This window comes from Balaenoptera physalus, assembly GCF_965194825.1.
Source record: "Balaenoptera physalus genome assembly, chromosome: 4".
Lineage (NCBI taxonomy): Eukaryota > Metazoa > Chordata > Mammalia > Artiodactyla > Balaenopteridae > Balaenoptera > Balaenoptera physalus.
The window spans coordinates 19,797,018-20,085,375 of NC_138891.1; the positions used below are offsets into that span (position 1 = coordinate 19,797,018).

The window sequence follows — 288,358 nt, forward strand, 5'->3', positions numbered from 1 at the left end:
AGTTCATTTTGCTATTTGAGTGCAGAAAGGAGAAGAAAGTGAGAGAGATTGGGCGTAAAGAGGTAGACCCTTGTATTGTGACTTTAACCTTCCAGGCAGAAATTCCAAGGCTATCGAATAGACTGTGGAGGAAGCTGAGAGTAGAAGGGGCTTCTGTTCTACTCCCTGTCGGGAATGTGTGGCATAGACAAGGAGGAGCCGAGGTGACTCTCATCATTCTACTCATACTCTTGTGTAGTATGGAAGGGACCCAGAGGCTCCTGCCTGCACTGTGAGGGATATAGAAAGTAGCTGATGGTGCTAGTTGGTCTGTCACCATGGTGGCAGCAAAGTGACTTCACAGCCAAAAGATGCTTGCAAATTACTTGGGCTGGGAATCCTCTGGGAGTCACAGCCAGACATCAGGGGATCCATAGTGCCAGTAAGAAGCAACCAGGACCAGAATTAATCTTCCCTGCTGCATCTCCTTGACTCTCTCTATTGGTGATTCCTCATGTGATTTTTAATTTTTTTGTAAGCCCGTATTTTCCTCTGTGAGTATTGTGACTTGTGGTTGTGGATGTGCTTGACAGTGTTTATGTATCTGTATTTTTTCAGTTAACTTTTAAAAAATTATGGCAAATATACATAGCATACATTTACCATTTTAACTATTCTAAAGTATACAGTTCTAAAGTGTATTCACATTGTTGTGCAACCATCACTACCATTCATTTCCAGAATTTTTTCATCTTCTCCAACTGAAACTCTGTACCTATTAAACACTAAGTCCCCATCCTCTGTTCCTCAGCCCCCACACACCCTCAGTCCCAGGTACAACTATTCTACTTTCAGTCTCTATGAATTTGACTACTCTAGGTACCTCATATAAATCATACGACATTAATTGTTTTGTTACTGGCTTACTTCTCTTAGCCTAATGTCCTTAGGGTTCATCCATGCTGTATCATATGACAGAATTTCCTTCTTTTTAAAGGTTGAATAATCCATTTTATGTACATTCTATATTTTGCTTATTCATCTGACAACACTTGCATTGCTTCCACATTTTGGCTATTGTGAATAAGGCTGCTACAAACATGAGTTTACAAATGTTTGTTCAAGTCCCTGCTTTCACTACATTTAATACCTAGAAGTAGAATTGCTAGATCATATGGTAATTCTAGTTTTAATTTTTTGAGGGATTGTCATACTGTTTTCCGTAGTGAGCATTCTATTTTACATTCCTACCAGGAATGCACAAGTGTTCCAGTTTCTCCACATCCTCACCAACATTTATTATTTTCTGTTTTTGTTTTTGATAATAATCTCCCTAATAGGTGTGAAGTGGTATCTCATTGTGGTTTTGATTAGCATTACCTTAATGGTTAGTGATACTGAACATCTTTTCATGTGCTTATTGGCCATTTGTATATTTTCTTTGGAGAAATGTCTATTCAAGGCTTTCGATAACTTTTTTTTTTTGGCTGTGCTGTGCAACATGTGGGATCTTAGTTCCCCGACCAGGGTTCGAACTCACGCCCCCTGCAGTGGAAGTGGGGAGTCTTAACCACTGGACTGCCGGGGACGTCCTTGATAACTTTTTCATCAGTTGCTCTGTTGTTGTTGTTGAGTTGTAGGCATTCTTTATATATTCTGGATATCAATCCCTTATCAGATACATGATTTGCAAATATTTTCTCCCATTCTATGGGTTGCCTTTTCACTCAGTTGATAGTGTCTTTTGACACACAAAAGACACTTAATTTTGATAAAGTCCAACTTAGCTATCTTTTCTCTTTTTGCTTGTTCCTCTGGTGTTACATCCAAAAAATTATTGCCAGATCCAATGTCATGGAGTTTTGCCATATGTTTTCTTCTAAGAGTTTTATCTCTTACATTTATGTCTTTGATCAATTTTGAGTTAATTTTTTGTATATGGTGTAAGGGCAGAATCCAACTTCATTCTTTTGCATGTGGATATTCTGTTTTCCCAACATTTAATGTTGAAAAGACTACCCTTTACCTACTGCATGGTCTTGGCACTCTTGTCAAAAATCATTTGACCACATATGTGTTTATTTCTGGGCTCTCTGTTCTATTCTTTTGGTCTATATGGCTGTCTTTGTGCTAATACCACACAATTTTGATTACTGTAGCTTTACAGTAAGTTTTGAAACCAGGAAGTGTGAGACCTCCAAACTTGTTTTTTGTTTTCAAGATTTTTTGGCTTTAAGGTTCTCTATGAGTTTTGGGATGGATTTTTCCATTTCTGCAAAAAACATCATTGGAGGTTTAACAGGGATTACATTGAATCTGTAGATCACTTTGGGCTGTACTGACATCTTAGTAATTTAAAGTCATACGGTCCATGAACACAAGGTATCTTTCCGTTTATTTTTGTCTTAATTTCTTTCAGCCAAGTTTTTTAGTTTTCATTGTGCAAGTCTTTCATCCCCTTGGTTAAGTTTATTCCTAAGTATTTTATTCTTTTGGATGCTATTGTAAATGGATTTTTTTCTTAATTCCCTTTTAAGAGTGTTCATTGTTAGTGTATAGAAATGCAACTGATTTCTGAGCATTGGTTATGTATCCTTCAATTTTGCTGAATTAATTTATTAACAGTCTTTTTTTGAGTATTTAGGGTTTTCTACATATAAACTCATGTCATCTGTGAACAGAAATCATTTTACTTCTTCCTTTCCTATTTCAATGTCATTTGTTTCTTTTTCTTGCCTATTTGCTCTGGCTAGAACCTGTAGTACTATGTTGAATAGAAGTGGTGAGAGTGGGCATCCTTGTCTTATTCCTGAGGAAAAGCTTTTAGTCTTTCACCATTGCGTGTAATGTTAACTGTGGGTTTTTCATATATAGACTTTATTATGGTGAGTTAGTTTCTTCTATTCTTAGTTTGTTGAGTTTTAAAAAATCATGAATGCATTTGCATTTTTAATAACCAGAAAATTTCATTTAAAAATCAAGATTTCTGGGAATTCACTGGTGGTCCAGTGGTAGGACATGGCACTTTCAGTGCTGTGGGCCCAGGTTCGATCCTTGGTCTAGGAACTAAGATCCCACAAGCAAGGGTTTCCGTGGTGGTGCAGTGATTAAGAATCTGCCTGCCAGTGCAGGGGACATGGGTTTGAGCCCTGGTCCGGGAGGATCCCACATGCTGTGGAGTAACTAAGCATATGCGCCACATCTACTGAGCCTGTGCTCTAGAGTCCGTGAGCCACAACTATTGAGCCCGCCTGCCACAACTACTGAAGCCCGTGTGCCTAGAGCCCGTGCTCCACAGCAAGAGAAGCCACCGCAATGAGAAGCCTGTGCACCGCAACGAAGAGTAGCCCCGACTCGCCGAAACTAAAGAAAGCCTGCGCAGCAACAAGTACCCAATGCAGCCAAAAATAAATAAATAAATAAATAAATAAATAAATCCATCCCAGAAAGAATTAAAAAAAAAAAATCAAGATTTCTACCCCATATTTAAAAAATAGAAGATCTTTCAACACTGGATTCACATTTCCTTATGGTCTCTGAAGCTGAATGAACAGCTGCTCTCCTTATACAGCATTCTCTTCAGACATGATCTCCATACAGACTTTTTACTCGTTTTACTTATCTAGAGGGATTTACTTTTGGACCCCTGTAATCATAATAGCAAACATTAATTTAGTGCTTACTGGGTGCCCAACACTGTCCTAAGCCCTTTACATGTATGAGTTAATTTAATCCTCATAACAACCCTGTATAGTAGGTTATTATTATCCCCTTTTCTGATAAGGAATCTGAAGCTCAGAACTAGTAATTGGTGAAGTGAGCAAATGTGGTAATAGAGTAGTAAATGATAATGAAGAAAGAATTGATTGGGGGAAAATTGATAACTGTGCTTATTGTTGGTGCCCTTTGTTTTGTACACAATTTGAAGATTAAGGCAAGTGCTTGAATTTTGAGACAGCCAAGTTGCCTCACTTATTTCAAGATTTGTGGTGTGCCAGGTATTGGAGGTTGATAAAAGTCTGAATGTTCCTAAAATGGGGTGTTACTGTGTGCCTCCCTGCGTGGATATACAAACCAGTTCTTAGTTGTTTGGCCCAGAGTGCTACAAGAACTGAGCTTTGTGTCTAACTGCAAGAGTGAAGTGGTGGTGGTGCTGATGGAGGAAACACGTATTTTCACAATGGTAATCAGGAACTCTAGTAACTTCTTCAGGCTTTGAGGAATTTGAATCATTTTTTGGGATCAGAAAACAGACCTCTTAAATAAAGTCTGTATGTATATGGAAACTCAAAACAAAATATATTTAAAAAATCTTTTCTGGCACCTCTTTCTGTAGGAACAGCAAAATATTTCACTTTATTTTTCAGGTTGAAAGAACTTCAGCTGCCTTGCTCTCCATGTCAACATGATGTCATTTTCAAAAGAAACACTAGTCTAGTATTAAAAAATTGAAAATCAGTATAAATCTTAACTGAAGTTTCTTTGGGAGGTACCTATAATGGACATGTTCTTTTTTCATCTGCCCATCACTTTTTTTTTTCTTGTGTATCCTTTTGGAGATATTCTCTCTAGACATGTATATTTGTATGTCCCTATACATTTCTATGTTTCCACCTGCCTATTGGTCTGTCTGTTTGTCCATTTCTCACTCTCTAGTCCCCCTCTTTTACACAAACAGCAACTTACATTCCACACTGGTCTGTACTTGTTTTTGTTGTTGTTGTTTGTTTGTGTATTTCCTATGTTAACAGTATATTCTTAGAAATTGTTTCATATTGTTATCACAGTTTGTGACACCCAAATTTGCCCATCACTTTATGGGTTTTTTTCTGATAATAGAACCTTGATTTTTCTTTGGAGAATGACTCCTCCCCCATTTTTTGTCCCCAGACTAAAGCATATGGTTGGGTATATGATCCAGAATTTGCTAATGAGACATAATAAGATTTTATTGGAACTACTTGGAAATATGTGCTTTGTTTCTACTGGAATGATTAGCTATAAGGATGATATAGTTTCAACACTGGGGAAAGGTGGGGAGGTGGGGAAAAATCACTACATGAGAATAAACTCTTTGAAGTCCACAGAGAGAGAAGGAGTGACCATATCCTGATGACATTGTTTGCTCCCTGGATCCAGCCATACCTGAAGCTATCTATTTATAGATTTTTCAGTTAAATCAGTTTGCGTTTTTTACAATTGTCAGAAAAAGTCCTCAATATTATAGCACAAAAGAAGAATTCCACTTATTACACATAACAAAACATCTAAAAATCCTTCTTCCTGTTTCTCAGTATCTCTCAGTATCATTCAGAATGGCAGCTGTGCTAAATTCCTAGTCTCAAACCTCTCAAATTCAGATCACTCTACATCTTCATTTTTCTCACTCCCATCCTCAAAACTTTTCTGGCTCTCTTTCTCCCCCACTTCCTCCAAGAGAAACATAAAATCTAGCTGAGCTTTGTGGATGAGTCTAGCCTTCTGAGGCTCCTTTTGCTTCTGTTCCTCCACTCCTTACCTAGATCAGCACAATTAATGCCCAGGTTGCTTTCTGAACAACAAAGGATACTTCCTCTTCAAAATGATGAAAGGCCAAAGATACTTGTTAATTTTCTGTTCTGGTCTCATTTGTACTCAGTACAAATAGGGGAGATATTAATTCTGTTTGCAAGCAGCTACTCCTGGGGTTACCTTTGGGTAAGTCTTGCCAAGATAGTGCCTCGGTGTTTTGTTTTGTTTTTGTCTGTGTGCTTTTTGAAGGGGTGGGATGGGGAAAGAATTGAACTAGTTAAACCAGTTTGATCGTTTTTACAAGCTAGAGAGATGGTCAGGCCTTGGATTCAGACCCAGCTGACATGGAGTGCTAGGGGCAATCGTTACTCACTCTATTGCCTTTTATTTCCTCCCTCTTTGGGAACATTCTTTGGGTTTTCTACTGAAACAGCCGGAGACTCTCATCAACAACTGCGTCACTCAGCAGCTCCTTCATAAACACATTTTTCAGACACTGTGCCCAAGACTCTTTTAAGTGTCCTAAGGATATCAATTCATTCAAAAGCAGCCCAGCTGCAGTTGGGAGAGCACCAGCACTTGCTCCATAAAGATCTAGATTGTCTCTTCCCATCAAGAGGCACCCAAAAGTTCTATTGTGCTGGACACTTAGATGACCCCCAGCCCTTTTGTGGAACACAATGATTCTGAGTAGTCTGAATCCCATTCTTGGGTCTATTCAAACTGTCTTTAATGCCCTCAGGCTGGGGGACTTGGTGGGGAGATCACCTAGCATGATGGCTGCCTGGAGCCTGGGAGCTATCAAGATGACTCTGGGAGACGTCTCACCTTTTAAAAGTCCCTTCTTTCTTTCTTTCTTCCTTCCTTCCCTCCAACATTTATTTATTTATTTATTTGGCTGCACCAGGTCTTAGTTGTGGCACGTGGGATCTTCGTAGCAGCATGCAGGATCTTTAGTTGGGGCATGCGGGATCTTTAGTTGCAGCATGCAGGATATTTTAGTTGCACCATGCGGGCTCTTAGTTGCAGTGTGCGGGATCTAGTTCCCTGACCAGGGTCCCCTGCACTGGGAGCATGGAGTCTTAACCACTGGACCACCAGGGAAGTCCCAAAAGTCCCATCTTTCTTTGACACATTTTTTTTTCTTATGAATCTTCCCAACCGCAGTGGAGTATTATAGAGTCCTGGAATGGTAGGAAGAAAGTGGTAGGATAAAGATGGCATGGCACATCCAGGGGATAGTTGAGAATTTAAGGAAGAGACTATTTAAAAAGGTGTGGGCAGGGTTAAAGGAAACATCTGGGAGCCAGGCCTGCAGGGGCAAGGGCAGCAAGTGGTAAACAGAACTAAGAATGAACTGTAGGAGAGGGCCACAGGATTGGAGTAATGGCGTTCAGATAAAGAATGCAGCCACTGCTAATAGAATGGCCCTCTGAGAATGTAGCGGAGAGGTCCTGAATAACATCCTGCCCTGTGATCAACATTCTGCCCTGTGATGGACCTGCTGCACATGCCTCCCATTGGCCAAAACCAGGCAAAAGCCAGAGGACAGTTGATGTCGCCCATAAAAGTCAGCCCTGAGTCACAGAACAGGGTGGTGAGTGGATCTGGAAGGACAGAGGAAAAACCAGCAGTCACTTCCTATCTTTTCCCACAGCTAGCACCTTGGTTCAGGCCTCACCCTTCCTTGCCTGGCCTATGCTGATGGCCTTCCTGCCTGTCCTCGTGACCCTGTTTCCAAGAAGCTGTATTCATTCAGCACGGGACTGGGGTATATAGACCTCAGTCCAGGAACCAGATCTGCAGCGTCAAGACCCTTGCCCCAGAGACCTCATCGGTAAAACGCCAGGTGGAGTCGGGATGCCCGAAGACCTTCCCGGACCACGATTTACTGATGCTAGACATATTTTAAATATCAAGGAATCGACTTGCGACTTTTAAACGCAAAGGGACAGGTGGAAATGGATTGAGGCTGCCTCCCTGCCCCCTTCCAGAAAACCATGTCACTCCGGCAGACCGGCGATTGCTTCAAAACCATGTCACTCCGGCAGACCGGGTCTCTCGAAGGGCATAGGCTAAAGCGATCCCGGAAGGCACTTTCGCGGCGCCTGGGCCCTCCCACCGCGCGAGTAAGGGGCACAAATCCCCGGCGCTCCCCCGCGGTCTTCCACTTGGGCACCTGCCGGTGGGGAGCGAGGGGGAGTAGCTGAGAGCGCAGGCGCAGGGTTCGTGCCTGCGGCGCCGCTCTCCCTGCCCAGCCAGGCGGCCTCAGCCGCCCCTGCCGCGATTTTCCGGGCGAAGCGCGCGGTGGCCTCAGTGGGCTCAGAGCCTGGACTAGGCGCGCGGCAGCGGGCAGCCCCGGCCGGAGCACCGGGCGCGCCTTCCTCGCCGCGACACACAGGTAACCGGGCCCCGGCAGCTGGTCGGCAGCAGCGGACTGGGACCTCGACCCTGCCTGCCGGGCCGCCCCACCCGTAAGGAGTGGGAGCGTACCCCGAACCCCACACGCTCGCTTTTAGCCGAGGCACCTAAGAGGCCAAGTCCCTCTTTTGGGGTTGGGCCGGGCCCTGGGCGAAGCGCCCCGCCCCCTTTACAAGCCTTTGCGGAGGCTCTGCTCGACGCCTGAGCGGCTGCGGGGGCCCCACTTCCCGGCACTGCTTTCTTGGAAAACCTGGACACGGGTTCGGTAGGGTCAGTATCAGCTGTGCGCCCCCGTTTCCTGCCGCCGTCGCATGTATGGGTCCTTCCCCGGCCTCTCTGATAAAGGCCAGGAGCTACTGCTTTCCTTTCGTCCAGGAGCCCACCCAAACAAGGGAGAGTCCCTATGGCGCCATGGGATCAATTTCAAATATAAACTTTTAAGAATGCTGGATGGTTTTAGAAATAGGGCCAAGAATGAGTATTTTCCTTTACTCTGTTGTCTGTCTCTGACTCTTGGACGCCAGTCTATATGGGTTGAGATTTTCGCGGAGAATAAACGGTTTGGAGAAATCTTTCCCCAACGAACGGCGAGGGCAAGGAGGAAGGGCCAGGCCGCGGCCGAACGTAGCGGGTGGAGGCGCAGAGCAAGTCCGCTCAGCCTCCCCACCTCCGGGACCCCTCTCTGACCCGGCTCTGGGCCGTAGAATTTCTACGCCTCGTGCGCCCGTTTGGCCTCTTTAGAGAGAAGAGGATGGCAGGGTGGCGCGCGCCAGCAGGAAGGGCGAGTGGGAGCGCTGCGCGGACCCGCATCTCCGGCAAGGCTTTCGCCGGGCTTGGCGAGGAGCGGGATGGAAAGCTGGCGTCTCAGTGACGATTGAGGGCCCGGAGACAGTGACGCACTAGGCGGAGAGGGCTGGGGGTGCCTGGGGAAGGGGCGGTCTCCGCCGGCTTTACGGCTCGAAAGGACTCGATTGGGGTTGCCCGTGTCCGTGGTGCTGAAGTGCTTCAAGCTCCTTCGTCGGCTTACTTCCCGGGCGGCGGCCTGCCTTGCGGTTCTACTCCGCACCTTTGAGTAGCCGCTCTCCAAGGCAGGTGGCCAGAGTGGCGCCGGCTCCCTGGCTCGACACTGAAGCCCTTTGCGGATCGGTTGATGCTGGTTTCCCGCAGATAACATGAAGGCAAATGTGGCTCGCCCGGGGCTGCAGATAAAGCATATGCATAACAGGTTTGATTTACCTACATGGGAGGACACAGGGTGAGCATAAACATGAACTCTCACGTATACATATGCATAGCATATGTAGGATGCATGTATGTGTATATGCACACAAAGATTACGCACATGTAAATACACTCATTGGTTTTCAATGCCAGCACACACTACAAGCCACACATTTTTTCCAGAGCTTCTTTTGTAATCCATCTTTATTTTTTGACACCTTTAGTGTTTCTGAACTCCGCAGAACCATTAACTTCCATAGTCATCTGTTCCCAAGTCACAGAACCTTGGGAACAGGTGAATTAAAGTGTTTGGTATTTTGCTGAGCAACGAAGTATTTACACATATTTTAATTCCAGAACAAGGATAGTCTAGAAAGATGTAAAATTGATATTGATACAAAAAAGATGTTGCTAAAGGAAGTTTCAACAAAAAGAATTAATGAAAAATTTAATACAGAACAATTGCTAGCTAACGATCTTATGGAAAGTTATAATCTGAAGAAAATATGACTAAGATGTATCATAATGCTGACAATTTCAAATATACTGGTGGGATATGGTTTGTGAACTCTGTAAAGATTACATATATACTTTTCAAAACATTGAATATCTGTGGTTTTTCTCTCATAAAATGTATGCTCACTGTAAGAAATTTAGGTGACAGAAATACATAAAACCAGAGAAAACCATTGTAAATAGATATTTTAAAAATTGAAGCATAGTTGATTTACCATATTGTGTTAGTTTTAGGAGTGCAGCAAAGTGATTCAGTTATACATATATGCATTATATTCTTTTTTTCTGATTCTTTTCCATTATAGTTTATTACAAGATATTGAATATAGTTCCCTGTGCTCTACAGTAAATCCTTGTTATTTATCTATTTTACATACGGTAGTGTGCATTTGTTAATCCCATGCTCCAATTTATCCACCCCCCTTCCCCTTTGGTAACCATAAGTTTGTTTTCTAGGTCTGTGCGTCTGTTTCTGTTTTGTAATTAAGTTCATTTGTATTTTTTTTTAGATTCCACATGTAAATGATATCATATAATATCTGTCTTTGTCTGACTTACTTCACTTAGTATGATAATGTCTAGGTCCATCCATATTGCTACAGATTACATTGTTTCATTCTTTTTTATGGCTGAGTAATATTCCATTGTGTATCTATCTATCTATATCTATACCTATATCTATATACCTCACATCTTCTTTATCCATTCATTTGTTGATGGACAGTTAGGTTGCTTCAATGTCTTGCCTATTGTAAACAGTGCCTCTATGAACACTGGGGTGCATGTATCTTTTTGAATTAGAGCTTTCATTTTTTCTGGATATATGCCCAGGAGTGGGATTGCTGGATCATATGGTAACTCTATTTTTAGTTTTTTACGGAACCTCCATACTTTAACAGATTTTCTCTTAGATGAACACACATGCATTTTAAATGGACCAATCTTCTGTTGGTTGCATTTTCACTATATAATTTATCATTAATGTCTTTCAAACCAATACATATAAAACTAGGTCATCATCATTAAGTGTTGTATAATATTGCACTATGTGGGCAGAACATAATTTGTTTAAGCAATCTTATAATAATGAACACTTATTTATTTCCAATTTTTGCTGTTATTAGACAGTTCTGCAAATAATATCTTCGAACAAACATTTGTGCACTTATTTATTTTCTTAGAAAAAAAATCCTAGAAGTGAAATTGATCGTTCAGTGGATATGTACATTTTATTTTTTGATACATTGATTTGTTTATTTATTTGTTCAATTATTTCCTGTCTCCTCCCTTGCGTGCTTTATTCTTTACTATGTTCTCAGTATCTACACAGTGTCAGATATATGTGTATTCAAGAAATATTTGTTGGAAGAACACTATTTCTAGATTGTGCTACAGAAAAGATGTACCAATATATACCAACATAAACACTGAATTAATGTCAGTATCCCCACACTATCACCAAAATCAGGGTTTTTTTCCAATTGAATAGACAGTAAAGAGCATCTTTTTATATATTTATTGGTCATACTTATTTTTGTTTTGTGAGTTTCCAGCTCATATCCTTATTTTTCTGTTGGTGTGCTTATATCCTTTTTCTTATTTGTAAAAACTCTTTGTATACTAAAGACTCTGTTACATGTTGCAATTTTTTCTTGATTTTTTTATTTTTAAACTTTATGATATTTTCTGCTGTATAGAAAATTTCAGTTTTTATGTAGTCAAATATATCTTTCCCCTTCCCTTTTATAAAAAAAATCATTTTATTTTATTGGCTGCACCATGAGGCTTGCATTATCTTAGTTCCCTGACCAGGGATCAAACCCGTGCCCACTGCAGTAGAAACGCGGAGTCCTAACCACTGGACTGCCAGGGAACTCCCAGATTCCCTTAATTTAGTTAGAGTTAAGAGATAGAAGATAAAGTTAGGTTGCAGCATTGTGGCAACCAAAGCTCTGCACCACAACTAATTAGACCCAGGATTAGAGGTCTCTGGTTAAGAGGGTGACTTTCTTCAAAGCAGGCCAGCTATGCCATTCTCCCAGCATTTGTTGAGTCTGGCAATGCCCTCCGGCCTAGGGATTCCAAGAAGAAGATAAGGACACAATCTCTGTTCTTGGAGCAGTAACACTTTATCAGGGGTTTGTGTTACATACACAATTCACATTGATACCTTGTATCAAGGACTGTAACAGAGTCCTGCAGAAGCTGTTCTTGAGCCCAGAGGAGGAACAGATTGTTTAGTGAGAGCCTTCTCCAAGTAGTTCACCTGGAAGTTTGTGGGGACGTGGGTGGGAATTTGCCAGATATTGCCTTGTTGGGCAGTAAGTAGTTGATGACCTCAAGTTGGACCGGAAGCTGACAGTCTGGATTTGAAGGCTGACTGCCACAGTAAGCTCCTTGTAAGCTTGGGCAAGTTACTGAAGCTTGCTGATCTTTGCTTAATTTTTTTTCTTTTTAAAGAGGGACTGATATTAGTGCCTGCCTTGTTGGGGTTGTTGTGGGATTAAGTAAAATAATACACACTGAGCCCTTGGTATAAGCCTGGTGCATAGTAGTCTAGTCTATTTATTTTCTTGCCTTTCTATAAAGTTGCATGTAAATCACTCTGGACAAGTGATTATTGATCCCATTGTCAGAGCTCTTAAGGGTAAAACTATGAACCCTTTGTGTCTTCTGAATCTGTGAATAATTCTCCTAATCTGGAAATTTCTCTCTTAATGTTGCTTAAATCCCAAGCTGCTGCTTTTTACTGGTTCTCTTGCTATCCCAAACCAAAATAGGTCTAGTCTGAAATTGTCATTACTTTTGCTTTGTTCTCTAGTACTCTGATGTTAAAGCAAATACATATTTAATTGTATAACTTTCTTTAACATGCATAGCATTTGTTGTGTCTGTTTTGTGGTACTTGTTAGCATATTTCTTTTCTCCAAAATGAACATGTAAGTTCTTTAAGAGAAAGCATATGTTTTCTTGATTTTTTAAAAAGTTATCTTTTATTACCATTGTCTGTTTTTTAAAAAATTTAAAAATTAAGTAATTATTTTTGGCTGCATTGGGTCTTCATTGCTGCGCATGGGCTTTCTCTAGTTGCGGTGAACGGGGGCTACTTTTCACTGCAGTGTGCAGGCTTCTCATTGTGGTGGCTTCTCTTGTTGCGGAGCATGGGCTTCAGTAGTTGTGGCACGCGGGCTCAGTAGTTGTGGCTCACAGTCTCTAGAGCGCAGGCTCAGTAGCTGTGGCGCACGGGCTTAGTTGCTCCGTGGCATGTGGGATCTTCCCGGACCAGGGTTGGAACCCGTGTCCCCTGCATTGGCAGGTGGATTCTTAACCACTGAGCCACCAGGGAAGTCCCTGTTTTCTTAATTTTATCTCTCATACTATGTTAGCAGAGTGCCTTCCACATCATAGGCACCTAGTAAATATTGACCAAATGAAGGAATAAACATAAATGCATGAGGCTGCCAGGATAGCTGGTGTGATCTCAGGCTGCCCTCATAGAAACAGCATCTCCTGACTAGGAGAGATCATAGAAACTGGTATATGTTCAGAGAAGAATGGTTAAGGTGGTAAGATGAAAACCACGATTATACGTGGAATAATTGAGAAAGAGAAGATTTTCAGTTTGGAGAAGAGAAAACTCATGATAGGAGACCTGGGACGGGGAGGGTAGGAAATAGTAGTTCCTCATATTGAAATGTCATGTGGAAGAGGGAATTAATTAGTGACCCCAGAGCAAATATGTAGGAACAGACTCTGGAGATTACATATAGAGAGATTTTTGACTCAATGTTAAAAAAGAATTTTCTAACAATCAGAATGACTCCCAGGTGGCTGTCTTGAGAAGGAATACGTTTTCTGTGACTGTAGGTTCAAACGGAAACTGTACTATTTGTTGGGGTTGCTGTAGAGGCTAGAGTTACTTTCAAAGAAATTGGAGTAGATGAACTCCACAGCCTTTTTCAACTCCCATGGTCTTTAATTCTATGCATATTATTATAATATTGTATATAGTTACCCTATAGTAAATATATACATGCTAATGTATATACTGTATTTGGATAAAGACATATATATCTATGTATGTACTTAACATATAATCTCATTTTTATCATATTGCCTAAATTAATGAAGGATGAAAATTTCGAAAACTTGATCTTGATTATTTAAAACATACTACTAACATCCTTTTTTCTTGAGGACAACAGTTTATAAAATATTGTTCTACATGAACACTGTGTGCTTAAACTATAGTAAACAAGTTTAATAATGTTAGCATCTCAAATGTAAATAAATATTTTTTTCAATTTCTAAATTGAATCTAAAAAGAGAAAACAAATAAGTGAACCAGAGTCAACTTGTCCTGATTCAGATGAGTTGTGGTGTAAAGTTCAGGATTTCATTACCACTATCACCATCATCACTAACATTTATTTAGCATTTACTGTATACCTAGCTCTGCTTTAAGCACCTCACACATATTAACTCGTGTACTTCTCCCAAAAAATCTAGGTAGATTCTGTTATCCCCAGTATATGTTTTCATATTTTATTTAGAAATAATTTCAAACTTAACAGTAAACTTGCACGCATAGTGCAATGAACTCTTGGGGTGAAGGGTAATTCTCATATATACTTCATCCCAAGTTCTCCAATTATAAACATTTTACAATGCTTGCTTTGTCATTCATTCATATACTTTCTCTTTTATTCTGAACCAATTGATAATAAGCTGCAGATGTGATGCCTAATTACCCCTAAGTACTTAAGTAGGAAGACTACACTTAAGTAGTCTTCCTTAAAGACAAGACACCCTCCTGCATAACCACAGAATTATCACCCAAATGAGGAACTTAAGACTGATATAATTCTGCCATTGAATCCACAGACCTCATTCAATATATGCCATTTTCCCCAATAATTTCCTCTTCGGAAAAATGTTTTTTATTTCTTGTCTAGAGTTAAATCCAGCGTTATGAATTGCATTTAGTTGTCCTGTCTCTTTAATCTTTAATTTGTGGCAGTTCCTCATTTCTTCCTTGTCTTTTAGTGACCTTGACTTTTTTGAAAGTTCAGGCCATTAATTGTGTAGAATGTTCCTCATTTAGGTTTGTCTGATGCACGTCATGCATTTTTGGCATAGTTATACATTTTTGTCAGGAAAATGATAGAAGCAATACTGTGTTTTTTCAGTGGATCTTATTAAGGGACACAATATTGATTTGTCTTTTTGCTGGTGATGTTAACTTTGATGACTTGGTTAAGGTGATAACGTCTCCACTGTAAAGTTGTTATTTTTCCCTTTGTAATTATAAGCATTTTGTGGGGAGACACTTTGAGACTATGTAAACATCCTATTCTTCAACAAACTTTTGGTCACTTATTTTATGATGGTTCTTGCTCAAATAAATTATTACTATGATGATTGCCAAATGGCAATTTTTCCAATTCCAACATTACTAGTTGGTATTCTGTTGTAAGGGAGAGTTTTCTCTTCTTTTATTTATTTATTTGTTTGTTTGTTTATTCATTTATTTACATTAGTTTGGACTTGTGGATTTCTATTCTATTAGGTGGATTATAACCCATTACTATGATTAGTGATTATTGACTTTGAGGCTGGAATTGTTACAGATTTGGCCATTCGAATCCCATTCAAGCTGCTTCTTGTGTTGTTTTGACATCTCTATTATCAGAGTACTTTCTAGTGTAAGATGTTCCAGGCTCATCTTGTACTTTTCCTGCCCCAACCATTTCAGTCATTTCAAAAGCTATTTTTCCAAAGAGCCCAGCTTCCTTTTAGAGAATGCAAGATCTGGGAGCTAGGTGTGGTCATTGCTACTGGAGTATTGTTACTTTAGGGCCATCTTAGCAGACAGAACCGGGAAACTCTTAAGCACATCTATATTTATTTCTATATCTATTCATCTATTTATATTAAAATGTGTTTACTCTAATATCTTCAACTGCACTCCAACACCACAGTGTTCATTCTAGTCTTCACCCGTTTTCTGTTTGTATCTTCCTTCTCTGATGGTAAGAAATCTGGTTCCCATTATCTTCAGAGTATTTAACTATTTCCTCATTCTCCCTTTATATAACCAATATCCTGACCTCGTGGGCCATCCGCTTGGCCCCAATTCCTCCTCAGACCCAGTCTTGCTGCCTCCACCAGCCTCCTCACAGCCTTAAGTTACACAGCTAGAAAGTGGTGGAGCCGGGGGAAAAAAAAATGCAAAGTTGCTAATTACTTGACTGAGAGCCCTTTATTGGGACTTCAAGCCCAAGGGTATCTATTGTGAAACTGCTCCTGTGAAGATGCTCAAGGAAAGGGGGCCATTGGGCTAATGAGATGAAGATTTAACCAGGCAGAGTGGCAGCCCTCAGGACTGTGCCTTCCATGAGAAACTTGGAGAATGAAGGATGGAAGCTGCCAAATGATGCTCCCTGCCAAGAACGACAGTGAGGGGATTCTCCAAAATTGGTGCAGTTCAGTGATCAGTCAGCCAGCACCTCCACTGCAACCAATCTCCACTATGTTCTGCTACTATATCGAGAGCACATTCCGTTAGGACAGAAACATATCACTGTGCTATTATTTCTAACGAGGGAATATTGCTTTTATTAGCAGCTCCTTAAATTGAAATTCTAGGAGATGGATGATGGTGTCCGCTGTTTTAGTGCTGACTCCATTTCCTGGTCCAGAAGGTCAGAAATCTGTTCATGTTTTAGAAAACAGCATGAGGTCCATCTGTTCAGGTCAGATTTTTCCACATTAACACAGATTTATAGAGTGGTAACTTATGTAAGAAAAACCAATGATGATTATATTCTTCGCTGCCATTTAGAATCCATATTATTTTTTTTTGTTAGTCCTGAAAATATAGTAATGCACGCACACATGCGCAATGAATTAATTCTTTCAAACACTATGTATAATAAAGGCATCCTCCTTAGTTTATGTAGTACTTCACCTCTATTTTGGTTTGGGTTCTAGACACCATCCATCCAGTTTCTCTCTGTAATATGGTCTGTTTATCCACAATTTTCTTTGCAACAGAAGGCACAGAAATGTAAGAGCTACATTTGGCTTCCTGGGTGACTTTTTGTCTAACTGAAATACCAAGTAATGACTTTTTTTCCTCTAATGAAAATAGCTTGATTTTTTTCCTGGATTTTAAAGTAAATGCATGCTTATCTGGAAAATTAAACTAAAAAGTAAAAAGAAGAAAGTGCTGAATAATTGAAATTTCACCATCTGTAAGTATAGATATAAATTGTTTTATATAAAGTCATACCATGAATACTCTTTTATACCCTTCGTTTTCTTAGCAATGTGACATGAAGGTTTTTTAATGTCAATATATATACATATATAGTATCTTTTTTGATGACTGCATAATATTGCATTGATGTTTTTATTTAACAGGTCCCTCATTAAAGGACAATTAGGTTATTTCCAGTTTTTCATTGTGTAAAGAAAGCCATGATGAATATCATTGCTTGCCATCTTTATGTACTTTACTAGTGATCTCCTTAGGATATATTCCTGCAAATGGCATTGCTGGGTCAAAGAGTTCACACATTTTAAATTTTGGTACATGTTGCTGGTAAAATTAACTCTTGATGGGATGGATTATACTGTGCTTTTCCTTCATATACAATGTCCCTGCCAGTGATGGGACTTTATAAAGTCTCTTTTCAGCTTTGCAGTAGCATTATATATTTGTGTGTATTCTCTAAATGGCATTAAAGGAGTGGAACGACTTTAATAAATCTAGGTATGCCACTTAAGCAACCAGATGTTGTCAAGTTTCATTCAAAATCTGACTTATGGTTTGGTCTGAAACAAGATGCCATCTGGTCACCATTTTTCAATTGCTGTATGTTATTTGAGTTTAATAAAATTTGATATATGGAGAGATGTGACCGAGTTGTAATTTCATTGAGTGGTGTCTATAGTGTGAAGAATCAGTTATGATTAAATGAAACCAAATGTGTAAAATTTTGAACTGATTCATTTGGCATTTCCATAAACCTTGGCCTCAAGAGAAAATTCAGGCTTGGCTTTTTCATGGATAAACAGCAGCAAGAACAGGGCAAATGTGAGCAGGTGGTATATGTAGTTTTTGAGGTATTTGAGAGTAGGCTGTTGACCCTGGGTGTTCCTGTTTTTTCAGGGACTGGTGTAAGACCTGGGGGATTGGCAGCCTTCTTTGAACTCAGCTGAGCTATTTGATCCTGTCTAGTGAGAATTGGGTGAAGAATAAACAACCAATAAGTACAACTTTAACAAGATAACAGAACAGTGCTGTAATCTGTTTTATATTTAATTAGCATCTAACCTAATTGGTGATTTAACCACTTAGATACATACAAAAAAGATCATGGAAACAGAAAAGGATCATTTTATTCCTTCCCCTCCCCCTTCTAGCGATGACTTCCTGCCACTCTTGACAGATTCACCCAGCACAGCTGAATTTAAAGGTGCTGATTCACTGTAAACTAATTCAGCTTTTTTTAAAAAAAGACAGTAGGAAAGTAAGTGGTAGATGATAAATATATGTTCACTGAGAATGGCATATTTTATGCAAATTGATAAGTCCACTGCTTCAGAGATGAGAAAGGCTCTTTCCTGGAAGGGAAGTGTCGATTATAAACGGTGAAAGACTCTTGCATTTCAGCAAGTTCTTAGCTGCCAGCCAACACATTCATCACAGTGTGCCAGAATGGATTTTAAAACGGTACAACATAAATTGCTCTTTTCCAAATCAGGCATCATCACCTTCACACAAGCCAAGTCAACCTGCTTATCTAAAAACTGCCACATAAGGCTTTTTTTCAATCTCAGTTAACCTTTTCCTTTCCTGGTATGCACGGTTCATTAGAGTCTACTAAAGTCATTAGCCACAATTGAGTACAGAGGAGACAGGCTTCTCCAATTTTGCCTACACAGCAACTAACATGCCCAGAACTTCCAAGGTGATGGCAACATAGAATATTTAGGCCAGCTCTAACCAGAATGATAACTCTCATCCCTACCCCTCTTTCCCACCTTCTGCTCTTACAAATTTAATGATTTCTTTTTTCTCATTCTTTGTCCTTCCCAGAGCCAGCTGTTGACTCCTAGCAACTCCTGCACAGCTGATAGTCCCTGGCTATCCCTTTCCTAACCTTCTGCCCTAGAACTGTCAGCTGAGTCTCCAGCTCAAACTTGAGCTAGGGCTCCTGTTTGGTGCATCTCTCCACTACTCCTTCCTGCCTCTCCCCGACCCCATACCCATCCCATCCAATCTCTCTCCTTACCTCACCTCATCTCCAAGTCCTTTAGCTGTAATTTTATCCTCTCCTATAACCCAGACTGACACAGCCCAGCAACATCCTGAGGCTTCGCTCTCATTCTCCCATAGCCCAGCGTAGCGCAATTCTTCTTAGCTCACTTAGACCACATTCTACCTTGTTCCTCCCAGCCTGGCCTACTCTGGAATCCGGTATCCATTGCCCTTCTTAGTTCAGCTAAGCAGCCTTCATCCCCAGCTCAGCCAGCCACGACCCCAACTTCAGCCTATCTCAGCCCCATCTAAGGAGCCTTGACCCACATCCACGTGGGCAGCTTCTGCTATTCAGCCCAGAATAAGGATTCTTTCTCACCTAAGTATCCCTCTTCTAAGCGATGTTAGCTAGCATGCTGAGGAGTTTATCATTCAGCCTAGTGTGCCCCAAACCTCTTCTCACCTGGAGTGAGTGAGCTGTCATACCGTTCTGGTGCTGTTGTGCATCTGTTAGCACAGGGAGTGACCCTCACACAGGATGTCACCACGGACCTGTCACCAGCAAAATACAGCAATGATGATGGATTTAGACTGGTTCATCCACATTCCTCCCCTGTTTCTTCTAAGTAAGAAGATGAATTTGAGAGACGGTTGGCAGGGTCAGGAGATGCAGTCATTGACTATGGAAACAAAAGCTAGCTGTTGCTACAGTAATACAAAAGTGAGCCCTACTGAAGAGCTGGGCTATCAGGGTCAGAGCACCAAAATCAAATTCCACAGTGCAACAAGGTAGCTATCCCTCAGACTCTCAGAGTAAATTATTTTTTCTCAAGAGCAAGAAGCGCATGGATAGAGTGAAGGATTACATAGCCTACTAATTTTTAGGCCAAATGTCAGTTTATTACTGGCCAACAATGTGACTATAAAGATCAGAATTCATCCCCAAGGACCCCCAATGTAACATTTTTGGGATAAATGCCTAAGAGTAACTACCATCAGTTATATTCACAAATTATGTGTGAAAAAACCCAGTTTATAGCCAATTTAAAGTCTAGTCTAAGATTGTATCATTTTTTACTCTGAAAAATCTAAAATGTGGAAAGTAATCTCTTCTGGCTAGTGTAAATGAAAATACTAAGTAATTAAGCAATCATTTAAACACAGGATTAATAAAATATAATATTTCTGTCAAATATTCAGATGACTACTTTGAAGTATTTTGAAGTAAAGACATTGTCCTTATTTCATGAAGTAACTTCTAATATATTAACATTCATTGCTCTTAAGTGAATTCAAAGTATAACTTATTTTAGCCACCGAAACATTTTGAAAATGGAAAAAAAAGGTAAAACCAAGACTTTTTTTAGTCTTTTAAATTCCAAATGCTCAATGCCAACCTTTCAGTGAATACCCTTACTCCCTTTGTTCATTCAGTCTGATTTCATTGCCATTTCCTTATTTCTTTCTTGGTGGGTGGTTCAGGATCTCTTTCACAAGACAAGGAGGCATGAGGAATGGGGTTGAAGGGCATTCCTATTTTTAGATTGAAAATTCTTCAATAATGTAGCTCAAATGAAAGTTGTCTTAATCCAAGAAGTTTGCAGGGATGCTGACCCCTGTCCCACATATATCTTGGCTGGGCTGCTGTGACAATCCTGGGCCAGCATGGGGCCAGCATAGAGTCCAGTGGCAGGCCAAACCAGGAGAAGGCTTCCTCAGGGTTCTGGAACCAATATCTCTATCAGAGAGAGTCAGAATTGCAGCCAAGCAGCAAAGATAACAGTGTGAGGACAATCTCAAAGGTGAAACCAGGACAGAAATGGGAGAATGAACAGTAGAGCTTGTGATAACTGACAGCAGGATGGGACAGAGTTCAAGGAGCAATTGTAGAATGCAGTTCAGGACTGAGTCTTTATTTTTGTTCAATATTTGTTAAATGTGCTCTGTATGCTAAGAATACAAATATGAATGAGAACTCTCTTGCCTTCATGGAACTCACAGACCACAAAGGAGATGGTGACTTGGCAAACTCCCTTTAGGTAGTGCCTAGATCTGTTGAGAGAGTAGGCATGGCAGATTTAAGGAGCTACCCTGGGCTGTTGCAAAACCCAGAAAACTTGAGATGTGCTGAAAAGTCCTGCCCAGCATGGATGTGGGAGGAGATGGAGTCATACTGTGATGGCTCCTGACTTCTCTGTGGCTCTGAGTCTTCTCAGAAATAGCACTTTAAAAAAATCAGAGGTCTGAGTGACTTTTAATACTTGTCCCTTGGCCTGGTTTGCTAGCTGGGCCTAGATGAAGATTTGAGTAGACAGAATGTGTAAGGAAGTTATAATAAACTTGCCTTGATAGTTGCATTTCCAGAGAACTATCTAAGTAATCACATAAAATTTAAAAGGTTTCTAATAGAAGATGGCTTGAAGGAATTATTCGGATTCTGTCTTAATTAGCAGTCCTAAGTTATTTACAATTGACATGTATTTCTTCAGTATGAGCTCAAAGTGCTGTCTACCCATCTTTATGAAAACCTTATGTTTTTATTACTCCAGACTACCAACCAATCCTGGTTGATTCTTTCAAAAATCTATTCTAACTTTCTTGATAAATTTTAGGCTATTTTTCTGAAACAATAACCACATGAGGAACAAAGTGTAAGCAAATTGCCTACTATGACTTACTGTTGTTCACCACCCTGTCTCATCAAGAAAAGAATTAATAGCAATTTAAGACTATCGGAAGGGATCACCAGCATTATCTTCAGCCTTTGGTTCATTAGACTGGCATTATGTGCGAATGAATACTCTTCCATAAATTTCAAAATATTAATGCTTTATTGGCATCTGTATTAAAATAATATTGTTAAAAGCAGAATAAGCAGGAGAGGTTCCTTGACTGGTGGGATTCAATTTTACATATCACATGATGTAATACACGGCGCATCTGTGTATCTGGCAAGGTTTAGTTACAGATAACAAAAATCACTCTAGCTCTTTCAATCAGGAAGAGATATAATACAAGGAATCAGAAGTCTCTCAAATCATTGGAAGGGCTGGAGGAGCAGATTTTAATCTGGGCCTCCAGGCACATTTCCTAGAGCGCATTGTTTTATCCTTTAAAAAAGTTCCAAATTTAGCAATTTATAAACTGTAAGTAAGCCTTCTTGCTATAGAAACAGATCAGAGAGGAAAATAAGCATTTCTTCTATCCTAGTAACAAAATCTTCACAGTATTTGACTAACATGAAGGAAGCAAGCTAGTAGTTATTGAGCACCTGCTATGTGCCAGGTATTGTTCTAGATGCTTTTGATCCATCTTTTCATTAAGTCCTTATTAATAACCTTTCCAAGTTAGTAATATCAGCCCATCTTACAAATGAAGAAACTGATGTTTAGAAAGGTTACACGATATATGCACAGGCAGAAAGTGATAGAGGTAGAATTCAAGTTCAAATCTGCTGCCTCAAGAATTGGTTAGGGCTTCCCTGGTGGCGCAGTGGTTGAGAGTCTGCCTGCCAGTGCAGGGGACACGGGTTCGAGCCCTGGTCCGGGAAGATCCCACATGCCACGGAGCGACTGGGCCCGTGAGCCACAACTACTGAGCCTGCGCGTCTGGAGCCTGTGCTCCTCAACAAGAGAGGCCACGACAGTGAGAGGCCCGCGCACCACGATGAAGAGTGGCCCCCGCTTGCCGCAACTAGAGAAAGCCCTTGCACAGAAACGAAGACCCAACACAGCCATAAATTAATTAATTAATTAATTAAAAAAAAAAAAAAGAATTGGTTAGACCTGTTGTCCAGCATTGGTTATTTTTTTTAATATATAAATTTATTTATTTATTTTATTTTTGGCTGTGTTGGGTCTTCGTTGCTGTGCATGGGCTTTCGCTAGTCGCGGCAAGTGGGGGCTACTCTTCATTGCAGTGCGTGGGCTCTAGAGGGCAGGCTCAGTAGTTGTGGCACGTGGGCTTAGTTGCCCTGCGGCATGTGGGATCTTCCCCGACCAGGGATTGAACCCATGTCCCCTGCGTGGGCAGGCGGATTCTTAATCACTGCGCCACCAGGGAAGTCCCCCAGCATTGGTTATTAATCCAAAGTCCTATCTGGTGGTATCCAACCAAAGTTCTGATTCAGTATTTAATAACTACATCCAACAGGGCAGTTTACTCAGCCCTTGAGAGGTGTTTTATAATTCACTTTTTTCCTAGATGATCCATGAGGATGTGGTTCTTAAAAGCAGGTGTCTCAAACAGTATCACAGGGGTAAGCAGCCAGCAAATATTTTCTACGTCAGGCTAAAATAATCTTGTCCATGTCACTTGACCCAGAGCTTTGTAGTCTCATCCAACACATTTCTAGATCTTAAGAAGATCAACAATTCTTTTCTGGGGAAAATCATGGATTACATGCAGGCAGTTCTTTTCCACACCAGTACTAAGTGTTTGGATCTTTTCTCTAAGAATACAAATCTGATCTTTAGACATTCACAAAATGATGGTGTCTGAGTTTTCTGTTTGCTGCTGTAACAAATTACCACAAACTTGGTGGCTTAAAACAACATGAATTTATTATCTTGCAGTTCTGTAAGTCAGAGGTCCAGTTCGGGGTATCAGTGGGCTAAAACCAAGGTGTTGGCAGGGTGTATTCCTTTCTGGACATTCTAGGGAACCATCCACTTCCTTGCCTTTTCCAGCTTCTAGAGGCTGCCCACATCCCTCGACTCATGATTCCCTTCTATCTTCAATGCCAGCAACAGCAGGCTGAGTCCTCACATTGCATCACTCTGACTTTGCTTCTGTTGTCACATCTTCTCTGTCTCTGTTTTCCACTTTTAAGGGTCCTTGTGATTACATTGGGCCCAACCAGATAATCCAAGATGGTCTCCCTATTTTAAGGTCAGTTGATTAACAGCCTTAACTCCATCTGCAATCTTAATTCCCCTTTGTCATATAAGGTAATGTTCTGGGAATTAGGATGTGGACATCTTGGTGGGGCTTGGGGGGCATTATTCTGCCCACCATGGATGGTTACTTTGCAGAGTAGTACAGAAGAAAGGGCTTGGGAAGGCAGACCTGGACCTGAATCTTGTCTCTACCATTAATTAGTTCTGTCACCCACTAACTGGCAAGTTACCCAACCTCTGAGAACCTATTTCCTTATATATAAAATGGAGATTATAATACCTACTTCATAGAGTTGTTTTGACCTTTAAATGATAAAATAAAGTTCTTAATATATGCCTGTCACAGAATAGAGGCTAAATAATCATAGCTATCCTTATAGTTAGAGAATCTAGAGCCATATTCAGGATGAAACAATCCAAAAGAGTACTTCCCAGGTGCTTTGAAGCACCTGTGCTTGATATTTCCTGTGGTTTCATTTTTCCTTTAACTCTAGCTGAATGGTTGCCTCAAATCCTTTCAAAACCAAACAGTGTATTGATCCTAAATAAACACAAAAAATGAATGAAGACACTTTATCTCACTACTGGTCTCAGCTAGTTTCTCTATGTAGATGACGTCTGAACAGAGAGCAAAGAGGAAACATGAATCCTCTTGACTTATCTCTTATTTATTCTTTCACAATCTTCCCCTGGCCATCAAAAACTGTTTCCTCATTTACATTCAGGGAAAACTTCAACATTGTTATCTGTACCTTTTCACATATGTGACTTTTCCTGTGATGGTTATGGATCTATCCCTGTGTAAAGGATCGGTGGCAGCTGGTCATCCCATTTGCCTTTCAACTCTCAGAAAGCTGAAGTTAATGATTGACCTGTTGTGTTCAGAACCCAATATTGGATCCATATTAACTAGCCATTAAAAATGATGTTGTAGAATATTTAATGACATGGAAAAATGTCTACAATACATTGATAAGTAAAGGGGAAGTTATAAAATAGGATATAGTGTTTGATACCATTTTTGGGGAAAACAATGTTCACAAATAGAAAAAGGCCTGGAAGGGTCAGTAGTTATCTCTGGGTGGTAGGATTATGAGTTGTTTTTATTTTCTTTGCTTTCTCACATTTCTCAATTTTCTACAATAAACATATATTGCTTTTGTAATAGGAATAAACAAAATGTGTTTTTTTCTAAAGGGCTGATGGTGGTAAATAGCTTCTCAGTGAAGCTTGTCTTGAGCAAGCCCAGGGACCCCTGATGAGGAACTGCTGTGGTCTTGTTGGTGGGACTCACTTGACTAGGCCAAGCTATGAGACATGCTCTGGGAAGCAGGGAAATAGCAACTGAAGTTCAGCCTGGTGATGCTGAAAGACATGTATCTCCACACCCTTCTTAACTGGTTGATAATAGTTTAATTAAGAAAAGTAGATAAACTTTATTTAAAGAACAGCTCCAGTTATGCTTGAGGAATTTAATATTAAAGAAAATATGGGAGACCTAGCAGCATAAATAGAGCCAGAGGCAGAGAAGCTAAATACACACATTTTCTTAATAGCCAAACTGCTCACCCTAATGTTTTATTATTCTTGAAATGTTATTAAGGACTTTAAAGTATTTTAATGGATAAGGCTCCCTATTTGGGTTACTAGCCATTTAAATCCATTTATTTATATTACTTATATTTTGTTCTTAACAAAATTTGCTTCATTAAAAAATAGTCCATTCATTCAACAAACAGTTACTAAGCACCCATCTCATGCCAAGCATTGAGCTAGATGCTGCAAATATAAAAATTAATAATATCTAATTTTAATACCTGTGGGGTTAAAACCCTCACAGATCTAGCATAAGAGAAAGACAAAAACACAGTTGTAATTCAATGCATTCAATAAATTCTATGATTGAAGCACTGAGGTGGGCATCTAACTCAGACTGTGGTGGGAAATGGGCCTAGGGAGTTTTCCAGAGATGGTAACATTTAATCTGGGCCTTGAAAAATGAGCAGTAATTTACCGGGTGAAAAAGCAGGAAAAGAGTATTCCATAAAGAAGGAACAGCATATGTAAAAACCCAGAGCCATAAAAGAGCATGACATAGAGAATTTCCTGCAGTTTGGGATAGCCAGAACTTTTGTGCATGTGGAGGACAAGCAAAGGATGAGGCTGTGATAGTTAATTTTATGTGTCAACTTGGCTGGTCAAAGATTATGCTGATGTTTCTGTGAAGGTGTTTTTGGATGAGATTTACATTTAAATCAGTGGATTTGAGTAAAGCAGATTGCTCTCCATAATGGAGGGTGGGCCTCATCTAATCAGCTGAAGGTCTGAAGAAAAAAACCTGACATCCCCCGAGGAGAAAGGAATTCTGCCAGCAGACTGCCTTTGGACTTGAACTGCAACTGTTCCCTGGGTCTACAGCCTGCCTGCATACTCTGAAGCTTTTAGACTTGCCAGTCTGCATAATTGTGTGAGCCAATTCCTTAAAATTATTCTCTCTCTATAGGTGTATATATACACATCCTATTAATTTTGTTTCTCTGGAGAACTCTGACTAGTAAAGAGGGTAAAGGCAGAGGATAGGGAGAGTTCTTCTGAACAGTTCTGCAGTTTGAATGATCACGGGAAACTGCAGGTTTTCGACTGCCTACCATTGATTGAGCAGTGATGCTAAGAGACCAGAAGTGGGTATGTGGGCCTATAAGATCCTATAGAGATGTCAGTAGTCAACATCATTCCCCATTCTTTTCCATGTCTTCCTCTTCTTGGTTTTCAAATCCATTCCATTCCATCCAACAAACATTTATTGAGTGCCAGTATGTGCCAGACACTGTGTTAGGGGCTGAGGATATAATGGTGAGAAAGTCTGCTATCAAGAAGTGTATGGTCTGGTGAGAAAGACAGGGTATAAACAAATGAATGCAGGGGCAATGGGGCACAAAAATTGGAGAGAACAGGGAAGACTTTGTAAAGGAGGAAGTAACACTTGAGCAAATCACTGAAGCACAAATGTGAGCTCTACAGGTAGACAAGGGCGGAAAGGGGGAGGCCCACGTCATTCCAGGCAGACAGAATCATGTGAAAAAAAGATTTAAAAGTTATTGAACACTTGCTAGGTGCCAGATACTTAGTGTTTTGTATGTATTAACTGATTTAATATTTTTATTCTACCCTATAAGTAGAACCCTATTATTATCAAAATTTTACAGAAGAGGAAATAGGTAAAGATGTTCAGTAAGTTGCCCAAGGTCACATATTTAGTAAGTTCTGTAGCTAAGATTCAAATCCAGACAGTCTGGCTTCAGTATCTAACCACCCCCCCTTTTTTTAAACTTCCATCCCTGTGCCATTCTCTGTCTTCCTTAATCATGTAGCAGCCACAGAGTCATTAAATCTTTTTTTTTTAAATTAGAGTATAATTGCTTTACAATGTGTGTTAGTTTCTGCTGTACAATGAAGTGAATCAGCTATATGTATACCTATACAGATTCATTAAATCTTAAAGCCAGAAGGTCCTTAGATAATCTAGTTGAGTGGTTCTCCCACAAGAAAATTATACGTTAGGATTACTGGGGAGGTTTTTGAAAATACCAATGCCTTCCTTTCTCCCCTGCCCCACACTGGAGGAAGCACTACATTTTCCCCCTTTCTTTTCTTTTCTTTTCTTTTCTTTTTTCCTATTTATTTATTTATTTATTTTTTAACTTTTTTTTTAAACTTTTTTCTTGGGTTTATTTATTTATTTATTTATGGCTGTGTTGGGTCTTCGTTTCTGTGCGAGGGCTTTCTCCCATTGCGGCAAGCGGCGGCCACTCTTCATCGCGGTGCGCGGGCCTCTCACCATCGCGGCCTCTCTTGTTGCGGAGCACAGGCTCCAGACGTGCAGGCTCAGTAGTTGTGGCTCACGGGCCCAGCCGCTCTGCAGCATGTGGGATCTTCCCAGACCAGGGCTCGAACCCGTGTCCCCTGCATTGGCAGGCAGATTCTCAACCACTGCGCCACCAGGGAAGCCCTCTTTTTTCCTATTTAAATAAAATTGTGGTAAAATATAAATAATACAAGACTTACCATTTTAACACATTCTAAAAATATTTATTTATTTACTTATTTTTATTTTTGGCTGTGTCAAGTCTTAGTTGTGGCACGTGGGATCTTTCCTTGTGGTGCGAGGGCTTCTCTCTAGTTGTGACATGTGGGTTTTCTCTCTCTAGCTGTGGCACACGGGCTCCAGAGCGCATGGGCTCTGTAGTTGTGGCGTGCGGGCTCCAGAGAGCATGGGCTCTGTAGTTGTGGCGTGCGGGCTCCAGAGAGCATGGCATTGTAGTTTGCGGCACTCGGGCTTAGCTGCCCCGCAGCATGTGGGATCTTAGTTCCCCGACCAGGGATCGAACCCGCGTCCCCTGCATTGGAACACGATTCTTTACCACTGGAGACCAGGGAAGTCCCTTAACACATTTTTTAAATGTTCAATTCAATGGCATTAATTACGTTCACAATATTGTGCAACCATCACCACTACTTACAAAACTTTTTCATTACCCCAAACAGAAACCTTGTAGCTGTAACTCCCCATTCCCCTTTCTCCCGGCCCCTGGTAATCTCTAATCTATTTTCTTTTTTTATGAATTTGCCTATTCTAAATGCCACATATAAGTAAAATCATACAGTATTTGTCCTTTTGGGTCTGGCTTATTTCAGTTAGCATAATGTCTTCAAGGTTCATCCATGTTGTAGCGTGTATTGGAACTTCATTCCTTTTTATGGATGAGTAATATTCAATTGTTTGGATATACCATATTTTCTTTATCCATTCGGGTTGGGGCACTAGGTTGTCCCTATTTCCACAAACACATACTGAGGAACCATTGCTTTTTAAAACTTAACAATGTCATTCACAAAGAGAATAAAATGACAGAAGGAGGGCCTCCCTGGTGGCGCAGTGGTTAAGAATCCGCCTGCCAACGCAGGGGACATGGGTTCGAGCCCTGGTCTGGGAAGATCCCACATGCCGTGTGGAGCAACTAAGCCCGTGTGCCACAACTACTGAGCCTGCGCTCTAGAGCCTGTGAGCCACAACTACTGAGCCCGCGTGCCACACCTACTGAAGCCTGCACGCCTAGAGCCCGTGCTCCGCAACAAGAGAAACCACTGCAGTGAGAAGCTTGGGCACCGCGACGAAGAGTAGCTCCCACTCGCCTCAACTGGAGAAAGCCCGTGCACAGCAAACGAAGACCCAACACAGCCAGAAAAAAATGATTAAATAAAATAAATTTTAAAAAAATGACAAAAGGAGGCAGGGGCTAAGTACCAGATGGCACTGGTAAAAGGCCCAGAGGAGTGACGTGTATACATTTTGGTTTGGATGACAGGAGGCTGGTTCTTAGGGTGGGGTTCTAGTGGCAGGAGTGCTCACATGATCGAGGCTTCTCTCCTACTTTCTGCACAGATATTTTGTCATCATCACTCTTGCTTCCTGTCAGAGAGATTATGATTTCAGGAAAATGAAAATAGTTTATTCTGTTATGAAAGTGGAATGTGACTCTGACAGTGATAATGCTTTGTCCTTTAAGGGAATAAAATAAATATCATTTTTCCTGAAGTCATTTGCATGAATAAGTGGCAGTTACTTCTGGGCTAGGATGTCAGACAGGGCTGTGTCTGTGGGAGACAGGAGTAAAGTTGAGAAGGTAAGATGGGGAAAGAGGGAGGGGATTGGGGAGAGGAAAGAGTGAGAGAAGAGCAGGAAGGAGAGACTAATTCGGGGCACTAGGTGACAAAGTTCTAGACAAAACTTTGGGACAAATTGTCTTCAACAATAAGACCTACTGACTTGCTCCACGTGGCCTACCTGGTGCCCTTCACATAGAGTGTGTTCAATAATACGTACCGAGTTAGTTTCCTAAAGTGAGTACCTTCCTTTACTTCCTTTTAAGTTATTGCAGTTCAAAGTGAGGTATGCCATTAGTTTTCTCCAAATTTTTTGTTTTCCACCCTTCCCCAATGCTCTTCCACTCCAAAACCTCCTAAGATTTCACTTCTTCTCAAAGCTGAGTTAACCCATGTTTAGAGTTTAGCATGTTGTTTGTACAAATGTTAAATATCAATACATCCGGCTATTGATAGTATTGTTATTATTGACTTCTTCCATATTTCCTTCTGTTTTCACTGGATTTTAGAGCCATCAGTTGTGCCTTTCTTTATTCTGTTTGTTTTCCCATTCTTGCTTTTAGGCTAATTCTGATTGTTTCCATTAGACCTGAAAATGTTGTCATGATCTCTGGCTACATCAAGATCTTGTCTTCTTAGTCTTTTTCTGAGAGCTATTGCAAGGATGCTTTAATCTAAGTGTTACAAAGGAGAAATTGATAATGTGCCTTATTTTTTGCTTTTCTAAGAGAGATGTAGATAGACTGTTGTTTGTCAGGCAATAATCTGATGCAATACAAATGCTAATTTAATTACAATTTCTGCAATTATATATTGTATATCTGTCCTAAGTAATACATCTGAGTTAGAATGATTCTGTCCAGGTTGCTCTGAAATTTCCTTTTATATTTTTACAGAGATTCAGTTGGTTTACCATAGAAGACTACTGGATTGTATGTCTCCTCTTTTTTTTCCCCTTTGGTTGAATTTTCTTATGGTAGTTCCTTATAATCTGCGTATTTGAAGTCTTATACAATTAACTTTTCTTGCAGCCCCTCTTTTACATCTTCATAAAACTGTTCTGTTTCATGATTTGATTATAGACTTATTTCATTTTGATCATTTGCCACTTAACACACAATGTGAATATTATCACACCTTCTAAGAAGGGCAAACATCTACTTCTTCATGAAATATCCCTCACTTCCTGAGTGTGACTGATTTAAGAAAGGCATGCTCTTTACCTTCTACTCTGTTATTTCTCACTTATTATCATTATTCTTGTCTTTCAAATTCTACTTTATTAGTTTATTTAAGAACTGATTTTCTAGTTCCAGAGGTTGGAGCTTAGAAGGAGGTTCTTTCCCCTCTGGGCCTTTACACAAAGATACAGTCTCAAAGAGTATTAATAAAGTACACGCAGACTTAAATGCTGCCTCTAGTTCTCCTGATCCTCATGAGCTGCAGTGGGGAAGAGAGTGAATCCCTATTCAAAGAGAGCTGTTAAAGGTTATGCTAAGCAGGGTTCATCATAAGGATTGGTAGAATCATGCTCACAGCCTTGAGGCCTCAGAATATTGGCCCCTTTTCATCAGTTTGGAGGGATGAATGTCTTCTCTCAATAGTTCTCAGGAGATATGTTTAACAGCACAGATCCTATGCATGTCCTGATGTCTCACAATATCCTGGAAAGGTAGTTGCTGGGTCTTCCCTTTCAGGTGACCAGTTAGGTGTGGTCTTTTCATTTTCATTCAGGGCCAAGACTGTCCAAGCACACTGGGGGAATAAGGTATCTCAGGACTGGGCTGCTCAGGAATAAGGTAGTAACCTGTCAGTTTGTGATAAATATTTAGTTCAAAGCCAGTCTGATTCATGAGTGTCAAATACCACATCAATGCCTACATTTAAACCACTGTATTATAATCAAGTTGTACTAGCCAGCTTTATATCTAACTTTTTACCATTTTAGGGATCAGTCTGGTAACTAAAGAAAGAAGCTCTGATTACCAAGTGGCATTTGCTCTAGGCACCATAAGGAGATTTTCTAAGGATTCCCACCGAGACAGTAGGGATGGCAGTGTTAGTTTTCTCAGCCTTAGGAGAGAGGTGATCTTGGGCCTTAGGTTGTGGGATGTAGCTTAGGAAACAGTACCTCTTTTAGATACAAATACTGCTTTTTCAGGCTTGCAATAATGAATTGCGCCCATTGTTCAAGCAGACACCAAACTATGTATCCTTTTAATCCATTTGCCCAACATTTCAGGTTGATACATTTGTAGCTGGATAGGCTAGTCTTCTGGTCCTATTGTTTCACATTCCCTCTTCTCAGCTGAGTTGCTCTACACAGCTGAAATGGGCACCTCTGCCTGGGAGGGGACAGCCCCACATAAGTGTCAGAGGAACTGGAGCCATGAAATTAGTTCAGATTCCTCCTCTCTGTAAGGAAGGAGGAGGAACTGAGTTGGCACATTGGTCAGAACAACTTTGAGCAGGTGGTAGAAATTTGTGATCACTGAATTGCATGGTGGTCTCGCATGGGAGAGCTACCAAAACACTAGAAGTGTGAAATCATTAAACAGACAAACTGAGAGTTGAGTTAAAAGACGCCAACAATTATCATCTAAAACTCTTTCTCTTAAAATAGACATAATTATTGCTCTAGTTGGTGGCAGAGCTAGAACTCAAAACCAACATTTCTGACTCAAATTTTTTATCTCTGGAAAAGAAGTTTTGTTTTTCTCCTTCTCCTCTTTACTTGTCTATATGTTACATATGTTTAAAGTCCCAATTCAGGCATCCTTTCCACCTGGAAACCTGCAAAGATCCCCCATATTTGGGTTAGATGCCCTTTGTATGTGCTCCAACAGTTTCTTGTACTTCATGTAGTTACTTGCATTATTAACTTATTAAAATATTAAGTTTGAATTACTTTTTGTCTCTTCCACTAGTCTATAAGCTCTGTGAGTGCTGGGGCCATGCCTGTTTTATTTATCTTCATATTTCTAGAGCCTAGAATGGTGCTGGGCACATGGTACCTCAGTAAGTATTTATTGAAATGTTCACAGGTTGAAAGACTTAAATGTGCAAAAATGTAAGTACTAGTCAGGATTCCAGATTCTCTTCAATAATTATATTTCAAAGCCTGAAATTAAATGAAAACTAAGGAGAATGAACAAGATTTTGGGACTTCCCTGGGGTCCAGTGGTTAAGACTCCACGCTCCCAATGCAGGGGGCACGGGAAGATCCCACATGCCACATGGTGTGGCCAAAACAAAAAAAAAATCTTTATGTATCCCTTTAGTATAAGATGGCTTTTGCATCAGTGGGATACAATATAATATTTTTTAAAATATATTTATTTATTTTATTTATTTTTATTTTTGGCTGTGTTGGGTCTTCGTTGCTGGTGTGCGTGGGCTTTCTCTAGTTGCGGCGAGCGGGCTCCTCATTGCAGTGGCCTCTCTTGTTGTGGAGCATGGGCTCTAGGTGCGCGGGCTTCAATAGATGTGGCACGCGGGCTCAGTAGTTGCGGCCTGCAGGCTCTAGAGCGCAGGCTCAGCAGTTGTGGCGCATGGGCTTAGTTGCCCTGTGGCATGTGGGATCCTCCCGGACCAGGGCTCAAACCCGTGTCCCCTGCATTGACAGGCAGATTCTTAACCACTGTACTGCCAGGGAATCCCTATACAATATAATATTAATGGTGTTGAGAAATACCTGGAATATATCTGTTATAGACTAATCCACTGAGAGAAATGAACAAAGATGACACAGTTCAAATAACAGTTTAAAGTATACAGTTGGACTAGGATTAAATACATTAATTTATACCTAACAGGATGTTGACTAAAACTTTCCTCTTCATATATATATACATATATGTATACACACCCACACACATATATATAACAAAGTGATTCAGTTATATATATGTGTGTGTATGTATGTGTATACACATATATATAACAGAACCACTTTGCTGTACACCAGAAACTAACAGAACATTCTAAATCAACTATACTTCAATTAAAAAAAAAAATTTCCTCTTACCTCAGAATTAGAATCCAGGATCTCACAATGGGGGAGAAAATATCCCAGTTTCAAAAGCCAATCATTTTGGTCCAAATATAAAAGGCCTTTTACTTTAACTATCACTAAGACCACTCCTCCTTCCGATTCCTTAAAATACTGGGGAGGGAAATAGGGTGTTCCAGTTATCTATTGCAGGTAACAAATCACTCCAAAGCTTAGTGGCTTAAAACGACAACAATCATTTTATTATCTGTCATGTTTTCTATAGATCAGGAATTTGGAAAGGACTTGGCAGGGCAATCCTGACTCAGGATCTCTTACATACTTAAAGTCAGATGGGTGGCTGGAGTTGGAACAGCAAGGGGCTGGAGCAGCTGGGGGCTTACCAGGAATTTCTCTCTCTTCAGGTGCTCTCAGGACCTCTCCATGTGGTTTCTCTACATGGGCTAGTTTGAGCTTCCTCACAGCATGGTGACTTCAGAGCAGTCAGATGCTTACTTGGTGGCTCAGAGCTCCAAGCACAAGTGTTGCAGCTAGGAAGGAATAGCTATATTTTCTTTTATGTCCTAGCCTCAGAAGTCATAATAGGCCACTTTTACCATACTCTATTGGTTGAAACAGTCACAAAAGCAGGGCTACTTTTAATGGGAGGGAATATAGACCCTACCTCTCTATTTAATAATGTCAAACTCACATTTTAAAAAACCAGACATGTAGTATGGGAGATACTAGACTAGTGACTCTCTTTGGAAAATGCAATCTGTCAACGGGGGATCATATTATCTATTGTGGGTCCTTGGTCTAAGAAGAATGTTGTGCTTTTTCCTAATGGGGAGGGGAGAGGGTTGTTCCTCCTTAAAGCCAACTGAGGGTGAAAGTTACCAGATCATTATTTACGATTGGGTGTGCTTTCTCATTCTCCAATTGGAAGTCTGCTTAGACAGCACATTTTAATTTGTTCTTTGCTTGCTCAAGGAAAGAGAAATAAAATTGGAGAGAAGGGGGCAGTGGTGAGTGGCCTATGTACTAATTGGAGTGGTAAGGATATGTGACTTTCCTGGGGTCAAGTGAATACTTTTGGTGCCTAACCAAGAGAACTGCCCACCCGGCAAGAGGACCCAAACAGCAAAAACCTGTGGGCCATAGCCCCAGGGCAGGAGACTCTCCCACATCAGGGATTTGTGCACTGGGGAGGCTCTACAGAATTTACGTAAGACAGCCTGCATTTGGATGCCTGCAACCTAGAGAGTATCAATGGCCTATCAGAGTTAGCACAGAAACAAAGACAATAATCAAAGAGAGAATTTCACCATGTATTAGAGTCAGGGTTCAACCTGAGACACAGAACCAAGAGGAGATTTATTACAAGGAATTAGCTAATGTAACTGTGGCTGGAGGCTGGATAAGGAAGTTTGTAGTCTGTAGGGCAGGTAGTCAGAAAGAAAAGATCAGGAGCATGTTGGAACCCATGAGCAAAGGCCAAAGCTTCTTGTCTACAGGTAGTAAGGAAAGGAAGGTCATGAGCAGGCTAGAACCCCAATGGCATGAATTGTTTGGAATCTCTGAACTCATGGAAAGCCTAATCCGTTTTTGGAAGGGCTTACTTGATTAGGTCAGGCCCACCCAGGATAGTCTTTCTTTTATTAACTTAAAGTCAACTGATTAGGGATTTCTATCACATCTGCAAAAACCTTCATAGCAGCACTTATATTAGTGTTTGATCAAATAACTAGGGAATGTAGTTCAGCCTAGCCAAGTTTATATATCAAAAAGCCATCACACAACAGCAGCCAGTGTATGAGATATGTGTCCTTTCCTTTTCCTTCCTCCCTGTGCCAATACACCAGGGGAGCTGGAGCCTAGAAAGAGAGATGGAGGAGGTGTCCCAGAGGTAGACCATACTGCCCTCCCAAGGACTCCAAAAGGAGGGAATGGGAGAAGGAGTAAAACAACAGAATACGTCCTTCCCCTATTTGTGCTCCTGGGGCTACAAATCTGGCCTGCAGTGGGAAGGGGAAGGCTTTGAAAGGATATAAGACATAATTTTAACAATTTTAAGCAAGTGGGAAGTTATGGGATCTAACTGAGGTATCATTAAGATATTTGCTGACTAGCAAGGAAAAGAGATTTAACAGCAAATTTGGGTACAATGACTGGAGACAAAATTCCACTGAGTTGAGACAACTAAATAACAAAATGATGAGATTACAAAAATTAGAAGAACTACTGCAGATGTTAAACAAAGAAGAAAAAAATAAGTGGCTAGAGTGGTCAGGGAAGGCTTGTTTCTAAAAGGCAGGATTTGGACTGGGCCTTCTTAAAAGATGAGCAGTATTTAGAAAGTGGGAGCAGAGAGGAAGCTAGTGAGAATAAAAGCTTAGAGAAACATGTACATGTGGGAAGTCAGGACAGGGAGAACACTGGACTGATCAGAGCAAAGTGTGTTTGTTAAGGAGCTAAGTATCGATAGGGGCTAGACTAGGCAGGGTCTTGAGAGTTAGGCAGAGGAGTTGAGACCGATGACGTAGTTGGTAGGAAAGCTTGTAGGTTCTTGAATGGAAAGCTTGAGGGAAGTTTTTTGTTCTGTTTTGAATCTGTTAAAGGCATTAATGTGACAGTGGTATAATATAGTTGGATTTTAGGGGAGAAGGACTGGGATTCAAGAGGGCTAGTTAGGACGCTGTTGCAATATTCTAGATGGGAATTCATAAAAACCTGATCCAGAATCACAAAGGTAAAATGGAATTGGAGGAGAAAGGAAAAATCTGAGAAATATTTCAAAGACAAAAACAATAAGATTGATGACCAAATGGAGTGTGACGGCAGAAAGGATAATTGAGTATTCCTTCGTTTCTAGCTTGGGGAACTAGAAAGATGGTGGTATTTCAAACATAAATGAGGAATTTAGGGAAGGAAAATCTATTTGGGAGACCAAGACTGTTAGTTCAGTTTGTGATTATTGAAGCTAAAGTCATGATTTGAAGTGGAAATATCCTAATAAAAGTTGAAAAAAGAGAACATCCAGATTAGCCTGATAGCAATATGCATGAAGGACTGCAAGTGGGAGGTCCATGCTAGGAACTGAAGGGCTTGGAGGCACAGGTGGTGTTTTTTAAAATGACTCTTCCAACTGAAGGTGGTGTCATTTAGAAGAGAAAGGAGTAAATAGGAACAGTTGGTTTACCCAGATGGTGTTAAAGAACAAAATAGGATTTGATTTCTGGACCATGGTTTAAGATCCTAGAACTGGTGAGTTTTTGGCAAGGAACAGGGAATATGTCATGAAGACAAAAAATAAAAAGGTTTCCTTTTTAAAAATTTTTATGTTTTAGAGGGGAGGGGAGAAATCATTGGGAAGGAAATAGGAAATTGTTCTTGGGGAGAGGGGAAGAACTAAAGAGAACTAAGTGAACAAATACAGGTCTCAAAGAAAGAATAACATTGTAGAAGACACCCAGTGTTTCAAAAGAGTTAATTATAGGTGAAAGGAAGCTGAATTTATTAATATTCATTGAGAGTTTACTATATGCCAGCACTATGGCAAATCCTTTATATGTCATGGATATCTTTCTATGTCAGTAAAGATCCGCATTGTCATTTTTAATGGCTGCATAGCATAGTATCGTGGGTCATTCTGGTAAGCTACAATGAATTCTCCTATTCATACATTTTCCCCACCTTTTTGTATGCTCTCATTTTCTCAATAACAGATGAACTTTTCTTTTTAGTTTGTAATTTAATTTTAAACAATTATCATGATTCAAAAAATATATTAAAAAGTATACAGTAAAAATGTTTCCTTCCATTCTTGTTTCCTGTCCCACCCCAATGATTATTAGCTTCCTTTGTCTCTTTCCATAATTCCTTTATGTTATACTTTTTATATTATATAAACAAATATAAATATGTACTCTTATTTTTTCTTTTTTAAGAAACATAAGGTAAAAAGCATCTTGTGATCATCTCTTTAGGGTAAAATCTTAGATGTGATATTGCTGAATTAAAGGGTAGTTTCAGTTAAAATCTTAAACATATTGCCCAGTTGCTCATCAGAAAAGCTGTATATAGCAACAATGCATGAATGTCATGAAATCCATTTTATTAATTTTCTAATTTCAATGCATCCCATATATCTGAAAATGTGTGGGAAGCCAGAATAAATGTTTTAAAAAATCACTATAATTTGTAATATAAGACTAGTTTGGGTATCATACAGAAGTGATTATACAAAAGAATTTGGACTTAATCATTTATAATTTATAATACAGACAAATGGACACAATGAGAAGGAAAGGTTTGATCTATGTTGTCGTTTATTTTTCTGTGTTTATCTTATTGGATGCGTAGAGAGGGAGGAATGAACAAATGGAAAAATATCAGTTGTTTGTGATGTAAAGAAAATAGAGCTTAATGAGACAAAGAAAAATCAGAATGAGACATAGGGGCAGACTTGAGAGTGAAAAAAGGGTAGACAATTTCATTGGGCTTCATACATCTGATAAGGCATATTGCCAGATCATGTCTTCTTATTACTTTTTTAAAAAAACTCCTGTTACAACCTCTACTATCTATTATTGAATTGGTACATATGATTATAATAGAAATTAAAACTATATTTCAAGGGATGAATATGTACATTTGTCTTTTTTTTTCCTTCTTAAATAGAATTGATTGCCTGAAGAAATGGATACTTCTCCCTCCAAAAAATATCCAGTTAAAAAACGGGTGAAAATACACCCAAACACGGTGATGGTGAAATATACTTCTCATTATCCTCAGCCTGGGGATGATGGATATGAAGAAATCAATGAAGACTATGGAAATTTTATGGAAGAAAATCCAAAGAAAGGACTGCTGAGTGAAATGAAAAGAAAAGGAAGAACTTTCTTTGGAACCATGGATACTCAACATCCACCAACAGAAGACCCAATGACCAATGAGATTGGACAATTCCAAAGCTTTGCAGAAAAAAATATTTTTCAATCCAGAAAAATGTGGATAGTGCTGTTTGGATCTGCTTTGGCTCATGGATGTGTAGCTCTTATCACTAGGCTTGTTTCTGATCGTTCCAAAGTTCCATCTCTAGAACTGATTTTTATCCGTTCTGTTTTGCAGGTCTTATCTGTGTTAGTTGTGTGTTACTACCAGGAAGCCCCCTTTGGACCCAGTGGATACAGATTGCGACTCTTCTTTTATGGTGTATGCAATGTCATCTCTATCACCTGTGCTTATACATCATTTTCAATAGTTCCTCCCAGCAATGGGACCACTATGTGGAGAGCCACAACCACAGTCTTCAGTGCCATTTTGGCTTTTTTGCTTGTAGATGAGAAAATGGCTTACGTTGACACGGCTACAGTTGTTTGCAGCATCTTAGGTGTTTGTCTTGTCATGATCCCCAACATTGTTGATGAAGATAATTCTTTGTTAAATGCCTGGAAAGAAGCCTTTGGGTACACTATGACCGTGATGGCTGGACTGACCACTGCTCTTTCCATGATAGTATACAGATCCATTAAGGAGAAGATCAGCATGTGGACTGCACTGTTTACCTTTGGTTGGACTGGGACAGTCTGGGGAGTATCTACTATGTTTGTTCTTCAAGAACCCATCATCCCATTAGATGGAGAAACCTGGAGTTATCTCATTGCTATATGCATTTGTTCTACTGCAGCCTTCTTAGGAGTTTATTATGCCTTGGACAAATTCCATCCAGCTTTGGTCAGCACCGTGCAACATCTGGAGATTGTGGTAGCCATGGTGTTGCAGCTTCTAGTGTTACATATATTTCCTAGTGTCTATGATGTCTTTGGAGGGGTAATCATTATGATTAGTGTTTTTGTCCTTGCTGGCTATAAACTTTACTGGAGGAATTTAAGAAGGCAGGATTATCAGGAAATACTAGACTCTCCCATTAAATGAATACCTGATTATTATCTTGTTAATGTTCAGTTATTAATAGGTACACTGACATTTTAATGTTCACCTGTAAATGTTGTGTTGTATAACTGACAGTGCTATATAATATATAATTAATATATGCAGATGTGGAAAACTTTATTCTAGTCTAATATATTAAAAACATATACTAAATTATGTGGAATATCATGAATCTGGTCTCTTTGCTGTTAATAATAACAGGCAATTTTTATTATAAAAATGATTATTTATTATAAATAATAAAAGGGTAGAGAATGTTAACTTTTATCACTAAAGAACATAAGACTTGAAGAAATGACTCCTTTCAGATGGAAATTCTGTGGTCCTGAAGTTCAAAAATTAGTAAAATGTTCATGCTCAATGTTCTATAAATGTTTAACAAAAATCCTTCAATATTCAAAAATCTATAAGGTGAAATGCTGAATACCAAGCCCTGTTTTGTCATCTATTTGCATTAGAAAACTAGAGGTGATTGGGCTTGGTAAAGTAGCTTGAGTGAGTTGAGGCAAGAAAGAGGGAACGAAGGAAGGGAGCTGGTTTTTCACTGGCAGTGGTGGTTGTCCTACCTGAGAAGAAGAAATTGGTCTCCCCCTTGCTAAGGCCACATTAGGCAATGCATAGTAAATGGAGGTAGGGAAAAGACTGGATTCCTACCAGCTCTACTTAGTCTATGCCATTTTGTGCCTTATGGTGGGAGATAGAATGCTGGAGGAGGGTCTACTCATCCTCAGTTATGCAGATCTCCTCCAAACCTGCCCTTGTTTATGTAGTAAGTATGTATGTGAGCTGCAGTAAAGGTACTCCTTACCCCTGAAAAAGACACTAACAGTAATCATAGTACAGCAGAAAACTGAAAACTTTGTGTCCTGAGATTCTTTTCAGAAGAGCTTAAAAGTCTGTAAAACCACATAGAGTAACAATAATTTGGGTCTAATTTGGGAAATTTTTACTAATTTAGCACAAACAAATGTTGATATGGTACTGCTTATTAAGCTATAGTTATTGAGCTATCTTAACCTCAAATATACCCATCTATAACTTTCCTCTGTGATGCTATGGCTCAGACCCTGCAAACTACATTTTTCCTATACTAGCTGGTGTCTCACTAGGTTCCACCAATAAAGGGCATTAGAGGGAGACTGTAAAACAGAGGGGATAAAGGACTTCCTCCTTCCTGTTTGCTTGCAGTTTCTGTCATTTTTACCCCCGCAATAAGCAAGAGCCCTTTGGTCCAGAAGCAGCAATTGATCTCAGCCTTAAGCTTCTTTTGGCACTCCTCCACCCCCTACCCAGCCTCATCATCTCCCTCTCAGTAGCAGCAGGACCAGCTGCACAGCATCCTCCCAGGGGTATAAGCTACAGGTCAGCAAGTCATTCCTCTGAGCTCCTGAGACCTGATGACCCAACCTTGATTCCTCTTTTTCACTACCCCTAGGGGTGGTAGCTGCTCTCTATAGTTATTATATCTGGGCTGCTTCAGTGTTCCCTTTTTGCTTTTCCAGTCCATCAACACCCAATACTATGTTCTCTGTTGTAATATCTTGTGATTTCTGTTCTCCTAATATGCCTTCAAACATACCCCAAAGGAACCCAGAGTCATTTGTAGGGTGTTTGTGCTTTTGGAAAACGTTAACATTCAGATTTTTCAGGAATTACTGGATCTCAATAGAAATTACCCAAACTGAAGCACAGAAACAAAAAGATTTGAAAAAAAAATGAACAGAGCCTGGAATGACCTGTACTAAGGAGTAAGAAGTCTAGTATAAGTGTAAGTGTAGTCACAGAAGAAGAGAGAGAATGGGGCATAAAAAAAGATTTGAAGAAATACTGGCCAAAAGTCTTCCAAATCTGGTAAAAAGATACAACAACCAGCAATCCGCAGATCCAGGGAAATAAGTGAACCCCCAGCATCATAAATACAAAGAAAATCACACCTGGAAACATAGTGTAACTGCTGATAAACAAAGATAAAGAAACAAAACCTTAAAAGCAGCCAGAGGAAAGGATATATGACACACAGGAAAACAATGAGAAGAATTACAGCTGGCTTCTCATCAGAAAGAGTGGAGGCCAGAAAACAACAGAATGACAGTTTAAAGTGCTGTAAGAAAACCCTTTGATGGCTTCTCATTGCCTATAGGATAAAGTCTAAGGCCCTTAACCTGCATAACCCACTCTTGTTTACACTTTTAGTCATCTTCTGCTCTAGCAATATTCTACTATTGTGTAATACCTTTTTTTTTTTTTTTTTAACGCAGGCCCCTCTATGTGGAAAGCCCCTCCCTTCTTTGCCTTACTTGCCTGACTAGCTTGACCACACACCTCCCCTCCCCCTGTGGCCTAATGTCCCCCTGTACATATCTATTGCTGCATTTACTATACAAGTAAGTATCTGTTTAAATCTAATTCTCTGACATTGAATGGAGCTCCTTTAAGTTGAAGACTGATTTTTAGATCTCTGGTATCTATTGTACTGCTTACCACAGAGTGGACTCAATCAATTTTTGTTGAATTAATTCCCATAAAAGAGTAACAATACTCAGTATAGAAATAGAATTTAGTTACCAGGGTCCACTAATTTCTATACTTCACAGTCAAGCCTGTGATTAATTTCTTCTTACTGATTAGTAGATAGGTTTGTTTGTTTTTTTTTTTTTTTGTCCTAAATAGTCCTTACAGTGATGCTAAACCAGATCATTCTTTTTTTTAAATTTTATTTTTGGCTGCGTTGGGTCTTCTTTGTTGCGCACAGGCTTTCTCTAGTTGCCGCGAGTGGGGGCTACTCTTCCTTGCGGTGTGTGGGCTTCTCATTGCGGTGGCTTCTTCTGTTGCAGAGCACAGGCTCCAGGCGTGTGGGCTTCAGTAGTTGTGGCACACGGGCTCAGTAGCTGTGGCTCGCAGGCTCTAGAGTGCAGGCTCAGTAGTTGTGGTGCGTGGGCTTAGTTGCTCCGCGGCATGTGGGATCTTCCTGGACCAGGGCTCGAACCTGTGTCCCCTGCATTGGCAGGCAGATTCTTAACCACTGCGCCACCAGGTAAGTCCTAAGCATTTCTAACTATAAGCCCTCCATAGTTTCCTGGGAAAGGTCTTAAGACATGGAGGCTCATTTTTCCTTTCCTTGTCTTCCCAAATTCTTTCCTTTGGGATGAATGAAGTGAACTGCCTACATGTTTTTATCCTAGACAGATTAGCTACCCATATCTGAGGCCCCATTTCTAGTCCATAGGTCATAAGTTTTGACCTAAATGTTGTTGCCTGATCCTGGCTAGTCCCTAGTCCACTCATAACTAATTAGCAGGGTTGATTCCCGTTTTTGGTTTGAGTTCTGCTAAAAGAGAGGAAGAAGAAGCCAAGCGCATGTTTATATTTGGAAGTTGGGGAGACAGACTGTGTGAAAGGAGGTCTCTGGGACAACTCCCACCACTTACGAACATGGACTCCATTCCTTCTAAGTACACCATACTGCAATATATTGACTTTCTGTCTATCTACCCTTCCACCCAATGCTTTCCTCTCTCATTGCTGTTTCCTTATTTTTCTTCTTCAATTCCTTCTCTTATATCTTTTTAGTTTCTCTTTCTTTCTTTTTTTTTTTTTAAGAGTTCCTGGTAAGAATGGGTGATGAGGGAACTTTTAAAGGAAGATTAAAAGAAAAACACATATTTACAGAGAACTAAAATCCTTTTATGAAAAAGCTCTCTCCCTTACTTCTTCTATTGCTTAAATAGATGGCACACAGTAGTCAACAGATCTGGATCAAAATCTCACAAAGGGTCTGTTCAGATCATTGGCCCATTCAAAATACATATTCCCATACAAAATGAAATCTAAACTTATGACTTCAGCATATTTTTTCTGGGTTTAATTTCCTCACTCAAGGCAATGATATAAGCTACCTGATGGCAAGGACTATTTTACCTGTTATATTTGTATTCACACTCCCTAATCCCATCACATGTAACTAGAATTGAATTGAGCCAGGTGCAGCTAACAGTTTGCCATGTGATTTTGGAGAAATAGTTTCAACCTCTGGACAATGGTTTATATAGCTTCAAAAATAATTGTAATAATATCTCAATCCATAAACTTTATAAAATGTATCAACAAATAAAACTATTGTATTAGACAGCTTGGGCTGCTATAACAAAATGCCACAGACTGTGGCTTAAACAACAATTTAACTTCTCACAGTTTTGGAGACTAGAAGTCTGACATCTGGGTGCCAGTATGGTTAGTTTCTCGTGAGAGCTCTCTTCCTTGTTTGCACGTGGCTGTCTTCTCACTGTGTCTTCTAGTTGTGAAGACAGAAAGCAACCTCTCTGCTGTCTCTTCTTACTGTCTCTTCTTATAAAGACACTAATCCTCCAGGATTAGGGCCCCACTCTTATCACCTCAGTTAACCTTAATTACCTTTCAAAGGCCCTATCTCCAAATACAGTCACATTGGGGGGTTAGGGCTTCAACGTATGAATTTTGAGAGGGAACACAATTCAGTCCACATCAGCCACGATAAAATATACACAGGTATTTAGACCCTCAGAATAAATCCAAAATTCACTTAACATTATTGACTTTAGATGCTAATTATGGGATATAGACAGAGTAGCTGCCCAGAATTTCGTGGTCCATTTGCCCCAGTCAACTTGAGGCCAGGAAGGGACCATGGGTGATTTGTGCTTGACCTTGTGATCCTATATATGGCAAGAGAACCACATTCCTCTATCAGGACCCAAACGAATAATTTTGAAGTTAAATACAGAAAAGCATAAACTCTTGGAATTAACAGTCAGGACCAGGATTTAAAATGGGAATGGAAGATGTATTAATGCTTTAAACAATATTTACTGACGAGCTACCATGTGCTAGGCACTGGGGAAGAACTGAATACTGACATGGTTTCTGACTTAATTGAGTTTACAATCAGGTAGGGGTATGGACAGGCCCTTTCAACAGCAGGATGGGGAAAATACCTGTGCACCCCAGCAGGCTTCCCTGAGAGGGCATCGCCTAAGCAGAGCCCCAGAGATGTCTGGGGAGGAACCAGGCAGGTGATGGGGAGCTGCAGCGCGGGTCTGAGGAGAACCAACTTTCTGACGGCTGGTGGCTGGGGCTGGGCCGCTAAGAATGGGCAGACCCAAGGTCACTGTCCCCCCTCACAGCAAGGCTACCGCAGCCAAGACAGGAAGCTACCCACGCACCAGGGTACTTTGAAGGCCCTCAGACTCATTTTATTTCGGTTTGCGGCTCAAATTAAGCATATGTCTTACATTTTTCTCTCAGGTCCCCATTTCCAGGCCTTTTTGTTTGTTTTTTCTTTTTCGCTCCCCGCCCCTAAGAACATTCCGCTGGCAAGACCTTCTGGTGCAGAAACCAGAAGGAAGCTCCCAGAGCAGTCGGGGCTGAACTCGAGAAGCAGTCATTTCTGCTGTAGAGTCTCCTGTGGCGGTGAGGAGGAAGGCCCAGAGTTATAAGCCAGAACAGCCGGGGAGACAAAAGCAACAAGACTCAGGGTCAAGCAGGGAGCTTCTTGCGCTCTCACTCCCTCTCCGCGAAGCCGCCTCAGCTCGCTCCACACCCAGCACAGCGCTTGATTGACAGGGGGGCCCGCCCAATCCCAGCGCGGCGCAGACAGCTTTCGCATCAGTGGAAGGGGAGACTGAGCCTATCAGATTGGGCAGGGAGGGGGTTTCCTGCCCGCGCGGATACGCCCACGGCCTCGCGACCAGTCGGTGCTGCAGCCCCGCCCTCCCGCCACGCGCGCCCCGCCCCTCTCTTCAGAGCTACGCGGCGGCTGAGCGGAGGCCTCGTGCCGTAACGGCCATCGCGGCGGCCGCGGCGGCGTCCCGGTGCCCTCCTCAGGTGAGCTGGGGCCACCCGGGCTCGGCAGAAGGGAGGTGAGACGGTCGTGCCGGCAGGCAGACGCACAGAACAGTCTTTCCTTGCCCCGGGAATCCACACAGCCTGTTACTTGCCGCGGTGCTTCCTCTTCCCCGGCGAAGTTAGCCCCCGGGGCGCCGTCTGCCGGCCCGGAGCTGAGCCGGAGGGGGCGGGGAGGCCGCTCGGCCGGGCCTGGGCGTTTGCCTCGGAGCTCCGCGCGACCCTCCGGCCACTGCCCCGGGCGGCGCGGCCCCGCGGCCTCCCGGTCCATCCCCGGAACGTCGGGTCGGGGTGAGCGCCGCGGCCGGCCGCCCCCGCGAGGCTGGGAGGTCGAGTGTGAGGCGCGCGCCCTTCCCCGTTTCTTTTCCTCCCCAAAAGTCTTGTCGGCTGTTGTGGCGCAATCTGAGGCCGCGAAGGTAGGGACGTGGTAGTGGAGGGAAGGGGGGCGCTCACCTCCAGCCCGAGAGGAGGGGGAGGGAGCCGTTCCCCGTGCGGAGGGTGGACGTCCTCGGGATGCGCCTCCCGCCCCTCCTCCCACCCCCAGCCGTTTTCCTCCTCCTCGGGAAAGCTGGGTTATTTTAATCTTATGGACCTGCTGTAGATTCGTACGCGAGTTGCTTGGGCTGTGAGCTTTTGACTTGAGTTGTAATATATCCGGTAAAAAAAGAAAATGTATCTCGATAGTTGTTTTGTAACCTTTCTTATGTGTGTCCATGAAAGTTAAATTTGCCATAAGAAGCTCGGGAAGCTGGATTTTGTTCGGGGCTGAGAACTCTGACATTATAGACGCCCAATTAGTGTCGAACGAATGAACTAGTCACCTAAAAATAATTCTGCCCGTTAGATTTGGTGAGAAACCATGGGAGTTATGAAAGAATAAGGTTAAGGAGAAATTTCTAACCCCATCTTGGGTGGTGAGCAAAGAAGCTCACTCAGTGTCCGGTCAGAACGGGTAAGTGTTGCAAGAGGTATTCATTGTTAAAAATCTTACTTTGGTAGATTTATGAAAGACCAACTATACAATTTATTAAGCACTTGGAAAGCACTGTGCCTAAAGTCTCAACTTTCAGCGAGTTCACAGAGTCAATGGGGAAATATAATCCAAGAAGGTTTTGTTTGGTAATTGTCAATAAGGTTCGGCTCTTAAACAGGCATCCCATTCAAAGTTTGATAGAAACTCAAGAACTATGCATTGGTTGATTAATATTAGTTTTATTTCATCTTGATCACAAACTTTGGGATTTTCTTCTTTGGAAAATTGTGATCTGTGAACAGTTTGCAGAATGTTCAAGATTTCTCAGCTGTGTTTGTTCATGTATTAAATTTTAAATTGTTTGCTCTATTTTTCTAAGCATTATCTTTAGTCCAGATTTTACCAGTGCTTTCAAGTCCATGTAAATAAAGCTTCGAACATTTTGTTAGATATTGAATGATGCTTTATGCCACTGGGTTCATTTTTCTTTTGAAACTTTGAGAACTTTCCTGCCAAAACTCAAGGTAGATTTGATGTGATTATTGTTATAAATCACTTGTCAGGAAGAATTAATAAATACAGTTGCAGTCCATTTTTTTCTCTTATAGTTTAATTAATAATTTTTACAATTTACTCACCTTTATAATATGGAAAAGTACCAAATGTTGTCTACCTACACCAGAAGACTAAATGATTATTTAGTTATTTAGTCAATAAGTAGAATTGGAGGAAACTCTTGAAATTACTAAGCATTTAACAAATTCTCCGTGAATACTTTGCTGTGCTGTTTTAGGAAGACAGCTGACAGGGCCACAAATGACATTTAAAGATTATTTAATAAGGCAACAATTCTGTTTGGATGCTCACTTTATTTGAAAGATAGAATTTATAGTCTTCCCTTCAAAACTGATTCCATATGCTGACTTTGTTTTGGTGATTTTGTCATGCCTTAAATTACCCAGACATAAACCTTGGTTTTATCTTTGACTTCCTCTATCCACATAACTTAACATTGGCCAATTTTTGTCAACCATTTTCTGACATTTCTTTCAGATATCTGTTCCTTCCCACTAGCTTTTAACTGGGTTTTCTGCCTGTCTTTTCTCCCTGCTCAGTATGTCCTGCCTTCTGCCTGTTCTTAAAATAATGCTTCCAACGCCCTCACTGTTAAACCAGCAATAGTTCCCTGTTATTTACAGAGTATAGTTCAGAATTCCCAGCCTTCTAACAATCTGCTCAAAACCTGTGTTTTCTAATGATGGCACTAATTCTCTATAGGAGCTGTCCACCCTAACCAACCCAATCTCTTGTTCTCATTTAGACTTTGTATTTTTCTACCTTGGTATCTGTTGAGACTTTGCCTGTGTATAGCCTGCGTTCTTTAAAAGAAATTTTCCTCCTTAAATTAAGTGGCAAATGAAGGCAAATTTTGTTGAAGTTTCATTTTTGGTCCTTTAGTGCAGCCTTCCAGATCTTTCTGTTCCTTGTGTTGTTGCTTTCCTTTGAACGCACTGCCCTTACTGTTTTATCATTCCTTTGGTTTTTAATCTTAGGTGGACTTGTATCATAATACTATGGAACAATATTGTGGGAACGTTGGAATTCAACCTTCTGTTTTATAGATAGGGAAAATGTAATCCATACAGACTAACTGCACTAAAATTCAGCTAGTGATGGTGGCAGAGCTGAGACTCAAACCTTGATTTCCTGCTTGACTTCCTAACTCAAGTTGTGTATCTTAAAAAAAAAAAAAAAGATTGTGTATTCTGTATGCAACTATACTTCTTTTCATCTCTTGCAATGTCATTTTGTATTGTTTGCTTCACATTACTTTGCATTTTGTGTATTAATGCCTTCTCATATAGATTCAAAACTTCTGTATGAGGGCAGGGGAACCTTCATGACTTGCATTGTTTGAATCATTGAAACAGTGATTTAAAGTCTACATAGAGACTTCTAGCTTGTTGGATGTATTAACAGCTTTAACAAAAATAATATTGTCATGTCCACTGTTGAGTCCTATGACTCACTAAAAATGAATCTCCTAGAAGTTTCACTGTTGGATTTTAGTTTGTTTGACTCTCTTGATAAAAGAGACTGACTCTTTGGGAGCCTTGAAAGTAGATGTGAACAATGACTTGTTAGGTGACTAAGTTTATTGACCTAACTAAATGTTCTTTTTCTCTCTTTTTTTTTTAATTTGTTTATTATTTATTTATTTATTTATTTATTTATGGCTGTGTTGGATCTTCGTTTCTGTGCGAGGGCTTTCTCTAGTTGCGGCAAGCGGGGGCCACTCTTCATCGCGGTGCGCGGGCCTCTCAGTATCGCGGCCTCTCTTGTTGCGGAGCACAGGCTCCAGATGCGCAGGCTCACTAGTTGTGGCTCACGGGCCCAGTTGCTCCGTGGCATGTGGGATCTTCCCAGACCAGGGCTCGAACCCGTGTCCCCTGCATTGGCAGGCAGACTCTCAACCACTGCGCCACCAGGGAAGCCCTCTTTTTCTCTTTTTGATAGAACAGTAACACTTTTACATTTTGCTATTTTGTCATTTTGTTCATCTGTCAAGAACCAGGTTATTGAGCAATCTGCTTATTGAGCAAAACATTCTGTAAACCATTTGTTCCATTTGGGGAGTTAGAGAGCTTTTATATATTTGTTCTTCACGTTTTTTTCCCTCTTAACTTTAAAGTTTCTGTTAATACCAGCAGCATAGGGTTTCCTTGGTATTTTTGTTACATTGATGTAGCAAGAGTTGAATGGTATAAGACAGCACAGAAAACTATCAGGTGAAATATCTCTGGAGGGTATGCTTTACTTTTTTGGCTTGCAACAAATTAGAAGCTATTTTTCTTTTATTGTTTGGTTGTTTATAATGGCTTATTCTTATTTGTTTAAATAAATTATCTGCTAAAATAAACTGTGGAAACACTGATTCTCTTGTTCTTTTTTCCTGAAATTGTACCTAAGGAGTGCTGAATTGGATAAGTATGGTATGAATAATTTCTGCTTTTGTTCAAACAGACCAGTTGAATAAAGCAGTGAGAGTATGGCTTGGAGAGATCTTTTAAAAAATGGGTGCATTGAAAAAGATTTTTTTTTTTTTTTTTTTTTTAATGAATCAGCCTTCCCAAACTTTCAGTACATGCATGCTTCAAAATCAAGTTGCATTTAGATCAATTCAAATAATAAATATAACAAAGAATTTAATGTTCCTTGTATTTTTTGAGTATTCCAGCTATATTGTAAAAACATTTTATTAATTAAGGCACTGGAAAGGTTTTTGGAAATGCTTGATCACTTCCAGATACTATATGTTTTTAAGCAACATTTTTATTTTTAGAAACATTTAGAATACTTCCTGTACAACCTCCCCCACCCCCACCCCCCAACCCCGAATTTTTGCTGCCCTAGGAAGTCAGATTTTGGGTTGGCCAAAAAGTTTGGAAAAACCCGAATGAACTTTGTGGCCAACCCAAATACTTTAGTTTTTCTGTTTTTTTACATTTCTTTCACATGTTCTTAGAAAGCCCTATAAAGCCTTCCATGATTTGGCTTTTGCCAGCTTCTAGCTGCATTTCTTGCCATTATCTTTTTCCTTTAGGCTGCTCTTTGGGCCTTGAATAGCCAAGCTCTTTTTTGCCTTGGAGCCTGTGAACATGCTCTTCCCTCTGGCAGATGGCTTCTTTGGGTTAATAAGTATTAAATTTGGTTGCTAGTAACAGAAAGACACCGAATAATAATTTCTGTCCCACACCAGAGAAATCCAGAATTTACATGACACTCATTTATTAAGTGTTATTTCCAGTTTTTTTCCCATTATAAATAACTTTGAAATAAAGATCTTTGTGTATAAGACCTTAGAAAATTTTCCTTTTGATTAATTCCTGTTGTGGGATCCAATTGAAAGTTCCATTAATTTCTTTAAAAACTTGTTTAGAGAAAGTATCATTATGTTTTTTAAAATTGCAAAGTGCCCAAATTTCAGTGTATCCCTAATGAATTTTCCCAATTTTAGGCATAGGCCCATTACCCAGATCAAGGTATAGAACGTTCCTAGTGCTCCAGAAGGCTCTCTCATGGGTCCTCCCAATCTGTATCTCCTCCCTGCCCCCCCACCCCCCGCAAAGTAATCACCATTTTGACCTATATCACCATAGGTTATTTTTGCCTGTTCTTGAACTTAATATAAGTGGAACCATGCAGTATATACTTTTGTGAATGGCTGCTTTTACTTAACATTGTGTTTGTGAGACTCACCCATGATGTTGGGTACAGCAGTAGTTGGTCTTTTTCACTGATGGCAGTATTTTGTTGGATGAATATATACATTTAAAAAAAAAATTCAAAAAAAAAATTCACCATTAATGGATGTTTGACATACTTCGTTTTTTTTTAGCTGTTGTGAATAAAGCAGCTATGAACATTTACTTACAAGTCTTTTAGTGGACATACACCCTCATTTCTTTTGAGTATATGTGGGAGTAGAATTGCTCTGTTTTTGTCTACCAGTTTTTTTTTTTAATTTTTAATTTTTTCAGTTTTTTGGCTGCATTGGGTCTTCATTGCTGCGTGCAGGCTTTCTCTAGTTGCGGCAAGCGGGGGCTACTCTTCATTGCCGTGCGCGAGCTTCTCATTGTGGTGGCTTCTCGTTGCAGAGCACTGGCTCTAGGTACGTGGGCTTCAGTAGTTGCAGCATGTGGACTCAGCAGTTGTGGCACACGGGCTCTAGAGCGCAGGCTCAGTAGTTGTGGTGCACGGGCTTAGTTGCTCTGCGGCATGTGGGATCTTCCCGGACCAGGGCTCGAACCCATGTCCCCTGCGTTGGCAGGCGGATTCTTAACCACTGCACTACCAGGGAAGTCCCTTTCTACCAGTTTCTGAACCTGATTGAACTAGTTCTCTGGCTCGTCCATAGTAGTTGCCTGGGATTTCTCTCTTTACCATAAAACTAGTGATTCCCTTTGCCTTAAATCTCTTATTTCCTGTGAATCATGTAATTCCTTTTTTTTTTTTTTTTTATTGTTTTGACTCCTTCTTTTGATGGGGTATATCCCACAGTAGATTCCTGTGAAAAGTTGAGATCTGTGTTAATAAAACCCCCTTTATTTATTTATTTATTTATATTTGGTCTTCCCACTGATTTGGTTGGTTGGGTAAGGAGTTGTAGGTTGGAAATAATTTCCCTTCTGAATTCTGAAGGCATCTCTCCATTGTTTTCTAGCTTGTGACCCATTTAAGAATTCTGAAGACATTCTGATTCCTGATCCTGTTTTTTGCCTTTCTGGAATTTTGTAAATTTCATGAGGGTGTGACTTGGCATACATCTATTTTTGTGTGTTTCCTTAGATATTATTCATTGTGCCCTCCAAATCTGCCAAATTATGTTCATCAGTTCTGGGAAATTTTCTTGAATTTTTTCATTGATGGTTGAATTAATCTGCTAAGGCTGCCATAACAAAATACCGTAGACTGTGTGGTTTAAAGAACAGATACTAATTTTCTCACAGTTTTGGAGGCTAGAAGTCCAAGATCAAGGTACCGTCAGGGTTGGTTTGTGATGAGTTCTCTTCTTGGCTTGTAGACAGCTGCCTTCTCAGTGTGTCCTTCCATGGAGAGAACTGTATCTTTCCTCTTATTTTGAGGATACCAATCCTGTTGGATTAGGGCCCCACCCTTATGACCTCATTTAACCATAACTACCTCCTGAAGGCCGTATCTCCAAATACCGTCACACTGGGGGCTAGGGCTTCAACATATAAATTTTGAGGGGACACAGTTCAGTCCATTACAGTGGTTTACTCTTCTCCCTTTTGTATCTCTCTCTGGGAAACTTCTGTTCTTTGTTTGGATTTCTTAGACTAGTCCTCTGATACTCCCTTTTTCTCTTACTTTTCACCTCCTAGTCTTTTGGCTCTATTTTATATGGGAGGCTTTCTTAACTTTATTTCCTAAGCCGTCTGTTGAATTTTTCATTTTTTGCTGTGAAGATTTTGATTTCCCAAGAGTTCTTTTTGTTCTCTTAAAGATTCTCTTTTATAGAGAGCATCTTGTGCTTCTGTCACGGACGCATTGTCTTCTCTAATTTCTGAGGCTATAAATAGCTTTTTTTAAAACTTTTTTTTTTTTTGCAGCCTCTGTTCCTTCTAAATTGGTCTCCAGCTTTTATGTTGGAGGCTTATTACTTCAGGTGTCAGTAATCAATCCTTGGATGTTACCTAGTGAGTGAAAGTCTGAATTGATGGGGACTTGAAGACTTTGAATTTCATTGCATGGTGGCCCAAGTGAGCCATTTTTTGAGAAAACCCTAATTGATGTGCAGGAGGTGTTTTCCTTTTGGGTCAGGTTCATGAAGGAAAACTCAAATCTGCTTGAGGTCTGAAAGTCTGGCCACCAATTTTTTTGGTTTGAGGGATTGGATTTCTCATTCCCCTACTTTTGGTAGGGTATGCAGATCTTTAATTATATCTGGTGAGCCCTAGTTCAGAGTGGAGTAACCAACCAATCAGAATGATTTTACATTTTTAAAGGGTTGTAAAAAAAGAAGACTATGTGGCAGAGACTGTGTGGCCCATAAAGACTAAACCATTTACTATCTGGCCCTTTACAGAAAAGGTTTGCCTACCTTGTTCTGGTTGTAATGGCTCTGATTTCCTTTAATAAAGCTTCTAGACTACTACTACTTTTACTCCCACTGAAGCTTCAGTTTACAATCTTGGAACTTCCTGAAACTATTTGTTTTAATTTAGTCTAGTGCATATCATGGAAGTTATGACTAAGAATTGGTAGGATATACTCTGTTATCAGAGATATGAGATTTTTTAATGTAAAATCTCAAGAAGTAAGAAAAGCAAAATACTGAAGAAATAAATCACAACGCATAATGAGTGTACGTGTGCATTGTTCTTTTTCTTGTTATCGAAGTGCAGAACATAAGTGCGTATATTTTGAAGAATGGGGAAAGGGGCATTGAGAACAGGCCCAAGTCATGTTTTAAATTAGCAATTTTCATCAGCTCTCTCTGTAGTTGGTAAATCATAACTGGCAGAATAAATTGGCTCCAGACAAGAAGCTGTTCCAGGCAGTAATATACATATACATATATATGTGTAAGTGTGCGTATATATGTGTGTGTGTGTGTGTGGTTGTATTTGTCCACCTGATATCAGTCAGAAACGAGAGAGAGAATTAATGTAAGCCACGTGGCAGGGTGGGAGAAACAGGAATTGCATTGTTATAGGAAATAAAGTAAAATGTCTTTTCCTTTAAGTGCTAGCTGCTGAAAAACTGTTATGTTTAGTCTTAATTGTGTGAGCAGTCTCATCACAGGTTTCTTGTATAATACTTTCTTTCCTTTAAATGGTGTCTTGTCTTTAGTATTTATCTCCGGTTTTTTTTTTTTTTTTTTTTTTTGGCTGCATGTGGCATGCGGGATCTTAGTTCCCCGACCAGGGATCTAACCTGTGCCCCCTGCATTGGGAGTGCAGACTCTTAACCACTGGACCACCAGGGAAGTCCCTATCTCTGTTATTATTATTTTTTTTTACAAATGTATTTAATTAATTAATTTATTTTTGGCTGCGTTGGGTCTTCGTTGCTGCGCGCAGGCTTTCTCTAGTTGCGGCGAGTGGGGGCTTCTCTTGTTGCGGAGCACGGCCTCTAGGTGCACGGGCTTCAGTAGTTGTGGCTTGCGGGCTCTAGAGCGCAGGCTCAGAAGTTGTCTCCCACAGGCTTAGTTGTCTGCGGCATGTGGGATCTTCCTGGACCAGGGCTCGAACCCATGTCCCCTGCATTGGCAGGCGGATTCTTAACTATTGCACCACCAGGGAGGTCCTCTCTGTTATTTTTTAACATGTATATTCCAGACTTGTTTCTATGAGTATACAAACTCGTGCCCACTTAAAATAGGATCACATGCTACATTTTGTTTTCTAACTTGGCTTTTATAAACATCCTTTCGAGTCAGTATATATAAGTTTAAAGATTCTAGAGTCAGACAACTTGAATTCCAGTATAGGCTTCATCACTTTGTTTGGGCTTAGGCGTCTGTAAGCCTCATTCTTCTCATCTGTAATATGGGGATAATACTTAATCAAAGGATTATTATAAGGTTTATATGAGAATTCTTGAATCCACTTAACTGCTAAGCAGTGTTTGGTAATTTAGCAGTGTTTAGCAATTTTAGATGTAAAATAACAGGGTTCAAAAGTATAGATGTTGTGAATGTTGATAACTGTTGCCAAACTACTATTCAGAAAAAACATACGAATTTATATCTTCACCAACAAATAGTGTTCCTTTACTTTGCATAATTATTCTAATTTTTGACAACCTGGTAGGTAAAAAACTGGCAGAACTAAAAGGAGAATTAGACAAATTCATAAGTATAATTTGGGATATTTTAGTATAACTCTGAGTAATTAGTAGAACAACAAGACAAAAAAGTCAAAAGATTTGAACAACATAATTAACAAATGAGTCTAATTACATGCATAGAACATTTCACCCAGCACCTGAAGAATACAGATTTTTTTCTAGTGCCTATGGAAATTTCCCTGCAAATTGACATATGCTGGACCATAAAAAACATGGAAATAATCAGTTCTAGAATATGTGCTCTGACATGTTGGAATTAAGCCAGAAATCAGTTACAAAAAATAATTAGAAAATGACATGTCAACTGTTTGGAAATTAAACAGTATACTCCTAAGTAACCCAGGGATTAAAGAAGAAATAACATTAAACTCTTCTGAACTGAATGATGAAAATATGACATAACTTAAGGGGTACAGGTAATCCATGCTTAAAGGAACATTTATAGCCTTATAATGCATATGTTGGAATAAAGGCTAAAAATAATTGAAAAGATTACTGTGTATGAGCTGCTTGTAAATCTTGGAGATTAATCCTTTGTCAGTTGCTTCATTTGCAAATATTTTCTCCCATTCTGATGGTTGTCTTTTGGTCTTGTTTATGGTTTCCTTTGCTGTGCAAAAGCTTTTAAGTTTCATTAGGTCCCATTTGTTTATTTGTGTTCTTATTTCCATTTCTCTGGGAGCTGGGTCAAAAAGAATCTTGCTGTGATGTATGTCATAGAGTGTTCTGCCTATGTTTTCCTCTAAGAGTTTGATAGTGTCTGCCCTTACACTTAGGTCTTTAATCCATTTTGAGTTTATTTTTGCGCATGGTGTCAGGGAGTGTTCTAATTTCATACTTTTACATGTATGAAATTAGAACACTCCCTGACACCATGCACAAAAATAAACTCAAAATGGATTAAAGACCTAAGTGTAAGTTCCTTAAAAAACTACAAATAGAACTACCATACGACCCAGCAATCCCAATACTGGGCATATACCCTGAGAAAACCATAGGTCAAAAAGAGTCATGTACCAAAATGTTCATTGCAGCTCTATTTACAATAGCCAGGACATGGAAGCAACCTAAATGTCCATCGACAGATGAATGGATAAAGAAGATGTGGCACATATATACAATGGAATATTACTCAGCCATAAAAAGAAATGAAATGGAGGTATTTGTAATGAGGTGGATGGAGTTAGAGTCTGTCATACAGAGTGAAGTAAGTCAGAAAGAGAAAAACAAATACAGTATGCTAACACATATATACGGAATCTAAGGGAAAAAAAAAAAAAAAGGCCATGAAGAACCTAGTGGCAAGACGGGAATAAAGACACAGACCTACTAGAGAATGGACTTGAGGATATGGGGAGGGGGTGGGGTGAGATGTGACAGGGTAAGAGAGTGTCATGGACATATATACACTACCAAATGTAAAATAGATAACTAGTGGGAAGCAGCCGCATAGCACAGGGAGATCAGCTCGGTGCTTTGTGACCACCTAGAGGGGTGGGATGGGGAGGGTGGGCGGGAGGGAGATGCAAGAGGGAAGAGAAATGGGAACATATTGTATATGTATAACTGATTCACTTTGTTATAAAGCAGAAGCTAACACACCATTGTAAGGCAATTATACTTCAATAAAGATGTTAATAAAAAAAATAAATAAAAAAAAAATAAAAAAATAAAAAAAAAAAAGATTACTGTGTAAAGATGGATGAGTGAAAGATGCATTTACTTTTACTCCCCTCCAAAGCCTACCAAGGCGATTGATCATATAGGATATTTTTTAAAGGTTGGAACTGCATAGGTAAAGAGAATGGAAGAAGCAATGAAATTTGGAAACTGGAAAGCAACAGCTTGATAGAAACATTTTAGTAGATTTAAAAATATTCAATCCTAAACTGGCAGTAGGAAAAATGGAAAAGAATCTTCACGCTCAGGAATTGGCAGCATCAGGTATTCTTGTGGAAGAGGGGCTGAGAGTGGTGCTAAAAATAGAAGGATTCCTTGAAAGTCTGTTTAAGAAGCCAGCTCAGTTAATCATAATAGCCAAAAAGTAGAAACGGGCCAAATGTCCATCAGCTGATAATGGGTAAATAAAATGCATATTGTGATAAACAGCAATGAAGTACTCATACATGTTATAACATGAATGAACCTTGACAATATGCTTATGTGAAAGAAGCCAGTCACAAAAGACCACATACTGTATGATTTTATTTGTATGAAATGTCCAGAAAATACAAATCTATAGAGTAGGGAGTAAATTAGTGGTTGCCTAGGGCTGGGAATAGGGGAGATTAGAGGGAAATGGGAAATGACTGCTCAAGGGTACAGGTTTCTTTTTTGGTGTGATGAAAATGTTCTAAAATTGATTGTGATGATGGTTGCACGACTGAATATACTAAAAATCATTGAATCGTATGCTTTAAATTGATCACTTGTGTAGAATTTGAGTTATATCTCAGTAAGCTATTACAAAAAAACAACAACAAAAAGGCAGCATGAGCCTAGATCTCTTTGTCAATATGTATAGCTAAGTGACTGCCCTCTTTACTGTGGCAGCAGAAGACTGAAGATTTATCCTCTGCAGTGGATAAAATACAGTGTCTCTGAGAGAGGGGTAGATACTAATGTAATTGAAGACCAGGTATCCTACAGTAAACACCTGGATTAAGTGAATGTGCTCAATGTTAGAACCCTTATTGAGGTCCCTTCTCCTCTTGGGGTCCCAGAATCCTGACAATCAAGTAGGAACTTAGAGGATGATTCTCTTAGTAGAACCAAGGAGAAAAACTCTGAAGTTATTCACAATCAGTTTTTAGGGCCCTAGTTTTAAATATGAACGAGACAATCAAGTGTCACCAGGTTCATGAGGAAAGCTTTTAATATAAGAGACCAAAACAAATAGAAAAAAAGAATTTGGAGCAATAAGAACTAAAAAAAGAGCTCTTGAAAATTAGAGGGTAATAGTAAGAAGAAAATACTCTAAAAGAATGGAAGTTAAAGTAGAGGAGACCTTGCATAAAGTAGAGGAAAAGATGGAAAACAGGTAAAAAAATATGTGTAATTCAAAGGTCAGTCCAGGAGATCAACTTCCAAGCAACAGAAGTGCTGGTAAGAGAGAACAGAGAAAAGAGTGGAAAAGAAATAACAGTGAAATATTCAAGAAAAATACCCAAAGTTGAGGAATATCATTTTGCATATTGAGAAGCCTTCTGGGTTCTCAAGGAAAATGGATGAAAACAGATAAATGTACTTTGAATTAGGGTCTAGTCAGGAAAATGGAGACCATACTACTTATAACAGAATTGTGTAATATAAAGAACTGTTTAGCCAGATGTTATGGGTTGAGTTGTGTCCCCGCAAAAAGATACGTTGAAGCCCTAACCTGCGGTACCTCAGAATGTGACCTTGTTTGGAAATAGAGCCTTTTCAGAGGTAATCAAGTTAAAGTAAGGTCATTAGAGTGTCCCTTAAGCCGATATGACTGGTGTTCTTTAAAAACAGTGGGGAAATTTAGACATAAGTTTGGACACAGGCATGCACAGAGGGAAGATGGCCATCTACAAGCCACGAATGCCTGAGACTACCAGAAGCTAGGAGAGAGGCCTGGAGCAGATCCTAACTAATAGCTTCAGACAGAGCATGGCCAATACTTTGATTTCAGACTTGTGGCCTCTAGAACTGTGAGATGGATTTCTGTTCTAAGCCAACCCAGTTTGTGTTACTTTGCTATAGCAGCCCTCAGAAACTATAATAGACTAGGTAATTGGAGAACTGAAAAGGCAATAAGGGAACTTTCAGGTATCACAAAGATAATTAACTGTAGGAAGTAATTACTAGCCCCTAGGGTTGGGAAAACAAAGAGAAGAGATTGGAATTATTGGAATTTAGAAGCTTGAAGAGTGGCCCTGAGGAACTGGAACTCAAACTTCTGAGGAGTTGCTGCCTGCTCAGGAAGTATAAGTATTTTAGGAGACTTGATAAGGCTGGTCTGGGAATGGCAGGAAAAACACAAAAGCAAAAAGTTGCTAACTGGAACCATTGCTGTTTCCAGAGTGAAGGTTGACAGTTGATACTGAGTTGAAGGAGTATCTCCCTGTTCCCTCCTTCAATCTTCCGGTGTCTTTCTAGTGTCCCTTTTAGGCAGAGTCTTAACAGGAAGCCAGCTAGCAAAGAACTGCGATTTGCAGGGTTCCAGCCCCTCAGCATTACAAAGCAGAGTAGAGAAGAGTAGGTTTGAAGTCTAGGACAATAGCTTAATAACCAGTACACACAGACACTGAGGTATTTCATTGTGAAATTTTGGAATACATGGGACTCTAAGCTTCCGGAGGGGGAGAAAGATCTATAAGCTTCTGGAGGGGAAGAAATGGGTCCCTCAACTGCAGAGATTGAGTATTCTCAACTGCAACCTCACAAGCCAGAAGACAGTGAGCAAGGCCCTTAAATTCTGAGGGAAAATGATTTCCAAGCTAGATTTCTTTACCCAGCCAAATTATTAAGTACAAGTATAGAATGTAGGCATTTTAAGACGTGCAAGGTCTCCAAAAATTTCTCTTCCTCACTTCCTTCTCAGAAAGCTATTGTGTGATTTGCTCCACCCACCAAAAGGAAGGAGTAAACTTCAGTGAAAGAGGAAGGTGAGCAATATAGGAGACAGGAAATCAAATTCTAGAGGGACAAAGGGGATTCCTAAGGTTATAAAGAGAATTCCCTTAATGCTAACTGATTATCAGATGAAAGAGCAGTAAGTCTGGATTTGAACAGGTGAGAAGGCCCTGGTAGTTTTATGACAGTGAAACTAATAAAATACCTGATGTCTGTATCTCTTAATTAGGCAATTGGCAAAGAGTTTGAAGTTGAATTAGTGATGTCTTTTGTTTTCTTAGCTTTTTATATTGGAGTTTAGAGCTTCATTCTGGAATTACTTCTCTCTTGTACTCTCCCTTAGGTGATCTCGTTTAAGCCTATGATTTTAAATAGTATTGATATGTGGCTGACCTCTCTTGCTCAGGCAAGACCTCTGCTCTGAGCTCCAGAGTCATATATTGTATCCATTATCTACTACTGTGTAAAAACCACTCCAAAACTGAGTGGTTTAAAACAATAATCATTTTTCTTCTGCTCATAGATCTACATTTAGGCAGGACTTGGGTGGAGATGCCTTGTCTCTGTTCCATGTGGTATCATCTAGGGTTGCTTGCTCATAATGCTGACAAATTGTTGTTAACAGTTGACTCTGAGCTCCTTGGCTGGCTGTGGGCTAGGGCAGCAGTCCCAGCCTTTTTGGCACCAAGGACTGGTTTCGTGTAAGACAGTTTTTCCATGGACCGGGGTGGGGGTGGCGGGGATGGTTCAGGCGGTAATAGGAGTGATGGGGAGCAGCAGATGAAACTTTGCTTGCTCGCCACTCACCTCCTGCTGTGTGGCCCGGTTCCTAACAGGCTGTGGACCGGTACTGGTCCGTGGCCCAGGGGTTGGGGACCCCTGGGTAAGGGGCCTTGGTTCCTCTCCATGTAGATCTCTACGTAGGCTGCTTGGGGTTCATCATAGCATGATGGCTAGGCTCCAAGAACAAGCATCTTGAGGGTATCCAGTAGAAGCTGTAACACCTTTTATGACAGCCTTGGAAGTTGCATAGCTTTACTTCTGCATAGTAATAAGCCTGCCAATATTCAAGGGGAGGGAAATTGTCCTCCCCATTAAGAGGTGGTGTCTAAATTGCATAGTAAGAGAAGCATTGAAGATATTGTCTCAGCCATCTTTGGAAAATACAATATGGCAAATACATCAAGCTGTTTCCTTGATTTTGCCACTTGTATATATATCCCATAGGTATTTTGAACTTAAAACAATCAAAACAAATTCTTGATTTCCTTACTCTTAAACTGTACCCTTTCCCTGCCGCCTCCATTAGTTCATTCTTCAATCTTTCTCATTTCATTCAGTGGTATTGCCACTCACCTAGTAGCTAAAACCCAGGTGTCATACCTGATTCCCTTACTTCCCACACTTCTAATCCATCTTGTCTCTTCGAACTCCAAATACATCTTGAATTCTTCTGTTCTCTGTCTACATAGTCACCATACCGCTCAAGTCCAGGCTACCAAGCTACCATCATCTTTTTACTTGGACTCCTGTCGTTATTTATTTGAGATATAATTGACGTTTTATTAGTTTCATGTATACAGTGTAATGATTCACATTTGTATTAACTGCTCTTCTAAAAAATTGTGGTAAAATACACATAACATGAAATTTACGGTTCTAACCGTTTTTAAGTGTATATAGTTCAGTATTGTTAAGTATATTAACATTGTTGTGCAACCAATCTCCAGAACTTTTTCATCTTGCAAAAACGAAACTTTGCATTCATTAAACAACTCCCCATTCCCCCAACCCCTGGCAACCACCATTCTACTTTCTGTTTCTATGAGTTTGTTTGCTCTAGTTATTTAAGTGGAATCATTGGCATTTGTCTTTTTATGACTGCTTTATTTCACTTAGCATAATGTCTTCAAGGTTCATCCATGTTGTCACATGTGCAAAATTTCCTTCCTTTTTAAGGCTGGTAATATTCCATAGACTATATATACCGCATTTTGTTTATCCATTCATCTATTGATGGATATTTAGGTTGCTTCCACTTTCAGCTATTATGAATAATGCTGCTGTGAACATGAATGTACAAATATCTGTTCAAGTCTCTTTTCAGAAATTTCTGGACCATATGGTAATTCTCTATTTAATTTTTGAGGAACTGCAATACTTTCTTTTGAGGAACTACCATCCCTCCCTCCCTCCCTCTCTCCTTCCTTCCTTCCCTCCTTCCCTCCCTCCCTTCCTTCCTTCCCTCCCTCCCTCCCTTCCTTCCTTCCTTCCTTTCTTGATAGTAGCTATCCTTTCATATGCTTTTTGGTCATTTGTATATCTTTAAGGAAATGTCTATTGAAGTCCTGTATTTAAAACTTTTGTTGTTATTGTTGTTGAGTCTTAACTCGTCTTTGTATTTCTACTGGTTTTTTTTCCTTTTAACTAATTCTTTACATGGTAGTCAAAGGTTAAGATTTCTGTATTAATCATGATATGCTAACAGCTTTAATAAGCACAAATCTTAGTGGCTTAACACAGTGGAAGTTTAAATTACTTTTTCATGTCAGTCTAGTGTATATGTGTGATGGAGTAGGAGTGGGGATACCTCTGCTCCACGCAGTAATTCAGGGGCACAGGCTACTCTATCTTTTAATATTATCACTATCATCACAATATGACTTTTGAGGCTGTCTTGAAAAGGGAAGCAAGTATGGAGGAAGATTTTAGGGCCCACTGAAAAGTGGCGTATATCATTTTCACCCACATTCCATTGGTCAGAACTGAGTCCCATGACTCTATCTAACTACAGAGGCGGCTGGGAAATGCAGTATAGCAGTGTGCTAATGAAAGAGAGAACACAGATAGTAATGAGCACTAGCAGTCTCTGTCACAGTGTGTATTAGATTAGAACTCCCTTGCTTAAAACCCTTTAATGACTTCTTATTACCCATAAATAAAATTAGCCTATGTCTGTTCCAACCTTATTTTGTACAATTTCCCCCTTATTATTCTCAAGTTTCATTAGACTAGGTCATTTTCCATAACATGCCAAACATTTTTTCCTCCTGGAAACTATGTGTTTTGTAGTTTCCTTCGCTTGGAGCACTCTAAATATTTAGATGACTCCCTCCTTTTCATCTTCAATATCAGCTTAACATCCATCTCTAGCTAAAATCCCAAACAAAAATAGCTCTCCTATTCTTTGTCCTTTATGATAGCACTGTGTTTACATCTATCACAGCATTTATCACAATGTATAACTATTTTATTTGAAAAAAAATTTTGTTTGCTTTACTTGTGTCCTCTGCTAGAAAGAGATGTCTTTCTCACTGTTGTATCCATGCAGCACCCAGCCAATGCTTAGCACGCTCTAGTCATTCAGTAAATGTGTTGTATGAATGAATGACTTGACACAGAACAGACTGAAGTGGAGAGACTGGAGTGAATTATAACCAAGACTTCTAATGGTAATTTAGGTGAATTGCTGAGGGCTTGGGTTTTAGTGGCGGCAGTGTCAATGGAACAGAAAAGGATGAACAGGAATCAAAGGAAAAACCAACACAAATTGCTGTGTGACTAAAGTGGGGAGTCTGGGTGAAGGGGATGATAGTGATTTGTAATTAACAGATGAGTAAAGAGGATAGAAGAGTTGGTGTTTTGGAGATAATGATGAGTTGGGATTGATGTGTGTTGAGTTTGTGGTGATAGCAAGACTTTCATGTAGAAATGTTGGGGAACAGTAGCTTGGATTAGAGCACACAATTGAAATTACAGATTTGGGAATCATTTGGCCCAGGTGATAAGACGAAGCCATAAAAATGGATGATCTACTGAGAGAGAGGGTATATATTGATAAGAGCAAGGGGAAAAAAAAGAGAAGCCAGATATGGAAACCAGGAGTAGGTAGAGAGGGAGGAGAACCAATTTAATACAGGGTTAAGGAAACCAGGAAGTTTCAGAAAGAAGAAAGTTTAGCTTGACTGCTGCTAGTGTGGCTATTCTTTGTGATACGCATTTGAAGCTTCTGAAATGTCATCTTTCCTGAATTATAAAATGGTGATATTAATATCTGCTTCATAAGGTCACTGTGAGGATTATTAACATACTATACTAAAAGCAGTTAGTGTAGTTGCTGTTTTTAGTATGTGTCCATTAAACGTTTTGAAGTGAAATACAATACAAGAAGACAATACCGTTAAGCATCAAGAAGGCATTAAGGAGTTTGTAGAGGAAAAAAAGGCTTCTGGGCTTGCTGTAGCATCTTTTCTTTAGAGATATATTCTTTTTAAATGTTCCAGTAAGTTAGAATTGTACTAAAAGCCTATATAGAGATTACATTTACGAATTTATTTTGAAGAGTTTTTAGTAGGAATTTTCTGATCTGAAAATACACAGAATCATAGCAGTACAATGGCGGTTCATCTGTTTATGCTTCTTAACCACATCCTTTTACTGAATCTTATTCCGGAAGCATTTATAATGCAGGTGATCCTTTGAAAGGCATTGTCCTTTAAAATGGGTTGAGATTAAATTCTTATTTAACACTGAAATGAAATGAAGGTATATTTAAAATGGAAATACAGTTTTATATGTCAAATTGTACTAACTTCTTAGAGCATTTGACTTTTGGTAGTGGAACTTGGTCATAGGTAGTGTGGAGAAATTCGAGTTCCTTTTTGCAGCTGCCACAGGATTCTGTCTCCAGATAATCAAATAAGAGAGCCATTTACACAAGGGGAAGTGGGAGCTTTCCTGCATTCCTTTTCATTATCTTTTTGTTTAGGGAACTTTGGCAGGTTAGCTGGGCAGAGTTTGGTTGTTCCATAGCTTGCATGACCAGTCTTTTTTTTTTTTTTTTTTTCTTCCCATCTTAACATGTATTATTATGGAAAAAAGTAACTTATTGTTGCCTTTTCATGATCAATAGCGGTCTATAAGTAAGAGTAGTAGTTTGGAATAAAGGGTAAGGCAAAAAGGCTGGTAGGCAAGGAAAGAAGTATTTAAAAATGAAGGAGGGGAAGGGAAAAAGAAGCTGAGAGATAATTGGTGAATAGAGCTTTTAAAGTTTATCTTTCCGTTTGCCTTGGGGTTTCAACTTGCAGTGAATTAGCCGTTGAAATTGCTTTGCCAGTAGCATATAATTGGTGGCTTTAAGGTTATTTGCTACCTGGAACGGACATAATTTCTTAAAATTCAGATAAACTATCATTAAATTTATACTTTCTTACAATTAGTCGTGGAATTTTTAGCATTAGGTGGGAGGATAGGGCAGGGAAAGAGGATTATGTAGAATGCACTGTACTAAGTGTTTTATGTATGACTTTGTTTAATCTTCACAACAACCCTGTATGTAGATGTTACCAAAGCACAGAGAGGTTAAGTAACTTGCTCAAGGTCACACACATAATAAATGTCAGAGCAAGAATTCAAACTGTGATGTTTCTGTTCTCTTGTAGTTAATCTTTTATTCATCCCTTTGCTTCATTTACAGTTTCATTCAGTCACTGGGTCCTGTTGGCTTTAAAAAAAAAAACTTTTATTGAGATATAATTCACATACATACAGTTCACCCATTTAAAGTATACAATTCTGAAATCAACCACAGAAAGAGAAACGAGAAAACAAGGATTACACGGAGACTTAACAACATGCTACTAAAAAACCAGTGGGTCAACAATGAAATCAAAGAGGAAATTAAACAATACCTTGAAATAGACAATTCAGTAGCTTTTAGTACTTGCAGAGTTTTGCAACCATCACCACACAGAACATTTACACCACTCCTCAAAAGAAACCCCACTCCTGTTGTCACCCTCTGACCTCCCCTACCCCTAGTCCTTCTAGACAACCATTAATCTACTTCCTGTCTCTAGATTTGTTCATTCTGGGCATTTCATATAAATGGAATCATATAATATGTGGTCCTTTGTGGCTGGCTTCTTGCACTTAGCATAATGTTTTTAAGGTTCATCCATGTTATAGCATGTATTAGTACCTTATTATTGCATGTGTTAGTACTTTATAACTCATTAGTACTGTATTATTATTGCTGAATAATATTCCGTTGTATGGACATACCAAATTTATCCTTTCATCAGTTGATGGACATTTGGGTTGTTTCTCCCTTTTGACTATTATGATTAATACTGTTACGAACATTCATGTATAAATTTTTTTTATTGTGGTAAAATATACATAACAATGTACCATTTTAACTGTTTTTAAGTGTATACTTCTGTGGCTTTAAGTGTATTCACATTGTTGTGCAACCATCACCACCACCTGTTTCCAGAACTTTTTCATCTTCCTCAACTGAAACTCTGTATCAATTAAATACTAAATTCTCATTCTCCCATCTCCTCTGCCCCTGGTAACCACCATACTTTCAGTCTCTATGTAGTTGACCTCTCGAGGAACCTTATTTAAGTAGAATCATACAATATTTGTCCTGTTGTGATTGGCTTATTTCACGTAGCATAATGTCTTCACATTGTAGCACGTCCTTTTCAAGGCTGGTAATATTCCATTGATTGTATATATCATTTTATTTACCCATTCATCTGTTGATGGACACTGGTTGCTTCTGCTTTTTGGTTATTGTGAATAATGCTGCAGTGAATATGGGTGTGCAAATATCTATTCAAGACTCTGCTTTCATTTCTTTTGGGTATATACCCAGAAGTTGAATTGCTTGATTATATTTTTAATTTTTGAGGAACCCCAAACTTTTCCACAGTGGCTGTACCGTTTCACATTCCTACCAGTAATACACAAGGGTTCTAATTTATCCATGTCTTCATCAATACTTGTTATTTTCTGTTTTTTGATAGGATTAGCCATCTTAATGAGTGTGAGGTGGTATTTCATTATGGTTTTGATTTGCATTTTCCTAATGATTAGTGATGTTGAGCATCTTGTGCTTGTTGGGCATTTGTATATCTTCTTTGGAGAAATGTCTATTCAAATTCTTTGCCCATTTTTTAATTGGGTTGGTTTTTTGTTGTTGTTGAGTTGTAAGAGTTCTTTATATATTTTGGATATCAATTCTTTATCAGATATGTGACTTGCAAATAATATCTCCCATTCTGTGGTAGTATCATTTGACGCACAAAAGAGTTTAATTTTGATGAAGTCCAGTTTATCTATTTTTTCTTTTGTTGCCTGTACTTTTGGTGTTAGATCTAAGAAATTATTGCCAAGTCTAATGTTGTGAAGCTTTTGCCGTGTTTTCTTCTAAGGATTTTATGGTTGTAGTTCTTCCGTTTATGTCTTTGATCCATTTTGAGTTCTTTCAGTAGATGGTGTAAGGTAAGGGTTCAACTTCACTTTATAAATTTTTATGTGAATATGTATATTTCTTTTGGGTGTATAACTAGGAATGGAATTCCTGGGTTATATGGTAACTATGTTTGGCCTTTTGAGGAACTGCCAAACTATTTTCCAAAGTGACTATACCATTTTACATTTCCACCAGCAGTGTATGAGGGTTCTGAATTCTCCATGGCTTTTTGGTTCTAATTTCTCCACACTATATTACCTTCTGACTGGCTGATTTCAACAGTTTCCTTGGCTGACCTCTTTGGTGATAATCTCACAACTCTGCCTTTCTGCTGTCCCCTTTCAGCAATCCATAACGCTGTTTGTTGTATCATAAAAGTTTAGAGCTGAAAGGAACTATAGAGAATCATGGAAGTCAAACCATTCATTTACAGTTGCTAAAACAGAGAAGTTAAGAGATTTGACTCAAAGTTATACAGTGATAGTGTCAACACTAGACAACCTCCTATGTGCATAGCTTTCATTTTATTAAATCATGTTTCCTTTTTCTGTGTCTAAAACTCTTTACCTGACTGTCTTAACCAGGTCTCCTCCTCATACTCTCCCCTAAAGAACAATCTAAAAGCAAGGAGTTGCATGCAGGTAATTTATTTGGCAGATGATCCTAGAGAACAAGAGCAAGGGGCCAGCGTGAATGAAATAAAAGAAGAAAAGCCAATACAAGAGTGTGTTATTGAGTTATTCAGTGCTGTGGCAATCAGGGCTCAATCCCAGTGGGAACTCTTGAGGATCAGATGCTTCTCAGTTTGTCTCTTCAGGGATGGACAGGAGTAAACTGTACCATCTGTTCTTGTTCTCCATCAGTTGACGGTTGCCTCAGTGCAGGATAAATTCTTTCTTCTTCCCTCCCCCATTTTAGGGCTGCACACAAGAGCCTGCCAAGTGGTGTCTCACTTCATGGCTTTAAAGAAGGCTTAGGGCAGAAAGAAAATGAATCACAGTGAATACTGTGGGGGAAGTAAGTCAGAATCTACCTGTAACTATTAACCTTGGCTTATGACTAGTGTGGTAGGCAGAATAATGGTCTCCTAAAGATATATACATCCTAATCTTCTAAACCTGTGAATATGTTACCTTGCATAGCAGAAGGAACTCTGGAGATAGGTTGATTTTTTTCTGGATTATCTGGGTGCGCCCAGTGTAATCACAAGGAGCCTTATAAGAGGAAGGCAGGAGCATCAGTTTTAGAAAGAGAAAAAATGGAGAAACTATAAAATATAAAAGAAAGGTGAAATAATAAAACTATTATATAAAGGTGAAACATTTTAGAAACAATATGTTGCGTATAAATTTTGGAGAATTTGAATAAAATTGGCTCTGTTTCATTTAAGAAAAGAAGGAAAGAAATGTGACAGTGGAAGCAGAGGTCATGATGACCTGGCTAGGAGCCAGGGAATGTGGGCAGCCTCTAAAAGCTGGACTGGATTTCCCCCTAGAGCCTCCTGAAGGAATGCAGGCTTTGATTTTAGCTCTGTATAACCTGTTTTGAACTTATCTCCAGAACTTTAAGATAACAAATTTGTATTGTTTTAAGTCACTAAATTTATGGCAGTTTGTTACATAGCATTAGGAAACTAATACAGCTAGAATCAAAGGAGAGTTGGACTGCATGAAGATGAAGATTTTTCTGATAGAATCTGTGTCTTGTTGCCAGCCTCTCCTTTGATTCTAGCTGTTTTAGGTTTTTGCTGTGTAACAAGTTACCGCAAATGTACCTCTTGCTCTGCTCTGATCTGTTTGGACCCTGCATTGATTCTAATCCTTCACCGAGTCACTGCAGCCTCAACAGAAATTTAAAAAGGGTTGTTGGTGCAAGCTGGTGCTACCTGCTGCTGCAACTGGTCTTGAAGCAGGGATTAATATTCATCATTTTCCTCTTTCACCACCCATTCTAGATTTCCCTTATGCTGGGCCGGCAGTTCAGCTGCTCTAGATTGCTTGTGACCTCTAGACTTCCAAACCGGAGGGACTTGAGCCCTTAGTTGTATTGCCCTTTTTGGGCCATGGTTGCTGCAATTTCCTGTTTCCTTTATTAGTACCAAGCTTGTAAAACAACCTGAGTCTGAGGCAGACTGCTTCCTACCTACACTGTGTACAACAACTCCTAATGATAATGAGAGTCAGTAATCATTCCTAGTATATTTATTTCTTTCTTTGTCTGCTGGTCTATCAGCATGAGGAAGCCAAAGTGCCCAGGTAGTGGTTGTAGCATTTTTTAGTGCCCATTCATTTAATTACATTTCAGTTAGTACAGTTACGTTTGCATTAGTTATATTTCAACCAACACATTTGTGATAACCATTATGTAGGAAACTTTCAGGACCATGAGAAATGTAAAAGGAGAGAGAGACTAGTCTAGGCCTAGCATTCAGGGATTGGGAAAGGTTTCTCTGAGGGAATTCCACTTACTTAGAGACTGGATGGATGAGTTGAAATTAAGCAGATAAAGAAGTGGGGAAGAACATTCCAGCAAAGAACACAACTTGCATCAAGGAGGTGCTTGATGCCTTCCTCCTCTGGAACCCTTTCTTCCATTATCTTCCATGGTTGTAGCTTTTAGTAGAACCCTTATTGTATCTTCTGGTAGAAGCATTACCCTCAGGACCTCTAATACAGGAGAGCTTTTAAATTGTGGGTATGGGAAATCCATATTCCACAAGTGAGTTACTGGGATTGATGATGAAAAGAGTTAGTTAGTCCAGCTTTTACTTCTTGGTTTCTGGACTCGTGCATTCTAGATAATAGGGTTATAACACCATAGTTGTTGGGTCATCCTGGAAGACCAGCAGGGCGACTGTTCAGTTGAGCCTTTAATATGCCATTCCATTATTTTGTTAGTTTGGCAGTTTCCTGGTGATGTGATATGTGGTAGGACCAGTGTATGCCATGGTCAGATGCTTATTATTATTTCTCCTTCCCCATTAGACGGGTCCTTTGGTTTGAGGTGAGGTTAAGATGGGTCTCATTTTGGTAAAGCAAACATTTTGAAACCATTGGATGGTGGTGCTGGGCAGAGGTATTGTACTGTAAATGTGAGGAACACTTTGGGCAGGGAAGGCAATTCCATTTCTAGAGTGTGTGTCAGTTCTGCTCCCTCCCAGAATGCAAGGGTCCCAACCCCATTATGCCACCTCTTTAGCTCTAGGTCTGATAAGTTGCTGTTTGCATTCTGCGGTGATCCTAATCTTGCTAGAATTTCGTCTTTTTTAGTAAGGCTTTTTTATAACATTTTCTAAAAGTATGTTAATGATTTTTTTTATAATAGGGAATCTGATGAACAGAACTTCTAAGTTTTATGTAATCAACTGTATGATTCATTTATGAGGAATTTAAGAAAAGTAAACTATAGTGACAGCACATTAGTAGTTGCTAAAGGGGAGAGGATTGACTGTAAAGGGGCACAAGGGAACCAGAAAGTGGTGATGAAAATGTTTTAGATCTGATTGTGGTGCGGGTTTCACAATTTTATACATTTGTCAAGACTTATTAAACTCTACACTTAAAATCAGTGAAGTTTGTATGTGAATTCTATCTCACAACTGATTTTAAGGAAAGCAGAGGATTTAATGTACTCACTTGTCAATCTTTTCCATATTTATTTATTTTTTTTCCTTTATATATTATGCTTTTTGATTAAGTTTGAGAAACTCTTCCCTTCTCTGGGATATTTTTTTCTGATTTTCCATTTTCTTAATTTCTCTTTATTTCCTTTAATGTCTTGAAATGCACGCAGGATTTGATTTAATCAGGTAGAGTAAGACACACAGACATGGAAATGACTGTCATGAAAGAAGACGTTTTTACTCACAGTTCCTTAGAAACAGAAGTCACGCTACACCAAGGAGGCAAAAGGAGTCAAGGGGAAAGTATGGAGCCTTTATTGTGGTTTCTGTGAGAAGGATGAGTCAGGGTAGGCAAGCTTGAGCAAGTCTGGGGTTGGCTAGTTTGAATAATTTATAGCTCTGGGTGATAGGGGTGGTCTTTAGTTGTTTCTAGTAGTGGCCCTGGCATGATTTAGGGCAGGGAGAATATTGGCTTGGTATGTGAGAGTTTTTTTTGATGGAGATGGTTGGGGATATGGGCTCTGGATTCATTGGTTGTACATCAAAGATGTGCTCTTGGGCTTACTGTTTGCTATCTCTAGGGATTAGGTAATCCTGGGAGGGACAGTCCTTCCCTGGGTCTGAAAGGCCCTGCCATATCAGAGCATTACAAAATATAGAAAATTAAAAAACATGATTACTATATGTATGCTTTCTTTATGTTTACTCTCATCTTTTTTCAGTTTTTGATTGAAAAAATATTAGTTAAGCATATTTCATCTATATTTTTGTTAAAAATGCATTAAAGCTATAAGCTGAGATCCACATTTTGATAGCATAATACTTTTATTGTTGCTTGGTTCTTATTTTATCATTTCTATTATGATTTTCTTTAAAATTTTTTGCCTAGGAGTCCATTTTTAAGTTTCTAAACATTTAAGAGATGTTTTATTGATGATTTCAACATTATATTGTGGTCAGAGAAGGTGGTCTTGGATATAAGTTCTTTGAAATTTTTTTGTCTTTCTTTGTGACTCCATGATTAGTTTTTTAAAACGTTCCATGTGTACTTGAAATACCTCTCCATACCTATTAATGTTGCCATAATATTGTTTTGTCTGATATTAAGATTGCTACATCATCTTTTTTTGTGTTGGTGTTCGCCAAAATATTTTTTCATTTATTTTCAGCTTTTCTCTCCTATAATGAGCTTTAGTTGATTTTGTATTTTATTTTTATATCAAATCTGATAACCTCTTATTATAATCTCTTATAAATGAACTAAACTCATTTACATCTAGTTTATAAATAGACTTATTTTTACTTGTTTTGGTTACCACTTTTTTTTTTTTGCTTCTCTTTCTGTCTTTTGATGAATTGATAATTGAGTACTGCCCGTAACTCAGTTTGTTAACAAAGTGGGAATGTAGACTCTTACCTATTGACCTCATCGCCACAGGTAACATATCCTTATGTGGCATCAGCCTCAGTCACTAGATCCTTGTGTGCCTGATATGCTAGGAACTGGTGATACAGTGATAAATATTGTTTCTATCTTAGTAGTAGTGATGGTATTCTGAAAGTAGATTTGGAAACTTTCACACTGCAAAAGTATGAAAGAAAGGAAGGAAGGGAGGGAGGGGGAGAGAGAGGGAGGGAGGGAGGGGGAGGGAGGGAGGAAGAAAAGGAAGGAAGGGAAAAGAAAAGAAAAAAGAAAATAGTTGATGAGATGATACGTATGATTTTCAGGGGGAAAAAAAGCATGTGTTTCTTTTTAATAGCAAAATAAGTATATATCCTATACAGTCTTTTGGCTTTGTCATATTAACCTTTCTTCACCAATATCTTCAGGGACCCATATAATTTTAATAATTAGTTGAATTAACAAATTTTTAAACTAATTTTAAAAAATATTAGAATGGGTAATATATGCCTGCTGTATAAAAGCAATGATAGATAAAATAGAATTTAAAAAAAAAGCCTTGTTAAAAAATGAGATAAATTTATCTGGAAGTAGTGGATTAGAAGTACAGCTTGCAAAGTGGGGTTGAAGGCTTGGCTTTGCCAGGTTTAGATATGGAAATAGTTGAGGTGATCCTTAATTCATGTCTTGTAAGATCATAGAGGCTGACAGAGTCACACGTGATACTGGAGACCAGAGTTAAGGACACTGGGTAAAACCAGATGTAGGGGTGGGTTGCCTTACTTGTTATAGGAGGCAAGCTGCAACTGACTACTACTTGAGAATAAGACTTACATGGTCACTCCAAAGGAGGCTTAAAATATAATTTTTTATTGTGGTTGGCATGTGATGAGCCCAGTTGGGGAGTTCTGTTACTTAGGAAGAAGGGAACAAATAAAGGGGTAGACAACTAATGGATTCTGCCATATGGAGGTATGGAAATTATAAGAACTGTACAAAAGGTAGATGCGTAGAGAAGGGATTGACTAACTCTGCTCAGAGATGTCTGGGGAAGTGATGCAAAGAAAACAAACATGAAAAAAAATAACAAACATGAATGAGATCATAAAGGATATTCAGGAGTTTGCTGAGTGAGGAAGGGCATGCTATATTGAGGACTGGAACACCATGTGAAGGGAGCTGAAAGTTATGATGTTGATTCTGTAAATTTAATTAGTACATGCATGTTTTAAGGTGCCAAGGATACAAAATGAAATGAGACTTTGTCTAGTTCATCTAAGAACTTGCTGTGTAGGGAGACATTATTTAAGCAGCCTGTTTCAGTGACAGGACACTGAGTGCCTTAATAAAATAAATAGAAGGTGGTATAAGAGCACAGTGGGGAGGCACCTAAGTCAGCCTTATCTGATGATAAGAGAAATGACTCTTGAATTTAGGTTCCAAAGAAGGAGCAATACAGAGGTAAACATCCTTAAAGGATGCCAAATTTAGGGAGCAGAACATGGATGTTTATGTATGGGTAGAGCATAGGTGGAGAATATGGAAAGATATGACTGTATGAAGGTGTTTTTATCCTGAGGGCTAGTAGGAACCATTGAGGGATTTTGAGTAGGGGAGTTAAAAGCTCAGATTACTCTGGTTTTAGTGTGGAGACTAGGTTGTTTAGAATTTAATAATTAAACAGAAAATGATAAAAAGGGAAACATTAGACCTAGAAAGTTTAAATGTATATAACTTTTCCCCCTGATTTTTAAAATTGTGGCAAAATACATATAATACAAAATTTACCATCCTAAACTGTTCCCTCAGTTTTATTGAGATATAATGACATACAGCACTGTATAAATTTAAGGTATACAGCATAATGATCTGACTTACATACATCATGAAATGATTAGCACAGTAGGTTTAGTGAACATCCATCATCTCATATGGATACAACATTAAAGAAATAGAAAAAAAATTTTTTTCCTTGTGATGAGAACTCTTAGATTTACTCTCTTAACTACATTCATATATAACATACAGCAGTGTTAATAATATTTATCATGTTGTGCATTACAACCCTAGTACTTATTTATCTTATAACTGGAAGTTTGTACCTTTTGACTACCTTTATCCAATTCTCCCTCCCCTGACCCCTCTGGTAGCTACAAATGTGATCTTTTTTTTCTGAGTTTGTTTGTTGTTTGTTTTTGAAGTATAATTGACCTATAACACTATGTTCCTGGTATATAGCATAGTGATTCATATTTCTATACATTTCAAAATGATCATGATAAGTCTGGTCATCTGTCACCATACAAAGATATTACATAATTATTGACATATACCCCACACTGCATATTTCATACCTGTGACTCATTTATTTTGTCACTGAGAGTTTGTACCTCTTAATCTCCCTCACCTACTTCTCTTCCCCCCACCCCTCCCCTCTGGCAACCACCTGTTTGCTCTCTGTATCTATGACTCTGTTTCTGTTTAGTTATGTTTGTTCATTTGTTTTTTAGATTCCACATATAAGTGAAATCATACAGTATTTCTTTTTCTCTGTCTGACTTATTTCACTTAGCATAGTACCCTCTAGGTCCATCCACGTTGTTGCAAGTGCAAGATTTTATCTTTTATATGGCTGAGTAGTATTCCTGTGTGTGTGTGTGTGTGTGTGTGTACATTTATATATACCATATCTTCTTTATCCATTCACCTGTGGGTGGTCACTTAGTTTGCTTCCATATCTTGGCACTTGTAAATAAATAATGCTACAGTGAACATGGGGTGCATATGTCTTTTTGAATTAGTGTTTTGATTTTCTTCAGATAAATACCCAGAAGTCGAAATGCTGTGTCATATAGTAGTTCTATTTGTAGGTTTTTGAGGAACCTCCATACTGTTTTCCGTAGTGGCTGCACCAATTTACATTTCTCCCAACAGTACATGAAAGTTCCCTTTTCTCCACATCCTCACCAATACTTATTTGTTGTCTTTTTGATAATAGCCATTCTGATAGCTGTGAGGTGATTTCTGAGTAAAGTCTTGAATCTATGTTTGAATAAAAATTACACATGGAGGGCATGAGGGAGAAGTAGAATTAAGTGCAGCAGTTATTGTGAAAGATGCTCAAATGTTATGATTAATTGCATGTTAAATAAGTCTGGGATTTCAGGTGACCACAAGTTTGGTGTATGTCAGGAAAATATGGTTTGTAAAAGTGATGATGCAACCTAAACCTTATTTATACTCTGCATCATGGGGAAATGTTAGTTCCACTGTCCCCTGGGCTGTGTGTACTCTTTTGGAAACATGTACAACTTGGAGTGACACTTTTAGGGCGTACAGTAATTAGAGTGTACTAAAGAGTAAGGAGTGGAATAGTGAGCAGTTAATATAATGAAAAAATTTAAAAACACAATACAGGGACTTCCCTGGTGGCTCAGTGGTTAGGAATCTGCCTGCCAGTGCAGGGGACATGGGTTCGAGCCCTGGTCCAGGAAGATCCCACATGCCGCGGAGCAACTAAGCCCATGTGCCACAACTACTGAGCCTGAGCTCTAGAGCCCTTGAGCCACAACTACTGAGCCCGCATGCTACAACTACTGAAGCCCGTGTGCCTAGAGCCCGTGCTCCGCAACAAGAGAAGCCACTGCAATGAGAAGCCCGCGCACTGCAACGAAGAATAGCCCTGCTCGCCGCAACTAGAGAAAGCCTGCACGCAGCAACGAAGACCCAAAGCAGCCAAAAAATAAATAAATAAAATAAATAAATTTATAAAAAATAAACAAAAAAAACACAATACAAATCTGGTCTTCTTTAGCCCAGAAAATTTAAGGGGAAACTTAGATCATAGTTTTGGTGCTCAAAAAAAGATTTTTCGATATTATCTTATTCAGTTCCCTTATAAGAAAATGGGAGTTTCAGGGAGGTTGATGTGACATTCTCTGAGTCATAGCAAATGACAGAGCAGTGTCTAGAACCCAAGGATGTGGTTAAAAAGGAAATTGAATGTATCATAAGCATATTTTATTCACAGGGGCAATGAAGCAGGGCTGGGACTAGGGTGAGACAAGCATCTAAGTTGCCTAGGGTACAGAATTGAAGGAGGTACTCACTCTTAGGTGCAGATCCTGCACTTGCAAGATCCTTATTTATCAGCGTAATATATGAACATGGTTTAAATGTCAAATAGGGTAAAAGATACCTCCTAGCCCTACAGATTAGGGATAGCCTGAGGAAGCTAGATGAGGTGATGGTAGAAGAGCATTATCCTGTAAGACCTAGCCCTCTGTGTGCTCTCTAACAGTTTGCAAACACCTGTGGAGCATTGCTTCACTTTATGTGAGAACAATGTAGGGTGTATTGTCTTCAGGCCTGGACTGGTTCCTATTCTCCTTTTTCCCTTGAATCAGATTTCAGAGAATGTAGATTTTCCTTTGTGCCTTTTTTAAAATTTTATTTTATTTATTTGTTTATGTTTGGCTGCATTGGGTCTTTGCTGCTGCGCCCGTGTCCCATGCATTGACAGGTGGATTCTTAACCACTGTGCCACCAGGGAAGTCCCTCCTTTGTGCTTTTAAAGCTGTGTTCACCTACACAACCACCTGGGGGTTCTCTCAAGCTTGGCTGAAAAGTTAGAGAATCTAGACAGTCCTCTCATTTCCTCTACCTTAACAGTCCACATACCCAAATATGGAGGCAATGTAGAGATAACAGTAATAAAGACATGAGATAACCCAGGTGTTCTACTGTCATAGTCCAGTAAAACTGGTCTCTAGTTTCTGACAGCTGTTTTGTTTTTGAGAGTGGAGTCACCTAGTTTAGTTCCATTCTCCTTAGGAAAAGGACATGTTTCTTTATGAGGGTCCTTTTCCCCAGCACTTAGGGGTTAGAGGCAGCCTAGGCTGAATAAAATCCCTCCTTCCATGTCTTAGGAAGATAATTTGTATTTCCCAGAAACTCCAGGATGGATGACACATGGAGTAGAAAAGCTCTTCTCCAACTATTAGTAGTTTCCTTTTTGGCATTACCCTGTGTGAGGAGAATGAAACCAGAACGTACAACCTCTGTCTTAGAACTAGTGAGTATAAACTTGTTATGCTGCTCCTCTGGATCTGTCCGTTTTTAACCTGATACCAAGCTTGCCTTCTTAGGACCATTATATTTTTTGTTCTTTTTTTAAAAATTTATTTATTTATTTTTTAATTTTTATTTATTTATGGCTGTGTTGGGTCTTCGTTTCTGTGTGAGGGCTTTCTCCAGTTGCGGCAAGCGGGGGCCACTCTTCATCGCGGTGCGCGGGCCTCTCACTATCGCGGCCTCTCTTCTTGTGGAGCACAGGCTCCAGACACGCAGGCTCAGTAATTGTGAGACCATATGTTTTTATATTATATTTTAAAATAGGTGTGTTCTGGCAGCTAAGAGTTTATAAAGTGAAAAGACAAGTAGTTTTATTGGTCCAGTCAGAGGTAGCTAAATGTATAAACAGCAACACACTGGACCTAATTTACAGATGCAACTGGCATAGTTTGTGATGTTAATTGGGAGCAAAATATGTTTAAAATAAGTCAGCATTACAGGTAAAATAATATTAACAAGAAATAGAACTTTTCCCACTAACCTGTAAGCTCTTCCAGGACAGCTTTAGCTTTGTAAGCTGGTTCGCTCACACTGTGCCTGGAACATAGAAGGACCTCAAAAAAAACCTGGTAAACGTTTACAAGGGAAAACTTGGTAAAATCAGTGATTTGGTTGTTTATAAGACCCACATAGTGTTCAGTGTTAGCTTATTAAACCCTTTCCAAAGTGTACATACATGTACACGCACACACACACAGAGTTATTAAGTTTGGAAGTATCTGTACTTGCTGGTATTAGAGTTTCCTTAATCCCCATCTAGCTTTTTATATTCTTGTTTTTGTTCATTTCTCTTCCATCTGAAGTCTTCTTTCTTAGACTGTTCTTTTCTCTTTTAAATTTGATACTCTTTTTTTCAGTCAGTTCGGTTCCCTATTATCATCGTACACACATGTTGGCCCTATTAGTTTATTTTTAACAGAAAGGTAATTTTTTGCTATCTCTGAAATGAAAAATTCAGAGATAGGTTCTAGATTGAGGAATGATTAGGGGCTCAAAAAATGAAATCTAATCTTTATTTGTCTCTCAGCTTCATTGCCAGGTTCTACATGGTGATGTTTACTCTGAGGGTACATGTTCTCAGGTTTAAGTCTGTTGGGAAAAGGGTGTCATCCCAGTAACCCCCATAGATATCCCAGGAGTCTTTCTGAATGAACAGCTTGAGTTTTAGGCCCATTCCCCAACTGGTCACAAGAATTAAGGGAATTTAATATTCTGATTGGCCGTGCAAGAATTGCAGATACTATATCACAGTTGATGGAACTCCACCTAAAAAATGGTGAAATAGAATTGGGGGGTGGGGGGGGTGGGGATGGAGAGGGTAGTTTCTCAGAAAGAAGTTGAGATACTATCACAAAAAGAAGAGAGAATGGATGCTGGTACAGCTTAAAAGTTAGCTATTCAATATTTTGATTGACTTAATTTTCGATTTTTAAGGGATCAGTGAGGCTTTCTAAATTTTTTAATCATCAAAATAGTATATGAGGGCTTCCTTGGTGGCACAGTGGTTAAGAATCTGCCTGCCAATGCAGGGGACACGGGTTTGAGCCCTGGTCCGAGAAGATCCCGTGTTCCACGGAGCAACTAAGCCCGTGCACCACAACTACTGAGCCTGTGCTCTAGAGTCCGCGAGCCACAACTACTGAGCCCAGGAGCCACAACTACTGATGCCCGCACGCTTAGAGCCGGTGCTCTGCGACGAGAAGCCACCACAATGAGAAGCCCATGCACTGCAGTGAAGAGTAGCCCCCGCTCGCCGCAACTAGAGAAAGCCCGTGCACAGCAACGAAGACCCAATGCAGCCAAAAATAAATTAAAAAAAAAAGTATATGAACATAGTTTAAAATGTCAAGTAGTGCTAAGAGACCTGTAATAAAAATAGCAGTCCTTTGCTCTCCCTTTACTTTTCCCGCCCCTTTTACTCAAGAAGTAATCTCTTTCAACTTTAGTAGCTGTTTCTCATGATACCAGATGAAGCAAGAAGAAACAGCTAAAAAAGTTGAAAGTGATTACCTCTTGAGGCAAGGGGGAGGAAAAAGGAGCAGGAGAGCAAACAACTGTTACTTTTGTTATAGGTGTCTTAGCACTATATAACATTTTAAACCATGTTCATATATTAGTTTGATAAGTAAAAACTATTTAATGCCTGTATTATCTCTTATTCATTAAATTTAGACATCTACTGATTTTCTGTTAAGATAAATGAGGATATTCATTTTCTTAACCTATCTTTCTTGGCCCCATTGTCTTGATAAAATATAATCAGATTCAGTGTTTTCATTATCATGACCACATAAACCATGTATGTATTGCTTACAGCTGACCCACCTCCTATGTTTAAATTTCCTTTCTTGTGTAACTTCATATTTTTTTTCTTGAAATTTGTAAGAAATTTGTAAGATTCTCATTTAAAATTTTCTTTGTTTTCTTTGAATTTATAGCTAAACCTTCCCACACCCTACAACAGTTCTGTAAAATTCATACTTGGATAATTTTTCACATAGTCATACCTGTCAGATAATCTATCAGTTTTTTTTCCTCTTTTTCCTGTAATTCTACTCCAATTTGGACTATTTATTCTAGACCTGTTTCAGAGCTTAATTTGCTTTTGTTGGCATTCTGGAAGTCTCTTTGCCTTTCTTCATTCGTCCCCCTGTTTCCTAGGTCCAGTGTTGTCTTTTTTCTTGCTTTATTCCTTTGTTTTGCTGTAGCATGTTTTCCAGTTGTTTCCTGAATAAGGGTACATTGGAATTAAATATTTTGAGAATGCATGTCTGAAAATTATTTTATTCTTCTCTCATACTTAATTGGTAGTTTGGCTGTATATAGGAGAGTCATCATTTAATGGGTATAGAGTTTCAGTTTTGCAAGATGAAAATTGTTCTGGAGATGGATGGTGGTAGTGATTGCATAACACTGTGAATACTTAATGCCGTGGAACTGTAGATTTAAAAATGGTTCAGATGATAAATTTTATGTGTATTGTATTAGTTTGCTAGGGCTGCCAATACAAAGTATCACAAACTAGGTGACTTAAACAACAGAAATTTATTGTCTCAAAATTCCGGAGGTAGAGTCTGATCTGAGATCAGTTGTCAGCAGGGTTGGTTTCTGGCTTGGTTGATGGTTGTCTTCTCCCACTGTCTTCATATAGTTTTCCCACTGAGTGTGTTTGTGTACTAATCAGCTCTTAAAATGACACTAATCATACTGGATTAGAGCCCACCCTAATGACCTCATTTTACCTTAATTACTTTGTTAAAAACCCTATCTCCAAATGTAGTTACATTCTGAGGTACTAGAGGTTAGGACTTCAGCATCTGAATTTGGAGGAAGGGTGAGAGTTCAACCCAAAACATGTATTTTACCACAAGTTAAAAAATACATATAAAAATATGATTACAGTCAGTTTTTTACCCATTTATGTTTAGTTGTGAAGCACAATAAGGATTAGATCAGTTAATGTGTTTACATTTGTTGTATTAATTATGACATTAAATTCTTCGTTATGTTGCACTTTTGTTATAGATGGTGGTTTATACCATAATTGCTCATAATTTAGCAATCTTAGCAAGATTATCATATTGCTTTTACTTTAGCAGTAACATGTAATGACTTCTTTGATTTATATTAAATGCAGTATTTTTCAGATTATAAAATGGCAATACATTCTTATTGTGATCTTGGTACAGCTTATTGTAATTCAGAGAGTAATAAGTAAAATTTTGTGATACCTGACAAAATAATCATATAGGGAATAATGCCTTGTATATAAAAGGCATTAATTAAACAAGTTGTTGAAGAGATAGAGTTATAGTCTATTTTCTGAGAGCAGGATTTTTGCTTGATATGCCTTTCTTTACTCTCAGGCTTTAGCTCAGTGTCCTCCTACTCTGTAATAACTACTCTATAAACGTTTGTTGAATGAATAAGTGAATGAATTTTGATATGCACGGGACTTTAGCTCTTGTCATCTTGTGCTTTCTCATATTGGGGATGTTTTCAAAGTGATATTTTCAGAAGTGGATAGGATAAGATGGCATTTTATTTGACCTGTCCTTTTAAAAGAAACAGGTAAGTAGTCTTTATTTTAGACTAGCCTGTAATTTTTTGTTTTCCTCATGGTAGGATTCTTATTCATGTTGTTTTATTAGTAAGAGTGTCTAGCAATTAAAATTACTTGATGAGATAGTAGATTTTAAAACATTGAATAGAATAATCTTATGAATTGCCTTGTCTTTTTGCATTACAGCATATTGAAATTAGTTATTTGGGGATTTTCACCCCTTCATTGTTTACTGAGAGAGCTGTAGCCCAGCCAAACTTCCGGAGCTCATCACTTGGGTATTGTCACTCTGCTGATTTTTATCAGAAACAGGAAGTTGTCAAGTTATGTGTTAAAGTACAGCAGATTCTAAAATTGCATTTGTATTAGCATGGGAGATTACCCTTTAGAATTATTTTCTGTCACTAGCTGGTTCTTTACTTTTTCCTCGGAATATAACAACTGGCTTCCCCAAAATGGTCATATTTATCATGATCTATATATTTACCTAGTAAACAGTGCCCTTCCTCATTGTTTACATATCATACACAATATGGTAAAATGATTTGATAAGATGATTGATAAAGTGACTTAGTGTCATTAATATATAGATACACCAAATGAATTTGTAAAAGTAGGTTGGGAAGAACATGTTTTTAGCTGTTTGGTCTGATGTTATTCCCATATTTAGATTAGTAATTCTCTGAAGGTTCCTATAGTAGACCTTTTAGGGAGTTTATAAGACCCAAACTGTTTTCATTAGACTGGGATGTTCAGTTTTCATTTCTACTCTGGTGTTTCCAGATACTGCATAAAACACAATGATATAAAGATGTCAACATATGGAAGATATGCAAAAACTCAGTGACTGTATATTGGGTGATGATACAAAACCATACATGAGTAAAAATTGTTCCATTTAAGGCTGAACAATGAATGTTTTCTGCTATATATTTATTTTGGTTTACATGCAACAGGATTCACACTTTTTGGAGTATAAATGGGATTTGACACATTCTTGGAGTTATGTAATCACTACCACAATATAAGTACAGAACAGTTCCTTCATCTTGCTCTCAAAAAAAAATTTCCTCTTGCTTTGTAGTCAGACTCTCTTCCCACCATTAACCTGTGAAAACCACTGATCTATTCTCTTTCCCTATAATTTTGCCTTTTCCAGAATGTCATATGTAGCCTTTTGAATTTGGCTCAGTGAGATTGCTGGGTTGCATGGTAAGTTATGTTTATAAGAAGCTGCCAGACTGTTTTCCATAGTGGCTGTACTGTTTTGCATTCCAACAAGTAGTGTATGGATTCCAGCTGCTCTGCAGCCTCATTCACACCTAATAGTGTCAGTTTGTTTGTGTGTTTCCTTCTTTCTCTCTTCCTATTTCACTCACTTGCTCTTGCTTTCTTTGCCCCCTCCCTCCCCTTTCTTTCTTTCCTTCCTTCTGTTCTTCCTTCCTTTCTTCACCTCCCTTCTCTTTTTAATCCATTTAATAGCTGTGTAGTGATAACATTTTGTGGTTTTAATTTGCATTTCTGTAATGACTAAGGATATTGAAGATCTTTCCATATGCTTATATGACATCCATATATCTTCTTTGGTGAAGTATCTGTTCAAATATTTTGTCCACTTAAAAATATTAAATATTTTAATAATTAAATAATTTATTAATTAATAATAAATTATTTATTATTAAACAATCATTTAGTGTGTGGAATCTCACATAGTAGTGGCTCTACTGGCCTGACCCCCATGGCTTTGGGCTGGGAGTCTTTGTTTGGCCTGTTGAAACCCAGGTGATAGCCTCCTCTTTGGACACTGGGGAGGCAGCCTTCATGATTTCAGAATAGCCTTTGGGGTGCTTCTTCTCTTGTCTTGAAGACTATCCCATGTTCCCAACTGAATAGCTTTGTGGTCCCATCCTGTAAAACCTAAGAAGGCTGACAATCTTCATTCCTTCCTTCCTGTCTCCTTCCAGTTCTGACTGGCTGTTTCCTGCTGGGGTGGCTGATTAAGTCTGATGTTCACACCCATACTAATCTCTTTATCAAGGGGTCCTTGGCCACAACCTTAGTGTTCTGTTCTGAACATAGTGCTTTCTCATTTTTATTTTTATTTTTTCCCAAGAAGATAGTATGAAGCGGTAAGTTTTACTCACTGTCTTTTCTTTTTTTTTTTAACACACACTGTATTTTATTTTTACAAGAGATAAATAGACTGACACCAAGTATTGTAAATGGATGACCACAACAAAAGCAACAACGATTGCAATTACCAAACACAAAACACACTCATACTATGTCATAATATTGACATTCAGTCCAGTAATCCTCCACTGTAACAGCTCCTTTACTTTGCAGTGAAAATTGATTTGTATATTCTTTGCCTCTGAGTCCTTGTGGGATTTTTTTTTTTTAATTCAAACAGAAAGTCACAAAAATTATCATCATCCTCATCAGTTCACTCAGTCCCATGTAATTAATTTTTTTTCATCTTGATTTTTTGTTAACACTTTTATGAGTTCATCAGTTTTTCATTAGAGTTCTGAAAATGCTTATTCATTCAGTTCAGCAGTACAGTTACCAGAAACCTGTACTTGTCAGAGTCTTTTCCATGAATTCCTTGAAGATGAAACCCTTTTATAGGAACATATTTGCAAAAGTATCAGAGTACACCCAGAACTGTCTGTAAATGACAAAAGACTTAAAAATGACCACGGTTAAAGATTTGATTAAAGTTCATAATAATGCAATTGACAAGGAAATTTAGTTATTTCTGAGATATACATTTTAAAGTAATAACTAGAATTATGACTTACAACATTATACCAGAACATATAAGATTTTTAGAACTTTCATGTAATGTCTGAAACATTTATATTAACATATTTCCATACAAATAACCCAATGAAAGTTTAGTATTAGTTGTTTTGTTTGTTTGTTTTTTTATACTGCAGGTTCTTATTAGTCATCAGTTTTATACACATCAGTGTATACATGTCAATCCCAATTGCCCAATTCAGCACACCACCATCCCCACCCCACCGCAGTTTTCCCCCCTTGGTGACCATATGTCTGTTCTCTACATCCGTGTCTCAACTTCTGCCCTGTAAACCGGCTCATCTGTACCATTTTTCTAGGTTCCACATACATGCGTTAATACACGATATTTGTTTTTCTCTTTCTGACTTACTTCACTCTGTATGACGGTCTCTAGATCCATCCACGTCTCAACAAATGACTCAATTTCGTTCCTTTTTATGGCTGAGTAATATTCCATTGTATATATGTGCCACAACTTCTTTATCTATTCGTCTGTTGATGGGCATTTAGGTTGCTTCCATGACCTGGCTATTGTAAACAGTGCTGCAGTGAACATTGGGGTGCATGTGTCATTTTTTTTCTTTTCCTTTTTTTTTTTTTTAACATCTTTATTGGAGTATAATTGCTTTACAATGGTGTGTTAGTTTCTGCTTTATAACAAAGTGAATCAGCTATATGTATACATACATCCCCATATCTCTTCCCTCTTGCATCTCCCTCCCTCCCACCCTCCCTATCCCACCCCTCTAGGTGGTCACAAAGCACCGAGCTGATCTCCCTGTGCTATGTGGCTGCTTCCCACTAGCTATCTATTTTACGTTTGGTAGTGTATATATGTCCATGCCACTGTCTCACTTTGTCCCAGCTTACCCTTCCCCCTCCCCGTATCCTCAAGTCTGTTCTCTAGTAGGTCTGCATCTTTATTCCCGTCTTGCCCCTAGGTTCTTCTGATCATTTTTTTTTTCTTTTTTTTTTAGATTCCATATATATGTGTTAGCATACGGTATTTGTTTTTCTCTTTCTTACTTACTACACTCTGTATGACAGACTCTAGGTCCATCCACCTCACTACAAATAACTCAGTTTTGTTCCTTTTTAAGGCTGAGTAATATTCCATTGTATATATGTGCCACATCTTCTTTATCCATTCACCTGTTGATGGACACTTAGGTTGTTTCCATGTCCTGGCTATTGTAAATACAGCTGCAATGAACATTTTGGTACATGACTGACTCTTTTTGAATTATGGTTTTCTTAGGGTATATGCCCAGTAGTGGGATTGCTGGGTCATGTGGTAGTTCTAGTTTTAGTTTTTTAAGGAACCTTTACACTGTTCTCCATAGTGGCTGTATCAATTTACATTCCCACCAACAGTGCAAGAGGGTTCCCTTTTCTCTGCACCCTCTCCAGCATTTATTGTTTCTAGATTTTTTGATGATGGCCATTCTGACTGGTGTGAGATGATATCTCATTGTAGTTTTGATTTGTATTTCTCTAATGATTAATGATGTTGAGCATTCTTTCATGTGTTTGTTGGCAATCTGTATATCTTCTTTGGAGAAATGTCTATTTACGTCTTCTGCCCATTTTTGGATTGGGTTGTTTGTTTTTTTGATATTGAGCTGCATGAGCTGCTTGTAAATTTTGGAGATTAATCCTTTGTCAGTTGCTTCATTTGCAAATATTTTCTCCCATTCTGAGGGTTGTCTTTCGGTCTTGTTTATGGTTTCCTTTGCTGTGCAAAAGCTTTTAAGTTTCATTACGTCCCATTTGTTTATTTTTGTTTTTACTTCCGTTTCTCTAGGAGGTGGGTCAAAAAGGATCTTGCTGTGATTTATGTCATAGAGTGTTCTGCCTATGTTTTCCTCTAAGAGTTTGATAGTGTCTGGCCTTACATTTAGGTCTTTAATCCATTTTGAGTTTCTTTTTGTGTATGGTGTTAGGGAGTGTTCTAAGTTCATTCTTTTACATGTAGCTGTCCACTTTCCCAGCACCACTTATTGAAGAGGCTGTCTTTTCTCCACTATATATTCTTGCCTCCTTTATCAAAGATAAAGTGACCATATGTGCGTGCGTTTATCTCTGGGCTTTCTCTCCTGTTCCACTGATCTATATTTCTGTTTCTGTGCCAGTAGCATACTGTCTTGATTACTGTAGCTTTGTAGTATAGTCTGAAGTCAGGGAGCCTGATTCCTCCAGCTCCGTTTTTCTTTCTCAAGATTGCTTTGGCTATTCGGGATCTTTTGTGTTTCCATACAACTTGTGAAATTTTTTGTTCTAGTTCTGTGAAAAATACCAGTGGTAGTTTGATAGGGATTGCATTGAATCTGTAGATTGCTTTGGGTAGTATAGTCATTTTCAGAATGTTGACTCTTCCAATCCAAGAACATGGTATATCTCTCCATCTATTTGTATCATCTTTAATTTCTTTTATTAGTGTCTTATAATATTCTGCATACAGGTCTTTTGTCTCCTTAGGTAGGTTTATTCCTAGATATTTTATTATTTTTGTTGCAATGGTAAATGGGAGTGTTTTCTTAATTTCTCTTTCAGATTTTTCATCATTAGTGTATAGGAATGCAAGAGATTTCTGTGCATTAATTTTGTATCCTGCTACTTTACCAAATTCATTGATTAGATTTAGTAGATTTCTGGTAGCATCTTTAGTATTCTCTATGTATAGTATCATGTCATCTGCAAACAGTGACAGCTTTACTTCTTTTCCGATTTGGATTCCTTTTATTTCTTTTTCTTCTCTGATTGCTGTGGCTAAAACTTCCAAAACTATGTTGAATAATAGTGGTGAGAGTGGGCAACCCTGTCTTGTTCCTGATCTTAGTGGGATTTGTTTCAGTTTTTCACCATTGAGGATGATGTTGGCTGTGGGTTTGTCATATATGGCCTTTATTATGTTCAGGAAAATTTCCTCTATGCCTACTTTCTGCAGGGTTTTTATCATAAATGGGTGTTGAATTTTGTCGAAAGCTTTCTCTGCATCTATTGAGATGATCATATGGTTTTTCTTCTTCAGTTTGTTAATATGGTGTATCACGTTGATTGATTTGCGTATATTGAAGAATCCTTGCATTCCTGGGATAAACCCCACGTGATCATGGTGTATGATCCTTTTAATGTGCTGTTGGATTCTGTTTGCTAGTATTTTGTTGAGGATTTTTGCGTCTGTGTTCATCAGTGATATTGGCCTGTAGTTTTCTTTCTTTGTGACATCTTTGTCTGGTTTTGGTATCAGAGTGATGGTGGCCTCGTAGAATGAGTTTGGGAGTGTTCCTCCCTCTGCTATATTTTGGAAGAGTTTGAGAAAGATAGGTGTTACCTCTTCTCTAAATGTTTGATGGAATTCGCCTGTGCAGCCGTCTGGTCCTGGGCTTTTGTTTGTTGGAAGATTTTTAATCACAGTTTCAATTTCTGTGCTTGTGATTGGTCTGTTCATATTTTCTGTTTCTTCCTGGTTCAGTCTCGGAAGGTTGTGCATTTCTAAGAATTTGTCCATTTCTTCCAGGTTGTCTATTTTATTGGCATATAGTTGCTTGTAGTAATCTCTCATGATCCTTTGTATTTCTGCAGTGTCAGTTGTTACTTCTTTTTCATTTCTAATTCTATTGATTTGAGTCTTCTCCCTTTTTTTCTTGGTAAGTCTGGCTAATGGTTTATCAATTTTGTTTATCTTCTCAAAGAACCAACTTTTGGTTTTATTGATCTTTGCTGTCGTTTCCTTCGTTTCTTTTTCATTTATTTCTGATCTGATCTTTATGATTTCTTTTCTTCTGCTAACTTTGGGGTTTTTTTGTTCTTTTTCTGATTGCTTTAGGTGTAAGGTTAGTTTGTTTATTTGAGATGTTTCTTGCTTTTTAAGGTAGGATTGTATAGCTATAAATTTCCTTCTTAGAATTGCTTTTGTGCACCCCATAGGTTTTGGGTTGTTGTGTTTTCATTCTCATTTGTTTCTAGGTATTTTTTGATTTCGTCTTTGATTTCTTCAGTGATCTCTTGGTTATTAAGTAGTGTGTTGTTTAGCCTCCATGTATTTGTATTTCTTAACAGATTTTTTTCCCATAATTGATATATAGTCTCATAGCGTTGTGGTTGGAAAAGATACTTGATACGATTTCAATTTTCTTAAATATACCATGGCTTGATTTGTGACCCAAGATATAATCTATCCTGGAGAATGTTCCATGAGCACTTGCGCAGATAGTGTATTTATTCTGTTGTTTTTGCATGGACTGTCCTATAAATATCAATTAAGTCCATCTTGTTTAATAGGTCATTTAAAGCTTGTGTTTCCTTATTTATTTTCATTTTGGATGATCTGTCCATTGGTGAAAGTGGGGTGTTAAAGTCCCCTACTATGATTGTGTTACTGTCGATTCCCCCTTTTATGGCTGTTAGTATTTGCCTTATGTATTGAGGTGCTCCTATGTTGGGTCCATAAATATTTACAGTTGTTACATCTTCTCCTTGGTTTGATCCCTTGATCATTATGTAGTGTCCATCTTTGTCTCTTGTAATAGTCTTTATTTTAAAGTCTGTTTTGTCTGGTACGAGAATTGCTACTCCAGCTTTCTTTTGATTTCCATTTGCATGGAATATCTTTTTCCATCCCCTCACTTTCAGTCTGTATGTGTCCCTAGTGGGTCTCTTGTAGATAGCATATATATGGGTCTTGTTTTTGTATCCATTCAGCCAGTGTATGTCTTTTGGTTGGAGCATTTAATCCATTTACATTTAAGGTAATTATCGATATGTATGTTCCTATGACCATTTTCTTAATTGTTTTGGGTTTATTATTGTAGGTCTTTCCCTTCTCTTGTGTTTCCTGCCTAGAGAAGTTCTGTTAGCATTTGTTGTAAAGCTGGTTTGGTGGTGCTGAATTCTCTTAGCTTTTGCTTGTCTGTAAAGCTTTTAATTTCTCCGTCAAATCTGAATGAGATCCTTGCTGGGTAGAGTAATCTTGGTTGTAGGTTTTTCCCTTTCATCACTTTAAATATGTCCTGCCACTCACTTCTGACTTGCAGAGTTTCTGTTTGAAGATCAGCTGTTAACCTTATGTGGATTCCCTTATGTGTTACTTGTTGTTTTTCCCTTGCTGCTTTTAGTGTTTGTTCTTTGTATTTAATTTTTGATAGTTTGATTATTATGTGTCTTGGCGTGTTTCTCCTTGGTTTTATCCTGTATGGGACTCTCTGTGCTTCCTGGACTTGATTAACTATTTCCTTTCCCATATTAGGGAAGTTTTCAACTACAATCTCTTCAAATATTTTCTCAGTCCCTTTTTCTCTTCTTCTTCTGGGACCCCTATAATTCGAATGTTGGTGCGTTTAATGTTGTCCCAGAGGTCTCTGAGACTGTCCTCAGTTCTTTTCATTCTTTTTTCTTTATTCTTCTCTGCAGTAGTTATTTCCACTATTTTATCTTCCAGGTCACTTATCCGTTTTTCTGCCTCAGTTATTCTGGTATTGATCCCTTCTAGAGAATTTTAAATTTCATTTATTGTGTTGTTCATCTCTGTTTGTTTGCTCTTTAGTTCTTCTAGGTCCTTGTTAAGCATTTCTTGTATTTTCTCCATTCTATTTCCAAGATTTTGGATCATCTTTACTATCATTATTCTGAATTCTTTTTCAGGTAGACTGCCTATTTCCTCTTCATTTGTTAGGTCTGGTGGGTTTTTACCTTGTTCCTACATCTACTGTGTGTTTGTCTGTCTTCTCATATTGCTTAACTTACTGTGTTTGGGGTCTCCTTTTCGCAGGCTGCATGTTCGTAGTTTTCGTTGTTTTTGGTGTCTGTCCCCAGTGGCTAAGGTTGGTTCAGTGGGTTGTGCAGGCTTCCTGGTGGAGGGAACTAGTGCCTGTGTTCTGGTGGATGAGGCTGGATATTGTCTTTCTGGTGGGCAGGTCCACGTCTGCTGGTGTGTTTTGGGGTGTCCGTGGCCTTATGATTTTAGGCAGCCTCTGTGCTCATGGATGGGTTGTGTTCCTGTCTTGCTAGTTGTTTGGCATAGGGTGTCCTGCACTGTAGCTTGCTGGTCATTGAGTGGAGCTGGGTCTTGGCGTTGAGATGGAGATCTCTGGGAGATTTTCACTGTTTGATATTAAGTGGAGCTGGGAGGTCTCTTGTGGATCAGTGTCCTGAACTTGGCTCTCCCACCTCAGTGGCACAGCCCTGACGCCTGGCTGGAGCACTAAGAACCTGTCCTCCACACGGCTCAGAATAAAAGGGAGGAAAAAAAAGAAAGAAAGAAGAAGATAAAATAAAGTAAAATAAAATAAAATAAAGTTATTAAAATAAATAATTATTAAGAAAAAATAATTTTTTTAAGTAATAAAAAAAAATGGACAGACAGAATTCTAGGACAAATAGTAAAAGCAAACTATACAGACAAAATGACACACAGAAGCATACACATACACACTCACAAAAAGAGAAAAAGGGAAAAAAATATATATATCGTTGCTCCCAAAGTCCACCTCCTTACTTTCGGATGATTCGTTGTATCTTCAGGTATTACACAGATGCAGGGTACATCAAGTTGATTGTGGAAATTTAATCTGCTGCTTCTGAGGCTGCTGGGAGAGATTTCCCTTTCTCTTCTTTGTTCTCACAGCTCCAGGGGTTCAGCTTTGGATTTGGACCCGCCTCTGCGTGTAGGTTGCTTGAGGGCGTCTGTTCTTGGCTCAGACAGGACGGGGTTAAAGGAGCAGCTTATTCGGGGGTTCTGGCTCACTCAGGCCGGGGGAGGGAGGGGTACGACTGCGGGGCGAGGCTGGGAGGCAGAGGCCGGCGGGACATTGCACCAGCCTGAGGCGCACCGTGCGTTCTCCTGGGGAAGTTGTCCCTGGATCACGGGACCCTGGCAGTGGCGGGCTGCACAGGCTCCCGGGAGGGGCGGTGTGGAGAGTGAGTTGTGCTTGCACACAGGCTTCTTGGTGGCTGCAGCAGCAGCCTTAGCGTCTCATGCCCGTCTCTGGGGTCCACGCTGATAGCTGCGGCTCGCCCAGTCTCTGGAGCTCCTTTAAGCGGCGCTCTTAATCCCCTCTCCTCGAGCACCAGGAAACGAAGAGGCAAGAAAAAGTCTCTTGTCTCTTCGGCAGCTCCATACTTTTTCCCGGACTCCCTCTTGGCTAGCCGTGCCGCACTAGCCCCTTCAGGCTGTGTTCACACAGCCAACCCCAGTCCTCTCCCTGGGATCCGACCGAAGCCCGAGCCTCAGCTCCCAGCCCCGGCCCGTCCCGGCCGTTGAGCAGACAAGCCTCTTGGGCTGGTGAGTGCTGGTCGGCACCAGTCCTCTGTGCGGGAGTCTCTCCGCTTTGCCCTGTTGCTGCGCTCTCCTCCGTGGCTCTGAAGCTCCTCCCTCCACCCCCCCGCAGTCTGGGAAGAGGCTTCCTAGTGTGTGGAAACCTTTCCTCCTTCACAGCTCCCTCCCACTGGTGCAGGTCCCGTCCCTATTCTTTGTCTCTGTTTTTTATTTTTTTCTTTTACACTGCCCAGGTACGTGGGGAGTTTCTTGCCTTTTGGGAGGTCTGAGGTCTTCTGCCAGCATTCAGTAAGTGTTCTGTAGGAGTTGTTCCGCATGTAGATGTATTTCTTATGTATTTCTGGGGAGGAAGGTGATCTCCACGTCTTACTCTTCAGCCATCTTGAAGCTCCTCTCATTTTTTAAAATATGGGTAGGCAGAGAATTTTCCAACTTAATATTTAAATTTCTGCTTCCGTCTTGATTAAGAATTCCATCTTTATTTTTCTACTTGCGTTTTAGTATAAGCATTCAAGAGAAGCCAAACTGCACCTTCTATACTTTGTTTAGAAATAGTTTCAAGCAAATAGTCTGATCTCATCCTCAAAAGTTCTACCTTCCACTGAACACTTAAGACACAAGCAATTTGTGTTCTTGGTCATTCTTACTAGAGAGTTATCAATTTTCTTGATCTTTTCAAAGAACATCCTTTTGGGGACTTCCCTTGTGGTCCAGTGGCTAAGACTCCGTGCTCCCAATGCAGGGGGGCCTGGGTTCGATCCCTGGTCAGGGAACTAGATCCCACATGCTGCAACTAAGAGTTCGCATGCTGCAGCTAAAGTTCCTGCATGCCACAACTAAAAGATCCGGCGTGCAGCAACTAAGACCCGGCACAGCCCAATAAATAAATAAATATTTAAAAAATATATATTTAGGAAAAAAAAATCCTTTTGGTTTCAGTAATTTTTCTTTTATGTTCTGTTTCAATCTCAGTGATTTCTGATCTTTATTAAGTCCTTCTGTTTCCTTTGGGTTTAATGTGCTCTTCCTTTTCTAGTTTCTTAAGGTGGACGCTTACATTATTGATTTGAGATCTTTTTTCTTTTCTAACATTTTGTTAGTAGCATTTTAATGCTACAAATCTCCTTCTAAGCAGTGTTTTAGCTTCATCCAGCAAATTTTCATATGTTTTGTTTTCATTCAGTTCAAAATATTTTCAAATTTCCCTTGAGAAGACTCTTTGGCACATGAATTGTTTAGAAGTGTGTTGTTTAATTTCCAAATATTTAGAGATTTTTCAGTTATTTTTCTGTTATTGACTTCTAGTTTAATTCTTCATGGTCAGAGAACATATGCTGTGTAATGTTAGTTCTTGTACATTTATTAAGGTTGGTTTTATGGTCCAGAATATGGTCTATCTTGGTGAATATTCTGTGTGTACTAGCAAAGATGTGTACATATTGTTGCTGTTGTTGAGTATAATGTTCAGTTAGATTCAGTTGGCTGATGTTTAGATCTTCTGTATCTTTCCTGCTTTTCTGTCTACTTGTTCTGTGTATTACTGAGAGTGGTTACAGTTCAGAATAATTGTGGATTTCTTTACTTCTTTCAGTTCTAGTAGTTTTTGCTTCATGTATTTTGGAACTCTTGTTAATTACATACATACTTAGGATTGTTGGGTTGTCTTGATGAATTTACCTTTTTCTCATTAACTCAGGTCTTTATACCTGGTAATTTTCCTTGTTCTGAAATATACTTTCTCAGATATTAATATAGCCACTCCAGCTTTCTTTTGACTAGTGTGTGCATGATCCTTTTACTTTTAATCTATATAGCATTATATTTAAAATGGGTTTTTGATAACAGTTGGGTCTTATTTGTTAATTTAATCTGATAGTCTTATCTTTTTAAAAATTATTTATTTATTTTAGGCTGTGTTGGGTCTTCACTGTGCACGTGCTTTCTCTAGTGGTGAGCAGGGGCTACTCTTCGTTGTGGTGCATCGGGTTCTCATTGTGGTGGCTTCTCTTGTTGCGGAGCATGGGCTACTCTTCGTTGCGGTGCGTCGGGTTCTCATTGTGGTGGCTTCTCTTGTTGTGGAGCATGGGCTCTAGGCACGGGCTTCAGCAGTCGGCATGCGGGCTCAGTAGTTGTGGCTGTAGGCTCTAGAGCGCAGGCTCAGTAGTTGTGGCGCACAGGCTTAGTTGCTCCGCGGCATGTGGGATCTTCCCAGACCAGGGCTTGAATCCGTGTCCCCTGCATTGGCAGGCGGATTCTTAACCATTGCACTGCCAGGGAAGTCCCCTGATAGTATATCTTTTAATTAGCATGTTTAGGTCATTTATTTTATGTAATTATTGATATGTTTGAGTTTTATTATTTGTTCCTGTTTGTTTCTTGGTTTTTGTTCCTGTTTTCCCTTTACCTTCTTCTTTTGGATTGAGTGTTTTTTTAGTATCCATTTTAATGTATATATTGGTTTTCACAGTTGTATTTCTTTGTCCTTCTTTTTAGTAATTGCTCTAAAGATTATAATATACTATATATTCTTAATTTTCCTAGTATATCTAGAGTTTATATTTTACCACCTCAAATAGAACATAAAGCCTTACAACTGTATATAGGTCCCATTGCCCTCCCCACTTATATGATAATTGTCATATGAATTATACATACAGGTTGAAAGCCCCCCCATGAAAATATAATATTCTGTTTCAACAGCTATGTATATTTTAAAGAAGTTAAGAGATGAAAATTGATCTTATATTCACCCAGGTATTTCCCATTTTTGTTGCTCCTCCTTCATTCCTGAAGTTTCAAGTTTCCCTCTGATACCATTTTTCTTTTAGCCTTAAAACTTCCTTTACATTTCTTTTAGAGCCAGCCTGTTGGCAACAAAATGACTTAGTTTTGATTCATCTGAGAATATCTTTATTTCATTTCATTCCTGAAGGATATTTTCACTGAATATAGAATTCTGGGTTGTCAGTTGTTTTCTTCCAACATTTTAAAGATATGGTTCATGATTTCTGATGAAAAGTCCTGTCGTTCAGATTGCCCCCTATATCAGGATTTCTCAACCTTAGCACTTTGGACTGGATAATTTCTTGTTGTGGAGGCCTATTCTATTCATTATAGGATGTTTAGCAGTATCCCCATTAGCACCTTCCTCCTCCCCAGCAGTGACAATAAAAAATGACTCCAGACATTGTCACATATCCCGGTGGATGTGAAATAACCCCCAGTTGAGAACCACTGGCCTGTATGTAATATGTTGTGTTTCTCTGGCTGCTTTCAAGATTTTTCTTTTACTTATGGTTTTTAGCAGTTAGATTATGATGTACTTGGACATGATTTGCACTTATCCTATTTGGGGTTTGCTTAGTTTCTTGAATCTGTAAATTTATGCCTTTTGCAAACTTTTGGAAAGTTTCAACCACTGTTTCTTCCAAGGGTTTTTTCTGCACCGGTATCTTTTCTTTAGTGATTCCAAAGACATGAATAGTAGCTCTTTTGATATTGTCCCAATGGTACCTGAAGCCCTGTTCTTTCTTTTTCAAAAATATTTTCCCCTCTCTGTTCTGCAGATTGGATAATTTTTATTGATCTGTCTTCAGGTTTACACAGTGTTTCCTCTGTTGTAGTTTGTTGGATGGCACACTTTAAAAAGATATGTCCATTTCCTAATCCCTGCAATTTGTGAATATTACCTTATGTGACAAAAGGTGTGATTAATTAATTTGAGGATTTTGAGAGGAGGATAAATTCCTAGATTATCTGGTAAGCTCTAATTCCAATGGCAAGTATCCTTATAAGAGTGAGGCAGAGGGAGATTTGCTAGACAGAAGAGGAGGAGGCAGTGTAAACACAGGGGCAGAGTTAGATGCACTCACAAGGAATGCTGACAGCCACCAAAAGCTGGAAGGGGCAAAGTACAGGTTGTTCCCTAGAGCCTTCAGAGGTAGTACAGCCCTGTCAACACCTCGATTTCAGACTTCTTGATTGTATCCTTGATTGAGACCTTCAGATCTCTGACAGAATAAATTTCTGTTATTTTAAACCATCCAGTTTGTGGTAATTTGTTATAGCAGCCATAGAAAATTAATACATCTGCCATCTTGATTCTGCTATTCAGCCTCTCCAGTGAAGTTTTTATTTCAAATATTATGATTTTCAACTCTAAAATTTCCATTTGATCCTATTTAATAGCTTCTCCTCCTCAGATGAGATTTATCTTTCCATTTAAGAGTGTTCACCTTTACCTCGTGGAGCATGGTTATATTAGCCGCTTTAAGACTTTTGATAATTCCAATATCTGGGTTATTTATTGGTTGGCATCATTCTGTTGGTTGTTTTTTTTCTTCCAATTCTTGCCCAAATTTTCCTACTTCTTGGTATGTTGGGTAAATTAGAATTATATAGTGGACATTTCTAGTATTAAGTTGTGAGAATTGGGATCCTGTTAAAATCCTTTGGAGAATTTGCTGTTGTTTTAGTAGGCATCAATCTGATTAGGTTCAAACCAGCTTTTACTTGGTTTTTATGGGCAATAGTTCCAATATCAGTTTCATTTTCTAAACCTTTGCTGTACTCTTTGAGTCTGTTTGCTATATGCACCAGTCAGGATGGTCTGGGCTTGGGTGGTGTTTATTTTGTATTTCAGTTCTCAGTGCCTTTGTCATGCTTCTTTGGAAATTCCATGCATGTCCAACTTGGGGGAGGGGAGTTTAGTACTTAAGTTTGTTCATAACTAGAATTATAGATATAAAAGATTCACAAGCTCGATACTAGTTGAAGTGGTAAGGATAGATTTTATTCAATAAATATTATGATAGGGAAGAGAGTCCATCGTGAACTGAATTCAACTTTGCCAAAACAAAAGGCAGCAGAGTTTTAAGAGGTTGGAATGTGCTAAGGGAAAGGCACAGAGCGGTGTTGAAGGGGATTGGTCCATATGGCTAGGGCAGCAGGGTTTGTCATTGGTACTTATCCAGAGGAGAAGTAAACTTCTCTTTATAACAGAGGCAGTGGTGCAAGTTAGAGCAAGGCGCCCACCAAAGTTGGGCCCGTATCTTCCTACAGGGTCTGGGAACAAGAGTGAGAGTTATCTCCTTGAATGTTTGCATTTTAAACTGATGGCTCTTGGGTTCTTGAGAAGACAGTTTTAGGTGGTAGACAATTTATATCTCAAGGGAGCAGAGGAAGTGTTTATAATTGCAAGCTTTCTAAAGTAACTGCTCTAAGAGGGAGTTCAGGGGCCTATCTGTCTATCACCAAGATTTAGCTGGAACAAACAGTAAATTCTGGCAGCATTGAGCTTTCTCAGGCAGGAACTTAAGGGGGCTGGAGGGGTCATCTTAGGGATAGAGCCTTAAGCTATTAGAAACTATCCTAGTGTTTGTTCAAGTCTGTTAGTGTGAGTAATCATTTATGACAAGTCATTTATGCTGAGAGTCTGCAGTTTTTATAGGTCAGGATTGAGGCCTAGTTAAGAAGAGGGTTCAGAGGAGCCTGGCTAGAGTTTGGTCAAGGAGAGAGTCTTTGTCATAGATCACATTCTTCTGCTCTTCTTTCATGGGAGTTTTCCAATATTCTCCAGCTCCCAGTGACCCCTTGCTTCCTTTGGCCAGAAAAATTGAGTTCTCTTATTAGAGTTTCAGTCTCGCATGTTGTTGCTCAGTTCTGGGCCTGACTGTGCCTGACTTCAGGGTGAAGAGGTTATAGAGAAAGCATAGGTGTCCTCTTGGGGTCTTTTTTTTTTTTTTAATTATTATTTTTTATTTTTTGGCCGCACCACGCGGCATGTGGGATCCTAGTTCCCCATCCAGGGATCAAACCCGCGTCCCCTGCATTGGAAGCCTGGAGTCTTAACCCTTGGACCATCAGGGAAGTCCCCTCTTGGGGTCTTAACGTATATGCTATCTCCACCATTGTGGCAGCAGTGCAGATCTGCACTGAGGCTGGCCTTGGGACAGGGCTGGGAGAGGGGGAAAAGAAGGAAAAAACCTCAGGGACTTAACCCACCCACTCTGGCTTTCAAGAGCCTTTTCCCCTTGTCTTTTGGCCAAATGAACTTCTCTTCCAAATGAGGTTTTTCCTTACTGCACCTTCCGCACAATTTCCCATTCTTCTTGGCTTTGGGTCATAGCTAGGAAATAAAGTGTGTGTGTGGTGGGGTGACCAAAAGGAAATTTATTGTTTGGTCAAATTTCAAAGGAAATTTGTGTATTCAACAGGATATTTATGTATTGGTCTGTTTTCAAGCTGATTTCCCTCTCCAATCTACCTATTGTATACTTTTCAGGGTCCTTAGGTAGCTGATGCTTCGCGTTTTTTTTCTGGAGATTTTAGTTGTAATCAGTTGGAGAGAAAGTTTGCAGCAGGCTTACACTCATCATTCCTGGAATTTAAAATACTTAGGCCAGGACTTCCCTGGTGGTGCAGTGGTTAAGAATCCACCTGCCAATGCAGGGGACGCGGGTTTGAGCCTTGGTCTGGGAAGATCCCACATGCCGTGGAGCAGCTTAGCCTCTGTGCCACAACTACTGAGCCTGCGCTCTAGAGCCCACGAACCACAACTGCTGAGCCCACGTGCCACAACTACTGCAGCCTGCTTGCCTAGAGCCTGTGCTCCGCAACAAGAGAGGCCACCACAATGAGGAGCCCACGCACTGCAACTAGGGAAAGCATGCATGCAGCAACGAAGACCCAACGCAGCCAAAAATAAATAAGTAAATAAATAAATTTATAAAAAATAAAAACAAAAGGTGAATGGATAAAAAAAAAAATTAAATACTTAGGCCAATGAGTTTTAATATTTAAAACAGTATGGAAAAGTTCATTGATAAAGTTTTAGATTCCACGTTAGAAACTAGTATTTAAGAAACTCTACTGCTTGTCAAGTTTTGGTGTAGTACCAAAAAAGAATCCACAGTTATCTGAAAATACTCTTAAAATACTCTTCCCCTTTTCCAACCATACATTTGTGTGAGACCAGGTTTTCTTTTCAGCCAAAACGATGTTGTAATACATTAAATGCAGAAACAGATATGCGAATCCACTTGTCTTCTATTAAGTCAGACATTAAAAAGATTTGCAAAAATGTAAAATAATTCTATTCTTTTCATTAATATTTTGTTTTAGAAAATACAATTTTCATAAAAATATGTTGAAATGTATTGGATTAAATGTGATTATATTTAATTGAATTAAAAATATCCTAACATTTTCTCACTTTTAACTCTTAATGTAAATATTGATAGGCCCAACATAAACAAAAAAGCTCTTCAATTTTTAAGTATGTAAAGGGGTTTTGAAACCAAATAGTTTGAGAATTGCTGATTTACTAGGTAATTGGTTTCCATGTATTTATAACTTGTGTATTCCTCTTCTGTTCCTTAAGAGTCAGCAGTAATCAAAAATACATGAACTCTGGGGGGAGTGAAAAGAACATGCATTTGACTCCCAGTTTCAACCACTTATTTTCCAAGGTTGAAAGGCCATTTAACTTCTTAGTATCTGTGTTATACTTGTAAAGTGAGGACAATACTTTAAATGATTGTTGTGAGGGAAATGCTAGGATATACCTGAATTACAGACATTTAGTAAACGTTCCTTGGTATAGAGTTACATATTTTTAGCAACTCTCAGCCTTTGTGATGGTGTAAAAACCTCTCATCTTAAGCCAGTAGGTGTTCTCCAACTTAGTCTGTTGATCCCTTTCCAATAAGAAAGAGTGGTGTAATTTATGAAGATCCCTAGAACAGTAAATTTCATGTTGTCTGTCTTTAGTGACATGTTTAAATGATTGAGTTCTTTAATTCCAACTTGGTTCTGTTCTTGTGGTAACCAGATCAGAAAGGGCCAGAAGTATGATCAGCGACCGTGTGTAGGTCCAGTTTGGGAATGAGATTGGAAGTGAATTTGAAAAACAAACTGAGATCAGGAAATAAGCCCAGGAGAAAAAGGCAAGCAGGATGTGAGTACTATAAAGTGGGACTGATGTCAAGTCTGAGGTCCATGACGTTCATAGTATCAGAGGAGGGCAGGTAGTCAGTGAGGATCAAAATAGGTAGTTCAGATTTTATAAAGGAAATCCAACACTTGATGTCAGGGAGGAAATGGACACTGGTTGATGAGGCTCCTGGGTTCAGGTGCTAGGTACAAGGACAGAGAGACAAAAGGATAGGAATCCAATTCCTGGAAGAAGAGTGGGGCCAAGAGCATCCCAGTGCAAATATTGTTAGTGTAGTTGGAAACATGGAGCTGAAGCTTTTGTAGGAGAGTATGGAATATTAATTGACAAGCTTTACAACCAGGCCTCTGGGCTGAATCAAAGTGCAATGGCGTCACTTCATATTTAATTTCTGTGTTTTGAACTAAGCTTTTAGTCTCTAACCAAAAGAGAGCAAGAGAGAAATGGCTATTAAAATAGTGCAAATGTTACTACCCGTAATTCTACTCTGAGCATCTGTTCCAGGGTAAGCATGAGATGGGAAGCATTTACTTTGTTTTCTCAGTTGGCCTCAATTGCTGTCCCTCTTGTAGTGTTAACATGTTATTTTACTTTGTTACTTGTTTTTAAAGATGCATAGTTTTCCCTACTATCTGAACTCTAAGATTAGCTCTTTTATCTGGTACTTAACTGAAGAAATGGTCATCAAAGGAAAGCTGAATTATAAGTGGAGTTTTTTTTGTTTGTTTTTTGTTTTCATTTTAGATTCCAGTTGTTTAAATTCTGTGTAATTCTACTGTAAAGCAGATTTAGTTCTATGACAACTTACTACTCTTACATTTCTTTTTTTCTCTTGCATGCCCCATGTTTCCTCACCCATACTTTGTGTTCTGGATGTCAGTTCCTATTAGCTAGCTTTCAGTTGGTTTTCTCTTTTTATAGTATATTTAAAAAAATCAAGTAATACGTACCTATTGAAAAATATTCAAACTACACATATCTATGGAGTAGGGAATGAAAGTCTTACCAGTCTAACCACTCACTGAGGCTACCACTGTGCAATTTGATGTGTATCCTCCCTGAACTTTTTAATGCATATACAAGCATATGTAGTAGAATGTTTTCAAAATACAATCATAATAAGCATATTATTTTGAATTTTCATTTTTTGCTTAATATTTCTTGGACATTTTACCATACCAGTATTTATAATTTAGGCACTCTTGGTGTACGTTTCACTCCTGATTTTTCACATAAGCAGTGCTGCAGCAAACATTTTTACATAAATGGCTTTGGGTACTTGAATCATTTTTGCCCATGGTATGTAGATTGCTGGTTCAAAGAAATGTGCATTTACAATTTTGAGCTGTTCTTCAAAAATTTTCTTCTCAAAAAGTACGATAACCAAGTTAAAAAGATAATGACGAAATGGAAAAATTTATACCAAAGACAAAGGGCATATACTCCTACTATACAAAGAGCTTCTAAAAACTGAAAGAAGCCACACCATAGGAAAATGGTCAAAAGATAGGAACAGGTAGTCCACACAGAAAAACAAATACAAATGTCCTTTAAATTTTGGGAAAGGTGCTCAATCTCACTGTAATAGAGAAACACAAATAAAAACTGCTCTGAAGTAGCATTTCTTATCTATCCAATTGGCAAAAATCCAAAAAATTGACAACGTAGTTTCTTGGCAAGGCTGTGAGGAAATAATCACTCTAATATATTGTTGAGAATACAAAAAGATAAAGAGCCAATAGATAGGAAATTTGGCAATATTCACAAAATTATGTAAACCTTAAGCTTCATCTCAGAATTCTTCTATGACTCGAACCCAGAGACACAGAAAACAGGAAAACAAAGTGACATGTATATGAGACTGCCATTGTCCGTCAGTAAAGTATAGTTGAGGAAACTGTCATATGTGTATAATGATGAAGTACTATGGTAACATAGGGCAGAAGTGTAGTACAGTATAACAAACAGGGTATTAATGTTGATAGTCAAGATACAGAACATTTCCATTACCACAAGGATCCCTCTTGCTGCCCTTTTATAACCACGCATTTCCTTCCACTCCCAACCCCAGGAAGCCATTAATCTGCTCACCATTTCTATAATTTTGTCATTTCAAGAATGTCAGATAAATGGAATTATATAGTGTGTAAGCTTTGGGGTTGTCTCCCCCGCCCCCCCCCAGTTCAGCATAATTCCCTGGAGATACATCCAGGTTATTGCATGTATCGATCATTTTTTCCTTTTTATTGCTAGGTAGTATTCCATGGTATGGATATACCACAGTTTGTTTAACCATTTGCCTCTTGAAGGACATCTGGGTGGTTTACATTTTTTGACTTCACAAAGTTGCTGTAAACATTCATGTAAAAGTTTTTGCATGAATATAAATCTTCATGTCTCTGGGATAAAAGCCCAGGAGTACAACTGCTCACTTGTATGGTGGTTGCATGTTTAGTTTTACAAGAAACTGCCAAACTGTTTTCCAGGGGTCTGTACCATTTAAAATTCTCATCAGCAAAGTACAAGTGATTCAGTTTCAACATATCCTTGTCAATATTTGTTATTGTTACTCTTCTATTTTAGCCATTCTGATAGGTGTGTAGTGATGTCTCAGTGTGGTTTTAATTTGCATTTTCTCAGTAGCTAATGACGATGAGCATCTTTTCATGTGCATGTTTGCCATCTATACATCTTCTTCAGTTTATGTCTCTTTATGTCTTTTGCTTGTTTTCTAATTGGAGTTACTTTTCTACTGTTGAGTTTTTCCTTTTATGGATCTTACTTTCAGTGTCAAGTTTAAGAACTCTTTGCCTAGCTCTGTAGTCTGAAGATTTTATTCCGTATATTTTTCTAAAAGTTTCAAGTTTTATATTTAAGATTGTCATCCAGTTTGAGTTAGTGTTTGTATAAGGTGTGAGGTTAGGTTAATGTATATTTTTTTGTTTGCCTATTTTGGTGTCCATTAGCTCTTGAAACATTTGTTGAGAAAGCTATTTTTCCTCCATTGAATTACTTTTTGCACCTTTGTCAAAATTCAGTCTGGCATATTTGTGTGGCTCTATTTCTGGGTTTTCTGTTCTGTTCCATTGATATATGTGTCTATCCCTTTGCAAATACAGTAAGTCTTGGCTTACTGTAGCTACATAGTAAGTGTTTCCCTACTTTATTCTAACTTTTAAAAATTGTTTTTCCTATTCTAGTTACTTTGCCTTTCCATAAAAATTATAGAATAATAATTCTATATATACAAAAGTTTTTGCTGGGATTTTAATAAGAATTACATCACCTGTATATCAGTTTGGAAAAAATTGACACCTTTACTGTGTTGAATCTTCCATTCCATAAACACTTTTATTTAGATCTTCTTAGATTTCTTTCATCTGCATTTGTAGTTTTCAACATATAGTCCTCTTGATGTTTTGTTAGATTAGCATTTCTTTCATTTTTTTCCTTTTATTATAAATGGTATTGCTTTTAATTTTGGTGTCCATGTGTTCATTTCTAGTATATAGAAATACAGTTGCTTTTTGCAGGTTGATCTTGTGTCACACAAATTTGGATAGATTTTATTTTCATTTTCACTTCAGTGTAAATGAACTTTCCTTGAGACTGTTTGACCCATGGATTATTTAGAAGTATGTTCCAAATATTTGGAGGTTTTTCTGTTATCTTTCTATTATTGATTTCTAGTTTGATCCTGTTGTAGTCAGAGAATACACTTTATAATTTCAGTTATTTTAAATTTGTTGAGGTTTATTTTATGGCCCAGGATATGGTCTATCTTGGTATTTGTTCAGGGGCACTTGAAAAGCATGTATATTTTGCTGTTGTTCATTGGAATATTATATAAATGTTGGTTAGATCCTGTTGGTTGAATGTGTTACTGATTTCTTTTACATCTTTGCCGATTGTCTGGCTGATGGGTAATAAAAGTCCTGGCTCCTTAGTTGGTCTTTACTTACACCACCAGGCACAGATGTTGGGGTGCCCCATTACAGCCTCTCAAGGGTAGAAAATCTAGGTTTCCTTCTTGGTCTTTGCTGGTATGGGTGGGGCCAGTTTTTCCTGCAGTGTTTGACTGGAGTAGAGTTTTTATCGTCTAAAAGTTTTCTGTATTGCTAAGCTGTCCCTTTTTTGATCCATTGTCTGGAGAGCACTGGGTTTTGTTGTTTTTGTTGTTTTTTTCTGTGCCTGTTGGTGTGTTTAGCTTGCCAATCTTCATCTTCAAGTCTAGAATATACCAGGCAAAAAGAAAACCTAGGGAATTCACCACTATGTTGTTACTTGGGTCCTGAGTTCCCTAGCTGATTTGACTTCTCTTTACCTTTCAGAGTTTTCTTTTGTTTGCTTCATATATAATATCCAGGGTTTTTAGTTCTACTTAGCTGGAGAAATAGAGAAAAGTACAACTACTCTGTCTTCCTGGAAGTCAAGGTCGTCTGTCTAATTTACTTTTGTATATAGTGTGAGGTAGGACACTGTTTTTTCCCAAATAGATAGTTAGTAGTCCTAGTATCAGTTATTGAATAACTCATTCTTCTCCAATGATTTGAAATGTCACCCCTGTTATATATGAAATTCTCATATATTTGCATATTTAAAGACACATAGTAGAAGTTAGCTGACTTGCCTAATTAACTGACTAAACCCCTTTATTTCCATTATGAAACATATAACCTGATACCCTTGACATATTTCTGCTCTCACCAATTGAGTTGAATCTACTTACCAAGAATTAGAGGTGTTGTATCTTTCAGGTGTGCTTCTTACTATAATCTTGTTATATTATATAAATTAACAAAAATAGTGCTGAAAGAAAATTGCTTTTGTGAAAATGAAGTTGATTGCTTTGGAAAGACTTATCAAAGAAGTCACTTAAAAAAATTACTTGCTTGTGAATTAGGCCTGGATGAGACCACTGTAAATGTTTAGGGGGAAAATATATACAAAAATTCATTTTGTATTAAGTGGTTTGAAGTACTCCATCTCTTTCAAAAAGACCTAAATTAGAAGAACTCATAGCTAGTATATTAGAGAAAAGGGCTTCTAAAGCCGCCTGTATGTAGGTGTATCTGTTTCTGGACCTTAATCTATATTCTACTCGTCTATTTGATATTCTATACCAATATCATATTCTTTTAAATTGCCTTAATATTTTAGTGCATTTTGATATCTGATAGGGTATGTTTGCCTATAGTGGGAATTTCAGCTGAAAAGAACAAAACCCAACTAAAGCTGTCTTAACGTAATAAATACATTAGCTCAAGGAACTGGAGGTTTAGGGGGCAGTTTTTAGTACCTATTTTAGCAGCTCTGGCTCTATTTCCCAGAAGCTCTCCTTTCACTTGTCAGCTTCATTCTCCAGCTGGTGACAAGGTGGCTGCAGGCCTCACATCTGTCCATGACAAAATACAGAGACAGTCTTTTACTACGTTTCTCAAGAGCCAGTCATCATTACCCTGAAGTTGCTAGCATAGTTTTCCTTGCATCCCATTGGCCTTAAGTGGGTTAATGTGGACAAAACTAGCAAGGGAGAGATTGTCATGATTGGCTTAGATGAGTTCTCAGTCCTGCATGTACATTAGAATCACTTGGATGGCTTTTAAAAATAGTAATGCCTAAGTGACAATCCACACTGATTAGAATCTCTGAAGTAGGGGCCCAAGCTCCTGTATTTTTTTAAAAGCTCTGTAGGTGATTCTAATATGGAGGGAAAGCTTTCATTAACCCAAATACACCTTTGAAGCTAGAGTCATTCCCCCAAGTTGCATGGCTAAAATAATAATAATGAGGTGGCAACTATGAGGATAATTGGGATATTGTTAGGAAAAGAGAAAATGAATGCTGGATATACAACCTACCAACTATTATACGAACTCTTATTGTTTTTGTTTTTTTTAACCAACTCTTATCATTATACTCTTTTTTTTAACCAAAATATTTGCCAGTTTTATGTTTTCTTTTCTAGATAAATTTAAAAATCAGTTTGTCAAGTTTCAGAATAAATTCCACTGGGACCTAGAATTAAATTTTATTAAATGTATAGATTAATATGGGGGTTGGGGGACAGGTTCCCACAGGAAGGAATCACAGTTGGTGCCCAAGTATCCCTGACAAAATCTCTCTGCTTTTCAGTGTCTCAAAAAGTCTATCACTTGTGATTTTTTACATCATGCACCAGTTATTATTTAGGCTTGGTTGTAACGTTTTTGTTTTTTTTTCAATTTGGCCGCGCCTGGTCTTAGTTGTAGCACGCCAGTTTTTTGTTGCGGCATGCGTGATCTTTAGTTGTGGCATGTGAACTTTTAGTTGAGGCATGTGGAATCTAGTTCCCTGACCAGGGATGGAACCTGGGCCGCCTGCATTGGGAGCGCAGAGTCTTAGCCACTGGACCACCAGGGAAGTCCCAGTTGTAAGTTTTTATTTGAAAGTAATTTCAAACAGAAAAATTGCAAGAATACAAATTAATTTTTCTGGTTTCTCCCTGTTCGTCATTTCTTGAATATCACATCATCCTCTTTTTTTTAACATTATTAATTTTGGTGCTGTATATACTTGAGTCATTATTTTAGAAGACTGTGTGGTAGGTTTTGAGATGTTGCAATAACCCCCCAAAAGTATCTACCTTGTAGATGTAAAAGTATTTACCCTTGAATGCTAGGGCTTGTTGAATTCTAGATTAAAATGCATTTCCCTGAGTACATTGAAGAACTTGCTTCATCGTTGAGAAAACAGAATCAGTATTTTGGATATTCAGTATCCAAAATCAGAAGCTGATTTTATTTGCTTGCTAAACTGGGATAGCTATTTATGTAAAATAGTCTCTCTGAAGAAAGCAAAGAGCTATTCTAGGTTCAGGAGTGACTTAGGTTTGTAACATTTCCTTTCTTTGTTCTAAAAGAGTTTGCATAAATTGGAATTATTTATTCTTTGAATTTTAATAGAACTTGCCTGTGAAACCATCTGGCCCTGATGTTTTCATTATGGGAAGATTTCTTAATGACTAATTCAATTTTATTACTTTTGTCATTTTAATTTTTCTATAAATTTGTACATTTTATTTTTTCTCAGATTTATTGATCAAGTTTTTAATATTGCCATGTCTTTTGAATGTCTGTAGCATCTATAATTATGAGTCCCTTTTTATTCCTGGTAATTTGGTGTGCTTTTTTTCATTTTAAAAAAAATTTATTGAAGTATAGTTGATTTACAATGTGTTAATTTCTACTGTACAGCAAAGTGATTCAATTATACCTATATATATGTTCTTTTTCATATTCTTTTCCATTATGGTTTATCACAGGACATTGAATATAGTTCCCTGTGCTATACAGTAGGACCTTGTTTATCCATGCTATATGTAATAGTTTGCATCTGCTAATCCCAAACTCCAGTCCATCCCTCCCACACCCCCTGCCCTTGGCAACCAAAAGTCTATTCTCTATGTCTGTGAGTCTGTTTTGTAGATAAGTTCATTTGTGTCATATTTTAATAAGTGATACCATATTGTATTTGTCTTTCTCTTTCTGACTTACTTCACTTACTATGATAATCTCTAGGTCCATCCATGTTGCTGCAAATGGCATTATTTCATTCTTTTTTATGGCTGAGTAGTATTTCGTTGTATATATATACCACATCTTCTTTATCCATTCCTCTGTTGATGGGCATTTAGGTTGTTCCATGTCTTGGCTATTGTAAATAGTGCTGCAATGAACAGTGGGGTACATGTATCTTTTCAAATTATAGTTTTGTCTGGAGATATGCCCAGGAGTGGAATTGCAGGATCATATGGCAACTCTATTTTTAGTTTTTTGAGGGACCTCCATACTGGTTTTCATAGTGACTGCACCAGTTTACATCCCCACCAACAGTATAAGAGGGTTTCCTTTTCTCCACACCCTTTCCAGCATTTGTTATTTGTAGACTTTTTAATGATTGCCATTCTGACCAGTGTGAGGTGGTACCTCATTGTAGCTTTGATTTGCATATCGCTAATAGTTAGCAGTGTTGAGCATCTTTTTATGTGCCTGTTGGCCATCTATATGTCTTCTTTGGAGAAATGTCTATTTAGGTCTTCTGCCCATTTTTTGATTGGGTTGTTTGTTTTTTTGTTATTGAGTTGTATGAGCTGGTTGTATATTTTGGAAATTAAGCCTTTGTCGGTCACATCATTTGCAAATATTTTCTCCCAGTCCATAGTTTGTCTTTACGTTTTGTTTGTGGTTTCCTTTGCTGTACAAAAGCTTTTAAGTTTGCTTAGGTTCTATTTGTTTATATTTACTTTTATTTCTGTTGCCTTGGTACGATTTATGTCAGAGAATGTCTTGCGTATATTCTCTTAGAGTTTTATGGTGTCATGTCTTATATTTAAGTCTTTAAGCCATTTTAAGTTTATTTTTGTGTATGGTGTGAGGGTGTGTTCTAACTTCATTGATTTACACATGGCTGTCCAGCTTTCCCAACACCACTTGCTGAAGAGACTGTCTTTTCTCCATTGTATTTTCTTGCCTCTTTTGTTGAAGATTAATTGACCATAGGTGTGGGGGTTTATTTCTGGGCTCTCTTTTCCTTTTTTCATTGATTAGTCTTGCCAGACTGTCCATTTTTTTGTCATGACAAAGAACTACCTTTTGTTTTGTTGAGCCTTTCTTCTATATCTTTGTTTTCTGTTTCATTAAATTCTGCTTTTATTTGTATTATTTCTTTTTATCTACTTGTTTTTATGTTCTTCTTTTCTAACTGAAGACAGATGATCAGTTCATTAATTTATTTTTAACTTTTCTTATTTTTCTGATGTAACTATTTACAACTACGAATCTCCTTTTTATATACTCCTTTTGCTGCATCCCACAAAGTTAGCTGTATAGTCTTTAATTTTACTTTTAAGTATTTTCCAAATTATATTATGATTTCTTCTTTGACTCATGAGTTTTTAGAAGTTTCTAAATATTAATATATAACGTTTTTGAAAAGCTGTCTTTTTATTATAATTGTCAGAGAATATGGTTGTAGAGTGCCAAGTACATGAAAAATGTACAGACTTTTTTATGGCCTAGCATTTGATCGATTTTTGTATATGTTCTGTTTATATTCTTCTGTTTGGAAGTTATATTTGTATATGTTTATTACATCAGACTTAGCGGTTATGATGTCAGTTCTTCTTTAGCCTTACTATTTTTTTGTCTCCTTAATTTATTACTGAGGTAAACATGTTAAAAGTTGTCCTCTATGACAATGGATTTGTCAATTTTTCCTTGTGGTTCTATTTTGGAGCTATATTAATAGGTACATATAAGTTTAGCTGTTATATATATTGAATGAAACCTTTTATCATGATGTAGTTAATTTCCTTATCACTAGTAATAGTTTTGCCTTAAAGTTTTTAATATAGCTATACCAGTTTTGTATTGATTAGTATATGCCTGGTATTTTAATTTTTTTCATATTTTTATTTTCAATCATTCAGTGCTCTTTGGTTCTTAGGTGTGTTTTTTTGAAAAGCATGTAGACTACTACTAGTTAAACCTTATGTAAAATATTTTCTGTGTGGTTACAGTGCAGAAGCTGCTGAAAAATGGCAGAAGAAGTGGTGGTAGTAGCCAAATTTGATTATGTGGCCCAACAAGAACAAGAGCTGGACATCAAGAAGAATGAGAGATTGTGGCTTCTGGATGATTCTAAGTCCTGGTGGCGAGTTCGAAATTCCATGAATAAAACGGGTTTTGTGCCTTCTAACTACGTGGAAAGGAAAAACAGTGCTCGGAAAGCATCGATTGTAAAAAACCTAAAGGATACGTTAGGTAAGTTATTTTTGTATTAAAACAAGAATGACAATACTTTGTTTTAAATGAACGCTAGAGCTTGGTTCTTTGTCCTGAATTTTGGCAGCAGTGAGCAGAATCGACTAGAACGTCCCAGGGCTGGGATTTCAGCTAGGCAAGGTAAATTTGGCTCATAGCAGGGGTATTCAAGTCAGGTGTGTTCAAGGAGACCAGTGAAGGTCAGTTTCTGTAAATCTAGCTGGTGGATCTGGCCAGAGTTCAAGAGTCAAGCCAGAGTGATGCTGACCGTGGAACTTAACTCTGATCTTCTATCAGGGGCTCCTTGAACCATGAGTGCCTGTTGGAGTTTAGACAGATTCTACATCTAATTGAGATAGGGATAAAATGAGTGAGATGCAGAATATCCTCCTTGTCATCAAGGCAACTTATTTTACAGGATACATTGCTTCATTTTACATCTAATGGCTTATAGTTTGAACTGTGCTTTTAAAAACAAACCATCATTTTATTCTTATATTTGATAAAAGAGTTATAAATTGTGCATTACTGTATATTAGCATCTATAAAGCTTCTCTCTTATTTTGTTTCTCTTTTTTCCTCTTCTTTCTTCCCCTAACTGTAAAGTTAGTTTGTTTTTACTGGCCTTCCGTTAGGGCCAGAGATAGGGGAACCTACTTCACATTGGGCTTGGCCAAGCTGTGTTAGGAAGGAAATACGTGCAAATGAGGCCTACTCTGTCTCTCTCTCTCTCTCTCTTAATTCTCCTTGGCTGACAGGAAGGAATTGGGAGGGACAGAATTTCCCTCATATTCAGGCAAGCATGCTGTTACTTAATAGTTTTTGGTATATATGTAGGAGAAAAAGTAAAATTTCTCCTTGAAAAAAGATAGTTTGAGAGTAATGTGGCATGATTGATGAATATGGAATGTTATTGACTAACTGCTTTATATTAGTTTTTATTTCTTATTCAGCATTATTGTTATTCTATTGTTATTCTATTCTAAAGGTCATTTAATAAATGGAGTTACTAATCTGAATTTTCACCATGATACTTAACTGCTTTAACTAGGTTTACTTTTTTTTGAGATTTTAAGGGTTTGCAAATAAGGCCATTATTATTAGTTTTTAATAGTAGTTTTTGAATAGAAGACAATTCACATATGAATGGGAGACAGTTGGAAAGAGATTGTCCTTGAATAGCTGAAGAGACCAAAGTTAGAACCAGGAATACTTGTGATTTTGTGAATACTGGACATTTATTTAAAGCATGTTGATTAGGTGTATTAGGGAAAATTAAGGTAACTTCTATCAAGAAGGTATGCCTCATAGTGATGAAGGCACAGAAAGGACTAGGGCCACACCTAGATAAACCTTTATGTTCCTTTTTAAAAGGATAGTGGTATCCTGAGAAGTATAGCAGATGTGACAGTAATTAACAAAAGATAGTGAAAAAACTAATATAGAGCAAAGAGGAAAAACACCCCAGTTTTAGATGTGACTGCATATGAATTTTAAAAGCCTTATTAGATACAGTTTTTATTATTAATACTCCTGGGAAACATTCCATACTATTTTCTGATATTATTGAGACAGTTTTAGCAAGACTATATCTATTTAAGTTCTAGGCTATTGCTGTTAACTTTATTAGTATATTACAGTTATTGCTGTCTATTCCAGAGGACTAGTGATCTATAGTTAGCCTGTATAATGATGTAAGTCCAGCTTTTGCATCCGACAGCCTTCTTTCCTTTCTCAGAATTTCTGAATCCCTTTTTGGTAACTTAAATGTCCCATATAACTAATGGATTTTTTTCACAAATGATTGATTGTGCTGATGGAGACATTGTTTGAAGGTTAAGAAAGAAAAGGAGAAAACAAAGGAAAGAATGAATACATGAATATATTTTCAACTGTTGAAAAAAAAATACACGCTTTAAAGCTTCTTCCAAAATAAATATGAATAGTAAGGTCATATTTGTGGCCATCACGATATACTTGTTTTATAGGTTCTGTTAGAGTTCAGGGGAAAAATGTTTTGGGAAGAGAGAAGCCTCAGGAAACCTTTCTATTGCCTGGGTGTGGGCCAAGTCACATGGATTGGGTGTGGGGAGTTTCAGTGTTGCAGAACCAGGAAGTTCACCAAGAATTATCCTGAGCTGTGTTAACAAACTGACGAAGAGAACAGGGGATTTTTTTTCAGAATGGATTGGTTAAAGGTCTTTAAAGATTTTTTCAGTAAGTTAATCTGTTTATTAAATCTGTAGTTTTCTTGTAGTTTTTGAAATAGAATTTTCACTTTGTGAATTTAAAGGAAAACTATGGAGAGAACATGGTGGGTTTATATTAGGCTGGTGCTTTATATTGTTTATGAAACATAAGCTAAGTGGTGATACATCAAATATTAATAGCTTTGACTTGATAAGTAATTAAAAATTTTTTAATATCAATGTTTAACAAACAGCAAAAGGATATAAATTATTTGAGTTTGATGCAGTTAGTTCTTTGAACTTAGCATAGACATTTGAAGTGAATTAAATCAATTGTAAACATATTAAAAACAGGAGGAGAAAAAGGCTTTAAGTGAGCAAGTTCCTTCATCCTCAACATTTGAAGTAACATGATATTGTTCTGGTGCTTTTTACTTAGATTTCAGAGGACCGATGTAGAAGATAATGTTTAATAAAAGCATCAGTAAAGAGAATGTTTTGACTTAATGTTGGATTGCTATTGCTATAGCTATTGCTATTGCTATAGCTATTGCAATTGCTAGAAAATTGCTGTTTTGGTTAATGTGAGACTTGATATTTTGAAATGAATTGTGAGAGCAGCTGCATACAAAGAATATGAAAGCATTGACAGAAAATAGTGAATTCTTAGATTGTTTTTGAGTTCAGGTCATAAAGTAATTCTAATACTAACAAGAACCTCATCTGTGTATCTGCTGATAGCCTTTTTATACTCTTTATGATAGTGAACTTGATTTGGTCTCTTTGAACAGTTGCTCGGTGGTTCTAGGAAAATGAACAGAGGGATTGTTGTAGAAGTCTCTTATGTGTAAGGAGTCTAAGGAAACAGAGTAACCTGTCAAAAGATTTCGGGGCAAAGGGCAAAATGGAAAGGGAGTATAAAAGCACTTTGTTGAAAAAAAAGTTGTAATTGTAATATTAAGACTCATTCATTTCTTTAATTAACTCTGGTGGCCAAGTAAATCCTTTTAGAATATATCTCTTTTGTTTACTTTTTGGGGAGTTGTTAAAATTTTAGATCCATTTTTGGGGGTTAGTTTTCCTTTTAAAGAGCTTACTTATTCATTCATTGGTTGATCAACATTTTTATTGAGAGCCTACCCACTGCAAGCCACACAAAAATTATAGAATGAAAAACTAACACTAACTGTCACAGAACTTACATTCTGGTGAGGAGGCAGGTGGTGGTTGTTATTTATTATTAATATTTCATATCTGAGTTTGATATCTAAGTGATGTTGACCATAAATCAACTAGAAGTGGTATAAAAAGAATATACTGTATCATTGATACAGTGATTTAATATATACCATCAATACAGTATAAAATTATCTTACTCTCTATAGAGTCTTAGAAAGTTGATAGTTATTCTTAAATACATGTGTAGACTGAGAGTCAGGATTTGAGATTTATAACCAAAATATTCCTTTCCTCACTGCCTGCAGTAAGCCAAAATTTATATTTATTTAGCTTTGTAGCTGTTCACCCACCTTTTCCCTGAATAGACTTGAAAAGTAAGAGGAAACAATATATGTGCTCCTTGTGTGGTAGCCGGAATACCCTTGAGAACAAAAAGGGCACATTGTTTTAGATAAAGCAGAGAATAATAAAAAGCAGTAATTTATCTTACTTCATATAAATCAAATGAACAGATAAAAATACAAAAAAATTAAATAAAAACCTGTACTGGAAAGAACATCATTTATATGTATTTAGAATTCCTTTGTTCTGCTCCCAGATATATCACTTCTTGGCCATGTGGCCAAGGGTATATAACTTTCCTGATTTCCTGTTCCTTATTTGTAAAGGAGAGAGTTGGGCAAGTCCAGATGATCCTGGAAAGTCCCTTCTGACTCTGAAAGTCTTTAGTCCTGGTAAACAACTGATAAGTCTTACATGTGGTATAGAAATCAGGGTAAAGTCCATAAGGGAGAAACTGGTTTTGAAGAAGGAGGAACATAACAGAATTATAGTTCCCTAAAGAATTAGCAAGAATCAGTAATACTTTCTTAGGCCTCATTCTATTGAACACTTGTTTACTCTGTGATTTAGATGGAAGGGAAATGACATGCTTAAGGTAAAGACCTAATGATGGAAGTATAACTAGTACATTGAGTTCAGAAATTTATTTGAAAGCTAAAAACTGAGAAATAAACAAGATGAATAGAAACAGACATTAATGTAAAATTCTACATTAAGTTTTTAAAAGGAATTGGAAAAAGTTGCTGAGAATCTGTCCTGGCTGCAATTTACATGAGTGCAAGACTTAGTAGGAGCTGCTGTGATAATGTAGGTGCTAAAAAAAAATCTCAACACACTGTGTGATGGCATTGATTCAAATCTACGAGGCACTCAGGTGAAGGGATGCAGTAGTTCCCTTGTGTGTGTGCTGGCCAAATAAAACATGACATCGTCTATTCACTTTGGATAAATATACTTTAACAGTGATATTGAGAAACTCAGATGCTTCCAAATACTAGCATGAAGTATATAAAAGGATTTGGAAACCAGGTTACATAAAGAATAGTTATGGGTACAAAGATTTGCCTTAGGGAGAGGACAACTATTGTGTGAAGATGGAATATTTACAGTGCTTAACCAGATTCTTAAAAACTTTTGAGGAGTTAATAGTACATTGTTTTGGTCAAGAAACAGTGCTATAGGAAGAAAGAAGCAAGACTAGTGGATTGTAGTGAGGGGAAGATTGAAAGCTATACTAATGCTTTTGTTTTTTTAAACTAAGCTAATGATAAAAGTGACTGCCTCAGAGTTATGCACATCCTCAGTGCATATACCTGAGTGTTTCCCTCCCAACTCTGAAAAAGTAAATGCCAGAAGCACTAGGAGGTAGGAAAGTAATAACCACCATTGATTGAGTGCCTGCTAGGTGCTATGCACTGTGCTGAGTGCTTTACATATAAACTTTAAAAAAGTCTTTACAAAAATTTTCTGAGATAGGTACTTACTGCACACCACCATTTCACAAACAAGGACACTGGAGTTTAAAGAAGATTAAATAACTTGACCAAGATCAGATTAACCAGTAAGTAATAGCACTAAAGTGTAAACTTAGGGTCTCTTTTGTTAAGAGTTTCCCTAGTGCACACATTATGACTATAGAGTAGGGAAAAGATTAGAGTCAGATAAGTAATGGATTGAAAAGATTTGATGCAAAAGGGACTGATTAAAATTAGGATTGTGGTGAACTAACTGTGAAGCTGGGAAAAATTTAGAAAAGATAATACATTGATCTGAGGGAGCCTGCTTGTTGTGGAATGATCTAATTGTTGCTGATGATAACATACTTGAGAAATTAAGAGATACTGATACTTTACATTTATATAATTTTGTAAAGTACTTTTGCATCTACTCTCTCATTGATAGCATGAGATTGGAAGGACTGTTTTTAAGCAGTGGAAACAAAGGGCAATAAACAGGCCCTTCTGGAAGATTTGTAAGCAGGGGAAGATTATGATTGATTATGCATGCATTTGTCAGTCATTCACAAGATAAACAGGACTTTGTGTTGCACAGAAAACAAATATTCTAAGCTTATATTCTTTCTCTGAACTATTTCTGGCCTCTAAGATTAAAATAGGTTGTTTTGGTGTTTTCCCACTTAGGGCTTTAATTGTTGGGTCTGTCCAAAGATTCTTCACAGTTTTTTTGGACAAGGTTGATTAGTCTTAGACATTATATTTTTCAGAATCAAAAGAAAAATATTTTAGAACTAGCCTTTATTTTCAGGTTTAGAATTTTATATTTGCTTATATCAGTATTCAGTTTAATCAGTTTAATAAACACATTGATCATCTGCTGTATATACAGTTCTACATAGTATAGGAAATGCAAAAGATCAGTGAGACATTAAAAATGCTCCTCTCTGGAAGCTTATGCTCTAGTAGATGGGCTTAAAAGACAAACACAGGAAATGCTAGTATACAAGTGCCTCAGAAGTACAAGGTACTGGGGTACTTAAAAAAGGAGAACTTACATATCATTGAGGGTGACGATGGGGAATGAAGGATGTTGAAAAACATGAAGCAGAAAGATAAATAAAATAATAAAGTTGTTATTTGAAATGACACTTCTTGAATGGGTAGATTTTTGAAAGGCAGAAGTTTTAATAAGGTTTTGCTAAGAAACTAACAAGGTAAACTAAGTCATGAAGGTAGAAACATCTAATTCAGGGGATTTAAGTGGCCCATTCTTATTAAAATTTAGGGTAGTTTTAGTGCAGGGTGTTATAGAAAGATGCTTTTGTTTAACATTTACTCTGTGTACTGTACTATTACTTTACATTATTTTATTCAGTTCTCACAACACTCATGGTAAGTGCTGTTTCCTCCATTTCTGAGCTCAGAAAAGTGAAGTAGCTTGCTCAAGTTTCCACAGTTAGTAAGAAGCATACCTGGGATTTGAACTCAAAGGCTGTTTCAAGGTCTACACTGTTTTCTATAGTCTATACCAGGGGTGCCCAACCCCTGGGCTGCGGACCGATACCGATCCGCAGCCTGTTAGGAACCTGGCAGCACAGCAGGAGATGAGTGGCGGGCCAGTGAGCAAAGCTTCATCTGCCGCTCCCCATTGCCTGAACCATCATCATCCCATCCACGCCCCACCCCATCCTTGGAAAAATAAAATTGTCTTCCTTGAAACTGGTCCCTGATGCCAAAAAGGTTGGGGGCCACTGGTCTATACCATAAGCCTGGAAAGGAAGGCTTGAGGACATTCTAGAGAGGGCTGTGGATTCCAGGCAGAGTATTTCTCTTAATCTGTTAGGCAGGAGAGCCACTGTTGGCTTTTGAGCAATAGGGTCATGTGATTGTAGCTGTAATATAAGATTAGACTGGATGATGTGGATGATGGGCTGAAGTGAGATAGATTGGATTAGTAAAAAAAAAACTAGTTAGTGGGTAGTGAAGGCTCAAGCACAACAACATAAGCCTGAACTAGCACATGAATAGTGGAAATGGAAAGTGTTGGCAGAAAGGACATATGATGACTTTAAGGATTTGATGTGTGAATCTTCTAAGAAAATAATTTTTATGATGTAAAATTCATGAAGTTAACTGTTTTAAAGTGTACAGTTCAGTGGTATTTAGTACATTAACAATGTTGTGCAACCATCACATCTGTCTAATTCCAAACTATTTTCATCACCCAAAAGGAAACCCCATTCCCATTAAACAGTTGCTCCCATTACCCCTTCCCTTTAGCTTCTGGCAACCACTAATCTGCTTTCTGTCTATATGGATTTACCTATTCCGGCTATGTCATATAAGTGGAATCATACAATATGTAACCTTTTGTGTCTAGTTTCTTTCACTCAGCATACTGTTTTTGAGGTTCATTCATGTTGTAGCATGTATCACTACTTCATCCCTTTTATGGCTGAATAATATTGAATTATATGGATATACCACATTTTGTGTGTCCATTCATCTGTGGATGGACATTTGGGTCATTTCCATCTTTTGGTTATTGTGGATAGTGAAGCTATGAACACTTGTGTACAAGTATTTATTTGAATACCTGTTTTCAGTTCTTTTGGGTATATACCTAGGGGTGGAATTATGGTAGTTCTGTGTTCAACATTTTGAGGAACCATCAGCTGTTTCCCACAGCAGTAGCACCATTTTACATTTTGACCAGAGGGGTTCCCGTTTCTCCATATCCTCATCAACACTTATTTTCCTTTTTTTTTGGTTTGGTTTAATTTGGTTTTATTATAGCCATCCTAGTAGGATGTGAAGTGGTATCAGTATTTCATTGTCGGAGTTCCCTGGTGCCACAGTGGTTAAGAATCTGCCTGCCAACGCAGGGGACACGGGTTCGAGCTCTGGTCCGGGAAAATCCCACATGCCATGGAGCAACTAAGCCCGTGCGCCACAGCTACTGAGCCTGTGCTCTAGAGCCCGTGAGCCACAACTACTGAGCCTGTGTGGCAGAACTACTGAAGCCTGTGCGTCTAGAGCCCGTGCTCCACAGCATGAGAAGCCTACGCACCGCAATGAAGAGTAGCCCCTGCTTGCCGCAACTAGAGAAAGCCCCTCACGCAGCAACGAAGACCCAGCGCAACCAAAAATAAATAAAATTGATTCTTTAAAAAAAAAAAAAAATTCATGTGGTTTTGACTTGCATTTCCCTAATGACTCATGATGTTGAGCATCTTTTCGTGTGCTTTTGGGTATTTGTACAATCTCCTTGGAGAATTATTTATTCAAGTCCTTTGTCCATTTTTGAGATAGGTTGTTTTTCGTTTTGTTCGTGGGTTCTAAGAGTTCTTTATATATGTTCTGGATAGAGACCCTTATCAGCATTATGATTCGCAAATATTCTTCTCTAATTCTGTAGGTTGTCTTTTCACTTTCTTGGTAGTGTCCTTTGCACAAGTGTTTTTTATTTTAATGAAGTACAGTTTATCTTTTTTTTTTTTTTTTTTGGTGTCAAATCTAAGAATCTGTTGCTAAATCCAAGGTCATGAGACTTTTCCCTATGTTATCTTCTGAGTGTTTTAAAGTTTTAACTCTCCATTTTGAGTTAATATTTGTATGTGCTATGAAGTAGGAATCCAACTTCGTTCTTTTGCCTGTGGATATGCAGTTGTCCCAGCATCATTTGTTGAAGAGACCATTCTTTCCTCCATTAAATGGTCTTGGCACCCTTCTCAAGGTCAAAGTCAAAAAATATGGAGCAACTGGAATAGAATTGAGTTATTTCAGAACTCTCAATTCTTTTCCATTGGTCTATTCATCATTCCTTTCATGCCAGTACTACACTGTTTTGAGTACTGTGGCTTTGTAGTAAGTTTTGAAGTTGGGAAGTGTGAGTCCGTCAACTTGATTGTTTTGGCTATTTGGGATAACTTGCGATTCCATATGAATTTTAGGATCAGCTTTTTCCATTTCTGCAAAAAAAAGGATGTTGGTACTTTGATAAGGATTACATTGAATCTGTGGATCACTTTGGATAGTTTAGTCATCCCTTGGTATCTGCAGGGGTTTGGTTCCAGTACCCCCTGCAGATAACCAAAACTCAAGGATGCTCAAGTTTTTTGTATAAAATGGCATAGTATTTGCATTAACCTACACACATCCTCCTATATACTTTAAATCATCTCTCGCTTACTTATAATACCTAATACAATGTAAATTCTGTGTAAATAGTTTCTGGTGCATGGCACGTTTACATTTTCCTTTTTGGAACTTTCTGGAGTTTTTTTTCCCAAATATTTTTGATCTGAGGTTGTTTGAATCCACAGATACGAACCCATGGATACTGAGGGCCACCTGTATTGCCATCTAAAAATACTAAGTTTTCAAATGCATAAACACAGAATGTCTTTCCATTTATTTAGGTCTTCTTTAATTTCTTTCAGCAATATTTTATAGTGTTTAGTGTACAAGTCTTGGACCTCTTGGATTAAATTTATTTCTGTATATTTTATTCTTAATGCTATTAAAACTTGAATTTTAAAAATTTCCTGGGACTTCCCTGGGGGCACAGTGGCTAAGAATCTGCCTGCCAATGCAGGGGACATGGGTTCGAGCCCTGGTCTGGGAAGATCCCACATGCTGCAGAGCAGCTGAGCCTGTGTGTCATCGCTACTGAGCGTACGCTCTAGAGCCCGTGAGCCACAACTCCTGAGCCTGCGTGCCACGACTGCTGAAGCATGTGTGCCTAGAGCCTGTGCTCCGCAACAAAGAGAAGCCACCGCAATGAGAAGCCCACGCACAACGAAGAGTAGCCCTGCTCGCCACAACTAGAGAAAGCCTGTGCGCAGCAACGAAGACCCAACGCAGCCTAAATAAATAAATAAGTAAATAAGTAAAAGATAAGGAAGGAGCCCAGTAAGGTTTGGGGGTTTAAGAGCACAGGAAAAAAAAAATATCCTCTTCAGATTGTTCATTGCTAGTATATAGAAATACACTGATTTTTTTGTGTTTTTGTATCTTCCAACTTGGCTAAGTTATTGGTTCTAGCTTTTTTGTGTGTGAATTCTTTAGGATTTTCTATATAAGATCATGTCATCTGTGAATAAAGATTATTTTACTTCTTCCTTTCCAGTTTGGCTATCTCTTATTTCTTTATCTTGCCTAATTGCTCTGGCTAGCACCTCTCATACAGTGTTAAATAGAAGTGGTGAAAGAGGGCATTTATGTCTTGTTCTTGATCTTAGGGGAAAAGCTTTCTGTCTTTCTCTACTGAGTGTGATGATAACCATGGTTTTTTCATAAATGCCCTTTATTGTGTTGAGGAAATTCCCTTCTATTCCTAGTTTGCTGACCATTTTTACCATGAAAGGGTGTTTTATCACTTTTATCATGAAAATCCCAAATTGGTACTTGCAGTACTTTTGTGGACATTTGCCAAGGGCAAAAAATTCGAGTTGCTAGCAGAGGTCAAACAAGGTGACCTCTCATTTCAGCTCTCATACTGCAAATAAGTGCCCTTTTTGAAGTTTAATGCCACGTGTGTGTGTGTGTGTGTGTGTGTGTGTGTGTGTGTGTGTGTGATTTTACTGTTTAAAATGGTGCCCAAGCATAGTGCTAAAGTATTGTCTAGTGTTCCTAAGTGTAAGAAAGCTTTGATTTGCTTTATGGAAAAAATATGTGTGCTAGGTAAGCTTCCTTCAGGCATGAGTTTATAGTGTTGGCCATGAGTTCAGTGTCAGTGAATCAAAAATTTATATTAAATAAAGTGTCTTTAAAGAGAAACACACATAACAAAAATGTTGTGAACAGAGTATCCCCTAGGAGCAGTGGTTCAGTATGCTAATTAAGTATTCATGGTCACTTTATAGAACAGAGCCACCATGAATAACAAAAATTGACTGTTGAGGATATTTATATCTATATTCATAAAGGAAAGGATATTGGTCAGTAGTTTTCTTGTGATATCTTTATGTCTTTGGTATCTAGGTAATGCTGGCCTCATGGAATGAGTTATGAAATGTTTCCTTCTCTTTTGGTAGAAGTTTGAGAAAAAAATGTTTGGTAGAATTCACAAGTCAAGTTATCTGGTTCTGGGCCTTTCCTTGTTGAGAAGTGTTGATTACTGATTCAGTCTTTTACTTCTTATAAGTCTATCCACATTTTCTGTTTCTTCTTGAGTCATTTTTGGTAGTTTGTGTGTTTCTAGCAATTTTTTCTTTTCATGTAGGTTTTCTAATTTATTGGCATATAGTTGTTTGTAGTATTCTTTTATTTCTGTAAGGTTTCTAGTAATGTCCCCACTTCAGTTCTGATTTTAGTAATTTAATAAGTCTTTTCTCTTTTTTTTTCTTGGTCAGTCTCGCTAAAGATTTGTCAGTTTTGATGTTTTCAAAGGTTTCATTGTTTCTTTGTTGTTTTTCTGTACTCTTTGTGTTTACCTGTGCTCTAATCTTTATTATTTCCTTCCTTCTGCTAGCTTCTGCTTGATCTTTTTTTAGTTCTTTAAGCAGTAAAGTTAGGTTATTGATTTCAGATTGATTTTCTTTTTTAATGTAAGCTGGTAGAGCTATAAATTTCCCTGTGAGCACTGCTTTTGCTGTAGCCTATAGGTTTTAGTATATTGTGTTTTCATTTTCATTTATCTCAATGTATTTTCTAATCTCACCTGTAATTTTTTTTTTGACCTACTAGTTGTTTGTGTGTGTTGATTAATTTCCATATATTTGTAAATTTTCCAGTTTTCCTTTCTGTTATTGATTCTGAATTTCATTCCACTGTGGTCAGAGAAGATATTTTATATGATTTCAGTTTCATGGTCTTTTGTTCTATCCATTACTGAAAGTGAGGTATTGAAATCTCCAACTGTATTGTAGAACTGTCAATTTCTCCCTTTAATTCTGTTAGTTTTTGCTTTATTATATGTCTTGTGGCTCTGTTGTTAGGTGTGTATATATCTATAATTGTTAAATCTTCCTCATGGATTGACTTCTTATCAACATATAATGTCCTTTGTCTCCTGTAACAATTTTTGTCTTAAAGTCTGTGCTCTCTTTTGTTACCGTTTTCATGGAATGTCTTTTTGCATCCTTTCACTTTCAAGCCTGTTTGCATCTTTGGATCGGAAGTTAGTGTCTTATAGATAGCATAGTGTTGGATCATATTTTTTTAATCCATTCTGCCAACCTTTACCTTTTAATCCAACATTTCAAGAAATTACTGGTAAGGAAGGCCTTCTGATACTTTGCTGTTTGTTTTTCTATATGTCTTATACCTTTTTCCCCCTCAATTCTTTTATTACTGCCTTTTATAATTGATTTTTTTCATATCTTAATTGGAGTATAACTGCTTTACAACGTTGTGTTAGTTTCTGCTGTACAACAAAGTGAATCAGCTGTATGTATATATATATCCTTATATTCCCTCCCTCTTCAGCCTCCCTCCCACCCTCCCTAACCCACCCCTTAGGTCATCACAAAGCATCAAGCTGATCTCCCTGTGCTATGCAGCAGCTTCTCACTAGCCATCCATTTTACATTTGGTAGTGTATATATGTCAGTGCTACTCTCTCACTTTATCCCAGCTTCCCCTTCCCCTGCTGTGTCCTCAAGTCCATTCTCTACATCTGCATCTTTATTCCTGCCCTGCCTGCCACTAGGTTCATCAGCACCATTTTTTTTAGATTCCATATAAGTGCATTAGCATACGGTATTTGTTTTTCTCTTTCTGACTTACTTCACTCTGTATGACAGACTCTGGGTCCATCCACCTCATTACAAATAACTCAATTTCGTTCCTTTTTATGGCTGAGTAATATTCCATTGTATATATGAATGACATCATCTTTATCCATTCATCTGTTGATGGACATTTAGGTTGCTTCCATGTCCTAGCTATGGTAAATAGTGCTGCAGTGAACATTGTGGTACATGTATCTTTTTGAGTTATGGTTTTCTCAGGGTATATGCCCAGCAGTGGGATGGCTGGGTCATATGGTAGTTCTATTTTTAGTTTTTTAAGGAACCTCCATACTGTTTTCCATAGTGGCTGTATCAATTTACATTCCTACCAACAGTGCAGGAGGATTCCCTTTTCTCCACACACTCTTCAGCATTTATTGTTTGCAGATTTTTTTGATGATGGCCTTTCTGACTGGTGTGAGGTGATACCTCATTGTGGTTTTGATTTGCATTTCTCTAGTGATTAGTGATGTTGAGCATCTTTTTGTGTGTTTGTTGGCAATCTGTATGTCTTCTTTGGAGAAATGTCTATTTAGGTCTTCTGCCCATTTTTGGATTGGGTTGTTTGTTTTTTTGATATTGAGCTGCATTAACTGCTTGTATATTTTGGAGATTACTCCTTTGTCAGTTGCTTCGTTTGCATATAATTGATTTTATTATGATGTACATTTTGTTTCCCTTCTCATTTCTTTTTCAATGTGTTTAGTTTTTTTCTTAGTGATTATCCTGTGGATTACAATTAGCATCTTAACTTTTTAACAGTCAAGTTTGCAGTAACGCAAATTTAGCTTCAATAGTATACAAAAATCTGCTCTTTTATAGTTTTGTCTTTATACATTGTGTGCCCATTAACCTAGATTTGAAATTACCGTTTTATATATTTGCATCTTAAATCATATAGGAATAAAAGAGGACTTACAAGCTAAAAACGTAACTGGTTTTTATATTTACAGTGTAGCTACCTTTACCACTGTTCTTCATATGACTTCAGTGTCCTTTCATCTCTGCCTGGAGGATTCTCTTTAGCGTTTTTTGTAGCACACGTGTAGTGTGACAAATTCCTTCAGTTTTTGTTTACCTTGGGAGTATCTTAACTTCTTCAGTTTTAAAGGACAGTTTTGCTGGACATGGAATTCTTTTTTTTTTTAACATCTTTATTAGAGTATAATTGCTTTACAATGGTGTGTTAGTTTCTGCTCTATAACAAAGTGAATCAGTTATACATATACATATGTCCCCATATCTCTTCCCTCTTGCATCTCCCTCCCTCCCACCCTCCCTATCCCACCCCTCTAGGTGGTCACAAAGCACTGAGCTGATCTCCCTGTGCTATGTGGCTGCTTCCCACTAGCTATCTATTTTACGTTTGATAGTGTATATATATGGACATGGAATTCTTGATTGATACTTTTTTCTTTCAGCATCAGCTTCTACCTTGTCTCTAGGGTTTGTTGTTGCTCCTTATTGTGGTTGTTCTGTTTGCTTGTTTAGTGACTTTTCTAAACTATTTTCATAAAGTCTGTGTCATTGTATGACCACTGAAATGTGTTCTTTTGCTTAGTTGTCAGCTAGTGTTTTGAAAGAGTTTTCTTAAACACGTGAAACCAAAAGAAAAAGAAAAAAAAACCTCTTTCAACACTTAGCCAGGCCATTTGCGACTCTTCCTTAGCCTTTACTTACTGCTTCTTCAGAGCTTGAAGGTCAGCAATAGGTGAAAGCTCGGGGTCTTCTCAGGCCTTTGCTGAACAAGTGCCAGTTCTGGCTATGTGTGTGGCTTTCTTGATTTTCTGGTATACACAGGGGCTTTTCAAAGCCCTTATTACCCCATGTGCATCCTTACTCAAACTTTTCCTTCCTAGGATTTTTTTATCTGTTTCTTATCCGAGTTGTTGTTTCTTATACCAGTCTGCTGCATCAATTAAATGATTTCATCAGAAAACATCCTAGCCCTGGGAATGCTCCAAGTCAGGTGAAACCAAGGCAAGCCATTGTGCCGGTCCTTCAGGTAGCTTCCAGATAGGTTGAAATGCACAATTACAATTCTTTGTGAATAATATCTGTATTGTTCTGTCTGGCATTAGGAGTTCAGTTTGCTATCCTCACAGCTACCGCTGATTTGGGATTTAAGAGATATTAGGCAGGCAGCTTAAAATGCTACAGTGCTCTCCTACTACAAAGCAGCAGCTTCTTTATTCACTAAGCCTAGCTAGTTTTTATAAGTTTTTTACTAGATTCTGGAATTCCGCAAAACTTGATTTTGACAGTATTCGCCAGCTCATTAATTACTCTTTTGGAGGGATGGAACCCTAGAGTTCCCCGCTGTGCCAGAAATCCGTGATGTATGAATTTTTCATGATGATGATACAGCATTAACCAGAAGGAAGGAAATTGGGAGGGAGGGAGTTAGTTGATTTATGGATCTTGGAGAGGTTATTTTTATTTGGACATGGAGGTTGTATTTGAGGTGCTGATGGTACATTCATTCTGTAGATGTCTAGTGACAGTTGGAATTGTAATGCTTGAATTCCAGCTTAGAGCTACAAAGAGGCCTTGGAACCTTCTATACAGAAGTTATAGAAAGTGAAAGTGTATGATTTCCTTGAAGCAGAGGCTAAGTCCAAGCATGGCATCTTGGGAAACACTTTCAACAAAGGAATCATTCACTTGTTCTTTCAGCAAACATTCACTTTGTTCCTGCTACTAGTATAGTTACTGCTAAGTGCTGGAGATACAAGGTAATAAGATCCAGGTTACTGCCCCCAGGAAACTCACTCCTTTATTAGATGGACAAGTAACCAAGTACAATGCAATTTTATAACAAGGTTTAGAGGAGCCCAGACAGAAGAACACAAGAATATTTAAACAGGTCAGTAGGGAAAACAGGAGACTCTTGGGGAAATTAAAGAAGGAGAAAATGTTGTACAGAGTTATCTGTGATCTTCGTTGCTGTATAGAGAGTTTGAAAAGACCGAGGGCTCTAAAAGGGAATGATTTGGCAGTGAAGAGATGACAGTTTTTTTTTTTAAACCAATTCTTTATTTATTTATTTATTTATTTATTTATTTATTTATTTATTTATTTATGGCTGTGTTGGGTCTTAGTTTCTGTGCGAGGGCTTTCTCCAGTTGTGGCGAGCGGGGGCCACTCTTCATCGCGGTGCGTGGGCCCCACACTGTCGCGGCCTCTTGTTGCGGAGCACAGGCTCCAGACGCGCAGGCTCAGTAGTTGTGGCTCACGGGCCTATACGCTCCGCGGCATGTGGGATCTTCCCGGACCAGGGCTCGAACCCGTGTCCCCTGCATCGGCAGGCAGACTCTCAACCGCTGCACCACCAGGGAAGCCCCCGAGATGACAGTTTTAATTGAGTAGTTTTGGTGGAGATAGAGAACCAGATTATAAGGCGTTAGGAGTGAGTGAGTGGTGAAAAAGTTGAAGGAAAAAGGGAAGACAGTTTTATAAAGAATGATGTAGTTAAAAAACAATAGCAGAGTTGAAGTAACTTTATTTTGGAATAAAAGCGATCTAAATGTGTTTTTAGACAATAGAAGGGAGTGAGTGGGAGGGAAACAAGGATGGCCAAGAGTCCCAAGAAGAGGCAAGAAAGATGGTAGGTATTAAGAACCCAGAAGGATCAGAGGTTGGGAACTTGGGAGAAGAAAAAGAGTAAGGATAATGAGAAAGAATTTTGATATAGTGAGAAAGTATTTGAGAAATTTTACCTAGGAATGCCTTAGTTTTCTCAGTAAAAGTAGAACACAAAATCATGTGCTAAGAAGTGAGCAGCGGTGAAAATGCCTGACTAAAGTTGCTGTAGCATACATTTGTGATGATAGTACCATTTGGTTATTTTTTTCATTCTTTTAACAAATATATATTCAGCATCTCCTGTGTACTAAGCACTGTATGAGATCCTTGGGATTATATCCATGAACAAAGTCAGCAAAAGTTTCTGCTTTTGTGGTGGCTATGTGTGAAATGGGTGAAGGCAGACAAGCAAGTAAATAGTATATTATTTTAAAATAAACATGAGGTAAATAGAGCAACCTGGGTCTTGGGAACTAAGAAAGCAAATGGGAGGATTACCTAGACATAACTACAATTTTATATTGCATATCAAATTGTAATTTAAGTTACTGTTTTATTTCTATACAGCAAGTTAATAGAATCTCAGTTAATAAAGTAAAACAAGAAGAATACGGGTTTGCTGGAGCCTTTATGTATAAGTCGTGAGGATGTAAAGAGAAAGAGTGAGAGGGAGGGAGGAAGGAAGGAAGGATGGAATTTGTTATCTTAGTTAAAAGGCTTGAAAGAATTACAGAATTGAAGATCCTTTCTTAATAATGAATAAATTGGTGTTTTTGATTATCATTGTTTTATATTCTCATTACCCTTTTTTATTTAAACAGGCATTGGAAAAGTGAAAAGAAAACCTAGTGTGCCAGATTCTGCATCTCCTGCTGATGATAGCTTTGTTGACCCAGGGGAACGTCTGTATGACCTCAACATGCCTGCTTATGTAAAATTTAACTACATGGCAGAGAGAGAGGATGAATTGTCATTGATAAAAGGGACAAAGGTGATCGTCATGGAGAAATGCAGTGATGGGTGGTGGCGGGGTAGCTACAATGGACATGTTGGATGGTTCCCTTCAAACTATGTGACTGAGGAAGGCGACAGCCCTTTGGGTGACCATGTGGGTTCTTTGTCAGAGAAATTAGCAGCAGTCGTCAGTAACCTAAATACTGGGCAAGTGTTACATGTGGTACAGGCTCTTTACCCATTCAGCTCATCCAATGATGAAGAACTTAATTTTGAGAAAGGCGATGTAATGGATGTTATTGAAAAACCTGAAAATGACCCTGAGTGGTGGAAATGCAGGAAGATCAATGGAATGGTTGGTCTGGTGCCGAAAAACTATGTTACCATTATGCAGAATAATCCATTAACCTCAGGTTTGGAACCATCGCCTCCACAGTGTGATTACATTAGGCCTTCACTCACTGGAAAGTTTGCTGGCAATCCATGGTATTATGGGAAAGTCACCAGGCACCAAGCAGAAATGGCATTAAATGAAAGAGGGCATGAAGGTGATTTCCTCATTCGTGATAGTGAATCTTCGGTAAGTTGGTTTTCAAAGGTAAATGGAAATAGAACTCTGAGTATTAAAAAAATAAATAGAAGATTAGAGAAGTTAAGTGGCTTCCCTAAAATTAACCAGGTAGTATATTTGTTAAAATATGTAAAGTTTCTTAGTGAAAGTCAGTGTTCTTTCCAAGTGTATTTATTTTTAGTAATATATAGCCCTACACTGGATTATTTAGCTTTGTCTAGTTCTGGTGGTATTGCCTTCCTGAAATATTTTCTTTTGCATCAAACTGAAAAATGGAGCAAATTGAACACTGGTTTCTTCACTGAGAGTAGAACAATGCAGTAGACTAAACTGGGAAAACATTTCTTAAATTGCATAATGGATAAACTGTCATCCTTACAATAAAGGAAATCCCTGAATTTAAAAAATTGATATTTGCTTTTTTTTATAAATTGCTTGTTTGGAAGTTGGAATACACTCTTATGTACCTCAGAAACCCATTTGAACATGCACTGTATTTGAAGTGCATTTGCAATAAAAGATAAATTCTGTTCCAATACTAGTAAACCAATAAAACTGTAAAACCGTAAAAATTGCTAAGAAAATAGTTATGTGGGCTCTTTTGGGTACTATGTAGGATTTTAGAATTTGGCAATACTCATTTCCCTTAAAAATGGCCTTTATTTTTCCTTGATAAAGGATATCACTACTTTTCATGACCAGTATTGGCGTTTTTTGTGTATATGTATTTGTACAAAAGTTAACGTATGATTGTACAGAAGGTTGAAAGAAAGAAGAAAACCTATCTGTGTGAGTGGTGTGTGTGTGTGTGTGTGTGTGTGTGTGTGTGTGTGTGTGTGTGTTTAAGGGGTGGGGGGTGGGAAAGATGAGAGGGCGAGATTGAAATTAATTGAACTGCCTGATGTGAAGTTCAGGAAATGGGGGCCTGTACATAACCCCTCGGAAAGAGAAGGTGATTGATGATAGGGAAGAGTGGTGGGACTTGTTTTCTGTTAGGTGCCTGACCGGGCCCTACTTTCTAGGACAAGCAGTGGGCAGAAGGATTAGAAGGGAGTGACCTTGGAGTGGGTGGTAAATAACCATAAGATGTTTCCAAGAAACCCACTGTTTGAAACTTTGGCAGTAACTGTATAAGAGGTTGATATAGACTATTCAAAAGAGTGTTAGGTTAAAAAAAAAAAAAAACCTAAGAAAGTAGCTTGACTGCAAAATACTGTATATTTTCTTGTGGGTAATTGAGCATAGATATTATCCAAAATATACCATTAATTTTAGTAGTAGAGTTTTTAAAGTAGAGGTCTCAAATAGGCATATTTCATTTGACCTGCACAGTGTTTTTAAACATTTGAATTCATTGTCAGTTTTTAAATATTGGGAGATTTAGTATAAGAATTTAGACATCAGATTTCCCTTTTAAAATTGGAAGGCCTGTCAATGTTGAGCCGTATTCCTACAAGGCAACAATTGCAGCTAAGTGGCCACCTCCTTTAGATTGGCCATGTACTGTTGTTCCCTCTATATAGCCACCCTGGCCATTGTTTACATTTCTTTTTTGCCCCTTATAGGCATTTGAGTTTATGACCTCTTATTAGAGTTTAAATTAGTTCTCATTTTTGTGTCCTTCATCTTTGAGATTGCAGAGTATTACATCAGCTACTCTGTAAGACAGCTGCTGTTAGCTACTAATTGAAAAGGGGTGGATGTCTTGGATTTTCTCCTATGTCTCTCCAGTAGTTTGAATGGAGAGAAGATAGTTTTTATGCTTCAGATGTTAAACTAAAGGATTTGCCCTGGTGTTAGGTAGAGCATATTAGTTAAGAGACTTTAGAGTGTGGCTGCTTCGATTTGAATCCTGGCTCATTTGTTAACTAGATGGATGATCTTAGGCAACTTAGCTTCTCTTCAGCCTTGATTTTTTTTCATCTGTAAAATGGGTTTGTTTTGAGGCATAAAGGAGATAATTCATGTAAATAATTGAGTATTGTGCCTAGTACTTAAAGTGCTCACATTTTAGCTGTTATCAGTTTCATATAAAAATGCTAATAGATGTCTTTCAAAATTTTTTTCTCTTTTAGCCAAATGATTTTTCAGTATCACTAAAAGCACAAGGGAAAAACAAGCATTTTAAAGTCCAACTAAAAGAGACTGTCTACTGCATTGGGCAGCGTAAATTCAGCACCATGGAAGAACTTGTAGAACATTACAAAAAGGCACCAATTTTTACAAGTGAACAAGGAGAAAAATTGTATCTTATCAAGCATTTATCATGATACTGCTGACCAGAAGTGACTGCTATACAGTTGTAATTCGTCATGTAATTGAAGACTGAGAAAATATCAGTCCAGTCATGCTTGATTGGAAATTGCTGTTTCTAACTCTATATGAAAATTGACTATAATACATAAGTATTTTTATTATAACTCAGTCCATACATATATACTACATATGCCAAACATCTGCATAGAGCAATTCCTTATCCTTGGTCTTTTGTTTTATTGTTTTTTTTGCTCTTTTTTTCTTTGCTTCTAATATTAAGGTTTTATATTTTGAAAAAATGATGCAGATCGAAAGTCTTTATATGGAAGAATTTCTTTATTGCCTTTCCTTTATTTCCTTGTAAGGGCACCACCTTAGTTACTTCTGCAATGGTTCTCTTCATATAAAATTATTATATCAATTATATCAATATATGGCATATGCTAAAATAAATTTCGTGGAGAGTTGTTAATCTTTTCTGTGACTAAATAGCAATAATAAATGGAAAATTAGAAATTATTTTCAGGTATTATATTTGTCACAAGCCATTGTAAATATCAAGTATGTTGTGTCTGTCATTATTTTTCAAAATTCATTTGTTGTCTTCAGTGTAAAGCAAAACATACGGGACATAGGTTAGAAAACATATCTTGTACAATTTAAATTTACAACTGTTGGAAACAAAAATCTCTAAATTCCTAAGATTTTCCCCCCCCCCCTTTGGTGCTTCTCTCTCATCTAATTATTCAAGAGAACAAAACAGTCTCTGAGATATTTAGCTTTTCAAACTGTAAATGGATGCTCTAGTGTTATTTTTTTCCCCTAGTGTTATTTTACCAAAGCATCTTGTTTTTGAATATGTTATATCTGTGTCAGTGTGAAAAAAGCTATGGCCAAATTTTGAAGAAGTAAGAGGCAATGAGATACTTGGTTCTCCCCAACCCCACCAAAAAAAAAAATCAGTAATTATCAGGAATAGTATTTCTACTATTCTCATTTTCTTCTTTCAGCTTTGAATTTTATTGACTGGGACACTAAAATTGATGTATACCTGAGGAAAAGATGTGATGTGCTAATGGTTAGAGAAAATTATTTTTAGAATCTTATTTTTGCAGATGCTTCTATTAAGTTTTTGTTCATCAAGCAGAAGTTTGGGTGTATGGATGAGAGGCTACTGTAGCGTATTTAATCTATTTCTGTACATCACAGAAGAAAACCAGTTATATTTTATGGTCACAGCTTTTCCCCCCACTATAAATTCTGGAGATTTAATTTAAGCAAAGTACCTTCAATATTTTAATAGAAAATACTTACTAAAACCACATAACTTAGTAAATAGTAGAAAGTCATGAGATTTAAAAAATTTCCCCAATGCTGCCTAAGCAAATGAATGTTTCCATTCTTTAATATGTTACGAACAGACATTTATTTAAGACACCAGAATTACTGATTCTAAAATTGAAGTTGTCTAATTCATGAGGTTTTTGATTTTGTTTTTTTTAATTTGTTTTATTTTAAATGTTTTTTTAATTCTCGAAATCTTCAAGTCATTTAAAGACTTACATTGCCACTGGGTGGCAGCCCTGACTTCTCCCACTAAGCAATAGGAGTTAGCAGATATAGACATCGTACAATTTTCTATCTTCATTACATCTGCTTTTAAAGCCTTTTAGTTCATATTTCATTATCTTCCTCAGCCCCCCTTTGTTTGTTAAGATGATTATTAGTAGGCAAGTTTAATGGAAACAAAAGTCATGTATTCTTACCTTTTTTGCTGTAAAATCACTTGAATATAAATTGAGGAAAATAGTTTTAAAGTAGTTGTAAAATGACTATGTAGCAAACATTTTTTAATTTTAAACAAACCATTTGATGATGCTTTCTTTTTATTCTCCACCTCTTTGTGGTCCCCACCCCCCAGTCTTCCTTATTTAAAAAATGGATATTTGTTTAAAAAAAAAGGGGAGCAATTCAATTACTACTTTGTATCACAGACATGAGCTATTTATAGCAAACCCTGCAGAGCTGATGTTAAGGATTTTGAGAAAGTAGCTAGGAATGGAGTAGCACTGGAAGCAGAATGCATATTTCTGTGCCATGATTAGATTTATAATAACTAGGGAATTCCTAGATAGTCCATGTGTGCCAATAATAGTTATTGTGTGCTCCTCCTGTTATGTGATGAAACCTCACTGGGAACTACTTAATTTTCTACTTCAACATTTTATCAATTTTTAAAAAGTCTTAAAACCCATCTTTACATCAATGGCTGTTTTTTAAAAGCATGAATTAATTTTCTTAAGAACTAGAACCATCTTAGAAAACATCTACATAGCTAGCTAGTAGCAGGACTTGTATTGGAAGCCAGGTTTCCTTATTCCCAGCCTGATACACTCTATATTGTGACACATTGGCTTCTGTGTGCTTGTTTTTAGATAAGGAGGAAAGTCCTGGGAAGAGCAGTATTACAGTAGTTTTCTTCCACCTGTGAGGAGATGCTTAGCTATCAATTTAAATATTCATAATACACATAACCCTGCCCAACCCACTTCTACAAATAACTTCTCCAAAATCTTGGAAGAAGAATTTTCAGAACTTTATATAAACTCAATGACAAAAAGCTATTGCTGGTGTATCTGTTATTTGGTCATAAGTCCTTAAGTTCAGCTGAATACATATTCACAAAAATATATTACACATCTTGGACTATACACAGTAACACAGGCACCTGGCACTATTAAAGATGGTGTGTCGCAGACATATCACTTAAAATCAGAAGGCCTAAGTGCAATCCACTGCCATTGCTGGAAGAATAAAAAGCCTAGCAGATGAGCAACTTGGGTTGTTAGAATGATGTTATCCTCAGATATGTGGATAGATCAGTGGCACATAAGTTATCTCCAGCTTTAATGCTTTAATTCTATCATCTAATCCAGAGATGGCAAGAAGCAGGGCCACTACTGTCTGTGTAGGTACATTGTGAGAATTAGGAAAAGGCATCTCTTCTCTGGGCAAGCCCAGCCACTTTTTTTGCTGTTGAGAAGTCCAAAACTCACCACCACTACCCTTCTCCCATCTTGCAAGGTGCCCTGTTCAGGATACAACCAATACAGTTCAACCCACAATGCTTAAAATAATTGTTAACATTTTAAAATTGGGGGATTTCACATAAAATTCAGAGTTCTGGTTTCCCCTGAAAAATGAGAAGCTGATGATACTAAATTTGAATTCCCGGAAGGCATCAGATGGTATGGATGCTTCCCTTTTTTTAACCAATACATACGGTTTTTAAAAAAGAGTAAAAGAGGCTCTTTCCCAGCTTTTATCCCCCTAGTTCCAAGTCTCCAAATGCAGTTACTGTTAACTCGCTGTTTTTCCTGTAACTTGGAGTTATCTGGAAACTTACCATTTTGCAGAAATACTTGAGGTGCAATGTCCAAATCAATAAATTAGGGATGTAGCATTACAGCATGCTTTAACTTTTCCACTTTAATATTTTGCTAGAAGAAAAGGAGATCCTTTGTAATCCTGTATTTATATACATCCTTTAACTTTTCGAATGGCTTCACAACTGAGGTTGCTTCTAACTTAAAGTACATTTGATGTAGGATAGATGACATCCTCATTTTATGTTTTGAACAGCATCCAATGAACTTTTTGAAAATGCCATATTACTGCTTCTGGGGAAAACCTGTATTTTATTCTATTGCAAGGCAAAGTAGGAAGCTCCTCTCTTCTGATAAACTGGTTCTATTGGTTTAGCAAGTTTATATGACTCAACTGTCATCTTCTGAACTCTTACAGACCAGCATACTGTGCATACTCCACACCCTAGTTTTTTGCTGTTACATGACCTAAAACCAAATGACCAAAGAAATATATTTTTTTTGTTTACTAATGAGGGGTTCTTTTGATTTGAAAGTATACAGTTCGCTGAGACTTGTTTAATGAGTAGAACATAAACTGGGCTTGGTGAGGTTTTGAAGAGCAGGAGGAGGAGTTTTTGTTATTATTGGCAGTGTTCACGAAGGTAAATGTTTTAAACCACAGTGTCTTTTTGAGGGTATGTTTGTTGGCCGGTGCACTTTCATTATCTCAAATACTTCAGAATAGGCCTGATGCCTACAAAGGATTCACACAAACATTTAATTTACCTATTGGACTGGCTGATTTTCTAAATGTTTCCACTCAAATTACTTTTTTAAGCTGTTTTTAAAGCTCCAGGGAAAGCTGGTCTACAGTATTTTGAAATAATGTTGCAAATTTTATTTGTAGTTATAACTACAAAGAAGACAAGACAAAGAGTACTCAATTTCCTCTCCATGTTTTCTTGTACCTCATGGAATGATAATGACTCTGGAACAGGAAAACAAACATAAATAGACAAGAATAGACATCTAAGGTAGTTAAGGTATTTAGTTGCTTTAAATCTCTAGGCTCAGAAATTATGTAGAACATTTGCAGATAGCTTTCGGGAAATTATGGAGACAGGTGGAGTCCAGAATGAGACTAAAGTGTCTGTTTTAGGTTAAATACCGGAATGGTTATTAAATTTATGTTTTTTTTGAGCATTTGTAGAAGAAATTAGTGATCCCTGAATAAGCATGTCTTTTCTTGGAACAAGTAATGCCAAACATATACTTGTTTTGATATGGTTTCTAGACTATAGATAAGGGGGATGTTGTAGAAGACAAGTACTGATTTCATCAGCACGTATGCTAATCACTTGGCGTCAAGATGAGAAAAATACCTTTTGAACGGTTATATCTATGTGTATGATTTTGTGTCTTTGTTTTGCTTTTGGAGATATTTATCCTTCAACCACCCATCCAACCACCTCACCTCAAATGTTTGCATAGGTGCCAGACTCTTCTAACCTAGCAAAATGATAGTGAAGAAAATGGACAAATTTGTCCAAAAGCTGTCCTAAAACTTTCATTTCTAGTGATGTAATGCCTAATGGAGAAGTGCTATGAAGGAAAAACAGAGCAAGATGAGGTCGGAGAGTGAGAGTGGGGTGTTAATTTATATAGGATGGTCAAAGGAGGCCTCATAAAACGGACTTTGAGCATATTGTGTGCTTCACTCAATAGAATCACTGATGACTAGGATTAAACCAGTGAATGACTGAAAATACAGCAATCAAAATCATTTGAAAATTATTAAGATCTTCACTTACAGGGCATTGTTTCTGGTTTTCAAATTTTAGAATTGAATAAAATGGTATTTTATTTAAACATGGAACTTTTAACTACAAAGGACTATTCTGAATAAGGCCTGATTCTACATCTTAGGAGGAGTTGTTGGGGAATGTCACATAGAAAAGAATCAGTTATAACTACAGGAAGGAGGGCAGTTTGACAGACTTAAGGGTTTTAATTCATCACACCCTAAGGAAAGAATTGAGGTTAAGGGAGGTTAAATTCCTGATGTTCTGCGCTGGTGCCAGACAATAAACGAGGCAGGAAATTGAAGAAGAAAATCTGTTCAGAGGAGGTTGAAAAAGGGCTGTAAGAACCCTGAAAACCAGAGCTTGAAAGTGTGTGAAAGTTACATCTGGAGCAGACTCAGTGGAAGCGGGAGTGAGAAAAATCTATGACAAGGAGAATTCCACTGTTTAAATACACTGTGTTACTTCCAGAAAAAAAAAAAAAAAAAGTAATAATTGAGACAGTGGATTACAATTAAATGTCAGATGTGCTAAAACACAGGACATTGATATTTAGGAATCTTGGTAAAGGGAAGAGAACTATTTTGTGCTAAGTAGAGCAAGGAAGGGTTATTACAATTAATTGACCACGTGGTCTGTGCCAGGGCACCAGGACCTACCCTGCATTTGCACAACCCTAAGAGTGAGTGCCTGAAATTTTGCACGCTGGTGCCTCCCTTGCTTCATTCTAGTCCCAGCCCTATGGGGCTCAGAGGGCTTAGGATTCTCTTCCTTGACCATCAATCTCCTTTTCCTTCCCCACTCTTTTCCACAAAAACCTTTAACTCCTTGCTTTTCCTTCTGTAATTAAATATTCAAGCAGCAAATAGTGTAATAGGAAAAAAAATTCCTATTTCTAGACTATACTTGCTTATGATAGGAAATAGCTTTGTTCTTCCAGCGGTTCATCTTCAGGCATAGGTGACTTATCATCTTCAACTCTGGAAGGCTGTGGAAATTAATCTGAGAAGTGCAGCGGAAATTAATCTGAGAAGTGCAGCAACAGGTTAGAGGATAGTTTGGTTTTGGCATGTTGCATTGACAAAATATCACAACCAGCTGATGAGAAAGTGTAGAAAGAGAAGTTCCTCAAAGCCAGAAGAGAAAGGCAAGATCAGAGTCGGGGATCCAGGCAAGGGTAGGGGCTAGCAAGTGAGGCACGGCCCTCCAGAGCTTCTCACACAGTGGCATGGCCCATGCAAAGGTGGATGGTCTGAGTTCCTTGTTCATGGACCAGTCCTGAGAGGAACTGCCATTCAAAAGCTTGTGGCAGGCAGGTAGCATTACCCCTCAGTGCCCCTAGAGGTGTGCTGAGCCCAGGTCAGAGACTCTCTTTGCAGTGGCTTGTAAAGGATTGGCAGGCAGTACTGCCTTGTCAACATGGCAGTGCTGGGCAGGGGCATCTTGACAGGGACCCATGCCCAGGTTGAGCTATCTTAAGACCTCAAGGTTTGGTGAACAACTCTCCTTCCTCCCCCATCGCATAACTAAATGAGTCTTGTTCTTTCTCCCATTTTCTGTTTACTTTCCTTTTCCTTTTCCTTTTCATCCTCGGTCTGTTTTCCCCTCAACTTTTCCATCCTTGGGCTTTCCCATGCCATTATCCCAGTTGGAATGCTTAACTGCAAGTACATCTTTCCTATCCAAATCTAAATAGGTACATCCTTGGAATTCCTTATGGAGGATTGTCCGTTCTCTAAAGCCTTTGCTAATCTCCTAGATCACTAACTCTTTTATGTCCCTCAGACACATTGTGAGCCCTCCTTTGATACTAATTGGGAGGCAGTAAGGTGAGTGAAAAGAACTTGGAGTTAGGTAGATCTCTGTTGGAATTCCTGTCTCCATCCCTGACTGGCTCTGGGATCTACAGTAAATAAATTTCAGATGTGTCCTCATCTGAAAAGTTGGGAATCAAATTTTATCAATACCTTGAAAGTCTGTCGTATAATATATGGAAATGTGTATAGAGTGCAGGGATCAAGGAGAGGATGCAGCAAGTGTCCTTGACCTTGATGTAGTTAAAAGATAAACAGTGAATACTTATTGTATACTTACTTTGCCAGATTCTGTTCTAAGTGTACCATCTCATATAATCCTCACAACAGCCCTACGAATTAGGTACTATTATAATTGTCTCCAATTTACAGAGGAGGACATTAAAACATTGTTTAAAAGACTTGGCGAAAAAAACACAACTAGTAAGTGGCAGAGCCCCAGTGCCAACCCAGTCTGGCTCCAGAGCCCATGCTTTTAATGACCACCCTCTAATAGGTGTCACCAACTGGAAGCTTTTCTTTGCTGATCCAGGGGCCAAAGTGAAAGATGGGCAGCCCACAAAGGGCCAGCCAGTCAGAGCAAATAAACCCTAATGTATTTATTGTTAATATTATTAATATAACAAATGGTTAATACAGCATTTGTGAAGACCTACTGTGTTCCTGGCACTGTGCTAATGTGCTTTGTCTACATTCTTTAATTCCCACAAATATTATGCAAGGCATCATTGTTTTATAAAAACGATGCTCATAGAGTTGCTTTCTTCCCCTTCACATTAAAAGAGCGCTACTTTTCCCATCCAGTCCTCAGCCTACAACTATCTAGCTTCTGATCCAAGTTCTCCACTGAAACTCCTCTTACTGAGATTACAAATGACCTTCTAGGTGATGTAAATCCAGGAGACATTTTTTGATAATTTACTCAGTGACTCTCTTCTGCACCCCCCTTGGTGATCACTCCATCCCTCATCATTTCCAAGACCATAGTTTGTTCCAGGACCACCTCTCTGGCCTATTTATTCCCCCTATATCTTCCTATGTCATTTTGCTTGTGCTGGTCCTTTAAATGCAGGTCTTCTCCTGGAGCGTATCCACCCATCTCTTTAATCTACATACTCTCCCTGAATGTTCTCACCCACTTCCTGGTCTTAGCTACCACTGAAATGCTGAACATAGGGGAAGTGGTGCCATACCCTGACACTCATAAACTGAGACAAAGATCATTTGAATATTGGAGACTCCCCCTGCCCATATGAGCACCTCAAAGTCAAGTGTATCGAGCTGAACACATGCAGCCTTCTTCTGTACCATCCCCAACCCTGCCTGCCCTGCTCCCACCCCACCCTCCTTAACATAATTTAGGTTGAGGTGCTGTCATCCACCTAGTTATTCAAACCTAGAACCTGAAAATAATGTTTGCCTCCTCCTCCTCCAATCCACTCAACATGTAGGAGCTGTCAATTCTACCTCCATCATTTGAATTTAGTCACTTCTCTATAGACATGGGAAAACCTAGTGGAAGTCAACATCTCTCAACTGGCTGACCGACATCCCTCCCTCCTGGCCCACCTGCCTCCAGTCTGGCCGCTTCCACGATTTTCTCTACCCTAGTCATAAATTTTTTAAAGCTCAAATGCAGGGAATGACAGATTATATTTGAGCTTTTAACCCTTCCTTTGACCCTCATTGACTCAGGATAAACTCTAAGCTCCTCAACAAGGCATTCAAAGCTCCCTCTTGAGTCCTGTTTTTGTCTGCCTTTGAGCCCCATTTCTTGCAACTCCAACCTTGCTCTCCAGTTGCATCAAACTTCTCGTGGTTTCCTAAACACGCTATGGCTGGCTGATTGTTTTCAGCATTTAATACTCAGCCCAAAGTCACCTCCAGGAAGTCTTTTCTGATCACCCAGGCTGGATTAGGTGTTTCTCTTTAATGCTCCTTTATTCCCTTGTGAATATTTCTGTCACTTCATTTTCAGTATTGATTTGTGATTATTCTCATGTCCATTTTCTCCACTAGGTTTTGGTTGAAGGCAGGAACTATCGAATTCCCAGGATCTAGTACATAATAAGCCCTTAGTGAATGTCTGTTGAATGAATAAATAAGTAACTTTCCCAAGGTTATATTGCAAATAAATTCTGACACTGGAACCAAAATGTGTTGCACTCTAAAATTCATGTTCTTTCCACTGAAGCGTTTGCACATGTGGAGTGTTTAGAGTCTTTAAAAATCTGACATTTTAAGGGGCCAAACCCTATCATAAGATTTTCCTTCCGATTTAAAACATTTAAATAAAGTTTTCAATAATACATTCACATGGTTCAGTAATCAAAAAATATAAAAAATAACACAGCACCCACAAGAATTGAAAGCAGGGTCTTGAGATATTAGTACATCTGTGTTCAGAGCAGCATTATATTCACGATAGCTAAAACGTGGAAGCAAATCAAGTGTCCATCAATGGATGAATGGATAAGCAAAATGTGGTATATGGACTATTTTTCAGCCCTAGAAAGGAAGGGAATTCTGCCATATACTACAAAATGGGCAAAACTTGAGGACATTATGCTAAGTGAAATAAGCAAGTCACAGAAAGACAAGTACTGCATGATTCCACTTATATGAGGTACTTAGAGTAGTAAAAACCATAAAGACAGAAGTATAATGGTGGTTTCCAGGAGAGGGGAGAAGGCGGAGTTACTGTTTAATGGATATAGAGTTTCAGTTTTACAAGATGAAAAGAGTTACGTGGACAGATGTTGGTAATGATTGTACAACAATTTGGATGCATTTGATACCACTGAACTGTATACTTAAAAATGGTTAAGATGGTAAATTTATGTTATGTGTGTTTTACCACAATAAAAACAATTTTTTAAAAATCCCCAAACAAACAAAATGTAGTGGAGTCTCGTTCCCATTTTTCTCCTCTGTCTTCCCAATTCCCACTCCCTTTGCCCCAAGGTAAACAATCTTGGTAGTTTCTCTATCTCCTTCCAGGTTTTCTTTTTGCATATGCAAGCAAATATGAAGCTATATATTCTTCACCTCCTGACTCTATAAAAGATATTTAGAAAAATTTTTTTAAACTTCTCTACTTTTTTTGAAGTGGAGATGTAGAAAAAGAGCTAATCAGTACCTAGCTTGCATGAACTCACAGGAGAGAGACTTGGAAGAGAACAGCTATTTGATGAGAAGTTTAGATAATCTTGCCTGCTACTGCCAGGGGTGCCTCTGGAGACCACCAGGGTCCCCCAGGGCAGAGCCTATGATCCAGGTATCTCCCCCATGCAGATTCTTAAGCTTCCCAGAGTTATCTTTTCTCTGGAACTATCTTAGGCCACACCCCCTGATGCAACATCTGGGTTTGGGCAGAAAGGAGGGTGCTGCCCAGCCCGCTTCTCCTGAGCTGTCTGGGCTGGCTCCTCTTTCCAGAACAATTCAGGCTTTACAGCGACTCAGACTCAGCTCCAACTTCTGCGTTCTGAAGCAAGGATGGCTGATATGGAAAGAGTGCTTCATTCTGGAAGGAAACAATGTTCCAGGTCAAACTGAGCCTGCCAAACAGAGACCCTCACAATGGTTCTAGAAGAAATCGAGACAAGTCTTATCATGTGGTTTTCCTACGCCTTGATTCCTTGTTTGCTCGTGGGTAAGTATGAATCAGAATACCGCCTACAGTCTGGGGCTCAAATATAGGTTAAGAAGGTGAAAAATACTTTCCCAGGGTTTGGGGTTGCAATATATGCATAGAACATCTTATGTCTGTTTTTGAAAAGGTTTCTCACCTCCTAATTCTCCGTCCCCACAAAGAAAAGGCCTGCATTCTGTTTAGAAATCTCTTAATGTCCACAGAACAATCTAGGAAGATAAAGCATCAGAACAAATAGTTTAAAGGTTAGCAGAGATCCATGCATTTTGTTATTTATCTTATTATTTAGTTTTAAAAGCCACAACATAGTTATTATCTCAGTCTTTCTGTGTGTGCCTCAGAGATGTTCACTGTACGGACAGGTTTAAGTAAAGATTCTAACAAAATACACGTGAATAAAAAGACATAATTTGCAACCTTCATATTGGGTACAAGACTTATGAAAATTGGAATTCTCTCCTGGTCACTTCAGAAAAGGTAGCAGTCAGGTACTCCATACCATTTTTAAAAGTATTTGGTTTGGGACATTTTGCCTGCCAGTAAGATTACATAATTTTCTCTGCTCCATTTCTGGCTGCTTGCACCTACATGTTATTGTTCTGAAATCGCAGCTTTCGCTTTTGATGTTTCTTCCTGTCAAATAACATTTAAGAGAAATTTCTAATTTGAATACACCAAGGTACTAGGCACTTTGCAGTGTCTGTGGGTGTCTTGAGTACTTTCTTTTTTTTTAACACTGAGAGCTAATTATTCTAGTTAGTTTAAATCAGGTAACAAATCAGTGCCGAGGTGATTAGCAAATGTTTAGAGCTGACTTAAACATCAAATTTATGCCTGTGTAGCTCAAAACCCTTCACAACTCTATGTCTCAGCACATGATGAGCAAATTTGCTGTTTGTTTCATGACACACCATATTTAGGCCCCAATCCTATTTCTCACTACTCCTTGAAAACAAGTATGGGCCACAGGCGGCTGCTGTCTTCACAGCTGGTGCATCACCCCCTCATTTCCTCCTCCTGGTCTTTACTGTTGTTCTTTCCCTCAGAAGCTCCCTCTCCAGTCCTTACCCCATCCCAAACCCGTCCTCCCATCATCATGCCAGATGGGTCCCTGCTCCTGCAGCCCCTTCCCAGACCTCTCTCCTTTGATCCTTGACCCCATGTACTCTGTTTCAGTGGGTTATTTCTGTTTCCGGCACTGGCCTGAAGGCAGGGCCTAGGCATCTTTCCTGGCGTCCCCACAGCCCCTAGCATAGGCTCAGCATGTTAGTTGATTGTTTAGTTACTTGATTGATTGATTAGTTGGTGGCACAAACAAGTTGCTAGGAAAACACTCCTCCACTAAGCTAAAGGGAGAAGATAGGGTGGCCAAATGAGAAGGGGAAAGGCCAGCATATTTTTCCTGATTTTTTTTTTTTAATTAAGGTATAACTGACATATGACATTATATTAGTTTCAGGTGTACAACATAATGATTTGATATTTGTATGTATTGTGAAATGGTCACTGTAATAAGTCTAGTTAACAGCTGTCACCATACAAATTTTTTCTTCTTGTGATGAAGGCTTTTAAGATCTACTTTCTTAGCAACTTTCAAATATGCAGTACAGTAACTATAGTCACCATGCTATATATTACATCCCCATGATTTATTTATTTTATAACTGGAAATTTATACTTTTTTGATCCCCTTCACCCATTTTTTAATTTGACATTTTCTTCAATGAGGTAGTCTAGTCTTTTAAGCCTTTTCCTGAAAACTCCTATTTCAAGTAGACCTGGAGGTGAGTACTCTTCAGACACCTGTAAACTTACACAGAAATAAAAACAAAAACAAAAAACTACAACCACCATCGCTGTCCCCCTCCACCACCCACCCCCAAAAAAAAAAAAACCAAAAAAACCCACCAGTGGTAGAAGCCACAAGGATGTCAGAGTGAGAAAGACCTGTGTGTGAGTTTTGACTTTTATCACTTGCTTGTTCAGTGAATATATCGCTATCACTTCAGTTTCCTCATCTGCAAAATGGTCAAAATAGCTACCTTTCAGTTGGGAGGTGTCAAACGAGATTATGCAAACAAAGGCACTCTGAAGATGTAAGTGTGCCCACCCCCATGTTACTTTTCATCTGTTGGTTATGCAAACCGATGGTGGTGTCAGCAGTTATTTGCTTTAGCTGAGGTTGCCTTTATGCAATTTTGACCATTTACTCTGGACTGTGTAGGAGCCTGCAGTGATTTCTGCAATGTCTAAATGAACTTCTACTACTTACTCTAGATCCTTGGGACAGATGGGTAGAGGTCTTGCTCTCTTTTACAGAATTTATTTGCCTTGCCCTGTCCCTTTCAAATAATAGTGTGTAATTCAGGAAACTGATTCCCACTACCAATAATAATAATAATAATAGTAATAATAACAGCAATAATAACAGTGACAATGACCATCGCAACTGCCATTTATGACCGCACACCGTGCTCTGGATTAGCAAAAATGTTCTCTTGACATCTCACATCAATCCTGCAAGGTAGGTGATATAACCCCCATTTTATACAATAGGAAATAGAGACTCAGAGAGGTTCAGCTATTTGCCCAAGTGTATATATCTAATAAGTGGGAGAACTGGGATTTGACTCTGGTTCTGCTGCCTACAGAGCCTGTGCCCTTTGTACTTCTCTGCAGAAGAAGCTGAGACATTGAAGCAGGTCAGAAAAAGTTTAGAGGGACAAAGCAAAAGGAATAAAGAAGATGTTGCTATGTTTTCTGACACAGTTGCTATAAGGGCTGTTGGAGGTAAAGGTGGCAGAACAGAACCCAAACGAGGGGAGCTGACAGCAGACCCAGTGAGGGGAAGCCAGAATGGCGATTCCAGGGAGGAGATGCAAGGGGTTCTGCCTGGGAAATGTGCCCAGGGACTTTGTGGTGGGCATAAACCTCAGAATGGCACAAAGGTCTAATGTGAGATAGGAATTCGGGGGAAAAAATCAGGCCGAGGCTAATTTCACTAAGGAGCCAAGACTTGGTTCACCTGTTTCGTTTTCATTCATTCTGTATTTCTGCGCGCCTGCTGTGTGCCGCGTTCTGGGTTAGGTGCTGGTTAGATATGAACAAAACAGTGTTTCCTGTCTTCAGGAAACATAAGAACCTGCTGGGAAATACATCTAAGTCTTTAGGGATTTATCATTCATAGTTTTTTTTTTTTTATTGAAGTATAGTTGATTTATAATATGTTAATTACTGCTGTATGGCAGAGTGATTCAGTTATACATATATATACATTCTTTTTTATATTCTTTTCCATTATGGTTTATCCCATGATATTGAATATAGTTCTCTGAGCTACACAGTAGGACCTGTTGTTTATCCATTCTATACATAAAAGCTTACATCTGCTAACCCCAGCCTCCCACTCCATCCCTTCTCCCAACCCCCTCCCCCTTGGCAACCATCAGTCTGTTCTCTATGTGCATGATTCCATTTCTGTTTCATAGATAAGTTCATTTGTGTCATATTTTAGATTCCACATATAAGTGATATCATATATCGTTCATAGTTTTAACTATTTTTCAGCTACCTGAAGTAAGGTCTAGATCAGTGGTTCTCAATCTCAAGTGCACAGTGGAATTAACTGGAGAGCTTTTAAAAGTACAAATGCCAGGATTTCACAGCCAGAGGTCTGATTTAACTAATCTAGGGTGTTGCCTGGTCTTTGGGATTTTTCAAAACTTCCTGGGTGGGGCTCCTTAGAGAAGTGGTTTATTCCATAACTGGGAAGAGAAAATAGAAGTTTGGAGCAGAATCTTGTGGTAAGAAAGGAAGTGCTCAAAAAAGGATGGGGGCCAAAATGCAACAAGTATCCTGGATTAGATCCTGGAATGAGAAAAGGACATTAGTGGAAAATTTGGCAAAATCCACACAAAGTTTGGAGTTTAGTTAATAGTAATGTACAATGTTAGTTTCTTAGTTTTGACAAATATATCATGACTATATAAGATGTTAGCATTAGGGGAAGCTGAGTGAAGGGTGTACAGGAACTCTGTGTACTTACTGTCTGCATTTTTTCCTATAAATCTAAAATTATTCTAAAAATTAAAAGTCTATTAATAAAAATAACATGAAAAAAGAGAGTGAGAGATGGGAGTAAGTCAAAAGGACACAAAACCCAAGAAAGTTCCCAATGGCCAAAGCTGGAACAATTTGAGTAACAAAATAAATAACGATAGAATAAAATAAATTTCCATTACAAATGGTGGAGAAGGAAGAGCTCTTTCTTACAGAATTCCAGTTAACACATAGAAAATCACAATTAAAACATCACAGCAATGATTGTTGCAAGTAACATCCACCAATAAACAGAAAAATTAATGGATGAAAGTTGGGGGAGAAAGAATATTTGCATAGTGTCACAGTATCTCCCCTAAGTTATTTATTAATTATAAAGGGGAAAATGGTCATTTTATAGTGAAGACACCACCTTAACCAAGTGGTCAAAGTTAACACCACCAGTAATAAGACATAGCAACATCATGTATTCCCTGTGAGTATGTGCCAAAAATGCACAACCTTAATCAAATCATGAAAAAACATTAGACAAACCAAAACTGAGAAATAGTCTAGAAAACAACTGACCAGTACCCGTAAAAAATGTCAAGGAAAGATTGAGGACAGACTGAAGAAGACTAAGTATAGATATGACAACTAAATGTGGGATCCTGGATTGGTTCCTGAAAAAAAAGGAAGGAAAGAAGGAAGGCAGGAAGGAAGGAAGGAAGACTTTAGGGGAAAAAATCGGTGAAATTCGAACAAATACTGAGGCTTCATTATTGATATTGGGCCAATGTTAATATCTTCCTTTTCATATTTGTACTATGGTCATGTACATCTGGAAGGCTGAATGAAGGGTAGGTATATGGAAGCTCTCTGTACTATTTTTGCAACTCTTCTGTAAGTCTGAAATTATTTCAAAATAAAACTTAAAAAAAAAACCCCCACAAAAAGCCACCTCCCCAGTGATTCTCATGGGCAGCCAAGGTTGAAAACAATTAGAACTCTATATACCAGTGCTTCTCAAACTTTAATATGCTTATGAATTACCTGGGGGATCTTGTTAAAATGCACATTCTGGTTCTGTAGGGCACAGGTTGCAGCCTGAGAGTCTGCATTTCTAATAAGCTCCTGGGTATTGTGATGCTGCTGATCCAAAGGCCATACTTTAAGATCCTGAAGCAGTAGATCACTTTCCTGAGGCATGAATTGGTTTGCATACCTTTTGAAGCTGGGGTGTGGGCACTAGTTACTTAGGCAGCGAGTGATGCCAGCAACCTGCTTAGCAGCCATGTCCTAGCTCAGCCTTGCTCTTTTCTTCTTCTGGTCACATACAAGGGGATTCTCTTGAAATAATTTACTGTATTCGAGGGAGACATTTTAGGGTATCGTGTCAGTTCATGGTATCAGTATCCCCTGAAGTGCAAGCCCCATGGGGTAGTCAGAATGATGGTCCCCCAAAGACATCCGCGTTCTAATTCCTGGAACCTGTGGATACGTTACCTCTTATGGAAAGAGGGATTTTAAAGATATGATTAATGTTATGGGATTTTGAGATTAGGAGATTATCCTGGATGATCAGTGTGGGCCCAATCTAATCACATGAGTCCTTCAAAGCTGAGAACCTTTCCTGGATGCACTGAGAGAGAGATGGGAGGACAGAAAAAGAGGCAGGAGAAATTTGAAGCATGAAAGGGACTCAACCAGCCATTGTTGGCTTTAAAGATGGAGGAAGGAGGAGCCATGCGCAAGAAGGTGGGTGGCCACCAGCAGCTGGGAATGGCAAGAAAACAGTCTCCCCTGGAGCCTGCGGTCCTGCCAACACCTTGATTTTAGCCCAGTTAGATCTGTATCAGATTTCTGACCTATGGAACTGGAAAATAATAAATGTGTGTTGTTTTCAGATACTACATTTGTGGGAATTTGTTACAGCAGCAATAGAATACTAACAGGCCGCAAGAAAGAGGGATCAGCTTTGTGAATGCAGCTCTATGCAAAAAATGTTGCTTAGCTACTTTCTGCCACACTGAGCACCAGAATCTTAAATAGTCACAGTCACCTGGCTCAAGTCTCTATTGGAAACACCCAAGAGGCTCCACCCAGTGGGCCTTCTTGAGATACTGGAGTCAGACTGCTAGAACAAGAACAATTCTCTACAGTAACGGGAGCATAACTATTCACAAGGAGCCAAACAATTATACAGAAGATATTCCAATATCTTGGTCTAGCTCCGTTGAGAATTCTCATCCAGTGTGGCTGAGGAAATAATTATTCCCAATTTTGCACCCTTCTCGCTGTGGCCAATATGTCTTTCCTGTTCACACTGTAAGCTTACTCTCCCCTCCCGCCTTGAGTGCATTCTTTGTTTTTGCATTTGCTCATTCACATCAGGAAGAGTCTCTATTAACTGGTTTCTTTAGAGACTTGAAGAAAGGCTGGTAGACGACATTTCTTGTTAATGAGAATGGTGGGTGGATAACAAAGTTTCCTTTTTCTCCACTGAATTGTGTTCTCAGGACCACAGTGAGCCTTGTCTAACAACTGGAGGGGTTTCACCTATGAAACACTTCATAGGTGAAAGGAATCACTTTCAGCTTGGAGTCTGAGCTGAAAATAGATTTCCCTATTTAGTGTCCTAGCATAAAATGGATCTTTCCTCATGTAGGGCCACCATGCTTTCTATGTAACCCAATTAAACATCCCCTGGCATCAGTAGTTCATGGGCATTACTGATTTTCCATCTCATTCCCAACGTGTATGTGTGCTACATAAACAACAACAAAACAAAGAAGGAATTTGGAATATACGATACAAATGGCATAAAGATATTGAAGATGTTGCTTACAGGGCTCAGAAAGAAGCAGTAGGTTTCATTTTAAGACAGGAATGAAACTGAGTATTTTGCCCATAGTGGAGTTAGATTTGAAACTTCACAGGTAGGAGAAGACAGTTACACAAGTGCAAACTGCTGCATAACATAATGGAGCCACCTAAATTTTGGGACATCTCTTGCTGTTGTCCTGCCTGTGTGCCTCTCATGAAGAAAGATATACCCAGAAACTCAACCTCAGAGTATGTTGCTTAAAGCCTTGATGAGTGCCCTGGTCATTAGGACACCTAATTGTTAGGTCTCCCACCCTAAACAGGTGTCCCTCACTGATTTAATTGACTGCACCTTATTCTACAACTTTACTTTTCTCCTAGGTGCATTTCATCCTGTTTGAATTTATCCTATCATGGTCTTTTAAAATGTATCTTGTCATGCAGATAATCAGAATTAATGCTAATTTTTTAGGTGTGATGACACTATGTTTGTATTTTTTAACTGAAATTTTGTTGAGGTAATTCTACATTTATATGCAGTTATAAAAAATAATACAGAAATCCCAGTTTCCCCAATGGTATTTCGCAAAACAATAGTATAATATCACAACCAGGATATTGACATCATTGATACAATCCACCTGTCTTATTCAGATTTCCCCAGCTTTACTTGCACTCGTTCGAGTGTGTGTGTGTGTGTGTAATAGGTTTGTGTATTTATCGCCACAGTCAAGATACTGAACAGTTCCAGTATCACAATGATACTCCTGTTGCCTTTTTAGAACCTCCGCCTACTGTGCCTTTCCCCACTGTTCCTAACCCCTGGCAACCATTAATCTGTTCTCCATTTCTAAAATTTTGCCATTTCAAAATGTTATAAAAATAGAATCATACAGTATGTAACTTTTGGGGGGTTGGGTTTTTTCACTTGGCATAATTTCCTAGAGATTCATCCAGATTGTTTTATGTAGTGATAGTTTGTTCCTTTTTATTGGATATACCATAATTTGTTTAACCATTCACCTGTGGGCATCTGGGCTGATTCCAGTTTGTTTATAGACATTGTTGTGCAGATCTTGTGTGATATAAATTTTTACTACTTTGGGATAAATGCCCAAGAGTGCAACTGGTGGGCTGTATAGTAATTACAAGTTTAGTTTCACAAGAAACTGCTGAACTATCTTCCAGAGTGGCTGTACCACTTTATATTCCCACCAGCGATGTATGAACGACTTTCCCTGCATCCTCACCAGGGTCTGGTATTGTTACTTTAAAAATTTTTAGTCATTCTGATGGCTGTGTGGTGCTATCTCACGGAAGTTTTAATTTGCATTTCCCTAATAGCTAATGATATTGAACATCTTTTCATGTGCTCATTTGCCATCTGTATGTGCTTTTTGGTGAAATGACTCTTCATGTCTTTTGCCCATTTTCTAATTGAATTGTTTGCTTTTCTGCTGTAGGGTTTTGAGTATTCTTTGTATGTATATTCTAGATATGAATCCTTTGTGCGATATATAGTTTGCAAATACTTTCTCCCAGTCTGTATCTTGTATTTTCATCCTCTTAACAGGGTCTTTTGCAGAGCAAGTATTTTAAGTTTGATGATGCCCATTTATAAATGTTTCCTTTTATGGATCTTGCTTTTGGTGTCAAGTCTAAGAAATCTCGGTCTAGCTCTGAAGATTTTCTCCTATGTTTTTTCCTAAAAGTTCAGAGTTTCATATTTTGCATTATTAAGTCTATGGTCCACTTTGAGTTAATTTTTGCATAAGGTGTGAGATTTAGGTTGAGGTTTTTTATTTGCCTGCAAATATCCAATTGCTCTAATATTATTCGTTGAAAAGGCTATCCTTCCTTCATTGAATTGCTTTTGTACCTTTGCCAAAAATCAGTTGAGCATTGTGTGGGTCTATTTCTGGGATGTCTATATTGTTTCATCAATCTATATGTCTATTTCTTTGTCAATACCACACAATCTTCATTACTGTAAGTCTTAAAATTGGGTAGATTGATTTCTCTCACTTTATTCTTTTTCACAGTTGTTTCAGTTATTCTCGTTCCTTTGCCTTTGCTTATAAATTTTGGAAAAAGCTGGTATATATCTATAAAAAACCTTGCTGGGATTTTGATAGGAATCACGTTAATCCTGTATATCAATTTGGGGAGAATTACCATTTTAACTATGTCAAATTGTCCGATTCATGAGCACAGTATGTCTCTCCATCTATTTATATTTTCTTTGAAATCTTTCACCAGCATTGTGGAGTTTTCCCCATACAAATCCTAGATATGTTTCGTTAGATTTACACCTGCGTTTTTCTTTTGAGGGAGGGAATGATTGTAAATAATATTTTAAATTTCTGTGTATAAGTGTTCATCTCTAGTATTTAAAAGTACAACTAATTTTTAATGTTTATCTTGTATCCTATGAACTTGCTGAACTCACTATTAGTTTTAGGAGGTTTTTTGGTAGATTCTGTGGGATTTCCTACGTAGCGTGCAAATAGGGGGAGATTAATTACTTCTTTTCCAATCTGTAATGCCTTTTACTTCCTTTGTTTGCCTTATTACAGCTGCTAGAACTTCTAGTACAATGTCAAGTAAAAGTGATGAGGGTGAGTACCCTTGCCTTGTTCTTGATTTTAGGGGGAAAGAATTCAGTCTTTCACCATTGAATAAGATGTTAACTGTAGGTTTTTTATAGATGGTCATTATCAAATTGAGGTAACTCCCTAATGTTCTTGACTCGAAGAGAGGTTTTTTGTTGTTGTTGTTTTCTGTTTTTAAGTCATGAATGGATGTTGAATTTTGTAAATGCTTTTTCAGTGTCAACTGATATGATTGTATGATTTTTCTTCTTTAGTTTGTTCATGCAGTGGATTACATTAATTGATTTTCAAATATTGAACCAGCCTTGCATACCTGGAATAAATTCCACTTGATCATGGTGCATAATCCTTTTTATACATTATTGAATTTGGATTGCTAGTACTTTGTTGAAGATTTTGGCATTTAAGTGCATGAGATATATTGATCTGTAGTCTTTTGTTTTTTTAAATACATACTACCTTTACCTGATCTTGGTATCAGGGTAATTACTGGCCTCATAAATTAGTTGGAAAGTGCTTTTTCCTCTTCTATTTTTTTGAAGAGATTGTATAAAATTGGTGTTAATTTCTCTTTAACAATTTCATAGTATTCTCCAGTGTAATCATCTGGGCCAGGAGATTTCATTTTTGAGAGTTTTAGAATTATGAATTAGAGCTTTATATTTACATAGCTTTATAATCTTCACATATCTGACTAGGGAAATGTTTTGTCTACTTTACCAGAGGAAGGATGTCAGAGAGGACCACACTCCACCCTCCCATGTGACCTCACTGCAGCTGGCTCTTTTCCTTTTCATCCCTTGGGTGATTACAACTTTAAAGGTGGGGAGGGCAGGAAGCCTCCCTTGTGGGTACCCTAGGTGTTTCTTCACAGGGCAGGCCGTGGATGCTGAGAGTGAGATCGGGATGCATCACCAGGGTCCTACATTAGAGAAGAAGCAAGGGCACCAGGTGGGGTGTCCCTGGCAGCACCCATCCTCTCGTGGTTACAGCGCTGGATAACGAACAGCAGGTGCCAATCTGGAGACAGGCACACAGATGAAAAGTCCCAGGCGAGGGTCCCAGCCTCACACACACCATGCTGTCGATATTATCACTGCAACTGTAACAGCAAAGGGAGGCAGGTGTTGGGCATTGAAAGAAGTGTGTGAAAGTCGGAGGGGAAGACCATGGCGGAAGATCCAGACTGCACCCTGGGTTACATGCAAGGATGAGCCCTGGGGCTGCAAAGTCCTTAAGAGGGCAGGTTCAGCTTCACAGGCCTCTTTGATTCTGTGTGCAAACTGTAGACCCACTGTGTGCACACTCTGAGCACACAGCTGTGTGAGCAGGTGCTTGAATCCCGGCTGGCTCAGAGGGCTGCAGGCTGCCTGGGGCGGAGCCTCCGAGCTGGCTTGGTGCCTTTCTGCACTGGACTCCTTCCACGGCAGACCTGAGCCTGCACTTCCCAGATGGCAGCTGCGCCCTGTTTGGCCTTCTTGGGGACACAAACGAATTGCTTTGGTACCTGAGGATGGCAGTAGCAGGAGAGGGTGGTGATGAGAAGGTGGCAGGAGCCGGTATGGGTTTGCCATATAGGGGTGGGGGGCTCAGGTTTACGCAACTTGCTTTAGGTCACGTAATAAGTGGCAGAGTCAAGGCCTGCATCTAGATCAACATGACATAAGGGTTGTACATAATGTGCTTCAGTTTTCTCATTTGTACAACAGAGAAACTAATGGTCCTTACCTCCCAGTATGGTCATGAGGATTAAATGAGATAATCGTGTGACAACCTAGCACACGGCCTAGATAGAGCATGGTAAGTGCTCAATAATATTAGCCATTATTATTATTAATATTAACATGCCATTCAATCACCAAAGGCAGAATTACAATGATGATAGCAAAAATTTAGCATGAACACAAGTATGGTGACATTAGAGTTGTTTCTAGTTCCTAAGCATGTTTGGCTTTTCATTAGAAACTAACTTGAAGCTGTGGCATTTCCCCCGATGCCAGCCCCCTGAGCTTACCTGTCAGCCTGTCTATCTGCCTTGGTCCCAGATGGAGTGGCTGTTCTGCCTGCCCCTCAGAACCTCTCTGTACAATCAACCAACATGAAGCATGTCTTGACGTGGAGCCCAGTGATTGTGCCTGGAGAAATAATACACTATTCTGTCGAGTACCAAGGGTGAGTTTTGTTTTTTGGTTTTTTGGTGTTTTTTTTTTTTTCTTCAGTTTTTCTCTTTTAGACATTAGTTGATTCCTCTCCAGGAATCACAACCTTCATTCCGGAGCTCAAGGAAGCTTTGTGAGCCCAGGGAGAGGTTATTGCCCATGATCTGCATCCTCTGTCTGCATGGGCACTGAGAGAGTTGAAGCAACAGGGATATTGTCCCATGGATTTGACAGTGAACTCCCTGGGAACACAAACATGTATAAACACTTTTTGGTGAAGCTTCTTTCCAACAGTGAGTCAATTGTCTAATGCTGAAGAAAATTTTAAGAAGAAACGAGTTTGCCTCTGACTTGAGGTGGAGAAATCACTGGGGACTCAGATCCTTTGGGGGTGGGGGAGACCTCAGTTTTCCTGACTGTGTGCTTGCCCCTAGAAGCCAAAACAAATTGTGATCCTATAGGTCAGCTGGCCCTTCTCCAGGTGTCCAGGCCCTTGGAGCTGTCAAGGAGTGACAGGGACACAGAAGGTGCTCAATATATTTCATTAACAATTTATACAAACTGAACAGCTACATGTGCAGACATTCTCTTAGGCTCACGGGTACAGTCGACAAAGCTTCTGGACAGAGGGAGCTTACATTTAGAGGAGGAGACAGTAAAAAGGTAAAGAAATAAGTACACGAGGTCTGCACTGTCCAGTGTGGTAGCCACTAGACACAGACAGCTATTTAAATTTAAATTAATCAAAGTTAAATTAAATTAAATTAAAATGTCTCTTTCCCAGTCATACGAGCCACATTTCAAGTTCTTAATAGCCACATGCGGCTAGTAGCTACCATATAGAACAACATGGATACAGAACATTTCCACCAACACGGAAAGTTCTATCAGGCAGCATTGCTGTAGGTAAGTTCAGATAGAAATCATCTCTAGGAGGAAGCTAAAAGGCTGATGCAACAGAGAGTTGACTCTGTGGCAACTTTTTATCAGATGGTCGGGGAAGGTCTGTCTGAGGATGTGATATTTCAGCCAACACCTGAAGGACAGGAGCAGGCAGCCAATGGGAATGCAGGGGCAGAGCATTGGAGGCACAGCGAACGTGACAGCCTGTCGGAGGGGGGGCGAGCAGGCCTGTGTGGAGGGAGCATCACGTTTAGGGGTGTAGTGAGAAGGCCAGAGAGTCTTGTAGGCCATGGGAGAGAGTTTGGATTCCATTCTAGACTCTTTGGAAGCCACTAAGGAGACAAATGTTATGCTCTGCTGAGTGATGAATGGTTTGAAGACTGGCAGGAAGGGAAGCAGGAAAATCAGTCAGGAGACACACAGCAAGGCAAGGGATGACAGTGGCTGAGACTGGGGTGGTGAGCGTGCAGATGGAGAGACTGGGACAGAGTGGGGTTTATGCTTGGGCCTCCCTTGTCTGGTGAGAAGGAGTAAGGAGGAAAGGATGGTCGGTGAGGGAGGCGAGGGGAGAAACTGGAGTATGGAGCAAATGCTTGTTTTCCTGACCCATAAAAAGTCAGTGGATGTGACAGTTACTTGAAACCATCATTGAGCCTGTGTAGAAGGGGCTGGTGTGACGCTGTCCCCTCCTCTCTTTGGCCAGAGAGTACGAGAGCCTGTACATGAGCCACATCTGGATCCCCAGCAGCTGGTGCTCGCCCACCCAAGGGCCCGAGTGTGACATCACTGATGACATCACTGCCACTGTACCGTACAGCCTCCGGGTCAGGGCCACCCTGGGCTCCCTGACCTCAGCCTGGAGCACGCTGAAGCACCCCTTTAATCGAAACTCAAGTAAGGCTCTTCTCTCCTCACTCCCCTGCCCCCATCAACCTCCCCTTCAGGAACCATGCTCACTGAGATGGTCGGGATTCTTTTCAGCATCAGGTTAGTCTTGCAAAGCCAGAGTACTGTGGACGTCAACAACCCTAACCGGTCCATTTTAAAAAGCCAGCTGCTTCCCACAGGCCCTCTCTCTCATTTTGAGAGATACTTTGGAAGCCAGTCCTGTCTCTGGAAGGAACACTGCTCTGGAAGTGGGGAGATGGGGCTAGGACGGCCTCTCCCTACCCTGGTAGTGCCTCATAAATCTTACACTGCCTCCCATCTGGGGCCTCACTAACCCCATCTTTGTTGCTGTGTGAGCATCTTCTTCGTGCAATAGGGTCTATACATGATCAGAGGGACCAGAAACAGTCCTTTGGAAATAAATAACTTTTCTATAGCAATAGAACCTGGAAAATAATTGAGAAAGAAGTAAGGGAAGAATCCAGATTGGTGACCAAATACGGCAGAGTGCAAATAATGACCAGTGTGTAGAAGGGTGTGTGTGGGGAACAGCAGGAGCAGGTTCTGGATGCCGGGGGTGAGGAAGCAGCTGGTCACCTGGTGAAGGGCTTTGGCATAAAGCTTGATCAAATCGGTAGAGGAGGGTCACAGAAGAAGAGAGGGTCTAGGCCAGGTCTGTCTTACAGAACAATCACTCTGGCTGCGGTGTGAAAAGTGAACTGGAGTAGGACAAGCCTTCAGGGCAGGTGAACAGTGAGGACGGCGTTGTAACACTCCAGCTGAGCCAAGGTGGGTCCTGGTCCCAGAAGTGGGGAAGGGATGGGAAGAAGAGGACAAATTCTAGAGACATTGCTGAGTTAGAAAGGACAGCGCTTGGGGACCAGTTACTGGGAGACAGAGTGGGGGGAGATAATGGTGGCATCCATCTTCCAGATGGGGTTAGTGGGAGTGTCACCCAAGGAAGAGAACCCAGGAGGAGCTACTGGTCTGAGGAATAAGAGTTGCTGCTGGATTTGGGCTCTTTGAGATTGAGATTCCTATAGGATATCATGCCATGGATGTCTGATTGGCAGTTGGAAATCAAGCCCTGGGGCTCAGACAGGTCAATGTCAGACACACAACACAAAATTAATAGCTAGTGGCTTGAGAGCAGGTGAGATGTCCGGGGACAAGACATGAGGACAAAGAGAAGCCAGGATAGGCTCCTGGGAAACCTTAGGTTTAAAAAGAGGATGGAGAGAAAGGCACTAGTAGGTGCTGGGCGGGGAGAGGGTCATGGACGGGAGAGTGGATGAGCTGCTGCTGGGCCTGAAGGAGGCCCCTAAATGGGTCCTTGAGAAAGTGGCTTCACGGCGCCATGGTGATGGTGAAGAGGCTGCCAGCTGGAGGGTTGAATGGAGGCGGGAAGGGGCAGGGCAGGTGTGGATGATAACGTGACCAGTTGGGACATGCAGGAGAGGCAAGGGAAAGGCCTTCAGTGACCTGTTTTCTTGGTGTGGCAGGTGACCCTCTGCTGGGAGTGAGGACAAAGGAAGGTTTGGGGCAGCATCTACAGTAATGGAATGAGTCAAAGGTTACTGAGGAGTATATGAGATTGGGTAGAAATTAGGACGGTTAGAAGGTGAAGGAGCCCGCGCTGGAAGGGGCTGAGGAAGGTGAATTTGAAGGGGAAGTTGGCCCTCTAGAGTCAGGCAGGGGGGGTTGAAATCCCAGCTCAGCCCCTTGAGTCCTCATCTGTAAGAAGGGCAACAGTTTGCCTCACTGGATAGTTGTGGGCGAGATGAAAAGTGCAAAGTCTCAGGGCAGTGCTGTCTTATCATAGCACTCAGCTATTAGTAAATATTAATATTAATTACCCTAGGGATACCCAGAGCTGAGAGCCAGAGAGCAGAGGAAGGAGGGAAGAGCTGGGGGCAGCAGTGGGACCATTGGAATGGATACCAATAGGAATTTTGGTGCAGAATGTGGGCTCCTCTTCCCAGTCTCTTTCTCTAGGCACTGGGAGGATACGGTGGAGGCAGTGGGATCCCATTGCAGGCCCTGGGGAAGCCTGAGGGGCGCTGGAGGGTAGTGCAGCTTTGCGTCTGCCTGCCGTGCCTGGGCAGCACCCAGAACCACCTCCCTCTGGCTCCTGGAAGCATGGGCTCCAGCCAAGGTCATTGCTGGGGGCTGGCAGCTGTTGGAAAGGAAGGCACGGGGCATTTGGAGATTGAGGGAGTGCCTACAAAGCTATGGGGGTGGGTGTGTGCAGTAGCAACTTGTGCTTGAGAAGGCCAATATAAACAGGAAAAGGGCCACTGCAGGAGGAGCTGCAGAAGGGAGTCTCTGTACCTGCCCCAGAAGCTGCTCCTGTGTGGTCCCCGTGCAGGTGAAGTTAGCTGCAGAGTTGGGATGGAATCGAGACTCTCAAGGGCATTACGTCTGTTCTTTGGCCTTTGAAAAAGGCCACGCTGACTTCTCCCCAGACACATGAAAAATCTTATTTTAAGGCTCTCTTGAAAAGGATCTCCTACTCTTAAAGGGAAGCCTGTTGAGAGCAGAGTTTCTTAACCTCAGTTATATGAATTCATGTCACAGGGGAGCTTTAGAACCACTTATCTCCAGGGCCCAAGCCTAGAGTCTGATTTAAACGATCTATGTGCATCCTGTTCATTGGGAGTTAAAAAACACCCCACAGCAGAGTCTAGAAACGTGGAAAGACATGGACTCAAATTCTGGCCATTAATTGTGTGATTCTGGGAAAGTCACTCAACCTCTCTGAGGCTGTTACATTATCTGTACGACAGGAACAGTATTTACCTTCTTAAGCTTGCTGGATGGATTAAATGAGATAGGTTTGTAGAGTACATAGGACAGAAGTTCCTGTTCCAACTTTGTCAAAAAATTCTCTGAACTGAAATGACATTAGGTCATTTTGTCTAATTCTATTCTCAACATAGATGGAGATCAGGGGATCCAATTCTAATCATGTTTAACTTAAAACTGGAGGAGTCAAACATCTCTTTCCCTGCTGGAGGTGTTTCAGACGCAGTTCTAGTGGTGCTGTGTGCTCATATGAGGCCTCCGAACTGGGTATGTTTTGTACAGTTGGTCCCTGACTTTCCAAGTCCTCGTGTTCCTTTTCCAGGCAGCTCTTCAAATGCCAGGAAATACTTTGTTCTCTGAAACTGCAGGAACTGCCTTTCTTTTGAGTGTCCACTGACCCCAGTGCAGGAGGATGTAGCCCAGAACACACTCTGCTAAACTTGCCAAGCCAAGGCCAGCAATTGCGGTGGCCCCTCTGGTCCTGCAGCGTCTGGATCCGAGAGGCAAGTCTGAATCCATCATCAGTAACCAGGGACTAAAGACTGTCTGTGTGGGCCCTTCTGTTCTTGGTCTCCTGATAGGAAAGTGTCCATGGGGGCTGCTGGCCTCTCTGTTTGGGATCCAGTAACATGAAGGATGGTGCTTGTGCTCATGCTGTAAATTTCTAGAGCTGATTATTGGAATTTGTAAAACCCTCTGATTTTCCAACATCTCCCATTAAGGATATGAGATTGAAGAATCCTTGGACTGAGAATAGAGAGGCCAACCCATCCACAGGCTGCTGATTTGCTGATATTTGAGAGTCAGCAGCAGCCGGTATATATAACTGATCTATGCGAATTGTAGTAAGTTGTTGTCGTTTGTGTTTTTCATTTGCTCATCATTCAGAAAGTGTCTATTGAGCACCTGCTGAGTACAGGAGAGGATCAGTGTACACGCCTCTGCACACTGCGAAGCCATATCCAAACCCGTCCGCTCCCATGAGCCTGAAATGTTTCTACTGATGGCTTGGTCATGGTCTCCCTGGACAAAACTCAGTCCTGTCTGGGGCTGGCTTTGATTCTCTCCTTGTCTTGCCAACAGCCATCCTCACCCCACCTGGGATGGAGATCACCAAGGATGGTTTCCACCTGGTTATTAAGCTGGAAGACCTGGGGCCACAGTTTGAGTTCTTCGTGGCCTACTGGAAGAGAGAGCCTGGTGCCAAGGTGAGACTTCCACCCTTGGCCTTTGAGTTAGACTTTGGAGAAGCAGTCACAGACCTCCGAGAACTGGATGAGGAAAGCCAGCCCCTGCAGTGCTTGCTGTCTGGGGTGGCCTGAGGATGAGCGGGCCTGGGTGAAGTGTGGGAAAGGAGAGATGGGTGTAGGTTGACAATCCCGGCAGCCTCTTCCTCAAAGGACTGCCTTGGTCCAACCCAGACCGTGGCTGGCAGCTGTCTCAGGCCACATTTGCTAAAGTATGAGGGCTGCCCCCTTGCACTAAACTCTGCCATAGTTGGATCCATGATACCTTTACAATGCATTTCTTCTCCCTCATCAGCATGCCTTCTCAGCCATTCTCCCTGCTGTTTACAGGCGGCAGACCAGGGTGTTCCAGATCAGCTGGATGATTTCAAAAGCATATGAGGCTGGCACAAGGCTCTCGAGGGTGTGTATCTGGGCAGGGTGCAGAAGTCGGGGCAGAGAGTCAGGAGCTGGCTGATAAAGAACCCTGATTCTGAGCCAATGGGCCACCCGGAATGCCTGGATGGGGCGCTGCCCTACCCTGTGGGATGGGTGCTGCGGGCTGGGCTGGGTGAGAGGTCAACTCTCCCAGAGGGAGTGGCCAAGCATCCTGTAGCCACAGCAGCAGAAAGGATGGAGCTTGGGCAGACCTGTGGAGGCCTGTCCAAGCTGAAATGGTGACAAGGCCCACTCGAGTCAGCACAAGGAAAAATAGGCTCTGCCGCAGGGATTAATATGGTGCTCTAAGGGGCTCTCACAGACTCCACGATCAGAGCAGGCCCAGAGTCAGGCTGCAGCACAGACTCACTTGCCCAGGGGCCCCCGTCTGTGGAGTCCCTGGTTCCCTCCAGTGGGTCCTCTCTATTGCACTCTTTCCGTGGCCCTCTCCCCAGCTTGCTCGCAGGCCCTGATCCCTCACCACTCCTTCCTGCACATGCCTATGGCTGTGCCTTTCCAGACCTGACTCCTCCTCACCATGTCCTCTCCCCTTGGTCCCTGCTTCTAGCTGCAGGTATCAGTTCCCCAAGATCAGTTCCTAGCAGAGGAAATCTGACTGGTCCTGCTTGTCTTATCAGGCCAAGCTTAGGGGTCACCGGTTGCTGGCTGGCCTCTGATAGACCCTTTTCAGGCCAAGGGTACCCCTGAACTAATAATGCCAGTGTCTGAGGGACAGGTCATGAGCCCTACCACCCACTCAACGGGGACTGTGGGCTGGGTAGCTTCCCCCAGGAAGGTGGTATGTGTAGGTGGAACAGGCAACAGCCATGGTTTCTAGCATTTATTCCTGCTGGGTCAGGGCCCAGTGGTAGGAGGTGGCATTGCCAGGCGGAGGGAGTCGTGTGGGGGACTGATCAGGGCCTGGGCTGGCCGGGAGCACGCAGGTCCCTAGGATTCTTCGGGAGGTGCAGAGCCGGTGCTGGGAGAGGAGCACGTGCCCTGAGCCACCTGGGCCTGGCCCAGACACATCCCCGCAGGTTCAGACGCGGAGCACAGCCCTCAGGGGGTGAGTGGGGGTGGAGGGCCGTGCAGATGGATGGACAGACAGTGGATGGATGGAAGTGTGAGGAGGCACTGCCCGCAGGCTCCAGTGTTCCTGTGCACTGATGCCCCTGGCAGCAGTGGCCAGGCAATGCCCCCAGTCAGATTTCTGACCTTCAGGTCTCTGTCCAAATATTACCCTATCAGAGAGGTCTTCCCTAATCACTGTTCTGGTGCCTCCTCATCACTCTCTACCTCTTTGCCTTGCTTCATTTTTCTTCATAACCCTCATCACCACCTGATGTGTGTTATATATGGTCTGTCTTACCCCCCATAAGCTCCACGAGAGCAGGAACTTTGTTTTGTTCAATGCTGTGTCCCTGTTTTGTTCAGTGCTTACACCAGTGCCTGGCACACAGTAGGTGCTAAATAAATAAATATTTAAGAATGAATGAATGAATAAATGAATGAATGAGAGGAACATTCTGTACGCATCCTGGAAAGGAAATATTTACAGCTTCCCTTCCCTCCTTCTCCCTCTTTTGTGTCCTGCTCCCCCCAGAGTGTAACTGTTTTCTGTTTTCCTAAAGGAACACGTCAAGATGGTGAGGCATGGGGGCATTCCGGTGCACCTGGAAACCATGGAGCCAGGGGCTGCACACTGCGTGAAGGTCCGGACGTTCGTGAAGGCCATCGGGAGGCACAGTGCCTTCAGCCAGACAGAATGTGTCAAGGTGCAAGGTAAGGCCGCCTGTCTGCCCCTCCTGGGGGATGCTCGTTGCTTGCTGCTTCCTCTGGTTCTGAGTATCCCCTCGGTTTCCCTGACCTGCTCCCCCAGGCTGGGTGGATCCTGTGGTGAAATTGTTCTGCGTTCTAATCCCCCCCAAAGAGAGTCCACCCTGGGGCTGGGCAGGGGTCACTTGGCAGCTGTCTAGAACACTTTTCCCTGAAAGCTCCCGAGGCCTGAGGCCAGACGTTGCAAGGCTGGTTGACCCGGTGGCAGCTGCCTGTGTATCGGAGGGGGGTGCAGGTGAGGCAGCGGGGGCCTGAGCGTTGGACCTCGTGTGGACGTAGCCCACCGTGTAGCACGGCCGCGCTCAGCTGGGCGGGGCCTTATGGAAAGTCTGTAGAATCCTCTTGTTTGACTTAATTTTTTCCCTTGAATTTTTTATGGTTTAAAAGTCTGCAGTGAAAAGAAATAAAACAAAACCCCACATGCCATGATTCTGCCACACAAACACCACGAGTGACATTTGTGTATAACTTTTTAGTTTTTAAAAAATTATCATTTTGAATATTTGGTACATTTATATAGTTCAAAAAATATGATAAGGTACCTGTGAAACCGCCTTCCTCCTCCTCTTCCTCATCCATGTAATTCCCACCCCTCCCCCAGAGGTATTAGCTGTTTGTATATCCTTCTAAAGACTTCTCACTACATTTACAAGTAAATGGGAATATACTTTTATATATTTCCCTTCCTTTTAGCACAAATGTTAGTGCACTCCATGCACGGTTCTGGATCTTGTCTTTTTCACTTTACATATCTTGTAGATTTTTCCATATCTAAAAAGAACTTTTTCATCCTTCTTTGTAGCTACATAGTATTCCACTGTATGTATATATAACTAATTCAACTAGCTCCCTATTGATGGGTATTTAGTTTTTTCTCCCAATATTTTGCTATTACAGCCAATGCTTTCATTAATTACCTTGGGCATAGATCATTTGCTGGTATATTTGAAGGATAAATTCCTGGAAGTAGAGTTGCTGGGTCAAAGGCATACACATTTGAATTTTGACTGCTGTTTCCAAATTGCCCTCTAAAGGGCTGTTAGCCTTTGTGTAGACACATGTTGTTGTTGAATTATATATACACTTTGAGTCTGCTTTTTCACAAATATCACATCCACAACATTTTCCATGTAGATTTTCTGATTACCATTTTATACTACTTTTTTTGGGTCTTTATTTATTTTTTAATTGAAGTATAGTTGCTTTACAATGTTGTGTTAGTTTCAGGTGTTCAGCAAAGCAATTCAGTTATACATATATATATGTATATAAATCTATTCTTTTTCAGATTCTTTTCCACTATAGGTTATTACAAGATACTGAATATAGTTCCTTGTGCTATACAGTAGGTCCTTGTTGGTTATCTGTTTTATATATAGTAGTGTGTATATGTTAATCCCAAACTCCTAATTTATCCCTCCCCCAGACCCTCATTTTATACTACGTTTTAAAACCATGTAAGTCAAGCTTGTTAAAAAATTCGAACAACACAGAAGTATATAAAGTAAGAAGTGCACGTTCTCCATTCTCCCCACACCACTCAGGAGGTTTCCTTTGGCATGTCTGGCATTTAATCCTCCAGTCATCGTGTGATGCCAGTACTCAGAGTCACAGCTGGGACTGTACTGTGCTTACTGCTTTGTACCTCGCTCACCTTCGCTGGGTATTGCTATTGTGAACACCTGTTCATGTCAGTACATACGGATCTACCTCGTTGTTAAAGAACATGCATAACAAGCCAATATATGGGTGTGCCAAAGTATATGTAACCATCCCCCATAAATAGGTATATTCTGTGCTTTCCAGTCTTTTGCCACTACAACCTGTGATGCAGCGAACAAGTTTGTATATATCCTAATTCTCATTTTAATAGCTGAACTCCTGACCTGCCATGATGATATCCCATGATGTATTAAATCATCCTCCATTTGGGGTACTTAGATCATTGCCATCTGCTTTTGAAGATGATGTTCATTCACTGATTCATTCATTCATTCAGTGAATAATTATTGAGCACTATGTGCTACCTGCTGGCCCCATCACTGGGATACAGCAGGGAAGTCCCTGCCCTCACCGAGCTTACCTTCTAGTTGGGCAGACAGGCTACAAGGCAGTAAACAAATGAGATGGTTTCCCTTGGTGGTACGTGCTATGAGAAGGCACACCAGAGCGTGCTGGGGTGGCGGAAGGTGCAGGGGTGCTGCTTTGGGCAGAGAGGGGGGCTGGTTATGCGAGACTGTTGCTCTAATAAAGATATTGCTGTGAACTGCTTTCTGCATATGTTTCCTTCCTTGGAATTATTCTTTGGAATCCACTCACAGGAGTGGATGAGAGAGTATGAACATTTGTGTATCTCTTGATGTGTACTGTCAACACATTTTCCAAAATCATTGATACAAACTGTGGGGACCCCAGCCATCTGGAAGAGCCCACCAGCTTCTCTGCAGCTGCGTTGGCTGTGGCACCCTTCACATCCTGGGTGAGCAGTCCAGCCCAGAGGGGCTAAACGAATAGGACAGAGAGATGGGAAAGTAACCTGTCCCCCCTTCCGCATCTCCAGACGTTCAGACTTGGCACTTTCTGATACACCACTTAGTAGAATTTGGAGTCAGCCCTACCTGTGTGACCTGGGGTAAGTCACTTAACCCTCACAGGGGCTTGATATATGAGTTATTATGTGACTGTGTTCTGAATTCAGCATTTTCCTCCATCATACGAATCAATGCCAAGAGTAAATTGTGAAATACACTTTGTTTACAGTTACTGCCCAGCTCCCTTCTGGGCTGTTCTCTTTTGGTGCTTCCCCCTCATCCTGCCCGGGGCCTGGCCCTCTGCCTTCTTCCTGGCAGTGGCTCAGAGGTACGTGCAAACACAGCTAGTGGCTTAACAGATGATGTGCCTCCCTTTCCCTTCCCAAGAACAAGATCGTAATCTTCCTTGGCTTTCTGGAAACCAATCTGGATTCTAGAAAAATGGTTTTAATGGTGGTCATTTTGGTCACTAGGGCACACATCAGATGTCAGGGTGTTGGCATCTGCTCTCTTGGCCAGCGTGCAGAGCCAGATCCAGGAAAGTGAGGGAGGCCCGGGATTGTCTCCTAAGCTGGTTCCTGTCTTTCCGTTTCCAGGAGAGACCCTGCCGCTGGCACTGGCTCTGTTCTCATTTGTGGGCTTCATGCTGATCCTCGTGGCTGTGCCGCTCTCCGTCTGGAAAATGGGCCGGCTGCTCCGGCACTCCTGTTGCCCCGTGGTGATGCTCCCCGACACCTTGGTAACTGCTCTTTTTCCTTTCAGCATGACGCTGACCCGATGTAGTCTGGGCCTTAGTGGGGCAGGGACACACGTTTCGTGGGTTTACAAGCATTTGCACAAAGAGGGGAGAAGAGTACTTATAGGACTTTCCTCCTAGTCAGAGGGGCTGGGAGACCTCCCTTCACCAGGGGGTGGTGGCCTTCCCCAGACTCCCATCAGGCCTCTGCTCCTTGCCCCCAGGTCCTGGCACGGCCAAGGCAGCAGGTGTGTAGCCCAGCCCAGGAGGCTCTGCATTCCAGGCGTCATGCATAGTCTTACCCTGAGGACCGGCCTGCCAAGCCTTCTTACCTCCCTCCCATCATTGTAACAGCAGCTGCATCCAGAAATATGTTCCAACACAGCATAGTCAGTTCATACGCCAAGAGCCTCATGGGTCCTCAGGGTGAAGCGCACGTGTGAAAGTAGGGCGCGTGGCATCTGCTTTGCCTTTGGCTGGGGGCAGGGGGACCACCTGGACCTGTGACTACCCAAGGTGAGGGATCCCAACTCCTCACGAGCCAGGGTTCTGATCTTACTCCTGAGGTCACTGGGCCATAGATCTGAGTGTCCCCAGTGGGGACAGGCCCTGTGTGCTGTGCCAGGGTCGGGGAAAAGCGAAAGCAGGCCTCCAGAGCGCCCCCCACGTTGCACCTGTCTGCTTGCTGTGCACCCTAGCCCCCCACCTCCGCCCCAGACCTCAACCCACCGAGCAGTGCAGCAGAACACAACAAAATAATAACAAACAAAAGCAAACCCCTCCCTGTCCCCTCAGGGATTTCTCACCCTTCTGTCCTGGGAGGACGGGGTTAGCGGTCAGCTTCTCAGAAGCAACTAGAGCCAGAACTGCCTGCAAGCTATACGTTCCTGTAGTTCCTTAGCAGCCAGGAGTCACCCTGGAAGGAGTCCCTCTTGTGACATCACAGGGCCTTGAGAGCACAGGCCATGCTCCCCCTTCACAGCAGGACTAACCCTCCCTGCAGTCCAGTCCTCAGGACACCCCGCACGCCCCACCATATGATCCTAGTGTCAGCTCTCTTTCTTTCCAGGAGTTTAGGGAGTCATGACTCCAGGGGACACTGGTCCGGAATTAAGCACCAGGCACCGTTCTAAAGCTTTACGGATATTTGCTCATTTCATTTGCCCCTTTTCATAATGCTTACCAACCAGTGTTCTTTCCATCGGTTCCCCCTCCAGCCCCTCTGGATGACTAAAGGGTTTACTGCTAAACATAAAGGCAGTGGGATGTATCAAACACAGGGGACAGGGCTGGCCTGCATCCCCTTCAGCAAGAACTTGAGGGGCTCAGAGTTCCCTGAAGCACAAAAGTATGTGTATTCTGCTGTTGTTGGGTGGTGTTTTATAAATATCAGTTGGACCAAAATGTTTAATACTGTTCAGATCATCTTTGTCCTCACTGATTTTGTTGGTATAGTTCTATTAGTTATTGAGAGAGAAACAACAAAATCTCTAACTATGAGTGTAGTTGTGTCTGTTTCTCCTTTCATGTCAATTTTTCCTTCATGTGTTTTGAACTTTGTTTTAGATGCATACATATTTATGATTGATAGGTCTTCCTGAATAATTGAGTCTTTTATCATCATGAAATGTCCCTCTTTATCTCTGGCAGTATTCTTATCCTGATATCAATATAGCCCTTTTTTATTTACTGTTTGTAGGGTGTATCTTCTTCCATATTTTTATCTTAAACTTACGCGTGTTCTCAAATTTAAATGGTGTCTCTTGAAGCAGCATAGAGGTTTTTTTGTTTTGTTTTGTTTTTTAAGTGAATCTGTTCCAACAACCTCTGCCATTTAATTGGAATGTTTAATCCATTAACACTTAATTCTAGTCCTCTCACTTCCTAACTTTTCTGTTTGCACCCATATCTGTTTTCTGGTTCTTCTGTTCATGGCACCAAGAGAGACCTGCCCTCAGTTCCTCAGGGAACTGTAAAAAACGGGAAACTCACCCAGAGACATTCTCTTCTTCCAAGTGTCAACTCTTGGTTGCTCTCCTGTGACTTAAGGAAGTTGGTTTCATATTTTGATCCGTTTTTGAAGCTGCTATCTGCAGGAGGATTGGTCTGATTGGTGCTCCTCTGCCGTTAGTAGAAGCGGAGCCCTGCAGTAAAGGAAGAACCCCTGAATGAACCCAAAACGATGATGATGGGAGGGGAGCATTCCTGGCTCAGCAGGTCACTGGCTCTTCTTTTTCACACACGTGAAAAGCTCGGCCTCCTCGGCTGAACTCCACCGAGTAGTCACCCTTTACGGCTTTCCTCTCAACTCTGTTCCCATGCTTACCCTCTACTCACGAGCTCTTCCATTCCTAATACTCTCCTTCAGTTTCCCTCTTCTGGTCCTACATTCAATGACCTAGCAGAGTTCCCTCCCAGGACCCAGTGTGTTGTTAGAGAGCCACAGAGTAAAGGGCCCGGGAAAGAACAAGGTAAAGGGTCTGTTCCCTGTAGAATTTCAGGTGCACAAGGAAAGCCCTCCAATGGCAAGAGCTCCTAGGAGTCCTAATGCATTATGAGCCATAGCCTAAAAATAGCTTTTGGAGAAAACCAAGCAACTGAGATGAGACCAGAGACAAGGAAATTCTTTTTTATTTTTTAAATTTTTTAAAAGTATTATCTGGATTCCCTACTAAAAGTTCTTTTTTTTTAAAAAATTATTTATTTGTTTATTTATTTATTTATTTATTCATTTATTTAGGCTGCAGTGGGTCTTAGTTGTGGCATGCAGGATCTTTGTTTCAGCACGTGGGCTTCTTAGTTGCGGCATGGGACTCTTAGCTGCGGCATGCATGCAGGATCTAGTTCCCTGATCAGGGATCGAACCTGGGCCCCCTGAATTGGGAGTACAGAGTCTTACCCACTGGACCACCAGGGAAATCCTGAGACAAGGAGATTCTATGAGAGAATGACCACTTTTGTCCATGGAAGATAAATGCCACGACCCTTGACGACCTTTTGCTTCTCTGTTCCCCTTACCATCTTTCCTACTTTGTTCTAGTGTCTGTTCCTACATGCATTCTTTTCCATAAGACTTTTAATTTCTATTCTGTTTCTCCCCAGATTTTAACATGGACAGTTTCTCTGAGTGTATGCATTTCCCACAGTGCTGTGTAAGAAGTAGATAGCTAGTGTCCATCAATTCCCGAATAAGCTCTGGAGCTGCACATCACCACCACCATCTCCCCCCTCTCAGCCTTTACTTTAGTACAGCCTAGCTGCACTTCAGCATTTGCACTGGTCATAGATAATCCTCCAAACTATTAAAAAGCAACTTCCAGCCAACCTTGAAAAGTCCATGCATCTTTCCAATTAAACCATGGAAAATTACCAAGTGGAAATCCTTGACAAGGCTTCAAAAAGTCCTATTGAGTTTGTAAATGTTTCATTTGTCTGTTTGGATTAAACATTTCATGTCTTCATCTATAATTTTACAGCTGGTGATGGTTGCACTCTGAAATATACCATTAAGAATGTCTTTCCATTCAAGTTTTTATCACCAAGTAACAGTCTACGGCAAAAATATGTATGCAAGGAGAATTATATTAAGACTGCTCGGTGTGTGTTCCCTATTTTAAAATATAATGTATTTTCCTTGTCTTTTATCCATAATTGCTTCATGGGGATGGAGGCTTTGGTGCTAAAGGTTCTTTGTTTCCTTTCTGTGACTCGATTTATTCTTTCTCTTCTTGCTGTCACATTCCACTGTAATGTGGGTAGCAAACATCAAGATGGCCTCAAGTTAATCATCTCCAAATTGAGATGTGCTCCAATGGACCATCCCAAGTCTGACTTTGTGTGCTTCATAGAAAGTGGAGTTTGTGAGCCCAGATGCCTCTGGGGCCCAGACAGATAAAAAAAAAAAAGTGTGTACAGTGCAATAAATGTGATTTAATAGGGAGAGATAGATATGAGGACCGTGGCAAACATGGCCCAGCTAAAGAAAGCAGCTTCTTCTCAGTTCATGCAGGTTGCTGCCAAGAGGGGATGTGAGCCAGTGCTTCCTAAATTTGAAATGAGAATCCAGAAATCCAGACTTTATAATAAATCTCCTGATTTTCAAATGTTAAGAACAAATTCAAATTAAAAAATATATATATCAGCTGAACCTTGCTTGAAAGTTTGTTCTAAACTATGGGACAACAGTTTTGTACCCTCTGAAATTCTGAGATACGCTGTTTCACTTTAATGTTCTAGAACGACACCATCCAGTATGGTAGCTGCTAGCCATATGTGATGATTAAGCACTTGAAATGTGACTAGTCCAAATTGAGATGTGCTGTAACTATGAAATACATGACAGATTTTGAAGACAGTACAAGAAGAGTGTAAAATAGTTTATTAATATTTTTATGTTGATTACATGTTGAAATAATACTTATTTTTAAAATAAAATATATTATTAAAATTAACTTTACCTATTTCTTTTTACTTTATAAAATGTGCTACTGGAGAATTTTTAATGGCATATGTAGCTCACATTACATTTCCATTGCACGGCACTCCTCTAGAGTTTAAAAAGCAATCAGGTATAAGCACTGCAGATGTAGGTAACCAGCGTCCTGAGAATCTGACCAGACCAGCATCAGCGAATTGGTGGTGGGCTCCACATTGACATCCCATTCAGTGAGCCTTGCTTTCCCATTATTTGCCTGTGGACGCCAGGAGTGAGCCCTGTAGCCACCTCTTTACCAACAAGATCAAGGGCAACAGACTGGATGAAGCTAATGTCTCTGGGGATGGGGGTGGAGGAAACCATTGTGCCCACCTGTCTGTGCCCACGTGCCACTCTTTAAAGTGATGACAGGGAGGGACTTCCCTGGCGGTCCAGTGGTTAAGACTCTGCGCTTCCACTGCAGGGGACACGGGTTTGATCCCTGGTCGGGGAACTAAGATACCACATGCCCTGTGGCGCAGCCAAAAAAAAAAAAAGAAAAAGAAAAAAGAAAAAAAAAAGTGATGATGGGAAGGGCTGTGGCAGAAGCTGTGCAAGACCCAAGTGAGTTTGTTGGAGGCGAGTGGGCTAGCGGCGACACTGGGGAAAGTGGCCCTGAAAGGTTGATACCTGCATTTTTACAACCAGTTACGATGATGTATTGGGGTCACTGGGAGAAGATAGCAGGAATGTGAGGTATGAGCAGGAAGGGACTCCTGTTTATGGAACACCATCCCTGGACCGGACACCCTGCTAGTGCTGTACGTGGAGCACCTCAGACCAGGTCTCTATTTTCAGAGCTCTCTGGTGGAAGAAGGTTAGATTTTTTGGACCAGAACTACATTCTGGGCTTCTGTGGGGCAGGGTCCCCGAGGGAGGAGTGCTGAGGAGGCAGGGCCCCAAGACATCTGCTGGTCGGTGACCTGGGAGACGATCTCAGTGAAGGTGGGAAGCCCTTGCTCTAGGGGTTAGAATTGTCTTTGGGCTTTTCTGCTGCTGGAAAGTTAATGAATCAGATAGCTGGGGTTTTTGGTGATATTCTCCACGACTACTATTACTATGACTATTCACCTAATGAATATGAATGAAAATTGTTTTTCAGAAAATAACCAATTCACCCCAGAAGCTAATCAGCTGCAGAAGGGAAGAGGTAGAAGCCTGTGTGGCGGCTGGGCTGTCTTCTGAGGAGCTCCTCAGGGCCTGGATCTAGCAGATGAAGTCTAGAAACCTGGTCTGCAGGACACGGGAGGGCGAGGGGAAGGCCCGTGCTTCGGCTTTCCTCCAAGGAAAAAGGACAAGAGAAGAAGAGCCTGCTGTGTCTGTGTTAGAAGCAACTGTCAGAGGCAGAGTGGTGTGGCCGACGGAGCACTGAGAGGGGGTCAGGGGATGTGACCTCCAGCACTGGATCTCTCTGCTGTCGTCTAGGGGGATGACCCTGCGGAAAGTGCTTCGTCTCTCAGTTTTCTCAACTATACAATGAGGGGATTAAGTACCCAACCATTAAACCATACGTATAAATATCCATATCATCTCTCCACCACTTGCAGAGCTGTAGGGAAATTGGCAACACTGTGCATTGGGATTGGTTCCGCTTTTCTGAAGAGCAGTAGATACACGTGTAACAAGAATAATCCCAGGCTCTATACACCTGCTGGCTTGGAGATCCTGCTTTGCTAGAGGAATGTTGAAGAAGAAAGGAAGGATGGGTGCAATGGGGTTGATTTCACTTCAAGCCAAATGCCTGCGCAGAGGTGACTGAATGACTCAGCCCCCTCTCCAAACCATGACCCGGAGGGAGGCCACAGCCCCCTGAAAATGGGCCACGCACAGATGCTGGAGACACGTGAAACGCTGTACAGGGTAAATAGTGTGTGCACACTGAGGACAGCAGCTAAAATGCATGTGCATGATGAGATGAGACCGCAGAAGGATGTCGATCGTAAGTGCGATGTTTGCTGTGTTCCTTTTTCCTGTAGAGTTGTTATAGTATTGAATGAAAAATAAAAAGGTGTCACCTTGGGTAATCATTGTGGTTTCTTCCAAAAAAGTGGTCTTTAGGGTTCCAGTTATATCATCAACCTTGAGTGCAGTCTTCACCTGAAGACCACCTTTGGTCAGGAGATGTGGGAGTAGCCCCAGGTAGGGGATGGGGCAGGGAACCAGCGAGGGGCAGCATCTGGCTGAATGGGAAATGTGACTGAAGCAGTTGGCCAAAGCCTCATCCGGCGAGGATGCTCCTGGGTCTTCCTGGAGGCCTCATGATACAGGAACTCCCTTGGGGACCTCTTTTCCTTAAGACAGCTCCTCGGGTGTCCTTAACTCTCCTAGCATGTTCATCTGGGGCACGCGACTGAAGCCTCTTCCTGACCCTCTCCCCCACCAGGTGAGGAAGAGTCAGGGTCAGAGAAGGGATGGAGGGGGAAGTTTCCTGAAGGCTGAAACGATTGCTGGGCAAGGCCTGTGCCTCCCTTTTAGACCCCAGCCCTCCCAGTTCTGGAGCCTCTGAACTGGTTTGTCTCCACCCCCACTTCCTGGGCCCCTTCCAGCCAGCCCAGAGGTGGAGACAGTCTAACTGCTTCAGCCAGGTGTTTCCCCTACAAGATAGAGGCCCACAGCCCTCTCTCCATCTGGTGGGGTTTCGAGGAGCCAGAGGATGGGCTCTCTTTAAGATGAGATCACTGAAGATCATTTCCTCTGTACCATTTTGTAGGCCTCTGTGTTGTCTGACTCTTGTATGAAGAGTATGTGTTCGTTTTACCTTTGGCCTAAGCTGGAAACATATTTTTAGTTTGCAGAAATAAAGACGATACTAGTTCTCCAGTCACCAACCCCCTCCTCCCTCTCCCCTGTCACCTGTCCAGGTCCAGAACCCAGAAATGACCCCTGACTTCCCTCTGCTTGCGTCCCTCTCACAGCTAGTCTCACTGCCCATCCACCTTGCAGGCATTTACAGGTATACAGAAATTTCTCTCAGTTATTCTAGTGTCGTCCCATGTCCCCAGAATCACTTATTGAAGCCCAGCCATGCACCGGACATTGAGCTAGTTCCTGAAAGTAGAGGGGCTGCCTCCCCTGTAGCTGGCCATTCTCTCTGGCCTGGAGTACTTGTATTCTACCTCCCCAGCCTCCCCTCCTCCCCTCCAATCACCCGGCCCTCTAAGCTGGGACACTTTAATGAATGAAAATGGGTGTGATTAATAACGACAACAGAATGGCAGGGAGACTGACCATCTCTCACAGTCTCGTGCTGCTCAACTGAGTTGACACCTGTGACCCCAGAATCAAGCCCAGCTTTCTTAGTCCTGCCTTCAGATGCTGCCAGAGTCCAATGAACAAAACCCCTGCTCCATGAGGCTTACATTCGAATGTGGGGGGAAAGGAGACATACTAATAAAATAATAAAATAATACTAGCAGTTATCATTATTAAGTGAATTATCTAGTATATTGGGAGTTTGTAAGTCCTATGGGAAAATGACAAGGTGGGGTGAAAATGGAGGGGTGGGGTAAGGGCAGGTTGCAGCCTCCTCTGAATGAAAGTAAATGGCAACAGCAGAACCACAACTGTCAAATAAGTCCTTACACAGTGTGGGAGATTAAGCATGACTCTAGAACAAAATGGTTTGGCAACAAAGCCTCAGGAGTGTGCAGTCTAAAACAAAAACTATATTCAGTATTTATACTGTTTGTATTGACAGTGTATTTTTTTTTTTAAGCTATTCCCTTAAGTTGTCAGAGCAAGTATATAATTGTGTTTATTTTGATGGGAACCTAGATTTCAAGATTAGTGAAAGGGAAGGCCAATGGTAGACTCAAACATTTGAGGAGGAGCAGTGTACTGCTGGAACTGAACTGAATATAGCAATATGAAGTCATGTCTTTATAAAACATTAAATGAAAAATATATTTCCTTTTTGGCTTTTTGCCACTGAAATGGCCCAGTTGCAGTGTACCCCAGATTTTGGTTTCTAATGCTATTTTTCTCCCAAAAGGAGCCATGGTATCTTGGAGCAATGTCTGATTCCATGCCTGGTCTGGGGTGGAAGGGTGCAAGGCAATCCCAGGACACCTACACCTTGTTGGGCCAGAAGCAAAGCTTTCAATAGTTGGGTCATTCAAAATTATGCAAGAATCAATCTAAAAGGGGTAAATTTGCCCAAGCCAAAGTTGGGACAATGTGAACATCAAAAGGAGAATTCTGGCTTACATCAATGGACACAATAAATTTGAAAAGTCATGGGTCCATAACTGTAAACACAAAAAGCAAATGCTCAGAGAAGATGAATAGAATGTATTTCTACTGATTCTTGTTATTGAATCCTGTTGGGCTTATTGACTCACTGTATCAAAGAATCATACTAGTAAATGTAGACTAGTAAATGTAGGTACAGCAGTCAGAAGGCGGTCACCACCAGCATTACCTGGCCCAGGCCATGACCCTCCCCACCATGAATGCCTGCGAAGCCTCCCCTTCCAATCTTTCTGCACTTGCACATCTCTTTTCCTGCCAAGGATTCCGCGGCAAAGTTCTTTTAAGTTCCTTTTACAGGCTGTAGACTGTCTAGCCTCTGTGCTACATTTCCTCATCTCTTAGATTTTTTTTTTCTTCTTATTTTTCTGTGTGCCCATTTTATCCTTTGGCTAACTTCCTGTGGGTGCTTAGAATTCTCAGTTTCCTTGTAATCTGGCCTGACTCGGTCCCTTCAGGGAACTTCCGCCAGCTTCTGAGCCCACCTGGAGGGGGGAACCTCATTACGTCCACAGCTGTCTGGCGCCACCTAGTGTTGAGTGCGGGAAATTCCTTCTTTTGTTCCCACTCGCCTCGAAGCGCCCTGGGCTTCCTGGATAGAGAAAAGGAAAACCCAGGCAAGTTTCCTAGAATGAGAACTCAACAGCAAACTTCCACGGGCTTGGTCCCTAGCAAACCTCCAATGTCGTCAGTAGATTTAGAGTTTAGCAAAGGCCACCATCTCCTCGCTCGTGTTCTGTCTGTCCCCAGCACATGATTAAGGGCTCCACTCTGTGCCCACGTGGGTCTCCCTCCTCCCCTGTCTGTCGGTCTTTCCTCTGTGCTGCCCTTCTCTACCCTTTTTTTTTTTTTTTAATTTTATTTATTTATTTATTTTTGGCTGTGTTGGGTCTTCGTTTCTGTGCGAGGGCTTTCTCTAGTTGCGGCAAGCGGGGGCCACTCTTCATCGCGGTGCGCGGGCCTTTCACTATCGCGGCCTCTCGTTGCGGAGCACAGGCTCCAGACGCGCAGGCTCAGCAGTTGTGGCTCACGGGCCCACCTGCTCTGCGGCATGTGGGATCTTCCCAGACCAGGGCTCGAACCCGTGTCCCGTGCATTAGCAGGCAGATTCTCAACCACTGCGCCACCAGGGAAGCCCCCCCTACCTCTTAAAAAAGGAGTTTTTGGTATTTTTTCTCATGTGTTCTATTTCTAGCCTATCCCTGGATTTGACTGACTTTCTTGTTCCCATGACGGGAGAGTCATGTTAAACCATTTTGGCGCCCAGACTGTGACGTTTGGAACGGGCACACAAGAGTTGACCCCAAATTACAGTTTTCTCTTTCTGGCTCAAGGGATTCTCAGGTCCTCAAGCATCTAACAAAAAAGCCTGGAAAACCCACACAGGTGGGAGCAGGAGGTTCACAAAGGGAGGACACGGCCCCTTCTGCCTCCTTCAGTGGAGCGGGCTGCCAGCCCAGGAGAGGTTGTAAAACCCCATTAAGGACCTTGGAGGAAAATTGGACTAGCCTTCTCAGGTACCTGCAAAAAAGGTCCTCCACTGGACCCCACTGGGGAAATTTTAAAAAACGACTTTAAAAAACCTGGCTGTTGGAAAAATAAGTGCCTGTGTAAACCTCGGTAACTTCTACGTTTGCTCCTGTGCTTTAAAATGACTCATCTACGAGGTGGCCACACATCTCCAAATTTCCTGGAGATGCCAGTAAGTCTTCTATCAAGCTGCCTTGGTGTAAGCCTACAGATGTTATTTTGGGTTAGGAGATCACACCCCAGAACTAGGGCCCTCTGATGCCATCCTGCCTACATTAACCTCGCTGAAGGGCTTCCTCCCACCCTCCCTCCCTCCCTTCCTTCCTCCCTCCCTCCTTTCCCCTTCCTTCCTTCCTTTTATCTTTCTTTTCTTTTCTAACAAAGTTTTAAACTCTGAAGGAGAAATTTAATTTGGCATTGGCAAAGACAAGCCTCAGGTTGAAGAACTTATAAGAAGCTTGGGTCTGAGCCAAGGGGGTGGACTACCTCCACCCCTTCCCATCCTCCAATTAGCCACCTCTGAGTTTCCTCCCTTCCTAAACTTCATCTAGCCCTTTATTGCCACCCCAGACACAAATCAGCCAGTCTTTGTGCTCCAGTGCCTACCATGAACTGAAACTTGGTATCACTGAACCTCTGGAATTGTGCCTCTCCAGGGTGTTCAACCAGCCTGCCCTGTGTCAGCTCTCATGACCACTCTTCTGGATAGGACAGGACAGGAGAGGAAAGGATTTCTGCTTTAGCTACTGATAAGCAAACTCCTCCCATCACCGAGGGAGAGTGTTGCCACTTTGGAAATGGGCCTGTCCACTCTGTGAAGACTGAGATGACCGGGTCTGGACATGATTCTTGCTTGTCTAGCTCAGTAGTGTCTGAGACATGCCTGGAAGACATTGATCAAGATGGTGGAGTGAGCACACATCAAGCCCTCTCCGTAACCTCCTCCAGCCACAGAGGAGTGATTGATGAAATGTGCATGCACACACACATACACACACACACACACACACACACACACACACGAGCCAATGAATGAATGAATGAATGAATCAAAAAATCAATCAATCTTTGTGGACCAATAATGAAGAATAAACATACAGAGTAGGCTGGTGAAATGTAGCCCAAGGGTAGAAGGAACTGCGTATACATAGATTGGGCTTCAAAGCTCATGTGGGAATGGAGATGAGTGTACCCTGTGCTTGGCAGGAGAGTGGACCCGTGCTTGCTTCATGAAGCTGGGGTTGGGGCTGGTTGTCTTGCCTATCCAGCGAATAGGGGCTGAAAACACTCCAGAAATGTGCTGCTTGCCCATGGTGCAGGAAGGAAAAAGGGCATCTTCGCTAAAGATGGGAACTGGGCTGGTCCTGCACCAGCGGTGCAGCACCAGAAATTTTGTTGGCTGAGAGCCAGCACCTGAAAGTCCATAACTTAAGATCCCGCCCTGGGTGTGCAAACCAGGAAGAATGGGCTAAGTCAGCTGCAAAAGTACTTACCATGCAAGGACCTGTTCACGGAAAACACTCCCAGGCAGAATGAGCTTTGGAACAAAAATGACAAAGGACGTCACGAAATTCATCTTGAGGCTCATTTTACAGACTCAACAGACAGAAGAATTCATAACAGAAGAGATGGAAATAATAGATAATTTGAAAATCTAAAAACTCATGGAATGTCTCCCACCCTTCCTTAAAATTTAGTGGTGGCAGCTTTTTTTCCCTGCCAATTGAGACTATTTTGGATACTTCTGGGTAATAGAAAGCTCTATAGCCACTTTAACTAGGAGTTTGCATTCATAATTAAAATTGCCTATTCCCAGATAGTAATAAAAACTTTGAACTCTCATGAGATATAAAGCTTCTTTTGTCTTTAGCAGGTGGCTTCCTTACTTCAGGGAAGGGTGTGGTCAGTTTCTATCTCTCTTTTTTTTACATCCTCCTCCTTCACCTGCAGCCATTGTGGACCCCTCTGAGATTGGAGTTCAAGAAGGGAAGAGGGAAGAGGGGGATCAGGAAGGGTCTTACTTGATTGGAACAGTGGAAAGCTGGGTTTGGGCTTCCTGGGACCCGCTGAGGTTGAAAGCTGATTCTTTCTCCTATGAATACTTTTGTGAGTTCTTCGTAAGCTTTCCTGCTGAAACTCTCAGACTGTTAACTCCCATGTAGGTAATGAATTTTGTTTTTCCAGCTTGTGATGGTTAACTTTATGTGTCAACTTGGCTGGGCCATGGGCTGCCCAGATATTTGGATGAACATGATTCTGGGTGTGTTTGTGAGGGTGTTTCTGGATGAGATTAACGTTTGAGTTGGTAGACTGGATAAAGCAGACTGCCCTCCCCAAGGTGGGTGGGCGTCATCCAATCTGACGAAGGCCTGAGTAGAATTACAAGGCTGCGTAAGAGAGAATTCCCTCTCTCTGCCCAACTGTTTTCAAGCTGGGACATCAAACTTCTGTCTTCAGACTCAAGCTTGGACTGGAATTTACACCATTGGCTTTCTTTGTTCTCAGGCCTTCAGACTCAGACAGCAACTATACCATTGGCTCCCCTGGGTCTCCAGTTTGCCAACTGCGGATCTTGGGACCTGTCAGCCCCCAAATCACGTGAGCCAATTCCTTATAATAAATCTCAATCTCTCTCTCTCCCCCACTGGGAGGGTCCAGAAGACATACCTTTCTTTTTATTTTATTTTATTCTAAAAATTGAATTATAGTTGATTTATAATATATTAGTTTTAGGTGTACAACATAGTAATTCAATATTTTTATAGATTACACTCCATTTAAAGTTGTTATAAAATATGAGCTATATTCCCTGTGCTGCACATTGCATCCTTGTATGTTATTTATTTTATACCTACTAGTTTGTGCCTCTTAACCTCCTTCCCCTGTCCTGTCTTGCCCCTCCTCCCACCCCTCTCCCCACTGGGAACCACTAGTTTGTTCTCTGTATCTGTGAGTCTGCTTCTGTTTTGTTATATTCATTTGTTTGTTTTAGTTTTTAGATTTCACATACAAGTGAAAACATGCAGTATTTGTCTTTCTCTGCCGAAGACCTTTCACCATCCCTGTGAGAAATAAGTTTGTGAGGGGAGCCCTGACATCCTTGAAGAGCTCTGTGATCACCTTTCTCTGCAGGTCAGATCTCACAGTGGGAGCTGCAGTCATCGAGGCCTAAATGCAATGGGAGTAATTAGATCCGGGGTGGCAGGAGCCAAGTGGTGGCAATCAACCGCCAAAGGCAAGGTGGACGTGGTTAGTGTAATGGACAGCAGAGTCAAGGCAGCCATTGGGAAAGTCTGACTCATACAGGCTTAGGGCGTTGGCCACTTCATCATGGTGTTCCTAGAAGTAGAACTGATAGGAAGCCTACTACATTTCTACTTGATCTGTAGAAACAGAAAAGTTCTAGGTCAAGGGAACAAAAGTCTAACCTGAATCATATAGAATAGATAACCAACAAGGACCTACTGTGTAGCACAGGAAACTTTACTCAATATTCTGTAATAACCTATATGGGAACATAATCTGAAAAAGAATGAATATATGTATATGTATAACTGAATCACTATGCTATACACCTGAAACTAACACAACACTGTAAATCAGCTATATGCCAATAAAATTTAAAAAAAAACAGAACTGTGTCCTCTCAATCAATTTCCAGACCTGAGCCAGTTTATAGACCCAGAGGCCCTTGAATGAAGGGGCTGCTAATGCCCTTTAGGAAGGACACTGGAACATTACCAAACATTTGTACTGTTATTCTTCCTCCCAGCTTTCCCCAAAGGGACTTATGGCCTTTTATCAGGGTAACTGCACTGGGGAAAAGGAAATAATCAGGCCTTTTGGGGACTACTGGACACTGATTCTGAACTGACAGTGATTTTGGGAGACCCAACACGTCACTGTGGTCCACCAGTCCGAGCAGCGACTTACGGAAGTCAGGTGATCAACGGGGTTTAATTCAGTCCATGTCAGAGTGGGCCCAGTGGGTCCCTGAACACACCCTGTGGCTATTTCCCTGGTTCTGGAATGCATAATTGGAATAGATATACTCATTAGCTGGCAGAATTCCCACACTGCTTCTCTGACCTGTGGAGTGAGGCGGGAAAGGCCAGGTGGAAGCCACTAAAGCTGCCTCTACCTAGGAAACTAGTAACTCAAAGGCAATACTACATTCCTGGGGGGATGGCAGAGACTAGTGCCACCATCAGGGACTTGAAAGATGCAGGGGTGGTGATTCCTACCCCACCCCCATTCACCTCACCTATTTGACCTCTGCAGAAGAAGGATGGATCCTGGAGAATGACAGTGCATCATGGAATATTATAAGCTTAGGCAGGTGGTGTTTTTAATTGCAGCTGCTGTACCAGATATGGTTTCATTGCTTGAGCAAATCAACACATCCCCTGGTACCTGGTATGCAGCTATTGACCTAGCTATTGCTTTTTTTCTCATTACCTGTTAGTAAAGGCCACCAGAAACAGCTTTCTTTTCGTTGGCAGGGCCAGCAATACGCGACCCCTGCTCTACCTCAGGGGCATATCAGCTGTCTAGCTCTATGTCATCATTTAGTTCACAGCTATCTTGATCACCTTTCTCTCCTACAAGATACCACACTGGTCCATTACATTAATGACATTATGCTGATTGGATCTACTGAGCAAGAAGTAGCAACTACTCTAGACTTATCGGTAAGACACTTTCATGTTAGAGGATGGGAAGTAAACCTGACTAAAATTCAGGGGCCTTCTACCTCAGTGAAACATCTAGGGGCACCGTGGTGTGGGGCATGTCAAGATCTCCCTTCTAAGGTTTTGGTTTACATGGCTATAGAGACTAAGAAGTCCCAAGATCTGCAGTTGGCAAACTTGAGACCCAGGAAAGCCAGTGGTGTAAGTTCTAGTCTGCGTCCCAGTCTCAAGGGGGGAGAAGACTGATGTCCCAGCTTGAAGACAGGCAGAGAGAGAGAGGGAAGGAGAGAGAATTCTTTCTTACTCAGCACTTTACTTCTTTTCAGATAGCCCTTCTAAGGTAAAGGATAAGTTGTTGCTTGGACCCTCCTACAGCCAAAATGTGGCACAGCACCCAGTGTACCTCTTTGGACTTTGGATGCAACAAATTCCTCATGTGATGTGTTCCTCCAGCCCATTTACTGAATGATCTGAAAAGACGCTAGTTTTTTTTTTTTTTTTTTTTAATATTTATTTATTTGGCTGCGCCAGGTCTTAGTTGCGGCATGCAGGATCCTCGTTGCCTCGTGCAGGATCTTTAGTTGGGGCTTGCGGGCTCTTAGTTGTGGCATGTGGGATCTAGTTCCCTGACCAGGGATCGAACCTGGGTCCCCTGCGTTGGGAGCTCAGAGTCTTAACCACTGGACCACCAGGGAAGTCCCAAAAGACGCTAGTTTTTAGTGGGGCCCAGAACAAGAGAAGGCTCTGCATCGGTCCAGGCTTCCGTGCAAGCTGCTCTGCCATTTGGGCCACAGGATCCAGCAGATCCAATGGGGCTTAGACTCTCATGGCAGGTAAGGATGCTGCTTGGAGCCTTTGGCAGCCCTTGTCAGTGAATCACAAGTCAGGCCCTTAGGGTTTCCCTGGAGAACCCAGACTAGTCCACAGCTGCAGCTTTCCTCCTTAGCCTCTGGTTTCCTCAGACACTACCACCTGCTCTGTATTCATAGGCCCTTTGGCCTCCTCCAAGTGAGCCAGGCACCCAGCCTCCTCTTTCCCCAACAGCAGGGAACACACATCAGGCTCTCTGCATGGGACCCTAAGGTTGGGGTTAAGAGATAAACTGCCCGTCATTCCATCCTTAGCCTGGGGTCATTGAAACTCAGAGCATTCCAACACTCTCTCCAAAGACATCCTCTTCACAAATCCTTTGAAATGTCCAACAACTCAATCCTTTTTATGTCCTCTCTATGGGTGTTAGGTACAATATTTGGATATTCCCTTAAAGTTTAATATCATGTTACATATTGAAGAGGTAAGGAGGGAATAGCATCTTTGCAAGGAGACCAGGAGATGACTAAATGTGAACAGGCAGTTATGAAAAATATTGCTCTTGGAAATAAAAAAGACTCCAATAAGTAGGATAAATAAGAGGCTAGAACAGCTGATGAGAGATGAGTCAATCAAAGGAGAGAAGGAAATTACATATAATACAGAACCAAAAGATGGAGAACTGAAAACTATGAAGTTGAGAGTCATGGAAGATAGACAGAAATTCTAATCCGAGAGGCGTTCTGAATGAGAAAACTGGTGAGATCGCAGGAGAGGGAATGGCTGAAAAATTTCCATAATTGAAAAAAATTCCAGTTCAGAAAAGTGCACTGATTATGGTGAGGGCAAAGTAATTAAAAAACCCAAACAATCCCTCCCGAGCACCACCACCGGCATGCCTCATTGGGAACAGAGCAAGGAGAGCCGGCATCAGTGCGATCACATTTCAATCACAGGAAACATCTGGGTCAAAAGTGTGTCCTGCCTTCTTCTGCCCAGGGAGGGAGAACAGGGGGCGTGTGACTGTCGTCTCCACAACTTTCTACTACTCCCTTCTCTCTCCATAGACTAACAGGCTTTTTTTTTGCATTAAAAAAAAAAAAAGACTTTTCTGTTACTTCTGGTCCACATGTAGTTTATGATGAGCTCAAGGCACTCGTCGTTTAGGGCTCAGACACACAGTACCACACACAGTAGGAGCTTATGCCAGGGGTTTTCCTCAGTGTGGACACTCGGCTCTGTGATTGGAGCCTGGCTGGTTCAGTGATGGAGACAGGGCGGGCAAGCGAGGAAACAGCAGTGCCTGTCTCCTGTGACATATTCTAATTGCTGTCCTATTGTAGAGCTGTCACAGGCACTGCTTTCAAAGGATGGAAGGAAGAGGAAGGGAACAAACTTAAGATCTGGCTAGCCTCTTGATTTTTAATCTTTAGGCCAACTAAATTTATCTCCAAAAGGAATACCTGCTTATTGTAAAAAGTTTGAGCAACATAGAAGGACATAAATCAAAAAGCTCCTCCTTTCCTTCCTTCCTCCTTCATCCTAGGTGTGAGCTCTGTGACTGTTTGCTGTGCCTCCTTCCAGACCCATCTCTCTCAGAGATGGGATAATATGTGAAGTATCACCAGATCTGGTCTCCCATCCCACACTCCCTCTTCTCTGGAGCCCTCCTCCACTCCCGATTTGGGAAGGTAGGTGGGAGATACTCATCTCTTCAAGGAAGCTGTCACAGTGGAATCAGAGATGAAATATGCCAGTTCTTGGATTTTAGTCTAAAATGTTCATCCCAACTATGAAATACAAAAGGTTGAGCAGAAAAGGTTATGTTTTGGCAGTTTTTCCCCCTCTTCCCAAACTCAGGCTAGATCAAGCTGTGGATGAGGAAGAGGGAAGATGAGGAAGAAGTAAGAAAAAAACAGTCAGGATGTCAAAAGGGCGTCTCCTGTGCCCTCCCCTGGGGGGTTAGACATAACATATGAGGGTGTTATAGAACGCTCAGGATAGAGTTTGGGGACTCAGGAGCTGAAGGGTCAGTGATAAACCTCCATTTGGAGCTTTGGGGAGCAGACACCACCCCTCTGAAGATGTGATATGAAGTAAGCCCCTAAATCCATAGGCCAAGGTAAGGAAAGAAAACTTCTTCATTGACTAAGTTTAAATATAAAATGCCTGACTTTATCCAGGATTGACCATGGTTACTTTTTCTGCGTCAGGAGGAATGGAGACTCCAAATAAAGGTAAAATCGCATTATGTAACAAAAACAAAAGTCATGACACGTACACCAGGTGATCTATCTATATATCACTATATATGACTTTTATTAGATATCTATATTTTTTTATATATTAGATATAACTATAACATATTTATATATATATTATATACAATAATATATAATATATATAATAGTTGGCCTTTTTAGGTTATTTCCACTTAAAAAAAATTCCCAACACTGCTGCAATGACTATCTTTGCACACTTGTGTGACTGTATGTAGGTCGGATTCGTAGATCAGAGGGATGTGCAATGTAAAGTTGGATTCCACTTAGGCTTTTGACTCTATTCCTCCCTTTCTCTTTCTCAATGAATTTTATCCCGAGATGAGATGAAAGAGTAATGGTTTCAATTTCTCCCTCTCATGCCAAGTTAAGATATTTAAACATGAAGTGTGGGTTTGCCTATCACCAAAGAGGTGCTGAAAAGTGAATTTGTTTCCCACTCTGTCTTCTCGGATATTTGTAAATATTTGGATCAGTGGCTTTGTTTCTTGCTTTTCTGAGTGTGGCTTCCAGAGGAACCCGCCTGAGCCAGCTGCAGTTCCGAGAGACGCCACTAGGTGTCAATGTAGGTCTTGATTGGCGCCAATTCTTGGCTGCAGTTAATTTGGTTCGGTCCCCGTGGAGCCTCAGCGTCCTCGCCTGCAAAATAACAAATGTCCGTCGTGCAGGGCACTTTCTTCAGGAAGGACTCCAGGGAGCTCAGGAGTTTGCATACGAAGCCGAGGGAGCGAGGGGCTTCTGATAATGATATTCAATGTCTAACGGAGTCGCTTACAGGCACAGCCAGGTCTCTCCCCGCTTTGATGTATGAGATTATTATGGAGAGGTAATGCAGGCCAAGTGATGCTGTTCGGTGGGCTGTGCATGTGGACCCCTTTGTGAATTGTGAGGCCTGGCGCAGCCGAGATGGTCGCTTCACAGGGTGGGGGGAGAGAGGTGCAATGGGGACCGCCGTGGAGGGCCAGGCACTACTCTCTCAGTTTGTTCTCAGCTGCAACAGACTGGGCCTCTTCCCCGGGGCGCGAGTGGGGCCAGATGTGGTGAGCATCTCTCCCCGGGCCAGTGGTGGAAGGCAGAGAGCATTGCCTTGGGGAGATGGCCAGAGGGGCTACCAAGTGGTTGCTACTCTGGACTCTAGAATGTTGACCCAATCAATATTAAATTTATGCAGGGGAGCTCTTCAATCCAGGCCTTTATGAAGGTGGCAGGAGTAAAAGGAGGAGTGAGCTGGCACTCTGGAATGAGGTCTCAGTAGAGGTCCTTCCCCAGCTGACCTCCAGTGAGAATGGCAGCAGGGCTGGTAGACCCCTAGAGAGGGTTGCCAATAAAATAGTCTTTATTCTCTCCCTCCAGCTTGTGCAAGCCTCTTCCACGGCCCACCTGTTTAGACTGGAGTGTTGTGTGTTTTTTGTTTTGTTTTAAGATTTTTATGTTTGAGCCACACCACCAGCTTGAAATAAAAATTCTATCCTCTTGCTTTACTGTTTCTACCTACCCTGGGGAGTCCCCGCAGGCTAACTAGGGGTGATGAGAACCACCTCTCAAGGCCTCCATATCTCACCTCCATGCTGTTCCAGAACCCCAGATGGTTTAACCCCTGGATCTGAACTGTGGTCACTGCCACAGGGCATCCCTGCCAAAGTCTGGTCCTAGATGGGTGGATGCTTGCCCTCTGCAGAGTGAACTCTCACCCTGGCATCCAAGTTACTTACTCAGGTTTTGCTCACCTGCTCGGCTCTTACCCTCAGGGCCCAGCACAGGCCCCAGCCAGGTGCCCTGCCAGCTCTAGTTTCGCCTCACAAGCCCTGACCCCAGGCCTCAGGCCTCTGGTTAGGGCCTGGGTCCCCGTTCCAGATTTCCCATAGACCTGTCCACCCTGACAGCTTTCTTAGCCGCAAGTCTGGATCTTAGACGCTTTATTCTCAGAAGATCCCAGATCCTACTACAGACTGTCCACCTTTCTCCTGAGCTCTGCAGATCGTGGGGTGTCAGGCAGGGGCGTGGCTTCACAGCACCATATAACCTGTTACACCCCTCCAGGGCATCAGCAATAGGGAGTGATATACCTACATCCCCATGGGGCCTTAGCATCCTCTCCCCAAATATAGGTAAGGCCTTAATGTGCATAACTAAGAAGGCACCCCCAATGGCCCCAAGGTGACTTGCTGTCCTTACCCAATGGACTAAGAGGCAGAGAGTGTAATTTGTTAAATTCTGGACTCACCTTGGACTGAGTTACTATTACTGTTGACAGAAAGCTCTTCATCTTTGTACCAACAGATATGAAAAGTAAATCTGTAAATACTGACTTTTTATCACTGATTTCTATGGACAGACATATATGCAATTACTGTCTATTATCGAATGAGTAAACGCTGGGCTCTGGCTTCAGGCCTGTGAGGAGTGACTGGCTGCCAGACTGCCAGGACGGGGAGATGGGGGTGCTGTGAGCGCTGGGCGGCTCTCACACTCTCTTGCTCTCTCCTCCCTAAACCTGGGCATTCAGCCTGTTTCTGGGGTCTGGATGTTGTGTTTTCTGCCCTGCTCAGCATTCTTCGCTGCTACGATCTACAGTGGGAGGGGCGTTTTAAACCACATTGGACAGAAGAGCCTTCCTCTTGGATTTGGGACAAAGCACAGGCACCGTGGCACTTTCCGTGTGACACTGTTAAATATGCCTCCAGGCTCCTGCAGCTGAGGGTAAGACAGAGGAGTACTGGGGTTCCTGATTTAACCACGTTATGCTCCGAGTCACGTAGAAGACAACCATAAATATGGTTCAGTGGTCGGCAGGCAGGCAGTCGGGACACAGGATGAGCAAAGAGGTGAGGGGGATTACAGCATGCTGGGGATACATGAGTTACGGGCTGGAGAGAATTCTGGTGGTCTGGATCAAGCTCTGGAAAACATCTAAGACTCTGGCCTAGCATTCAGTCCTGTCCAGGACTCATAAACTAATCTCTGTTTGAAGGGTCTGAATCCCAGAAGTGGGATGGTGGCCATTAGGGAAAAGCATAGTGAAGCCAGGAGGGAGATGCACAGAAATGGTGGAAGGGACCCAAGAGGATCTGGATGGGGCATTGAGAGGGTCCCTTCTGCATGTCCCGCATCAGCCCTTGTGCACGTTGTTTGTGATTGGAGCCGTCAGCGCGCCCTCTTGGGGCAGGTGATGCACAAAGCTCTTGGCCAGCCTTGTCAGAAGATTCTCGTCCCTTGTGGGAGCTGGACTCTCCAGTCTCCATCCATGTGCTCAGATCCACATTTTTGGGATCCCTTCCTCTCAGTACCAACTCTAGTCTGGGATCTGGGCTTTTCTTGGGGATGGGGTTCAGCCAGAGCTCAGGTGGGATCCTCAGCCAGCACCTCAGCTGCCCCCTGACGAGCAGGAAGCCCAGAAACATGTGGAGAGGCCAGACTAGAGTGAGGGTGAAATCCATCCATTAGGCATTGTACACATGGTTGGTGCGAAGGACGTCATTGGTCATTTAGTCCCCTCAGGGCGTCTCACACATGGGAACACGAGACCTAGAGACATGGATGCAACCAATTCACTGGGGCTTCTTCAGCCCATGGGCTCCTGGGCCTGGCCTGGCTGTGCTGGTGGTTTCATCACTGGTCATCATTCAATTTCTGCCTTCCTGGGTCCAGGAAACGGGGAAATATATTACTATCCGATCACTACCCGAACAGCGTCGCACTGTTTGAATGCCCCATGCAAGGGAGGGTCTTCCAAGGAGGGACAGGAGTTCTGCCAGCAGTGCAGCTGGGACTCACTGTGCTGCAAAGCTGGCTTCTATTGGAACAAACATCTGATTGAGCTGCCTCAGTTTCCCCAGATTGATCAATTCCTGGATATGAAAGCAGAAATGGCCCAGATTCACACTAGGGCCCCACATTTTCTCCATTCCCTCAGCTAAAAGAATTCATTACCAAATCCTCTTCTTTCATTTTTGGGAAAAAATATCCCATGCATTTAAAAGATGGGACAGAGTCGTGGCAGGCAGCATTTAGCTCAGGCATGATGCCCTATACGTACTACTCAATCACACTGAACTATGGAAAAGTCCATTCTGAAAAACCCACACATTTGACTAATGCGTGTTTGATGTTCCAGTTTTTTTTTTTAAAAAGATATGGAATGCTTCATGCATTTGCATGTCATCCTTGCACAGGGGCCATGCTAATCTTCTCTGTGTCGCTCCAGTTTTGGTATATGTGCTGCCGAAGCGAGAACGGTGTTCCAATTTATTTATCGGGAATAATACGTGGTATGGGTGGAATCAGTAGCAAACATTTTTTTTCTTTTTTAAAAAATAACAAATGACATCCTGTGGTCTCTCTTCCTTTTTTATTTTTATTTTTTTTCAACCCCAAGTACAATGCATACTGATAAAAACGATGTACGTTGCATGTATCTGTGATAATAGCCGAAGCCAAGGCAGTCTGAGGCATATTAACAACAGACTTATCTGTGGAGCAGAACCTTATGTAAGATGCATTTTCCTCTAGAGCCAAGCAGCGCAGAATTCACCTACATGGCAGATAAGTGGCCCCTGGGCCCAGGTGCAGCCCCGCGCCGGGCCAGCGGCTGGGGGAATTTTCTCACCAATATAATCGACACAACAAGGGTAGGATTTCCGTTTAACGCAACAGAAACTAACATGAAAATTGGCACTTGATGTTTTGCAGTCTGGCTGTACTAATGTCACCTATGGAACCCAAGATAATTTCAGTGACATCTTTCTTTTCCCTGGGAGGAGAAATATGCTTTCTGCCAGTGTCCATCTGACAAACCTGGATAAACATTTGCATGGCAGGTGGAGACAGTGTATAAAACTGTCCCCCCTGCCCGACCCCAGCAAAAAAGATATAGGGCTAAATAATGATAGACCACTTGGTGGAAGCTGATGAGATAACCTTGATTCCTTCCTTCTGGGCGGCCAGGGGCTCCTTCGACTGTGGTGACCAAATGGATCCTCCAAGAAAGCCGGACACCCTCATCTGTGTAGCTCTGTGAGCCTTGGGTGAGGCCCGGTTAGGGATGTGACGCTGTTCATCTGCAGCCCCGCCCCCCATCCAATCGCAACCCCTCCTCTGCGGCCCCAGATCCTACATCACACCCAGCTGACCAGCAGCACTGTGGCTAGGGATTGGCTGTTTAGTCTTCCGTGTGTGCTGTCCCTCCGCAGGTGCTGATGGAGCCCTTCCCTAGGCTGCTGTCTGGCTCCGCCTCCCACTTCAGTTCTCCACTCCCCGGCCTTGCCTGGCTTCTCTGCCTTCTCAGCTGTTCTACCATTGCTCTCTCCAGCAGCACAGCGTCGCTCACTTCTCAGCGTCTCCCTGAAACCATCCAATCCAACCGTCTCCTCTGTTTGCCTTTTGCTCTTTATCCAGGGCTTGGGGCTGCTCGGGAAAGTCATGGAGGTGGAGTCAACATCCGGCCTCAGCTGGAGACTCTGAGTCGTACTGAACTTCTCTTCCTCTTGGGGCCCCTCCCTGGCATTTCCCCAAAGGGAAATCAAGCCTGGACCCTCAAGGCTTGGTCTATTTCTGCCTCCCCATGTCTCGAGGGGTCTTCCCCCCCCCCCCCCCCCCCGCCAACTTTCATACCTCAATGACTCTGTCGCTCCTTGTCCTCTCAGATTATAGTTCTCATCTTCCTTTGCTGGACTTTTCCTAGGAATGATCAGCATTTCTCCCTCCTCATTTTCACCACCCGCATGCCTCTCATCTTTTGACATTCGGTTTCCATTTCTTCCATTTTGTGAAAATGATATTTTTGAAGGACTCAGATGAGGCTGCGTGAGATTCAGTGGCTGTTCCTTAGGCTAGCGGCGGGGTTTGTCTTGTGTGACCAACATATCCTTCTTGTGGGAGACAGAATAATGACCCTCCAAGGATTTCCATGTTCTAACTCCTGGAACCTGTGAATATGTTACCTAATATGGCAAAAAGGACTTTGTAGATGTGACCAAGTTAAGGATCTTGAGATGAGGAGATTATTCTGGATTATCTGGGTGGACCCAATGTCATCACAAGGGTCTTTATAAGGAAAAGAGGGAGGAGACAGGAGAGTCTAATTCTGGGAGGAGCTGTAATGATGGAAGCAGAGTGATGCCGGGCCACGAGTCAAGGAACGCTGGCAGCCTCTAGTAGCTAGAAAAGGCAAGGAATGGATTATCCCTTAGAGCCTTCAAAAGTAACACAGCTCTGCCAATACTTAATTTTAGCCTCATAAAGCCCATTTCATTTTCCTGCCCTCTAGGACTTTAAGAGAATAAATTTGTATTGCTTTAAGCCACTAAGTTTGTGGAAATTTGTTACAGCAGCAATAAGAAATGAATACCCTTCTCAAAATTCTCTTCTCCCTAGATTGTCACATCTAAAGTGATGGAAACTTCTGCTTCTTCTGCTGGTCCTTGTCAACCTGTTTCCTCCAAAATGGGAGCGTTTTAAGCCTCAGTCCTCTTCTCTTGCTGTGCATTTAGCATTTTCACAACGAGTATTTGTAGAATTAGTCTGTTGAATAACACCACTGTATTCGGCACATCTGGGGATACCTCCCTTCTTACAGAATCTTCCTCCACCCACAGCCCCTGCTGGGTGGACAGCAGGCCCCTGACCACCCCCCCCCCCCCAGTTATAGCTGATTGGCACAGGAGTGTGCACCTCATCTAAGGGGAGCTCACTGGCCAGCTGGCCTGGTGCAGAAAAGGAGAGCTGGGCTGATCAGATGCCCTCTCTGGGGAATCTAAGTGATACCAAGTTTCAGTTCACGGTAGGCACTGGAGCTCAAAGACTGGCTGATTTGTGTCTGGGGTGGCAATAAAGGGCTAGATGAAGATTAGGAAGAGAGGAAACTCAGAGGTGGCTGATTGGAGGATGGGAAGGGGGTGGAGGTAGTCAGAGAAGCTGAGGAGCCACTCCACGGGGAGGAGAGAGTGTCTCTGTCTCGAAGTGGCTTTGGTTTTGCCTTTCCTACGGCCTGGGAGTTTTTCATGTTTCTCTGAGACACTTTGTGTCCTCACAGGATTCTTTTTTTTTTTTTTTTTTTTAAGAGTACATTCAATAAGCATTTTCAGAACTCTAATGAAAAACTGATGAACTCATAAAAGTGCTAACAAAAGATCAAGATGAAAAAAAAAATTAATTACATGGGACTGAGTGAACTGATGAGGATGAGTATAATTTTTGTGACTTTCTGTCTGAATTAAAAAAAAAAAAATCCCACAAGGACTCAGAGGCAAAGAATATACAAATCAATTTTCACTGCAAAGTAAAGGAGCTGTTACAGTGGAGGATTACTGGACTGAATGTCAATATTATGACATAGTATGAGTGTGTTTCATGTTTGGTAATTGCAATCATTGTTGCTTTTGTTGTGGTCATCCATGTACAATGCTTGGTGTCAGTCTATTTATCTCTTGTAAAAATAAAATACAGTGTGTGTGTGTGAAAAAAAAAAAAAAGAGTACATTCAAGTAGCTTTAATACATTTTTTTTCCAGTTTTTAAAATAAATTTATTTATTTATTTATTTTTGGCTGCGTTGGGTCTTCGTTGCTGCGCACGGGCTGTCTCTAGTCGTGGTGAGTGGGGGGTTACTCTTCGTTACGGTGCGCCGTCTTCTAATTGTGGTGGCTTCTTTTTCTGTGGAGCTCGGTCTCCGGGCGAGCAGGCTTCGTCGCACGGGGGTTCAGTAGTTGTGGCACGCAGGCTGAGTAGTTGTGGCGCGTGGTCTTAGCTGCTCTGCAGCATGTGGAATCTTCCCGGATGAGGGCTTGAACCCGTGTCCCCTGCATTGGCAGGTGGATTCTTAACCACTGCACCACCAGGGAAGTCCCAGGACTCCTTTTTGACTTGAGCTAGTTTGAGTGGATTTCTGTTCCTTACAATAAAAGATTCTCTGATTAGAATGATCTATGTTTGTCCAGGTGCTCAAGTCAGGAAACCTGGGGCTCGCCTTGGACTCTCCTTGTCTTCTTTGTTGTCCTGGAGCCTGAATATACGAGAAGGACGAGAACCTGGACAGACCCTGAGAAATACCAACATTTAAGGAGTGAAAGAAGACTCTTCAATGGAGGAGGAGAAGGAGCAGTCAGAGAAATGGAAGGAAAACTAGGAATGCCTCCTGAAGCATCCAGAAGTGAACGGAGGGAGTGGGTAGAAGCACTAAATGTCATCAGATCCTAAATCAACTTGTTTTTGTTTTGATGGGTGATAAAAAGTAAACAACTTTTTTGAAATCCAGTATCTTAAAACTGGGAGTTGGGGGACGAGCATTTGGGTGAGGGAACACATAACACATAAGCCATCCTCCAGTGGAAGCCAAGGCAGTCGTTTATTTATTTTTAAATTTTATTTTTTATTATTATTATTTTAACATCTTTATTGGAGTATAATTGCTTTACATTTTTGTGTTAGTTCCTGCTGTATAACAAAGTGAATCAGCTATATGTATACATATACCCCCATATCCCCTCCCTCTTGAGTCACCCTCCCACCCTCCCTATCCCACCCCTCTAGGTGATCACAAAGCACTGAGCTGATCTCCCTGTGCTATGCAGCTGCTTCCCACTAGCCATCCATTTTACATTTGGTAGTGTATATATGTCAGTGCCACTCTCTCAATTCGTCCCAGCTTACCCTTTCCCCTCCCTGTGTCCTTAAGTCCACTCTTTACGTCTGTGTCTTTATTCCTATCTTGCCTCTGGGTTCCTCAGAACCTTTTTTTTTTTTTTTTTTTTTTTTAGATTCCATATATATGTGTTAGAATATGATATTTGTTTTTCTCTTTCTGACTTACTTCACTCTGTATGACAGTCTCTAGGTCCATCCACCTCACTACAAATAACTCAATTTCATTTCTTTTTACAGCTGAGTAATATTCCATTGTATATATGTGCCACATCTTCTTTATCCATTCATCTGATGATGGACACTTAGGTTGCTTCCATGTCCTGGCTATTGTAAATAGTGCTGCAATGAACATTGTGGTACTTGTCTCTTTTTGAATTATGGTTTTCTCAGGGTATATGCCCAGTAGTGGGATTGCTGGGTCATATGGTAGTTAAATTTTTAGTTTTTTAAGGAACCTCCATACTGTTCTCCATAGTGGCTGTATCAATTTACATTCCCACCAACAGTGCAAGAGGGTTCCCTTTTCTCCACACCCTCTCCAGCAGTTATTGTCTGTAGATTTTTTGATGAAGTCCATTCTGACTGGTGTGAGGTGATATCTCATTGTAGTTTTGATTTGCATTTCTGTAATGATTAATGATGTTGAGCATTCTTTCATGTGTTTGTTGGCAATCTGTATATCTTCTTTGGAGAAATGTCTATTTAGGTCTTCTGCCCATTTTTGGATTGGGTTGTTTGTTTTCTTGATATTGAGCTGCATGACCTGCTTGTAAAGTTTGGAGATTAATCCTTTGTCAGTTGCTTCGTTTGCAAATATTTTCTCCCATTCTGACGGTTGTCTTTTTGTCTTGTTTATGGTTTCCTTTGCTGTGCAAAAGCTTTTACGTTTCATTAGGTCCCATTTGTTTATTTTTGTTTTTATTTCCATTTCTCTAGGAGGTGGGTCAAAAAGGATCTTGCTGTGATTTATGTCATAGAGTGTTCTGCCTATGTTTTCCTCTAAGAGTTTGATAGTGTCTGGCCTTACATTTAGGTCTTTAATCCATTTTGAGTTTCTTTTTGTGTATGGTGTTAGGGAGTGTTCTAAGTTCATTCTTTTACATGTAGCTGTCCAGTTTTCCCAGCACCACTTATTGAAGAGGCTGTCTTTTCTCCATTGTATAATCTTGCCTCCTTTATCAAAGATAAGGTGACCATATGTGTGTGGGTTTATCTCTGGGCTTTCTCTCCTGTTCCATTGATCTATATTTCTGTTTTTGTACCAGTACCATACTGTCTTGATTACTGTAGCTTTGTAGTATAGTCTGAAGCCAGGGAACCTGATTCCTCCAGCTCCGTTTTTCTTTCTCAAGATTGCTTTGGCTATTCGGGGCCTTTTGTGTTTCCATACAAATTGTGAATTTTTTTTTCTAGTTCTGTGAAAAACGCCAGTGGTAGTTTGATAGGGATTGCATTGAGTCTGTAGATTGCTTTGGGTAGTAGAGTCATTTTCACAATGTTGATTCTTCCAATCCAAGAACATGTTATATTTCTCCATCTGTTTGTATCTTCTTTAATTTCTTTCATCAGTGTCTTATAGTTTTCTGCATACAGGTCTTTTGTCTCCTTAGGTAGGTTTATTCCTAGGTATTTTATTCTTTTTGTTGCAATGGTAAATGGGAGTGTTTCCTAATTTCACTCTCAGATTTTTTATCATTAGTGTATAGGAATGCAAGAAATTTCTGTGCATTAATTTTGTATCCTGCTACTTTACCAAATTCATTGATTAGTTCTAGTAGTTTTTTGGTAGCATCTTTAGGATTCTCTATATATGGTATCATGTCATCTGCAAACAGTGACAGCTTTACTTCTTCTTTTCCGATTTGGATTCCTTTTATTTCTTTTTCTTCTCTCATTGTTGTGGCTAAAACTTCCAAAACAGTGTTGAATAATGGTGGTGAGAGTGGGCAACCTTGTCTTGTTCCTGATCTTAGTGGAAATGGTTTCAGTTTTTCACCATTGAGGACGATGTTGGCTGTGGGTTTGTCATATATGGCCTATATTATGTTGAGGTAAGTTCCCTCTATGCCTACTTTTTGGGGCGTTTTTATCATAAATGGGTGTTGAATTTTGTTGAAAGATTTTTCTGCATCTATTGAGATGATCATATGGTTTTTATTCTTCAATGTGTTAATATGGTGTATCACATAGATTGATTTGCGTATATTGAAGAATTCTTGCATTCCTGGGATAAACCCCACTTGATCATGGTGTATGATCCTTTTAATGTGCTGTTGGAGTCTGTTTACTAGTATTTTGTTGAGGATTTTTGCATATATGTTCATCAGTGATATTGGCCTGTATTTTTCTTTTTTTGTGCCATCTTTGTCTGGTTTTGGTATCAGGGTGATGGTGGCCTCGTAGAGTGAGTTTAGGAGTGTTCCTCCCTCTGCTATATTTTGGAAGAATTTGAGAAGGATAGGTGTTAACTCTTCTGTAAATGATAGAATTCGCCTGTGAAGCCATCTGGTCCTGGGCTTTTGTTTGTTGGAAGGTTTTTAATCACAGTCTCAATTTCAGTGCTTGGATTGGTCTGTTCATATTTTCTCTTTCTTCCTGATTCAGTCTTGGAAGGTTGTACTTTTCTAAGAATTTGTCCATTTCTTCCAGGTTGTCCATTTTATTGGCATATAGTTACTTGTAGTAATGTCTCATGATCCTTTGTATTTCTGCAGTGTCAGTTGTTAATTCTCCTTTTTCATTTCTAATTCTGTTGATTTGAGTCTTCTCCCTTTTTTTCTTGATGAGTCTGTCTAATGGTTTATCAATTTTGTTTATCTTCTCAAAGAACCAGCTCTTAGATTTATTGATCTTTGCTATCATTTCCTTCATTTCTTTTTCATTTATTTCTGATCTGATTTTTATGATTTCTTTCCTCTGCTAACTTTGGGGTTTTTTTGTTCTTCTTTCTGTAATTGTTTTAGGTGTAAGGTTAGGTTGTTTATTTGAGATGTTTCTTGTTTCTTGAGGTAGGATTGTATGACTATAGACTTCCCTCTTAGATCTGCTTTTGCTTCATCCCATAGGTTTTGGGTTGTCGTGTTTTCATTGTCATTTGTTTGTAGGTCCTTTTTGATTTCCTCTTTGATTTCTTCAGTGATCTCTTGGTTATGTAGTAACGTATTGTTTAACCTCCATGTGTTTGTATTTTTTACAGTTTTTTCCCCTGTAATTGATATCTCGTCTCATAGCGTTGTTGTTGGAAAAGATACTTGATATGATTTCAATTTTCTTAAATTTACCAGGGCTTGATTTGTGACCCAAGATTTGATGTATCCTGGAGAATGTTCCATGAGCACTTGAGAAGAAAGTGTATCCTCTTGTTTTTGGATGGAATATCCTATAAATATCAATTAAATCCATCTCGTTTAATGTGTTATTCAAAGCTTGTGTTTCCTTATTTATTTTCATTTTGGATGATCTGTCCATTGGTGAAAGTGAGGTGTTAAAATCCCCTACTATTATTGTGTTACTGTCGATTTCCCCTTTTATGACCGTTAGCATTTGCCTTATGTATTGAGGTGTTCTTATGCTGGGTGCATATATATTTACAATTGTCATATCTTCTTCTTGGATTGATCTCTTGATCATTATGTAGTGTCCTTCTTTGTCTCTTGTAATTGTCTTTATTTTAAAGTCCATTTTGTCTGATATGAGAATTGCTGCTCCAGCTTTCTTTTGATTTCCGTTTACATGGAATATTTTTTTCCATCCTCTCACTTTCAGTTTGCATGTGTCCCTAGGTCTGAAGAGGGTCTCTTGTAGACAGCATATATATGGGTCTTGTTTTTGTATCCATTCAGCCAGTCTGTGTCTTTTGGTTGGAGCATTTAATCTATTTACACTTAAGGTAATTATTGATATGTATGTTCCTATTACCATTTTCTTAATTGTTTTGGGTTTGTAATTGTAGGTCTTTTCCTTTTCCTGTGTTTCCTGCCTAGAGAAGTTCCTTTAACATTTGTTGTAAAGCTGGTCTTGTGGTGCTGAACTCTCTTACCTTTTGCTTGTCTGGAAAGGTTTTAATTTCTCCATCAAATCTGAATGAGATCCTTGCTGGGTAGAGTAATCTTGGTTGTAGGTTTTTCCCTTTCATCACTTTAAATATGTCCTGCCACACCCTTCTGGCTTGCAGAGTTTCTGCTGAAAGATCAGCTGTTAACCTTATGGGGATTCCCTTGTATGTTATTTGTTGCTTTTCCCTTGCTGCTTTCAATATTTTTTCTTTGTATTTAGTTTTTGATAGTTTGATTAATATGTGTCTTGGTGTGTTTCTCCTTGAATTTATCCTGTATGGGACTCTCTGCCCTTCCTAGACTTGATTGACTATTTCCTTTCCCATATTAAGGAAGTTTTCAACTATAATCTCTTCAAATATTTTCTTAGTCCCTTTCTTTTTCTCTTCTTCCTCTGGGACCCCCATAATTCGAATGTTGGTGCATTTACTGTTGCCCCAGAGGTCTGTGAGACTGTCTCAATTCTCTTCATTCTTTTTTCTTTATTCTGCTCTGCAGTAGTTATTTCCACTATTTTATCTTCCAGGTAACATATCCGTTCTTCTGCCTCAGTTATTCTTCTACTGATTCCTTCTAGAGAAGTTTAATTTCATTTACTGTGTTATTCATCATTGTTTGTTTGCTCTTTAGTTATTCTAGGTTCTTATTAATCCTTTCTTGTATTTTCTCCATTCTATTTCCAAGATTTTGGATTATCTTTACTATCATTACTCTGAATTCTTTTTCAGGTAGACTGCCTATTTCCTCTTCATTTGTTTGGTCTGGTGGGTTTTCACCTTGCTTCTTTATCTGCTGCGTATTTCTCCGTCTTCCAATTTTGCTTAACTTACTGTGTTTTGGGTCTCCTTTTCTCAGGCTGCAGGTTCGTAGTTCCTGTTGTTTTTGGTGTCTGCCTCCAGTGGGTAAGGTTTGTTCAGTGGGTTGTGTAGGCTTCCTGGTGGAGGGGACTGGTGCCTGTGTTCTGGTGGATGAGGCTGGATCTTGTCTTTCTGGTGGGCAGTACCACATCTGTTATTGTGTTTTGGGGTGTCTGTGAACTTAGTATGATTTTAGGCAGCCTCTCTGTTAGTGGGTGGGGTTGTATTCCTGTCTTGCTAGTTTTTTGGTATGGGGTGTTCAGCACGGGAGCTTGCTGGTCATTGAGTGGAGCTGGGTCTTAACGTTGAGATGGAGATCTCTGGCAGAGCTCTTGCTGATTGATAGCACATGGGGCCGGGAGGTCTCTGGTGGACCAATGTCCTGAACTCAGCTCTCCCACCTCAGAGGCTCAGGCCTGACAGCTGGCTGGAGCACCAAGACCCTGTCAGCCACACGGCTTTTGGGAAATCTGAGGTCTTCTGCCAGTTTTCAGTAGGTGCTCTATAGGAGTTGTTCCACATGTAGATGTATTTTTTATGTATTTGTGTGGAGGAAGGTGATCTCCACGTCTTATTCCTCTGCCATCTTGAAGGTGCTCTCTCTTCACACTATTCAGTTTTGAAGTGTTCCATACTCACAGATCAATCAAGGAAAAGCTTGAGGGCAGATTTAGGGAAATCTTCCATTACTCCTGTTGCTAGAGGATCCACATTTCATCTGGAAAGAATGTAAATCTGGCAATCTCACTTCAGGCCTAGCCCATCCACCTTTTTTCCTTTTGTGCTTAGTCTTTTTCACTTGGTCATACCGACCCCTGTGCAGAGGCCTTGCCCCCAGCCCTTCAGACCAGAGTTCATCGTGAAACGGCTGAGCTGACACCTCACCTCGGGATGTGCGCTGAAGTTCCTCACAGCACACTCAACTCAAGATGTGTGTATTCACTTTTATCTTTTAAAATTAATCAATAGACAGCACACATGCCTGGCACTTTTTGCCTTTGTGCTTAGTCTAGTTTCACTTGCTCATAGGGTACTGCATGCGGTGGCCTTCTTCCCAGCAATTCATACAAGAGTTCCTAGCGTGAAATGGGCAAGTCGTTTATTAATGCCAGCTGCAAAATACAGGGACAAGAAGTGAGTGATGAGGATTTCAACTAGATCTGACCTTGAGCTCCTCAAGGTCAAGGCATGTGTCTTATTCACCAACCTATTTGCAGTACCTGGCTTAGCTACTGGCATTCGTTCATTCTTGCTACAATTTTTGTCACACATTTAGGTCTCAGGAACATAGTAGGCATTCAGTTGGACAAATTAAGCTCTTTTTACATCATGTTCTGAAAATTGTGCATCTAAAAAACTCCAGACTTTCCTAGCTGACAATTTTAGCTGCCAGAATGCATGGGAAGAAAACACAGTTTGTTTAGAAGTAAAGATATTTTCCACTTGCCATGGAAGGAATCCAGATTTTGAGTAAGTATTGAATTGTGTGATAATGAAAATATTTAATGAAAAAAAATTTGTTGTTTGCATGGATGGATCCATGCAACTAAAATTGTTAATACAGAGATACTCCTCACTGAAAATTTTAAGGATAAGGGCCTCCCCGACATTGGGCTGGACATGCCCCTGAGTGAAGGGGATGCCCTGAATCTCCTGGTGTATCACTCTGAAGCCACAGTGATCCATGTGGTGTCCTTTGTCCCATCAAATGAAATTCAACATGGACCCTTGGCAGTAGAAAATAAACTCTTACCTCTGTGACTCATTTTGGGAAAAAGAAAATAGGAACTGTATAATCAAATGTGCTCTTTTGGAGATTCTGGGAGCAGCAGGACAGAAACCTTGTGGGTAGCATGCTTAGGTTGGGTTGAAAACACACTGGAGTGTTTCTGTATCCATAAGAAGCCCTCTAGGTTGGCTGCAGCCTGGCTTTGTGATCGCTGATTAGAATGCAAAGCAGTCTTGCAGGCTTGTTCCTGGAGCATGTCTCACCTCTGTCCCCTCAACTCTGCCTAGGCCCATTCCTAAGTGTGAAAGTTCTGATTGTTATCTTGGTTACAGAATCCCATTCCTTGTCTGTTTTCTTTGCCCTTATCCTCACATTTCTTTGAATGTCCTTTCATGGGACGCCTTGATCTGCTCCCAGAGAAATGCAATTATCAGAAATCAACCTCTCTCACCCATTTCTGCCCTAAGCAGCTTTCGCCCACTGGTGAATTTCACATTGTACTGAGAAAGTCAGCAACTAATACTAATAATAATAAAATATGTTTGTATTTCTTAGATGACTTTTTCCACTGGGGACTCACTGGTGAGAGCTAGGTGCTGAGCGGAGTGAGTGTGTATATGAGCTGGAAATGGAGAGCAAGAAAGAGACCTGGCCAGCTGAAGCTTTTCCTTGACAGCTAATTTACATTTTTTGGTATCAAGGGGTCTGTGCCAGTAATTGGCATGCAGATTGTGTCTGATGGGCCTGTTATACTGAATAAAGGAATCTGCTAGTTAGAATAAGCCAACCCCAGGCTGATGGATGGGGCATAAGGAGGTCATTGCAAAAGAGAAATTGTGTGTGTGTGTGTGTCCCTGTTCATGTGTGTGTTCCACAAGAATTTCTACCCCCTCCCCTCTCCCTCTTTATCCAGCAAACTCTAATCTTTCATATTGCATTGAGACAAATGTTGCTCCATTTCTCTCCCTCTCTCTGTTTTTCCCTTGAAGGGATATTTGATGGAACCCACTCCAGGTTTTAATAAAGTGCGGGGGCAAAGGAGAAATTAAAGCAGTGTCATGGTTTGTTAGCAGCCCAGGATCTTCCAGGATGAGCCCAGGCTACAAATTACACTCTGGAATTAATTGGCAGAAGGTAGTTCTCCTGTCCATCATTCTTAATCCAAAGGTGTGGGTGGAAGCAGCTGTGGGACATCAACAGGAAAACGTGTGCTCTTATCTATTTCCCCTTTGCTTTGTCTAAGTTACTGGTGTGATTAGGTAGCTGTTTTCTGGACCCTCACCCCGTGCCTCGATTAGGTAGGAGTTGTGCTATTTGTTGCTACCTCTTGGGTTAGCTGGGTGGTTCTAGGCATCCTGCTAAGCAGGGTGCTTTCAGTCCGGGTACCTGCTATGGGTCATTAGGGTCCATATCTGGGCTTCCCATAGCCCTGGGAGACTGGAAGACCATATAGCCTCCTTTTCTAAAGCTCTATAAAAACCAAAAACACTACAGAGTTAACTCTTATTAATACAATATATGTCTGTTAGATAGACTACTATGTTTGGGGTAAGATTTAAAGAAATATAAAAACATGGGAAGAATCAGCTTCCGTTTACCCATCCCTGGTTCCTCCTCCCAGATTGGAATAGATGATATTGACTCTTCCTTGCCTTGTCTGGGACATGCATTTAGACAACTAGGGAAGTTTCACGCTCTCAGCCAGCACTTAGCTTCCCCTAAGAGCCTGCTTCCCCACCTCTATGCTCTGTAGGCCTGAGTCTGTCTTTCCTGGCACAAAAGGGAAGAATTCCTGTATGTCGAGCCCAGAAATCCTTAGGATGAACCTTTCCCAACTAGAAAGGAGGAATTTTCATCTGTCTAGCTCCTCCTATCTGAATACAAAACTTGAGTTTATCAAGTTTGTTGAATAAATTTTTAAACTCCTATTTACAGTATTTATGGTCCTCCTTACTGTTTGGGGGTCTTATATCTAACAGGACTTCTGACAATGTGTGTGAGGCTTTTAAAAAGACTGTAAAAACATATTCAAGCAGAACATTATATTTTTAAAAAAGAAATAGTTGAGTCACTCTTATAAAATTTTTTTGCTTTCTCATTTTTCATTAGAAAAATTCAGTTGTGTCACTGAGCAGCCATCAGCGAGGGTTCTCAAACCCTTCCTTTGTCTCCTGAACTGATACAGTAGGGTCCCATTGGGTTATCTTTTCCGGCCACGTCTCCCCCCAAGGCTGCCTTAACAGGTGAATGCACAAGGGTTAGAGGGTCAAGCCATCTTTGCCTCAGCCCTACCCTTTTGCTTGGCTCTGCAAGCAAATCTATCTATTTATCATCTATCTATCTATCTATTTATCTATCTATATATCTATATATATATAGATATATATCTTGCTAACCCCTAAGGGTGAGCCAGTGTCTCCCAATCCTTTTTTTACCTCCAACAGCCTGTAGAAAAGTGTTCTGTCCACAAGTGGTACCGGAGGGAAAGTGGAATGAGGAGGGAGGTAGAGGAAGAACAATGACGGGAGGCTAAGGAACAGGAGGGAGGGAGGGAGGTGAGCATGAAGAGAAAAGAATGGAAGAGGGAGAAGAAGCCCAGAGACGAGAGCGGAGGGAGGGAGCTGGAGGGCCACCGCCCAAACCCCATTCTGTCAGGGAGCTTCCACGGTTCCAGGGCATTGCTGCTGCGCCACCTACAGGCCTGGTGGTCAAACAGAGGCAGGAAATGTCTCCGCCCATATTTCTTTGAACTCTGCACAGCCCCTACCTAATGCCTTCCCCCGGCGGGGAGAGACCTCCACCCCTTCTGCCAAGTGTACCAGAGGGTCTTTTATTGGCCGCTGATGCAGGTGGTACTCTGTGTTTCTCTCAGACACATCAGTATGTGTGAGTTTTTGCTTCACAGAGGACTTTTTGGTGGCTGGAGAGGGTAAAAAGGAAGAGGAGGAAGTGAGGTGGGTGGTATGGTGTCTGCTTGAGGTTCAGCTTGGTGGGCTGAATCCCTGGAGGACACAGAGGTCCCTGCTAGCACCCAGGCTTCTCAGGTTGCCCAGGCCCAGGAGTAGAGTGTTCTAGGAGTTGATAGGGCCACTTGGTGAGACTCTGGGTGCTGGCAGAGCTGCTTTGGGACCCAGGTGATGAGGTGAAGCACAGAGCTGGGGAGACCACTTCCCCACTTCTGCATAGGGTCTAGCACCGTGAGGGCACCTGAGGACGGTGGCTTTGGGAGCATCTGTCACAGCACACGTGGCACAGATGGAGGCATCCCCCCATGGGCTGGTGGAGCTGAGGCTCCTGCAAGCAGCTTTAAGGGCGGGGGATACGGACAAATAAGATGTGGGGTCCAGAGGAAGGGAGGGCTGATGCCTGGTGACAGCTGCACAGATCAGCTGTGCATATACGGCAGGCTCCCCTTTGAGGACTTCCAGAAATAACGGTGTGTTCCAGGTCTGTCTGGGAGTCCTGCTATTTTGTAAGAGGGACTATTAAGCCCACACTCGAGGTCAAAGTTGAATTTCTAAGTTCTAAATTTCTAATTTGGGCCCCCTTCCCAAATGAAAGAGAAAAGAAAAGAAAAAAGAAAAGAAAAGGAAAGGAAAGAAAAGGCTGCAGCTATTGGGAGCAGGCCCCAATAGCTGCAGGTATGGGTTTCCTTCTAACGAGGCGCGTTCCAGCAGGGCTGCTGTGGGCACTGCCTCTCTCTGCACCTCTGGAGGATGGACTGTCTCCACTTTATACCCCAGCCTTGCCTCTGGACAGGGAGCCTCCTTCTTAAAACTCCCTTCCCCTTGTGTTCTCGGAACATTAAAAACCTTACACGAAGCTCTTGAGGGTTCAGGTGGGCCTCATTTTATGCTCTGTTGATATTTCTTCCTGCTCCTCTTCATTCTTCTGCCTGCCATGAGTTTTGGCAACTCTGGACAGGGCCAAGGCCAACCAATGAGAAACCTTTGTGCAAATGATAAAAAAGTGCCCTTTCCTTGGGAGACTAGCCCCACGCAGGGTGCATAGTGCGCTGACCTAATCACAGGCTGAATTTGAGCCCCTACTCACCTCCTTGTCCGGGTGCCCTGTACAGAACATACTAGAAAGGGGGCTGGCCTCTTTCACCTTCTCACTTGTCGAGGGTGCTACCATCATCATGTGATCACATGCTTCATTTTTAGTATCGTTTTCTTATTGCCTACTTTGAGTTTTGTTGATTTCTACCAAAAATTATCTTCGTGTTCTCCTTAAGCATGTATGCACTCTTAAAGTGTTGCTCCCTGAGGATTTGAGTTTGTTACTGTGTTAGCTGTGTGGCCAGTCAGGTTTTAATTGAGAAAACAAAGTCATTTTAGTTATTGTGACAGAGGGATTTTAATGTAGGAAATTGTTTAAGCAGGTGGTAGAGCTGCTGAGAAGACAAACAGTGGACGGATAAAACAACCCAGAAATTAGCAGTAGCAGGGGGCTGCTCCCTCCCTGCATGGGAGAGATGAAGCAAGAAGGTAGTGGTACCAGGGCAGCAAAAGCCAACAAGCCAAAGATGGGAGCGTGGAAAGATAGACACTCTTGGTTCCTCGATGGCCTCATTATGCTGTCAAACCAACCCTAGGACCACCCTCTTCATTTTCTTGTTAGCAAGTAATGAGTGCCTGTATTGTTTGAATCTGTTAGATTTTCTCTTATTCATAGCTGAATACATCTGATGTAATATTCATCCAATTCAAAATAATCTGTGTTGATAATTGCATTACATTAAGTGCAATAACTGCATTTATATTCAATGAGCCCTTTGAAGCAATAGCTGCCTGGGTGAGGCCACAGTGACCTCCAGGCCTGGCCTGTGGGTGCAGTTGCCCCTCCAGGCCCACAGGGGCAAATAGGAGGTGCCAGTCAGTGATGGAAGCAGAGCTGTGGGGGAAGCAGGCTGGGATTGAGTTCCAGGGTCTCCCAACAGTCACCGCTATTGTGTGGTTCATTCAACGAGCTCAGCCTCTGCGCACCTGCCAGGGGTCCTGGAGGAAGTAATTTCCATTTCCTAGGGCAAGCAAAGACGCAGGGCTTCCTGATTGGCCCACACAATATAAATGTACGTTTATAGTATTTATCCTGGAAGCTACCCTGAGCCCGGAACTCAACAATGCACTCAAAGATTTTCTCACCTTTCTCTTGGGTTCTGTGATCTCAGGGCAGTGAGTTAATGAAAAAACAAAAGAAGATTCCTTGAGGCAAGGCCTCTTTTTCTGTCCCTTTACTGTTGATTTTCAGTCTGAGGTGAGTTTTGCTTGTTTATCGTGAGCAGCAGTGGGAAAGTGTAACTAAGAGTTGTCTAACAGTGGGTTAATTTTGCCCACCTGGTGGGCTCAGTTTTGTGGCACACAAGCTAGGCTCAAACACTCCACATGCTGGTGGAAATTGGTCTTACAGCAACCAGGGAGTAAACACTTTTGGACAGGTTTTGTCTTTTCTTTCACATTTTGTGTGTTATAGAACTTTTTATATTTTGTGTTACAATCATTTTGCAACCACTTTTACATCTTACTATTACACAGCACAAAAGTTCTCAAGTTGATATAATTTTTCTTCTTCTTCTTCTTCATCATAATCATCATCATCATCATTGCAAAATGTGTATAGGGCTTACTGTCTGCGAGGCACTGATCTAAGCACTTTACAAAACCTAACTCATTTTAATCCTCATGACAAGCCTATAAGGTGTTAGGGGTCGGATTGTGTCTTCAATTCTATTCCAATACCTCAGAATGTGCCCTTATTAGGAGATAGGGTCTTTATGGAGATAATCAAGTTAATTGAGGTCAGTAGGGTGGGCACTAATCCAGTATGACTGGTGTCCTGATGAAAAGGGAAAATTTGGACACACAGATGCACATACAGGGAAGACTGCCAACACACAGGGAGAAGATGACCATCTACAAGCAAGGAGAGAAGCCTCAGAAGGAACCAGCCTTGCCAACACCTTGATTTCAGACTTCCAGCCTCCAGAACTCTAAGATAGGTTTCTGTTGTTTAAACTACCCAACCTGTGGTACATTGTTCTGTGTCCAGGACCCCCCCACAGGTACCAAAATCTGCTGAATGCTCAAGGCCCTTGTGTAAAATGATGTAGTGCTGTTGGATTCAGGACCAGTGGACATGGAGAGCCCACTCTAGTAAGTATACTATTATTATCTAATGATACTATTATTATCCTCATTTTCAGGTGAGGAAGCTGAGGCACAGAAAGGATGGGAAACTTACCTAAGTTCATAAAACTAAGTGGAAGGTTGGATGCCAAGCCCTTCGGGAGGGAGTCGGGGTGGTTCTAGCTTCGCAGGCACCAAAATGTGCTGAAAGTTGTCTAGTGGGGTGGGTGTCTTTGGTCCTGGTGGCCAGGGTTTCATTTACCACAGGATTTCCCTCTTCCCCAAATCTTTCATTTATGTGTCAGCGACACATAAATCTTTCATTTATGTGTCAGTTTGTGTGGAAGTGGATCTAATATTTGCGTAACGGAGAAATGAGGCTATTTTTATGAACATTTCACCAGGGCCCAGGACCCAGCTGTTTGCTGGGCTGTCAGAAGGATGTGGGCTCTGCTGGCTCTGGAGACATTCAGGTGCTTCGAGTTACTGCTGCAGGATGCTTCTGAGTTACCAGTGCAGGATGACAGTTTCCTTGCCTCTTGAGAGACACCATGAGGGGTGATCTGTGCTTCAGAACAACACCAAGGATCAGGGCGAGGTGCAACTTCAGTACAGTCGCTTCATCTAGCTTCCTCCTCTTCCCTATCCTGCTGTCTGACTTACTGAACTCCCCCGGGAGCACTTCCCTAATCAATCACTTGTACACTCCCTCTCATCTCAGGATCTGATTCTGCACAACCTCATCTCAGGATCTGATTCTGGGCAACCGGACTTAAGACACACACTAGCTTGTCACACACTCTGATGAGACGCAGGGCCATTGGTCTGAGCCCGCTTCACCATGTGTGTGTCCTCAGGTGTGTGTGTGTGTGTGTGCACACACATGTGCACATTCATGTGGAAGGGAGTGTGAGAACAGGCATGGTGGTGTGTAAGCATGTAAGCGTACAGGTATGTTGCTTGAGAATGAGTACATGCATATTCTGGCGGACAAGTGTGTTTGCCTGTATTTGTACGTGTGTCCAAATAGGTGTGTGTGTGTTTCTGTTTGTGAATGTGGATGTAGGTGAAAAATGCATGTGTACTAATCTGTGTGCATACAAGAAGTGGTGGGTGTGTGTACACGGGCACGCACGCTTGTGTCTAGCTCTCCTACTAGGGGGTCAAGGGCCCACTCAGTGAGGTGGCCCACTGGGCAGAGACCATTCTCCCCTCCAGGGGTCTTTGTATGTCCTTGGTCAGGATGTGAGGAAGACCAAGGTCAGCCTTGTTGTCAGCTGCAATTCTGTGCACCTGAGGGAGAGGCGGATCGCAGGGAAGATCTCCCAAATCGTCTGTGATAAGATGAATAAACTGAGGTCCCGGGGAGTATTCCTATGCCCTCCACATACTTGGCAGCTCCCAGGTGGCTGCTGCAGAGATCTGGTTCTGCTGGCATATCCAGTGGGATGGGGTGGGGGTGACAGGCTGTCTCTCTTGCTTATCAGCTCTTTTGGCTGACTGGATGTCAATTTGTATGTTACAGGATGGCAAAGCCCCCCAACCCAGGGTGCAGATTGGGGGCAAAACTAACATTTTCTTAGCACCCCTCTAGTAGGTAATACTTTCCCCATTTTGCAAATGAGGAAACTGAGTCAGGAGAGGTAAAGTGAGTTGCTCAAGGTCATACAGGGATATAGTGATAGAATTGGGGTTCAAACTCCAATCTGTGCTCCTAGTGGCTAGATTGTTTCAGGGTCTGGGGCTGCTGGGCTAGCGGCAGTAATAGCAGCAGAGGCAGAGCCCCAAGTGTGGGGTCCCAACTGGCCAGGCCAAGGGGCACCTGCCAAGCCCAGTCCAGATCCTCTTTCTTCAGTGTGAGGAGATCACCAGGCCTGATGTTGCTCCTGGCACGAGCTGGTCTGGCAATCTCCTGGGAATAAACACTGGAGGTAGAGAAAATAGAAATATCTCTCATAAACAAGAAATATTTTTCAGGGACTGAACAGTTTAAATTCACATTTTAAAATAATTTATTTGCAAAGGTGCAGTCCTGCTAAAATACAAACCAAATTTTCATTAGTGAATAGAATACTTAACATCCAAAGCCCTGACTGGTTCTGGGCTGTCTGAAGAAAAAGGGGTAAGAAATTGCTTTATCTCTGTCTGCATGACTAAAAGGGTCACCTTAGAGGCCCTTGCAAAGGAAAAGGAAGGCCAGCCTGAGGACCAATTCCCGCTTAAATTCTAGGATGCAAAATTCAATCAGGTACCAAAATAACAGTTTCCCAGCTTCAAAAATTAAACCTCACCTGTAGTAATGGGAAGAGGCTGTTGGCAGCTTTAAAATATTTTCCCCGCTACAAGTTGTTTACTTGACAGCTGGTGCCCCACCTTCAAGCAAGATTGCTTATGGCCCTTAATAAATATTTGGCAATTCGGTTAAAAACCAGAACTTCTAAACCTGCCTTTGGCCTTAATATGGCAGTGTTTGAAAGCTGATTCCTCAAATAATGGGAGGTTGAGGATGAAGACTCCACCTCTTGGCGGCCCCTGCCCTGAGTACCAGAATTGACAGTGCAGAATACCATGTGCTAAGCTTTTGGACTTCTGCTGAGAGTCAGGGTGTGAATACTTCAAAGAAAGTATCTTATTAAATTTCCATGCAATTAAAAAGTTTTTTCTGATTAGACTTCTTATTTTGAGATAATTATAGATGCACATGCAGGTGTAAGAAACAATACAGAGACATGCATTAAAATTTGTGTTTGTGTGTGTGTGTGTGTGTGTGTGTGTGCATTTTCTTCCACTCATGATGCTTATGAACACCCTTCTACTTGCTCTGTCTGGTTAGTAAGGAATCCTGCGGAAGGTGAGGCCTATGGTAGAGTAGCATCCTGAACTCTGAGTTGGTCCATACCAACCCACCACACACAGAACTAAAAGACTGTGTGTTCTTATCCTCTGTTAGTGTTATAAGGGAAGAATTCAGCCACGTATGCCAGAAGTCCAGGCAGTAATGAAATTTACCTCAGGTTTGCACCTTGCAAATGACCATGAAACAAGCCATAAAAAAATCAAAAGAGGATGAAATAGCATATTTATTTCTACAATGGAAGAGAAATATATTTGCGATATTTAAAGCAATAGAAGATATCAACAGAAACAAGGTGAATTGAATCAATTATAAAATAATTTCAACTTTTTGGTAGAGAAAAAATACTAAATGAAATGAAAAAATTAGAAAATGATTTTAATTATTATGGATAAGTCTTAAGGTCCAAAACAGATACAGAATTATGCAAATTTATGGTTAAGACCTGCACTCCACTTGAGGATTTATCAAAAGATATGAGGATATTGTTTACATATAAAGAATGACAGGTAATATCGTTAATTAATATCACCCTTAGAGTTTATAATGTCGCCACATCATCATAGGGAATAGATTTTCTCTAACAAAGATGTATTGTTTTTGTTTCTTACAGATAGTAAACTAACATGAAAAAATGTTCAGCCTGAGTAATAACTAAAGAAATACAGATTTGAACAGCTAAGGAATGCCAACATTAAAGTAATAAAAATAAATAAGATCGAGAAAACCTGTTAAGTTAGGTTCTGCAAGGAAAACCCACACACAGTTGGCTACTCTGTAATTTGTACCTATTTTTCTCAAGTGCAAGTTGGCAATTTATAATAAGAACTATGAAGCATTCATATCCTTTGACTTGGTAATCCCACTTTTGGGAAAATACCCTAAGGTAATAATCCAGATGGAAAAAAGCCATTTTTACGAAGATATTTATGGCAGCATGTTCATAACAGGGGAAAATAGAAAGTGACCCAAATGCCCAGTGAGTGGGAATGGTTAAGAGAACCATGGTGTATCAGAATTCCCTGTGACCACTGAAACTGAAAAGTATGTGAGCTGTGGAAATGTGCACACATCACAAAGCTAAGTGCAAGCAAAGCAGAATGCAAAATAGAATAGCCACTCTTATAGCTTCACATAAATGGTGTCTGTGTTCTGATGAGTCTGGGAAAAAATGTAGGTAGATGTAAATAGCTGGAAGTTTTCAATTTCTGGGGTATTTTTCCTATAAAATTATTTATTTAAATATTTGTCAAACATCTACTATTTGACAAAACATGAGATGGTAGTTAAAACTTTATTATATGGGTAATCCATGCAGTCAGTTCTTTTCTAACATGTAGGGTGTTTCTAGCTTCCTTTGCAGAGCTGACCTCTATTTCTGTACTATGACTATTGCTGTGGTTGGGTGATCACCTGGGGCCTGCTGCCTGCCCAGGAAGCCATTACGAGGATGCTGCAAATCTCTGTGGACGGCCTGGAGGAAGGGGAGTCCCTCTTCCCTCCCTGTTCCAGATACAGTCTTCTTACTTTTCGCTGAAGTTAATACATCCTCTGAACCTTGAGGAAGATTTAAGTAATGCTCTGCCCCAGGGTTCAAAGAAAGGACCTAAAGCATAGAGTGAGAGCAGCATTGGGTGGGTGAGGATCTGACCCTTCGCCCCACGGTCTAGCAATCTTTTTGCATTGTGTGTACCTTATCAGGTATGACTCTTAGGTAACTTGACTGCAAATTCTAGAAAATCCTGCCTCAGTTCACTCAGAAAACATGAAAAAATAATATCCCTTATAACAAGAAGCCCAGGGGTAGGGCAGCTCCAGACTGGTTAATTCCCCAGCTCCAGGATCTTTCCATTTTTCCATTCTGCCAGTTGCAGAATGTCAGCTTTGTCCTCTACCACCTCTGCTTGTGGTTCCAGCACAGTTTCTGTGGCCCTAGTCCACAAATATAACACCTCATATCAGCACTGTCTTTTTCTCTCTGAAACCTTTACCAAAATCTGCCCCCTGCCCCCACCTCTCCCATCTCCAACACTTCTTTCATTTCTTGTTGGCCAGAATTGCATTCCATGTCATGCTTAAACCAGTTGCTGTCAAGGGGAACGAAACCACAATGATCTGCTAAGGTTAGACCTAGCAGGACTTGTCCCTGTAGCTGGGGATTGGGTTTCACTTCCTCTGACACTTCCTGGCTCCCAAGGTCCTCCCCTCCTGGTCCTCTGGCTAGGAAACTGGGTCTTTAGTTTCTCCACTCTGCCATCCACTTTCTTCATCTGTGTCTGCATCCAGAGCTATGATGAGATGAGTGAGTATGTAGAGAAAATATAACAATGTGGATTATCTCCACATTATGGAAACCCCAGTTTCTCTGGTCAGAGAAGGGTTCCCCTTTCTTGGAGTTTTAGGAGTCTACCCAGGTACTGCAGGAATTGCCAAGAACTTGCCTGGGAGCAGTGAGAGAATGGAAAAAAACAACCAACCAAGCCACCCAGGGGAATTCTTTCACTCTCTCAGACCTGTAGGGACTTTCTTTCCAATGCCTCAGATCAGAGATAGATGGTTTTTCTTGGAGTTCTTTCTGTCCTCATTTGGTGCACAATTCCAGGCTTCAGACTGCCTTCGAATCTAGGCTCAGAGATACTGAAGAATAAAACCTGGAAACTCACCATTTCTTTCGGTGGTTCTTTGAGTTCTGGTTTCCTTTCCCCATCTACTTGTCAACATTTACTTTTCAGAGTCCTCAGAGGATTGCTCCATGCATTCTGTCCGGGATTTTTAATTGTGTTCAATGGGAGAGAGAAGTTGGAGGGTGCTTACTCTATCTTGACTGCAATTGGAAATTTATCTTTTTTCAATTTCCAATATTTGGAAGTTACCAGTTTATGAGAAGGAAGAGTCTTTCAAAATTTATAGAGTGTAGAAGTGATGATGATATTTTGGACATGATGTCAAAGAAGAGGCAAGAAACAATATCTCTCTAAAGTTTGCATTAATAGTACAGGAGACCAAAGTGGGAATTCATGGGAAGGAAGGGTGGTCTGAAATTGGAGCCAGGGACTTTTAGAGAAAGGATTTTGCTATGTTAAATGTCTCAAGAGCCACTGGTAACAAACGCAGGTAAGATCCTCTTCCTAGGCCTGCTTTAATGAGTTGGCAAGATTAAAGATAATGTGCACATATATAAATGTTTCTAAGCATGTGAACAATATATTTTTTATCACAGACTTTCTTCACATATATCATATTAGCTAGGACCATTTTGGTTGCAAGTGACAGGAACTTACTTGAGCAGACTTGGGCAAAAGAAGGAAATTACTTGTTCATGGACATCAATGAAGAATGAACTATCATGCTGTGAAAGGTGGGGGGGTGACAGCAGCAATCTGATCCATGGTCTTGAGCATGGCCAGTGCTCCTTATCTGCTGCTCTCTGCAGATGGACTTTCTCCACATGGTGAGAAACAGCTTCTGAGAGCACCTGTGTTTTTTCCTTTAAGTCTACACAAATGAAGAAAGTTCTGAAGAATGTCTCTGATTGGTCCAGACAGTATTGGATGCCCACCACTAGCTCAGTCAGCTGTGGCAGAGGTTGGAAGGTAGACTCATGGAAGAAAGTGGCGGCAACTGAGGAAAATGCACGGATGAAGCGGGGGGTAGCAGCAGTTACCTGAAGGGAAGGGTTTTGGTCAAAACCAGTACAACAGTCAGCATAAAAGGGAACCTCATTCTCACCCAGGCTAAGATATTATAGCATTTTAATCACATGGTTCTACTATTAAGTTCTATTTTTCTTCTCCAGAATCCAAATTTACCTGTATCCTCTGGCCTTCCTTTCCCCCAGTCTTCCTTCATTACAAAATAATCCTGTTTTGGATATGTTCTATAATTTTTTTCCCTCTCTTCTCAAGTTTCTTTCAGTTGGTTGCTTCTTCCTCTCAATCCACCACCAACTCTCCCTCTTTCCTCTTGTTTCTCTCCCTGTGCTCTGTGGACCTTCTGTATCTATAAGCAAACTGAAAATAGCCATTCTTCCAAAAAGATTCTGGTCCCTAGTTCATAGGGGAAATGAGGAGAAAGAGAATGAATATTGATCCAACATTCACTGAATCCCAGGTCCCCAGGCTGCCTATGCAGCTCAGTGATAAACGACCCAGCCCCTCTCATCCAGGAGATGATGGTCGGGAGGAGGTGAGAGGCAAGCAGGCAGACAGTCATAGTGTAGGTTAGGCTAATGGCGGAGGAAATCTAGGGTCCTGGGGGACAGTTGGATTGACTTCTGATCTAGATTTCTGAAGGAAAAGTTAATGCTTGTAGAAGCTAAGTAATTTCTCCTAGCTTCCTAACATACCCGGGAAGCATTAGAAATAGGAATCATCTTTGGTCTGTGGGGCCAAAGCCCGTATTTTCTCCACTACACCACTCTGCCTCTGGAGGGGAACTTGCATGAACGAGAGCTCAAATCAGGCTTGATTCCTCATCACAGCTGCCTTGGAGGTTCTATCTTCCCTTTCTCTAGGCTCATGCTGCCATGTGGTATGACTTAAAAGATGAGATTAACCTCTACGTCCCTTGTCACCTCTTCGGGATTTGCCATTGATTGGATAACGCATTCCTACAGAGAAATAGGAGGGAGAGAGCATCACAGGTCATTAATCCCAACACTCTGCATTCCATTAGGGCTGTCTCAAATAAGGTATCTACAAAACAGTGTGTGTTAGGGACACACAAACCTCAGGACGTAAGCTTGGCAGGCTAAGAGGAAAGACTTAAAGACAATGACACCAGGGTCCCCAGACAAACAGCTCAGCCAGATCACTTGGTTGTGGAGATGATGGTTCATGAACTCTCCCATACACTTGGGACTTCCAGTCACCTTTTTAAAGATATACTCTTAGGAGTAGATATTTAGGATAACAATACTATGAAGAAATCTTACATGTAAGAGAGAGACAAAAACAAATAGTTATAAGCATTTACGAGTAAATAGTCTGCAGGAGGAAAAAGTGAAAAACAACTACCATTAATATCCTCAGAGAGCTCAAAGAAGATATTTCATTTACAAAATAAGAAAAAATTACTACTGAGTAAAGAACTATTAGAAATTAAAAATATGAAAGGGTAAAATGATAAACTCAATAGAAGAGTTAGAAAAAAATAGATAACATCCTCAAAATGTAGAAGAAAAAGTCTAGTGATAGAAAATAAGAGGGACAATGTGAGAGTTAGAGAACCAAGGTGTTTGCCACCATCTGAATAATGGATGTCCCTGAAAGAGGGGATCCTCTTTCAGGGACAACAAAAAAGAATACGTCATTATGACAACAAAAAAGAATACGTCATTAAAAAACAACTCAAGAGAATTTTGAAAAATTAAAACCATGCATATCAAAATTGAGAGGTCCCACTGAGTGTCAAACACAATGAGAGAAAATCAGCTGACTCTAAAACATATCAAGAAATTTCAGAACACTGGGGATGAAGTAGAGTTTAAAAGCCTTCAGAAGGAAAAGCCAAGTTATATAGTGAGGATCAGGAATCAAATAGTATTGGACTTCTAAACACTGGGAGCTAGCATAGGACAAAAGAGTAACAACATCAGAATATTCGGATGGAGTGACTCTGATGCCCAGTTGTATCAGTCAGAGTTTGCCAGAGAAACAGAACCAATAGGCTACATATATTCTATGGGATATATAAATGTATAATGGCATACATTTATATAAATATATGAAATAAATTTTTTCAAGGAATTGGTTCATGTGAGTGGGGGAGCTGGTGAGTCTGAAATCTGTAGGGCAGGCTGGAGATGCAGGCAGGAATGAATGTTGCAGTCTTGAGGCAGAATTTCTTTTTCTTTAGGAAACCTCAGTTTTTACCCTTAATTTCTTTCAACTCATTGGTTGAGGCCTACCCACATTATCAAGGGTAATTTCTTTTACTTAAAATCAACTGATTGTAGATGTTAACCACATCTATAAAATTCTTTCACAGCAATGTCTAGATTAGTGTTTGATTAAGTAACTGTGTACTGTGGCCTAGCCAAGTTGACACATAAAGCTAACCATCACACCAGCCAAACTATCAATTAAGGATGCCAAGAGAATAAGACATTTTCAGGCATACAAAGTCTTAAAATGTTTATATTCCATACATTCTTTCTCAGGGAGCTACTGAAGGATGTGCTCCAACAAACCAAGGGATTAAACCAAGCAAAAGGAAGACATGCGTCTTATGTTGGGCTCCCTTGAAGACTCTGAGACATGGATTCTTGTGCAAGTGATTTATTAAGGAGACCTCTAAGGAAGTAGAGGAAGCAGGACAAGGAAATAGAGAAAGCCAAACAAGAGGTGATTCCAGGCAGAGTTCAGTCTGATCCTCCAGGAAAATGCTGGAGGGTAAGTTACTTTAGAGTTGTCCCAACCTGAGACAAAGGAGCTGGCTTGCACGCTCCCACACTAGTCCATTAGTTAAGAGTTGCTCTGGGGGGTGGCAGGTGGGAGATGAAAATTCCAAGGCCCTTGGATCTTCACCTTCAGGCAAATAGCCTTCAGTTGTCCAAGGACAGTCCTCCTAAGAAGAGCTGCAAGCACTAGCTGTTGGAAACAAAAACACACTGAAGCCAGGAAGCGTGTGTGTGTGTGTGTGTTTGTACATGAAAGATGGTGAAATGGTGAAACAGGGACATGGGAAACACAGACTTCAACTTAGGAGAGAAACAAAGCAATCTCCAGGATAATGGTCAAGGGAAACCCCAAGATGGCAGACATGTAAGCCATTCAGATTGCTGGAGTGCATCTGAAGCCTGGGAGAGAGCTATTCAAAAAGATACAAGTGATAAAATGCCTAATGAGTTTGAACATATTGAGAAGACATTTACATATATGAGGAAGAGTTCACACCTAGATTACTGATAAGAATATAGAAAACTTAGCAAATGAAATACCAAAACAATCATAAACTCCAGGGAAAACAAAATCTATTAGAAATTAATAATAGTTCATAAGCCTCATGACTTAGTTGTGAATAGCATTTACATGATCATAATAATATAAACGCTGAATGTATTGAATTTAACTAGAATTATAAATCAACTCCATTGGGAGAATGGGGACAAGAAGAAGGTGTGTGTGGTAGGGTTAGAGACAGTGGCAAAAAAGTCTCATCTTCCATACTGGGAAGCCAGTGGATAGTGCAACTGAAAAATCAAGAAGTAGCAGGATCAGCATGTTACTTAGAGATAGGGAGGAAAACATCTAGAACAATCTTCTAAAAGTTGAATGTGTTTCCTCTGTGTGGTGAGAAATGGGGGTGGAATGGGGCAGTGTGTGCAATTGCTATTTCTTCATACAAGTCTTGTACAATGATTTGGTTCTTGAAACTGTGTGCATGTGAAACTTTTCTTAAAAATAAAAGAGTAAATTAAAAAAGGAGTAAATCCCTACAGGCAGAGATGACAGAGATGTGGGAAATGATGAGAAATAGGAGTCTGATTCAGATACATTTCAGATAGTTTGCGCCCTCCCCACTCCCAAGCAGGGCCCCAATAGATAACAGTGCCAGCGGGGAGACTTTGATCTGTAGACTTGGGAAAAAAAGCATCTTAGAACCTTGAAAACTTAAATGCATGGAACCATGAAAGTTTGGAATCTTATATTCATAGAATCTCATTTTAGTTCATCCTCTAAAACTCAGCTCATCTCTCACCTCCTCCAGGAACCCTTTACTGAGTGATCCCTTTCCCACAGCCCCCAAGATCCCGGCCTTTCCTGCTACCGCAGCACTCATCAGCCTGTAGAATCAGGTTGTTTACTTGCCGCCCTCCTACACTGATGGCAGAGCATGGATCCTTAATCATTTCCAGGTAAACTCGGTCATTTCTACTTTGAACACAATTATCCAGGATTCCTGCCCCAGCTCCCACCGTCTCCCTGGAGTGATACCCAGTCCAGGGAGCTGGAGACGCCTCAGCATCATGGACAGCTCCTGGTCTCTGGTCGTGGCAAGAGGCCGTGCTGGTATCTGGGATGTGTCACTTACCCCTCTGGTTTGGTTTTTGGCATCCTGAACCACTGACACCTCCTGAGGTGTCTGTGTCATTGGTCTGTGTCTTCCTGGTCTTGCCCACAAGGCCCCTCCTTCTCTGCTGTCCCTCCTCAGCCATATCCTTGAGCCCCTTGGATGAAACTCCTGAGCTTCTACAGTGTGGGGAAGACTCAGGGGAGGCTCTGCCAGGTCCTATTTGCTCAGATGTGTCTTGCCAGCATTTTACCCCATTGTGTCTTCTTTTTTTTTTTTAATTTATTTATTTTTATTTATTTATGGTTGTGTTGGGTCTTCATTTCTGTGCGAGGGCTTTCTCTAGTTGTGGCAAGTGGGGGCCACTCTTCATCGCGGTGCGCGGGCCTCTCACTATCACGGCCTCTCTTGTTGCGGAGCACAGGCTCCAGACGCGCAGGCTCAGTAATTGTGGCTCACGGGCCCAGTTGCTCCACGGCATGTGGGATCTTTCCAGACCAGGGCTTGAACCCGTGTCCCCTGCGTTGGCAGGCAGATTCTCAATCACTGTGCCACCAGGGGAGCCCTTTCTTTTTTTTTTTAATTTTGATTTTATATTGGAGTATAGTTGATTTACAATGTTGTATTAGTTTCAGGTGTCAGTACAGTGATTCAGTTATACATATACATACATCTATTCTTTTTCAAATTCTTTTCCCATTTAGGTTATTACAGAATATTGGGTAGACTTTCCTGTTACCATGTTGTGTACCCTGTTACCGTACTGGGGCTGTGAAACTCTCAAGGACCTCACTTACCCTGCTGGGCCTTGCCTGGGAGTGACACGCATCCCTTCTCCCACAGATCCCTGAACTTATCTGTACTACTTTTCTGTTGCTGCAAAACAATATAAACACACACGTAGAGAATTAAAACAAGACACGTGTATTATCTCATGGTTTCTGCAGGTTGGGAGTCTGGCCACGGCCTACCTGGGTTCCTTGCAAGGCCACAGTCAAGGTGCTGCCAGGGCTGAGTTCTTCCCTGAAGCCCAGTTGGGGAAAGATCTGCTCCAGGCTTGCATGGCGGTCGGCAGCATTCATTCCTCAGCCACGGGCTGAGGGCCTCAGTTTCTTGCTGCTGTTGTTTGGAGGATGCTCTCAGCTCCTTGGCATGTGGTCCTCGCCACGGGGATGTGCCCAGCACGGCAGCTGGCTTCTCATGGTGAGCAAAGGAGGGTGTCTCCTTGCAAGGCAGGCACTAAAACTGTATGTAGTGTAATCACGTACCCATGATCGCGGACATCCTGTCACCTTTGCCATATCTGTTGGTCGGAAGCAAGTCACAGGTTCTGCCCACACTCAAGGGGAGAGGACTTGCAAGGGCAAGAGTACCAGGAGGTAGAGATAGATGGATCATGGAGGGCCAGATCAGAGTCTACCCCCTGCAGGGTCCAGTTCCTGGGTCTAGACCACCCACCTGGGGGGTGCAGGACCCCCTACTCCTGAATTAATCTCTGATGCCCCCTCTACCTCTCTGTCTCTTTCTGCCCTGTGGAGACTTGGGTGGGGGAGCTGACCCAACTCAGGTGTGTCTTCTGAATTCTACTTTTACAGAATGTTGCCTTTGTCTACTCAGAAGCCAGGATTTTGAGATCTCAAGCAGTTTGCTGTCAGAAGTTCCAAAATTCTATTTTAAACTCAAAAGCTGAAAACTCACTTCTTTGTTCTTTGCTTTTTATGCCCTTCCTTTTCAATGTAATAAACCCAAAGTACCCTAACTGCTGCCCCAAAAGTGCAGAAAAATGATGGGCAAGAGTGAATGGTGGGGAATCCCATCCCTGTGCCCTGCTACCGTATGCGCGAGTTGCAGGAATGAAAGCAACACAATGTCAGGGACCTGGATGCGAACGCTGGCTCTACTGCTTACTGGATTTGTGGCCTTGGGCAAGTCACTTATTTTCTATGAACCTCAGTTTCCTCCCCTATAAAATAAGGATAATGATACCTATTCTTATCATGTTCTGAGGATTAATTGGAATAAAGTTGGTAAAAACTCCTCTGTAAACTATAAAGTACCGTATACGTGTGCATTCCCATTATCTTTGCACAAGTGCACAAGAGGCCACTCTGATTGTAGGCAATGCTCAATTTTGACATGGCTTCTTTGTCGTTCTGGAGACAGGGCCGCAGCCTTTAATGTAGGCTAGATGTGTAAGAGCAGATGCTGACCGCAGGCTTGTAGCTGTGACTTGGGCAAGGACTGCTTTGTCTTGAGGTTTTACCTAATCATTGTCGCCATAGCCAGAGGGTAGTATTAGGTGTGTGGATGCTCCTGGGAAATGACAGAGGTGGAGTGAATCAGCAGTGCTATTCCTAAGCTGGGAGTGTGATTCCAAGATGCCGCTCGGGCAGAGTTTATTCATTCCCTGCACAATGTTCTTTCCATCACCACGGCGTTATGACCTACCGTGTCATGCAGTCGCTATGGTCCCAGGCTCTGTGAGGGAGAGTTATGTTACTCAGAGGTTTGCAGAAGTGCTTTCTTCTTTCTGGACTTGCTCAAACAATATTAATTTTAATAAGTATTTAAAGAGGCCAACTGCCATCGGATGGTATGGACAACATAAACAGGCTATAAAATTTTTCTAACTTTCTCCTGAACATAACATCTTCTGCTGCTTCATAGCTCATCTTTTACTAGAAGAAAGAAATTGATACATCAAATTGCAGATCCAGCTGGAGGTCTATAAAGTGAGAAAAGCAACCTGTTACCTGGGTATGAAATTGGGACCCTCCTGATGGTGGAAGAATCTTCCCCACGGGACTGTCTCATTCAGTCCACGGATGTTTTAAATTTGTCCTTCTGTAGTTGATCTAAAGATCTCTATCTCCTGGTTGGGGCTTTCCACATCATCTGTCTTTAAAGCCAGCTGAATTGAACATGCAGTGTCTGGGCAAACTGCATTATTTATCTAACATTCTTAGCAGGGTGACTGTGTGTGTACCTCCGGCTTCACATTGACATGGGGAAAAAGAGAGGGTGATTCAGTGGTCCTAAATGGTGGTATTTTGGGCAAAGTGAGAACTCAGAGTGTGATTGGCAAAGGGAAAGCATTAGTCCATCGGGCTCAGAGCCAGAAGCCCAGCTTAACCTGCTCTGCAGAAAAGAGATACAGGGACGGGAACCAGCGTCGGGGAGACATCCCCTGCCTGGGGGATACAGCGAGCAGGGTTAAGCACTGCTCCAAGGCAATGAGTGTTTGCTCCCTGTGTTACTTTTCTAGGCCCACAGGTTTTAACTCCGGAGGGGCAAAGGCAGATGGATGTTGTTAACATTTTTGAGTTCTTACCTGGTGTTAGGGACTTTATGGATAGAGCTTTATTTAATCACAATAAAAATTCTATGAAGCAAGTATAATGACCGTGGCTTTTATAGTCACAATAGCCTCAAAACCTCAGATGAGAAGAAATGAAACTTTAAAAATTCCTATTCCTACTGCTAGAAGATATGTAACCTAGCCATGTTTCAAGCCCTTTCGACACAAGATACTAATTTCTTTGTCCCTTCTGTTTAAAATGTAATCGTTTCAAGGTCTGTGGCTCCCCTCCTGCCCCTGCTCCCTCCATACTCATATATCTTGTTCAAGGGAGCCTTCAGGACCCAATGGCATTGGGTTGGTGGGCTTCTGGCCTGTGGTTGCCTCACTGATGAGGTATCTGCTGCAGGTGCCCCTCTTCGCCTCTTTTTCCACCTCAGTTTGTGCTTAGGCCAGGAGCAGGGGTATCTTCCTCTGTTGATTTGTCCCCACTTCTGCCCTTGCGTTGCTGCTGTCACCCTGAGATCAGTTGCAGGGAGATGCCTCTGATCTGTCTGGGCCGTCCTCCCCAGCCTCAGCGATGGGGTCCACTTGCCTTGTGCTGTGCTTACTTCCAGGCTGGCTCACGGTGTTCATTCTGCTTTCACAGTGAACTTCTGCTTTCCATTCATGCCCATGGACACTCCTGGGGCTCCTGCAGCCAGCCCATCACCTCCCAACGTCAGCTCTGCAAGGCTGCTTGCTGGCTGACTCTCAGAGCTCTCTGGTGGGCAGGGTACAGCCCTCTCCACTCTCAGATGCTCTCTGCCCAGGCTTAGCCTGGCCCGGGCATGAGAGGCAGGGAGCTGGGTTCCTACAATGTGTCTCCTTCTTCTTTCTCTCAGAACTCTCTTCCTTCTCCTCCATCTTGGAGCTCTTCCATTTGCTGTGGAGTACAGGGCAAATCTGCTTTCTCTATTCGCATCCCCATTTAAAAATCTTCACGTTTCATACCCAGAAAGTGTCCTTTGACCATAAAAGATAAAGAATGCAGCACATTTGTTCCCAAAAGTAACTGTTGCTACCTCAATGGATGTCCTTCCTTCCCTTTAATTGCAGAGTGTGAGTGGGACAGTGGCTATACAGTATCATAACTAATTCTTTGAAACATTATTTCACTATACTAATGTGATCTCCATTTCACAATGAGGAAATTGTCTCAAAGAGGTTCAGTATTTGACCAAGCTGGTACAAAACCCAGAGTGGTCTTAAAGCAGATGCTCCCCCCCACTGCGCCAATCATACTACTTCCCAGAGGAAGCCCATGTTCTTTGCCAGTTTCTGAGTGGGTGCAAAGAAAGGCCTTACAGAGAAGGAATTGTTGGTCTTAAGGTGCAACAGAGATAAGAGTCATCACTGGAAGATGGGCTGTGCTAGGTGGGGTGGTCAGAACCACGTTAAATGCACAAGCAATAGGCAGATTCTAGCAAACAGGTCCCTGTTGCTTCAGCTAAAGCAGGAAAAAGGAAGAGGGGGTAAGTAAATCCCCAAGTATGCTGACTGTTCTCTGCATTCAAGGGATCAGAGAAAGCAATGAGAACCCCCGAGTGGGTTCTATCCTGTGAGAGGACCACAGAAACAAAGGAGCAAAAGATAAGGGCACATTCTTGACTTCTGAGGGCTGATTCACCAGCAGGCAGAAACACAGTATTGGGGACACACAGGAGACATGTGAACTCCCAGTTCCCCAGAAAGAAACATTAACTGTCAGAAATGTAATAGAGCACGCTCAACTCAAGGGTTGAATCCATACAATCACTTCTTTTCCCCGCTCAAATCTCACTGAAGAGACAGAAGGAATAAAAAGAGAATAAACCCACAAGAACAAAGAATACAGGAGAGAACAAATCTCCAGACATTAATATTTGGAAATCCCCACACAAATGGCTGGGTCACCACCTGATCTCCTGTTGCACCCAAGCACAAAGAGCTTTTGGTCAGCTTTTTTAGGACTTCACTTTAACTTTTTTTTTTTTTAAAGATTTTTTTTTGATGTGGACCATTTTAAAAGTTTTTATTGAATTTGTTACAATATTGCTTCTGTTTTATGTTTCAGTTTTTTGGCCGCTAGACATGTGGGATCCCAGCTCCCTGACCAGGGTTCGAGCCGGCACCACCCCCGCACTGGAAGGTGATGTCCCAACCACTGGACTGCCAGGGAAGTCCCAGGACTTCACTTTTAGATGGGCAACCACTGATCATCAGACATTTGTGACAAGTCTCGTGTAGAAAAGATAGTGACCAAAACAAGCAAACAGGAAAAAGTAACTCTGAAGAACCACAAATAAGAAGGGAAGAAAAATCTTTAAAAAAGTTCCCTATAATTGAATATCCTCAGAGAGATAAGAGGTAATATTATATGAGGTGTCCTTAGAGAAATGAGGTGATGTAATATGGAAGAGCTCATGGGAATTTAAAATGTGACAAAAGTGATATATTTAATAAATAAGTTGGAAGATAACATTGAGTAAGATAGTGTGGAAGATAATCCCTCAGAAATAGAATAACAAAATAAAAGAGGTGGAAAATAGGAAAGAAAAGATAAAGCTGGAGAATCAGGTCAAGCTGTCAATATTTGATGAAAAGGAGCCCCAAAGAGAGAAGAGAGAAAGTGGAGGAGAGGAAACTATCCAAGAAATAATGCAGGAGAAGTTTATAGTAATAGTACAAGATGATTTCCAGGACAAGAACTTCTGGATTTAAAGGCCCATCAAAATGAATGAACAGAGTTTGACTACAAAATACATCTCCATGTAATTTCAGAACACCTGGGATATAGACACGGGTCTAAAATCTTCTAAGGAGAATAAGCAGGCCATGCATACATATCAGGAACCAGAATGGCATAGGGTTTATCACGGAAACTCTGGAAGATGGAAGACAATGAGTCATGCTTTCAAAATTCGAGGAAAGATATACATTTCAATCTAGAATTCCATATTCCGCCAAACCATCAATCAAGATTGAAGGCAGAATGATATTTGCAGACATGTAAGTTCTTACAAATGTATCTGCTTTGTTCAGATGTTCAGAAAGCTACTGGGTGTGTGCTCCACAGAATGAGATTGCAAACCAAGAAAGAGGAGAACATCAAGTTAATGTGGGGAAAAGCAACACGGGAGAGTGGCAAAGGCAAAGGGAATTCCCAGGATGATGGGAGGAGAAGTTCCAGTATTGCAGCTAGTCTGTAGGTCCAGAGAGCACCAGCTGAGATTTGAGGAGAAGGATGGAAGTTCTCAGGAGGAATGTTCTCAAGAAATCCCCTGGAACTTGTAGGTTACCTGATAGGTTTGATGGCATTGAGATGGTGCGTATCTTCCACAGGAGGAAGTTGACATATAAAGTATAAAATAGAAAGATCAAGAGATAAGAATATATTATTTAGAAATAAGCAATCAGAAAAAATAGTCTAAAAAGCTAAAAATGGTTGTCTCTGGGCAGCAGGAATCAGGGACGTAGTGGGAGTCATCCCAAGGACTGATGTTTTCATTTAAGTCTGTAGTTCTATTTAAAAGGATGCATATATATTATTTTGAAATTGCTGATATTTGTCATTTTTGACCTATGAAAATGGCAGTTTCACATGGTCATACTTAGTAAAAATTAAATTATAATATAAGTGTGAAAGAATCATTAAAACAGTGCTATACGTATCAAGATTTATTAGTTCTATAGCATTATAAAAAGAATTTTTCATCAAGATAGAAAATGGAAAACAAATTATGAGCATTTTGGTATAACTCAGTGGATGAGATAACTCTTCAATTATATCATCTCTGCCCTTCTAGTGTTCTTCATGTCTGTGTATGAATTGTGTTTTCATGACAGTGTTGCATCTCCCTGGTTTCTTTCTTGATAAATGATTATTTGAAAACCATGGTAAAACACTTGTACTGCTTGTTCATCCGCTGGCTTCTCTTGATGCCTATAATTAGTATCTCTCTCTCTCTTTAATCCCTTTCTCCAAAAGCTTTCTCTTTCCTGACTTGGTCCAGATTTCCTGAGAGAGATTGGACAGGACTCGGACTGTGCTAGGGTCAGACACAGTGGCCCACTGTCCAGTGCTGGTTCTGGACCCTGGACAGAACACAAACACATCTACCCTGGCAACTGCTCCCAGATGCTCTGGGTGAGCCCAAGGCAACCATATGCACTATAGGATGTATCCTCTTTGTCAGGGCTGACTGAGTCAGGGACGATACTTTACCCAATCAGATTCCCTTCTCCAGGAATTTGGACTTGAACTGGAGAGACAGCCAGTTATTTTGTTTCTTTGTGGAATGGCAGGAGCCGTGGGTTTCTCAGGGGCTGTGAGTTATGCAATCTGTCCGTGGGCTGAGGATCAGGAAATGCCAGCCTGCAGAGCCAGGGCAGTGAAGCACATGTGCAGAGAGAATCAGAAATGAGAGAGGGACTTGAAATCATGATGACTCCGAGTTCTAGTTCTTTCCTGAGAAAGGCTGCATTCTTCCTCTTGGATTCTGTAAGACAGATTGGTGGCCTTAGAATAAACAAAATTCTCCCCTTTCTTTGCTGAAACTAGATCGAGTGGGCTTCAGTGACCTGCCACCCACCACGAGAATACTAGTGGCGACACGTTAATTTCTAGAACTCTATAATTCAGCGATACACAGGACAGCTTATGTTTTCAAGGATGGGGAGCATGGGAACGTGGGTCCTGGGCAGTGGGGAAGCCAGGGTGGGGGCTGGCAGGGGTTCTGCGTGAGTGAAATTTACTGGGCTTAGTGAATATGATAAGGAACTCCCCTACTTCACAGGCATACCTCGGAGAGAGCCCGACTAGACTAGCTAAATATTATTTTCCTTCAAGTTTTGATGTTGGTCTTTGAAGTGCAGTGGATAGTTTAAAACCTAAGTAAGTCCAGCTGGTATTTAACTGTGGCAAGTAAGGGGAGACACCTTTTTTGATGAAGATTTTTCTCCCTGGTCTTCAGTGTGTGCAGTGTGGAATCCATTTTAGAAAGCGCCTGTCTGGATTAATTTCTTTTAATGCTCAATATTTTTCTTCCTTCCTTCTGTTCTATCTGACCTGATATGATGTCATTTGGGCTGTATTAAACATTTTTTTTTGAAAAAGAGTGAACATTATACATTTCATCCCCAAAATGCTATTTCTGGGTCTACAATTCATCTCTGCCACGGCATTTTCCTGGTTCCTAAAGGACTCTGGTACAGACGTACCCTCTCCCCCTCCTCCCTTTCACCTTGGATTCAGCACTAAAAAATGTAAAAGGCGTTAATAAGGCAGGAGGTGCTTTATGCCACAGGGTATAGATGATACTATTGGAAATGAGGAATCTTCTTCCTGAATGTTGTCAATTTGTTACTTTTCTGAGTCTGCTGGTGGCTGCTCAGCATGGGGCCCCGTTATCTCCCGGCCCAAGCAGCTGGCTTTGGGCACAAGTCTGGACTAGGAGAGATTGCTTTGCAGCCCCAGTGGGGCGTTTCACAATTTCTTTTTCCTTGAGAAACTTTAAAAAGCCATCCAGGCCTCACTACCTGTGCACTTCATTTAGAGCGGCCGCCATGTGACTCAGTTCAGGAAAGGCAGCAGCCAGAGTCCCTGCTGTGGAGAGCGAGAAGCGTGTCACCCTGCTGGGGGCTGGCACCTGGGACACAGGGCGCAGGGGTCTGGGAGTCAGGCCAGCTTAGCTCAACAGGCACTTATTTGACACGTACTGTGTGCGAGCGATTATGCAAGGCCCAGGGGACAGAGGTCAATAAGAGGTGGTCTATGACTTCAAAGAGCTCATAGTTCAGTGATAGAGATGGAAAAATAAACAAATAATTAATATGTAACAGGTACAGTGCAGAGTGAGAAGGAAATTCAGGAGCAGGAAGAAGGGGCATCTAGAACTGGTAGGTGTGGAAGGATGAGGGATGGAATATGGGGGGAGGTGGTCATCTGACCTGAGTCTCAAAGAATGAACAGGAGTAGTCAGTAGTAGAAGTGAGGGAAAAGCCTTTGAGGTAGAGGGAACAGCATGAACAAAATGTGGAAGTGTGAAACCGAGAGGCCTATCGGGGAGACAAGTAGATTGCTAGAGTGTTCAAGAGAGGAGGGGGAATATATAAAACAGGGTTGGAGAGGTAAGCAGGGCCTGGGCAGTTGCGTACCATGTTGCAAAGGAGGGGACTGGCCCTTGTCCTGTAGGTGTTGGGGAACTGTCAAAATAAGGGCATAAGTTTCATGGATGGAGGGGCTGAGCCTGAGGAGCAGCCCGAGGGATGAAGCTCAGGCCCAGAAGCCCTGGAAAAATCTGGGGGTAGAGGGAGAACTGAAGGGCTGGCAGCAGGGGTGCTGGACACCTTCAAGTGCTGAGGGTCTGAGAAGAAGCAGGACAGTAGCGAACAGCCAGGTGGGTAGATGGACAAGGAAGAACTGATGTGTTCACTAGCCTTGAGGGCCCTGGATCTGAAGTCTGTACTGTGAGGTCAATACTGAGGGTCAGAATAAGCCTAAATAGATGAGAATAGGCCTCCTGCAGAAGCTGGAGGCCCACTCAGCTGTTGGCACCAGACGGGTCAGGAGTCACGACCCTCACCTCTTCCCCACCCCTACCCTGTTGAGCTAGTTTTAGGCGATTACAAGTTTCCTCCAGAGTCCATTCTCAGTGCTGGAGGTGACTGATCAGAACCAAGCCTAGACATCAGGCTGTTGATATGGTTCCTGTCAATAGCTCTGGTGGCTTGAGCCAGATGGTGGCCATGGAGGTAGAGAGAAACGGACAGATTGAGATGTATTTTGTAGACTGCTGCAGAAGGACTTGGTTATAGGTTAGATGTGGGAGGGAGCAAGAGGCATTTCAGGACTGACTCGCAGATTTCTGGCTTTTAGCTACTAGAGGTTGGTGGTACCAACCCTTGTCTCTGGGAATTTAGGCTAAGATACACCTTCAAACACTCAATCCCAACATAGTCATTCTCAATACAAATCCATTCCAGGATATCTCTGCACATACACAAGACTAGCAGAAAGTAGAAATAAGTTTATAGAAATAAGGTAATTTTTTCCAGCTTTACTGAGGTATAGTTGACACATAACATTGTGTAAGTTTAAGGTGTATGACATGATGATTTGATAAGCTTGTATACTGTGAAATGATTACCACAGTAGTGTTAGTTAATACCTCCACTACCTCCATAATTAATATTTCTTTTTTGTGGTGAGAATATTTCAGATCTACTCTCTTAACAAATTTCAAGTATATAATACAGTACTGTTAACTGTAGCCACCATGCTGTACACTAGATCCCCAGAACTTATTTATCTTATAACTGGAAATTTGTGCCATTGACCAATCTCACCATTTCCCCCATCCTCCAGTCCCTGGCAACCACCATTCTATTCTGTTTCTGTGTTTGGCTTTTTTAGATTCCACATATAAGTGATATCATGTGGTATTTGTCATTTTCTCTCTGACTTATTTCACTTAGCATAGTGCCCTCAAGGTCCATCCATGTTGTAACAAATGGCAGAATATCCTTCTTTTTCATGGCCAAATAATATTCATATATATTAATATATACATACACATTTATATATACATACCAACTCTTTATCCATTCATCTGTAGATGTATAGTTAGGTTGTTTCCATATCTTGCTTATTGGAAATAATGCTGCAGTGAACATGGGAGTGCAGATATCTCTTTGTAATATTGATCATTTCTTTTGGATATATACCCAGAAGTTGGATTTCTGGATCATATGTTAGTTCTATTTTTAATTTTGTAAGGTAGCTCCATACTGTTTCTGTAGTGGCTGTACCAATTTACGTTCTCACCAACAGTGCACAAAAGTTCCCTTTTCTCCACATCCTTGCTACACTTGTTATCTCTTGTATATCTCTTGTCTTTTTGATGACAGCCATTCTAACAGGTGTGAGTTGATGTTTCACTGTGGTTTTAATTACTATTTCCCTGATAATTAGTGATGTAGAGCACCTTTTAATGTACCTGTTGGCCGTTTGTAATCTTCCTTGGAAAAATGTCTCTTCAAATCCTCTGCGCATTTTATTTGGATTAATTAATTAATTAATTTTGCTGTTGAGTTACATTAATTCCTTATGTATTTTTGATCTTAACCCCTTATCAGATATATGATTTACAAATATATCTGGGTTGCCTCTTCATCTTGTTGATTGCTCCTTTGCTGTGCAGAAGTGTTTTAGTTTGAGGTAGTCCCACTTATTTACTTTTGCTTTTGTTGCTTATGCTTTTGGTGTCATATCTAAAAAAACTGTTTCCAAGACCAATGTGAGAGAACCTTTTCCTTACATTTTCTTCTAGGAGTTCTATGGTTTCAGGTTTTATGTTTAAATCTGAATTCATTTTGAGTTAATTTTTGTGGTGTAAGACAGAGGTCCAATTTCATTCTTCTGCATGTGATTATCCAGTTTTCCCAACTCCATTTATGGAAGCTACTATTCTTTCCCCGCTGAGTATTTTCTTCCTGATTTCACTGAATTGTCTTTCTGTGTTTTCTTATAGCTTATTGAACTTCCTTAAACCAGTTACTTTGAATTCTTTATTGGATAAATTGCAGATCTCCATGTCTTTGGGGTCAATTACTGGAAGGTTATTGTAACTCTTTGGAGGTGTCATTTTCCTTGATTTTTCACATCTTTGAAGTCTTGAGTTGCTATCTTTGCATTTGAAGTAGTCACCTCCTCCTGTCTTTACTGACTTCAGGAGAGGAATAGCTTCCATTAGCCCAGCTAGGGATTCTGAGGCTTTCTCAGACCCGCTCTGGACACACCAGCTCCATACTTCTTCCTTCCTCTTGTGGCAGAATTCTTAAGCTTGTATGCTTTCTCTTGATCCTGCAACACACCAGATCATGTGCTGACAGCCTCCTTTTTGTTTTTCTGGAGGAGGCACTAAAGCTCAAGGTTGTGGTCTCTTCCTGGCCTGCACATTTGGACTGGCTTTCTGTGCTTGCTCACCAGCCATCTGCCAAAGCTTGTTCTCGCTGCCATTGGTAGTACACCTTGAGAACGGGCTGCTGGGTCGGGGTGTGTGTGGTTGAAGCACATGGAGCACTGCAGTTGCCTGTGGGCCAGTTGGGGGGATCTGTGGGCTAGATGTCCCTAGCAGGTGTGGGTGGGCTTGATGGGGTCCTTGGTACAGTTAGTGGGTTCACATCCCTTTAATGTTCTCCAAGATTCCTATGTGCTGCTCTCCCATCCTCTTCCTGCCCCCCAGTCATGCAGATCACGACTCAGTACTCTGGGTGGAGTGAGAGAGAAATGGGCCCCCTTGGCAGCATCCAGCACAAGTAGGTAAGTCAGGTGCTCACTCAAACACTCCCTTTCCCCTGTGGGAGTAATCACAGGCCAAGAAGAGAAGATGTCACTTGGCCCTGAGCTGTGCTGGTTTGGGAGGGGGTAATGTGGGAAAACCAAATTGTTCCTCTTACCCTCTCCAATGCATTCAAACTTGCATTTTTTCTTCCAGTGGTGTGCTGGAAGTTCTCCACTGGAAACCTGAACTTCCACAAAGGCTCTCTGGTCCATGAGTAATTGTCTAAGACAGTGTTTTCCAGGGGCTCCCAGACTATGGCTGAGAGGGGCTGGAGCAGGTTCATGGGCCACCACTGCAGGGTCCAGAGCTGGGACAGAGGTCTATATGCCTATTATCTGCCACATGGGTGGGCATGAGCCCTCCTGGGTCCCTTGGTGAATGGTGTTGGATCCCATAGCTCCCATATCTGTGGATGGATGCCAGATTGTCATTGTTGAGGTGTCTATAGGGGGAGGAACAGGGATGTCTTAGTCATGTTGGTGACATCACCTCAGAAATGAGTTAATTTTATACATCTTCAAATAGTATTGTTTTAGGATATCAAAGAAGATCCTTGAGAGAATCTACGTCCAGGACTGGGGTGAGGTGACTGAGACTCCTATGGTATAAAATTTAAGAAGACCCTCACTCTCAGGGTCATGCCCTCCAAATCCACCCCTGTTGCTGCACATGGCAAAATTTCATTCTTTTTTTATGGCTGAGTAGTATTCCATTGTAGATATATATAACCACATCTTCTTTATCCATTAATCTGTTGATGGACACTTAGGTTGCTTCCACATCTTGGCAATTGTAAACAGTGCTGCAGTGAACACTGGGGTTCTCCTTGGGGTTCTGTGTTATTGCTTTCTCCATTGTCTTCTCCCATGCCGCTGGCTGTCCTGGGTCCATCCTTTTTGGTTCATATGCCCCTCGGATGTTGCTCTTCCACCAAGTGTGTCCTGGTCCCCCTCTTTCCTCTCTCTGTATTTTCCCTTCCTATAGTTATGGAATTATTATCCTATAATTATAATTCCTATAATCACTCCTATAACAACTATGATATGTAAGTCATTGACTCCCATATCTACATCTACAGTTCAGATCTTACTCTGAGAGCTCAGATCTATGTATTCAACTGCCCACAGGATATCCCACAAGTATTTCAAACTTAATGTGCCCCAAGTTGGATTGATTATTTCCTAGAAAATCTGATACTCTTCAAGTAGTACCTTTATCAGTAAATGTTATCCCTTATTCAGCTGCCAGGGCTTTAGACATCATCCTAGACATGCCCCCTTCTTCATACCTCACACACAACTGATGACCCAGTCTTATTCTTTCTACCCCCTTGATACGCTCCTATTCACTTTCTCTTCTCTGAAATCTCCTAATTAGTCTCCTTGGCTCCAGTCTCACCATATACAATGTATTCTTCAAACTCTTGTCCTTGTGATCTTTATGAAATACAAATCTGACCATTTCACTCTCTGGCTTAAAACTAGTCAAAGGCAGGGGGGACCTTCAAGATGGCAGAGGAGTAAGATGTGGAGATCAACTTCCTCCCCACAAATACGTCAAAAATACTTCTACAAGTGGAACAACTCCTACAGAACACCTACTGAACACTGGCAGAAGACCTCAGACTTCACAAAAGGCAAGAAAACCCCCATGTACATGGGTAGGGCAAAAGCAAAAAGAAAAAACAGAGACAAAAGAATAGGGATGGGACCTGCCTCGCTGGGAGGGAGCTGTGAAGGAGGAAAAGTTTCCACACACTAGGAAACCCCTTCACTGGCAGGGATGGGGGGTGGATGGGGGGAAACTTTGGAGTCATGGAGGAGAGTGCAGCAACAGGGGTGCAGAGGGCAAAGCAGAGAGATGCCTGCACAGAGGATTGGTGCTGACCAGCACTCACCAGCCCGAGAGGCTTGTCTGCTCACCCTCTGGGGTGGGTGGAGGCTGGGAGCTGAGGCTCAGGCTTTGGAGGTCAGACCCCAGGGAGAGGACTGGGGTTGGCTGCATGAACACAACATGAAGGGGGTTAGTGTGCCACAGCTAGTTGGGAAGGCATCTGGGAAAAAGTCTGGACCTGCCTAAGAGGCAAGAGACCATTGTTTTGGGGTGCATGAGGAGAGGGGATTCCTTCCCCATGTGCCCACAGAAGGCAGAGCACCACCTAAGTAAGCTCCAAGGATGGGCACGAGCCACGGCTATCAGCTTGCACCCCAGAGATGAGCATGAAATGCTAAGGCTGCTGCCACTGCCACCAAGAATCCTGTGTGCAAGCACAGGTCACTATGCACACCTCCCCTCCTGGGAGCCTGTGCAGCCTGCCACTGCCAGGGTACCATGATCCAGGGACAACTTCCCCGGGAGAACACAGAGTGCCTCAGGCTGTTGCAATGTCGTGCTGGTCACTGCTGCCGCAGGCTCTCCCCACATTCCAATTATAACTACCATACCCTTCCCTCCCCCTGGCATGAGTGAGCCAGAGCCCCCTAATCGGCCGCTGCTTTAACCCCATCCTGTCTGGTCAGGAAGAGACTCCTGAGGGCGACCTACACACAGAGGTGGGGCCAAATCCAAAGCCGAACCCCAGGAGCTGTGTGAACAAAGAAGAGAATGGGAAATATCTCTGTGTAGCCTCAGGAGCAGCAGATTAAATCCCCACAATCAACTTGAGATACCCTGCATGTGTGGAATAACTGAACAGACAATGAATCGTCCCAAATTTGAGGTGGGGGACTTTAGGAGCAACTGTAGACTTGGGGTTTGCTGTCTGCAACTGATTTGTTTCTGATATTTATGTTTATATTACTGTAGTTTTTAGTGCTTCTTATCATTGGTGGATTTGTTTATTGGTTTGGTTGCTCTCTTTTTTTTAATTATTACATTTTTATATTAATAATTTTAAAAAATTTGTTTTATTATTATTTATTAATTTTAATTTTTATGTATTTTTCTTTCTTTCTTTTTTCCTTTTCTTCTGAGCCATGTGGCTGATAGGGTCTTGGTGCTCTGGCCTGGTGTCAGGCCTGAGCCTCTGAGGTGGGAGAGCTGAGTTCAGGACATTGGACCACCAGAGACCTCCCAGCCCCATGTAATATCAATTGGCGAGAGCTCTAACAGAGATCTCTGTCTCAACACTAAGACCCATCTCCACCCAATGGCCAGCAATCTCCAGTGCTGGATGTCCCATGCCAAACAACTAGCAAGGCAGGAACACAACCCGCCCCCCCCCATTAGCAGAGAGACTGCCTAAAATCATACTAAGTTCACAGACACCCCAAAACACACCACTGGATGTGGCCCTGCCCACCAGAAAGACAAGATCCAGCCTCATCCACCAGAACACAGGCACCAGTCCCCTCCACCAGGAAGCATACACAACCCAGTGAACAAACCTTACCCACTGGGGGAAGACACCATAAACAACAGGAACTACGAACGTGCAGCCTGCGAAAAGGAGACCCCAAACACAATAAGTTAAACAAATTGAGAAGACAGACAAATATGCAGCAGATGGAGCAAGGTAAAAACCCACCAGACCAAACAAATGAAGAGGAAATAGGCAGTCTACCTGAAAAAGAATTCAGGGTAATGATAGTAAAGGTATCGAAAATTTTGGAAATAGAATGGAGAAAATACAAGAAACATTTAACAAGGACCTAGAAGAACCAAAGAACAAACAAAAAATGATGAACAAAACAATAAATGAAATTAAAAATTCTCTAGAAGAAAACAATGGCAGAATAACTGAGGCAGAAGAATGGATAAGACCTGGAAGATAAAACAGTGGAAGTAACTACTGCAGAGGACAATAAAGAAAAAGGAATGAAAAGAATTGAAGACAGTCTCAGAGACCTCTGGGGCAACATTATATTTACCAACATTCGAATTATAGGGGTCCCAGAAGAAGAAGAGAAAAAGAAAGGTTCTGAGAAAATATTTGAAGTGATTATAGTTGAAAACTTCCCTAATATGGGAAAGGAAATAGTCAGCCAAGTCTAGGAAGTGCAGAGAGTCCCATACAGGATAAATCCAAGGAGAAACACTCCAAGACAAATATTAATCAAACTATCAAAAGTTAAATACAAAGAAAAAATATTAAAAGCAGCAAGGGAAAGCAACAAATAACATAGAAGGGAATCCCCATAAGGTTAACAGAAGATCTTTCAGCAGAAACTCTGCAAGCCGGAAGGGAGTGGCAGGACATATTTAAAGTGATGAAAGGGAAAAACGTACAACCAAGATTACTCTACCCAGTAAGGAGCTCATTCAGATTCGATGGAGAAATTAAAACCTTTCCAGACAAGCAAAAGGTAAGAGAATTCAGCACCACAAGACCAGCTTTACAACAAATGCTAAAGGAACTTCTCAAGGAAGGAAACACAAAAGAAGGAAAAGACCTACAATAACAAACCCCAAACAATTAAGAAAATGGTAATAGGAACATACATATAGAAAACTACTTTAAATGTAAATGGAATAAATGCTCCAACCAAAAGACACAGACTGGCTAAATGGATACAAAAACGAGACCCGTATATATGCTGTCTACAAGAGACCGACTTCAGACCTAGGGACACATGTGGACTGAAAGTGAGGGGATGGAAAAAGTTATTCCATGCAAATGGAAATCAAAAGAAAGCTGGAGTAGCAATTCTCATATCAGACAAAATAGACTTTAAAATAAAGCCTATTAGAAGAGACAAAGAAGGACACTACATAATGAACAAGGGATCAATCCAAGAAGACGATATAACAGTTATAAATATATATGCACCCAACATAGGAGTACCTCAATACATAAGGCAACTGCTAACAGCTATAAAAGAGGAAATCGACAGTAAGACAATAATAGTGGGGGACTTTAACACTTCACTTACACCAATGGACAGATCATCCAAAATGAAAATAAATAAGGAAACAGAAGCTTTAAATGACACAATAGACCAGATAGATTTAATTGATATTTATAGGACTTTCCATCCAAAAACAGCAGATTGCACTTTCTTCTCAAGTGCGCACAGAACATTCTCCAGGATAGATCACATCTTGGGTCACAAATCAAGCCTCAGTAAATTTAAGAAAATTGAAATCATATCAATCATCTTTTCTGACCACAACGCTATGAGATTAGATATGAATTACAGGGAAAAAAACGTGAAAAGCACAAACACATGGAGGCTAAACAACACATTACTAAATAACCAAGAGATCACTGAAGAAATCAAAGAGGAAATCAAAAAATACCTAGAGAAAAATGACAATGAAAACACGACGACCCAAAACCTATGGGATGCAGCAAAAGCAGTTCTAAGAGGGAAGTTTATAGCTATAAAAGCCTACCTAAAGAAACAAGAAAAATCGTAAGTAAACAATCTAACCTTACACCTAAAGGAACTAGAGAAAGAAGAACAAACAAAACCCAAAGTTAGCAGAAGGAAAGAAATCATAAAGATCAGAGTGGAAATAAATGAAATAGAAACAAAGAAAACAATAGCAAAGATCAATAAAACTAAAAGCTGGCTCTGTGAGAAGATAAACAAAATTGATAAGCCATTAGCCAGACTCATCAAGAAAAAGAGGGAGAGGACTGATATCAATAAAATTAGAAATGAAAAAGGAGAAGTTACAACAGACATCACAGAAATACAAAGCATCCTAAGAGACTACTACAAGCAACTTTATGCCAATAAAATGGACAACCTGGAAGAAATGGACAAATTCTTAGAAAGGTATAACCTTCCAAGACTGAACCAGGAAGAAACAGAAAATATGAACAGACCAATCACAAGTAATGAAATTGAAACTGTGATTAAAAATCTTCCAAAAAACAAAAGTCCAGGACCAGATGGCTTCACAGGTGAATTCTATCAAACATTTAGAGTAGAGCTAACATCCATCTTTCTCAAACTCTTCCAAAAAACTGGGGAGGAAGGAACACTCCCAAACTCATTCTATGAGGCCACCATCACCCTGATACCAAAACCAGACAAAGATACTACAAAAAAAGAAAATTACAGACCAATATCACTGATGAATATAGATGCAAAAATCCTCAACAAAATACTAGCAAACAGAATCCAACAACACATTAAAAGGATCATATACCACGATCAAGTGGGATTTATCCCAGGGATGCAAGGATTCTTCAATATACGCAAATCAATCAATGTGATACACCATATTAACAAATTGAAGAAGAAAAACCATATGATCACCTCAATAGATGCAGAAAAAGCTTGTGACAAAATTCAGTACCCATTTATGATAAAAACTCTCCAGAAAGTGGGCATAGAGGGAAACTACCTCAACATAATAAAGGCCATATACGACAAACCCACAGCAAACATCATTCTCAATGGTGAAAAACTGAAAGCATTTCCTCTGAGATCAGGAATGAGACAAGGATGTCAACTCTCACCACTATTATTCAACACAGTTTTGGAAGTCCTAGCCATGGCAATCAGAGACAAAAAAGAAATAAAAAGAATACAAATTGGAAAAGAAGAAGTAAAACTGTCACTGTTTGCAGATGACATGATACTATACATAGAGAATCCTAAAAATGCTACCAGAAAACTACTAGAGCTAATCAATGAATTTGGTAAAGTTGCAGGATACAAAATTAATGCACAGAAATCTCTTGCATTCTTATAGACTAATGATGAAAAATCTGAAAGAGAAATTATGGAAACACACCCATTTACCATTGCAACAAAAAGAATAAAATATCTAGGAATAAAGCTACCTAGGGAGACAAAAGACCTGTATGCAGAAAATTATAAGACACTGATGAAAGAAATTAAAGATGATACCAGCAGATGGAGAGATATACCGTGTTCTTGGATTGGAAGAATCAATATTGTGAAAATGACTATACAACTCAAAGCAATCTACAGATTCAATGTAATCCCTATCAAATTACCAATGGCATTTTTTATGGAACTAGAACAAATCATCTTAAAATTTGTATGGAGACACAAAAGACCCCGAATAGCCAAAGCAGTCTTGAGGGAAAAAAATGGAGCTGGAGGAATTAGACTCCCTGACTTCAGACTATACTACAAAGCTACAGTAATCAAGACAATATGGTACTGGCACAAAAACAGAAATATAGATCAATGGAACAAGATAGAAAGCCCGGAGATAAACCCACGCACCTATGGTCAACTAATCTATGACAAAGGAGGCAAAGATATACAATGGAGAAAAGACAGTCTCTTCAATAAGTGGTGCTGGGAAAACTGGACAGCTACATGGAAAAGAATGAAATTAGAATACTCCCTAACACCATAAACAAAAATAAACTCAAAATGGATTCAAGACCTAAATGTAAGACTGGACACTATAAAACTCTTAGAGGAAAACATAGGAAGAACACTCTTTGACATAAATCACAGCAAGATCTTTTTTGATCCACCTCCTAGAGTAATGGAAATAAAAACAAAAATAAACAAATGGGACCTAATGAAGCTTCAAAGCTTTTGCACAGCAAAGGAAACCATAAACAAGACGAAAAGACAACCCTCAGAATGGGAGAAAATATTTGCAAACGAATCAACGGACAAAGGATTAATCTCCAAAATATATAAACAGCTCATTCAGCTCAATATTAAAAAAACAAACAACTGAATCCAAAAATGGGCAGAAGACCTAAATAGACATTTCTCCCAAGAAGACATACAGATGGCCAAGAAGCACATGAAAAGCTGCTCAACATCACTAATTATTAGAGAAATGCAAATCAAAACTACAATGAGGTATCACCTCACACCAGTTAGAATGGGCATCATCAGAAAATCTACAAACAACAAATGCTGGAGAGGGTGTGGAGAAAAGGGAACCCTCTTGCACTGTTGGTGGGAATGTAAATTGATACAGCCACTATGGAGAACAGTATGGAGGTTCCTTAAAAACCTAAAAATAGAATTACCATATGATCCAGCAATCCCACTACTGTGCATATACCCAGAGAAAACCGTAATTCAAAAAGACACATGCACCCCAATGTTCATTGCAGCACTATTTACAATAGCCAGGTCATGGAAGCAACCTAAATGCCCATTGACAGACGAATGGATAAAGAAGTTGTGGTAAATATATACAATGGACTATTACTCAGCCATAAAAAGGAACGAAGTTGAGTCATTTGTTGAGACATGGATGGATCTAGACTGTCATATAGAGTGAAGTAAGTCAGAAAGAGAAAAAAACATATCGCCTATTAACGCATGTATGTGGAACCTAGAAAAATGGTACAGATGAAACGTTTTGCAGGGCACAAGTTGAGACAGAGATGTAGAGAACAAACATATGGATACCAAGGGGGAAAGCTGTGGTGGGTGGGGGTGGCGGTGTGATGAATTGGGCGATTGGGGTTGACATGTATACACTGATGTGTATAAAATTGATGACTGATTTAAAAAAAAAAATAGTTGTTTAAAAAAAAAATCTTCCAATAAACAAAAGCTCAGGACCAGACGGCTTCACAGGCAAAATCTATCAAACATTTAGAGAAGAGTTAACACCTATCCTTCTCATACTCTTCCAAAATATAGCAGAGGGAGGAACACTCCCAAACTCATTCTACAAGGCCACCATCACCCTGATACCAAAACCAGACAAAGATGTCACAATAAAAGAAAACTACAGGCCAATATCACTGATGAACATAGATGCAAAAATCCTCAACAAAATACTAGCAAACAGAATCCAACAGCACATTAAAAGGATCATACACCATGATGAAGTGGGGTTTATCCCAGGGATGCAAGGATTCTTCAATATACGCAAATCAATCTATGTGATACACCATATTAACAAACTGAAGGGTAAAAACCATATGATCATCTCAATAGATGCAGTAAAAACTTATGAAAAAATTCAAAACCTGTTTATGATAAAAACTCTCCAGAAAGTGTGCATAGAGGGAACCTACCTCAACATAATAAAGGCCATATATGACAAATCCATAGCCAACATCATCCTCAATGGTGAAAAACTGAAACCATTTACTCTAAGATCAGGAACAAGACAAGGTTGTCCACTCTCACCACTACTATTCAACATAGTTTTGCAAGTTTTAGTCACAGCAATCAGAGAAGAAAAAGAAATAAAAGGAATACAAATTGGAAAAGAAGAAGTAAAACTGTCACTGTTTGCAAATGACATGATACTATATATAGAGAATCCTAAAGATGCTACCAGAAAAGTCCTAGAGCTAATCAATGAATTTGGTACAGTAGCAGGATACAAAATTAATGCACAGAAATCTCTTGCATTCCTATACACTAACAATGAAAAATCTGAAAGAGAAATTAAGGAAACACTCCCATTTACCCTTGCAACAAAAAGAATAAAATACCTAGGAATAAACTTACCTAAGGAGACAAAAGCCCTGTATGCAGAAAACTATAAGACACTGATGAAAGAAATTAAAGATGATACAAACAGAAGGAGAGATATACCATGTTCTTGCATTGGAAGAGTCAACATTGTGAAAATGACTATAGTACCCAAAGTAATCTACAGATTCAATGCAATCCCTATTAAACTACCAATGGCATTTTTTGCAGAACTAGAACAAAAAATTTCACAATTTGTATGGAAACACAAAAGACCCCGAATAGCCAAAGCAATCTTGAGAAAGAAAAACAGAGCTGGAGGAATCAGGTTCCCTGGCTTCAGACTATACTACAAAGCTACAGTAATCAAGACCATATGGTACTGGCACAAAAACAGAAATACAGATCAATGGAACAGGATAGAAAGCCCAGAGATAAACCCACACACATATGGTCACCTTATCTTTGACAAAGGAGACAAGAATATACAATGGAGAAAGACAGCCTCTTCAATAAGTGGTGCTGGGAAAACTGGACAGCTACATGTAAAAGAATGAAATTAGAACACTCTCTAACACCATATGCAAAAATAAACTCAAAATGGATTAAAGACCTAAATGTAAGGCCAGACACTATAAAACTCTTAGAGGAAAACATAGGCAGAACACTCTATGACGTAAATCACAGCAAGATCCTGTTTTACCCACCTCTTAGAGAAATGGAAATAAAAACAAAAATAAACCAGTGGGACCTAATTAAACTTAAAAGCTTTTGCAGAGCAAAGGAAACCATAAACAAGACGAAAAGACAACCCTCAGAACGGGAGAAAATATTTGCAAACAAATCAACTGACAAAGGCTTAATCTCCAAAATATACAAGCAGCTCATGCAGCTCAATATCAAGAAAACAAACAACCCAATCCAAAAATGGGCAGAAGACCTAAGTAGACATTTCTCCAAAGAAACACATGAAGGAATGCTCAACATCACTAATCATTAGAAAAATGCAAATCAAAACTACAATGAGGTATCACCTCACACTGGTCAGAATGACCATCACCAAAAAATCTACAAACAATAAATGCTGGAGAGTGTGTGGAGAAAAGGGAACCCTCTTGCACTGTTGGTGGGAATGTAAATTGATACAGCCACTATGGAAAACAGTATGGAGGTCCTTAAAAAACTGAAAATAGAACTATCATATGACCCAGCAATCCCACTACTGGGCATATACCCTGAGAAAACCATAGGTCAAAAAGAGTCATGTACCAAAATGTTCATTGCAGCCCTATTTACAGTTGCCAGGACAAGGAAGCAACCTAAGTGTCCATAGAAAGATGAATGGATAAAGAAGATGTGGCACATATATACAATGGAATATTACTCAGCCATAAAAGAAAATGAAATGGAGGTATTTGTAATGAGGTGGATGGAGTTAGAGTCTGTCATACAGAGTGAAGTAAGTCAGAAAGAGAAAAACAAATACAGTATGCTAACACATATATACGGAATCTAAGGAAAAAAAAAAAAAGGACATGAAAAACCTAGTGGCAAGACGGGAATAAAGACACAGACCTACTAGAGAATGGACTTGAGGATATGGGGAGGGGGTGGGGTGAGATGTGACAGGGTGAGAGAGTGTCATGGACATATATACACTACCAAATGTAAAATAGATAGCTAGTGGGAAGCAGCCGCATAGCACAGGGAGATCAGCTCGGTGCTTTGTGACCACCTAGAGGGATGGGATGGGGAGGGTGGGAGGGAGGGAGATGCAAGAGGGAAGAGATACGGGGACATATGTATATGTATAACTGATTCACTTTGTTATAAAGCAGAAGCTAACACACCATTGTAAGGCAATTATACTTCAATAAAGATGTTTAAAAAAAAAAAAGAAGATGTGGCACATATATACAGTGGAATATTAACCATAAAAAGAAACGAAATTGAGTTATTTGTAGTGAGGTGGATGGAGTTAGAGTCTGTCATACAGAGTGAAGTAAGTCAGAAAAAGAAAAACAAATACTGTATGCTAACACATATATATGGAATGTAAAAAAAGAAAAAGTTCTGATGAACCTAGGGGCAGGACAGGAATAAAGACACAGATGTAGAGAATGGACTTGAGGACACGGGGAGGGGGAAGGGTAAGTTGGGATGAAGTGAGAGAGTAGCATTCACATATATACATGACCCAATATAAAATAGATAGTTAGTGGGAAGCAGCCGCATAACACAGGGAGATCACCTCGGTGCTTTGTGACCACCTAGAGGGGTGGGATAGGGAGGGTGGGAGGGAGATGCAGGATGGAGTGGATATGGGGATATATGTATACATATAGCTGATTCACTTTGTTATACAGCAGAAACTAACACAACATTGTAAAGCAACTATACTCCAATAAAGATGTTAAACAAAACAAAACAAAAAAAACTAGTCAAAAGCTTCCCACCAACCAGGAATAAAGCCTAGACCTTTTTAGTCTGGACTTCCTGAGCCTGCTCACATACAGGCTCAGAGGCAAGATTTAGTCTCCGTGACTCAGGAGGGCAGTGGCATGTAATTTCAGGGAGATAGGTTTCAGCCCAGCATGACTTTCTGCCAGTGATTGCTGGCCACAAAGCAATGGGTTCCCTGGAGCAGTGAGCTTCCCACATCTGGAGGTGACTGGACAGGAGCTGAAGGACGATAGCAGGAGGATGGATGAGGGATTCCTGCCCTGTGAGGAGTATTGGACTATTGGACCTCTCATCTCCGTTCTATGAGAAGAAGAGAACGGGAAAAGGACTAATATTTGTTGAACACTGACTATGTGTCCTGCATTACGGTTGATGCTTTATATTTACTGGTTCATTTTTCCTAACAATCACTTTAGGGGGAAAGTGCTATTACTATCTCCATTGTATTGATGAGGACTCTGAGACAACTTTCCCAAGGCCGCTGGGAAGGTAAATGGCAGAGCCGGGCTTCTAATCCACCCTGGAGTGGTTCTCGAAGTGTATTCCTCCATCTGTAGCATCGGCATCACCTGCGATCTTGTTAGAAATGCAAATTCCCAGACCTACTAAATCAGAATCTCTGGGGGTGGGTGGGACCCAGCCACCTATGTTTTAACAAGCCTTCTGGGTGATAGTGATGCCTGTTAAGTTTGAGAACCACTGCTCTAAAGAATGTTGCATTATATCTGATTATGTACCTGGGAAAATATTAGGAAGAAAGTCTACTTCAGATTATTTTTTGGAGAATTTTGAAAAAAAAAAAAACCTGCTCAGTCCATGTGGCATCCACATCCCATCCCTCAAGTGTGGGGCAGGCCAGGGGCTTCACGGTAGGTCCAAGCATCCAACAGCTCCCAGCAGATTACAAGGTAATTCAGAACTACATTTTCCTTGAGGACAGCTTCTTGTAGCTTCTCATATCATTGTGTGTAAGGAACAATATGAATCTGGATTAAAAAACCTCCAAAACGTAAGTAAAAACAAAGAGCACCTTCCAATATAAAATATGAAGAAGATAACACAAATCCTCCAAACTCCCTTTCAGAGAATGAGTTCAATAAAAGCAAGAGAAATTTTGTGTGTTTTTTTTTTAAAAGCCAGATAGAACTGTTGGTAGTATGCTATCATTTATTTTGTGAATTCAGCAACATTTCGAGTGAGACCCAGACACTATAGCATTTAAAAATAATGCAACCTTGCTCTCGATGCAAGTGGTAAAAGCGAGAGGTCTCTGTGGAGCTTTGCTAAAGGGGGAAAAAAAAAAGAAATTAAAAACTGTCCACTAATGTGCCAGCAAGTAATGAAATAAGAATCTGACACTTGGTGCATTGAAATGCAAACAAGATGTCCCTGTGTTACCCCGGCAATTCATCATAAAGGCTAGTGCATTTCTGCTTATTATACATGAGGTGCAGTGAATTATTACCAGTCTGGTTCTTCTAACAAACTTTTCAAAGTATGTACATGATAGGGTCAAAAGAGATTTATACATGTGTTTGTGTGTGCACTCATGCAGGATGTGAACAAGAAATGTATGTTCTTCTGCCTGTGAATACATGGACCTAAATATATTTGGATTATAAATAAGAAATTCAGGAGATGACCCAGGTATTTGGAAGCATTCCCTCTCTCTCTAACCTTTTCTCTCTCTCTCTTTCTCACACCCCCCCCCCCTTCTCTTTCTTTCTCTCTCTCTCTTCTGTGCTGATACATCTATAGATAAAATGGAATTTAGTGTCAAGGAATACCAACCCAGACAGGTTTTGGGAAATGTGTTGCAAGGGTTTTGATGGGTTAAGACCATCTTGGAAACCTATGGTTGGAGATACTGCATCATTGTACCATTGTACATTGTGCTGGAAAAGAAAGGGCTGAAATGAGATTTAAAAGCAAACCAAGACAAAACCTGAGAGGTGGCCAGCTAAGTACTTGGGGTTTTAGAGATCATGTCTGGGACACATATGTATCTATATGAACGTGTGTCAACCTCTTTTATCCCCCTAGTGGAAAGCCATCTTTTTATTGAAAGGAGGCTGAAGAAAATAATTTTTTGATTTGTTTGACTATCTTATATTTCAGTGCAACAAAACCTGAAATATTAACATATTTGTGGGGTGTGTGCGTGTATGTGTGTGTGTATAAGGTTAGAGTTGGGTTTGGACATGAATTTGGCAAAAACTCACAGTGACACAAGAGCACATGTTAATTAGAGGATTTGGGGTGGGGGGAGAAAAATTAAAAAAAATTAAAAAAAATTAAACTTTGCAGGTGTTACTCATCCTAATAACCCTCAAGAGTTAGTTTTACTGTTAGTGTCATGAACAGATGGGAATATTGAGGCACAGGGAGATTAAGTATCCAACCAGAAAGTGATGGAGCTGGGATTTGAACTCAGAGTTGCCTTTGAAGGCTGCTTTCAAAGCCTTTGAAGGTCCCAAGGAGGGGAGAACTGGGCTGTGAGGAAAATGCAGTAATGGCTCCCAGGCAGATTGATTGGGATTTAAGGTGCGCTCTTCTGTTTGCTATGGGAATGACACACGTGATGGTGGGAGTGAGGAAGCAGGAAGAAAGTTGGTGAGGGGATTGCAATGATTTCTCTGTGAAAATTTTCCAGGCATATCTCCTAAACCAATTTCATTACAGGATCTGGCACAAAGTTGGCACATAAGTGGAATAAAAAATATGGACATTCATTTAGAATACACAGAAAAACATCTGAAAGCATATACAACCAACTTCTAATAACCGTTAATAGTGGGGAATGCGATTATGAGAAGAGAGAAGCAGGAGGCTTTACTCATTATTCACGTACCTCAGTTTTGTTTTTAAACACTTTTTGTCATGGAAAGTTTCAAATATATACGAAAGTAGAGAGAATAAAATAATAGAAACAGAATACTTGTACTCTGCCCCAGGTTCAACAATGATCAAGTCATGGCCAATCTTGTTTCATTTTATCTCATTCCCCCAGCCCATTCCTCAACTCCCCAGCTTATTTTGAAGCAACTCCCAGACAGCACAGCATTCACTAGTAATGTATTGATTCATAAAAGAAAAAAGCATGTTCTAATATAAAGTATAAAAGAGAAATTAATTTGGAATCTATGATAATTCAGATACGGTTGGAGTTTCCATTGTCTAGTTAATTTTTTCTAAAGCAGTGATTCTCATACCTGGCTGATCACTGAAATTTTCTGCGACGCTTTTTAAACATGTAGATTTCACAGCCCACTAGGACCCATGGAATCAGAATCTCCGTGGCAGGCCGAGGGATCTCTGTGATTAAAAAGTTCCACATATGATTCTGATGATGAGCCAGGTTTGGGAACAGTTGGTCTACTTAAGATAAACTGTTTCAAGTACCTTCAAGCACTTTGGAAAGACTTAATTCCATATAAGCAGTTGATACGCTAATTACAAATTTGTCTTATCTAGTCATTAAATTAGGTTCCCTAAGGACTACTCTGAATCCCTTGGATTAAAGGAGTGGTTGAATCTAGTTAACCTAGTTCTGATTAGTATATAGCTATAAAATAGAAAAACACATTTTCTTAATATATTCTGCAATTCATACTCATTACCAATGTAATACTAGTCTTTGCTATGATCAGTGAAAACACATACTTTACTTTTGCCAGTAGATTACCTAATTTTAAGGTGACAAAATGGAATCTCAAAGGAATTAAGTAACTTTCCTAAGGATTTATAGCTGGTTAATAGCTGATCCAGGGCAAATGAAAAACCTGCACTGTGATAGGCACTGGTGGGTCAATGACAAATAACACGGGGTTCCAGTGTTTCAGGAACTTAGAACTTAGTGAGGGGGACAGACAGGTCCTGTGAACATGACCTCCACAGACTCCGAAAACCCACAGCCTAGATCAGGTGACAACAAAAGTAGTGGACTGATCTCATTAAAGAAAGTCAGGTGCCCCCAATATGAAACTGTTTTAGTTTTTTCAGAACAGAACTTAATTTCTATTTTGAGCTTTTATTCTGACAACAAATGGACACTTAGTTTCCACTGATGTAAATATCTTGGTCTGTTCAGGATTTCCCACCCCTTCCCCTTCCATGGGGTTGATATGGGTTCTGGGGGCATCAGAATGCCAAGACATTGGGAGATGGGGGGGTCCTAGTGTCATCTTCCACACTGGCATCTTCTGAGCATCTCATTTCCATCTGGTTCATAAGGGCTGGTCCGTGTAGATTACAGCTGTGTCTCTTTATCCCAACCACAAGGCTTCTTCAGGTCTGGGTCTTAGCTGCTCCCACAACCCTCTTGGGTGTCCCCACACAGTTGGCTGTTCCATGCACTGTGCTGGTGTGATATAATAAGAAATACATATTTGGCCTTTGTCCCTGATTCCTGGCACAGAGCTCCAAAGACCTATGGAATTTCCTGAGTGATAAAAGCGATAGGAGCATCTTTTGTTAATCATAAGAAGCCCCTTCAACCATACCTGAGTTTAAGCTAATGAAGTGACTCTTGGTGGGCCCATAGATAGTTTTAGGATGGGGCTGGTCACCAGAAAGACCAAGTCTTGATTAGAAGCTTGGAATTTTTAGGCCCACCCATTACCCCGACCTCCAGCCTAGAGATGGATTTCAATCATCAAGTCTAATGATTTAGCCAATCATACCTATGTAATTAAACCTCCATAAAAATTCTGAAATGGCTGGGTTCACAGAGTCCTGATGCTGGGCTTTAGGAAGTTCCATGACTTTTAGCAAGTACTGAGCTCTACCTGGGAACTGAGCACAGATCCTCCTTACTCTTGGATCCCCAAATCTATCTGGGAATTCTGTTATGCACACTGCCTCCAAAAGACTTGGCTTGGTGAGTGTGGGTTGGTGGGGGTAGATGGGGAGAGGTGGGAGAGTAAATGGCATGGGTACCCCTCTCAGGGACTCACCTGGGTCCAGGTTTCTTCCTTTCCGTGTAGTGACTGCAATACTGGTTTTTGATGTCCCAATATTCCCATAGAGTGTGCTTATTTTTCAGCAGCAGATGTCAGTGTGTTTCCTTTGATCTTCTCTCCCCTTTGCCTTAGCTCCCCAGATTATGGAATATTACGCAGTCTGCTATGGGTGCGGATTGGAAAAAACTTTGAATGACCACACACATTCTTTCAAATCTTTTAAGTTATGGTATAAGCTATGCCCCTTGACTTCTTCAAGGTTCAAAATGTCAATGCCTTCCAGCCAGGACCAGCAAGAACACACCTTAGTAGAAAATATTTGGGGTATTACTCCGTGAGGTGAGGGAAAGCACAAGCCGTAAGGAACTGAGGTGTTGTCAGTAAGAGGGTGTTAGGAAGAACTTATTATAGAACCGGGCTTGTATTAAGAGACTTGAAACGGTTTATAAGGAAATGGGGTTTTGCCCTGGATTGGATGCTGCCAGGAAGTAGGGTAACTCTACGACTGGGTATCTAATACATTTTATCTAGAAGGAGAGAAGACTAGACAGAGGCTAAAGCTCTAGTACATAAAGAAGTAGCAGTCATTCATATTAACTGGGAGAGGGGGATCTTGGGTATTTTTGTGGCTTGAAGAATTTCCGTGTTTTGACTCTGTTCAGACATGATTGAGGAGTGGTCTTGTTTTTGTCTTGATGCATTATGGTTTCATAGTAGCCTTGTCTGATATTGATGTTCTGTGAAGTTGTTTATGTTTAACAAAACACCCAGGCCTATCTGTGGGTGCCAGACCAGTTCCAAAACCAAGGCCAGACTGATACTATTCTTTCTCAGAATAAACTCCAGGTTTATGTCCCCTAAATGGTTTTTAAAGCACAAAAAACCAAGAATACATCACATGTTTTCCTAGGTTCCCAAAGTCTAGCTGCTCAAAGACAGGAGTACTTCTAGACATCAGAAAATCTTGGAGAAAATGACATCAGTTAAAATATTAAAACATTATTCTATTATTTGCACAATGGCAGATGGTTGATGCTATGAAGGGGGAAATCTAACACAGCCTCTTTCTGGGAAAGGTGACCTTTGAGATGCCTTTTGAGGGAGAAAGAAGAAACGGTACTGTAGGCAGAAGAAAAAGCCCTCATTGGCGGAGCTGGGGGAGAGTGGGCGTGCACTTAGAGTGTGCAATCATGGCACTTGCCTTGCCCACTGTCCCTTCTAAGTAAAAGCAAAAGATTCCACCCCTGTCCACAGCTGATGGGATCAGAAGTGCTTACTGACACAAGGGGCAGCCACTCTGCAGGCTGGTCAGCCACATAGGAAGTTGCCCTGCACACAAAGAAGAGGTGGGCCAATCAGATCTTCTTTCTCTTTCAGGACCGTGAACTAGAAGATGCCAAGAGGAGGAGGCTGTGAGGAGCTAGAGCTGGAGCTTAAGGGCTGTGTGAAGAGGAGCTTCGAGGAAGAGTGGGAGCTGAGAGGCGTGATGGAGAGTCCAAGGTATGAAGGAGCAGGGACTCAAGGCAGAGAAACGGCAGGTTGAAAGAATAAGCAGTGAGGAGGCTGCAACAGAAACGCCCCAGGGATAGAAGATACCTGAGGACAGCTGAATTCTATCAGTGTGGGGTGGCAAAGTGGAAATCCACTCATCCTGAGGGTCTTCTTTTTCTGCAGGTGGGGACTGATGTGACCAGAAGGTCCCCTGTTCTGGAATTCAGGTCCTTTCTTCTTCCTCGCTGCTCCACATATATCCTTAAAAATGCCCCTCCCCCCATTCAAATTTATTTGAGTTATTCGCAACTAAAAGAACTCTAGTTGAGGGAAGCAGGGACTAGACCCAGGTGCTTGCTAAGACCTGGAGTTTATAGATCCCCATCAGAGCTTGTTCTGTTGAAATGACAGAAAACCCAACTCAATTTGGTTTAAGACCAAATAGCATTGTACTGCCTCACAAACTGAAAAGACCAGTCGTGAGCTTCAAGCACGCTGGCTTGGGGGCCTCAGACACTGTCCTCAGGACTTCTTCCCCATGTCTCTGCTCCACTCTTCTCTGTGCTGTTGTCAGGCAGGCTCTCTCTAGGTTTACATCCTATGGACATGGAGTGTCTTCTTCCTGGCAGCTCTGGCAAAAATCCTGGGAATGAGGATGAACCAACTTGAATTAGAGACCTATCCCTGAACAAATCCCCATGCTGTTAGAACTTGGTGGATTGGTGGGACCAGTCCTGCTCAACTTCATGAATTAAATTAAGGGCAAATGCTAGACAAACACATTTAGCCGTCTACCAGTGTGTGCTCACATGTTTGTGTGTGCATGTGCCTTTAAATGCATTCATTAGTTCTAGCCACCAGGAAGTGAGGAGCTTAGACAAGATGGAAAAAAAACCCCAAAAAACATAGCCATTGTCTGGACACGAATGCACCCTTTAATTTAAATAAAAATTAGTTCAGAAGCCAATACACATTTAATCTGTTTTCATTACTTTTTTTCATCTACCCAGATAACTTTGGAGTTTTATATAGATGGTGGCAAACCATGATTAGAGGACCATAGGATCATGAGGAAATGAGGTTCTCTATGAACCTAGAAGCAAACCAGCACTGTGTAGCAGAAAGGTGTGTCCTGAAGTTGAAAGGGTGGAATCTGGTCCTATCACCTACTGGCTTGAGTCATTTAACGCCTTTAGGCATCAGAATCTGTAATTGGAGATGGTGATAGACATCTTGTGTTGCCGGTGAGGGTTAAATGCAAGATAAGATGTCTGGCACATGGGAGGTGCTGACTAATGGTAGCTATTGTTATCAGGAGCCTGTTTCATGGCTACATAGATCAGCCCTGCAAGATCCTTCCGCCTTCAGGCAACACACACAGCATCATTTCAGACTTCCGGTCGGGCTGCTCTGCCTGACCCTATACTCAGCTGATCCCCAGTAAAGAAAAACCCTTGAAATCATTTGACAGTGAGCACTTTGAAAACTATAAATGGAATTCAGCTGATAGCAAGTTAATAACTAGCCAGATCCAAAATAGCCTGATAATGATGAGAGAAAACATATGCCAGGTAGAATTCAATCTCTTTATTTCCCAAACTAGTTTGTTTGGGAAAGACTCTTGTTATAAATGGTATCCTAAAATCTTATACCCAGGAGTTTGTAAAGCAGTCCCTAAAAGGGTGTTCATGCACATTGTGTGTATGTATTTGTGTGCACATGTGTTTTGTATGAGCAAGAGGAACAGTGGTGTTGCTGAAGGGGCCAAGAATTTGGGAACAGAGACTGATGAGGGCTCTGGCAGGTGATAGGATCCTTGCCAAACCCATGACTGGAACCTGAGAATGACTGAGGGGCTGGGGTCCCACTTGAGGCTGCTCTTGCTAGGGCTGTCTGCAGGGCAGAGTAGGCCCAGAGAAAATGTCTACATGGAGAATTCAGAAGCTGGTTTTGAATAGAACCTTGCAGCAGCCAGTGTCATAAGAGACAGTGGGAAGCAGGTTCTGTGGCTCATGAGCTAAGTGCTGGGCCAGAACTCTACCACTGCGCCATCTGTGCAGCAGTGCACCTTCCTGCCTCGTCCTTGCCAGCCAGGTGTGGGATCAACACCGTGAACCGGCTCCAAATCAAAGCCCACACTGACACCATCTTTCAATGACCCTTTCTCTAGCTTATCAGAGGGGAATGGTGTAACACGTGGGGCAGTCATTTGGAAGCTAGTATTTTACAAAGTTAAAGGTATCAAATTTTAGGGCTTATACTTAGTGAGTGCTGCTAGCTTCCAAGTCTGATATTTCTAGGCAAGAAATAAAGTGCAATGAAAGTTTAGTTATTCATTTATTCATTTGTTCATTTCACCCTGTCTTTCTCTTAAAAGAAACAAAGCATTTTTCAATAAAAGGAGAAGCTGCTGAGGAACAGGAATATAGAAGCACCTCAAACCTCAGTTGACATTTAATATGCTTGATGATAAAAATAAGAGTTTTGAGCTTCCTAGAAGAAAGGGAAACACACTGTATCTGAAAAAGGGAGGCATACAAGCACATCTGGAGAAAAACTTCTTCTTGTGATAATTTCCCTAAGTAAGTGCCAAAAAAAGTGTGTAAGTAAAGTGAAAAAGTGTGTTAAGTTCCTCTAAATTGGTGGCTCTCCGAGTGCAGTCCCTGGGCCATCATCATGGAACTTGTTAGAAATCCAGATTCTCAGGCTCCACACCAGACCTACAAATCAGATACTCTGGGGGGTGGGGCCCAGCAGTCTGAGCTTTAACTTGCCCAATTGTGTTTCTGACGGATGCTGAAATTTAAGAACCACTGATTTAAATGTCATGCTTAGGTGTTTAAAGAGGGGCCAGGTGTTACTGACTACTTTGATAACTCCCCTCCTTGTTTAGTGTGCCCTCAGCAATCTGCAAATGCAGGTGACCTATTTATTGGCCCTCCCCATGCCTATGGTCTTTGTATAACACTGGAATAGGGAGGCCGAGCTGTCTATCACCAGCTTTTTTCAACCCTCACTTGTTTTTTAGGAAGACGATGGCTATTTTTGGAAGACACATTCTGTCAGGTTTTTTTCACCTTCAGACTTGCAGTGATGTTAACATGAACGCACCTTTGCATTTTCTTTGGCTGCAAATCTTTGTCAGTATTGTCAGGGAAATAAAACCCTGTAAGATATAAATAGTATAATTTCTTCTCAGTTCCTCCCTTAATATGTGCCTTATCATCTTCTTAGAGGTAGAAATTTAATTTACATCCACTAAATCTAATCAAAATTTCTAATTCCCCACAACATATATTTGTATTTGTCTTCTCTATCAGCACACTCATCCATCTGGATTTTCGCAGAACAACTAGGTTTTCCCTTCCTATGGAATATAATTCTTCTATTTTTTTTCTTAAAACAAACTTAATGAACAATTTTAATAAGAGTAAAATGAAAACTCCAAATAGTTGTCTTTCAGTTTTGAAGACAAATGAGAGACTTGATGTTTTGATTTTTATTCAGGTGTATTATGTTATATAGACACCCAATGTACATCACACCGTTGAAACATTTCCAGGGATTCTGCATTTAGAGCATTTCAAACTTTTGGCCTAGGTCAAGTAGAATATCATATGTATGATCTTTCTTTTTTGGTCCACCCTATCTAGGACAATGTCACTTTTACTCTCTCTGTATAAAAGCACACAGTTTGATTGTTGTAGTTATATGTCTTGAAATTGGGTAGACTGATTTTTCCTAATTTCTTCTTTTTTCAAAATACTTTTATTTTAATTCCCTTGCCTTTCAATATAAGTTTTAGAATACTCTTGTCTATATGTGCAAAAAATCTTGCTGAGATTTTGGTAGGAATTGTGTTAAATTGTATATCAGTTTGGGGAGATTGACAATCTTTATCATGACATGTTTATCATGCCAAGTCCTCCAATCCATGAATATGGTACGTCTCTCCATTTATTTAGATCTTCTTTGATTTCTTTCATTGTGTGGTTTTTCTTTGCATTGTGTAGTTTTCAGTAAGCAAGTCCTGTACATGTTTATAAGATTTATACGTAAGTATTTCATTTTTTGAGAGACTGCAAATGGTATTGTATTTTTAAATTCAATGTCCATGTGTTCATGGCTAGTGTATAGAAATACAAGAGAAATTTTTATGTTTATCTTGTATCCTGTGACTTTGTTGAATTTACTTATTAGTTCTTGGAGGGTTTTTTTTTGGTTTTTTTGTTTTTGTTTTTAGATTCCTTGGGATTTTCCATGTAGGTAATCATGTCATCTGCAAATAGGGACAGTTTTATTTCTTCCTTTTTGCTCTGTATGCCTTTTCTTGCCTTATTGCACTGGATAGAATGTACAGCATTATGTTGAATAAGAGTGGTGAGAGCAGACATCCTTGCCTTGTTACTGATCTTAGAGGAAAAGCATTCAGCTTCTCACTATTAAGTATGATGATGTTAGCTGTAGGATTTTTGGTATATAATCTTTATCAAGTTGAGGAAGGTTTCCTCTATTCCTATTTTTCTGTGAGTTAAAAACAATAATGAGTGAGTATTGGATTTTGTCCAATGTTTTTTCTGCATTGAGTAATCATATGATTTTTCCTCTTTAACTTGCTAATGTGGTGGATAACTGATTGATTTTTGAATATTGGACCAGCCTTGCATCACTAGGAGAAAAGTCTCACTTAATCATGGTGTATAATTCTTTTATATATACTGTTGAGTTCTATTTGCTAATATTATGTTAAGGGCTTTTACATACTCATGAGAGATATAGGTTGGCAATTTTCTTTTTTGTATTTTTTTGTCTGGATTTAGCATCAGGGTAATATTAGCTTAATATCAATAAAATGAATTGGGATCTGTTCCCTCCTCTTCTATTTTCTAGAAGAGATTGTGTACAACTGGTGTTAATTCTTCATTAAACATTTGGTAAAATTCTCCAGTGATACTATCTGGGCCTGGAGTTTTCTTTTTGGTAGTTTTAAAATTGTGAATTAAATTGTCTTAATAGCTATAAGGCTATTCAAATTACTTGTTTCATATTGAATGAGTTGTGGTAGTTTGTGTCTCTTGAGAAAGTGGGCCATTTTATCTATTGTCATATGTATGTGTGTAGAGTTGTTCATGGTATTCCTTTATTTTTCTTTTGATATCTAAGGATTTTTAGTGATATTCCCTATTTAACTCCTGATATTGGTAACTTGTGTATTCTCTTTTTTATCCTTCTCAGCCTTGCTAGAAGTTTGTCAATTTTATTGATCTTTTATAAGGATGAGCTGTTGGTGTCATTGACTTTTCTCTATTGTTCTTCTGTTTTCAATGTCATTGTTTTCCGCTCTTTATTAAGTCTTTCCTTCTGCTAGCTTTGGGTTTCTTTTCTTTTTTTGGTCCTTCAGTGGAGAGCTTAGATTATTGATCTTAGACTGTTCTTTTCCAATGTATGCATTTAGTGCTATAAAATTTCCTCTAAGCACTGCTCTAGCTGTGTCCCACACATTTTGATAGGTTGTACTCTCATTTCCTTTCAGGTCAATTTATATTTTGATTTCCCTTGAGACTTCTAATTTGACCCATGGATTATTTGGAAGTGTGTTGTTTTGTTTCCAAGTGTTTGAAGATTTCCACATTATCTTTCTGTTACTGAACTTTTGTTTGATTCCATTGTGGTTGTAGAATACACTCTTAAGATATCAATTCTTTTAAGTTTGTTGAAATTTATTTTATAGCCCAAGACATAGTCTATCTTGGTGTATGTTCCATGAGCACTTAAAAAGCATGTGTATTCTGCTGTTACTGGGTGGAATGTTCTGTAAATATTGATTAGATCTTGTTGGTTGAATGTGTGGTTGAGTTCTTTGTACAGCTTATTTTCTGTCTAGTTATCTATAAATTGTTGAGCAAGGGGTGTTAGTCTCCAACCATAACTGTGGATTTGTCTATTTCTCCTTTCAGTTTTTGTTTCACATATTATTCAGCTCTGTTGTTTGGTGCATACACATTTAGGATTGCTATGTCTTCTTGGTGAATTGACCCTTTTATCATTATATAATGTCCTTCCCCATCTCTGGTAATTTTCTTTTCTCTGAAGTCTGCTCCTGCTTTCCTTGATTACTGTTTGCATGATACATAGGTTTATATTATTTTACATGTCTATATCATTACATTTAAAACAATTTCTTGTAGATGGCATATAATTGGGTCAAGTTTTTAAGTCCACTCTGCCAATTTGGTCTTTAATTGGTGTGTTTAAATAATTTATGCCTAATCTAATCATTGATATATTAGTGCTTATGTCTGCCATTTTATTTTGTGTCTTCTCTTTGTTCCCTCTGTTTTCTTTTTCCTGTGGGTTGCTTGAACATTTTTTAGAATCCATTTTGATTTTTGTGTAGTGTTTTTGAGAGTACCTTTTTGTATAGTTTTCTTTTTAGTGGTTGCTCTAGGTATTACATTATATACACATAACTTATCAGTCTATTGGTGTTGTTATTTTATCAGTTTGAGTGGAGTATAGAAAATGTACTATTTCCCTTTACTCTCTCCCATTTATAATATATTGTCTTAAATATTTCCTCTACATATATTTGAATCATGTGATTCTATAATTTTTGTTTCAATCATCAATCATAATTTAGAAAATTCCACAGGAGAAGAAAGATGAATTTTCTTTTCTTATCAAATCTCCTGTAACATCTTCCTTCCTCCTCTCTTGGTTAGTGACCTTATTGCATCCTTCAGGAACACTCTTGTTTCTCCACAGCCAAATGTTCAAGACTATCTGCCCCTATACTGACATTCTTTGTCTTTTGTTACAGTGGAAGAAGCATCCTTCAATGTGTACTAGAATCTCTTCCTCCTCTAACTTTCCTAAGGACTCTGTTCCTGCAATCACTCTTTTCCTCCTGCTGTCTCTTCAGTCTCTCCCTCACAACTGGATTATTCCTGAAGGTCTACAAGCACATGCTCAAATATTATTCTCTATCTGACTTCATTTAGCATAATGCCCTCAAGGTTCATCCATGTCACAAGTGGCGAGATTTCTTCTTTCTTATGGCTGAAAAATATTCCATTGTATATATTTATATATTTTCTTTATCCATTCATTCACTGATGGCCACTTAGGTTATTTCCATATCTTAGCTACTGTGAATAATGCTACAATAAACACGGGAGTGCAGATATCTTTTTGAGATAGTCATTTTATTTCCCTTGGATATATACCCAGGAGTGGGATTTCTGGATCAAATGTTAGTTCTATTGCTAATATTTTGAGGAAATTCCATGCTGTTTTCTTTTCTTTTTTCATTTTATTTATTTATTTAATTTTTATTGGGGTATAGTGCTTTACAATGTTGTGTTAGTTTCTACTGTACAGCAAAGTGAATCAGCTATACATATACATATATCCCCTCTTTTTTGGATTTCCTTCCCCCATGTTGTTTTCCCGTAGTGGCTGTACCAATTTGCATTCTCACCAACAGCACACAAGTGTTCCCTTTTGTCCACATCCTTGTCAACACTTGTTATCTCTTGCCTTTTTGACAATAGCCATTTTAACAAGTGTGAAGTGATATCTCAAGTGTTTTGATTTCCATTTCCCTGGTGATAAGTGATGTCGGGCGTCACCTATTGGCCATTTGCATGTCTTCTTTGGAAAAATATTTATTCAGGTCCCCTGTCCATTTATGAAATCATATTATTTATTTAGTTTTTTGTTATAGCGTTGTGTGAATTCCTTATATATTTTGGAAATAATACCATTATCTGGTATATGGTTTGCAAATATTTTCTCCCATTCCATAAATTGCCTTTTTATTTTGTTGATTGTTTCTTTTTCTTTACAAAACCTTTTTAATTTGATATAGTCCCACGTATTTACTTTTGCTTTTGTTGCTTTCACTTTTTTAGTGTCATAAAAAAAATCATTGCTAAAACCAATGTCAAGGAGCTTTCTCCCTATGTTTTCTTCTACAGGTTTTATGATTTCAAGTCTTCCAATCAAGTCTTCTTTCAAGTATTTAATTCATTTCAAGAAAATTTTTGTGAGTGATATAAGATAAGGGTCCTGCTTCTTTCTTCTGCATGTGATTATTATCCAGTTTTCCCAATTTCATTTATGGAAGAGATTATTCTTTCCCCATTGAGTATTCTTGGCTCCCTTGTCAAATATTATTGACTAAATATGCATGGGTTCATTTCTGGGTTCTTGATATTGTTCCATTGGTCTATGTGTCTTTTTTAATGCTAGTACCATACTGTTTTGATTGATATAGCTCTGTAATATAGTTTAAAATCAGGACATATACCTCCAGCTTTATTCTCTCTCAAGATTGCTTTTGGCTATTTGGGGCCTTTCGTGGCTCCATACAAATTTTAGGATTGTTTTTTCTATTTCTGTGGAAAATGCCATTGGAATTTTGATAGGGATTACACTGAATCTATGGATGGCTTTGGGTAGTATGGATATTCTAACAATATTAATTCTATCAATCCACAAACAGTATATCCTCCATTTATTTGTGTCTTCTTCAATGTATTTCATCAAAGTCTTACAGTTTTCTATGTATAGAAATGCTATTGGAAACAGGATTGTTTTCTTTATTTCTCTTTCAAATATTTTGTTGTTCGTGTATAGAGATGTAACTGATTTCTGTATATTAATTTTGTATCTGGCAACTTTACTGAATTTGTTGATTAGTTCTAACAGTTCTTTTGGTAGAGTCTTTAGGGTCTTCTATATATAATATCATGTCATCTGCAAACAGAGACAAGTTTGTTCTTCTCTGATTTGGGTCGCCCACAAAGACATTTTGTCTGTGGATGGTTTCCAAATTAAGTTATTGTTGTTAAGAGGGGATACAAGTGAGGGCTATCTTATTTGGCCAACTTGCCAATGTCACTCATCCTCCCTTTCTGTCTTTCCTTGATGAAACCACTATGATGAGCTTGGTGTATGTCTTTCTTGTCTACATTTTATACTTAAAAAATTTTTTTTATTGGAGTATTGCTGATTAACAATGTTGTGTTAGTCTCAGGTGTACAGCAGAGTGAATCTGTTATACATATACATTTTATACTTTTATCCCCCATATTTATATTTGATATCTGGCATTGTTGTCTAGTATTATTTCACAATTTTTGAAAATTTATATATATATTTATATATTGATATAGATCAAGCTCATTTATTTTACTTACCAAATAGAATTGTATTAGATGGATAGACCTCATTTTATTTATTCATCCAACAATACTTCACTGTCTTATTATTGCCAAGAGTGTTGCTCTGTGCAGTCTTGGACATGTCTTCTTATGTAACATTCCAGAATTTCTCTGGCAGATACCAGGAATAAATGGAAGTGCTGGATCCTATGGTAATATATTTTCAATTTTACCTGAAACTGTCAAATTGCTCTTCAACATGGCAGTACATTGCCACCAGCACTCTGAATGTCCTTGTTTCCCTATATTCTTCAACATTTGATACTGTCTGACTTAAAAATATTTGGCAATCTAAAAGATATAAAACAAGTGATCTTTAGAAAAACATGAAAAGGAGATGTCACATCATGTCATCCCCTAACCCCAACACTTCAGTGGGGTCCTTACATTTAGAATAAAATCCACATTTAAAAAAAAAGATGTGGCCTAGTAAAGCCCTACATGGTCTGGCTTCTGCCCAGACTTCCACCATCCCCTTGTGCCATTCATTCTCTGTTTTACTTCAAATACCAGGGACATGCTGGGCCCTTTTTTGTTTCTCAAGCCAGCCAAGCTCTGACCTGTCTTGCACCCTTTACATTTGCTATTGTATCTGCCTGGGCTGTCTGTTCCCAGCTCTTAGCTGGGCTGTCAGCTTATCTTTGAGGCATCAGGATGAGGGGTCAAATGTTACTTCCTCAGAGGAGCCTTCTTAGGCTATCCTGTGTAAGACGGTAATTTCATGCTCCCTCCTCTCCATTTATTTCCTATCAGATCACCCCCTTTCACTTACTACAGCCTGTTTATTTATATTTACTTGTTTACTGTGTATAGGCAGTATAGCTGCTGCTTCCCTCCCATCTTCCAAATTTCCAGCAAAATGTCTTTTGCTAACTCAGGATTATGCAGGGAAGGGAGTTTCGTGAAATGTAGTTCTAGCTCAGTTAGGTTGATGCAATACAAATCTACCACAAATCTAGCATTCTTCTTATGGATTAGGAAAGGAATAGATATTTATTGGATACCTTGGCCAGGGACCATGCTAGGTGATTTACACATATTCTCACTTAACCCTCAGAACACCTCTGTGAAGTAGATGGTATTATTCTCATTTTACAGAAGGCTGAATCTCTAAGAGATTAAACAGCTTGTTGCATGTCGTATAGTTACTAAGTGATATCATTGATATTTAAATCCAAGTCTTTCCAATTCCCAAACCCATTCATCTCAATGAAATAGTCCCAGATTTTGTTATTTATACCACTTTGGTAGATTAATTTTGTCTTAGAAAAGTAAAGCTGTCAGTGACCATTAGCTTTTCTCTATACAAAAGTGTCAGTGGGGAGATGATTGCTTGGATTGCCCACTTAAGCCAAGATGACTATCTGGGGCAGAGGATCTCAATTATTAATTTTTATTTATTCATTTATTTAAAATTTTTTTTCTTTCTGCTAATTATTTTATTTATCCACCATTCACTCTAACATTCAGTGCAACTATTGCCTCTCTTTTTTTGTTTCAGTTTTGAGATATAGTTGTCATAAAGCACTGTATAAGTTTAAGATGTACAGCATAATGACTTACATATATTGTGAAATGATTACATCAGTAAGTTTAGTTAACATTGGACCTCAACTATTAATGGGCATAGGAGTTTCCCGTAGAACGGGTGGTGCTCACAAGTGTTTCTCAAGCTTGCTTGAGGGTTAGAATCACCTGAGGTATTTGTCAAAAGTACAGATTTCAAAGCCACTCCCCAGGAGATTTGAGTCATCAGGTTTAGGGAGGGGTTGGGAAACTGTCTTCAAACAAGTGTCCCAAGCAGTTTGTATCATAAGACAAAATTGGGAAACACTGCCTTACTCTCTACTTCAAGAGATTTCAATGGGGTGGCAGCTCACTTGAGTTTGAAAAGGAAGGTCTCTGGAGTTGTAGTAAGAATGGCAGGGTGCAAGGTACACCTTGCAGATGCAAGCAACTTTCATGACCGAATGTTATTTATACAAGTGAACATACGCAGACATGTATGAGTACTCAAATAGTCAGGTTTGACACGTAGGCAGTTCAAGAGAGAAAATTTATCCAGGAATTGGTAATAAGGATATTGGAAGGGTTGGAAAAACAAAACAGGGGGAGGCAAGGTTATCCAAAGAGTAGTAACTTCAGGAAACCCCTAGCCCCCCAGGACTGGAGAGACTAAAGGGGAAATAGAGTGATCTGGAACCAGGAGGTGAATGAGGCTTAGCCACGGTTGGGGTGGACTGCTGAAAGGGGTTGGGTGAGAGAGAGAGAAAGGAACAGAGACAGAAAGAGACCTGAGTCAGAGAGAGAGAGAGAGAATGGACAACAGCTTCTGCCCTCTTCCTGCTCTGAGTCCTTCCAGTGATTCTCATTGGCTGAACATGACTGGAATCTACTCGGGAAATGAGTGTGGGAATTGTAGTTAGCAGGTGTCCAGCCCACTGTGATACTTACAGAGCAGGACATAGATGACAGGCATAGAGCTGAGAGCCAACAGGCAAATAACCAGCCAAGTATCCAGTCAGAACAGGGCCATGACCTGAGGCCATCTGTAGGTGGGAGAAGAAAACAAGTCACAGTCCAAAGCAGGGACAGATAAGAGTTTAGGTTGGTAAGAATTGTGTCCATTTCACTTACAAGTGTTGGTTAACACAGCATGATATGGTTTATGACTTAATGAATGAAAAGAGAATCTATTATCATTGTCTGATAATAGAGGTTGAAACTAGCAGCCCCTGGGATGAGTCAAGACCACAGCCTTATTTTGCAAAACTTACACATAAAAAAAATTTTAAGTTGGTTGATGAGTGCAAATTATGGCATTTCACATAAAAATCAAGGATTCCAGCTTCTCTTGAAAAGTCAGAGTATTTAGCAAAATTGGAATCTCAGTCCAACAGTCAGCTGGAAGAGGATAGTGGCTGCCCCATTTAGACAGACAGTATGTTCTTTGTATATGCCTTCCTCACATATATTATGTGCCTGGTCTCTGTGGGCATTTGAGTTTGCCATTGCCAGTCTTAATACACCATTACATTTTTTGTTTACAAGTTTATAAAGTTTTAGGTTTCTTAGTTTATAAAAAATGTGAGAAAAGAGGTTTATCTGTGCCCAAAGCAATTTACTACTGTTTGTGTGCCATAGAGAGAAGGAATATTGATGACGATGATGATGATGATGATGATGATGATGAAGGCACTCCTAATCACCAGGTGGAAACATGCAGAGGTGAATATTGATCTCTCGGAAGATATTACAAATCTTCTCTAGCCTTGAAAACTTAGCTCTTTAATGTAAACAAAATGTCACATTAGTGGAGCCTCTGTTTGTTTCTAAAAAATTTGGGTCTAACATTAAATTCTCCCCTCTGGGTACTTAATGCTGAAGTCCCTGCACATCTTACAGGGAAGATAGGGATCAAAGATATGTATAATCCTCTACCCTATTTTCTCCGTGAGCAAGTGACTATAGAAACACTTAGCAAATAGCTTGGTGACCATCCTGAACTCTAAGAAACTTCAAAAATTAACTTGCAGCTGGACAGGAGCTTTGATTAGGAACTTTTCAAAGATGCTTTTCTTCACATCAGCATAAAGTTTACCTGGTTTTGCTCCTAAGATTTTAAGAGCTGTTTGAGCATAGTTCTATAAAGAACAAGAATTTTTATCCAGCTGACCCTGGGTCAGAATCTTGTCTTTACATTTGGATGTGAGTATCATAAAGGAGCTGGAAAGATCATGCATTGTATCACTTATGTGAAAATCAACACCAAACCTTGGAATTCCAAAGCTGTATGACTTACCAAAATTAGGAAGAGAGATGGACAATTACAGCATGCCCTTGGCTTAGGCTGTGGACTCCAGGGGCTGTCCTTACCCTCCACCCCCATTTACTGGTGTTCCTGTTGTAGTGATGAAAGTCTTGGAAGTTTCAATCCATGATGAGAATCCGAAGTGGACAAAGGGCAAGGGTGTTCCCAGGTAAGACCCGCCTTCACAGACGTCTTCCTTCCCATTATCTGAAAAAAAAAAATAATGGAAACGAAAAAGAAGCATTTTATTAGAATACATTTTTATTAGGGAAAACATAAAACATTTACTTAATATAAAGTTACTGAGAACAATGAGTTAGTTTTCATGAACACATACATTTGAGATCAGGTTCCAATGCCCACTGTGGTTTTACAATCTCAGAATCCAGTTCATTTCTGAATTTTGTTTGGGCTGCAAATATTGAGAAAATTCCAATCCACACGAATAAGAAGTTGCAAATGGTAAAAGGCTTTAAATAGCTGTTTTTGCAAGTTGGAATGTGTCTCAACTAAATGGAGGTGAGAGGAGATTATTCTGAATTTTGCACACAAAGAAAATAATACAGTAGCATGAGTCTGTGTGTCAGTGGCCTCCTAAATGTTAGAATTTGAGTTATTTAAAAATTAAAATTTTAAAAATTATTTTTTAACCACAGTAATATCTTCACAGTTAAAACAGTAAATTACAGAAAGCTTATAATAAAGTTTAGTAGTTCCTTTCTCCAGCCCTCCTCATGCCAATTCCTTCTCACCAAATACAACTACTTTCAACCACTTTAGGCTGTTTTCCTGAGTGTTTACCTCTGTATCTCTAAATAATCTTGTTCTACTGTTTCTTGAGTAACGTGTTTCAAATATTATCTATTATGTATCTTTCCTTTATGGTGGCTGAGGATTTTACCCTGTTAGTCCTCACTCTCTCTCATCTACATTACTGCCACCCTTATTCTCTCAATAGTATGAAGCTTGGTTAAAACTTAGTGTTACATTATAATAACAATGTAAATATTGTTAGCTGCTGACCAGATAGCTTTTTTAAAAAAATTAATTAATTAATTAATTTTTACTTTTGGCTGTGTTGGGTCTTTGTTGCTGTGTGTGGGCTTTCTCTACTTGTGGCGAGCGGGGGCTACTCTTCATTACGGTGCTCGGGCTTCTCATTGCGGTGGCTTCTCTTGTTGCGGAGCACGGGCTCTAGGTGCGTGGGCTTCAGTAGCTGTGGCCCGCAGGCTCAGTAGTTGTGCCTCACGGGCTCTGGAGCACAGGCTTAGTAGTTGTGGCACACGGACTTAGCTGCTTTGCAGCGTGTGGGATCTTCCCCGAGCAGGGATCAAACCTGTGTCCCCTGCATTGGCAGGCGGATTCTTAACCACTGAGCCACCAGGGAAGTCCTTGACCAGATAGTTTACTGTGATCTTTTTTGCTACAACTTTTACTTTTCCTTTCGTTAATAATTTTTCTTTCTTTCTTTCCTTCTTCCCTCCCTTTTCCCCCTTCCTTCCTTCCTCCCTTCCTTCCTCCCTCCCTCCCTTCCTTCCTTCCTTCTTTCCTTCCTTCTCTCTTTCTCCCTTTCTCTCTTTCTCTCTTTCTCTCTTTCTTTCTTTCTTTGCTTAGTTTACTATGTGACCATTATGGGCTAAATTATGTCCTCTCCAAATTTGTATGTTGAAGTCCTAGCCCTCAGTACCTCAGAATGTGACTGCATTTGGAGATAGGGCCTTTAAAGAGGTGATTAAGTTTAAATGAGGCCATTATGGTGGGCCCTAATCCAGTATGACTGGTGCCCATATAAAGGGAAATTAGGAAATGAGGACAGAGACACATAGAGGAAAGACCACATGAAGGCACAGTGGGAAGGTGGCCGTCTGCAAACCAAAGAGAGAAGCCTCAGAAGAAACCAACCCTGCTGACACCTGGGTCTTGGACTTCTAGCCTCCAGAACTGTGAGAAAATACATTTCTGTTGTTTAAACCACTTAGTCGGTGGTATTTGTTATGACAGCCCTAGCAAACTAATACAATCGACTAATTTTTTTTTCCAAATGGTCCAACAATCTTATCGATAATTTTCCCAAACTCTCAAGAGTTCCAAACATTCTGTCCACTCCTCCCACCTTCCTGTCCCACAGTCTTCTTTCAGGGATGCTACAAGCTAATATGGAACCTTGGGGCACTCAGCCCTCCATCAGAATACCTGACTTGGTGAACCACACGTGGGCTGGATTTCAGCCCCATGGATTTTCTGGGTGGCGTGTCCATGGGCAGGACACAGCCTGGACGACCACACTTAATGTCCCACCTGCTGTTCTCCCGCTGTCACCTGCACGACTTGTTCTTCAGGCCGTCAGCGACATCCTTGGACTTGTTTTCACCACTCTCTTTGTCTGCTTCACTTGTTTCCTGAATCCTGTGTTACCCTCTTTTTGGTTTACTCTCTCCTTTTGCCAAAGCAAACTTCCCAGTGATTTTCTAAAAACAATATATGGGAAGTCAAATCTTAAATCCTTAAATATCTGAAAATATCTTTATTTTACCCTCACACCTGATCAATAGTTTGGTCAAGTATAAATAATTCGAGATTGAGAAAAATTTTCCCTCAGAACTCTGAAGTTATTGGTCTGCCATATTCTGTCACCCAGTATTGAAAGTCCCAGTGTGTTTCTTTCTCTCTCTTTTTTTTTTCCTTAGGCAAGCAAAGCTTCTTATTAAAAGTGATAGCTGGTGCACAAGGGAGAAGTCAGGAGGGGGGAAAAGTGCCAGGTCCCCAGGGGCTTTTTAATGATCTGATTACCTGTATTGGTACAAGTGAGGAGTAATTTTGAGATCCCAAGGAAACTCCACTTAAAGACAGTACTTTGCAAATATATATATATATATATATATATATATATATATATATATATAAAATAATGCAAGAATAATGTGATTTTACATTGTGCAATGATACATGTAAGAGCACTTAGGAAACTCTGGAGTGTTAGACATGAAAAAGATTCTTACCACACTTTTACCCCCTGTTGGAGGGGTATTTGATAATGTGGAAGAGAAAGATGTATTCCAGTGATGTACAATTCAGTTCATTTCAGGCTTGATTCAAATTTGGGAAAGAGAAGTCAGTTACCTTCAGGAAGCACAGAGAAATGGCTGATTTGGTGTGATATCTAAGGAGGCTTCATGCTGAAATGGCCATAAAATTATTGTTGGGGGAAAAGTGCATATTCTGTGAGCATATGGAAATTGCATGATCCAAAATTCATTCAACAAATTTTTTTAATTGAAGTTTTATTTAATTATTATCTTCTCTTGGTCACACTGTGCAGCTTGTGGGATCTTAGTTCCCTGATCAGGGATCAAACCCATGGCCCCTGCAGGGGAAGCACGGAGTCTAAACCACTGGACAGCCAAGGAATTCCCATCATTCAACAAATGTTCATTGAACACTGCCATGTGCCAGGCCCAGTGCTAGGTACTGGGGATGGAGAGGTGAGCCAGATAGACCTGGCCTCTGTGGCCCTAATGTCTGCCCTGAGTGGGGGAGATGGACATTAACAAATTAGAATACATGAAGCAGTTACTTACTTAAAGTGAGTTGAGTTTTACAGCAGACGGTGTGCAAGGGGTAATGGGAGCCTCTGGGGGTACAGACCCTAATCCAAGGGGTCATGTGAGTCAGGCCTCTGGGGGAGGTGAGGTTTATATGAGAGGAAAGAATGGATGGGGTGAGCTATGTGAAGGACAGAGGGAAGAGAGCTCCAGACAGGGAGAACAGTGTCTTCTGGGCAGGGAGAAAAGTGGTATTTTGAGAACCTGAAGAACTTCCATGTGGCTGTACCATGTTTGGACGAAAGTTGGGGAGACAAAGCTGGAGGGTTCGTCAGAGCATCAGCTGTGGAGGGGTTTGGTCTTAATCCACACAACAACAAGAAGGCACTGCAAGTTTTTGTAAGGGGAGTGGCATGATCAGATTTGCCTTTTAAAAAGAATGCTTTGAATGGATGGGGGAAAGGATGGAGGCAAGGGAGCAGCTGTCATCACCCAGGGGAGAGATGAGGTGGCCTAAACTTGTGATGTGGGGTCAGAAAGAAGTGGGGAGATTCTGGAGATACTGGGAGGTGAAATTGACTAAGATGCCATTTTGTTCTCCCCGAAGAGAGAGGTGTTTTCTGCCAGGGGGCTGAGTGGCTATGGCACGTGGATGAGGGTAGGACAGGGATGGTGCGGCGGTGACCAGGCAGAAGGAGTCCGAGGAGGCACACAGTTCCTGGAAGCCGAGGCCCGTGGGCGGGTCCACCCCGGCAAACAGAGGAATCAGGAAATCCTGTGGCAAAGACCCAGGGTCGAGCAAGTTTCTGATGTCTGCATAGACAGCAAGGGGGTGGGGACAGAGCATCAGGAAGCCAGAGAGTTGGCAAGAGAGTCAGCTCCTGGCCACCTAGACATGAGGTGGCCTTGAGGGGTCTGACAACGGGGTTCTCTGAGCTCTCGGTGAGGCTAGGAATGTCCCACAGAGGGCTGGCCTCCCAGAGAGGAAAGGTGACAGCAGGTAAGTAAAGACTCCCATAAGTTCTGCCAGTTCTGCCCTCGGGATGCAGAGATATGGCTCCTCACAGGTGACTCAGTTCTGCCAATGTGACAGAAAAGCAATGTTTTCCCAAGTATAGTTCTGTGCATACTATCCAAGAAGGGAATATAGCATGCTCCGTTGCTCAGATGTATTTGTTCACAGAACCCTATTCTCCACGGAGCAGCTCATGGAATGGGAAGTGAATTCTCCAGAACTCACTTTGGAAAGTGTGCGACTCACTAATTACCACTATGGAGATGTGTATGAATTATGGAGGGACTGTGAGATAAGGTGCAGCCATGCCCATCTTGGGAGGTGAGAGGAGATAGGATTTCAGCTGCAGCTTGAAGGGGGTGTGCGGTCTGCTGGTGGATTAGTGTGAGACGGGGGTAAGTGTGCTCCAGGGACGGTGCTGGACACAGTGGGACCAGCACACTTGCTCATTACATAGGATTTGTGTGTTTCACCAGGAAGAGAATCACTGCTGTGAATGCAAAGGCTTTGGGCCCCTGTGGATGAAAATTTCTGAGACAGGGCTGAGTGAGAAATACGGAAGGGTGAAGAAGCTAGGATTAGTCTATGGGACTTGGATAACAGCTAACAACATGGAAATTTCACATCCTGTGCACAGCAGGGGGAGAAGAAGCATCACCTAAGGTAGAAGGGGTATCCCTTAGGCCTGTTTGGGTTTGGGGTGTTGTCCTTGACTGGTTGGATGAGTGGTTTATTGGCATTCCATGGAAAAATATTAAAGTGAATGTATTCATGGCTTTTCAGTCTTAAAAGTGCAAAGTTCCTTTACTCCTCACCAAAATGCTCCAAGATGCTGTTATAAAAATGAAGTGACCATAAGAGGGCGCCAAAGACAAAAGTATGCTGCTACTTTCCCAAGGCATGAATTCAACAGAATACTACCTGAAAATAGGGCATAAAAGGGAAGGAGAGAGATCTAAAGAGGGCAAGGAGGAAAAGAAGAAAGGATGAACTCACCGACAGAGGGTTACAGATTCATTTATAGTCTTAGTAGCAAAGTATGAAAATTACAGAACAAAACAAAATCTACCCACTGTTGAACTAGAGCCGTTTTAAAAGATTTTAGAAAGGGACTTAAAATTTTACCTCTGAAGTACAGGTTGTGTTTTGCCTCCAGACCCCTAAAGCTTTGTGGGTGAAGAGGCCCCTCTCTTTGAAGACAATGTTTGTCTTTCTCCAGGCTTTAAGTGAAGATAATCCCTTCAGTTTCTACTCCTTAGAGCGCAGGTCAGGAAGGGCTGAAATAGAACAGTTCTTCCTGTGGTCTCATCCTGGATTGCTTCTAGGGAAAAGATGAAATTCTATTCAATATATTTAAATTGTCCAAGAGCCACTTAAACGGTAATACTTGGTTTTTGTTTTTCAAATGACTGAAGCATGTCTAGAGCTTCTCTGCTTTTATTTCTGCAATGCTAATATATCTACGTGTATAAATAATATCCATGAGTTGAAAGAGCTTTAATAGAGTCATGTGATTTTAGGACTCTTTTGAATTGTTTAAAAATGCTTGTTTGGATGGTGAAAAATTCAATCTTTTTGCCTCTCCCTCCCCAATAGTTTATGAACAGCTAAAATGCTAACCTCCATTAAAATAAATGAATTTCAAAGAATTCTGTGATCCATGACAGACTATTTGGAATTTTTATTAAATAACACAGGAATTTATCTTGCAAATTTTTTTAACCCAGAAGAATTGTTCCTTTAAGGAAATTGTTCCTCTAAGGAAATGGAGTTCTTTGTCTGTGGTGCAAAATTTCCCAGTGAAAGCAGAGGAATTCAGCTTCTAAATAATCGTCCATCAGAAAGTCCAAAAGACGCTGAAAACCTTAGGCTGATCTGTGTTCCTTGGACACCTAGAAAACTTGAAATAGATTCACCAGAGGGTGTAAAATAATTTGTCAGACAGGGAGACTCGTTTCTAGAATGAGAGCTTGTGCCTCACTAATCGTATAAATATATATATATATATTTTCTCTTTTTTGCTCCTTTTTGGTGAGGGTGTCAAAAAAAGTTGTGTGGATGTGATGCAGGTAACTGCTTAAGCTTAAAAAAAAAACCCATGAAACAATAGATCTCTGATAGCGTTTAACATTGAAAGCTGTTTCCATGGAACTGAGGAAGCCGTTTTTATCCAAGAGGAGAACCGGGCACAGAGACAATCAACAAGGTTAGGGATAAATGGGTGCCGCGTGGATAGAGAAGTGCTAAAAGTGGGGACCTCTTGGGATCAGTGTTTTGATGCATCTGTAATAAATGACCAGAAAGGATGAAGGACAAATAATCTTCAGATTTGTGGAGGACACCAAATGCACAAATGGTCCCTGGGCTGAAAGTCAAACATGCTTAGGAAAGAGGAGAAGAGGGAGAATCAAGTGTAGTGTGTGTGTGTGTGTGTAGGCCTGTATGGCAGGGTGGGAGATTGTGGACCAGGAGTAGATGTGCCAAGTTCAAAGTTAGGTATGAGGCGATGCGGTGTGGCGTGATAAAGCCAGGGCATGGCTGTGTGGGCTATGTGCTGACTCCTCAGTTATCCATTACTGCCAAGTAGGGGATCTGCTCAGCCTGGCTTCCAGAAGGCTGAAGGGTAACCTTTTATGTGCTAAAAGTTCTGTGTAAACCTTTTAAAATAAATTCTTTGAAATCAAATCAAATGCTCTTCTACCTTCATAGACTGTATGGAAAACAAAAGAATACATATATAGTTTTTTCACTAGGGTCACAGCTGTGAACATCTCTGAACGCCCTGCAGCATTTGCATTTGGAAGCAATGCAACAAATACTTGCCTTACTAGTGAATGTCAAATGGGTCCCCCGTCTGCAGGAGGGAGGTAGAACATGACCCCCAATCCTGTGCTGCGTTGTTCCAACTATTTCTTCTCTTTTATTTCTGTTGTGGTGATATGTCTTCTTCTTTTTGCCTCCCTCCCTCTCTCCTTGCATGAAATATATCAAACATACAGAAAAGAACTGAGAATAATTTAATGAGAATTTTTGTACCCACCTCTGAGATTTAACAATATTAACACTTTGTTTTTTGTGCCATATTTTGTTGTGAATACCTAAAACACTATATATTCAACGGAGGACTCCGCCTACCATTCCCCAAACCTTTTTCTCTCTCTTCTTCCTTCTTTCCTCCTTTCCCAGAATTAACCACTTTTTTTCAACGTTAGTGTGTATTTCTTCTGATATTAAATTTTTTGCTGCATTACACGTTTGTTTCAAAAAACAATATATGGCTTTTTGGGGGGGGTATTTCTAAAACTTTCCCTAAATGTACAGTGTAGGTATGATTCTGCAGATTGCTTTTGTCATTCAGCACTATGTTTTGGAGTGCTATCATGGTGGTATATTTAGATTCAATTTATTCATTTTAATTGCTGCTTTGTATTTAATTATTTAATATAATAAAATTGAACAATCTAGTTACTTTTTGATGGACATTTAAGTTGTTTACAATTTTGCACCAGTTATAATGAATGTCCTTTATCACTCTTTGTGATTTCCTTGAGCGTATATGGCTAAGAATTTTCTACTTATACTTTAGCCACTAGCCAGATTTGGCCGTTGAGCACTTGAAGTGTGGCTAGTCCAAACTGGGCTGTGCTGTAAGTGTAAAATACACATTGGATTTTGAAGACAGTATAAAAAAATAGAATGTAAAAATCTCAATAATTAAAAAATGTAGGTTATAAGTTGAAAGGATATCTTGGATATATTAGGTTAAGTAAAATGAATCATTGAAATTAATTTTACCTGTTCCTTTTTATTTGTAGTGTGGGTATTAGGAAATTTAAAATTGCACATGTGGCTTGCATTTGAGGCTCACGTATTTCTACTGGACAGTGCTACTATTAGTATGATTCTTTAGGATTTGGGTTTTGTGTGTTCTCATTTTCTCCCCATTCCTTCCTTTTGCTCTTAATGGCACTTGAGTTTTAGAGCCAGTGCTTACCTATGAAGGAGCTCCTTTCATTGCAAACCCACCAATCACGTAATTCTTCCTGTAATCTTCCCTCATAGGCTCTCCCTGGCTTTTTAATTTCTGCCTGTGTGGGGTAACTGCAGGGGACACTTGTGTGTTTTCAGATGCTCTGGATGGCTGAGTGTGTTTGATGCTTGACTCTTGGATAAGGGGGTGTGTGACTTCATTACTTATGGAGTTTTGGGTTATCACAGCACTCCATTATGCCTTCTCAACATTACTGGTTTGAGATTCTGCTTAAGGACACAGATTTAGCTCTAAGCTATCACACCCAAACTTATAGTATCTGTGAGTCAGCTTCTCTACCCAAGAAACTGAATAAATCTCTGAAGTGCTAATCCATCTTTAAGGAGCCCAATAGTCAGAGTTTCAAGAGAGAGGTTCCCCTCCCTTTCTCCCCCACGAACCCTGGCCATTATTCTCTCTAAGAAGGCAGGGATTTGAGACACTCTCAATCCTGCTTGAGAGAGGGATTGGGTATGCACCATTCTCGCTGCTATCAAGGCACTAAAAGATGGCAGCTAAGCCAAGCTGGAAGGAGCTTCTGTTCCCTATAGTGGTGGCTCCCCCGTGTGTGACACGGCTCTGCTCTCTCGGCATCACCATTTCCAATGAGAAAATAAATTGCCTCTGTGCAGTCGCATGCAAAGTAGAGAGCCCTGTGAGCCGGCTGGAGCCGGGAAGTTGATAGAGAGCAGGAGTTGCGCGCACCGATTGTCAAAGGGTAGAGCGAGGGATGATTTTTCATTGTCTGCTGAGCTCTGAGCACACCCTCTTGGAGCGGGTCTCAAATTCGAAAACAAATCTTCACAGTGGCTTTTCCAATCTGCTTGGTTTTAGAAGGATGGCGCTGTGGTCTAAATTTTTCAAAAACCCACAAAGTTGAGTGACACAGCTCCTATTTTAGCAGAATTATTTCTGCTGGACATTTAACAATCCTCTCTACCAAGGCTTTGCCTACACAAAGGGAGGGACTCTGCTGTGGTTAAATGCGGGCTTTGGGGTCAGACAGAGCTGCATTTGAATTGCAACTCCACCTCTTTCGTTAGCCTTGTGGGCTTGGACCAGGTATGGGCCTCATTTTGCATGAGCCTCATTTTGCACAGCTGGAAAACGGGAACAACGGCAACACTTACCTCTAGGTTACTGGAATGATGGTAACTATGATGGCAACTATTATTACACTCTAAACCAATTTGGAAAGATTTCATTGAATCAAGCAAGTGGATGGATGCTTTGGGAACCAATGGGCTGTGTGGTGCCTTTAGCCAGTTTTTTCAAGCTAACTCTGAGATGTTTGCCTCACAATCATTAAGTCAATTTTTTTCCAGAAGAGTGATTTTCAAACGAATACTCTGCCCCCACCTCTAGGATGCTATATCAGGATTTTGAGACAATACGGCCTGAAAAAAAATACATTAAATTTTATGTGATGGTTTGAATTTGGAAAATTTTATAAAAGTAAAACGTATTTTTATTTCACACCACTAATTGTGACTCAGAAAGTATGACACAATCGTCTTGGCTGGTAAGGCTATGTGGAATATAGATTCTAGAAGTGATTTTCAAGGAGGGGAGAGACCTGCATGTGTGAGATTTTTGTGACACACACAAAACCACTTTAGAGCTGGTTCTCCACTTCACCTGTATCCCTGCAATTCTGTTACTTGCCACTGGATGTATGTCAATGCCATTGTGGACTGCAGTCATTAGCTCAGGATAATAAATCTATTCCTGGAAAATTTGCCTGTTCTACTTGTTCTATAGAAATAGAATTTAATTTACTCTATTGATTGTGGCTATAAGAAGCCGTCCGAGGCAAGCTGGAGGAAAAGGGTTAATGGGCCTTGGCTGTGCATCCTTGAAGAACACATCACCCGCAAGGGGTTGAAAAATGTTCTTGGGAGGCAAAAAAAGGCTGACTCTTTTTACGTATACAGCACAGAGATGCATGCATTACATAAACAGATATACAGCATATCTTTGGCATTGAAATCTAATGGGGGACAATTAGGGAAAAATACCTAAAATGATTCCGCAGGGGGATGGTAACGGAAAGAGGCTGAGAAACACTGCCTTGCTTCATGTGGTTCATCTGCGCTAATTCTGATTTTGGGAGAAGTGATGGACGGGTGAGACCTGAACGGTCACTCTCAGCTTTCTCCAGGGTACATTCCCCTAGAATGTGCTCACCTCCCCGCACCACCCCCCCACGCCCCAACCAGACCTTCTGCTTAGAGGGGCATGAAGTGAAAACCCTCCAGCAGCTTTCATACTCCTGCACACACATTACCTTAATGTGCTTGCTTACAATAGCTACCTTACCTCATTTTCTTTCTGCTCTTCAACTTGGCCTTCAAAACCTATCCCTTTTGTATTTTTCCTGCTGTCGCTATTTACTTCTAAAAGAAGAGCGAGTGAGTGAGCGAGAGAGAGAGAGAGAGAGAGAGAGAGAGAGAGAGAGAGAGAGAGAGTCTCACTGATGCATGAATCTTAGTTTTGCCCCTGACCCTATGACCCTTAACGTTCAAACAAGATATAATTAGTTCAGTGGGTGAGTTACTGTGTTAATCCCCATTGTGGGCTGTTCTTTCCATTCTTACAGCCAACTCCACACAGGACTGGGCTCTGCAGGCAAAGGAGTTCGTCACCTTCTCTGGGGCTGATGCTGTCTGTTCCTCCCCTCCCCCCAGCCAGGCAGAACCAATCCTGCTGCCCTTCCTTCCACCTCAGGATTTTATTTAGGCCTCTAATGTTTTTGTTCTTATCTCACTATACGTAAGTGGTTCCCCAAATCACACATCGTCCCCCCATCTCCATTTCTTGAGGCAAACATTTTCATTTCCACGCTTACCTGCACTTGTTTTTTTTAACTAGGAAAATTTCACTGAAGTTTAGAAAACCTGCATTTGTCAAATAAACAGGGACAATAATGTAAAAAGTAGACAATGGGAGAATTTTTTTGCTGTTTGGGCACATATTGAGCCGTGTATGATTTTACTTTTCCCTTGATGCTTTCTACTTTTTTTACAAGTTATTTTTGTTAGTGCTTTGGATTTCCGAGGTGGTATAGCCTCAGCTACAATATGCTATTATGCCAGAAAAGGTCAGCACACAGGACATGGCGCAAGGATCCTCCAAAGGTCAGATGCTCCTGGAGCTAGTCTAGGAAGGGGGACCTTTGCAAGAGGAAGGCAGGGGGCTTCCCTGGTGGTGCAGTGGTTGAGAATCCGCCTGCCAATGCAGGGGACACGGGTTCGAGCCCTGGTCTGGGAAGATCCCACATGCCGCGGAGCAACTGGGCCCGTGAGCCACAGCTGCTGAGCCTGCGCGTCTGGAGCCTGTGCTCCGCAACAGGAGAGGCCGCAATGGTGAGAGGCCCGCGCACCGCGATGAAGAGTGGCCCCCGCTCTCCGCAACTGGAGAAAGCCCTCGCACAGAAACGAAGACCCAACACAACCAAAAATAAATAAATAAATAAATAAATTTATTAAAAAAGAAAAAAAAAGAGGAAGGCAGGAAGTAATCCCAACTGCTGGTTTTGTCTGATTCAGGAACATCTAAAGGAGTGCTTTCATCCCACAGGACAAATGTGGCTTGGAACTCACTTGTTAATGTAGGAAGAGGTAACCACACCCCAGGAGAAAGAGCCACCAGAATCCTAAGAATACCTGGGATTGGAGAGCCTTTATTTGCTGAGCCACTGGACTTTCATGTGGGTTTGTGCCAGGGGATGCAGAGAAAAGTGTTTCAGTGTCCAGATTTGACGTTTACTTGCATGTAAAATTTTTGCTGCTCTCTTCAGACAGTAACACAAATGGGGATATAAATGTTCTCATAGAGTTAGATGTGTTTGCACATGCTGTTCCTTCTACCTGGAATGGCCTTATCCCCACTTGTTTGACGGACAGTTTGATGATTTGGTGAATTTTGTTGTTTTAATTTACACTTTCCTAATCATGAACATGGGCTTCATTTCATATGTTTATTAGTCATTTGAGTTTCCTCCCTAGAGAATTGATTATCTATTTCTATTGGACTATTCTTGTATTTTTCTTTACATATTCTGATAATACTCATTTGTTGGTTATATATACTTCAAACATTCATATACAGTATGAGTGGAAAATTAATATTAAGATTAATTATTTTATAATAATAGTTCATTATATTCATTATGTAATTGTGACGTGGGACATAATTCTGGTCAGTAAAATATAGGTTTACATTTAATTTTATAAGAAATTGCCAGACAGCCTTCCAAAGTAGTTTTATCATTTTTTATCAGCAATGTATGAGAATTCCAGTTGCTCCACATCTGTGTCAACACTTGGTATTGTTAGTCTTTAATTTTAGCCTTCCTGATGAGTATGAAGTGATATCTCATCATGGTTTTAATTTGCATTTCGTTTCTCTGATGACTAATGATATTAGGCACTTTTTTATATGCTTATTGGCCATTTGGATAACTTATTTTGTGAAGCATTTAATAGATTTTTAACTGTTAGAACAACCTTTTGAACTGGAATAAACTCTACTCAGTCATGGCCAATTTTTTCATACTTTTCTTTATTCACTTTGCTAATATATTATTTAATATTTTTCATCTTTGCTTATAAATGAGATTGACCTATAATTTTTCCTTCTCATAATCTCATGCTGTTTTGGTAGCAAGGTTATACAAACTTTGTAAAATAAGTTGGGGCACCTTTACTCTTTCTTTACTTTTTGGGACATTTTGATAAGGTAGGAGTTATCTATTTCTTGAAAGTTTGATAAAACAATGATAGAACTGTCAGGGTCTGATGCTTTTACTAATTATGGTTCTAATCCAGCATTCTGTTTCTTCTTTAGACAATTTTGACAATTTGTCTTTTTCATTTCATCTCAAATTTCAAATTGACTGGCATAACATTTTCTGTAGCATTTCCTTTTGCTGTTTACATATCTACTGAATCTGTACTTGGGTCCTTTAAAATTTCTTTTTAATTTTTATTTTTTTGGTGGGGGGCTTTCCCTTTTTATTTTTTTCCTTGATCAGTCTTGCCAGAGATTTCTTTATTTTATTGCTGTTTATAATGTTTCTTTTATTTATTACTATTAATTTTATTTATTATTTCTGTCCTTCTATTCTTTGATTTTACTTGTTTCTTTTCCTAACTTCTTGTGATGGATACTCACTTTGTCACCTTTCAATTTTTTTCTTTTTAAAAATATGCATTCAAGACTACAAAATTTCCTTTAAGTACCTCTTTAGATATATCTCACAAATTTTAATATGTAGCTTTTCCATCATTCAATTTTATTGTTAAATGTTCCATACTTTGTTGTGACTTCTTTGCTCCATGAGTTATTTAGAAATGTCTTTTATAAATTTCCAAGTCATGGGTTTTTTTGGGTGGGGTCATACTTTTCTTATGAGTTCCAATCTTATCACATTGTGGTCAGAACACATGCTCTGAGTTGGCTGGTTTGAATGACACAGGCATCAGCCTTTGGTTCTTGGATCCAAACACTTTGAAATTAGGAAGAATGAGATCAAAGAGAATGAAGAGAACAGACAGAATGAACTCCTTGAATGAAACTTAACAGAGAAAGAGGGGTCTTTCTGTGATGTTAATTCAGTAGTGAGCATGGGTTTGGGTCCCATGGGGGGTCTTGTTTAAAATCCTCAGCTACCTGGGTGGGACTGTTTAGGAACACAGGCAATTCTGCCCACCACAGTCTAACTGAATATTAAAATGGAAATTTTAGCTGACACTCAAAGACAACGGGTGACAGATACCATAGCAGGGAGCCAGTTCATGATGCTAATTTGCAGAGAAAAATATTAAAAAAACTAGTTTTCTCTCTCTTAAACATACATTCACATCAGGAGTGGAAACAGTTGGGTTTTTGGAGATTAGAGAGAATTTGTGAAGAGAAGTTCTTTGGAGAGAGCTTTGTGAGTAGCTCCTGTCCTCAGAATGGGAGGGGTGAGTCATACCTGACTTTGCCTCAAGCCTAGAGAGGGGCACTTAATGGGACTCCGCAGAGGGTTTCCATGACCTCCACAGAATGGAGGACATAGTGGCTTGGTGTCTGACTCCCACCGAGTAAATCTTGAATGGATGAGAGACGGGCTGGCTAACTGCTGGTGGATGATTCCGAGGGATCACGCTGTGTCAGGGCAAAGGGGCATGAGTGTTCCTAAGGGCTAGATGACTGCGTGTGTGTGAAAGAGCTGAGTCCCATCCAGTAGGGACTTCTGGAGGGTCAATGGCACCCACCTGACAAAAAACTGGAGGTGGACTGCCCAGGGGCTGTGGACACAGGAAATGACCAATTGTACTAGAAATGGGTTTCCCTGGATCAAGGAAACTGTAGGTGAGAAATCAGTGGGGATCTCTGAATAATTTGTGAAAGTGCTTCACAAGAGATTCAGGGTAGGGTCAGAGAATCAAGCGCCATCAAGTCATAACTATGGAGCTCAGGACAGAGCCAGTTAAGTAACAGCTTTCCTGCTCCCCTCACTCTTCCCTCCGTGAGCCCCCAATCTTGCAGTGTCAGAAACTGCAGCTGAGGAATGAGAGAGAAGGTGAGTAAGAAAGATGCAAATCAACAACCTCCTCTTCCCAGGTAGCAAGTCATTGCTAGGGAGAGAAAGACCAGCTGAACTTTGAATGAAGTTAGAAGATTTGACTATTACGTGGGACTGGACATTCTAACTGCCTTTTTTAAACTGTGTGTGTAGGATTTTTCCTATAAGTCATTAGAAAAGTCATGGGAACAGTGAGTTTTATACAGGAGTAGAAATACTTACTCTGCTGAATAAATGTTAAAGGGATATAGAAAGACAAAATGGAAATTCTTTTTGATCACCTTCCATGAATTGTGATTATTCAGTGTATAGCTTTTATCTAACATAAAGTGGAATTCTTGGGTACCTCAGAAAATCATTGCTTCCTAGGGCTTTGGTGAGAGGAGGCTGATGACCAAAGAGGATAGTGGGGAAGTAGGTAGTAGTATCAGCCTTAGCACATTCTCTTTCACACTCATCCTTAAGGAGGTAGACTTTTGTGCATCTTTCTAAGAACCTTCTTGCATGGGGCCTGCCTTGGGCCACGTGAGAGGAGCTACTAGACCATGACTGATTCTTGAAGCTACCCAATGCTCCTGAATTTTCTCCTCCAAGTAGAGGCAGGGCCCTGCCCCTGGGTTATGCACTAGGACACAGAATTGGGGGTGACCTGTGGCTATGGTGAAACACTATTATGTTCTAATCACTGAAGGAGCCTCTTCTCCTGTGTGCCCATGTGTAGATATCTATCATTGTACTTACTACATCACATTATAATTATCTGCTTATGCACTGTATTGTCTGCTTGGCTGCCATAACAGAATACCAGAGACTGGGTGGCTTAAACAAAGGAAATGAATTTTCTCACAGTTCTGGAGGCTAGATGCCCAAGATCAAGGTTCCAGGGTTAGTTTCTGGTAAGATGTCTCTCTTTGGTCTGCAGATGGCTGCCAACTTGCTGTGTCCTTACATGGCCTTTCCTCTGTGTGCATGCACCGAGAGGAAGAGAGCTCAAGTAGCTCTTCTTCCTCTTGTAAAGACACCAGGTATTTGAATTGGGGCCCCACCCTTATGATCTAAACTTAACTTTAATTACTCCCTTAAAGGCCCTATCTCCCAAAATAGCCACAATGGGAGTTAGGGCTTCAACATACAAATTTATAACATGCATCATATACTGCCATCAGACCATGAACTTCTTGAAGCCAGAGACACTGTATTATTCATTTTTGAAGACCCAGGGCTTAGCACAAAGCTTAACATGCAATCAATGTTTGCATGTTTGCTGGTCTGATTTCTAGACTCTGTTTTCTCTCCATATCTATCTTCTCCTCATGTCTTTGCCTCACATGGACCCGTCATGCACAAGTATCTATACCAAGTATGGTAGTCATTGCTGCTGTTCATAAATATCACTGGCTCTCTGCTTTCTGGGAACCTGTTAGAACTTCATTTCTTGGGCCACGTGTGATGGGATGGGGCTTTGGATTAGTACTGAACAAAGAGTTGTGAGTGATAGGAGTCACTTTCAAGCTTACTAAATCTTTCAAGGTTACTAAACCTTTGGCCACGTGTGATGGGATGGGGCTTTGGATTAGTACTGAACAAAGAGTTGTGAGTGATAGGAGTCACTTTCAAGCTTACTAAATCTTTCAAGGTTACTAAACCTTTCTGAGTCTTGGTTTCTTCATTTGTAAAATGGGGGTAATTATTATGTTTACAGGCTTGCTATGAGATTAGATGACACATGTCAAACACCCAGCAGTGTCTGGCACAGTATAGGTGCCAGTTAAGGCCAGCTCCTTTTCTTTAACTCATTCACTTGGGAAAGCAAGATTGGACGCTGAGTGAAAGTCTCTGACAGGTTGTGAAGGAGACATTCTAGAACACCTGACCCTTGCAATTTCCCTCTAGAAGGACATTTGGGGATCCTATAGAATCTTTTTAAAATTTTTTCTCTAAATTTAAGCAGCCATAAACCTCACACTTGAGCCCATTAGTGAGGAGTAATATATGACTATAAGATATTTTGGTGGAATCTGATTATAAATGGGCAGAGGAACTGAATAGACATTTTCCACGTAAGACATACAGATGGCCAATAGGTACATGAAAAGGTACTCAATATCACTCATGATCAGGGAAATGCAAGTCAAAACCATAACGAGTGAGTTATCACCTTACAATTGTTAGGCATGGTTATTATCAAAGGACAAGAAATAACAAGTCTGGGGTAAAGGTACAAATTTCCAGTTATAACATAAATAAGTCCTGGGGATGTAATGTACTGCATGGTGACTATAGTTAACAATACTGTATTGTCTATTTGAAAGTTGGTAAGAGAGTAGATCTTAAAAGTTCTCATCACAAGAAAAAAAATTCTAACTATGGTGGTGATGGATATTAACTTACTGTGGTGATCACAAAATATACATATATCAAATCAGTATGTTGTACACCTAAAAGTAATACAATGTTACCTATCAATTATAGCTCTAAAAAAAAGATACTTAGATGGATAGCACTGGACATCTGTAAAAGGTGGTTTATTGCTATTTCAATAGGACATTACATTCAGAAAATTCCTGGGTGTAGGGTCTTTCTTGTCCTGATAAGTTCATCTTTGCATGGTAGCAGAAAGATCCTTGATTAGTTAGCAGTCTTTCAGTTATAAGCAAGGGAAACCGTAATCAAATTGACTTAAGGTACCAGGGAAGTTATTGGTCCATTTAACTGGGAAGTCTAGAGATAGATCTAGCCAGGCTCAGTTGGATCCAGGTGACAAATAGCTGTCAACAGAACTTTCTCTGATGCAATTTCTTAGCTTTGCTTCTTTTTTCTCTTGACCTCATTCTTTTCTTTATTTTTTTTTATTAAAATTTTTTTTATTGGAGTATATTTGCTTTACAATATTGTGTTAGTTTATACTGTACAGCAAAGTGAATTAGCTATATGTATACATATGTCCCCTCTTTTTTGGATTTCCTTCTCATTTAGGTCACCACAGAGCACTGAGTAGAGTTCCCTGTGCTGTACAGTAGGTTCTCATTAGTTATCTATTTTATACATAGTATCAATAGTGTATATATGTCAATCCCAATCTTCCAATTCATCCTAGCCCTACCTCCCCCCTTGGTATCCATACATTTGTTCTCTACGTCTGTGTCTCTATTTCTGCTTTGTAAATAAGATCATCTATACCAATTTTTTCAGATTCCACATATATGTATTAATATACAGTATTTGTTTTTCTCTTTCTGACTTTCTTCACTCTGTATGACAGTCTCTAGGTCCATCCATGTCTCGACAAATGACCCAATTTTGTTCCTTTTTATGGCTGAGTAATATTCCATTGTATATATGTACCTCATCTTCTTTATCCATTCCTCTGTTGATGGACATTTAGGTTGCTTCCATGTCCTGGCTATTGTAAATAGTGTTGCAGTGAACATTGGGGTGCATGTGTCTTTTTGAATTATGGTTTTCTCAGGGTATATGCCCAGTAGTGGGATTGCTGGGTCATATGGTAGTTCTATTTTTAGTTTTTTAAGGACCCTCCATACTGATCTCCATAGTGGCTATATCAATTTACATTCCCACCAACAGTGCAAGAGGGTTCCCTTTTCTCCACACTCTCTCCAGCATTTATTGTTTGTAGATTTTTTGATGATGGCCATTCTGACCAGTGTGAGGTGATACCTCATTGTAGTTTTGATTTGCATTTCTGTAATGATTAATGATGTTGAGCATCCTTTCATGTGTTTGTTGGCAGTCTGTATATCTTCTTTGAAGAAATGTCTATTTAGGTCTTCTGCCCATTTTTTTTTTTTTAATTAATTTATTTATTTATTTTTGGGTGTGTTGGGTCTTCGTTTCTGTGCGAGGGCTTTCTGCAGTTCCGGTGAGCGGGGGCCACTCTTCATCGCGGTGCATGGGTCTCTCACTGACGCGGCCTCTCCATTGCGGAGCACAGGCTCCAGACGCGCAGGCTCAGTAGTCGTGGCTCACAGGCCTAGCCGCTCCGCGGCATGTGGGATCCTCCCAGGCCAGGGCTCGAACCCGTGTCCCCTGCATCGGCAGGCAGACTCCCAACCACTGCGCCACCAGGGAAGCCCCTGCTGCCCATTTTTTAATTGGGTTGTTTGTTTTTTTGATATTGAGCTGCATGAGCTGTTTGTATATTTTGGAGATTAATCCTTTGTCCGTTGATTCGTTTGCAAATATTTTCTCCCATTCTGAGGGTTGTCTTTTCGTCTTGTTTATGGTTTCCTTTGCTCTGCAAAAGCTTTTAAGTTTAATTAGGACCCATTTGTTTATTACTGTTTTTATTCTCATTACTCTAGGAGGTGGGTCAAAAAAGATCTTGCTGTGATTTATGTCAAAGAGTGTTCTGCCTATGTCTTCCTCTAAGAGTTTTATAGTGTCTGGCCTTACATTTAGGTCTTTAATCCATTTTGAGTTTATTTTTGTGTATGGTGTTAGGGAGTGTTCTAATTTCATTCTTTTACATGTAGCTGTCCAGTTTTCCCAGCACCACTTATTGAAGAGACTATCTTTGCTCCACTGCATATTCTGATCTCCTTTGTCATAGATTAGGTGACCATAGGTGCGTAGGTTTATCTCTGGGCTTTCTTCTTTTCTTTCATAGACATGTTTTTCCCTTTACTCTTTTCAGGCAAGGGAGATGGGTGCTGGAGGCCCCAATCTAACTTGCTTCTATCACTATGACCAACAAGGCAAGAAACATTCTTTCTTACTGACTCTACCGGAAAAGTCCTGGTCAAGAATCTAATTGTCTGATCTGTGTTGCATGCCCAATCATTGTTGTGGGTTGGGGGATGGGTGGAAATTCTGAGTAATCAGACTGGATTTCAAGCCTATACTAACGTGATTGGGGACAAGGAAGGAGTGTCTTGTGATTGACAGCCCCTCCCCCTACCCACAGGTCCACTTAAACGAGGGAAGGGGAGTCTCCGGAGGAAGAGGTTGGCAAGACCAATAAATAAGGTGATTTATTATGCAGAACTTCTCAGTTTCCCAAGTCTTTGCCCTGTTTTATTATTTTTTTTTCTCCAGAGGACTCCTTTCATTAAGTGTCTCCCTCACACATAATACATTTTCTTTCACTGTTGTTTTCTACTTGGAGTTTACCAATTATTTAATTAGAATTAAAGGGCCTCTTAACCTTTCTCCAATATGTAAGTTCAAATGATGAACACTCAGGGGTTTCCTTGGGAACGTCTTTGTAAGGAAATAATTGAAGACGATAACATCATCTGAAGTATTAGGATGATTAGCTGCTCATTTCCTAAGCATTTTCTCCGGAGTTGAAAAAGTATTTTGGGTAAAGCTTCAGCCTTTACACAGGTAGTGAGGGAGATAAGCATTGCTGCTCCTGGGGAGCTTGTGGCAGGTGCCATGACTTTAAGAACATGGGCTTGTGCCTTGGCAACCTAGCAAGAGGACCAATAATATATATATCCCGTTCTATAATGTAAACCTGGTGAGGCTCTGGTCATCTTTGTGGTATGGCTCAGATTTTGTGCTATATGTTGATAGCATGACTAGAGACCTAGATATGCCCAGTCCTGCTCTGCCAGTCACCCGCTGTGATGGTTAATTTGGTGTGTCAATTTGACTGGGGCAAAAGGTGCCCAGATTAAACATTACTTCTGGGTGTGTATGTGAGGGTATTTTTGGATTAGTGTTTGAATCAGTAGATTCAGTAAAGCAGATGGCCATCTCCAATGTAGGTGGGCATTATCTAATCCATGGAGGGCCTAAACAGAACAAAAGGGCAAAGGAAGGAAGGATTAGTCCCCCCCCCCCTTTTTTTGCTTTCTTCCTGTCTGCTTGAGTTATCCTGATGGTTCTGTTTTCTCTGGAGAACCTTGAGTAGTTACTTCCACTGCCCCCCTCCCTCCCATCAACCCTTCCCCTTCCATCCCTCAGAACAGCACAAACAGTTGATATTTCCATGCAGAGTTCTCTGGAAAAGGATGGGTATATTGCATGGGGCTGAGATCTAAGTAAGTTCTTCCATCTCTAATAAGAATCAAAACTTAGGAATTCTTTCTACCCTCTGGTTGGAGATAATATTTGTTTGTTTTGCCCTGCGGCATGCGGGATCTTAGTTCCCCAACCAGGGATCAAACCCATGCCCCCTGCAGTGGAAACATGGAGTCTTAGCTACTGGACAGCCAGGGAAGATCCTGGTTGGGGATAATATTAATACCTAGCTCCTAGAGCTGTTACGGGATCCAGTGAGATGATGTATAAAGTACTTAGAACAACTCTGATATCAATGAGTGTTTCGTCTTATTACTAGGTTATTATCATGCCATTGCTGAAAAACTGACATTTAAAGTGGAACTAAGCATCTTTTATCACTTCCAAAGAAAAACAAAAACACTCAACCAGATGTCCCTCCAGATCTTCTGAGTTCTTTCAGTGGCATGTGTCATGTTTTGTGTCATCATCTGCTCCATCCTCCCTCCATCCTGTAACCTGTGCCTCTCAGGCTCTCTTTTCCTTGCTCAAAAATAGCAATGATCTTTTGTCATGTGCAGTTATGTTTCCTCAATATTTATTTATTTATTTAATCTATCAAATACCATTTAATTCTCTGAGGTAGGTATATTGTTATCTCCATTTTATAGAGAAGAGGATGGGACTTCCCCGGTGGTCCAGTGGTTAAGACTCTGCGCTTCCGATGCAGGGGGCACGGATTCCATCCCTGGTCGGGGAACTAAGATCCCCCATGCCGTGCAGCACGGCTCCCCTGCTGCCCCCCCAAATGAGGAGGAGACTGAGCACAGAGAGGTTAGGAAACTTGCTGAAGGCTCCCAGTCTGTGGCTGAGAGTGAGGACAGGTCTCCGTGCTGCCAAGAACGGTGGTCCTCTCCTGACCCCATGCTGTGCGGTGAGTTCGGTCAGCACTGCTGATTGGTCTGAGTTGCCTCTCTGTCTCATATATTATTTTTGAGGGTCTTGGGTAAATATGTCTGGCTGGCTTCAGTCTTCCAGAATCTTCTTCAGGGACTCTGGGAAATGGAGTCTGGCCTTGCAGGAGAGAAGCACAGAGACAGCCTTTGAAATGTTTCCCCTCGCAGAACAACACTTACTTGGACCAATAAAATCATTTTTAGGAAACATGTTATCTATTAAGAAGTTATAGGTCCAATCATTTAATTCATATTCTGCATTCTGTGAAAGGACGATTCCCAATGCTAGTTTTCTTTTCTTTTTTTCTCCTGTCCTCAAAAGTTGGTTTCTTTACTTCTAAAGGAAAATTTTATTATGCACTTTCCCTCATTTAAAAAATATTTAACAGCTGATTTGTGTGTCGCATGAAAGTTACACATTTCCTAAGATGCATTTGCTATTTTATTTTCTTTCATTCAAAAATGTGTCAGTAATCTTTTTGTTAACATGAAGATAAAGGATTAGTAATGCAAGATGCAGTTTTCTTGTAACCTTCTTGAAAGCAGACTATAGTTTCTTATCTGGCTCCAACATTCATTTTCCTGAATTGAAAAAAGAAGCGACTTAAAATGAAATAAACCACATTTGATTCCTAAGAGCATTGCTAGCAGGGAAATGTACTGAGGAAGGCGGACTTGATCTGATTCCAGAAAGCCCCTCTGCTCCCCAAGTGAGAGAGTTGACTAATTTTGCATTTTAAAGTACAATTTTAATGCAGGAAAGAATCGTGAACTGTCTCTCATTAATCACTAATTAGAAGATATGTATGATTTTATTCCCTGAAAATTCCAGCTGCTAGAAAAAAAATGAGGTGTGAATGTTCATAGTTTTGGTTTAAAATTTCATTTTATTTACTGAATGCCTCTTCTGAGCAAGAGGCTAGTAAGCAAGGTGCTAAGAGCGTTCAGAGAGGAAGAGGAGAGGCTCTTCCATCCATGAATGGGTTCTACCCACTCCCCTTGACCCCTGATGGTGGCGGAGGGAATAGAACATGCGATTGTCAACTCTCAACTGCACTGTTCAGGTACAAGCAGAGGGAATTGATAGGTCTTTGCTGCTCTCTCAAATGTGGTCTAAGTGAGCTTGCCTCAACACACACGCACACCCTTGGTGAAGGTGTATGTGGAGGTGGGGACTCAAGCTGTCTGGAATGTCACCTGAGCGCAGATGGGGCCTCTTTTTCCCCCAGAATCTCTTAGGTGAATTGATCAGGTTGAGGTGGTTCCTGAAGCCTGTAGTGACCCCTCACATGTGCCTGTTCCAAAGTGTGAATATCCAGCTTTGACAGAAACTTGTGACCGTGTCACTATTAAGTGTCCAGAGCAAGCCAGGGCATTTGGGGATACGTCACCTTCAGACATTTGGCTCAGCACAGCAGATGCCTGGCTTCCCTTGTGCCAGACCCTGGGCTGGGCCCTGGAGGAATGCAGGTGAAGGAGACCTGGTCCTTGCCCTCCAGGAAATACATTTAACATATAATAAATGTCAAGATGGGGGTGAGCGCCAGTCCTGTGAGGGCCAGAGGAGGGGCACACAGGCGAACCTGGGGTTCAGGGAAAGCTTCCAGAAGGCAATGTTAGTCGAGTGTGGGAGGACGCGTCAGAGGTGGCCAGGTTAGGAGATGTGAGGGGGCCCTGCAGGAAGGGTAACAGGAAACGTGGAAAAAGTTCCGCTCTGTTATCCATCAGGCCTGGACGGCGGCTGTGGGATGCGGCAGTGGAGGCCACAGCATGCTTTGTGCAAGCAGTTCTGCAAGGTGATGGGGCAGAAACCAGGTTTAAGCATAAATGGAAGCAAAGAAGTGAAAGCCAATGAGAGGTCAGGCTGAGGAGAGAGGACACGAGAGGAGCTCGGGGAAGGGCACGGAGGGCCTGGAACCTTCAGTGCAAGTTGACGATGGGAAGGATGAATCCAGGGAAGGGTCCTGGAGGCCAGGGCTTCAGACCCAGGTTTGGGAGGGGGCTGGCCTTGTGCAGGAGGAAGGGAACCTCACGTCTGGCTGGCTGTGCCGGTGGGGAGGCCAGGCTCTGAGCCCGTTGGCTCCTGGTTCGCTCCATCTTCCCCACTAGGAAGGTGAGGCTTTTGGCTGAGAGGAGCGGCTGAGAGAAGCTGCTAACGGAGCAGGGGAAGGAGGGCAGACCAGGACGGGGAGACCTTGACTTGGAGGGGGGGTCAGGCTTTAGGCAAATAGTGGGGCTGATTAGGGGCTGGGTTTTGCTGGAAGGGCAGGAAACAAAGGAGGAGATGGTTCTTATAACCGACCCTGGCCTCTGTCCTGGGGAGGGAAGAAAGTGAGGCCAGGAGAGGGTTATAAGCTGGAGAAGCCGGAGGGATCAAGGTACTGTCGGTCTCTTTCGAAATGCAAATATCCCTGAGAGGGGCAACTGAAGAAGCCCCAGTATCATGTCGCCCGCTGGGGCTTTTCCCTCCAGGCATGGAGATTCTGGAGCCATTGCAGAGCCCTCAGGAGGATGAGTCTGTGGGCAAAGAAGGGGGCAGAGAGGGTGTGAGGGACATACCCTCTCCTCCCTGCTCTGTACATTGTTCTGGTTTTTTTGTTTGTTTGTTTTGCAAATCTGGTTTTAATGAAAGTGTTTTAAAAATGTTACTTTGTTTTTTGTTTTTTTGACTGATTTAATTTAATTTAATTTTTTTAACATCTTTATTGGAGTATAACTGCTTTACAGTGGTGTGTTAGTTTCTGCTGTATAACAAAGTGAATCAGCTATACATATACATATATCCCCATATCTCCTCCCTCTTGCATCTCCCTCCCACCCTCCCTATCCCACCCCTCTAGGTGGTCACAAAGCACCTAGCTGATCTCCCTGTGCTATACGGCTGCTTCCCAGTAGCTGTCTATTTTATAATATGTTACTTTGAAATGAACCAGACATTGTCTGGAAGGCAGGCAGCTCTGTTAGGCTGGAGACAGCTCTAAATGTTGATCTGACTAGGATAGGAGATGCTGAAACACAAATAACACAAATGAGAAGGATCAGAGCAATGAGAGCCAGGAGGAAGTTAAAACAGGTGGGTCTTGGGAAGAATATTTCCAAAAGGCAGTGCCAGAAAGTGCCTTACCTACAGGGTAAGTATTCGGTAAATAGTCACTGAATTAAATTGAATTCAGTTTTGGCTCTGGAGGAAATGGGGCACCTGGAGGAGCTCCCGGAAAGGGTTGTTCTGTACAAAAATTTTGCATCATATTTTCAATTTTATGGAGCCTCAGAACCTGAGGAGACTGTTTCTGTTTTGTGAACCATCATGAGCAGCTTCTTAGCACACATATGGCCTCTACCAGACTGGGGTTCGCAGGTGTCATCTGGCTTGTTCCCTGTCCCCTCCAGCTTGCAGCCTAGAACCTAGGACATGCTCCTTAATGAATCCCACACCCAGAGTAGGTTCCATCTTTGAGAATCAGAATTAGAAACAAGTAGAGAGGAAGAGAAATCTGGGGGCCGGAGGGAAGTCTGGCTGGGAGTGGGGCAGAGGCTGATCCTCTGCACCTGTCCACAGAGCTGCTGGTCTGAAATACTTCATACTCAGTGAGGTTGCTGCAGTCAACAGGAGAGGGCATTTAAGATGCTGAGAGGTGGTATAGTGGGACAGTGGATATTTTTCAAGGTTTCCTTCCCCACCCCCAAAGCTCTCCCCAGTCTCCCCTATTCCCACTGTCCCCACCCTTCTCCAAGTGACCTTTCTCCCCCTTCCTGCACAGTTTGCCACTTTCATTGAAGGAAGATACAAAAGAACATAGACAAAAGAGTCAATTTTTTTTTTTTTAACTTCAAAAGGCTAAGCCCTAAAGAAAACTGAATATACAATTCACTATAAACCAGTGGTGTTCAACCTCATCGGACCCAGTAGGCTCCCTTTTCCTTTAACTCAACCTTTCTATTACCAAAAGTTTCAAACATTTACAGCAGTTGAGAGAATACTAAAATAAGCCTGATGTACCCATCACTCAACCTCAACAATTATTGATCCATGGTGTGTCTTGTTTCATCTCTACCTGACTCACTCCACTACCCTGATCATTTCAAAGCAAATCATAGCATTTTATCTGCAAATACTTCTGTATGCAATCTTTTAAAATAAAAGACTCTTGTTAGAAAACATAACCCCAATACGATATTACATCTAAAGGTTATTAATGATAATTCCCTTATCACTGTGTTCACATTTCCCTGATTAACTTATACATTTCTAACAATTTGTTTGAAACCCCTCTTTATAACTGCTACTTTGCAAAGTCCCCCTTATTATCCTGAAATTAAAGAAGATACAGAAGATGTGGCACATATATGCAATGGAATATTACTCAGCCATAGAAAGAAACGAAATTGAGTTATTTGTAGAGAGGTGGATGGACCTAGAATCTGTCATACAGAGTGAAGTAAGTCAGAGAAAAACAAATACCATATGCTAACGCATATATATATGGAATCTAAAAAAAAATGGTACTGATGAACCTAGTGGCAGGACAGAAATAAAGACGCAGACGTAGAGAATGGACTTGAGGACATGGGGAGGGCGAAGCTGGGGCCCAATGAGAGTAGCATCGACATATTATATTACCGAATGTAAAATATAGATAGCTAGTGGGAAGCAGCAGCACAGCACAGGGAGATCAGCTCGATGCTTTGCGATGACCTAGAAGGGTGGGATAGGGAGGGTGGGAGGGAGGCTCAAGAGGGAGGGGATATGGGGATATAGGTATGCATGTGGCTGATTCACTTTGTTGTACAACAGAAACTAACACAGTGTTGTGAAGCAATTATACTCCAATAAAGATCTATTAAAAAAAAAGATACATACCACCAACCTACATAAAAACAAAAACCAACAGAAAACTCCCCAATATAATGCTGTCTCTGAATATAAAGGAGAAATAAAATGAAAGAAACTTAAAATAAAACATATATTTCAATGTTTAAGTACTTGGGACACTACTACACTAGAGCAGTGGTCCCCAACATTTTTGGCACCAGGGAATGGTTTCATGGAAGACAGTTTTTCCACGGATCTAGGTTGGGGGGTTGGGAGGTTTGGGGGGATGGTTCAGGCAGGAATTCGAGCCATGGGGAGCGATGGGGAGCGGCAGATGAAGCTTCGCTTGCTTGCCCGCTGCTCACCTCCTGCTGCAGGCTGTGGACTGGTAGTGGTCCGCAGGCCTGGGGGCTGGGGACACCTGCACTAGAGGATATAATGAAGTAGGTCTATGCTTGAACTTGAATCACTGTGAAAGCGACAGCTTTGAACACAGACTGATATTGAGGTGTCATGTGTTGACAATCACTGTAAATGGCATTGCCATTAGTGACATACTTTTTGAAATAAACCCTCGAAAAAACTTCTGACAAAACAGGGTACAGCTGTCCCTTAATTTACAGCATTGTTGCTGTTCCTGAAAATTCAGTGTATATTCAAAGTGTGCAAAAATTACTTTAGTTGTAAAATGGAGTTAGGCTCTCTGTGCAGTTAATTATAGACTATTTTTCATTTTATTTATTAAAAATTTTAAATGTATATATTATTGTTATTATTTGCTTTAAAAACACATTATTGAGGTATGATTGACATATGAAAAGCTGAACATATTTAATGTCTACAACTGATGAGTTTGGAGATAAGTAGATACCCCTAAAACCATCACCACAATTTATGCCATAAACATATCTACCACCCCCAAAAGCTTCTTCCTATCATATAAACAATTTTTTAAACTGATATGGATGTCTAGAGAAATATTCAAGAGTCACATGGGACATAGAACAATTCTCTATTGGTGGGACCATCCCATGCATTGTGAGATGACTATTATTCTTGTCTCCTGCCCTCTAAGTTTCACAACTATTTAGATTAAAGGAGATTAAAGGCAACTCAATTCTGGGATTAGCAGAGGCAAACTATTATATACAGGATGGATAAACAACAAGGTCCTACTCTATAGCACAGGGAACTATATTCAATATCTTGTGACAAACCATAATGGAAGAGAATACAAAAAAGAATACATACATGTATAACTGAGTCAATTTGCTGTGCAGCAGAAATTAACACAACATTGTAAATCAACCATACTTCAATAAAATAAAAAAAAAGAAAATTCAATGTATGATCCTTAATTGAATCCTGGATGGAACTAAAGACCAGCTATGAAGACCATTATTGGGATACTTAGGGACATTTGACTAACAGATTGTATAATAGATAATAGTATTAACGCTAAATTTCTTGCTCATCTGGAAAATTATTGTTCTATTCTTGCAACTCTTCCAGAGATTTGAAAATTTTGAAAAGAAGATGTTTGGGGGGAGCTGCCCTCACAAATTTTCAGAATTGCCATGGGGGCAGTGCAACTCCTATTGAGAACTAGTGTCCTAAGTGAAAGATCCAGCGTTATGGAGATTGAGCTGGGGAAGAAGCAAGAGGATTAGAAATGGGAGTGGGGTTCTTCCCCATGCACTGTCTTGAGGTGGGTCCAGGGGGTACCCAGAAACCTCTTTAAATGTATTGTAGGTTTCCAAGAATAGTAATGAATTGTAACCTGCTATCCTCTGGGACTTTGGAAGTGGAACCCTTGCCAATATTCCCCAGGCCACAAAGGCATGGGAATAGCTTTCCATTGGGAGAGCATCAGAAAGTCCCCATGTCCCTAGAAGTACATAAATTGCTGATAAAGGGAGAAGAGCTCATGGGGTGAGGATGACTATGGCCCGGAGGTCCCCTCCATGCCCACTCCCACATCCTGGACTCTGGTGCTATCTCTGGAGCCCAGCTGCTACCCTGAATGAAAAGGGGATATAGAATGGGGGGTGGGGTGGAGGACGAGGGACACACACCATTTGACTGAGCTAAACTTAAAATGTCTGAGTGATCAGTAATGTGACTAAATTATTTGCTGCTGTGTCAAATGGAAATGAGGGCTCAGATTGAGTGGAGATATAGAAAAAGAAGTTACATTTCTTTTGGTAAACCTTGTGGCTTGTGAAAAATTGAATCTGTTAAAGTAGTTAGATCAGAGGTGTCCGTGGAATAGAGTATTCACTTTCTGAATTCAACAGGATGCTCTTATTTATTTCATGTTTTCAGTGCCATTGTTTCAATTCTCAGAGAAGTGGAAAGGTCAGGGTCAGCACTGTGTGTATAGAATGTATCAGAAAAATGACGAGGAAGTAGACAGAGGATTGTGCAAACACAGAAGTACCATTTTGATAGCGGCAGGGCGTTGCTGGGGAGAAGTAGAGGCTGAAATTGTGAGGATGGGAAATAACAGAACTCTTTCCCCATTCTCTAATTAAGAAGAGATGAGGAAGACAATTTGTTCATTTAGTTAAAAAAAAATCAATTTGAGAAGAAAATCATATTCCTAATTAAGACCTATAAAGAATATATGGGCCCCTCTGAAAGAAAACCCCTGTGCCTTCAGCCGCCTCCCTTTGTTTAATCAGAAGATGTGGTAGGAATTAGCAGGGGCAGATGGCTGAGATCCTATCGCAGCAGCCCCAGGAATTAGGAACATTAATTTTAAAGGGGGATTAAAGCACAGAAGAACATTTTTAAAACATCATGCATTTTCATAAGCATCTAGGCACGCTCTCTGGCTAGATGTTTATGTGACGGGTCTTTGGAACAGAACCTGTGACAGAAGCAAAGGGGCTGTACATGGGGGGAAAACATCAATATTTGTCTTGCTAAAGAACAAGGAGGAGTTCTTCTCTTGTCTCAGTTTTGGTTGCCTGGCCCATGGGATGGAGGAAGAAGCTGGCATCAATCCAGCTTGGCGGATCATGGTGTCTATGGGGATTGAGGCCTCTCTTAAGACGTGGCGGCATCCACGAGGGAGTTGTAGGTGTGTAGGAGCAGCGAGGCAGTCTGTCCATTTTGGACCAGACCTCTACAATATTTCACTGCCCTGTATGTGCAACATCAAGTTAGTCTGGTGTTGTAGCCTTCAGCCTGGTGAATGCGTAGCCCTGGGGATGCCCAGAGACCTTCCACATGGCACGAGGGCATGCGGATAGTTTAGATACTCACACTCCACATGTCTTCTTTCCTAATATTTGTCTGCCTGGGAACGTGCCTGAGGTCTGCACATTCTCCTTTCTCATCTCCGCTCCCGCTCTCACTTTAGAAGACATCGGCATACCTCCCTTCTGATCCCTCCCTCCTGACTGTGGTCCTTTGCCTCATGATAGATAAACGCCCAGGGGCAACAAACAAAAGACACAGCCTTGAGAAAGTGACTGGCTCTGATGATGCGGTTGAAAATCTTCTCGTTACGTGGTTGGTTTCTGACTCTTCACTTTCATCAAAATTGATGTGTGCCCCTTGTCCCTGACTTGTGCCTCCCTTTTCACCAGGGTAGCATTAAAGACATAATTATTGTGTCTGTGAGAGCATTAATGGTGTCTGAAGTCAAGGTGTGTCTCATAGTCAATGGCATCTTATAATTCCTTCAGTTAGGTCTCAGTCATGAAGTGGTTTTATTGCCTGATAATTTCAAGTAAGAAAGCTCCAGAATGAAGACTTACAGGATGGTATCCACTGCTTGGAAGGAAATCCCAGAGACAATAGTGGAACATCATAAGAAATGTTGCTTCTCCAATGTTCTTGATGGCACAGAGGATGATATTGGGTAGAAAACTGTGGTCGTTAATGTCTCAGTTGAATAGTGATTCAGAGGAGCTGGACTCAAAATGTGAAGATGTAGGAGTACCATAGCCAATTTATTTCACTTATATTAGCCTTTTTATGAATGCTCAAGCATGGTGTATAATTACAATCTATGTCTAAAGTCTAAAAAAGATCTTCTAATAAATCTAAAAAAACCTAATATGATAAGGAAGTCTGGCATCATGGTTTAATTGGCAGGACATTTTCCCCCTCTAGGTAAGTAAAAGCATATGTCTTATAATCAATAATGTATTATATTCAGAGAAATACAGTATGTTTAATGATTATATATCAAAATGTGTAATATATTTATGTTGCTTCAAATAACTGTGTAATAATAACTGTAATGATAATGTAGCTCAGAAGAAAAATGTTAACACACAACTGTATGGGTATAGAAAAAAAGTTCTCTCTGTTTATACACACACTGTAGTAATAGTAGTTTTCACAGTGTCTGACATATGTCCTTGTGTTTCCCTTGAAAATTTAAAATATCCATGTGTGTTTACTGTAGCACCCTGGGGTGCCCCAGCACACAGTTTGGGAAACACAACTATAGGATGTATTTATGATCTTCTCTATTGACTTATTGAAGCTCAGGCTCTCTGTTTTCCCTGAGGTGATTAGGACTCTGGCAGCAGCTCAGGATGAAAACTTCATGAAACTGGACAAAGAAGAGGCCAAAAATAGTCCAAGGAGGAACCCTGGACTCAGTGAGAGAGTTTCACTGGGACAAATAGCCATTTGTATATCTAATTTTGAGAGGCCTCTTATCCTGACTGGCTGCTAAGGTTTTAACATTGTCACATGC

At 40.6% G+C, this 288,358-nt stretch overlaps 3 protein-coding genes across 10 annotated transcripts; all 3 read left to right on the forward strand.

The window, feature by feature from the left end:
• Nucleotides 1–209: 209 nt before the first annotated feature.
• On the forward strand, nt 210–39,595 carry SLC35G2 (solute carrier family 35 member G2). Of its 2 annotated transcripts, none has more exons than XM_082459181.1 (2): nt 210–7,891; nt 38,153–39,595. In XM_082459181.1, exon 2 carries the CDS (start codon nt 38,171–38,173, stop codon nt 39,407–39,409), a length of 1,239 nt encoding a protein of 412 aa, XP_082315307.1. In that variant the 5' UTR covers nt 210–7,891; nt 38,153–38,170; the 3' UTR covers nt 39,410–39,595. The 2 variants fall into 2 exon arrangements, with proteins under 2 accessions (XP_082315307.1, XP_082315308.1); XM_082459182.1 differs by lacking the exon at nt 210–7,891 and adding an exon at nt 7,915–8,181.
• Nucleotides 39,596–45,158: 5,563 nt separating this feature from the next.
• Nucleotides 45,159–129,368, forward strand: NCK1 (NCK adaptor protein 1). 3 transcript variants are annotated; one of them, XM_082459183.1, is made up of 4 exons: nt 45,159–45,286; nt 108,337–108,580; nt 125,890–126,602; nt 128,669–129,368. In XM_082459183.1, the coding sequence occupies exons 2-4, from the start codon at nt 108,355–108,357 to the stop codon at nt 128,861–128,863; spliced, it is 1,134 nt and encodes a 377-aa protein (XP_082315309.1). In that variant the 5' UTR covers nt 45,159–45,286; nt 108,337–108,354; the 3' UTR covers nt 128,864–129,368. The 3 variants fall into 3 exon arrangements, with proteins under 3 accessions (XP_082315309.1, XP_082315310.1, XP_082315311.1); XM_082459184.1 differs by having other exon boundaries at nt 45,197–45,321; XM_082459185.1 differs by lacking the exons at nt 45,159–45,286; nt 108,337–108,580 and adding an exon at nt 110,660–110,797.
• Nucleotides 129,369–129,496: 128 nt separating this feature from the next.
• On the forward strand, nt 129,497–184,637 carry IL20RB (interleukin 20 receptor subunit beta). 5 transcript variants are annotated; one of them, XM_082459189.1, is made up of 8 exons: nt 139,379–139,485; nt 149,836–150,761; nt 151,007–151,133; nt 152,727–152,917; nt 156,800–156,924; nt 159,012–159,162; nt 162,344–162,486; nt 175,241–184,637. In XM_082459189.1, the coding sequence occupies exons 3-8, from the start codon at nt 151,060–151,062 to the stop codon at nt 175,427–175,429; spliced, it is 873 nt and encodes a 290-aa protein (XP_082315315.1). In that variant the 5' UTR covers nt 139,379–139,485; nt 149,836–150,761; nt 151,007–151,059; the 3' UTR covers nt 175,430–184,637. The 5 variants fall into 5 exon arrangements, with proteins under 5 accessions (XP_082315312.1, XP_082315313.1, XP_082315314.1 ...); XM_082459186.1 differs by lacking the exon at nt 149,836–150,761 and having other exon boundaries at nt 129,497–139,485; XM_082459187.1 differs by lacking the exons at nt 149,836–150,761; nt 175,241–184,637 and adding an exon at nt 168,060–168,981 and having other exon boundaries at nt 129,497–139,485.
• Nucleotides 184,638–288,358: the final 103,721 nt, after the last annotated feature.

Coding starts and splice junctions, on each gene's coding strand:
- IL20RB (XM_082459186.1), top strand. CDS start 139,413: ATGGTTCTAGAAGAAATCGAGACAAGTCTTATCATGTGGTTTTCCTAC. Junction 139,486..151,006: donor GATTCCTTGTTTGCTCGTGG/GTAAGTATGAAT, acceptor CCTTGGTCCCAG/ATGGAGTGGCTGTTCTGCCT. Junction 151,134..152,726: donor TATTCTGTCGAGTACCAAGG/GTGAGTTTTGTT, acceptor CTCTTTGGCCAG/AGAGTACGAGAGCCTGTACA.
- SLC35G2 (XM_082459181.1), top strand. CDS start 38,171: ATGGATACTTCTCCCTCCAAAAAATATCCAGTTAAAAAACGGGTGAAA.
- NCK1 (XM_082459183.1), top strand. CDS start 108,355: ATGGCAGAAGAAGTGGTGGTAGTAGCCAAATTTGATTATGTGGCCCAA. Junction 108,581..125,889: donor AAACCTAAAGGATACGTTAG/GTAAGTTATTTT, acceptor TTATTTAAACAG/GCATTGGAAAAGTGAAAAGA. Junction 126,603..128,668: donor TTCGTGATAGTGAATCTTCG/GTAAGTTGGTTT, acceptor TTTCTCTTTTAG/CCAAATGATTTTTCAGTATC.